The sequence below is a fragment of the Amblyomma mixtum genome, chromosome 7 (genome assembly GCF_055824585.1).
Source record: "Amblyomma mixtum isolate Tamu chromosome 7, ASM5582458v1, whole genome shotgun sequence".
Classification (NCBI taxonomy): domain Eukaryota; kingdom Metazoa; phylum Arthropoda; class Arachnida; order Ixodida; family Ixodidae; genus Amblyomma; species Amblyomma mixtum.
In genome coordinates this window covers 40,426,259-40,693,322 of record NC_143018.1, presented here as the reverse complement: position 1 = coordinate 40,693,322, position 267,064 = coordinate 40,426,259, and the positions used below count along the sequence as shown (strand labels likewise).

The 267,064-nt window shown below is 47.7% G+C and overlaps 3 protein-coding genes and 1 pseudogene across 5 annotated transcripts; 3 read left to right on the top strand and 1 right to left on the bottom strand.

Moving 5' to 3' along the window:
- Positions 1-13,901: 13,901 nt before the first annotated feature.
- On the bottom strand, positions 13,902-17,800 carry LOC149335769 (nucleoredoxin-like protein 2). The gene is made up of 3 exons (XM_089554550.1): positions 17,479-17,800; positions 16,537-16,640; positions 13,902-14,164 (listed from the first exon to the last, which is right to left on the bottom strand). Exons 1-3 carry the CDS (start codon positions 17,665-17,667, stop codon positions 14,020-14,022), a joined length of 438 nt encoding a protein of 145 aa, XP_089410676.1. The 5' UTR covers positions 17,668-17,800; the 3' UTR covers positions 13,902-14,019.
- Positions 17,801-19,193: 1,393 nt separating this feature from the next.
- LOC149335768 (uncharacterized) lies at positions 19,194-20,413 on the top strand (annotated as a pseudogene).
- A 35,319-nt stretch (positions 20,414-55,732) lies between these two features.
- Positions 55,733-62,719, top strand: LOC149335767 (uncharacterized). Its single transcript, XM_089554003.1, has 4 exons — positions 55,733-56,133; positions 57,907-58,118; positions 60,258-60,735; positions 62,464-62,719. The coding sequence occupies exons 1-4, from the start codon at positions 55,733-55,735 to the stop codon at positions 62,717-62,719; spliced, it is 1,347 nt and encodes a 448-aa protein (XP_089410129.1).
- An 18,403-nt stretch (positions 62,720-81,122) lies between these two features.
- LOC149335766 (uncharacterized) lies at positions 81,123-224,597 on the top strand. Of its 3 annotated transcripts, none has more exons than XM_089554549.1 (9): positions 81,123-81,207; positions 183,807-184,250; positions 210,761-210,871; positions 213,790-213,996; positions 216,905-217,348; positions 218,329-218,628; positions 221,902-222,243; positions 223,085-223,426; positions 224,124-224,597. In XM_089554549.1, the coding sequence occupies exons 2-9, from the start codon at positions 183,884-183,886 to the stop codon at positions 224,336-224,338; spliced, it is 2,328 nt and encodes a 775-aa protein (XP_089410675.1). In that variant the 5' UTR covers positions 81,123-81,207; positions 183,807-183,883; the 3' UTR covers positions 224,339-224,597. The 3 variants fall into 3 exon arrangements, with proteins under 3 accessions (XP_089410675.1, XP_089410674.1, XP_089410673.1); XM_089554548.1 differs by lacking the exon at positions 81,123-81,207 and adding an exon at positions 81,242-81,378; XM_089554547.1 differs by lacking the exon at positions 81,123-81,207 and adding an exon at positions 167,639-167,792.
- Positions 224,598-267,064: the final 42,467 nt, after the last annotated feature.

The window sequence follows — 267,064 nt, the reverse complement described above, 5'->3', positions numbered from 1 at the left end:
CTCCCTTCCTGTACGGTGCGGTTCGGGTGTCCACCGAGATGACATTAGGCCCGTAAACATTTCATGCTTACTCTACTCTCGTTTACGGGAGAGGCAGAGATTTTTTTGGCAACCTGGCTGTTCATTCTTGTCCCACTCAAGGACGATACACTCCTCACGAGTACGTGGCTGCTTCGTCTTTGCGGTTCAGAGCAGAGGTTGCGCGGTGGGTGGCGTGAAGCTCCTTCACCATGGCAGATGCGAGACAAATTGTCTCAGCAGCAGTAAGGAGTCGAGATTCGGTGTGCTCGTGGGCGTCGTCCACGTAGGCGAGATAACCGCTGGTCCTTAAAGGGCAACTACAGAGGTTTTAGAAATCGACGAGATTAAGAGGGTCGAATGTGCGAAACTTGCAGGTAAAGCATGCGAAGTCCTTTTGGTGGTAGCATTTGAAGTGGTTTCGTCATCGACGATTCAAACAGCGACAGCCTTAAAGCTTCTCCGCAGCGCACAACGCCAAATGGGGGAGGGGAAAGGGGGGGGGGGGCATGATGACGTCATCGAAGGTATCACTACATTTACAAGGGGGATTCCGTCGAGGCAGCGGTAGGGAGCGGACGTATGGTCGATGGGCTCCGTCGACCAAGGCCACTTCGTACGAAAATCTTGCTGTGCGGAAACCGAAATCCTTCCGAATCGACAGAAGACGACGAGCGTCCACTGCGGATATCAAATCTTCCGAGGTGGGAGCCTTTTTTGTTTTGTCTGTCATTTCTGGGACTTTTCCGCGGAGAGCGTCCGAGCCGAACGCTAGGCCTAGTGAGGTGCAGCCACCGACGGCGGCCCAGTCCCGCCCAACGGCTGAGGCATGATGATGGAGACCGTCGAAGGGACGGACATTGATCCGAGCGAGCTAAATGTGCCCGGGCAGTGGTACACTAGCAAGAAAAAAGGCAAAGCGGCTCCGAAGGAGGCTAATCCTAACCTTAGCCCCAACCAAGAGACGCGCATCGTGGAGCGGCAGCGGGCTGCCGAGAAGCTCGCGAGAAGGAAAATGGCGGCGAAGTCGGTGGAAAGGCAAAACATCAGGCTCCCCAGCGACGCCGAAAAGATAATCATGAGACCCAGCGGCGGCGTCATGCGGCTGACGAAACACGGGAACGCGCACTTGGCGAACGCTATAATCCAGGCTGCCGGAGTCGACCAAGACGCAGCGGGAGAGGACATCGTCTCCATAAATACACGTCAACAGTCCATTCTCGTGGCGACGAGAGACGCCGGGCGAAAAAGAAAATACGTAGAGCTGAAGCACCTCACTTTCGAAGGGGAGCGAATAGATATGACCACCTACGTCGCCATGCCGGACGACTGCGGAAAGGGCGTAATCCACGACGTTCCCCTCTACTTCTCGGAGGCGGACATATTGCACCGTCTCAAGACGCACGGCAATCCCCCGGTGCTGGGGGTTCGAAGATTAGGCAAGGAATCGAAGACAGTCCTGATACTGTTTGAAGATAGCAAAGTCCCGAGGTGGGTGCGCATCACGCCATTGGCTCAACGGTGCGCGCTCTACCGGAAAAAATACGAAGTGTGCTACGCATGCGGAAGAATGGGCCACCGAGCCGACGTCTGCCCGGACCCTAAGAATGTAAAGTGCCGCGGTTGTGGGGCAGAAAACCCGTCCGAAAACCATCAATGCGAGACCAAGTGTCAGCTGTGCGGCAAAGGACACCTGCTCGGCGATAAGAAATGCAAGGAGCTCTTCCGCACGCCCTACGAGGTGAAGAAGAGGCGGTGGGAGAAAAGCGTCGGCAGTTCGCCAAAACCCGGGACCCAGCAAACATTGGAGGGGAATTCCACCCTCCAAGATCGCCCCAGAGACAAGCGCGGCAACAACTACGAGGGTTTCCGTGCCGAAGATTTCCCGAGCCTGCAAGAGACCATGGGCAGGCACCCCGGAAAGCACCATCGTCGGGGCAGCTCGCGCTCCAACAGCAGAGGGCGCTCCGGATCCAGAGGGCCTACGCCACCTCCTAGAGGCCGTTCGAGCTCCCGTGGCAGAAGGCGATCCGCATCCAGGTCCGGAGCCAGGGCCAGTTCCAGTTCGAGCTCCCGTGGCAGAGGACGATCCGGATCCAGGTCCGGAGCCAGGGCCAGTTCCAGCTCCAGGGACGCGAGGAACCCGTGGGCCTCCCGGAAGAGAAGCCCGAGCGGGGACCGTAAAATCGTAAGTTTCAGCAGCGCGGCCTCCCAGGCGAAAGATGAGAAAGATAGAGAAATAGAAAATTTGAAAAAGGAAGTCGGTGAACTTAAGAAGATCATTAAAAAACTCACTCAGGACCTTCACCGACCTCAACCACAAACATGCGCGGGGTCCCTCCCGTCTCAGCAAGCGTTCCCTTCAGGACAAGTCGCTAAATCCGCTCCCCCACCCCCGGCGTCAAACGTACTCACACCAAACGCGCCGCCGGCGACGGAGGAGGAAAAGATGGTCACTGAGCCGATTAGACCTCCCCCGAAGAAACGGAGGGGTGGGGAGACAGATCCGATTGTCGCATTAGAACAAAGGTTAGACGCGAAGTACCAGGCGAGATTCGAGACGATCGAGACTGGCATGATCGAAATTATGGGTCTCCTAAATAAGATTCAGGAACAACTTACAGTTGCTGCCGGGAACGCAGCCTCTGGCGCTCTCACGGGGACGCAGCCAGTACTTCACCAATCCGAATATGGCCAGAACTCTATCAAAGAATGATTCGACTGTGTGGCAGTGGAACTGCCGAGGGTTCCCGCGTAAGCGAGCGCTCGTGCAACAGTACCTCGAGCAGGAAAATGAGAAACCTTTAGCCATAGCGCTGCAAGAAACGGGCAAGGGCGCGGTTAAAGTTACCGGATATCAAGCGTTTGCTAGCGACCGCGGGGAAAAATCTCGAGTTACTACATTCGTCAAAAGGAACGTAGCGGCAATCGCACACGAAATCAGTTCTCGTGACATTGAGGCGGTTCTCGTTGAAATTCTCACGGGTAGGAAGGTGGAGCCCAGTATTTTCCTCTTAAACATTTACAGCACCCCCAAGCAGCGTAAAGTTAGGTTCAGGGCCCTCTTTCGCAAAGCCATCAAGGCGGCAGGAACAAACCCGCTGATAATTGTAGGGGACTTTAACGCGGCCCATCAAGAGTGGGGATACAATAGGCACGACCCGAAGGGAAGGCAGCTGTGGGAAGACTTTCACGAATTGGGCCTCACACTGCAGACGGACCCGGGTTGTCCGACCCGGGTGGGAAACAGCGTGAGCGTCGACACTACCCCAGATCTAACCTTCACCAGAAACGTTGCAGAGATTACCTGGAGAAACACCGACATCAACTTTGGGAGCGATCACTACGTCCTCGCAGTAACCCTTAAACGGGGAGCCAAAGTAAGAAACAGCAGAAAACCCAGTGTAACTCAATGGGATAAATTCAGACAACTCAGAGAAAGCTCCGACGTAGAGCAGAACATCCAGGATATCGACGAATGGGTGGAAGTCCTCATGCGCCACGTTAAGGCCGCTACCACGACCCTACAGGAGGAAGACGCACCGACAACCGCCGACAGCAAACTCTTGCACATGTGGGAAGCTAAACGAGGCATGGAAAAGCGTCTCCGCACACAGAGATGGAACAGAAATTTGAGGCGAAGAATAGCCAGGCATAATAAGGAAATTGAGGAATACGCAATTAAACTTTCTGAGCCAAACTGGTGTAGTAGATGTGATGAAATGGAAGGCAATATGAGCCTTTCCAAGACGTGGGGTCTGCTGCGACATCTCCTTGACCCTGATAGGTCAAAAACACAATCGGGCACTAGATTGGCGAAGGCCAGGCACGCGTTCGAGGGGACGGACGCGGAGCTCGTGGCAAAATTAGTAAACACCTACATTGGCGACACAGAATCCCTCCCCCTCCCGCAGTACAAGGGCCCTCCTAACGAGACTCTCGATGCGTCCATAACAGAGGCGGAGGTTAGGGCCGAAATTTTGACTTTAAAGACGCGATCGGCCCCCGGCCCAGACGGGGTCACGAACAAGTTATTAAGGAATCTGGACGACATGTCCATAACGGCGCTCACGAAATACATGCAGGAGGTATGGAGTAGCGGCCGTCTCCCTCAGCAATGAAAAACTGCAAACGTGGTGCTAATCCCTAAGCCGGGTAAACCGCCCGGATTAGAAAATCTCAGACCAATTTCCCTAACCTCGTGCGTAGGAAAGCTTATGGAACGCGTCATCCAGGCTAGACTGACACGCTTCATGGAGCAGAACGACCTGTGGCCGCACGAGATGGTCGGGTTCCGGCCGGGCTTGTGTACGCAGGACGTGATGCTTCGCTTGCAACATGACATTATAAATTCGAGATCCAAAGACGCGAAGGTGATTTTAGGTTCAGATCTAACCAAAGCCTTCGACAATGTTAAGCATGCGGCCGTCCTTGCGGGGCTTCAGGACATAGGTGTCGGCGAAAGGACGTATAATTACATCAAGGATTTCCTGTCGCACAGGACGATAAAACTAAAATTTCAGGACTTAGAATTCCCCAAGGTTTACCTGGGAAGTAAGGGAACGCCACAGGGATCGGTGCTCTCCCCCTTCCTTTTTAACGTGGCAATGAGGGGCCTTCCCGCCGCACTCAGGAACATAGACGGCATAAAATTTAGCTTGTACGCAGATGACATCAACATATGGTTGAACAGTGGTAGTGACGGTAGCATAGAAGAGCGGCTGCAGGCAGCGGCAGACACTGTAGTGTCCTACGCGGCCGAAAGGGGCCTTGTGTGTTCGCCGCAGAAATCAGAACTTTTTGTTTACAATCCGAAAGCGCTCCGGTGCAAGCGCGACTGGAATTTTGAAATTAAGGTAGAGGGCAAAGCTGTACCGAAAGTTAATCACATCAGGATCCTCGGACTTTTTATCCAAGAGGACGGTTACAATGAAGGAACGATCAAGAAGCTCAGCAACTACGCTGCGCAAGTAACAGGGATCTTCAGGAGGGTCGCGCTGAAGGGCAGGGGCCTCAAAGAAAGCAGCCTCTTGAAACTGACGCAGGCCTATATTATTAGCCGAATATGCTATGCCACGCCATTCCTCGATATTAGGGTAAACGAGAGAGAGAAGATCGACGCAATTATTCGGCGTTGCGTCAAGAGGGCGCTGGGCCTACCTATCTCCACCTCTACAGACCGCCTGTTGGAAATGGGGGTGCATAATACGTGGATTGAACTCGCCGAGGCGGTGCGAATCGCCCAGCTCGAAAGACTGAGTACAACAAATACGGGCCGGACCATCTTAGAGTGGGTCGGCCGAAAAGTAGATAGGGGCATATGCGACAAGGTCGCCCTACCACCACAATGTCGCGAGAATATCATCGTTCCCCCCCTCCCCCGCAACATGCACCCAGAACATCACCGGGAAAGACGGGAGAAGAGGGCGGAGGCGCTGGTTAAAAGGGCCGGAAATATCAGGGCAAATGAGGTTGCCTACGTGGACGCAGCGAGTGGCAGGTCGGGGGCGGCGGTCGCCTCAGTAGTCGACGGCCGAGGTGCACCAGTCGCTGCCGCCTCCATTAGGAGTAGAAACATAGATACGGCCGAGGAGGTCGCAATAGCGCTTGCTTGCGCCGGAACCAAGGCTAGTTTGATTCTTAGTGACAGCAAAACAGCAATCTGCAACATCGGAAAGGGCAGGGTCTCGCCAGAAACGGCTCGAATTCTGTCCGCAGCTAAAATTGATCGCAAGATCACCTTAATTTGGGTCCCAGCACACACATCCGTCCCCGGTAACGAGGCGGCCCACATGTTAGCCCGAGATCTCTACTTCCGGGTAACTGTAGAGCCGCCCGACCGCCAGGGGATGGACGAACGTTTGCAAACGTACGCGGAAATCGCCGTGCACTACAGGTTAGGCAGGCGTCTAATGCCACCACCAGATCCAAACTTAACCAATACAGAGGCCATCGCCTGGCGACGATTACAGGCCGGAAATTTCGTTAACCCTGTCTGGTTATTTCAAACCACGTTAGACGATAAAAAAGGTGACAAATGTAAGACCTGCGGAGCGAGAGGGACCCTCGATCATATAATTTGGCAATGCCCTGGATCCCCGGGTGCTGAGGACAACATTAAAAGTAGAGAAGCCTGGGAGGCCCTTCTGCGAAGCGAGGTCCCCGCCGACCAGAAACGAGCTGTCCGCCTGGCGGCTGAAGCCGCGAAGAGACAATGTATCTTCGCCAGTCTTTAGTCGCGGAGGTCCCGTCCCCCGTCCCCTAGGCCTGCGTGCCAGGGACGGGGAGTAGGGGACCTCCTAAATCGGTGGAAATAAAAGTTATCAATCAATCAATCAAACTACATTTACAACGCACAAACGCCTGCTTTGAAGCAAAAACCGACGCAATCGAAGGCACAGTCCGCCGAACGTTGTTTGGCAGCATCCAACGAGGCACGGCAGGGTTTGGCGGACGGCAGCAGTAATTTGAAATCATACCTTCCGTGACACCCCACTGAATTTCCCCGCATTCCTGTAGTGCTTTCTGGAGAAGCGCAAAATTGATTGCGTCATCGTTTTGAAATACTAGTGCAACAAAACTTGGTATGATTTGCCTACAGCCCATACAGATTTGAATTCTTGAACATTGCGAAATTCTCAAAGTGGTGCAGTTGCCCTTTAAGGGCAACGGAGTTGATTCCAATGGAAGGCAAGCGTAGCAGGGGGCGGCAGAGTTAGGTGGGCGGATGAGATGAAGTAGTTTGCGGGGACACAGTGGCCGCAGCTTGCAAAGAACGGGGTTAATTGGAGAGACCTTCGCCCTGCTGTGGGCGTAGTCAGGCTGATGATGATGATGATCGCAAGAGTAAGAGAGAAGCATCCGTACCAGCTAGCTACCTTGGCCGTGGCCGGTCCGTATACGGAGCCGCCGCCTGCTAAACGTGTGCTAGCGGGTGAACGCCGTGCTCGCAAAGCCAAACATCTGCCGGAACGTAGCAGCGGGGGTAGCTGTTCACTGAATTGTTCGTGTTAGTTGATAAGCCGTTGTAGTAATTTATTGCAGCGGATGCAGTGCTACTGTCTCTGCGAAACAGCCGGCCCGGGTGGCCGAAGCATCAGCTTAGGCAACATCACCCACCAGAATTGTCGCATTAGATGTTTGATCATCGCGCGTCATTTTTTTTGTTTCATCTACGCTGTCTTCGCTCTAAGAAGGTGGATAAATTAGTGTAGCAAACACGCACAAGGAACCACACACACACTGCGTTTTAGAGTGGGAACTCTGCTCCTTGGGGTGCGGCTTCCGATTTCAATGCGGATAAGACAACGACCTTCAATGCGTCACAAGGTCAAACCGAACTTGACTGCGTGGTGGTATGGCCCAAGCTACGGTAGTATGACCACGTGATCACGTGACTGACCACTTGGTACCTGGCCTTGACCTTTGACCATGAAATTTGGTTTCAGACAATGGAGGCCATGCTTAATAGAGCTGTAACTAGGATCAAGCCACGTTGAACCCAAGACTTTTTTTTATTTTTAACGTCTGCTAGCCTCGTACGCCTTCCGAACATTAAAAATGCGCTGTGACGAAGTTTAAGACTGCTGATTTTATGCGGCAACGTTTGTTTATTCAACATTATGGGCACATTTTAAACACATTTATCAGCTATGTACATAGAGATAAAAGACCGACACGCAGACATTTTATCGCAAAACATGTAAAATATTGTCACGACCAGAGGGGCCGTGGAGATAGGCGTCGGGAAGAAGCCAAGACTGGGAGCCTTCTTTTAATTACAGCGCCAGGTTGCAGGACACCGAACAGAACAAGCGCGCCTCGAGAGCCCACCGCCGCTTCGTCGTCGTCTTCGACTCAGCGCGGAGGCCGCGCGGCGCGTTAGGCGCGTGGCATTATTCCCCCCCCCCCCCCCCCCCCCCCCCCGCGAAAGCAAACATCGTCTCGATGTGGAATGGGGTATGTACAGTGAGAGGAGGAGGAGCAAAAACAAGAAGAATATTGGTGAGGTGAACTACACAATGTGCGCTAGATGAGATGCGGCGAGAGTCAAGGTCACACGTGGGGTAAGGGGAAAAAGGTAAGAAACACAGCGTGAACACAGCGCTCAGTCACGCGAAAAGTACGGCTTTAAGCGCACTACATGCACAATTTCAGGCCGTTGACGCTGAGGGCCGACGATCACAGTTCCATGGGGGACAACTTCGTAGTTGACGCCGTTCAGGCGGCGCAGGACTCTGTACGGGCCAAAATACCTATTTATAAGCTTTTCGCACAATCCCTTCCGGCGCACTGGTGTCCACACCCACACGTGGTCTCCCGGTTCGTAGTGCACGTCCCTGTGCCGAAGGTTATAGTGTCGGGCATCGGCGGATTGCTGGTCCTTGATGTGCAAGCGGGCCAGCTGACGGGCCTGCTCTGCTTGTTCCACGAAGTGGCCTGCTTCAGGGGGAAGCTCTGCGTCGCCGTACGGCAGCATGGCGTCTAGCATCATGCGTACCTCTCTGCCATACACGAGACGGAACGGGGTGAACTGGGTGGTTTCCTGCGTCGCAGTATTATATGCGAAGGTGACGTAAGGCAAGACCTCATCCCAGGTTTTGTGTTCAACGTCGACGTACATCGAGATCATGTCCGCCAATGTTTTGTTGAGCCGTTCTGTTAGACCATTGGTTTGGGGATGATACGCTGTTGTTGGTCGATGAGCAGTATGGCTAAGCGCTAAGATGTCACGTAGGAGTCGGGCTGAAAACGCCTTGCCTCGGTCAGTAATGATGGCTGATGGGGCGCCGTGTCTAAGCACGATGTCGTGCATAAAGAAGTGGGCAACTTCGGCGGCAGTACCTCGCGCCAGGGCCTTCGTTTCAGCGTAGCGGGTGAAGTAGTCTGTGACGACTACGATCCACTTGTGGCCGGTCGGCGAGAGAGGAAATGGCCCCAGAAGGTCCATGCCAACTTTGTCGAATGGTACTTGTGGCGGCTCGATGAACTGAAGCAGTCCAGGAGGCTTGAGCGCGGGTTTTTTCCGCCGCTGGCATTGCCGGCATGTCCGGACATAATGCTTGACACTTGAAGTATAGGTTGGGCCAGTAATAGTTCTGCCGGATTCGGGACAAGGTGCGTGTAACTCCAAGGTGGCCGGAAGTTGGTTCATCATGGCAGGCAAGGAGGACTTCATCCCGTAGATAAGACGGTATGACGAGCAGGTAAGTTGTCGGATTTGAGGCAGAGTTCTTTTTATAAAGCACTCCTCTCCGCAGGCAGAACAACGACCGTCCACGAGCGAGGTATCGTGGTATTTCAGGGCACCCACCTTCGAGATGATCGATGAGCAGACGCAGCTCGGCGTCGGCACGCTGTCTGGAAACGAGCTCAGACGTGCTGACCGCTCCAAGGAAGCTATCATCGTCGGTGGTGTCTTGTGGGGGAGGTTCGACGGGAGCGCGGGACAAGCTGTCAGCGTCGGTGTGTTTCCGGCGTGACTTGTAGGTGACGGTGAAATCGAATTCCTGCAGGCGTAATGCCCAACGTGCGAGGCGGCCGCAAGGGTCCTTTAAATTTTTCAGCCAGCACAGCGAGTGGTGGTCGGTGACGATACAAAACGGTCTGCCATACAGGTATGGGCGGAACTTAGCGGCGGCCCAGACTACCGCTAAACATTCTTTTTCCGTGTTAGAGTAGTTCAACTCAGCGCGCGACAGTGCGCGGCTGGCGTAGGCAATTACTTTGTCGACACCGCTTTGCCGCTGAACTAGAACAGCGCCAAGTCCGACGTTGCTCGCATCCGTGTGCACCTCTGTGTCGGCATCTTCGTCGAAATGTGCCAAGATGGGTGGTGATTGGAGTCGGCGTCGTAACTCGTCGAAGGCAGCCTGCTGTTCGTTGCCCCAGGAAAATGACGTGTCATCACGGGTTAGGAGCGTCAGAGGGCTGGCGAGCTGGGCGAAATTTCTAATGAAGCGGCGATAATAGGAGCACAGGCCCAGAAAGCGTCGGACTGCTTTTTTGTGGACGGGGACCGGAAAGGCAGCAACGGGAGCAAGCTTCTCTGGGTCAGCTCGGATTCCGTCAGCACTAATGACGTGCCCGAGGAACTTCAACTCGGTGAACCCAAAGTGGCATTTTTCTGGTTTGAGGGAGAGGTTGGCGGATCGAACGGCTTTGAGGACAGTCCTGAGACGGTGCAGATGTTCCGTGAACGTTGCGGAAAAAATGATGACATCATCAAGATAAACAAGGCAGGTCTGCCACTTCAAACCTGTTAGCACGGTGTCCATCATTCTTTGGACGTGGCAGGAGCACAGCAGAGCCCGAATGGGAGGACGCGAAATTCATACAGCCCGTCCGGTGTGATGAAGGCGGTTTTCTCAAGGTCCCTCTCATCAACTTCTATCTGCCAATAACCACTTCTGAGGTCGACCGAAGAGAGGTACTTGGCTTGACGAAGTCGGTCGAGGGAGTCGTCGATACGCGGGAGCGGATACACGTCTTTCTTGGTCACACTGTTCAGCTTCCTGTAGTCGACACAGAATCGTAGTGTCCCGTACTTCTTTTTCACGAGCACGACAGGAGACGACCACGGACTGCTTGACGGTTGGATGACGCCGTCTATGAGCATCTCTTCTACCTGTGTTTGGATAGCATCTCGCTCACGAGGGGACACGTGATAGGGCTGCTGATGGATGGGTCGTGCTCCTTCATGCGTGATAATGCGGTGTTTAACTATCGACGTTTGTCGCACTTTAGACGACGACGTGAAACACGCACCAAACTCCCGCAAGAGGTCCTGGAGTTGCCTCTTTTCAGCGGGTGGAAGGCCTGGATTGATGTCTACGTTGGTGACCGCTTCGGTGTCAGCTCCAGGTGTTGAAACACGCACCAAACTCCCGCAAGAGGTCCTGGAGTTGCCTCTTTTCAGCGGGTGGAAGGCCTGGATTGATGTCTACGTTGGTGACCGCTTCGGTGTCAGCTCCAGGTGTGCCCTCCTCGCAAGCAAAGCATTCGGCCACTTCCTGAACATAGTCGACGTAAGCGATGGCTGTGCCACGAAAAAGATGTCGATGCTCATTGCAGAAGTTGGTGACAAGGACCTCTGTACAACCGTCATGAAGGGATCCAAGGCCTCGTGCCACCGCAACTCCCTTAGTGAGTACGAGGGAGACATTAGGCTCGACAACCCGCAGTCCCCTATGTGGCTCGTCACAGGTAACTCTTGCGAGAATGCTGGCACGTGGTGGCACCGTAACGGTATCGTCGGCAACTCGCAGGGCGGATCGAGAACCCTGGTGCGCAGGTTCTTCTGTGGCCATTGCGGTCGAAAATGTCACCATGCGATTCGGGAGGTCTATGATAGCACCGTGCTCGCGAAGAAAGTCGATGCCAAGGATGGCATCGCGAGAACATTCGCGCAGAACGAGAAAAGTGGCAACGAATGTGCAGCCTCGGACCGTAACCCGGGCCGCACACATACCGAGTGGTGCGACAAGATGTCCGCCGGCCGTACGTATGTCGGGGCCGTCCCAGGGTGTCGTCACTTTTTTCAGGGCCGTCGCAATCCGTCCGCTAAGGATAGAGTAATCTGCGCCCGTATCGACCAACGCGCTAACCTCCTTTGTGTCGACGAGAACAGGGATATCCAAAGAGACCCTTCGTTCAGCGCGGCCCGTCGATGGCTGTTGTGGATGACTCAGTTGGTGCGGCGGCGGAAACTGGTCGGCGACTGGGGTTGCGTCGTCGGGGCGATTCAAGCGGCGGGTAGAGGGAAACTCTTCGGCGATGCGGCGTTCGGCGTCGGGGCGATTGGGTCGGTGCGGCGGCGGAAGCGGGTCGGCGATTGGGGTTAGGGCATCGCGGCGAGTCGAAAGGCGCGTCGGGGAAAACTGCGCAGCGTTGCGGCATCCGACGTCGGGGCTGTTCGGTTGCTGCGGCGGTGGAAGCTTTGCGGCGGATCGGCGTTCGGCGGCCTCGCCTCCAAAGGCCGCCGGAGCTAGTTTTCCCGACGAGGGCTCGAGGAACCGCGTTGTCCTGAGGCGAAACGGAGCCCAGAGGGGGAAGAGCGGCGTGGAGAAGGCGATCGCGACTCGCGGCGCGGAGGAGACGGCGAACTGCGCTGGCGGGTGATATACTCGGCGATGTCTTGAGGGTGCTCTCCAGGCCGTGGACGGGGGCTGTCGATAGAAAATCCGCGTAGTCCCATTTCGCGATAGGGGCACCGCCGGTAGAGATGGCCGGCCTCACCACAGTGATAGCAGAGCGGTCGTTGATCCGGGGTGCGCAAGAGGTCAGTCTTCCGCGGTGCCTGGCGCCGATCCGCCCAGTAAGGAGTAGGCTGAGCAGAGTGCACCGCGACCAATGGTGCGGTGTAAGGCAAAGGCCCAGGAGATGGGGCCGCGCGGCGCACGACGTCCGCGTACGTGACTGGCTGGACCGGAGTCGGGTACGGCGCGGGATCGTATGGAGTCGGTGGCGGCGCCGGCACAACTGCAGCGTCTGGTGCTCTGAGGGCCTGCCGGACTTCCTCGCGAATGACGCTGGTGACGGAATCGACGCGAGGGGCAAAGGTTCCTTGAAGGTGCTGCAGCTCCTCGCGGACCACTGAACGGATGAGTTCACGAAGGGAGTCCGGATTCGTCCTGGGATCATGGTCGAATCGGTCCAACGTTGACAGTGTCGACGACGAACGCAGTTGCCGGGCGTGCTGTTGGGATCTCTGCTGCAGCAATTTCTCCATGTGGACGGCCTCGGCCAGAAACTCCGCGACGGTGTTGGGCGGGTTCCGCACGAGGCCGGAAAAGAGCTGGCCTTTCACGCCGCGCATGAGGTGCCTCAGCTTTTTTTCTTCAGGCATTGCCGGATCGGCGCGATGGCAAAGACGCGTCACATCCTCGACGTACATGGCAACACCCTCATTGGGGAGCTGAATTCTAGAGGACAGGGTGCGCTCCGCGCTCTCCCGGCGGTCGCTGTTGGCGTACGTACTCAGGAGCTGACGTCGAAAGTCCTGCCACGTCGAGAAAGTAGCCTCACGGTTTTCGAACCATGTGCGCGCAGAGTCCTCAAGGCTAAAGTACACGTTACGCAGCTTTGTAGCGGCGTCCCAGCAGTTGAAGGTCGCAACCCGTTCGTAATGCGCCAACCAATCTTCGGCATCTTCAAACAGGTCACCGCGAAAGGGCTTAGGCGTTCGTGGGGTCTGAAGAGTGACATAGGTGGGGCTGGCTGCAGGGACAGTCGGAGGCAGGGCGGGTATTGGCGTCGCCATGAGTGGAGGTGTAGTCGAGGGCTCACCGACAAAAGGGAGGGCCTCGGGGGACAAGCCTCGGATCCTCCGGCTGGCACGATGGACAGGGGTGGTCACAAGAGGCGGGCGTGTCGAGTCGTCCTCAGGAGTAGGGAGCATCGGCCGCACCTCCACCAGTGTCACGACCAGAGGGGCCGTGGAGATAGGCGTCGGGAAGAAGCCAAGACTGGGAGCCTTCTTTTAATTACAGCGCCAGGTTCCAGGACACCGAACAGAACAAGCGCGCCTCGAGAGCCCACCGCCGCTTCGTCGTCGTCTTCGACTCAGCGCGGAGGCCGCGCGGCGCGTTAGGCGCGTGGCAATATATTATAGGTATACAAAAGCCAGTGTCGAGCTGTGCAAATGGATATGAAAAATGCGTACACAAGCACATTCGATAGTACTGGGTACAAAGATTGCGACTGTAAGCTTTCGCAGAAACCTAGGAAAAGTTCTACCACTATGCAGGCTTCGCGAGTTTTGTACGTTAAAACCCGGACGACGTACAGGAAAAAGTGCTGTTTTTATGCTGTTTACTATACTTGCCAAATACAAGGTGTACATAACGCGTCACCCAATTGCGTCATTGCATGTACATCTGCTCTGTTGATATACAGGTGACGCAACGCATTTCATTACACCTTACGCAATGTTCGCGGGCACGTTGAACGCGTTGGTCCCAAGTAAGCGCGCTAATTGTTGCATTTGTTTGACGAGTTTGTTCATATGCAAGTGAGCCAGTCCTTGAAGGCCTGGCTGCCTTTGGTCTGGACGTCGGGCCTTCCGTTGGCGCAGATGAGCGCCCCGTTCGCCTTCAGAACCACCAGCGTTGGTATGCCCGCCACCTTGTAGCGAGTCTTCAGCGTCCTGCGAACAAAGTAACTTCGCGTCCATTACTCTGTCCCGAGACAGTTTTTATACACGTGTATAAGATGCACATATCCTGGCTACATTTGTACCTTTATGCACAAACTCCTTCCTATCGCTCGCCTACTGAGTTCGAACCCGACCGTGGCGGCCGCGTTAATAAGGCGGATAATGATAAGGAAAGAGGCTATTCGGATAATGACAGCGTCCATCATACCGCACCTCAACTACCCTCTCCCGTAACAATGAGCTGGCTCACCAGCTTGCCTGCGATACTATACACCGGGCGCCGGGGATCCCATGGACGAGTCCACCGACGGAGCAGGCGGTCAGGGCTTACAAACACACTGTCGACGAATACTACACGCAGCGAAAATTGGACTTAGCTGATTTACCGCCACCACACCAATCCTTATCGATCCGTGTGGCTCGCATTCTTCGCCGAATACAGTTTAATCTTCTACGTACACCAGCCAAACTTCATCTATACAGGCGCACTTCCACAACTAGGTTCCCAAACTGTCCACACACACATGCGGCCATAGAGCACTGCCTTACTCAGTGTCACGCAGCCTTCCAGTCCCCCGCCTATCGTTCCCCCCCCTCCCCCCCCCAACCGTGGCTCATCTGGCTAGCCTCCCTAGATCTGAAGCAGCAACGTGTCCTCGTCGCCTTGGCTCAGGACCTATTGAACGCCCAATAGAAAGGATTTTCTAATAAAAGTGTCACACCACCACCACCGTAACAGATATCAATCATGACGGAACGGAAAAATAAACGCGCTAATTAGAAAGGCCTCTAGACTGGCGTTAAGATTACCACAAGTGCTTCATAACATCGTGTTAAGATTAACCCCATGCGTCTCAGAGAGGAAGTACTTGGACGGTCTGGGATTCTACTGGGCTTTCGAAGAACGTAAAAAATCTATCTGCTCGACTCCCAGATCAGGAGACTTAAACGGATCAGGACGGGCCGCACTCTCCTCACTAAACTCAGACTTCTCAACCTATAGAAGACCATAGCGATCAAACCACAAACATCGCTCCAGAAATCAGACACCTTCGTGGTTAGACCGCTGCTCAGGAGTATCGACCCGGCCAACCACGAGGGCTGAAGTAATGCCACAGAGCTAAAATCTTGGACGAACATCTAAAAAAGGCCCAGTTTGTGATGTACGTGGATGCTTTGGTTTGGTTTGGTTTGGTTTATGGGGGTTTAACGTCCCAAAGCGACTCAGGCTATGAGGGACGCCGTAGTAAAGGGCTCTGGAAATTTAGACCACCTGGGGTTCTTTAACGTGCACTGACATCGCGCAGTACACGGGCCTCTGGAATTTCGCCTTCATCGAAATTCAGCCGCCGCGGCCGGGATCGAGCCCGCGTCTTTCGGATCAACAGCCGAGCGCCGTAACCACTGTGCCACCGCGGCGGGTACGTGGATGCATTGAGGTATAAGGGCAGAGAGGCGGCCGCAGTAGATATACGGAGTAACTATACCAACCAAATTCATCCGGACGGCGGAAAAGGTGGCGATAGCCCTAGCAATCTCGGAAGTCAACAGAAGACGAAACAGTTACTGGGTAGTATCAGACTCACAAGCAGCCAGTCGAGCCATCCAAAACAATAAGGGTAGCCTCATAGAAAACAAACTCCTGGCCTGCCGGCCAGAATGAACAGACACAGACAGGCAAAAAACAATCGTTCTGGGTCCCCGATGATGATGATAAAAGGCTCTTATTGGTACAGAGAGCTATGACTGGTCCGACTCTTAAGGGCCGGCCCTCACAAAAACTAAGGGGGGGGGGGGGTCCCTGTTTTCAAGATTATTCCGGAGCATTCTAACTGCGACACATCTTCTTTCACTCCCATCTTCCTTCTTTCCCTCACGGCACGGTTGAGGTGTCCACCGAGATATGTGAGACAGTCACTGCACCACTCATTTCCTGATAACGAAACTTATAATTTCGACCGCCTGGGGATCTTGAACGTGCACTGGCATCGCACGGCACACGGGCGCCTCTTGCGTTTCGCCGCCATCGAAACGCAGACGACGCTGCTGGGGTCGAACGGGTCCTATGGATCGGTAGTCGAGAGCTCTAGTCACTGAGTCACCGCGACGGGTCCGTAAGCCAAAATGGTCATTCTTCAGTCACTAATTAATTAGCCCGTGCATATTCGGAGTCACAAATAATGAGTGCGAAAAAAACCTAACATGTTATGTTGGTAATACGATAGCATTAGAAACGGTTTATGCCTTTACCGGAAGTGACGGAACTTCCGGTCTGGTGACGTCACTTTCCTCCAGTCAATAGGCGAGTTTCATGACCAACGATGTATTTTACATTAAAAAACATTGAGCAGCGCGTCACTCACAACCGCAGATTATCGCCGAAGGGAAGCGAAAGCCATTCTGCGTGTTGGTTCTTCAGGTCGTCCCGCATTTCCTCCGCAGTTCGGTTCTGCGAGAGGAACACGACCTGCGTTGGTGAGAACAGTCTACCGTTGGCTGCCTGCCGCGTCGAAACCACGCCAATTCCCACCGAGCAGCCACGTGTCTTTTACACCGGTGTTGCTCTTAACGCCTTGCTAACCACTGAACTATTGCTAACCACGGTGGTGCACGGCTCGATAATAAGCGCAATCTTGTGCATTGCTCTTTGCTCCAGCAACATGGCGGGTATCAGCGCAAGCTACTAGCTAACTAGTTTCAATAGCGATCATTCACTTGGCCTTCAATCTTCACGGGTCCTGCCCGCACCAGTATAGCTACCCGCTGAATGGAAGCCGTGCCGATTTTGCATCGAATGCCTACCAGGCCGAAAGGAACTTGGCGGTATGTGGTGCTCCAATCCTAGCTGCCTTTCGTTGCAGATTGAACGAGGGATACAAAAACTAACCCTTCAGGTGGCGCTGCTAATACAACAATTCACTGGGGAGGAACGGCAAGTCCAGGCACAAAAGGGCAGCCTATATGTTCACATGCAATGTAGGCCTAACCCAAATGCATCGTGACCGCTTGAGACGAATTGGACCGGGACTCTGAGGAAGCGTTCAAGCACTTGTTCCCCTGGAGTACCACTTCTGCCGCCACCATAACTGCGCTTGTCATATGGCCTGATGATTTACCAATAACGCTATACTCGTCCTTGCGTTTTATGCGCATTTTGTGCCACGGATTGGATTACAAACTAGCCCAAACCCACACCTTACTAATCTTCGTCTTTAGTTGCGTCGTTTTCTCTGATTGTCACCAAGTTACCAACCTGAGCCCAAGACGTGCGGCGCAGTTAAGCTTTCGGGCGCGCATACACGTACCTCGACAGGGAGTCCGAGTTGCTTGGCTTCCCGGTATGCCTGGGCCAGCAGGGGCGTGAAGGAGCAGCACGGCGGACACCACTGGGCCGAGAAGTAGAGGCAGACGATCCGCTTGTTGCGCAGGGCCGCGTCGGCCGAGATGCCGGTGCCGTCCTTCGTCAACAGCACTTTGCCCCGGAACAGTTCCATCCACGACCCACTCTGTCAGAGGGTGGGCCGAAAGGCGAGGCACGTTGGGCTGCGCAGAAGGCAAATCATGCCCACGTTCAATTGTTAAGAGCGCTACGCACTATTTTAGCGGCAACCGCGCGAAGCCTAGCCCATTACTGGCAATGGGTAGGGAAAGCCGTGACATGGTAGTTGTTTTATATGTGGTTTTGGTTTCAGTTTAGTGTATTCTTTTGTGACTTCTCTCTGTAGATCAGTGTAGATGTGTCCTTAACACGAGTTAAGGACATCGTAGTCGAAATCAAGAGGAAGAAATGGGCTTGAGCAGGGCATGTAATGCGAAGGCAAGATTAACCGCTGGTCTTTAAGGGTAGCGGAGTGGACTCCAGGAGTACAGAAGCGTAGCAGGGGTCGGCAGAAAGTTAGGTGGGCGGGTGAGATTAATAAGTTTGCTAGGATAGGGTGGCCTCAGCTGTCACAAGACAGCGTTAATTGGAGAGGCATGAGGAAGGCCTTTGTCCTGCAGTGGGCGTAGACAGGCTGATGATGATGATTTTGACTGTTATGTGGCCAAAAATGACAATTATCGGCGTCCTCGTCAAAGAAAGAGTCTTTTGTCTTCCACTCGAGCAATGAGCCTCGTCTCCGTTCCTTCGGGGCCTTCGCCCCACCACAGTAGCCATGAAGAAAAGCGGGAACTGATGATGTTATTCGAATTTCTCTATACGACATTCGTAAATTTGGCTTCAGAAGTTCAGATCACTTTCCATTATCAGGAGAATCCGGTCCCAATGGGGTTTCACGGTACAGAACATAGCAGAACGACGACTCGACGTTGTAGTGCCGGAGCCCACATTTCGCTGGCGGGCCTGTCTAAACCAGCGCTGCGCGCCCGCCGGCGCTCAAAGCAGGCCCAGACTTTCTCGGACAAGTCGCGACATGCAGCGTGATCTCATCCCGCCGCCGCGGCGCCGACACGGACCCTTCCTCCTCTCCTCCTCTCCGTCGGTGCGAACTCCTCCGACGCTCGCCGGCTCTCGACCATTGGTCTAATTTGAACGGTGGCCAGTGATTGGAGGATTTGAACGGCTGGCTGCCGTAACCGTTACCAGCGGCTATAAAAACGGAGCCGCGCTGAACCCGAGCAGCAGACGGGCAGCAGAAGAGCCATCACGCCGGAGCTACGCTCGCCGCCGGGGCCGCCCTTCTTCTGTGTGCCTGCCCGTGGTGCTCTTGACCCTTGTATCATGTAAAAGCCCTTGTACATACTGTACATAAACGTCCTTTTACTCACCGTCGCCTCGACCGTTTCCTGGCTCGGACTCCCAGTCCCAACAGTGGATGGCAGCTGCGGGATCGACCGGCGTCAGCTACCTCGGCGCGGTGAGTGCCTGATGTTTTCCCCTCAATTCGCCAGACTGCTCTAGCACACGTGATTGTAGTTTAGAGTAGGGCTGTGTGTTGCACTGGAGAGAGCTTTGTTGTTTCGAGCCAAGTCGGAGCGCTTTGAAACGAAACCTGGTGCAGAGGGAGTAAACGAGGCGTTTTGGAAAGAATTACTTGCGCGTGTCATACTAGTAGCGCTATAGTAGTGAACGGCAAGGGAATTCTAAGAAAAGGGCAAACTACAAGAGGCTATTGTGAGCGATGGAGAACTTCAAAGTGAAGGAACTCATCGAAATTTGTGAAGAGTTGGGCATTGATTTGGGCCCCGCAAAACGAAAGCATGCGATTCTTGAGATCATGCGGAAGGAGAATGTAACGGCTGAGGAAGCCAATGAGGCCTGGGAAGAGATCACAGAACGCCGTGAGCGCGAGGAGGCCAAAAGGCGCCGTGAGCACGAAGAGGCTGAAAAACAGAAGCAGCTTGAGCGCGAACGGGCAGAACGTGAGCGCGAGGAGGCCACAAGACGCTGTGAGCTCGAAGAGGCAGAAAAACAGAAGCAGCGTGAGCGCGAAGACGCAGAGCGAGAGCGACAGGAACGCCTTGAGCGGGAAGAGCGAGAGCGACAAGAACGCCTCCGAGAGGCAGAGCGACAGGAACGCCTTGAGCGGGAAGAGCGAGAGCGACAAGAACGCCTCCAAGAGGCAGAGCGACAGGAACGCCGAGAGATTAGAAAATTAAAAGAGTTGGAGTTGCTGCGAAGCTCGCCGGCGCCTAGTGTAGCTTCAATGACAGTGCAGGCTAACGGCCAAAGAATCCGAGACCAACTGCCGCCGTTCGTAATAGGCGAGGACATGGCAAAGTATCTCGTGAAATTTGAGCATGTCTGTGAGAGGAATGTCATTGAGCGAGAACTGTGGGCACAGAATTTGCTAGCTCTGCTTCCCGGGGAAGCATCTGACGTGATAACGTGTTTGTCGAAGGAGGCGTTCGAGAGTTACGATGAGGTCAAAGAGGCCCTGTTGAGGAAATATAAGCTGTCACCTGAGGCATTCCGGCAAAGGTTCCGGTACGCAAAAAAGGCAGTGAGTCGCACATCGACTTCGCGTTTAAGCTGAAAGCCGACCTAGTTGAATGGCTCAAGGGCGAGGAAGTTTATGACGATCGTGATAAGGTGGTAGAGTGCATTGCGCTGGAGCAATTCTACCGCTGCATCCAGGACGATGTAAGGCTCTGGCTGCAGGATAGGCTTACTGAGGTTAAGCTCAACAAGGCAGCAGAGCTGGCTGAGGAATACTACACTCGCCGAAACTTGCACAACAGGGCATTACGCATCGAAAAGGCGGAAACAAAGGATGCTTCTCTAAGGAAGCCTGATGGAAGGAAACCGTTCGCGCGTCGCGATTTTCGAAAAGATGCGTCCGCTTTAAAGGAGGCTGTAGGCGAAGAACAAAAGGAGTTGAGGAAATCTGACGATGCTCCTAAGCAGCGCGCTGATGCCGCACGTGCGTTTGAGTCACGGAGGCCTTTGACATGCTACCACTGCAAAAAGGAAGGGCATATCGCGGCAAGCTGTAGACAAAAGGTTGCTTTCGCAACGATTCGGGAGACAGACAAGAATATGCGGTTGTTGGAACCATATATGCAGGAGATAAGTGTGAACGGTAAGAGATGCAAAGCCCTTCGTGACTCGGCGGCAACTATGGACGTTGTCCACCCGTCCTTAGTTTCTCCGAATGATTTTACATGAGAATGCGCGTGGATAAGGCAAGTAGCCGAGGAGCAATGTGCTTGCTTACCGATCGCTACAGTGATCATTGAGGGTCCTTTTGGTCAGCTTAACACCGAGGCGGCCGTGTCTGCCGCCCTCCCTGAGCATTTTTCTTACCTCTTTTCGAACAGCTCAGAGCAGCTTCTGAGGGATAAAGGCAAATCGTTCTTTGCCGGCGTGGCATGCATGGCCCTTACGCGATCTGAAGCGCGGAAGCTTTCGCAGAAACTTGACCTTGCACCGGAGAGGGAAACACCGCTTACTGAAGCAGATGAGCATTGTAGCCTAGATACGGTGTCGGTGGAACCTCAGATCGAGTACTCTCCGGGAAGCGGAGAACTCGCTGCTAACGAAACTGAAAACAGTTTCAACGATAGTGGCAACGAGAAGGTAACGGCGACGCTACTGAGCGAGGCGAATTCCACATTGAGCCCAGTTTCCGACACTTGGCACGAGCTAACTCAGGTTGACAGAGCGACGCTCGTTCGGGAACAGCAGGAAGATAGCTCGATAATAGCTTTGCTGGATAAAACTAAAGGAGGAACAAAGAAAAAGAATGTTTCATTTCATCAGAAATCCGGCTTGTGGTACCGAAATTACGCTGACGCCCGTGGTCGCAAGTAAGAACAGCTTTTGATCCCACAAAAGTATCGCCGTCAGCTATTGAACCTGGCGCACGAAAACGCGTGGGCAGGGCACCTCGGCTTGAAAAAGACCAAAGCTAGGCTCGCCCAAGAGTATTACTGGCCTCATTGCTGGAAGGACATTGAAGGCTTTGTGCGCTCTTGCGACACTTGCCAGAGAGTAGGCAAGTCTACCGACAAGTGGAAGGCGCCAATGAAACTGATGCCAATCATAACCGAACCCTTCCGCCGGTTGGTAATTGACATTGTAGGGCCACTGCCCGAGTCCAAGAACGGTTGTCGGTATATTCTGACTGCTCTGTGTGTCGCGACAAAGTTTCCTGAAGCGATACCTCTCAAGGAGCTCAATTCTCCTCAGGTCGTAGACGCCCTTCTCTCAATTTTCGCTCGTGGCGGATTTCCCTCGGAAATTCAGTGTGACAATGGCAGTGTCTTTACCAGCTGCCTAACCTCTACCTTTTTCGAAAGGTGCGGTATCAAGGTCGTACACAGCTCGATCCATCACCCGCAGTCGAACCCAGTAGAGCGTATGCACTCGGTGCTCAAAAGAATATTGCGAGCTCTTTGCTTTGAGCGCAAACGCGATTGGGAAGCCTGCGTGCCTGCAGCTATGTTCGCTTTACGATCCGCTCCCCACGAGAGCACAGGCTTCAGCCCTGCGGAGCTTGTGTACGGCCGAAGCTTAAGAACACCGCTGCGAATGCTGCGAGAGTCGTGGGAAGGCGAGGAGGAAGACCCAAACGTGGTCACGTACGTCCTTAACCTGCTTCAAAGGATCGGAAAAACGAAAGATGTTGTCGAGAGCCACATGAAGGCAGCGCAACAATTGTCAAAAGAGTACTACGACAAGTCAGCAATGAAGCGTACTTTCGAAGTGGGCAGCCAAGTAATGATACTGCGACCGTCTAAGAAAAATAAGCTTGAGGTCCAGTGGGAGGGACCAGCGAACGTGGTATCGAAACTTTCTGATACCAACTACGAAGTTAAACTAGGTAGAAGGCCCAACAAAATCTATCATAGTAACCTGATGAAACCGTACATTCAGCGTCACGCTGTCGTGAATGTGATTTTGAATGGTTCGGACGAGGAAGGTGCAGAAATCCTGACCTCTGCGGACATGAAGGAATGCGGTTCGGCTGCATTGTTAGAACAGGTTAACTTAGAACCACGTCTAAGCCAAGCCCAGAAGGAAGACTTGAGAACGATTGTTTCTGAGTTCGAAAAAGTGTTTTCGGATCGTCCCGGAAAGACGACGCTAATTGAGCACGATATCGAGCTAACGTGTGAAGAACCGATCCGTAGTAAGCCGTATCGCTGTTCTCCCGTGCAGAAAGAAATCATGGCAGGTGAGATCAAGCGAATGTGCGACCTGGGAGTCATAGTACCGGGTGAGAGCGATTACACATCGCCCTTGATACTAGTGCAAGTACCGGGAAAAGATCCCAGACCGTGTATTGATTACCGGCGACTAAACGCGATAACCCGGGATCAGACCTATCCAATACCAAACCTTGAGGAAAGGGTGGAGACAGTGTCAAGGTCGAATTACGTATCCACGCTAGACCTCGTGCGAGGCTATTGGCAAGTCCCCCTTACAGAGCGCGCCAGCCGCTACGCCGCGTTCGTTTCCCCATTCGGAACGTTCCGCCCAGTCATGTTGAGTTTCGGACTCGAAAACGCGCCATATTGCTTCTCGAATCTAATGGACCACGTGCTCCATGGTCTGTCCGAGTACGCGCTCCCGTACCTGGACGATGTCGCCATCTTTTCTAACACATGGGAAGAACATGTAGATCACTTACGGGTCGTGCTGAACAGGCTGAAGGATGCCGGCCTCACAGTCAAACCTGCTAAATGCCAGCTAGGTTGCGCCGAAGTGACTTACCTAGGGCATGTGGTGGGGCGCGGCCGGCGTAGACCGTCAGAAATCAAAGTAGCCGCTGTCGTAAACTACCCCCGGCCAACCACTAAGACCGAGATAAGGGCCTTTTTAGGCTTGGCTGGATATTACCAGCATTATGTAAAAGACTACTCGACGCTTGCCAGTCCTCTCACAGACGCGCTTCGAAAGTCGGAACCCGTGAAGGTGACATGGGACCAAAAAAAAGAGAACGCGTTTCAAATGCTGAAACAAGCCTTGAGTGAGGAGCCAGTACTAATGGCGCCTGATTTTTCAAAAGGCTTCATAATTCAGTGTGATGCCAGTGATCGGGGCATGGGAGCTGTGCTATGCCAAGAGGATGATGAGGGCAATGAAAGGCCAGTTTTGTACCTAAACCGTAAGTTGACTTGCCGTGAAGAGGCGTACAGCACTTCTGAAAAAGAATGCGCCTGCCTGGTGTGGGCAGTTCAGAAGCTCGCCTGCTACGTCGCTGGTTCCAAGTTCGTAGTCGAAACCGACCACTGCCCACTAACTTGGTTAAGTAATATGTCATCTACGAGCGGCCGGTTGCTGAGGTGGAGTATGATACTGCAACAGCACAATCTTGTCGTTCGTTACAAGAAAGGCAAGTTAAACGCGAACGCAGACGCACTAAGCCGTGCGCTCTGAGCAAGGCTACCTCCGACCTCCTCGTGATTTACATTTTGTGGCTTCGCGTTAAGTTCGCTTGTAAATCGGGGCAAAATTGATGCCCTCATTCGCGGCCTCAGCCGATTGTTATCCTGCCCAAATGATCTCGAGGGACCCAATTTACAATCATTTCATTCCTTGTGTTGCTTGCGTTTGACACTTTGTTTGAGTTTATTATTTTAAGAGTTCTGGAATTCCACATGTGTCTCTTGTTGAAGAGGGAGCGAAAAGGAGACAGAACTATTGCTAGCGGAGATTTTATGACCTTTAAGTCTGGCGTTTTGACGGGTGACGGAGGGCACTTGCTCGTGTTGGGTGTTGCCTGTTGTCGGTCGGTTCTTGGCAACCTGCAGAACGATCAACGACCGATGCTGTGAAGCAAGCTCTTCCGAAGGACTGAGCGAAGCTGATCCAGTCACCTGGGCGACAAAGCTGCGGAGCAGTGATCCTGTCCTGACGAGCCGGACCTGTTCATGGAAAGGAGCCTGGAGCTACCTGCGGCTGAACACCGGACGAGAACTTGGAGGAGCCTGGCGTACGAGCGCGCCCCGCATCCGAGCCACGCGGAAGTAGCTCGTCTTCGTGGCGCATTGTCTGGCGGCGGTGGTGCTGTAGTGCCGGAGCCCACATTTCGCTGGCGGGCCTGTCTAAACCAGCGCTGCGCGCCCGCCTGCGCTCAAAGCAGGCCCAGACTTTCTCGGACAAGTCGCGACATGCAGCGTGATCTCATCCCGCCGCCGCGGCGCCGACACGGACCCTTCCTCCTCTCCTCCTCTCCGTCGGTGCGAACTCCTCCGACGCTCGCCGGCTCTCGACCATTGGTCTAATTTGAACGGTGGCCAGTGATTGGAGGATTTGAACGGCTGGCTGCCGTAACCGTTACCAGCGGCTATAAAAACGGAGCCGCGCTGAACCCGAGCAGCAGACGGGCAGCAGAAGAGCCATCACGCCGGAGCTACGCTCGCCGCCGGGGCCGTCCTTCTTCTGTGTGCCTGCCCGTGGTGCTCTTGACCCTTGTATCATGTAAAAGCCCTTGTACATACTGTACATAAACGTCCTTTTACTCACCGTCGCCTCGACCGTTTCCTGGCTCGGACTCCCAGTCCCAACAACGTGCGCAAGGTAGTTGAACAGGACAGAAGGACAGAAGAGAGAGTTCGATGGACAGGTAATAAAATGTCTAAGATGCTGTGAGGTAGAAGGCTTGAGGAGGTAGTGTAGCTTCGTAGTGAAAAAACGCAAAGGAGTACAGCATTTGGTAAAAAACTATAACAAGCGTTCAGAATTCCTACGTTCCGAAGTCACACACTGGCAAAGAGCAACGACGTAATGCTGGACTGCCGACCAATTCCTGAGACGACATATGCCGCAAACGAAGCTTCAGCGCACTGTTTTCGATTTCCCCTCTACCGAAATGCGGCTGTTAATTCGAACGACGAGCGTTCGTCCTCAAAAGGAGCACAACACGGCCGCTGAGTCTATTGAGAGCAACAGTTTAAATAAAATTTGTGTGGAAAGGGGGGGGGGGGAGGGCACAGGCAGTGCTGATTAATGGCCCGAAAAGATCGGTAACTTACAACACGTTGGGCAAGTTGGTAATAACACAGCGCGCAAAAAGATAGAACAACAAATAGGACACGACGAACAAGAGGACTAACACACAGCGCACAAAAAGATAGACTAAAGTAGAAAGCGCACTAACTTGCGCGTCGTGTCCTTTACTAACATTCCGTGTTTTTGAGCTCGATGTTTCATAATGCATCTCGATAAAAGAAGATTTTAGTGGGTCAAGTCTTCCTGTAGAGACGTATGCAGCATACCGGTCCAGAATTTCCTCGCATCCTTTGCTCAAGATTATGGTTGGTTGGTTTATGGGGTTTAACGTCCCAAAGCAACTAAGGCTATGAGAGACGCCGTAATGGAGGGCTCCGGAAATTTCGACCACCTGGGGTTCTTTAACGTGCACTGACATCGCACAGTACACGGGCCTCTAGAATTTCTCCTCCAAAGAAACTCAACCGCTCAAGATTATGCTGTCGAGAATTCCACAGAGCCGCAAAACTACTGATAACAACATAACAAGTACTCGATAAATGGTTGATGGTTGATGCGGGTTTAAGGTCCCGAAGCGACTAAGGCTATGAGAGGCACCGTGGGGAAGGGCTCCGGAAATTTCGAGCACCTGGGGTTCTTTAACGTGTACTGACATCACACAGTGCACGGACATCTAGAATTTCTCCTCCAAAGAAACTCAACCGCTCAAGATTATGCTGTCGAGAATTCCACAGAGCCGCAAAACTACTGATAACAACATAACAAGTACTCGATAAATGGTTGATGGTTGATGCGGGTTTAAAGTCCCGAAGCGACTAAGGCTATGAGAGGCACCGTGGGGAAGGGCTCCGGAAATTTCGACCACCTGGGGTTCTTTAACGTGTACTGACATCGCACAGTGCACGGATATCTAGAATTTCGCCTCCGTCAAAATTCGACCACTGCGGTCGGGATCGAACCCGCGTCCTTCAGGTCAGCAGCCGAGCGCAATAACCACTGAGCCACCGCGGCGGCCTAAGTGCTCTCACACCAAAAATTCGGCCTTCCAGGTCCGCATGCACTGGAGACGTGCACAGGATACGTACTTTCCCAATGAATCCCATTGTGCTTTATACGGGATCAGCATGAGCAGGATCGAGAAGGTCGGATGGCGGAGCCCACCCACAAAAACAATACGCTCAAAGCTTGGCTACAGCGGCTCTGGCGTCGTGAAGGTATACCCTGCACAAAGCGGGCCAATGTTCGCGAGGTCGACATACTGACCTGGTCAAGTTCCGGTTCGTGGCTAGACTCACGGCCCAGTAACCCTAACCCTGCGTCCTTCGTAAAGCGGACTTCTTCTTCTTCTTCACCTCTTTATAATGGCACATACCCACGTGGGGGGATTGGCCAAGGTATAGTGGTATACATAAGGGAATTTTCATAGGATTACGACAAAATATCGGAGCCAAACGTGAATTTTGAAAAATGTATTCATGAAAAACGACAGAAGAATATTTGAAGTGAAATAAGAAAGAACATTTTGGCGAGAATAATAATAATAATAATAAAAAAAACTCCGAGACTTTTAAAGGAGTTAGCAAATCAACCTACCAGTCGCAATTATGTAATCATGGAGATTCCCACAAATTGAACCCAATGCAAATCCTTTGGCGCTCGCTCCGAACGATAACAACACTGGCAGAAATAACGGGAGCCCTAACCTGGAGAGAGGGACCTCCAGGTAAATCTTTCTCTGAAGTGCGAACTTTGGACAGTAGAGCAGGAAATGGTCCACAGATTCAACGTCCCCGCATGAGTCACATAGGTTTGTCTGTGACCACCCACATCTGCATAGGTATAAATTTAAACTGGGAATCCTGCACCGCAAACGCGTCATTGATACCTCACACTGCCTGGTTTTACACGAACGGACGTTCCATTTATACGCTATAAGTGCTGATAATCAGTAGTATTTAGTAAGGGATCGCGTAACCTGGCTGATATGTGTTGAAACCGCTGAAACCTGGAGATCGCCAGCAGACTGAAATTCGGGACAGGATGCGTTACTGGCCCGTCGAGCTGACCTTGCTAAATAATCAGCCACCTCGTTGGAATGAATGCCTGCATGACCAGGAACCCAGACAAAACGGACCTCCTTTAAAGTGGACGGGACAAAAAATCGCAGGAAGCGGCACAAAAAATCTTTTTGGGAAGTTTCAAGGGAGACTGAAACTGACAAACAATCAGCCAGGATGATAACGTGAGATACATGGCACGGAATTTTGTGCAGGGCCATTCCAAGAGCAAAGAATTCCGCAAAGTATATGGGGATATAATCTGGGATGCGGACAGAATAGCTCCATGCCAAATCCTGCGAAAAGATGCCAACTGCGGACGTCCACAGGGCAATGTTTTCTTCACTGGTCGGCACGAGAGTTGAGTCGCGCGCCCGTGTTCGGTATTGAGGCAGAGCCGGCGAGATGATGATGATGATGTCCTCAGGCTTAATGGCACATACCCACGGCGGAGTATTGGCCAGGGTGCATAGCGGATACGAACGCACTAGAAAACAGCACGAGGACGTTGTTGTCGTTCACCTAATAACACATGGCATACACTCACAGTGTGGGAGTGGCCAACAATCGGGAGGCATAGATAGCTATCTAGCTGTACGTTTACCCGGCCAAGAAAAAAAAGGCACATAATAATGCACGCGGGACTGAAACACCGTTGGGTCCTAGTTCAAGTTGGGCATACCCTTATAAAAGTGGTCTATAGACTGTCTATAGACTTCTTGTAGACTCTGTTGCCTTCCTATAGCAGACACATCGTTTTGTCTATTCCTAGACTACAGACTGCATGTAGACAAAGTCTACTAAAAGTGTATGGCCATAAATCTATAGACTGGCTATAAACTGTCTACATGGTTTGTATTGCCTTTAGGCTTGTCTATAGGAATTGTCTACTGAAAGCCAATAGACTTTATAAGCAATAATCTGTGGATAGTCTATAGACTGCATAAATTTTTCAGTCTACGGACTGAAAAGGAAAAAGAAAAACTAACTAATTAAAAATGTGACAATAAAGACAGAAAAGGCGATATTAGAAAAATTTAGCAAGGCAGCCAATGAGATTCCAGCAAGAAATTTTGAACGGCAGAACAAAGAGATCTGCGGCTGAAACCAAGTGTGGTGGCGCCAAATGACGGCAAGAGCGGACAGCTCAAAAGAGGGTCTAATGCTGCAAGGGCTCCTCCAACAACCATCTTATAAAAAGAGGTAATGCGGCGGCAATAGAGCCGAAAATGATAAACATAATGAGGTTTACGGCGAAATGCGCAAAAGGAAGATACCCGCCGCGGTGGCTCAGTGGTTAAGGCGCTCGCCTACCGAGCCGGAGTACCTTGCTTCGAACCCGACCGAGGCGTCCGCATTTCGATGAAGGCGTAACGCAAAAGGCGCCCGTGTGCTGTGTGATGTCAGTGCACTTTAAAGATCCCCAGGTGGTCGAGTGAGTGAGTGAGTGAGTGAGTGAGTGAGTGAGTGAGTGAGTGAGTGAGTGAGTGAGTGAGTGAGTGAGTGAGTGAGTGAGTGAGTGAGTGAGTGACCCCCGCGTGGCCTGGTATTCAAATTATGTTATGTTTCTCTCTCCTCCCCGAGGGTGTCCCCTCGCTGAGAATCCTGAGTGTCGTTTTGCCTACCCTTCCTTTTGTGTAGTTTCGACACGCTTCTTGTGAGTCTGTTAGGATATTCAGGGGTCTCCCCTTTCTACCCCCTCCCTCATTGCTAGGGCTATCGCTATCTCCTCCGCCTCTGCTACATTTGATGCCCTGGCCGTGAGGCTCGTTATTTGTTCTCCCTGGTGGTTGACGACTACCGCCACCATTTTATTTCCTCGTTCACCATAGTACGGGGAGGCGTCGGTGTATACCGTGCTGTCCCTGTGCCCTATTGTTTTTTCATAGTGTTCTGCCCTGGCTCTCCTCCTGCTGGCATGGAGGTTTGGGTCCATGTTGCGGGGGATGGGTTGTACGCTTATGTTTCTTCTTAGTGCGTCTGGTATGTTTTCCCTGTTGTTCTGATGGTTCTCCGTCTCCCGACCCAACCTAGTCAGAAGTGCTCTTCCGGTTCTTGTGTCGCTGAGTCTTCGAAGTTGTGCCTTTATTTGACATTCACTCAGCTCTTCAAAAGTGTTGTTAAGCCGTAGTTGCATTAGCTTCTCGTTGGACGTGTTCCTTGGTAGATGTAAGGCTATCTTGTATGCTTTGCGAAGGATAGCTTCTGCTTGCTCTCTTTCAGCTTTGATGTGGCTACAAGGTAGCAGGTGGTCGAACTTTTTTCCGGAGACTTCCACTACGGCACCTCTTTCTCTCTTTCATCTTTCACTCCCACCTTCCTCCCTTCCATTACGGTGCGGTTCAGGTGTCCGCCGAGATATGTGAGACAGATACTGCGTCATTTCCTTTTCTCAAAAACCAAGTTACCAATTTATTTAAACTATGTCTGTGCCGATAGAAGTTTAGAGGAGGGATACGGCGGCGAAGCCTCGTCAAATAGACCTCAAGATGTCGTGTTCGAGAAGATTTCTAGCTGTACGCGGGACTTTCTCTGGACAATTTATATTCCGTTAATTGTAATGCAAAAATGCGCTCTATTTCTTGCACGCCAAACTGGGCAACCCATGTCCAAGTTCACTCGGAAAAATAAAAAACGCTTGCATCTTTAAAGTGAGCACTTTACATAATTTTTAAAAATAGGCTTTCTTATCTAGAAGAACGCTTTTTTCGGCATATCATTGTCATCGGTGTAGTACATCAGAATACATTTAAGACGAACTAACTAGCAGGCTGGTTTAAGTAACAAGGATCAGTGTTCCTTCTTCGGACAGATACAGCTACAACTGCCAAAGCAGCGCTTCGCTATTAGTCCAGATTGCTCTCTGAGAATTCGTACAAGTACCGAACACTCGTCAAGATATCTGATTCATAGCAAATTCGGTAGCAAGACTACACAACTTCTCTCCAGTTCGGTTTGGAGAACGTGCCTACTATTTGCACACCCATTGTGCGTAGCACTAAGCATATATTCCATAATACCGACGGTATGTATATTTGTCTGCATGGAAATTCTTCATGAAAAGCCACTGACAATAACTGCAAAGCACGACCGTTCCGGCCGCCGCAGTGGATCTGGCGTTACTGTGTTCCAATGCTGACCCGAAATCGGAAAACTTCAATGCAGGCGTAATGCTCGAGACCTCTGTGTTGTGCGATGTCGGTGCGCGATGAAGCTAAAACCGAAATCTAATGCACATTTCGTAGATTTCCACGTTGTAGTGACGGCAGTCCAGTGGTCAGGAAGACACCAGCCAGTCTTGGAAACGAAGCTCTTTATTTTGGGCTGACTTGCGCCCACAAAATAACTGAATCACTCGGCGGCGGCGTAAGCAACAAACGTGCTCGTCGGTCGTCGAACTACGAATGCCGGCTGCTCGCGGCATCGTTCACTTTAAAGCCGGCAAGGAAACTTCGAGATAACAGGTCGAGATCGTCTAGAGTAATCTCGAAAAACGTAGATGCAGCTCGGCATGGCTGTGATCAATCGAGATTAGACTGGTCGCTTCTCGCGTCACGAACAAAAATGATAACAGCCCTTTCCTGCAGCCTTGAGCGCGAACGAACAAACACTACAATGATACGTGGCATTACCCCCCTTCCAAAGAAGCATCGTCTCGATGCTTTAAAATGAAAATAAACACGGAGAATGAAAACTTCGAGTCCTTTAGCGTTCATAATATGGCTTCAGGCGTACGACATGTACGACTTCCGGGCGTGGGTCGCGTCGCTGAGATGCTGTCATGCCGTCGGGGATGACTTCATAGTCGAGGTCACCGATGCGGCGGAGAACCCTGTACGGGCCAAAGTAGCGTCGCAGCAACTTTTCGCTCAATCCACGGCGGCGAACTGGCGTCCATATCCAAACCCGATCACCTGGCGTGTAATGCGTGTCTCGTCGGCGCAGATTGTAGCGTCGGGCGTCGGTGTGCTGCTGGTCTTGAATGCGAAGCCGCGCAAGTCTTTGGGCTTCCTCGGCGCGATGAAGGTAGGCAGCGACGTCGAGGTTGTCTTCGTCGGAAACGTGCGGGAGCATTGCGTCGAGTGTTGTCGTGGGCTTCCTGCCGTATACCAGCTGGAATGGAGTAAACCTGGTTGTCTCCTGGGCGGCAGTAATATAGGCGAAGATCACGTAGGGCAGAATAGAGTCCCACGTCTTGTGTTCGGCGTCGATGTACATGGAGAGCATGACTGTGATGGTCTTGTTCAGACGCTCTGTCAGTACGTTGGTTTGCGGTAGCAGATGTCATTGCGATACCATTAGCACATATAGTTAACCTAATGTTCACGACAGGCACATTTCCACATCAGTTGAAAATAGCTCGTGTCACTGCCATTCACAAAGGGGGTGACATTAATGATTTAAATAATTATCGGCCGATCTCCATTCTTTCAGTTTTTTTCTAAGATTGCAGAACTTGCAATCAACACACGTCTTTCTCAATATCTCGACAAAAACCATGTCATCTCCAAGCAACAGTACGGATTTCAAAAAAACAAAACAACTGAGGCCGCCTTACTGGAAATCAAAGAAAAGCTCATTGAAAACATAGAAAATAAACTGCTAACAGTTGGCATATTCCTTGATATGAGGAAAGCGTTTGACTCGGTTAACCATAAGATATTGCTTGAAAAAATGCAGTGTTATGGAATACGCGGCGTTCCTTTAACCTTATTTGCTAGCTACATTGACAACCGATCTCAAACAACTATCATTAACGGTATTTCATCTGGGATCGGTCATATTGTGTCTGGTGTGCCACAGGGCTCCGTTCTAGGACCAACGTTGTTCTTATTATATATTAATGATATCGTCAACCTTCGTCCAGCAGACAACATTATAATCTATGCAGACTATACTAACGTATTTTTTTCAGGGCAAGATAGTAATATTTTGCAAGCAGCCTCCAATAGTTGGTTATCCCAATTGTCTGTTTGGTTAAAATCAAATAGGTTAGAACTTAATGTCAGGAAAACAAAGTACATACTGTTTAGAGCCAAAAATAAGGAAGTTCCGAACAACTTCCAAATTCACTTCGAACAAGCTCCTATAACTCGTGTCAGCTCTACAATGTTCCTTGGAGTCATTTTTGAAGAACATTTACTCTGGACAGATCATGTAAACTACGTTTGCACTAAAATGGCTCGCTCTGTTGGTATCCTAAATAAATTTCGCACAATACTGCCTCGAAAATTCAAACTACAAATTTATTTCTCTCTAGTCTTTTCGCATGTACAATATTGTTTGTTGATCTGGGGAACGACTACCTCAACCAATCTTGTGAAAGTACTTACTTTACAAAAAAGAGCTGTACGAGCGGTTGATAATTTACATTACAGTGAGAGCACAGGTCCTTCCTTCCTCAACCATAGGCTGCTAACCATCACGGCGGCTTACCACAAGAAGCTTGCTGTTTATATCAGAAACCTTATGAAAGGAAACTGGCAGACTTTCGAGAGCACATATTTAATTGCCCAAACAGCATACAGTCTTAGGCACCCTCAATACCATGCATCAAAATCCCGTACAAACTATGGGTTCCAAAAACTAACTCACATAATTCCTCATACATTAAACACCTATCCATATTTAACAGAATTGTCGCTACAAAATATGTCCGAGGTCAGGTTTAGGAAAACTGTTCATGAATATTTTTGTTATAGCTAGTTGTGGTGTGTTTCTACCTAATCAGTTTTTGTCTTTGTTATGTTTTGATCTTAGTTTGTTGTGCTTAGCTCTATGCATGCTTGATCTCTGTTTCGTTGTCAATATATCCGCTGCTTTTCTAGTTTCTGTTACTTATGGAAACTTTGTACCATTGCCAAGTGCCACTTTGTTTTGTTTTTTTTTACATGGGGAGGGCAGGCCTTTGTCAGGCGCTACTAGGCGCCTTTAGCTTGCTCTCCCTTGTTTGCAGTCTCTGTACTGGCCAAACAAAACCAATAAATGAAATGAAATGAAATAGGCAGTTGTCCTCCGATGGCTTGTCTGGCTGTAGTTTAAAATGGCTTGCGTCAGCTCCGCTGTAAATGCCGTCCCTCTGTCTGTGATGAGCACTTCGGGGGCGCCGTGTCGCAGGAGAATTTGTTCGACAAAAAATTTTGCGACTTCCGTTGCGGTACCATTAGGCAACGCTTTTGCTTCGGCGTATCGGGTCATGTAGTCGGTGACCACGATGATCCATTTGTTACCTGATGATGAAGTCGGAAAGGGGCCGAGGAGGCCCATTCCTATTTGCTGAAAGGGCTTAGTTGGAGGTGGTATGGGGTTCAGGAGTCCGGCTGGTCTAATCGGAGGCGTTTTGCGTCGCTGACACTCACGGCACGTTTTCACATAATGGGAAACGTGAGTAGCTAGCCGCGGCCAATAGTACTTCTCCTGGATGCGGTGCAACGTGCGAGCAATCCCGAGATGCCCCGCAGTCGGCTCATCATGACATGCCTGCATAATTTCTTGCCTAAGATTCTTGGGCACGACAAGAAGATGTACTGTCCTGTTGGACGCGAAGTTCTTCTTCAGGAGGACATTATTGTGAACGACGAAGCACGACAGTTGGCGCTTGAACCCTCGGGGAGGCGATGCGGTCTTGCTTTTCAGGTAATCAACTAGGCTTTGCAATTCAGGATCCGAGCACTGCTGCTCCGCGAAACTGCTGGCGCTTACCGGTCCGCGTATTCGCCAACTGCAGCCTGTACAGCCACAAGGCTTGAAACCACGGTGAATTGATCACGGCGACTGAAGAGTGTCACAACGCCTTACCTAAAAGGGATAATAAATCCTCTTAAACGGCGTTATATGCCTCTAAGCATCACGATTTGCGACCTAAAAGGGAAAAAATGGAAAAAAAATGAAATTAAAGAAACAATAAAACTACCGTACAGAGAGCGGAGTCGAACGGCCGACCTTCCATACGCAACACGAGCCTCTAATCCACTGCGCCATAGCAGCGATGTCAAGCCGTCGTTCTGAATGAATATTTATAACCAGCCTTAATGTGGCTGCTACCTGCCGGTGGGCGGCGCTGTCATCGCTGGCTGTACCGGCTGCATTTGGCGAACACGCTACCGGTCCTAAGAAAGCGTCGTCGTCTTCTTCGCTTGCTGCGTCGACGGGGGCTCGCGACAAGCAGTCTGCGTCGGAATGCTTGCGGCCAGATTTGTAGACTACAGTTATGTCGAATTCTTGAAGACGCAGGCTCCAACGGGCAAGGCGGCCGGAGGGATCTTTCAAATTGGCTAGCCAGCACAGAGCATGGTGATCGCTCACAACCTTGAATGGTCGTCCGTACAGGTAGGGGCGAAATTTCGACGTGGCCCAAATAATGGCGAGACATTCTTTCTCGGTCGTCGAATAGTTGGCTTCGGCTTTCGGCAGTGAACGGCTAGCGTACGCAATAACTTTTTCCTCTCCACCATTTTTCTGAACGAGCACCGCTCCTAAGCCCGCACTGCTTGCATCGGTATGGATTTCGGTTTCGGCGTTTTCATCAAAGTGCCCGAGCACAGGAGGGGACTGTAATCGGCGCTTTAGCTCTTTGAAAGCCTCCTCTTGCGGCGTTTCCCATTTAAAAGGCACGTCCGCCTTGGTAAGTTGGGTCAAAGGCTCAGTGATGCGCGAAAAGTTCTTGACGAATCGCCGGTAATAAGCGCACAATCCAAGAAATCTTCGTATAGCTTTCTTGTCATTAGGCTGTGGAAACTGTGCGATCGCAGCCGTCTTCTGAGGGTCTGGGCGAACTCCATCCTTGCTTACGACGTGACCAAGGAACAGCAGCTCCTCGTAGGCGAAGTGGCACTTCTCTGGTTTCAGTGTTAGGCCCGAAGACTTGATTGTTTCCAGCACTGTCCGAAGCCTTCTGAGGTGGTCTTCAAAGCTTGTGGAGAAGACAACAACGTCATCTAAGTAGACTAGACAAATTTGCCACTTCAAGCCTGCGAGCACTGTATCCATTACTCGCTGGAACGTCGCTGGGGCAGAGCAGAGGCCGAATGGCATCACCTTGAACTCGAAGAGTCCGTCTGGCGTGATGAACGCAGTCTTCTCGCGATCTCTTTCGTCGACTTCAATTTGCCAGTAGCCGCTCTTCAGGTCCATCGATGAGAAGTACTTAGCGTTGCATAGCCGACCCAGTGTGTCGTCGATGCGGGGGAGGGGGTAGACATCCTTCTTCGTAATGCTGTTCAGGCGGCGGTAATCGACGCAGAAGCGAAGGGTGCCGTCTTTCTTTTTCTCTAGGACAACTGGTGCTGCCCAGGGGCTCCTTGATGGCTGGATGACGTCGTCACGTAGCATTTCCTCTACTTGCTTGCGGATAGCTTGGCGTTCTATCGGCGATACGCGGTAGGGGCTCTGCCGCAGTGGTCGGGCGTGTTCGTCTGTGACAATGCGGTGCTTGGCAAGCCGGGTTCGTCGCACATTCGATGCTGATGAGAAGCAATCGCTGTACCTTTGAAGAAGACTGCGTATTTGGTCTTGTCTGCTCCGGGGTAATGCCGGGTTGATGTCGAACGTGGGTTGATGGCCTTGGTCAGATGGTTCTGCGGGTTGGTCGGGTAGGGCAAATACGTCTCTGATGTCTGCCAGCTCGTCGAGGAAAGCGATCGTCGTACCTTTGTTTAGATGCCGGTATTCTTCCGTGAAGTTGGTTAGCAACACCTGGGCTTGGCCATTTCGGATTTCGGCGACTCCCCTCGCGACGCCCAATCCTCGATCCAGGAGTAACTGGGTGTTCGCCTCGATAACGCCTTCGGCATTTTCGATGTCTCCAGTACCTATGCCGACGAGAACACTTGATCGGGGCGGCACGCTCAATGCTTCATCGAGGACGTTTAAGGCAACGTGATGAGTCGCGCCCGTCGCAACAGGTATGGCTTTTTCCGTGGAAAGCTTGATCGACTTAGATCGAAGGTCGATGATCGGCCGATGTTCTTTCAGGAAGTCCATTCCCAAAATCACGTCTCTCGAGCATTGCTGTAGGATCAGGAAGGTTGTCGCATAGGTTCTCCCATTTACAGTAACTCTCGCGGTGCAGCGTCCTGACGGCGTAATCAGGTTGCCACCTGCGGTGCGGATCAGCGGGCCATCCCAGGTTGTTGTTACCTTCCTGAGTCGGACAGCGAGTGGGCCACTCATGACAGAGTAGTCAGCTCCCGTGTCCACCAAGGCAGTAACCGCGTGACCGTCGACCGTAACTTCAAGGTCACTTGTTCGCGTTCTCGTATTATACGTTGTCTTCGGTGTCCGATCTCGGCTTCGTCGAGTAGTGAGGCTGCGGTGGGCGTACTGCGACGTTACTTCACTGGGCAGCGGTAAAAGCTTCAAGTCTGGCCGCGTCGTCGTCGTCGTCGTCGGTGTCGTTGTCGTCGGTGTCGTCGTCGTCGGTGTCGTCGTCGTCGGTGTCGTCATCGTCGGTGTCGTCATCGTCGGTGTCGTCATCGTCGGTGTTGTCCTCGTAGTTGAGGCATGGTCTTGAGTACTCGTCGATGGAGGATCTTTGTCATTGCGCTTAGAAGCAACCTCACCTCCAGAGGCTGCTTTATTTAGTTTAACCTTCGGGGGCTGGGGGAGCGTCCACGCACGGCGTAACCTCGGCTAGGAGATACAAAGCGCGGGGACGATGGCGACGGGGAACGTGATAGGCCGCTCGGCGATGAGTATTCTTCCCGGCGCAAAAGTTCCTCAATTCCGGCTGGTCGCTGGCCGGGTCGGGGTCGTGGAGCGTCGTAAGAGAACCCTCGGATGCCCAGTCTTCTGTATGGGCAGTGCCGGAGGACGTGACCGGCTTCGCCACAGTGGAAGCATAGTGGGCGGCGCTGGTCGGGAGTTCTCCACTCGTCGCATTTCCTCGGCTGCGCGCGTCGCTCGTAGGACGGGCGGGTTGGGGCGAGTGGGCGGCGGTCCAACGCAGCTGGCTGAGGGCGATAGGGGCTTGGGTCCCGTCGTCGAGGGGCAGGACGGCGCACAGCTGCGGCGTAAGTCATGGCTGGGGGCTGCAGAGGCTGCGTGGGTGTCGGCGTCACACCCAAGGCCTGTTGAACATCGTCCCGGATGACGTCAGTGAGCGATGAAATTTGCGGCTGCGTTCCCGTTGGCAGCAATCGTCGGAGCTCCTCTCGCACAACTTGACGTATAACATCCCGCAGGTCATTGCTGTTAGCGGTGTCCAGGCAGCTTGCTGAGAAAATGCGCTGCTGGCGGTCATACTGGCGGGCTCGGGCATCCAGAGTTTTTTCCATCGTGGATGCCTCTTCTACAAATTCCGCGACAGTTTTCGGTGGGTTTCGGACGAGGCCGGCAAAGAGTTGCTCTTTAACTCCTCGCATGAGCAACCTTACTTTTTCTTCTTCCTGCATGTTTGCGTCGGCACGCCGGAAGAGACGCTTCATTTCCTCAGTGTACACAGCAACGGTCTCGTTTGGGTGTTGTATGCGAGACTGCAGCAGCTGCTGGGCTCTCTCCTTTCGCACAACGTTCGTGAAGGTCTTTAGAAGCTGCTCCTTGAAGGTTTCCCAGTTGGTAAGGTCAGCTTCCTCATTCTCAAACCAGACTTTTGCTGGTCCCTCCAAGGCGAAGAAGACATACCTAAGTTTCGTGGTATCGTCCCAGTTGTTGAAGATAGCCACACGGTCGAACTGCTCAAGCCATTCTTCGGGGTCGGCGCCAGGCGAAGCGTCGAAGGTTGGTGGCACCCGGGGCTGGTGAAGAATGATTGGAGTCGTCGTCTGGGGCAAGCTCATGGTAGGCGTTGCGGCTGGCTTCCGCTTCCGGGTAGGGTCCGGCAGATTCCCGAACTCTGGTGCGTCCCCTTGCAGGCGTCGGCTTGCGCGGTGGACTGGACTCAGGTCCTGCGGTTGATGACTCAGGGCTGGCGTCACGACTTGTAGGGGGTGTCCGGAACATGGGAGGCACCCCGCACCTCCACCAGATGTCACGTTGTAGTGACGGCAGTCCAGTGGTCAGGAAGACACCAGCCAGTCTTGGAAACGAAGCTCTTTTTTTGGGCTGACTTGCGCCCACAAAATAACTGAATCACTCGGCGGTGGCGTAAGCAACAAACGTGCTCGTCGGTCGTCGAACTACGAATGCCGGCTGCTCGCGGCATCGTTCTCTTTAAAGCCGGTATTAGGATCGACGTCAGCGGGTCTCGTTTGGAACCAGCCAGCACACCTGTTTCTACTGTGCATAGCTGCGAGCAACTTCAGCGTGATTACTTTCGGGCCTGCCGCGATGGACCGCACGCACAGAGAGGACCCAGGTGACAGCTGACTTCAATTACGGAGTTTGCCCGGTTGGAGTACAGGACCAAAACCAGACCCTCTTTCCGAAAGGTCTGCACGTGTAGAACGCCGCCGCCGGCGCCGCCGCCTCGGGGAGACGAACGTTATCTTCCCCATTTGCCGTGACCGTGCCAGGGAACAAAGGGTCTCGTTTCCTGTTGGTTCTTTGGCGTGCCAAGCACCGCGACAAGCTGGCGGGCATCATCTCCGACCCTCGCGAACGTCTCCAGGCACGGGGAACCACTTTCGGCCTTTTCGTGGCCTCGCTTTCCGGCATCGAGCGGCGGGTATCTTTGATTATCAGCAGATGTCGGTGACCCGCAGAAACCTTCGGCTGGCCGGAGACCCTCACCTACCGCAGTCAACGCTACCTCGACGACAACCTTCTTTCCCTCAGACTCCACATGTGACGGGGGCGTGGCCCTAAGTGCAGTGGTGTGTTTGTGCGCACAAGTTTGTGTTGTTTGTGATCTGGGCCCCTCCCACCCCGGCGTGGGCGTCCTCAACCTAGGGAATTTAGGGAAGGAGAACAGTATAAAAGTCGACAACGAGTGCGGCAGGACAGCCTCCCATAGAGCCTCCCATAGCCTCTCTTCAAGCCTCCCATAGAGCCTCATTTGGAACCTCACTTCTAACCATGATGTAAAAAGATGTAAATAAACCCTCTTGTAATCTTCCTCCCATCACCCAACTCTTCGACTTGACGGCACTCATGTCCTGGTGGTGGTGGGAACGGGTTCGAAGCTTGACCGCGGTTCCGTCAAGCGAGCAGCAGCAGCAGCGAGCTAGCAACGACGCCGAACCGACCCATCTTCGCCAACAACTGGTGGCAGCGCAAACAACTGGTTGGCAGCGGTGTGATGAACCTGGTGACATGGTGCTGCATCTACGGGTGAGTGTTTGGTTTTTGCTTTGGATCCTCCAGGCTTCAAATTCTGGGTTAATAATTTGAACTGCTGGTTGATCGGGTGTTTTTATGTCTGTAGCACAGGGGTAGTAGCTCAGAATCACCATGAGCGAGCAAAGCCAATATTTAAAAGCAGCGACCGTGGACCTGACGAGGTTGTCGAGGACAGAACTGTTGTTCTTGTGCGATGAGTTAAGTGTGGATGTGGAGGAAAAAGCGAAAGATTCGGATATTATCCAGGCAATCAAAAGTTTTGAAACGGAAGAAGAAGATGATTTTGAAATTGCTTGGGATAATACGCACAGGTGGGCAAAAGAACAGGAGCGTAAAAGAGCTGTGGAAGCGGAAAGAGAGGAACGAGAAGCACAGCACCAGGAGCGTATGGAGAAGCTAGCAGCGGAGCTAAAAGAGCTTAAACTCGAGGCTGAGAAAAGGCGGCTCGCAAGGCTCAGTGTTCTTAATGGGAACGAGGTAGCAATGAGCGACGCTATCTCCTTCCAGACAGGGCCCTTAACGTTCCAGTCCATCGCCGGGCTGGAGAGACATGACGCCATAATACAGGATTGCGAAATGGCGCAAAACCGGCATGGATGGTACACGACAGAGCGCGGCCAAAGTAGAGAGGCTACAGAGACAGTGTCCGAGTTAGCTAGGAGTAACTCCGCTAGAGCTCGTTCAGAAAACTTGTGGAGAGGGCACGGATGGCGTCGGACAAAGCCGAGCCGAGAGAGACTTCCCAAGCGAGCTAAAGAGACAGTCGCCCAGTCAGATAGTCGCAAACCTGCGATTAAGGGCCGAGAAACGGAGTCTAACCGGCACCCGCGGTTTAGAAAAGAGAGAGCTCCGAAGAGAGGTTGTGCAGTGAAAGTAGGAACCGTGGCCGATTTGGTTAAGCGCGAGGACGCTAGAAAGGGGCCTGTACAGGCGACTAACCGGCACGGATGTGAAAGGGACAACTTCCCCAAAGGTAGAGGTTTCGAAAGGGAAACAAAGGGGAGCTCTTTAGGAATGGCGAATCGTGGCAACTCCGATTTGAGGCGTCACTGCGGTGCCAGTGACCAAGCCAGTGTTGCGGCTACCTCGGCGAAGCTGGCGTATCAAGAGTGCGAAGCTGCTGTTGAGTTAAAATGCAGTATTGAAAGCCAGGCTGAGACAGAGGAAGAGAGCCCGATTCGAAAAGAGCAGTGCGTTTCGGAGGAAAGCACTGAGAGCGATAAGCCAGCTGCAGAGGACTACCTTCAGGGGAGCGAACTGCTCAACTCCGGGGCAGCTGAAGGTCCGTCTGTCAGCTCTGTGGAGATTACCATCTGTTGCGAAGGCAAAGAGGTCAATTTTGTGACTAATGAAGGATCACGCGATGCATGTCAAGGGCTGGAGGAAACAGTCTTGACTCAGGCGGTGCATGCGGAAAGTCCAAAGAGAAAAAGGAAAAGGGCAAGAACCAAAAGGAAACGGTCGAAATGTGAGGCCCTAAATTCACGTGTGCGGACAGGTGCTAGTGTTAGCACAGATGAAAATGCGGCAGAAGGGAAAGAAAAGCCTTCCCGCATTAGAGATCGCAAGTTTGCGGCTAAAGTTACTGGTCAGGTGACACGCGGGGATTGTTCTAAACCTGACCGCAGTAACAGAAAGGGAAGACCGCATCTTCCGAGCAGAAAAGGAGCGCGGTTTTGTAAAGGGCATCGGCCTGCGAGAAAGCTCAGACCACTCCGACCTTGCAAGAAGGCAGCAAGGAAAAAGGCAAGGCGGCCCGAGAGACCGGAAGGCGCTAGGTTGCGCGACCGTCAGCGCATGCGAGCACAGGGATTCAACAGAGTCCACGCATGCAGGCGTGATCAGCGCGCGCAATTGAAAAGAAGGATGCGCCCTTCACTTTCGGCACTGGATTCCGGGAAGCGCGCAGGGCGAAAGGGTAGCCGTGCTTCGTGCTGGGGGCGAGAACAAAGAACAGCTTCTCGCGCTGGTCGCTGTGCGTCGCCAAGAGCCGGTTCTCGACTTTGCATGCCCTACCAAGGCTTTCTGAGCGTGTCGAGGGGGCGCGGAGACGACAGAGGGAGTCGTAGATGGCTTTTTTCGGTGGCCTTTTGTCAAGAAATGACAGCAGTGTCATCAGTCAAAGCGCGACCCCAGCGGGCGCGTTTGAAGGACTAATCGTTTCAACGCGGCAGAGGTGAGTCAGCTTTCACCCCCGCGTAGCCATTCGAAGTAGCTGGTTTTTTGTTCCTTTTTTTGTGTGTGCGAAATCAAAAAGGGAAAGGCTACTTTGTTTTGGGCTAAAGATTTGGAGTTGACGAATGTTACTGTGTTTTCATATAACTTCGGCAAAAATGTTATTGGGGCCCCTGAGTTAGGAATTGCGAGTGTTAATTTGCCATGCTACGAAGTTATGAGAGCACTCGCAGGAGTTTAGCGAAGATTTGTGAGTAGACTATGTGCTGTCTGCATAGTTGGAACTGTTCAGAGCATTCAAGTTTTGCTGTGTTTGAAGGTTGGCACAGGTTTCCTTTATATCGATATTAAACTCAGACGTGTCAGACTTGGTTGAGGTACATGGCGGTTGTAGCTACATTAACGGCAGTGTAGCTAATGCCTTGCGAAGGCAAAGAAAGTGCGTGTATTTGTGCTCATTTGCGTACTCGTGTTTACTGGCGCGTGGTTAGTTATGCGATTGCGGTATTCGGAGATTAACCGAATGAAGTGAAGGTGCAGAATTTTGTGTAGAACGCTTGTAGCAGCTTGTGTATAGGTTATGGTGCCTGACATAATGAGTATAAGAGAAGTATTGCGCCAGTACTGGAATGAGTACGGATTCTGATGAGCAGTCGTATCTTTGTGAGGTTAACTGGAGCAGTTGATTCTCAGTCTCGAGCGATCAAGGTTCTTTGAGAAGAGCCAGAGGATTAAACTGAGCGTGGGCCAAATTTTGAGCAGACTTTCGATATTCGGGTGGTATTGGGTATCAGAGCTTTATTGATAAGGAATGGAGCTTCTATTCAAAATTTGTAGGCTTTGACACACCACCGCTTATCGTACAACGTGGCAGTCTTGTCTTTGGCGACCTCAGATGTGACGCGGACGCTCGCTTTGACCCTAAATTCGGGCAAAATTGAGGGGTCAGTATTCTGGAGCAGGATTTTGTTTGGAATTAAAAGGAAGCCTGGTGGGTCTTGAGTGAATTCCAAGCGCCTGCACGTGGAGCGGTGCTTTCAATTTCAATTTATTTCCCAGAAGGTTCTGGTCGGCTGACTGGGCTAAAAGCTGTGCGTAAACAGCTTGACGAGGCCCCAGCCAGCCGTTACAAGGCATAACAGCACACATTAAAAGAATATTCATATACATAGAGAAGCAAATAGTTGATACAACAAGGAAACAAAAGAGTATCATGGATTCAAGTAAAGGCAGTGAACATATAGTTATATTAAGAGGACACCAAAAATATCAATTCGGCAAATAATACTAACTGCAAGGAAATATACATACAATCAACTCAATAAATGACAGCAAATCTTACACACTTTATTAACGCTTTAAACGAGAAATTTGTTAAACAAACTGAGGAAAATTGGAGAGAAATTTTCAACTAAGAGAAAGAACATCAGGTTACATCATTACAAAATAATGACGTAGTGTAGCTTTGGTAGATTTATTCGTGTCTTTGTATTTGTTGAGAATTGTGGGAAGATTGTATTCTAGTGCCTGTAGCCTGTAGTCTGTTCGAAAAAACGGTACTAGCCATTTGTCTGTGTTGCGTGTGTTTACTGGATGGCTATTTTCTTTTAGCAGTGTGGTACCTTCTACCATTGATCTGAAGCTGGAAGGGAAATAGTATGACAACATAATTCGCAATTCGTACATATTTTGAATCCTTACAACATTATGCGCCTGGAGAGCTTGTCGAGTGTGACCTAAGTAATCAAGATTCGCAATATGACGAATGGCTTTCTTTTGGAGCAGTGAAATTTTCTCTATGTTTGTTTTAGTAGTTGTGAGCCAAACTAAAGAACAGTAATTGATGCGTGAGGCAAATAGCGCATTATATATCTGAAGTTTTATTTTACAAGGAAGAAAAGTGCGGCAGCGGCAGATTGCGCCTGTCACTGACGAGAGACTATTAGTTAACTTTTGAACGTGTGAATCCCAAGTAAGGTTAGAAGAAAATGTTACCCCAAGTATGGTGTGTTCATGAACGATTTCAATTTTCTCACCAGCACAGGTAATAACACCTTCAAACCTGATAGCCTTGTTTTTTGGTCGAAATACCATCACTTTTGATTTTGTAGGATTGATTTTGAGTATATTAGCACCACACCACTTCTGAAGAGTATCAAGCAATTGGTTACATTTGATCATTAGTTTAGTTACATCTACACCAGAGAATAGTACTGTGCAATCATCAGCATATATAATGAATTTTAAGGTCTTATCAATGTTTACAATACTGTTGATATACACATTGAATAATAAAGGGCCCAGCACGCTACCCTGCGGTACACCTCTGATGATTGGTAAAAAGGACGATTGATGGTTGGCAAGATATACGCATTGCTGCCTGTTTGCTAAGTAGGACTGTAATAAGGATAGAGGCTTACCCCTGATACCGTAAGCTGAAAGCTTATGAGTTAGAATATCATGGTCCAGAGAATCGAAAGCTTTACTAAAGTCGATGAAAAGGCTGACAGTTATTAGTTTCTTTTCAAAATTTTTCACTATGTATTCCTTAAGTTCTAATAATGCTAATTCAGTAGAGCGTCCTTTTCTGAAGCCAAACTGTGCATTAGAAATTAGGTGGAACTTTTCAAAGAATTTGTTAAAGCGGTCATATAATATCTTTTCAAATCCTTTTCCAAATGTAGGTATTATAGATATTGGGCGGTAATTTTTTGGCACGTTTTTATCCCCTCCTTTGTATACAACAGACACCCGGGACTTTTTCATCGCATTTGGAAATTCCCCGGATTCAAGAGAAAGATTGAATATATACGTTAGTACTGGTGTTAGGTATTCTATAACATACTTGATAGGCTTAATTTGGAGGTTATCAATATCAAGGGCTTTGCTGTTTTTTAGTGACATAAATGTTCTATAAACTTCTGCTTCATCTGTTGGTGTAAGAAATATACTTTCGGCGCATGAACTTAAATCTTCGTTTATTTGGGAATTTTTGTGTTGTAGTGCAGTTCCAATGAAGTGCTTATTGAAAAAGTCTGCAAGACCTCGACCGCTAATTATCTGGTCTTCGTGAGTTATTTTATCAGGTAATAAATCCTTCCTGTCTCTACCCAGAACATTATTGATTACTTTCCAGGCTGCGGCCGGCTGTTGTTTACCAATACTTGCAAAGAGATTTTCAAAGTAAGCAACTTTTGCCCGCCGAAGCTCAGAATTCAGCTTGTTTCTGACCACTTTGAAATTTTTCAAGGCATCAGGATTTCGCGTTGTTAGAAAAGTGTGAAAAAGTGTATTTTTTCTCTTTATAGTCTTTAAGTGGTCGGTTGTTACCCACGGCTTTCTTATCTTCTTTGATGGAGTAAAAGTTTTGATAGGAAAGTGTTTGGAATAGATTGTGGAAAATATCTCGAGAAATTGTACATATGCATCGTTTACATTTAACTTGTCATACACAGAAGACCAGTCTTGGAAACTAATGTCTATTTCGAAAGCCTCTAAAGCACACTGAGGCATATATTGTACGGTTATTTGTTCAGAACGTTTTTTAGGTTTTGGTAATGAGTCATAGAACATAAAGATGGGACAATGATCACTAACATCCGATGCTATAGTACCAGCACTAAAAACAGAAGTTTCTGAGTTTGTTATAAACAAATCTAAAGCAGATGAAGTAGACACAGTAACACGAGTCGGTGTATTGATAACACTTATGAATCCCAACGACTGAAGTTGAATAGTGAAATCAATGACAGTTGAAGTATTATCGAGGGTATTTATATTGAAGTCACCTCCGCATGTTAGCTGAAGATTATTGCTTCGAACATATTCTAGGAGGAGGTCAAAATATTTCATAAAAGATTTCATGTTTCCCTTCGGTGGACGGTACATGACCGTGATAACCTCTAGCCCAGCCTTCACAGTCAAACATTCATAATCATTGGTAATTTCACAAAATTCAGGCAGTAATTCACAATCTTTACATCTTTGGACATGGAGCGCTACACCACCACCTCGTCTATCTTTGCGATTGTTAAAGAATCTGTCATACCCATCAAGATGGAGCATGTCACAGCCATCATAGTACCAGGTCTCAGAGATCATTATTGTGGTATATTTAAAAGGAAATTGACTTAACAAATGTGTGATGTCATCTTGTTTACCATGTACAGAACGAGCATTGATGTGCAAGACTGTTTGAAGAGAGGGTGGTTGAGGACGTATGCACCCAGGTAGGACGAAGCTGTGACAATCCATCTTGACCGATTTAACAAGCAACAATAACGCACTAAAGCGCTAAAGCTGTCTAGGACTCACTCGATTTTCACAAGGTCAGCCTCACAAGTGATCTGAACAACATCTGAAGATTCTGTTTGCTTAGCAAAAATTTTTCCATTCAGAGTCCACACCGACTTCCATTTGTGCTCATACTTCCGCTTTACAGTCATACCCAGGAGTCTCTTTAGGGCCGGGCAGAGGTGCTCATTTATATATACTGGGGCGGCATTACTGATCCCAATATCCTCATTGGTCAGTCGGGCCTTTTTTCCTTTCCTAAGTATGCTGTCGCGTTTTGAACGAGATTTGAATTGGACAATGATGTTTGATTTGTCAGCATCTCTTGTTGGAACTCGATGGCAGGATTCAATGTCATCCTCACTGATTGGCTCTTTGATTGCTTCTCCAACCCCTTGAACAATCTGCAGGACATTCTCATCATCCTGTTTTACTACACCTTGGATTTCAATATTCATGTTTGTTGTTTGGAACGTCCCATCTGTGCTTTCCTTTGTTGGTGGTTTGGTGTTTCGGGTTTGCCTTGGCAGTTGATGTTTCAAGACAGGATATCAACGTGGACGCGAGCCCATCTCTTCCTGCCCAGCGGTGGGGAACGCTGGCCATTCGAGATTTTCCGGGCCGCGGAGGAGCTATTAAGATCGACGTCAGCGGGTCTCGTTTGGAACCAGCCAGCACACCTGTTTCTACCGTGCATAGCTGCCAGCAACTTCAGCGTGATTACTTTCGGGCCTGCCGCGATGGACCGCACGCACAGAGAGGACCCAGGTGACAGCTGACTTCAATTACGGAGTTTGCCCGGTTGGAGTACAGGACCAAAACCAGACCCCCTTTCCGAAAGGTCTGCACGTGTAGAACGCCGCCGCCGCCGCCGCCGCCGCCTCGGGGAGACGAACGTTATCTTCCCCATTTGCCGTGACCGTGCCAGGGAACAAAGGGTCTCGTTTCCTGTTGGTTCTTTGGCGTGCCAAGCACCGCGACAAGCTGGCGGGCATCATCTCCGACCCTCGCGAACGTCTCCAGGCACGGGGAACCACTTTCGGCCTTTTCGTGACCTCGCTTTCCGGCCTCGAGCGGCGGGTATCTTTGATTATCAGCAGATGTCGGTGACCCGCAGAAACCTTCGGCTGGCCGGAGGCCCTCACCTACCGCAGTCAACGCTACCTCGACGACAACCTTCTTTCCCTCAGACTCCACATGTGACGGGGGCGTGGCCCTAAGTACAGTGGTGTGTTTGTGCGCACAAGTTTGTGTTGTTTGTGATCTGGGCCCCTCCCACCCCGGCGTGGGCGTCCTCAACCTAGGGAATTTAGGGAAGGAGAACAGTATAAAAGTCGACGAGTGCGGCAGGACAGCCTCCCATAGCCTCTCTTCAAGCCTCCCATAGAGCCTCATTTGGAACCTCACTTCTAACCATGATGTAAAAAGATGTAAAAAACCCTCTTGTAATCTTCCTCCCATCAACCAACTCTTCGACTTGACGGCACTCATGTCCTGGTGGTGGTGGGAACGGGTTCGAAGCTTGACCGCGGTTCCGTCGAGCGAGCAGCAGCAGCAGCGAGCTAGCAACGACGCCGAACCGACCCATCTTCGCCAACAACTGGTGGCAGCGCCAACACCGGCAAGGGAACTTCGAGATAACAGGTCGAGATCGTCTAGAGTAATCTCGAAAAACGTAGATGCAGCTCGGCATGGCTGTGATCAATCGAGATTAGACTGGTCGCTTCTCGCGTCACGAACAAAAATGATAACAGCCCTTTCCTGCAGCCTTGAGCGCGAACGAACAAACACTACAATGATACGTGGCAATACCGACGGTATGTATATTTGTCTGCATGGAAATTCTTCATGAAAAGCCACTGACAATAACTGCAAAGCACGACCGTTCCGGTTGCCGCAGTGGATCTGACGTTACTGTGTTCCAATGCTGACCCGAAATCGGAAAACTTCAATGCAGGCGTAATGCTCGACACCTCTGTGTTGTGCGATGTCGGTGCGCGATGAAGCTAAAACCGAAATCAAATGCACATTTCGTAGATTCCCATGGCATTTTGCGCCCTCTATCAGAACGCGGTCGCATGAACATACTTCGTGGTATTTGTGGAAAGGAAATCGCGCAGTAACGGTCGAACTTCTCGGTGGACACCTCAACCGCGATGTGAGGGAAGGGAAGGAGGCGGGAGTAGAAGAGCTCTAGAGTTGCCGTAATGGAGGATGCAAAAAAATTTAAGGTCCGAAGGGCCAATGAAAACTGAAGGGGACACGGTAGCGTAGAGGGTTGGTTCCAATATATGCAGAACGTCATTCTGTACTTCACATTCATAGATCGCTCGGAGTCCTCATGCCACTACCACCGCAGTGGTGCAGCGGTAGCGCTCGGCCCCACCACCCAGTGATGGCAGGTGCTGCGATGGATGGGGCTTGTGAGATCCAGCTGCAGTGCCACCTGCCACAGTGTTTAGGTTTAGGTTTATTGGGGTTTAACGTCCCAAAGCGACTAACACTATAAGGGACGCCGTAGTGACGGGCTCCGGAAATTTTGACCACCTGTGGTTTTTTAACGTTCACTGACATCGCACATACACGGGCCTCTAGAATTTCGCCTCCATCGAAATTCGGCCGCCGCGGCTGGGATCGAACCCGCGTCTTTCGGGTCAGCAGCCGAGCGCCGTAACCACTGAGCCACCGCGGCGGGCCCTGCCACAGTGGGCAGGTTGTGATGACGTCACAGCCTCACGTGACCTAGGCTACTTTGCCGGCGATGCAAACCATGACACCGGATTCTCCGCTTAACGAGGACCGTTCTCCACATTCGATAGGGCACGGCGGTCCCCAGTGCATTACGCATCACAGTGCCCGTCACAGTGAAACGCTGCCAAAAAATTCGGCGGCTCACCCCAGTTGCGCACAAGGCACCTCCACATGGAGTCTTTGCGGGATATAAGGTGAGGTAATTACGAGTTGCCTCGCAGTGAACCACCGAACTGTCCCTGGTTTCGCTCGGAACACAGCGTTGGGCGAGAGGGCTGAGCGCCAATCGGTAGAAGATTGCATGCCCGGCAGCTATAGCGGTCCATACCATTGCCTTGTATACGGCAGAGTTGAGCGTTCTCTCTAACATTCAGGCAATATGGGTATAGTGTCCGAACGGTAGACCCACCATATATGGCGGTAGGGTCGCTAAGATCGTAGCATCATCGACCTGCTAACAACGGTCGTCCAGCCAGCTGGGGACGTGTGGAGCCGAGCTGTTCCTGAGTCACTGCGAAATTTCCTCCAGTGATTCCAGCGGCTCGCATCCTAAGCACAACCTTTAATGGGTGATTAGGGCCAACTTGGGACACGTCATTCCAGTGGCAGGTAGGTCTCGCTCCTGCTGCCTCCCAACATTCGAGCCCGAAACCTTAAGTGGTCAGCTCGGAGCTGGTACGTGTGTGACATGTTTGTGGAACTATATGAATATGGAAGGTGTGCACAACTTGTGTTTCGTCAACCCAACTTTGTTATTGAGCAGGCAAGGAAATATACCATTTTCGTCGGGATTGTTCACTCGTGTATTTAGTCTGTTACGTCTATAAGCAGGGTCAGTAGCCATTGAATTGAACATATTAAAGAAGAAACTGGCGCATCCTTACGTAAGTGATAGGTTTCTTTCATATTTGTAAAAACGATACATCGTGCAGGGATATTTAGATATTATTCTCGCACATTAAATTTTCAGGTATTAGTTCACTGAAATTCAGCATTATTGTCCGAAATTCTTCACGACATTAACACGTCCGATACTTAATTCCTCACACACACTCGCCCCTTGTGTTTCGTTTTGTAGCCATGTTGGGAGGTAGCACAACGACCAAATCGTTTGCGTCAAAAAAGTTGGTCAAGAAAGAAACCTTTCAAAAAGGCTTTTGGGCAAGAGAAGGGTGACAGTGTTCCAAGATATCGTTGAGTGCGTCTTGTCAACGTTGTGTTATCGGCTTCCGCCAAAGCCATTGCGGGGCTCTGGAATAGGAGCCACTGTCTACCTTGTCCCATACTTGGACATACCACTCTTAAGCCAGACGTCCGTCGCACGACTGGGGATGTAAGAGAGAAATGATTTGAGACGGACTCAAACATGAATTTCGACAAGCCGCTTAATTACCCGCTGTAAGCAACGCTCAATAGAGGTAGTGCAAAGCGACCTAAGGCAACCCCAGCCAACTGGAGGTTGCAGTCCGGTATTCATCCTTGGCCAAGGCCAAGCAAGCCGAACTCTCCACTCAAAGTTAGCAAGTGTCGTAATGGTTCCATGGAAACGGTACGACCGGTGGCACCTTGCGTCTTATTAGCTCGCACTCTCGCCTAAGTATGCTGCCTAATTGGGGCGCTTTTTACGTGGGGCATTTCGGCAACCTTGTCAGTGTCGAAGGAGGGTCGATGCACCCGAAGTATTTCGTATCCCCAATGAAAGAAAAGGTTCCAGGCACAGACGCATGCAAGTGCTCTGTTCTTTGATGAAATGTGTTCGTCGAAGGAGCCGCAAAGGACTCCTTCTATAAAGACGAGCCTGTGATTTAGAAAGCGCTCCAAGGAAGAGATAATGGGCACCACAGCTAGCAGCATTCTTGTGGGCCGAAAAGAACAGCAGTCTTCGAGGGAGTCGAACATCGCTGCAAGACAGCGACAGACAGTTACCAATGTTTGGTGCAGTTTATCAAACTGTGACAGCTTGCCATTACGCCTAACAGCCGCTAGCCGAGTTGGACTTGTTTTCGTTCATTGTCTTTATGTATTTCGTCTATTATCACTGTCATCATTTCTTTAAAACTACTTACAACAACTTAAGCCGGATAGGGCTGCACAGCGTCTTTGTTGCCTTGTGCAATAGTTTCTTCACTCATGCGATGTTGTCGCTAAAGATAGAATTTCAGAAGTCTGTTTTTACTTTCTCTCATGTAAGCTTACTTTTGATATAAGGAGCGTACGTTAGGCTAATAAATACAGACTTATCAAAGTTTTCCACCATGCCCACAGTTTCCTCCTTCAGACGCCAGAGGTTACGGATACGTATTGAATCAGCATTAGTGAATGTGCCTATTTTTTGGGTGTTCTCGAACCCTGACACAGTTTTGCTCACTTTCAAGTACTTTAATTACTGAGATACAGTCCTTACCCAATCTACAGTCTGCGGGGATCGATTATTCTTGAAAATGTTGATTTTCTGCTGAAGTGTCGGCACTCGGGTCGTAGTGCATAGAAACGAGAAGTGTAAGTAGCACACAAAAAGTTTTGAGCACGCAGCGCGCAAGTGCTCATATACTTGGTAATAGAAGAGCCCCGGAAATTAAGTTTCCTGTTCGACTATAGTGAAAACAAATTCTATAACGTCTGCATCGAGAGATAGCCCTGCGGAGAGCAAAATTTCATTTTTTAAAACTAGGATAGGACGCCGGCTGCATACCGGCTATTATGGAACATAACTAAAAGACGTAAAAAAACAGCACTTCGGGGCCTAAACACATGCTTGTAATTCACTAGAAAAAAAGGTAACTTTCTCACTGCAGCGACCATCGAACGCAGCTCTCTAGAAATATAGATTAGTAACCCTAACTTCCTTATTGTTAACTGCCCCAAAACATTTTGCGTCGTCGTATTACTCGGTGATAATGTTATTCTGTCCTGACAAGCTACTCGCAGGTCCAGGTAAAACACGCTGGGAACATCCGACTCAACTGAGATGAGCAACAACTAACTTCTAGCCTCGGCAGGCTCATAGCTGAAAAATTGGCAACCAGTATGTGTTTCTTTCTTGTAGAGAACAATCGATTACCCAAGCTCAAAAGCGTTTGGAGGTTTTCTCATTGTCAGCTTAATCCCAATCCCGGTATTTGTGTGTCTGTTGGTACACTTCAATGAAATTCATCAATATCTAACTTTTGTTTTCAGCGTACAAGGTTGTTTCCAGTCACAGCAGATGTAATTTTAACTTATAAACAAGTACATGGGGCTTCTCGGCTGCTGTGACCTAAATTTTTACTGCGATGTATTGCGAAGCAAAGCCTATATGACCTTTTAGGATAGCGTTTTATGCTCCCGTGAACACTCTTTCGAATTGCATATACTGACTGGTTGAACGTGAACCACAATTCATTATTGCATATCAAGTGCGAACATTTTCTGTGAAGGCACAAAGGTATAAAAATCTAATTTCTGGAGTAGAAAGAGATGGCGAGACCATTGAGAGCGACCAAGTGGGCTTTTTTTTTCTGATCTGAACTATGTCTATCGAAAAACTAAAATTCTTGATCTGCATGCAAATGGGTGTTTCACGGTGGGTATGGTAAATAGCCCCGCAAAAGCTACGTCATGATAACTTAATGGTTCTGCGCAATAATAAGCGAGTAAAAACTACAAAAGCATATTATAGAGCGCGGGTATAGACGGATATATTGTACACAAGTTTCTGCATAAAATCAAATATAAGGTTGGGAACAAAACGGTGCTTTTTCATGTCCGTTGCGCTCCTCAAGTGCGGTTTCAAGTGCCCATTTCTCGCGTTCTACAAGAGCTGAAATATTGAGTTCCCTATCACATGCACCTACACTCAAATTTGAGCACAGGCGGCCGACAAAGAGGTTCAACTGCGGGAAAACCTTCACCTAAAAATACATGACAGCTCATTCTTTTTACGCAGAACGTGCAGGAGAAGGGCGCTCCAGGATGCTCGCTATAAACGTGCGCACTACGAGGCTACTAAATATCGAAGAGAGACGCCAGATGAATTGCTCCTTTTTTGATCTCATCTCATTTCTGTCGCATGCAATCCACAAAAGTGTTGTCACCACATGGTCATGGCCAATCCTAGTTGTGGTTGCGCGCAAATATATTTAGAGGACAACAGAAACTGCTGCCTGCCCTAGCTGTTCTGGCTATCCTTCTGGCAGTCTCATTCACTGTACGTAATTCTAATGTGTACATTACGTTGCATTATTTCTGCAGAGGCGCGGTCTCCTTCTGGTGCCAACACGGCATTTCACAGCGACCTTAATTTACCAAGCTCTACTATGGTGTGGTACGACGGGGACTCGGCACTAGAATGCGCCACTCCTGCGGTCGTCATTTCGCACCTACGAGATCCTGGTACGTTCTCCAGCACAGCCACCTTTGATGTCCAGGGGTAAGCGTGCGAGCAGACATAACGGGATGGATCGCTCTTTAAATCCCGCTATCGTAAGTTTTACCCGAAGTACGTGGGAGAATTTTTTGAGAAACATTCTCGCTTCCGTTTTGTGCTCAGAGCATTTACAGTTGATCCAGCGTTTCATCGTACAATTAAAGGCGTTTCAGAACTTCAAAAAATGTTGCAGAGCCTAGAAGATCTTTAAAATAAAGAGAGCTCCCTAAACAATGAGTATGTAATTTTTGTTTGTGTGAGTGATACGACTTCAGAAGGGAATTCTTTTTCTACAAAGAGAGGCGACCCTAGAGCACCAATAATTTTTAAAAAGCTTGCTTTATGTGGGGATTTATCAGTACATAAGAGAATTTCGTGGTTTGCTTAAGAGAGATATCACAAGCAATGTGTGATAACATTTCGTCCGTCATTTGAAGTAAGCATTCTATCATTTCGTGGATGTCAATAAAAATAATATGCAAAAATAGAGCATCTAGTGCAGCCTAGAGACCGAAGTCCTATTACCTATTTTTGTTGAAAAAAAAAATGTTCCGCAAGAACCCTAAGTGAGCAGCTTCCTATTGAAGAACTTGATTTGTAATTGAAAACAAGTCCAATAAATAGCGCCCTGCTTGTACCCTGCGCATTCTGAAAGAAAAAAAAACGATGAAAGAAGCAATCTACCTTTACAGACCGACACAAGCAACTGGTTTTCATAATCTCACTCGCTAGAAACAGGCTCAGAAAGATGGTGAAAAAAAAGACTGAACAGGGGTTGAGAAGGAACAATTGACCTTAGATTTTTTTTTCAGTCATTTAATCAACAAAATACATAAATCATACATCAAAAAATCTCTGCCTCTCCTGTAACCAAGAGTAGAGTAAGCATGAAATGTTTGCCGGCATAACACATTGGTTGTAGATGTTACTAGTCAAAATCTTGAAATGGGTCTAGTGGTCAACACACCACACCACACCACACTCTTCTTGTTGCATCGAAGCGGTCGCCTGGAATACTGGGGGCTTAGGTAGGCAGCCGCGAACCGAGGCGGCCTTGTTGCTTTCGGGAGCGGCCGCATAATTATGGCGTTGTCGGCAGGGGCGAGCAGTCTTCTGCTCTGGCGTATCACTCGCAAAGCGATCGCTTTCCGCAAGACGCTTCCTACCTCTCCTTTCATCAGGCTCCATTGCTCGGCTGAAGCAGCTGTGGCGGTGGCGGCATTGAAATACAGGACGATGCAGAAGCGTACGCGGACACGACGTGACGCAGGCTTGACAAGAATGCATATGCAGCGCGTTCGAATACTCCGCGAGCGTGTATACATCTGCCTGCCAAAGGGGGAAACGTCATGAGCTGAAGGCCCAGCGGCCGATCTTTTACATGTGTGAGTGTGGGTCTGCGGTGCCATCCTTGGGGACGGCGCGGAAGCAGTTTTTCCGTCCAAAGCCCTTCTCGCCCTGGAGCTCCCCTCTTGCTCTAAGCGGCCCTCTCTCAAAGCCCCTAACAGATCACGTATGAGTCTCGTTAAATCTCGTATGCTGCCCGGATGCTCTCGTTTCAGCTCCCGGATGTGTGTAATTCAGTGCCCGGATGAGTGGAATTCAGTGCCCGGATGTTGGCTTTCGGTCTCAGCGTGACGTCAGCACACTGCAGACAACGGGAGCTAAAAGCATTTCATGCTTAAAATACTTAAACAAGTGAAACCAACGAATAAGGGCAACACGTCCAATAAATAGCGCCCTGCTTGTGCCCTGCGCATTCTGAAAGAAAAAAAAACGATGAAAGAAGCAATCTACCTTTACAGACCGACACAAGTAACTGGTTTCACGTCTTCTTCCTTTTTAGTCGTTGTTTCTCTGGTTTTATAGTGTCAGCCAGAACAGACTGATTTCTTCTCTTTGATCCATTCGACACTCACGTCTGCTTCAGCATTCCGCAACATCGGCACTGGACACCGTATTTTCAGAGCTCCACTGGGTTGCATTTAGTGCAATGCTGCGACGCGTAATCGGGGATGGGCGCATTTCGTTGCAAACAGTTCTTTCTTAGGTAGGCGGGAGGGAGGAGGGCTGGGTTTTAAAAACACGCTTGCCGCCGCCATGAAATGAAGTTATTCTCGATGCATGCGCATTTTCTTCTAGGTTCCGCTGTAGAAGACGAAGCCATCAATTATGCACGGGTTCTCGCACACGATACTCACGAGACAGAAGAAGAAGAGGAGGATTGCGGAGGCGCCCGAGCAGTTCGAACTGTCCTAGCTGAAATGGCGAAAGATAAGAAAAGCACGGGCAAGGGTGGCAGCCAAGACTCCAGCAAGCCTTCGAGCAAGGCTCCCAGCAAGGCTCCCAGCAAGGCCCTGAGCAAGACGTCGCCCAAAGCTCCAAGTAAGACCACGAGCAAAGCTTCGAGCAAGGCTTCAAGCAATGCTCCGGCGAAGAGTGCGAGCAAAGCTCAGAGTAAGGCCCCGAGCAAAGCACCTAGCAAGGTCGGGAGCAAGGCCCCGAGCAAGGCTCCCAGCAAAGCTTCGAGCAAGGCTCCAACCAAGGCCTCAAGCATTGCTCCGATCAGGAGTCCGAGCAGGGCTACCAGCAAGGCTGGCAGCAAGGCTGGCAGCAAGGCGCCGAGCAAGATTCCAAGCAGAGCACCCAGCAAGATGACACAGCGGTAAGGCAGCACTACTTTCCTATCACAATTGCATTTTCTGTTACGGAGAGCGGAAGGAGCACTACCGAACCTAATGCATGCCCTAAGTAATGTCTTAACTAGCTTTACAAGAGACTTCATTCGTAATAATAAACAGCTTCCTGAGTGTTCACCCATGGTCGTCTAGAATATTGCAGGTGGAACCTAAATTGTAAGCTATAAAATGCGTTCATTTTTCTCCAGCCACGCTAACGAGGTGGAATAGGCTCGTGCGAGTTCTACAGAGGGGCAACCTCAAAGGCGCAAAGGAAATGCGGCGATGGAGGCTGCAATGCTTATACTATGCTTTTTGACATGAAAGATGGCAAAAAGTGACGTTTTTTTTTCGATTTCGTTTGTATCAAAGTGTTTTATCAACACGCATTGCACGAAATTTTGGAGAGGCCACTGGCCTTGCTATATTTCTTATCTTCTGAGAGGACCAAAAAAGCTCTTAGAATTAAAGAAGACACCAGTGAAAGGTTAGGCCTTAACCTCAGAGAAACGTGGTGCGGTATCCGAGGCTTATATCTACTGATAGTGTATTTTTTAGGAAACAAAATAGCGCAGTAACTGTCTCATTCCTCGATCGACACCTCAACTTCGCCGGGAAGGAAGAAAGGTGGGAGTGAAAGAAGAGAGAAGTTGAAGCCGTACTGGAGGGCTCCGGAATAATTTCGACTTCCTAGGGGTCTTTAATGGGCACTGACATCGGCAGCACACGGGTGCCTTTTGGGTTTCGTAAAAGGCGCGAATAAAATGTACTAGTAAATTGGTTTTTGAGGAAAGAAAATGGCGCAGTACCTGTTTCACATGTCTCGATGGACACCTGAATCGCGCCGTAAGCGACGGGAGTAAGGTTGGAGAGAAATACGAAAGACGAAAGAGAGAAAGAGGTGCTGTAGTGGAGGTCTCGAATAATTTCGACCACATGGGGATCTTTAACGTGCACTGACATAGCACAGCACTCGGGCGCCTCTTGCGTTTCGCCTCCATCGAAACGCGGCCGCCGCGCTCGGGTTCGAACCCGGGCACTCCGGCTCGGTAGACGAGCGCCTTACCACTGAGCCACCGCGGCGGGTATTATGGTCGTTATAAGGAAAGCCCGGCATCTTTGGCGGTTTAAAAGCTTGGTGTAAGAGAGTGAAAACCTCTGAACCACCACCGATGAGGAAAATTGATGGAAACTAGCCATCTAATTGCAGCTAATTGAACTCGACGCACAAAATGAATACGCAATGCTTTGGGACCTTTTTGTTCTCGTAAAGCACCGTTTGTTCTGTAGTTTTGTATTTTTGTCTCCGCGATCTCAGCGTCATCGTGTTTCAACTGAACAATATCGGACTCATCCAGTTTCTAACACTGGGGCACTACAATCCACCCACTTTTAATACTTTCATCCATTACCAATGTCTGATGTCCATTGATTTTCATGGGGTTTAACGTCGCCAGGCGACTCAGGCTAAGAGGGACGACGTAGTGCTGGTTCCTAATAACTTCCGACCACTTGTAGTGCTTTAGCGTCGACTGACATCATACAGAACACAAACCTCTGGCATTTCGTCTTCATCAAAGTGCTACCGCCGCGGCCGTATCGAACCCGCGTCTTACGGGTCAGCAACCGAGCACCATTACCACTAAGCCACCGCAGCGTCTTACAGTGAATCTGACACATAGACCAATATACTTTTCTGCAACGGGTACGGTGAAAAATCTCATAATCGCTTGTGTGCACACTCGGCCAATGACATGCAGGACCACACAGAAAGGGGAAGCCGGCCGCATGCTTTGGCCCAAGGCAACGGCCGCTGCCGCCAAGGCTGCTGCGTCCAGGGCCCTTTCCAGGGCTGCCTCTAAAGCCGGCAGTAAGGAAGGCTTCGGCAAATCAAGTGCCAAGAAACCCGCCAAACCAACCGTCACCACTAAGTCGTCCTCGTCCAAGTCCACTGCATCATCGAAACCGCCTGGTAGGTTTCGCGCCTGGCGAAGGAGGGCTAATGATAATAAATTCATATGATTTGGACTAAGAAGTAACAGTCATCCAATGGACGCCCTAACAGCGCATTGAGACAGAGAAAGTGACACCGTAGAAGGTGGCTTCGCATTAATTTTCGAACGCCTAGGGCTATATTGCGCACAGACATCGAGCACCACGCAGGTGAATTCACGCATCTTGCATCAAAATGCGCTGCCGCTAATGGGATTTGATAGGGAAGATGTCATGCTTAGCAGCGCAAAGCCATACCTAGGAAGCAAATGTGAAAACCGCTTAATAAGGGAGGTTTCTACTGTTCATGATATCTTTAACACGTCCCCATCTGCCTTAATAAAGTATAGTTGAAGACCAACTGGGAACACATTAAAACGACGAAAAACCGATCAAGACACAGTATGGAGGTAGGCGACAGCACAGAGAGGTATTTCCGCTGTGGTACTGACACCTTGTCAAGGAAGATGTCCAGGAAAACGCCAACTTCTTTCATTGTGCCTTTCTCTGGGAGTAGATTGGGCAGGCAGTTCCAGCGTAATTCGGTCGACTTCAGCGTTGTGCATTGAAAACCATGCCATCCATCGCCTCCAACCCGATGGCCCAAGACAAAACTTTTGAAAGCCCAAATTTCGAAGCCAAACATTGAAGAATCCGACTTTTCTCTAGCACTCACAGAATCTTCTCCGGTAATCTTCCCCAGGAGTCGCAGCGTAATATTATTCATAACATTTTCCTCAGCAATGATAGCATTTTCGACGTGCACTGCTAGGTTCTATGCCACTTGCCTGCAAAACCACACCTGTCCCTACGATTTTTCGTGCATGTTTGGAGTGTTCGGACGTTATGTTGGCGATTCAAAACGGGATTCAAAATCCACTAGGCGAAATTCTCTAGACAAGTTCGATACTTGAATCACGGCCGCTCAATGGAGAGCCTTGAATACTTGGCTTCGAAATTTATGCTTTCAGTGGTTCGGCGTTGGATCCTCGAGTTGGAGGTGATGGCGGGGCTTTGAACGCACAACACGGCAGGCGGCCGAATTTCTCTGGAATTGCTAACGCAAACAACTCCCGAATAAAACCAGAATAAAATAAGTTGGCGATGTCGCGGCCACCTTACTCGGCAGTTGTCAGCTTCATTCGATCTATCTCCTACTCGTCTTTGTTGTGCGGACCTAAGGGTACATAACATGCTGAAACTCGCCCAGGGTGTTTGGCAACGAAACGGCCCATCAAAGACAGGAAGTAATAGACAGTGTTCCCTTGAAGAAAAGAGAAAACTTCAAAATTGAGCATTTGCGGCATCGAATCAGTGCACCTTAGAACCATTTGCTGCTTGTAAAGCGCTTAAGCATTCGTTGTACACCGTATTTGTGCGGGAATGATAGGAAAACCTGATAATGAAAAGTTCCATGTTAGTGGACTTTCATCATAACAGTCGTAGGTCCAGTATATTGGGCTCCGGCGCTCCAGAGGCGTCTTCAGAATCTGAATCGGTCTCTAGCGACGAATTCCTGACAAAACTTTCAGAAAAAATTATTTGTTCATATACAGTAAAAATTCATAATCTGAGAACGCCTTCTTCAAGCCGCTCGATAATAATTTCCTCTCAGAACTATGGCCGAAAAGATTGGTTTGGTTTTGTGGGGTTTAACGTCCCAAAACGACTAAGGCTATGAGAGACGCCGTAGTGAAGGGCTCCGGAAATTTCGACCACCTGGGGTTCTTTAACGTGCACTGACATCGCACAGTACACGGGCCTCTAGCCGCCGCGGCCGGGATCGAACCCGCGTCTTTTGGGTCAGCAGCCGAGCACCATAGCCACTGAGCCACCGCGGCGGCGCGGTCGAAAAGAGGACGTCTTGCACAATGGCAGGAGGTTAACAGGAATGTGCAACTGTGTACAAGATTATTGTTCACAAGCCCTACGTAAACACAGGGGGACCGTGCATTGGAATGGAGAAGAAAAATCGCATGCGTTTTTTTCATAAAAATTGTGCCCAACTAGCCACCTGGTTAAATTAATAAAAAGACTAGATCGAAAACCAAAGTGTTTTGAAGGTTTAACCTTGAAAAGTTACATACACTTATTGCATGCGTTCATTTCCCTCTTCCAGGTGCAAAGGGTGGCGCGAAGAAAGCCGGCCCTGAAGATGGATGGAAAGGAAAGTCCTTGTCCAAGGCGGTCTCGAAAGTTGCACCGAAGGCGGCACCGAAACCGGCACCAAAACCAGCACCTAAGGCTGCGCCAAAGGCACCGCAGAATGCGCCGCCCAAGAAGTCTGCTCCGCCGGCCAAGCCGGATATGAAGGCGGCTTCGTCGCCGACTTCCAAGACGTCTTCGAAGCCAGTCTCGACGTCGATTTCCGAATCGGGCTCCCACGAGTCCGGAACAGAGACGGAGAACACCAAGAAGAAGGACTCCGGTGAGGACGAAGGCAGCGAGGAGGAGGAGGAGAAGCCGAAGAAGGGCAAGAAGGACGCAGAGGAAGCGAAGGGAGAAGGGGGCGAGGGAAAGGAGGAAGAAGAAGAGGAAGAGGAAGAGGAGGAGGGCATCTACATGAGCACCACAGAGTTTGAAGCCTACCTAGCACGGTGAGAGCTTGGCACTCTGCATACACTCGTGGATGGACGCGCTGGAAGAACACACGAGAAACGAAAAGACACATGCAACACGAGCGCTCTTTACGGCGCTCTTTTACCATAAATCAATACCACCTGCCAAGTTCGCAGCCTTTATTACTGCATACATTACGGCCGTACATAGAGGAAACCTTGGTGAAAATTGAAGTGTCCACATCAATTGATTACTGTATTCTAATCGCACAGAAGTCGGTTAATCTTCGAAGGAGAGTCTAAACGGTGCAAAAACAAAACTAGTATAATCTAGTAAAAACTAGTATAAACTATTAGAATGCATGCGTTGCTCTCATAAGCCGTTTTCACTAACAGAATGCGATGTGTGTATTGTCAGATGCAATGTGGTTTGCCGTGAAGCGCCGTCCACATTCATGACCTCGAAACACTGACATTTTAGGACAGGAAAATACTACTCTTCTAGATTTTTTTCTTGCCTTCGAAAAGCTGCTCAGGAGAAGAAATTGCAAGCGATAAAAGTTTTGCGTATCTGAGTTGATTGAATGAGCTAAACGTCAAATTTTTTGTCGCGTTCGCTGCTGTAATTTCTTAGCGGAGTAATGTAGCTGTCTGCAAGCCATAGGATGTTTTTGCTTGCCCCTCCATTTCTGGGTTTTATTGCATAGTACTTTTTCATTGCACATTTTTAAGGTTAGGGCACAGCGGCCTTCAGTTAAAGTTGACGATCACAGCGCTTTATACCACCTAGACGTCAAATCAATGTCACAGGAATTGACTCAGAGGAGGAGAGGCTTCCTATTTTTAATTTGTATTTTTAAGAAGAAATATGTCCCTCGTGTTCGAACCACAATCTACGGGAAGACAAAAAGGCAGATGAGTAAATTTTAACAAGGAAAAAGTAGTGTCTATTTTATAACAGCGTCGCTGAAAAGAAAAGCAAAAACCTTTCCGGAAGCTCGGCCGGTTTTATTGGGACTGTGAATGCTGGGAAGTATGTGGCGATAGCCAACAGGCATTTAAGAAGAGTATATCGTGGGCGAAGACTACTGATATGATTTACGAATTGATATAACCAAGGAGAGAAAGCACTTTATTACACAGGGACTTTACTCGGACCATGATGCCATGGTCCGAGTTGGTCCAAATAATGAATTCCCATTCCGTACATTCCTGGTACCATAAAAATTTTTAGAAGCACTCGTTCCAAGACAAAGGGATGTCATTGAAATGGTTTCAGTAACTGGACACTGCTAGGAATTTTCTCGGGTTGCACATGGACAATCAATGACTGATGATTGACGAAGTCGGCAATACGTTGACTGGACACGTCTGCCGAAAGTCGTCTGCCACTTAATGGCCGACCTAAGACCGACGTCAATCCTCATGCTCGGGCCAGGCTACGTGGCCAATATCGGCCCGAGGTGTCTAAGTTGGCCAGATTGCTCACGCTGTCAACCACAATTCGGCCAGTTGGGTTCAACTCGTAAAAGGTCTTCTATGCTCGCTTCGACTAGATCACACTTTCATAAAAACTGAGGCGCAGCAATCAATCCAGATCCAAATAGCAGTATTGTGTTCTAGGCGCCACGGGGCACGTTGGAACAGCCCCTAAAGTGAAAGCGATCTTCGAAATTTTTTGGGCCTATGAAGGCACCCAAGAGAGTTTCCTTCCAACACATGTGAGCAGGTCGCGTCACAGTTTCTTACGTTTCACCCCGTTCGCAGGCGGGACATGATCCGGGACATCGGCAAGTGCGTCGTCATTGTGGTCATGACCTTCTGCGTGGCCTACCTGCTCCATGTGTGGCGCTTGAAGGACAAGGAACGCTTCGGCACCGGCATCGTCACCGAAAGGCCAACAACTGCCTTCACCGTGCCGGAAGAGAACCTCTCGATGATCGCCTCCTTCGCCATGCAGGAATTCGGCGATGAGCAGGAGGCCACGGAAATCTCCGACGCTATCGAAGGCTTCCAGCCCTAGTAATTGTCCGCATGCCTTCCCACCCCGGCATGTTAGCATTTTTGCCTATCCTTCGACGCAGCTGAGGACGTTATCCCAGCTCTCCAAATCGAACACTGAGCCTCCAAAGGACTAGTTGATCAAGATCCTACACCCTTAGGCCGTTTATGTAGCGTTCTTGGTTGTCAGTTCCTGGCATACGAGATTTTTCTTCAGGGAAACGGACCCGATGTCTTTTTCGTCTAAGACAGTATAATTTCGTCAGCCACTTATTCTGTAGCCAGAATCACATTCTATTATTGAGCGCTAAAAATCTCTAGTGGGGTTTTGCATAAGTAATAGGGTGCTATGGCAGCTTTAGTTCCGGCAGTGGTTGAAGAAAGCGTGACCCAGCAGCCTGCTGTTGCTGAGTGGCCTGCCGACGAAAAAGCTGCCAAGTGTTGAGGAGGGTGCAGCCTATGGGCATGTTTCTGATCGTTTGCTCTGTTCAGCGCTTCTGACTTTCTTAAACCTTCACTGCAATTATCCAGCTTTGCGATTATGTAACTCGAAATAACAGTGAAACTTTTTTCTAGCGAAACTCCGCTTATGCACAGCCGTTTGTATGGCGCGAGTTTTCCTGCGTGTAGTTAATTGTTCAAAGTACAACTCATCTTTGTAACGGCTGTTTACAAGCGGAGAGTCACTGCACGATTATCTACTGTGAAATGACACACTGAAATATATTTTAATGAGCAGAGATATGCATCAGAATCGAAGACGTTATGCATTAGTGAGAAGGAAAAAAATTCGCAATATTCAATCCGCTACTGTACAAAGGTAGCCTTTACTGACTTACTGATTTCATTCATCACCTATGGCAATGCCTGCAAGCAAGAAAATATCGCATACATTTTCCTGCATGCAAGTAACAATATTCAGTCTTAAAACATTGCAGAGCGCTATGTGTTGTTCCAACAAATGTGAAATGCCCTGACTTGCGCTTCAGCGCCTTTTGCCAGCACTCTCCCAAGGCGAAATAAATTAGCATGATTAGGAGCCTTGATGAAGCAAAAGCAATCACTTTACTGCATCATTGGGTGCAGAACTTGATGCCCTTTCTGTCACCATTGAGTTTAATAATAAAAAAAAGCGCCCAACAGTGGCTTCTTTTCATCGACTGAAAAGTCATGCAAGAATCACTGTTTACGAATTTTCTAGAGTTTCATCCAACTGCTATCAATAAAAGTACAGCATATTGCATTGCAATGGCTAATAGGACACCGCGTCATCGTAGACAATCACTGCAGCGAAGAGGCGGCGCGAACTGCCGACTGCGTCGAAAATTGTGTGTTGATCCCTATTTGGAGACTGGATGCAACGACTAGGGTTTGAACACTCGGATGGAAGATTACTCTCGTGCAGGACATTTCCGGCCACTTTTTGAAGTGACATCGGCAACATCTTGACCATGACCTGCAGCTCCGACTTCCACCCCCTCTGCCATGATGTGCAGCAAAAGTTCGGCGAGGTCATGGCACATTTGCTGTGTGCATGCCTTGCACGCAGTGCAGAGCGGCAGTTTTCATGACGTGTGTTGGCGTGTCTTGATCCAAGCCCACTTACGTATATGGAGTTTTCCCGATAGAGGCCGCGGCGATCGTCGATGCTGAAGGCCTGCTAAGCCCTGCGTAGTGTCTTGTCCGCCTCTGTGGCTCAGTGATTATGGTGTTCGGCTGATGGCCCGAAAGACGCGGGTTCGATTCTGGGCGTGGCGGTCGCACTTCGATGGAGGGAAAACCCTAGAGACTCGTGGGCGGTCGAAAATACCGGAAGCCCTCCACTACGGCGTCCTTCTTAGCTCCAGTCACTTTGGGACGTTTAAGCTTCACAAACCAACCAACAAGGTTCTGAGGGCGTCGGGCCTCAGGATAGATGACTGCCGCACGCTAATTACTCAGTAATGTTATTTTACACTCAGTCCCCTCTTTTTACATACCATTCCTCCTCTCTGTCGTTCCCGGAGTGTAGGGTAGCAAAGCAGTTTCTTGTCCCGGTCAATTTCCACGCCTCTAATTCTCCTCCTCCTATCCCTCAGGGCAGGGCATGTATTACTAATTGATGACAGGTGTTTAGTAGAAGTATGCGAATGCTCGAAGTTTTTTATAACGTATCGAATATGCCGCGTTCGTTTCGATGGACGAATAAATACTGCGTGTTCAAAATGATTTGCAATGAATCCAGCGTGTTGTGACGTTTTTGGATACTTCTCGACTAATTGCCTGGAGGTTCGAATAAAGGTATGCTCTGGCTTTCATTGATGATCATTTCAAACAGGAGGGTCCGCTCCGACGCTGCACAACAAGGTGCCGCGATGGGTGTGTGCGGCATAGAGGGTTCAGTGCCTTGACTGGTCCGATTTGAGTATCAGCGTTCATAATGCTCATAGATGGTCTCCATCATTGTACGACGCGGCAGGGCTCATGTTGGTTGAGGAACCTATCTAATATCCAATATCAGAGGCCATGACACACACAGCTCACGCTCCTGTCATTGAAATGTCTCGCGTGATTATTCCCTCTCTTTATCAGAAACAAAACTGGAGGGTTCAATTAAGCTCCGCTTTAAGGGCATGACGGGATAGCTTTAATGAGTTAATGCTCATATATCTAGAATTGGTCATTCTCAACTCTTCACTCATGCGTACCTCGGAGTCCTCGTACCACAACTTGCGCAGTGGTGCAGCGGTTAAGCGATGCGCCACTGCACTGCGATGACAGGTGCCGGCATCGATGGGCTTTGTGCAACCGAAGTTGCTCTTGCTGAGCAACCACTCAGAATCAACCAATAATATAACTGCCACCTGCCAGGGCGGTTAGTTCGCGCACAATCCGGTGGGTAGGCTGCGAAGACCCCACAATGTCACGTGACGTAGCTTGTCCATCTGGGTTTCTTCTCCGGAGGTGGCTGCCTTAGCCACCCTATTTATCGCTCACAACGAAGACAACGCCAGCAGCGAATTTTCTGAAAAACTGGGACTTTACCAGCCCTCCCTTTAAAAGTCAACTGCTAATACTTTGAACATGACGGTCATGAAGTTAATATACTGACTTTATCCTGCGTACCCTTCGTGCAGATCAGAGTCGAGTCTTTTGACCGCAATGCTGCGACTTCATACCTTAGATACGATGCTAAAACAGCGCAGACAGATGACGGACAAGAAGGTTTACACAGGACAAGCACTGACTCGCAACTAAGGCTTTATTCGCAATGTCTGGCGTTTATAAAGAGGGAAACAAAAGCACGGAACAACGCCGCGGTAAACAACATACAAAGAAAAAAATTGAACGGAGGTACGCACGCAGCTCAAAAACCACCAAAAAACGAAAGCTCCTTATGAGACAACCTAACGAACATTTTACTGACGCCGTTCTGTTGCTCCTTTGTGATATGGAACGCTTCTGCAGCTTCCCTCGTGATCTTTTCGTTGTCGGTGCAATTTACCTGAGAGACAGTCAGCAGGGCACCACATTTTTTTTTCTTTCTTCTTTACTTCACTTACAGCTGTGTTTGTCAGAGAGAGAGAGAAAAAAACTTTCAATTAACATAGAATAATCCGCAGGAGCCGGGTGCGGGGGGGTCCCTAGTCCAGGGCTCCGCTGGCGGCAGCTGATTTCCGGACTAGCTGGATGATCCAGTCTTGCTGTTTCAGGCTGTCGCTGGTCGGAGCATTCTCCCACTGCTCGTGTATTGGGTGTGGCACTATACACTTTCTGTCCGGTTTGTCCTGGCATTCCCAAGATGTGTGGTAGAGCGTGGGGCTTGCTCCGCAACAAGGACACTGACTTGGGTATTGCGTGGGTCTGATATCTTGCGTATAAGGTGAACACTTGGATATGCGTTTGTATGTATTCTCCTCCAATCAATGGCATCCGAGGAGGGTAGCTGTTTGTCTGGCAGTGAGATATGTCTTCTTTCTAGCCTATGGTGCTCTAGCCTGTCACCAACAGCTGTGTGAAATACAAAAACCCGACGACCGTTTGAACTTCTCAGCCGCTGCTTTTGTCTCTCTCTAAACGTTGAAGCCTTGAAAAGGATTAGGACGAACGTAGAGCAGGACGTGAAGAAAGAGAGAGAACGAAAGAAGAACCATGAAGTAAAGTGGCTCGAATTGTAGACAGGGTGTCTTGCAAGTGGCTTTCGCGGGTGGTGATTTGAGTCAGTTCCGCTTTTGCGTGTCGCACATACAATCGATGACCAAAGGCAACATACCGCGTCTGTCAATGAGCAATATCCCTTTCAGCTGCTCGGACCCTTCTGATTCCCGTCAGTCGTAATCTTTGACAAATTTTTATTTCGCTCGGCAGTCAGCACTGAGGGAAGTAAAGAATTTCCCTCCCGCAAAACAGGAGCGTGACAGAAAATCCAGGCGCACAATTTATTACCTTTCGTCCATTTCATTCCTCGCCGCAACGCAGCGAATACAAGTTACGAGTTCAGCCCAGTACTGTGCGGGATTTTTGGCTTTATCGTTTCTTTTTTAAGTTGGTAACAAATGACTTCCGCTTCGTCGCACCGCAGTTGAGTGTGATAGGAAACGCAGTCGGCGTAGGCGGCAGGTAAAATGCATTCAGCCTTCCAGGGAGCATGGTGTGTTTTGAGCTCAAGCCCAGGGCTTCTGAGGTCTATCCGAGAACATCATTTCTCAACACCGGGAGCAAACATGAAAGATGAAGTTGACTAACACTGATCCCCTCTCGATTTTGTTTTCCACGCGTTTCAAACCGGGCTGCCAGGTGGCGCGGAATATTTTCTCATCAATTTCCTGCTGCCAAAGGAGCTCTACTTTTTCCTTTCTCCTTGCTATCGTGGATTTTATCCAAGATTTGAAACAGTTCGCGAAGATAATAAAACGAGGTTCCTGTTGCGCTGGTATTTTTTTTGCTCGGCGACCACATTTAGCTTGTGCGTCTTCAGTGATGTAACCGCAGTAGAAATCGTGAAATATTTCTTTTAATTTTTCTTTCTTCTCTGGGACCGCTGATCTTCCTCCACATCTCGAAACGCCACTGCTCCTTAAAAACTGCAAGTTATTTCCTGCCCCAGCATCATCGCATGCTGATAGCAGCACCCTCTCTTGCTGCTGCCTGTGACACCCTTCAACTTCGATACATTCGCCTTTTGTCTTTTACGGTCTAATCATAGTTAGGTACACAATGAAGAATGCATATGAGGCACGTCTATGTTTCCTCCTAACGTTCGCTCTTAGTTTTTTTATTTTTTGCTGTTTTGCCTGAAAATTGCGGATAATTTCATAGTTGTGGCCGGTGAGAATACTACTACGATCCTGCTAAATGACCCGCACTTGTAACAAATTTCCGTCTTATTTCTAGCCACGAGGACTAACCCAAGCCACTAAATTGACAGATTCTGACATGAACTATTATTGCCTGCACCCAACCGCAGCGAAGTAATAACCTATCGGTATTTATTACGACGAAGAGCACATGGTGATGTCAGAAAAATATGCACGTGGATGCAATGTTAAAAGCAAAAACAAAGAATGCGCGGAACGGTGGATCCAGTCATGCAATGAGTGCACAAAATAACAGTAAAATATTAATTTTTTTTTAGTTTGCCCAAAGCGCAAAAAAGACGGCACGAGAGACGAAGGTAAATACGAACAAGCGCTCACTGTCAACTCACACCACATTTGACATTTGTCTATGAAAGCACTTTCGTCATTGTTCTGTGTTATGCACATCTTAACAGCTGTCTTTGAAGCTATCCTGCGACCACATGCTGCCGTGTCCCCCGTTCAGAGACAATGGAGTAGAAAGGGTAGCCTGGCTTTCGTCTTAGCGGTGAAAAAAACTTCGAGTTTCAGACAAGTCGACTGGCTGGCTTCTTCCGACAGCTTGTTCAAGTCATGGCGCCTCAGAAGTTCAACAGCCTGCAATTTCACTTTGGAACCCTTGAAGTCAGCTTGCCTGAAGTTCTTCTGCAGGGCTTCAGATGCTTCCTCAGCAAAGGCACCTCCTGGAAGGACTACAAAACAACCCTCCTTATCAGCCGTCATCAAAGTGAGACCGCTTTCACCTTCTTTTTTGTGCTGTGGGCAAAATGGACACGCGTCAACTCGCCAGAACTTCTGCTTTACACAAGGAAAAAATTAGGCTATCCTTGAGAAACAAGTTCCCATTTCCCAAGCCACAGAGCTCCGGGGGAAAGACGTCGGTGCTCCTGTTTGTGTTCCAGTTCTCAGCATTCTAGCACATTCGTGTCTTGATGCAAATGCGCCGCACGCGCACACCTCCAGTGTCAAGTACGAATGACGGTTAGCTGGGAGACACACCGATCTCGTTACAAGATGGAAATAGCGAGGCCGACGTCTCGTTTCCGGCATTTTCTCGGTGTGTTATAAGGACTAATGTAAGCAGCACATCAGCATACCCGAGTAACGCTCTGCACCCTCTATGCAAATAGACAGCAGAAAGCGTCAGTGTTAGCGGATATGACAGCACGGTTGAGCAACCGTGCCTTCTTGTCACAAAATCCAAGCACCGCTACGGCAGCCAAAGCGCTGGCGTCTCGGTTAATCAAAGCGAATCTTTCCTTAATACATACTGTCATAAGGCAACTGAATGCTTCTGTATACGTAATGTTGTCTGCATGAATTTTCGGTACGCTCCCTAACTTGCCATCGTGCGTTGATGTTACGCGGATTCTGTGCTTTCCACAGAAGTACAGAGGTTCCGAAAATGACTGCTCTCGTTCTCTTATGTCAGTAAATATTGCCCCTTGCTGTGTGTCCTGATGAGGGCATGAATATTCGAACGAAAAGTGCTGTGTGATGCGCTGCGACGCAGGACAGCAGACGTTACAAGCCGAATTAAGCATACGCCCGTCGTAATGTGCGCACGACCGACAACGTCTCTTGTTTAAATTGTGCTTCCTGTTTGCTCGTTTTTCGGAGCTTTGTACTTTTTCGGACCTTGTGTTTCATACCAACGCGACCTTGAGTAATACGAGTATTAGAGCCAACGCTCTGAAATGTCGATTTCTTCGCTGCAGCCAGGCACTGAGAGGTGCATTGTGCAGGTTGCGTTGGGAACTACAAGGGACACACTTCAGTTGATGTCTGTATACTTAGGCTGCGTAGTAATTGGGCTTTGCTGTAATTTTCAAGTCCTGCGAACTTTTGTGGGCATCTCTACGAACAAGCGCGAACCGGCTGAGTCAGAAAGCTCCATAATGCGTAGGAATGAGTGGTGCGCATTGCAGATCAATCTGCCGGCAAGAGTTTCGAGCCATGGTTTGAAGTTGGAGAATCGATATGTTGCGCGCGAAAACGACTGCCGGCAAGGATGCGTATCTCTGATCGGTGAAAGCGTTGGTGGATTGTCGACAATGCAATGCTCTGGTCCCGAAATGAGTCTCCTTTAGCTTGATGCTCAATGGTTGAAATGGAAATCTTTCTTCTGTGCTTCGTTTAGGTATTCGAGGTGTAAAAAAGAGCTTCTGTACGCTTTTGTTTTTAGCCAGTAGCTAGAAGTGGACGACAATAGTTGTAGCAGCAAAGACAGCAAGCAAATAAAAAACAAGCACGAATGATGGCATCGTTTAAAAAAAAATTGCCGACGATTATGTTACTTCCTAATGCGAATTTGAGCGGAACTCATCAGCTGTTTCAGCTTTTCGATAGATTAAGGCAAAGACAAATATGTACAATTACACACAACTTTTTATTATTCACACATGTTCCTTCTTCAAGAAACACTCCACTAAGTTCTTGATTGTCATGAAGGAAGCTTTGTGGTCGGAGAAAAAGATGCATATATGCTCGACTTGCTGCACCAATGCCTGGTTCTCAAAGACGAGGTCTGTGCAAGAATTTTGCGACTTTGTCACAGCCGTCGGAGGCGCTACGAGCTCGACGAACGGGATGTTCTGATGCCGCTGACGCTGCCAGCGAGTTAAATGAACGTGGCTCTGCGTTTCGGCTTGGGATACATGCACCGTGATCCGCTGATGTCGAGCAGGCGCTTCGGCAACTAGAGAGCTATCGCGCGGTCCGCCACGGCGGAAGAGGGCCGAGAGGGGGGGGGGGGGGGGGTCGTACACGCAGTGGCGAAGGCGGCGGCTATGCTTTTCGGCTTGGGCGTGCGGTAGATGGCGCCAGGAGCGCGCGCAGCTAGAGCAGTTCGCTGCCCCGGCTGTGGAGCTGGTTACGAGGGACAACGGCGACGCGGCGAAACGCAGGAACGGGCGCCACAGAGCTGCGCTTTAAAATTCCGCTCAAGATCATCACTAGTACAATTGTGCTATCTAAAGAACAGACTCTTTCAGCATATCTGCAATCACACTGCATTGTGCCAGGCATGGGCTCCATGACGCAGTTAATGTGCACTCCCGTATTACCCGTTCTAAGCTATAAGGAACACTCTGACTCCACTGAAACTTTTGTCGTCTCCCTTGAAAGCAACGAATCCGGCAAACTTCCTCTGCGCGTGAACCGACGTGCTTTATATTTTGGTTGGGGAAATTGCGGTTATCAAGGTCCCTGACACTCTCCGCAGATTACGACCCTGACACTCTCCGCAGATTACGACTGCTCTAGTCACATGATATTAGCCTAATTAGAGACTTTCAGGGTGTAGACATGTCCTGGCGTGTAGCAGTAATGGAAGACAGACGAACAGGGAGACGCCGAAGAAGCCAAAAGCAGGCTTTTTATGGCCTATAATATTTGATGAACAGGCAAAGCTACTAGGCGCTGGCAATTCTGGCATGTATGTATACCCCCATCGCAAAAAGTAACGGAGCAACATCTTTTTGCTTCTCAACCGTATAACGCAGCCTTTACGGCACCCCTAAAGACCGAAAGGTGTCAGAACGTGAGGTCTAGATATCACCTTACTTTACACAGATTCGGAGCTCATGGGCTGTCTTAAGTGCTTCGCTACGCGGCTGAGAAACAAACCACCGTTGTTCGGTTACTTTTGGAAAAGACAGTATAGTCTTGGTCAAAAGTCTTCGGCAACATGGTCTACTTGTGATTCGTGTAGTGGCGTATTGGGGGCACCCTAAAACACCGAAGTGAATTGAAATGTGTTGGTTGTTCTCGCTTTGCTGAAGTTGAGAGCTTGGCGGATGCTTTGAATACTCCGCTACACGGCTTAAATGCTAACCCTGTGGCCTGAAGACTTTCGACGGCAGGTCTTAACAATGCATGATCACATAATACTGCTGCTTGTGGGGAGAAAAAATTCAGTTGTGGATTTCTCAGCAATAAATGCGTGTTTATTTGAAAAATATATGACAATGGTAATGATTCTCTGTTATACAAATATAAAGCGCAGCTTAATAGCGATATTTGTCGCCGGCAGTTGCAGTACGTTGCCCCTGGAAACCTACTGCAAGCCCGACGAGCACAGGCGGAGCTGGTGATAGGTCCGCAAATGGCACTTGCAGGGTACCGTCTGGGCATTTGGAGACACTCTTTCACATGTTTCGACGTTCCTCGTATCCGGTTTCCACATCATACTCTTGGAAATCCAGGTAAAAAAATACGACACAACAGGTCCCAAAATACAACAGGAATTTTTGACTTCCTGTCGTTATGACATATTCTTCTGTAGTATCACGAAGTTGTCTGCAGTTGCGACACAACTGGCTTTGTCTTTTTGACATGAGACTGCTCAATACTACAGAACATCGTGTTGTTAGTGCAGGAATTTCTGTACTCATTTGCCAAAATACTACGAGAAAATTTGTTGTGACAACATAATATTTTCTGTTGTATTTTTCGATAGGCAAGATTCAGGGACGGTCGCCATTGAACCTCAAAAACGGGCTTTAAATGGCAGTGCTCTGTAAGTAGCGGCGGCGAAGAAATTGATTCGTCCGGCATGTACTCAGGATTCTGCAGTTCTCAGGGCTGTACCTTTTCAAATTCCCGTCGACCCGCCCTTGAAGCGCAAGCCATTCCTTTTCGATGCTGCTTGTTTTATAGATCACAGGACCTGCACATAATTAGCAATCAGCCCCATGCACCAAAGGCCACAGTCTACGTTGGTCGTCGTGATTTCTGTCTTAGTTCCGTGCATGGACGCCGAAGCGTAAAAACATGAAGGTGCGGTTGGTGTCAGGATCGGATTCCATCTTACCCGAAGACGGCGAAGGTTGCACGATGCATGCGTTACATGCGCGAGGTGATAGAAGCGGTGGTGACTTCAACCATGTTCTCTCTCTCATCACCTTTGCCGCCCAATCGGACCCACTGAGTATTACGCCATCCCTCTCCCATCAATCGTAGCACTAACTTTCACTAACCGTAACCGTAACTTTCGCCTCCACTCTCACACCTTTGCCTCTTGCTCTAATTTTCTTCTCGAGCTTTTACCGCTTCCCATCGCAACCCAAGTACGCTCAAAACAGGAATGGACGTATAGTAGTTGGTCAAATATTTAGGGGAATCCCCCAATGTGGAGTACGTCTGTGATAAGGAAGTAATTATTCATTCGCATCTACTCAAGCGCAGCCGCTGGCTTTGCAGCCGTTGGCTGCGCTTGGGTGCATGCCAATGAGTAATTATTCTCATATTACGCGTAGTAGTTGTGTTGTAAAACTTGATGGTGTGGTTCTCAATCTACCTAAAGGACTGAGCCCAGCATAGCTTCTATGTCAACTTTGTCTCACGAAGAAGTTTTTTTTTTTACACGAGAAAAAGCAATGAGTAAAATAAAAACGCAAGACCAGAGATTTTGGTCATTACTTCGACAGCAGCTAAACGCATGCTCTTCCTGAGAGAGTGCCACCACTCGATGTAGGTTCTTTCCATAAGAGCAGGTGGAAGCTCTCTTATCTTAGGCATACACTTTTCATCCTTTTGACAGGAACCGCTTGCATGGAGAGAAACTGAAGGCAAGGGATACGAAAAAACAAGAAAAAAATTTTGATGAGAAAAAATAGCCTCTTCCCTAAACCTCCTGCTGATAAATAAGCTGCATATTTTTTGAGGAAATATTGTTCGAGTGCTTGCGCTTAAACGTGGAAAAAGTGCTCCGTCTTTTGTGACAACGACGCTCAATTTTTTCCCTGCCACATCACTATTCACATTAAAAACCCCCAAAACCTTCAGGGCAGCTTCCTACTCGGTTAGTTGGAGCTTCATTAACGAGAAAAAATATATGGCTATTGCACAATGTCTGCAATGCTAATGAGCGAAGCTGAGTGGTTTCTTCCGGTGTCTCTGTGGTAGCTGATTTGTTTTTATTTACGCTCTTATATTTGACTTGGGCTTTTCGCACGGCGGCTTCTGCCTCGTGGTCCCGAACTTGAGGATCCCAGCGTCTTTCGTGGCTGGCTTCTACTTCGTGACGCCGTATTGCGGCGTCTGGCCGTCTTTCACGGGTGGCCTGTAGCTAGGGTGCGCATCCATCGGGGTTCGGCTGTCCTTACGTTTGGCCTCGGACCATATCTCCCGTCGCGACCGCTTATGTGAATGCGACGGCCCCCCTTGCTCCTCTACGGCACGCTTGGTCCCGTCGAGAGGCGTAAAAACGTGCACAGGGGAGAGTGCGCTGGAGAAAATGAAAGCGAGCGGTATCGAGGGCTTCCCGGTAACCTTCGGTCTCACGGGTTTGGGGTGCAGAGCGGGCAGGTTTTCACAAGTTTTCACAAGCAGACAACATGCTCACAGTTCAAATTTTACGGTATGGCTAGCAAGATTAGAGCAAGGCCTGGAAACATCGTGCGCGCTCTCAGGTGTCGAGGAGAGAAAGAAATGAATTGTTTAACATTAATAAAAATTCCCCTTGAATAGTCTTTGTGGCAGGCACGCCATGCTCTAGTGAAAACACTTTAAGGTGGGCGGTGAGAGGGGGAAACTGTGCACAAGGGTGCGTCGGCGAGAGCTGCGAAATAGAGGCAGCGGTAAAAGCGAACGCTGAGCCAGTGATATCAAAGTAGCGTTATTCGCGTGTGATTGAGATGCCTTCGAGTAGACGCTCCTGTCGGCTTTACATCGTGGCTAGGACATCCCACACTCATCAATTCACCTGAGGTCCAGTGCGCCGCACTACTTTGGATCCAAAGGAAGAATTTCTTGAGACATACTGAAGAACGAGTTAGTTGTCATAAGCAACTTTCCAAAACTTTCTAAGCAACAAGCGGTACAATGTGGCCTTCAGCCAACTAATTACTTCAGTCCGGCATTCCCGACTTGCCGGGCAAACTCTCCACTCAAAGTCAGCGAGTCTCTCAGTCTTTCCAAGGTACGAACGATGACCCGTTGCGACCAATTATCTCGCGCTCTGGCCTGTGTATGCTGCCTAATTGGAGCGCTGTACATGTGTTGACGCGAGCCAGTCCAGTGACCTCTTCTGTCACGAACGAGGGCGATGTTCCCGAGTCACTTCAGTTGCACAATCAAAGAAAATATGCCAGCCACAGACACATGCCAACACGGCAATCTTTTATGAGCTGTATTGATCGAGTAAGCCCCAAAGGACTCATTAGCCAAATAAGGTCCAGTGGTTCACGCAGCGCTCTAGTGAGATGGGAGTGAAAGCATCGCGCTCTAAGCAGTGTTGAGGCGTGTTGGAGAGAGGCGAAACCTTCGAAAGATTCGAACCCATGAGCATAACGGCCGAGAACACTCGACAGACTCTAAAATTTTGCGCAGTTAATTAAATCGACTATGAGAACTAGACGTGACGCGTGCTGCATTTGTTCTGATTCAATTTTCTTTGGTATTCCGACTACGTTTTCATCACAGTTTATTTTCTTTAAGCCCACCTATTACTACAGCTAATGGCAATAATTTCTTCACTCATAAAATGCTGTCCCTACTTCGCTTCATGTTACGCGTGCTTGCTTTTTATAAGTAATTAACGCAAGTTAGGTGAATAAGAGACTGATCATCGTTTTGGGCAATGCGTGTTTGCGTGTTGATGTCACCTTACGCTGGCGCCTATGTGTACCTATTTTAATATCATATTTGCAGGCACCTTTCTTCAATGCTCTGAAGTCCTGTTTTTGAATGACTGACTTTAGGATGCACTAGCAACAGACACACACACAAAAATAAGAGTTTGGTGCCTATAAGCCGGTATGTTAGTCACTAAAGTGAACGAGCGTTCTGAATGCAGCGAACGTCGTATACAGCCTTCTAGATATTGCGGTAATGCTGCTTCTAGCTGTTATACCATAAGGCTGCTTTTGCCAATATCGTATTGCTCGTCGCCAACGTAACTATGTTCTAAGCTGAGTCTCGAAAGTTGGCATAAGACGATCGCTGGGAGCATCGGACTCATTTCGGATGTGGAGTAAGTGACAAGTGTTTCCACTAATCAAAATGTACAGCCAACACGGGCTTCATTTTTGTCGTGGATGGTGGACTGCTTCCACTCATACGTGTAGAGGAGTTGTCGTTGCCAATTAAGGCAAGATCTGTGTATTTCTCTAACTATGCTTTGGGGCACTTCAATAATATATATGTAAACACATCAACGACTCGATCACAGTGTAGAACCTAGTTGTCCTTTGAACATCTAGAAATTTTTAACTCAGAAAACAAGTACATGATATTTGTAGATGCCTATGAGAAAAAAGCTTCACTGCTATCGCTTGTCCAGCTAAACCTATGCCAACTTGGAGTACAGCGTTTTGAGCTTGAACAGATGCTATTTGCAATCATACTGAATAGTCAAACGACACTGAGATTCTATTACCCGTCTGTATTGAGGTTCAGGGTACAAACGCTTGTTATAAAAACACAGATCCATTTCGAAGTAATTATGGGTGCGTCACCCGACGATGGAGAAGTTCATCACGCCACAGAGTATATTTTTTGTAGCGGAAGTGCTTGTCTTATGAGAGACAGGAATTCGTAGTTTGCCAATGACGATTTCCAAGTGTTTAAGCTTATACGCCTACAATAGCTACAAAACCTCCTTTTAATTCCTCAGGGTAATAATACAAAATACACAACCACCTAACACTGGCGATGATTCGCTCACTCGTTTTATTGACAAGAAGGTAAGTATTTGCTTTGCACATTTTGCTACTCGAGACCCATGTAAGATTGGTTACCCGCTTTTAGCGGGTAATATGAGTTCGGCACAAATTTCACTACTATTGTAGATTCTCGCTCATAGCTGGCGCAGGTTTATAACAACTAAGAGCAGTCTCAGTGCTCTTTAGAAGGTCACAAAATACCCAGAAATAGCGTTGATATTTCCAGAAAACGAAATTCGCAAGCCCTGCCTTGCTCTCATAAGTTCTCACAGGGCGAGCTTGAGAATTTAGAGGACACAGCAAGGGCATGGAAAGTGTCAGTTTTAACCTGAAATAAATTTTCTATTATACATGAATGAGCCCTTCTTCCAACGTTGGCTGGTCCTTTGCTTAACCAAAGCAGCCTAAGCAGGTGCTAGTTCAATCGTTATCTCAATATCTATGAAGAAACATAACTGCGCCATTTTTGGGAACAGTCGAACTAGCAATGAAAAGTTTGCTTGGAAACCGCGCGCAAAGGTTTTAAGGATCCTTTTCTTAATGCATTCCTTTGTTGATTCGAGCATTTGCCGTATGGAAGAACTTGGGCTGCGGATATATAGGGTCGGTCCTGAAAGTAATGAGACAAGTCGCGGCATGGCGCGCGCATGCGCTAGATTGGGAAACCAGTTTTGGAGTAAGGAGGATGCACCTTCAACTTCACAATGCAACGAGCTCAGTTGGCTTCGACCAGGCGAAGCGAGTGGACGTGTTTGAGTGTGTATTCCTGTTTCGTCACTGCGTCGAGGAAACCGTGGAGCCAAAGTTGGAACTGCGCTACGCAGTGAAGTTTTGCGTTAAACTGACTATGTCACCTACCGAGACGTTGAACATCACCAAGAAAGCATGCGGGAATGATGCAATGTCCAGATCGCAAGTGTTCTAATGGCACAAAGCATTTACACAGGCCGTGAAGACGTTCAGGACGACAAAATCAACATCACCGCTGTAACCGTCGTCGACGGGCACCCAGACCGTTGCTAATCGTGAACGTCTTCATGGCCGTTTGTAAATGATTTGTGCCATGGGAACACTTGAGATCTGGCTATTGCATCATTCCCGCATGTTGTCTTGATCATGTCGAAGGTCTCGGTAGGCGACTTACTCAGTTTAACGCAAAACTTCACTGCGTAGCGCTGTTCCAACTTTGGCTCCATGGTTTCCTCGACGCAGCGACGAAACCGGGATGCACGCTCAAACACGTCCACTCGCTTTGCCAGCTCGAAGCCAACAGAGCTCGTTGCATTGTGAAGCTGTAGGTTCCCTCTCGATCCCCAAAAAACCGGTTACGTTTTCCCACTTTCGACTGGAGAGTATGCATTTGAATCGTGGTGTCAGTTCCGTGCGAAAAATTCTACATATGCTTCAAGCTGCGACAGCACAGTGTTGGCGATTTCTTGCAGTTTGTAGGAAAACAGCTGTTGAGTTTTAAAATAAATTTGTTTTTCTTCGAACTTGCCATTCTTGCTGATTCTGTGATTACTTTTGTTTAGTTCGAGCGCTTTGAATGATGACTATTTTGATTTTCTTTGACCCTTCAACCTCATTACGCGTTTAGGCTTTTTTGTTCTTTCTGCTCTTTGAGCCAGGCTAACAACCAGCCATAAAGTTTGCCGAATAAACGATTGTGCCTTCATCCGGCATTGGAAAAGCTAAAATATGTATAAAGGCCAGTATGTAATACGTCTGTCAATTGCACCGCAGTTACTCATATCAGCACTCTACGAAATGTGTGTAAAATGAGAGGCATTTACGCAGAACCATGCGGTTCCTATAAAGAGAACATCTGCTAAAGCCCCTTAGCAGAAACCTGTTCTTGAGAAAAAAATAACGCTCATTTTCTGTTCTTGCAGCAGCTACGCCTGATGTGGCAGTCACGTGGCCCTTTTTAAACTGCAGGAGACTCATTATGCATCAGCTTTCATATTTACAAACTGAAACACTTATCATAGCATTTTTTTTTCTTTTAATGAATATGTTTTTGTGTGTTCTGCCACTAATTTCTTTTGCTGCGGTCCTGCATTCTCTGCGACGGTCACCTTCGTACTGCACATGCGTTCTCTGCTGCTACACTAGCGTTTTCCTCGGAGTTAATGTTCACGAAGCTGCGCATCGGGTAGAACTTCGTTTTGAAAATAAAATATAACAGATTACTACTAATCGATTACTGCTAACGCGTTACGTACTAGAGTGGAGGCATCAGCAGTGAAGTATGCGTGCAGACCTTATATAACGTGGTTGAGGTCCACGAGAAATTTCACCTGGAAAAGCACTGCTGCTGCTCTGTACCCAGATTCGTGGGAGAATAAGGATGCATAGTTTTCTCTGTACAAGTCCGCGATACCAGGTTAAGAAGTAAATGAGATATGTCAGCTTCCTATACATTACAACGAATTATTCTCAGAGTGGAAGTCGGTGTGAAACTCTTCACGTGGGTAGAGAAGTACGTTAGTGATAAATTGCACTTGTGTATCAGCTGGCGAAAATAACGAATAACGGTGGAAGATAAGAGCACAATGCGCAGCTGGTTTACTGCGGTCCGTACACTTATAAGGCAGTTGGGACTCAAGGCTAGTGGTATCACGGAAAATGTGGCATAGCCCATTCTACATGAGCGGCTGGGGATAACATGTGCGCACAGGTACTGATATGCAACGATTTGGACAAGTTTGATTGAATAATGGTTAATCCTCTTAATTTTTAATTCTTGGTGGGTTTCCAGAATAGCTACAACTCTAAGTTCTGAGGAAGGTTGAGGTAGTTAGCTACCGGTGAGATTAGCCTTGCATATGTTTTGGCGGCAATGGCTCTACCGTTCTACTTGGGTGTTTCAAGTGCGAGTAGTAGTCGTTAACATCGTGCAAGTATAGAGCGAACATTCACGGCATTGATTACCGGTTCTGGTGAGTAGCATCTACTATTCCTCGTAGCTTAAGCTTTCAGTTTCTGCTCAGCGGTTAATGGAACGGGAAGCAGAGACGGCCAGTAATTTTGTGCCACGTGCCGGTTTGAAGGCTTCGGTAACAGCGAGTATTAAGCATAATAATATTCCATTATAATTGTTCTGTCTCATAAGTGAAACGCCACTAAAGAAGGGCTCTAGGATAAACGTTTTGGAATAAAACGTATAAAATTTATCCCAAAAGTAAACTCAAATGGTAGGCATGAGGAGGTGAACAGCGGGATGAAAAACGATTACGTTCTCGCCATCACCAAACATTTATTAGAGAGAAGTGCGCCGGGTTCATTCACACTATTCGAAAAAAAAAACATTTTTTGAGAACACAAATGACAGCCTCTGTTTATTTTTTCTTCATGCAAATCCTCATCACCATTTACATTGGCGTCGTAAACTTGTACTTTCCGTTGGGAACGTCACATTTCATTCATTCTTTAATGTTAGGGCCCAACTCTGACAGTATAGTAATAATATAATTGCGGTGTTGCCTAATGATTCGTTGCGGTTTAAGAGTACCGAGCGCCTCAACTATAACTGCCGTTTCATCGCTTAGGGACAGAACTGTAACCATAACAACACTTTCAGTGGTGTATTGCTCGGTAGTACCAAGTGCCGTGATGTGTGCGTAATACTGCCTTTTACGGAAATGGAGGACTGTTTTTTCAGAGCAATAGCGCAAACAGGACAAGGGACCAAGAACGAGTAGACACACACAGCGCTAACTTCCAACAACTTTATTAGAAGCAAAAGCACAAGAACTTATACATGCATTTTTGCCGTGTCATCTCAAAGCATGCGCAAATTCACTGCGAGCGTAGGTAAGCAATGTTTGCGCTATTGCTCCCAAGTATGAACCAACAAGCCCGAATTTCAACGTTGAATGTTTTTTTTCCTTATGAAATAAGTAACCAATCATGGATTTTACGCTCACTCTTGTCGACTAGGTTGAGCATGGCAACACTTTCGCCTCATAAGAAATTCGTTGTGCTCTGCTGTATGACTTTTCAATACGCTATATGACTTTGGATTCGATGTTTAAGAAGGTTTCATCATTGATAAAACACTCTCCGGGGCATGTTGGCTCATAGCTGGCAAGAATAAAAGCGCAAAAAGACGACACAAAGTAGGAGGGAAAACGACAGGACAGGCGCTAGCTTGCAACACTTTACTGTGTTCAGAAACCGCCGCGTATATATCAAACACACTTGTGTCTCCCCTATCTGTCTTTACCCCCCCACCCCCTTGTGTTTGATATATACGCGGCGGCTTATGAAGACAGTAAAGTGTTGGAAGTTAGCGCCTGTCCTGTCGTTTTTCCTCCTACTTTGTGTCGTCTTGTTGCGCTTTTATTCTTGCCAGTTTCATCATTGCTTTGCCCTATATTGTCAGCGTTCTGATCATCTGAAGAAGCACCTTCGGTTTTGCGAGAAGCCGTCAGCGTGGAAAATTTCCCCGCTGTCTCCTCCGCTAAGGCTACACGAGGACTTCGCGGCATCTGGCGACCACAGCGGTAAGCTCATCGGAGATCCAGTTCAAAAGAAGCGCGCCTAGTAAACACTAAACAACCGTACTCGAAACGCGGTTACAAGTGTGCAGGATTGAATCGTAGTCAGTTGATGCCTTTGCGACCATGCTATGCTGTCAGCTACACCCAATATGCATCCCTTCAGAGAAAGCAATGGTGAGTCAAACTCAGTTTCCAATGTCCAAGCTTGGTAGCATGCTCGAACTAAACTAAAGGTATAAAGTTCGAATTTTGTTTTTTTTGTAAAGTCGTAATAGCCATACCGGATTTCAGAGAGGAGCCAGTAATATGAGAAATTAAAAGCGGCGGCTTTTCGAGGCCGACTTTTCTGACACATGCGAAAATAACCAAAATACTGAAAAATGTGCTGAGTGAAGTGTGCCGTATTTTTTAGCATTACCCTGCTAATGAAAAACTTTGGATAATGAGTGGAAACTGTGAAAACGTTCATATTTACTTTTACTAGAGTTAATTTCCAATTTACGCTCTCCCTGTTCGTGCCTTTTTTTACGCCTTATGTTGCTTCATGCACCCACGCTATCACTGCACTGAAATTAATGACGTTTAAAGAACCGATCCTATTCACTACATTTTCATACATACTGCAGCGTCAGTATTATGAAACGTAAAAAAAAAACTCAAAGGATGATTGTGTGCACGAGTCAGGGACAGCTACTTCCGTTGATGAATATGTTATTTACTAATTTTGTCTGTGTTTTCTAGTAATATTGCCCACGACATCCATATTATATCACTAATATTGCCAATCAGCGTGTTGTAGTGTTAGGCAACGCCGCAAAACCTACAAACCTAGCCTTAGTTTTCCAAGTAAAAAAACAGGCACCAAGTGATTCAATACAAGGTGCCGGCTCCGGCTATATTGAGATTCTCGGGTTCTTTCTCGGATGCTGCAGGTGCATTGAGACGGTGCCGAACTGCCAGGATAATAGTGGACTGCAGTCGGTATCTACGTTAAAGTGTCGCATTTTTTTACAAGCTGGATCGTTACGCTCCAGCTTGTAAACGAGCAGCACATGAAGCCCGGACAGCTTCCACATGAAGCACATGAGAGCTTCCGTTGCCTGCACTTCAGAAGCCTCCAATGCAAGGACACGGCATCGTTAAGAAACGGAAGACTCATCGGGATTTCGATGTTCGCGCCCGAAAAACAGCTAAACTACATGAGGTGCCCGAGGAGTTCGAGTGGCTGGGAAGGTAGAGTGGTTAAATAAAAGCGGTTATGCATTTGACACAACCAGCCGACGCTGGAGTTCGTCGCATCGCCGAATGAGCGTAGGGCTATTTTCGTACTCTTCCGACGAATACGTTAGTAGGTGCGCATATCTCTCTACAGCCATTGCGCTTTCTACGCCTTTTTCTTGCAATCTTGCACGCAACGCTGTTGAACGCAGGTCCCGTACTTATGTTCATTACTTCAGTTACGTTTCCCTTCAGGAGGCAATGAACAGCAGCATATTTACTTCCCTCAAATTCTGTCTCCTCCAAGTTTTTTGCCATGCCCATGCTCCAGTTGTTGCCTCCAGGTTTTTGTTATGGCTTGCGGGCATGGCGAAGTGCCTCGTGCTATTTTTGGGTATTCCTTTCCTTTTCTCTCCTCTCTCCGTGCCGCATTGTGCGCAGCAGACAAAAGCAGGTCAATGTGTTTACTCAGGCGCAAGACGAAAAACGAGGCTTCGGTTGTCACGTTCTAGTGCGTGCGCGTGATTTATATTTCGATGCGTGTCGATGTAAACAGGTCTAGTAAACGATAGCAACGAAAGCGGAAGACGACACCGTGCAGGCGTTTTATCAGAGATCTATTTTTATCGGCAATCGATAGGGTAACCGTGCTGTGCCAGAATTTCGAGCAGAAGCGACTCATTTTGAGGACTTATTAAAGGTCAGATGTGCGTCTTGCTTGCTTCTAAATTTGATATTCGCTGCCTTCTGTCATTCGCTGTGTCGCTGAAGGATGCTGCTCTAATGGTGTAGTTTGTTGTATGGAAGGGGGGGGGGGAGGGGGGGCTGGAGTTGCCAGTTTTTAGCTATTTCGTTTTGTGCGGGATATTTTTCGTCGTTTTCCAATGCGATTTACCTGCTGCGGTGTTTTATTCCACTTTGGGACGACGAGTAGCCCGCACCACAATTAGGCCCGAACTGTTCCTTGTGTGCTCATGACAAATACTTTTTCCGGGAACACCGCTCATCATTAGCAAGGTTATGACTGTTGCCCCACTTTTAGAGTGAAGGAAATGTGGACTAGATCGGTAATTTCTTCTTTTCTCTTCGCCGTCATCGATTTATGCTGGCTTTAACTGCCAATAAGACTACGAAGGCGTGCTCGATCGCATCCCAGAACACGTCACAAAATACGACGCACTGTACATTCCGAAAGGATGAAAGGCTTAAGAGTTTTCAAGCATTAGTCTTGGGCATCTAGGCAGGATATTGTGCATTCATAAGCGGTGAAAATTTCTGTCCAGTAGGCTGTCTGTTAAATAAATTTTACTTTCTTCCTTGTGCTTCTCTGAGTACAAAATTAGCGCCAGCTTTTAGAGCTACTATTCTTATTCAAGTGGCATTAATTGCAGGCTATCTGTTAAATGAGCGAGTGTCCTTTGCATTGGCTTCTACGACGTGTATTATTCTAGGGTAGGCGCAAACGGCCTCAGCGTGCTGCGTTGCTAGAACTAATACCGATGCCTAAAAGGCATTGGTTGGGATCCCACTTAAGCCTGTAAAATTCCCTGTGCGCTTTATTTGTACGAGCTTTGTCCTAGTATGGACTGAAGAACAGAAAAAGTTCGGACAAAAAGAGGTTAGCATATAACCGTTAAATACGTGCAGGCATTAAATTTTATTATTGACGGATGTCTTCCTTATCGTGACTACCATTCGGTGGACAGCGTTTGTTCAGCGCTCATTTTCCCACGGAATATAACGACGCATTATTTCAGTAGCGAGGTAAGAAACCAATTTGCGCTAACCCGAGAATCGCGCTGTTTTTCATTTCTACATTGGTATGGTTGTGCGCATATTTGTGCGAAGTGGTTTAATAGTTCGCATAGTTCGCCCTTATAGAGGTACCCTACTTTTTCTACTATCCAACTGAGCGTGCATCCAATTATACTTCATACTGCAAAGTAGAACACAAAAAAATACACTACAATAAATAGAATAGTTTTATTCTCAGCGCGGTGCAGGTGCTTGATGAGGCAATGGAAGTGTCAAGCGTGCAGGATATTAAATAAATATAAAAGTTATCAATTCTAGCGCGTGCTATCTTCATATAACTGTCCATTTTGTCAAGTTTGTGGTGTGTAATCTGTGCGGGACATCCAGTTTTAGATGCATGGTGGATTCTGGACTGTCCCCAGAAGCCGTTAAGGGGTACACAATGCCTAAACAGCGGGATCCCAGAACGTTAAAAAGCATTTTGCATTTTTTTTTTACATTCCTGAACTTAATCTTATATAGCCGGGCTGAGACGACTCTTAGCACTTTAACGACATAATCTGCGTGTTCCTACCAGGTTATCTGTCCAGGTATTGAACAGTGGGATAGAGGATAGTGGGGAGCAGGTGCATATGTAGCCGTGACTTCCATAAAAAAAATGTGTCTCTGTCAGTTCTCCCTGTTATGAGGGTTCCTGAAGCATGTAAACTATGTCTTAGTTTCTTTTAAATAAGCTTTATTTCCTGAGAGCCAGTTCATGACTTTCTCGACGCCATCCTGGAGGAGCTCCATGGTCTAACGATAATATTCGTGGGGCATAATAAGATCAGCATCGTCTGTGTAACGGTTACGAGCGTCAAGATTAAGGCTGCCTGTATTGTTAAAATAAATATTTCATACTTGTGTCTAGTCGACTTATCTCGGTGGAACACCACATTTTAAATTCGGCAAATTGCTGTTGGTGTCTCAAATTCTTTACCTTGCGAAAGATTTTTCATTGGGCCCATTAAATGCAAAGCGGTGGAGTTTTTGAAGGAAAATATTGCATCGAACGCCTCTGTTCAATGGAAAGAAAGGCCTAATACAACCTCCTTTTGGTGAGAGGCATTCATTGCTTTGCTCTAAAATTACTTTTTCTTGCTACAGTCACGGGTGGTTAATACATTTAAATTCTTTTTGGGGTATATTTTCTAAGAAGCAAATGTCTGGCTTTGATGTCTGTGCTCTTAAAAAACAAAATAATTACAACTGATGCTTGAAGCTTACAATTTTACTTCTTTTCCTTTCATCCCATAAATTTTTCACGGCTACACGGGAGCGCATAGAACTATCAAGGGTATTTTTCAAAATTGCTTTAGGTAACAAAGTATGTTAAAGATAAACGAGTTTCCTATTTAATCGGGCGCAGCAATTAAGTTTTATGGGAACTAGCCGGAGCTGTCTCCCAGCTTGTAAACCTGGAGACCACCATTATTAAATTTGGCTCGAACGCTTAGTGGTTGTCGACGCGAGTTTCGGTCGTCCTGAAGTCGAACAAAGGAAGTGTCCTTTATTTAAATGCTTAAAGCGACATAATTGAATTTGGCCAAGAAGTGATGTCAATTTGCTGGAGAGAGTGAAAAAACATTGTTTTTTTATGCGTAGCACATTTCAATCACTCAGTTCAGCCCTTGGGCGCGGCCGGGCAGCCACCAAACCACGTGACGTGACGTCTCCAAACCACGTAAAAAAGAAAAAAAGAAAAAAAGAAAAGAAAAAGAAACAAAAAAAAAGAAAAAAAGAAAAGGACGGCTGAGCATGGTGGCGGTTGCCACCGCCCCGTTTAAAAGGGGGCGCTCCTATCCATCCATCCATACGTCACGGAGGAAAAGCTACTGAGAAAATCGAGTGCCGCCAAGCAATACCTCGCGCAAAAAGACCGCGCAATATGCAACGCATTCTTGGCTTAACCAAGCTATGCCTGGGCCAAATTTTTTTTTCCAGTAATGGTGCAAAGTTCGACCTAAGGAACATGTCTCTCCTAAGGAACATATCTCTATTCTCCTTTATCAGAACATTTTGCCTGAGCTTTCAAGCAGTCCATAAAGCTGGAAAGACCGCCCGTCTAAAAGTGACGTCAGAACAGGAAGATTCGCTTTTGAATAAGAGCAGAAATTAACTACGAAGAAAGCAACAGAACAGTGCGCCTCACCTTGGTTCTACAGGTTTCGAAAACTGCGTCGTTATATAAGAGATGCAAAATTGTACTAAACTTCAACTTTAGACAAACCGACATAATGCTTTTACAAACTGAAAGAGTGTAAAAGGGATAAATGTTTCTGCATAATTTGAGCGTTAGTTAACTTGTGAGCATACATTAGGCATCACGTTTGACTTCTCCGTGCTGGAAGCGGCCTTCGCGCTTTCGTTGCCGACAGATTGTCAAAAAAAGAGGCGATCCTGATAACGCACCAGACCATGGTAACTACTTAACTTAGGTTCACTATATTTTCCACACCTTTGATATAGCCTCTTTTGTGCCCGAGTGTCTCATCGAGATCCTTTGCTACGCCGCATTTCGTCAGGTGCTATGTTTCTGCAAAGCTCCCCAGAAACAGTGCTTGTTTAAATCCTCATATTCTTCTTTGTTGTCTGCATACCGCTGGAGTCATTCACAGTGGGAAAAAAAACAATATCGGATCTGGCCACATGCAGTGAGATGAAATCGGGGCTGGCTGGTTTGTAGTACATATGCCACGCAAAGACTAGTGGTATGTAACGATCGAGCAGAATAAGTTAACGATACGGTATTAGGCTTGAGACAAGATTTAACTCGTAACTTAATTTAAGGCATTCCCAGCATATTAGGCGTTTGCTTGATTGCGAGTATTTATATGCCTTCTGGACACGATTGGACATGTCCCTCGACTAGCTTGATCTGCATACGCAGAACAGTAGAACATAGAACATGGATCTTTAACAAGAGTATAAGCTGGTCTACACGCAGCTACAGAAAGCATGAGAACCCATTATTCCTTACAAGACATTTCCGGAAGCGGTCTTCAAACCAGAAGTCATGAGAAATCCTTTTAACCTTTACCTACGGGGTTTAATGAGACCACACACCTTGTATTACCTTCGCGGCTTATAGATTTGGTAGTGCCCGTCCTTAAAACTGGGAAGGAAAACTCTCAAAGTAATTCATATACTGCGGAGTCGACAGAAGCGCTGATTTGAACGCGCCGCAGCGCATTAGGCTCATACCGATAAAGCCAAGTTGAAAAAACACTCTTCAGTGATTCAGTGCATTCTCCTCCTCTTCTCCCGTCCGCTTACCGATGCGTGATTGTGCGCGCGTTGTTCGTTTTACCACAGCTGTCGCTCGCTCGATTCGGTGGACGCGCCACCTGTTAACATCGTTGCAAAATGAAATACAGGTGACAGTGACTTTCAGGACAGCGAAACTACTCTGATGTGCTTTTATGATTAAAGGAGGCGCCGACAACGAAGCACCGTACCCTCTGATTATGTCAGGACGCCATATATGGGAAGTGCTACAAAGTACCACCTGGTAAAGCATCAGTCGCGTGCTTTAATCAGCAGCATGGCCTCTACTGTCAATTTCAATCCGTCGTTGAAACTGAAACATCTCTGTTTATCTTGCTTCTCAACGAGAGTGTTAACGATGTTTGCATAAGATTTATAAGCATATGCTAGCCGAGGAGCTCCTCGAGGAAGTAAAATATATCGTCTCTTCAACCTTGGTATATAGTGGCGGCAACGCGTAGGAGATGATGGGCTCCTGTAGGTGAGTATCGGCGAATAGGTGGTTTCGGCGAACGTCGAACTTCTCTACGCGGTTCACAATTCTGGAGCACTCCTCTTAGGGAATGCTTTACATCACACCGTTTTGCTTTTGCTTCAGCAGGACAAAAACAATTATCAATAAATAAAGAGTCGGCAACGTCCACAAAAGACACTCATGTGGCATTGCCTCTCAGTGCTGTCGTGAAAAGCAGTCTCAATCCTCTTCTGTGACTGATGCTACGAACACAATATTTTCCTTGCTACCTACTAAGCAAGTGTGGCTCGGGACAGGAAATAGAACGCATAGGAATTGGTTCTCGCTGGCGCACATGTTTATGACAGCGTAGGCCCTCAGGTTTTGCAGACGATAAAGGGAAGGAATGGCGTAGCGAGCGGGAGATGTGGGGAGGAATGTGTTAGAAGGGCTTAGGTTTTTCAAACGTGCGCAGCTCCAGGCCGACCGTAATCCGTAGTAAGACACGAGCAAGTTGAAATCTACTTGACAGCTTCCGCATCTGGCGTCCTTGCTGCGACATCTGAGTGAATCCGCCGTTTATCCCCAACTCGCCTCTCCTGTTCCGAGTTTTAAAGAACATGTCTCGACTGAAATACACTGGCACACGAAGAAATAGTCTCCTGCTAGCAAAATCGCAATGGCACGCCGTGCTTAAGCCAGACTGTCAGAAGACCTGCATGGGGTTTCTATACTCTTTTTGGCAATCAAACATTTTGAGGCGGTTTGCTTTTATCTTTGAAGATCGCGGCTACTACTAGAGCGGTTGAATGAAGGTCGCCACTCAAGTCGCGCAGTAAAACTTTTCTCTCCGACGGGCCAGTAGTCGGATTCCGGCTATTTCGACGAGTTACGTGCTCTGCAGAGGTTGCTTCGTCTGCAAGTTTCTCGAAACCGGTTGCAGTTTGGCGCGATGTAGCCAAAAATTGTGGGGCCAAAGCGCCGAGGTTAACCGCGTTTTCTAAATTCTAGATACTGATATGGATATTAATTACAGGAGGCTACACGCCTCTAAATAATTAAGGAGCCCAACAGTAATACATAAAAGGTTAAACATTCAATATTAGTCAAGCAGCCTGCTAGTTGGCAATTTTAGTTGTACTGCGATGCATTGCACAATTATTAATTCAATGCAGAAAAAAGCGCTCTTATAACTCAAAAAGCATCTTTTTAATATTTTTGCAAAGTCTTAGGTGAAACACCCTGTATGTGCTGAACACAATGACCCAGAGCCTACAAGCTCGCCTCGCACAATTTATCTTCTGCAGAAGAAACTTTGATGGGATGAAGTAAGACGCATTAGTAAGTTTCGGACTGTTGCCGTTGTTCGGAAATGCTTTGCTTTTTGTATGCCGCCGAAGCTGTTACACTTCTTCGTTTCTAACTATAACGAATTACTGCATTCCACTTCCTTTTATGCGAAGCATACTAATTTAGCTACCACTTCAGCCCTTCACCGTGGTTATGCGCCTCCAAATCACGTGATACATGACGTCACACCACGTGACACGATGACGTCACGACAGTGGAGAAACGGGGGCCCACCTCGCGCCGTCGCTGTGGTTGTGCGCCTCCAAATCACGTGATACATGACGTCACACCACGTGACACGATGACGTCACGACAGTGGAGAAACGGGGGCCCACCTCGCGCCGTCGCTGTGGTTGTGCGCCTCCAAATTATGCGACACGATGATGCTTCGCATTCTCCAGGCTTAACCAAGTTAAGCCTCAGCCATTTTTTTAACGCAGCCCGAACTCTGCGCGCCAATTTTTCATTTCCAGCCAGATTTTTCACCACCACTTAAAGAAAGGGATTTTGATTCTAGTTTCTCGAAAAAAAATATTTAGAAAGAAGTTACGTCAGCTTCACCTGCCTGTATGCGTGGCTTGCACATTTCATGAAGTGCAAGAAAATATCGGCTCTCTATTCATACAAATCTTCACATACCGCCGCTATTGCAGCCTTAGATACGCGCGTTCATCTCGCGTTTAGTCCCGTACTCCTCCTTTTCTAAGGAAATAAAATGAATGAATGAATGAATGAATGAATGAATGAATGAATGAATGAATGAATGAATGAATGAATGAATGAATGAATGAATGATAAAGCAAGCTGTCTAAATTCTGCCCCTGTATTATATGCACCTCCGCCAGGCTAGTAGTTTTAGACAGCCTCTACGGAATAAAAATCTAAGTCCTCTGAAAAGTCGCGGACGTTTACTGCGCGTATTTTTTTAAGCAAAGTTTTATCCCGGAGACTTTATTCAAGGAATTGCAAGTTGCGCGCTTGCCGCCCCTCTGTTTCCATCCCACCATTCCCCGAAACGCCCTGCATACTCAGCGAAACAATCACTCCGAAAGAAGTCTTGGTACGTGCTACGACATATCGCGTGACGTGCGTCAAATTACCCTGAGGTCTGCGTCTTGGGAAAATCGCTACGGCCCGTTTACAATATGGGTGCGTACGGGCAGCCCTTTCAGTCGCACATTACTAGGGCGGTGCATACGTGCTATGCTACACGTTCTGAATGGAGTAAGTCTTCCCAGCTTCGATTTCTAAATGTTCTCGGCTCAGTCGTTTTGGGGTAGCTTCGTCGATGTTAAAATCGAATGGGTAGCACTTGTTGGCTTGTTCGAACACAGTGGTGCCATCTTCCACAGTTCAAACGAGGTGGAATGCAAAAATTGGCTCTTTTTTAATTTTTCGTGTGCGCCAAACCGATCAGGCGGTCTAGGTAAGTCGCAGGCGTCCTACTAGTTTTACCTACTACCCCACAGCGTCCCATCGATGCGTAAAACCCAGATGTCAGTCCTTGCATTAATTTGTGTAACTACTTATTTGTGATAACTCGCGGTGAGCTTACGCTGGAAATGAAGTGTTTATAAGTAGACATATACTTGCAGAAACCAAGCAGGAATGCTTTCATAGGAAAAGAAAACCACTTCGCTCGCTATGTGAGCGCACATCGATTGCTCGCCGCCTCCATAGCTGCTGGACACGTTCCACCAGCAATTCTTTGTGCACGTTCTGCTCGTTCTGTCAACGGCCTCCCCTCTCGTCCACTCGCATTTTACCGGCATCGGAGGTTTCTTCAATTGGCATCGCAGAAATAGATAAGTCAGTAAGAGATGAAGCTTGAGTGAGGTCAAGAAAGAAAAAGTGTCAACACAATCAAACGCAAAAAACCGACATGGACAAGTACTTTCCTGTGTCACCTTCTTGCATTTGTTCGTGTTGTCGCTACTCCTTTCCGTAACAAGCACCAACGAGCCCAGAAAAAAGGTCCTACTTGAGTAAGGTCATCATGATGCAAAATGCATGAATATTTACGCTCACGTGAGACGTAGTCATGAATATTGGATTCCTCACCTCTCGATTTTTCTGGATCCTGTGATCTGCGTGCCTTGCTTTAGCGGCCAGTAAAACAAAATCGCGTTTACGTGCGAACCGATATGTCACGTCACGAGCTCAGCGTTGCCGATGGGAGATCTGTAGCTTCCACACAGCAACGCCCATTCAATCGGAGAAGCTCGCCACAAGTACCGATGCCATCGTGCCTGCGGCTGCAGAAGGGTGACATCTTGAACCCTTTTTTCGTGACACTAACATAGCAGGAAAGAGAAAGCAATTTTGTGGTGACCACGTAGCAAACATTTGAGTCTCCTGCCAGCGTCAGTACCGACGAGCATCGAGTCGTGGGAGCTAATTCGATCATGAGTGCCATATTATAACTGCCTTGTCGAAACTTAGTGCTGCAACCGCAAACATGCTTTTCGAATGTCGTGCTTGAAACTGATCGAACGATGGAGTTGAAAGGAAAGGCAGGGAACAGGAAACGCGCAATGTATGGTTGGCTACTCTTGTCTTGGAGTAAAGAAAGGGACAGGGAAACAAATGTAAGAAAGGAGGAAAGTTTAGTTTATTTCTCTGCTTGAACGGAGCCAGTATATGTGCTTCATACTTCTCTATAAAAACAATGGGCTGCCACAATCTTTGTACACTCTGACGTTCAAGCCTGCGGCTCTTCAGTCTTTAGGGAACGCCTTGTAATCCGATGTATTATCGTTAAGTAAAGGGTTACCAAACAGAGACGATGCTGATGATGATAGTGAATTTATGTGGCGCAAGGGCGTCTGCGGCCAACCAGCGCCATGGCACAAGGTTTATTTCGTTTGCTCAAAGGTGGGGTGAAAGACCCTTTCCCAGGCATTTCACCCTGATTAAGCCGAGCACCAGGCCAAGGGTAGCTTGTACCCATTGTAACACCGGTGGGTACCCGGCGGCACTGGGGATCGAACCCCGTACCTCCCGCCAAAGAGGCGGATGCTCAACTACTCTGCCACCCCTGGGGTTCAAAAAGAGACGCCAATGCCACGAACAAAGCATAATACAATAGCGTTTTTTTTAATCATGATTGCCACTCGGGAAGCCTAACGTTTCGATGCATAGTTTGGCATTCCTGAAGATCTTGTACAGAATTGAAGAGAGGGAACACAAGTACATGCGTATATATATAATAATTTTGACCTTTTCAGTTCGTCAAACAGGTCTTTGCGTGCTTTGTATGCTAGCTTGTAGGATTTTTGTTTTGTGCTTTTTTTTCTTCTTTCTCTTTTTTTTCTTTGCTGCCATTACCTGTGTCTACCCAATGTGAATATTGTGTCAATATTGTATAATGTTCTTTCGTTTTCTCTTGTAACTGCTCATTATTGTATACTTGTTATCACGCTTTGCAACTGCATTTTGTATTAAAAGCCTTGCTGTCAAGCTGCTGCCAAGCGAAAGGGGGCTGCGACTTAGTCAAGCTGTCTCTCAGCTTTTTCTGCGCCTCCGCTGTCTGTATCTTTACAAGGCAGAAATAAAGAATTTGATTTGATTTGATATGACACAGAAATGCAGGCAAAACACAAAGGCATGAGCGCAGCTAGCAACTTTAATGCCAAAACATCCTGGCACAAGTAATGCATGCGTGATCCTACTTTCCATTCGACACAAACATAAAAGTTACATTCTTTAAAATGTAGATTACTCGCCCTAATTCATCAGGGCAAAAAAAAAAGTTTCTGAAAAAACAGAGAAAACAATAATTTATTTGGTATGATTATCTATTTTGCACCCCGTCGCGGTGGCTCAGTGGTTACGGCGCTCGGCTGCTGACTCGAAAAACACGGGTTCGATCCCGGCCGCGGTGGTCGTAATCCGATGAAGGCGAAATTCTAGAGGCCCGTGTGCTGTGCGATGTCAGTGCACGTTAAAGAACCCCAGGTGGTCGAAATTTCCGGAGCCCTTCACTACGGCGTCCCTCACAGCCTGAGTCGCTTTGGGACGTTAAACCCCAATAAACCAATCAATCTATTTTGCTTCGAAGATAACATATAGAAGCATGAATGTGTTCTTGCATCGTTGTTACTCCTCTGTGTGTGTTGGGTGTTCTCTGCGCTTAGTTTTTCTCAGTCTCCAAGGTCAGAAAAGTGCGCTTGAGGTAACCCTATTGTTTTGTAGGTTTCAACTGTACCTCACACTATCTGAGTGGTGCACTCATCAAATGTGAGTCCTTTTAGAGCAGGGAGACTGTTATGGAGTATACAGCGTTTTCATTACGATAGACTTCATGATATGTCGTAACAGAATAATCCAGGATTTTCCCCTCCCTCACCCCTCTACCCCGACCATCTGAGTCAATTCAGGTGGGATCGCTCATTGTGGGCTGAGGAGCGTAGTCGATACTATCGGGAATATGCAAAAGCAGCGAAGTTTGAGCCAGTTGGTATTGATCCATCTTGAAAACGTAGCAGCACGGAAAAACAAGGACAAAATAGACACATGTACGACAGGACAAATGCTGCGTTTTTCCTGTCGTACCTGTGTCTTTTTTGTCCTCGTTTTTTCGTGCTGCTATGTTTTCAAGAGGGAATATGCAGTTTGCGCTCAGACACTCAAGGCGCACACGGGGGGGGGGGGGGGGGGGGGGGGGGGGAGCCTTACTGGAAATAAGAATTTAGGCTGAAGCTATCGTTTACTATCCCGCAAAAATGAAAAGAAAAGAGTTCACACCAAAGCTGTATCTTCATAAATTTCGCACTTCGAGGTCTCATTTCATGCTTTGCAATGATAGATTGGATTTTTCTTAATGTTTCGAGAATATGTTGATTACATAACAAAGAATATTTAATTCTGATAGGGACAGGAAAATTTCTTCACGCTTCGATATTCACGAGGTTGAAAAATACTGGTCCGATTGCATTCAGTCAAATATGAAATATTTATTCACACATTGGGCTCACGTTCTGCGGCTAAATATAGAAAGCAAACGGCAGCAGCAGAAAGAGCAAAAAGAAAAAGGCAAATATCGAAGAAAAGTTGAGGAAGATTCTAAGACTAACTTGCCAGTATAATAAATGAGCGAAAGTAATTTCAGGTCAGTTCAGAGGTATTTTCACCTTTCATTGCGGCGAATATATTTCTTGGTCGCGATGTATTTAAGTGCTGGGAATATTTTCTTGAACCACACAAAATAACCCCAAACCACAAATGCTCAGCGAAGATATTTTGCATATGTTGTGTGATTCGGCTTTGTATTAGAGGGAATCTATGGACTACCATGTTAATGTATTTCAGTTTCATTTAAGCAGTGCTGAGTAAAAGGGTTCGAGATAGGTTTTAAATCAGAGCTTTACTCACCCGCAAAGGGATCGTTTAATTGTAGTTCACGGGCGGTCTCTATGTGCCAGGCATATTTTGTTCAGTAATTCGAACACACATCAAAGCTAATAATTACCACACGTGGAAGAGTGTATCCACTTGACGATAGTTTTGCCAAGAGCACCTCCTTTAAAATGTGTTTATTATGCGTACGAAATGACCTAGGCGAACTTTCAGTTTTCATTCTCTTCATTATTGAACGGCATATGAAGATGCAAATACTTTCTTCCCGGACAATATTACAAAGATATTGTGTTAACGTAGAGGTGCTACCTGTCAACTCCGCCATAGTGCTTCCATGGTGCTCGAAACGCGGCTCCTCTTCAAATGTCGTTTGCACACGCTGGAAAATCCCATTTCAAGATACCGATTCAATTTCAAGTTTTTATCGCTCTTTCGGAGCCTTTACAAGAATACGAGAAAGTGTAGGCAGGACATAACGGCATTCTCATCGATTTCGATAAAAAATTGAATGCTACTGGGTTAAGTTATTTTGTTCACCACTCAGAGTGCGCTTGCTTCGAAAAACTACAGCTTCTCATGTGCATAAATACACTTTTACTTATCGGTTTTTGTTTCACCGCTGAAATGTGCCTTTCTTCATTTGAATATCAGAATGAGTAGGGTCTTTTTATCGCTCGACATCCTGAATTTCATAAATGACACAGGTGGCAGTGAGCTGTTCTTTCCCGAAAAGGCGTATGATGGGTGTTTAAGCGCTCAAAAAAAGGAGACACTTGGCCTAAAGTAGACTTGAAACTGTCATTGTCACCAAATCTTAGTGTATCTGGTATTATTAATTGTGCAGAAAAAGCTAACGAGTTCTTTTATTGAATTATTGCGCTGCTTTATTCACCTATCACCTGTCGTTATGCATAGCCTTAGCATACATACAGCAAAATGTAAGGCCTTTAAGCGCAGGACCTTTGGAGGGGAATTTCCTGGATGGAAAAGCGCCAAGTCCTTCAAGGTTTGCAGTGAAGTAGAACCAACAAGCACCGGTCCTCATGTGACACAAACATAACAAGATCATACTATTATCATCATCACCACCACGGCCAGCACCCCCAATTGAGTAAAGCCTCCTGCATGACATTCGCTTCTCAGAGCTGTCTTCGACGGCCTCTGCCTTGACTCAGCCGCGAGCTTCCTGTAGAGTGAATTTCTGCGCTCGTACCTCCATCTGAGATTTTGCCGCCCTCATTACATTTAGCACCCTTAGTAAGCCCTCTATAATTCAATAACACCACCACTGTACAACTGTATCATCTACATGCCGTTTTTTTCACATAGTTTGCCCTGCTGGATTTCGGCGTCTGGGTGTTAGCTTCTTTCTTTCGCACCGTTCAATGCGTACCTGATTTCTCTCACATTATGATAGCTAGCAGCTTCCGCTGAACAGGAGCACAAGCTGGCGGCATTTATCCCGGGAATATGGAAATTTCCGAAGACAGTACTGAATGAATATTGCAGTAAGACAAACTAAAGTGCTAAGCGCTGTTTCGATATTAGAAACCGAGATCGACCGTTTTTCAGTATTGCTCAGATGCACTCTACTGTAGAAAACAAACAAACGTATCGCCACTTAAACCGGCCGTTGCCTTTAGGCAAGAAATAAATATGAGGCAGGACAGATTTGTCCCGAAGGCTCTGCTGATATAATAACCAAACTGCCACTTACATCAGGCTTCCACCAAAGCTTTAGGGCCTGTCCGGTCACTCGTTTTCATTTTTTTCCATTCTAATTACAGACGCTCTGAAGTGGGCACCATCGTTCTAATCGGCGAAATACTTCCAGCCGCTTTTAACTTAATTTTGCTCCTGGACCCTCCAGTTTCGTAGAGTTTGATCAGTGAAATCGATCTTAACTCCGGCTCTACTGCGGGGTCTAGCCACAAGCCGGGCCCGTTCGGTGTCCTGCGTAACAGTACTACAGCGGCCATTTGAAGAAGAGGCCGTTCTCATGGTTCAGCTTCCATCTATATATCCCTGTTTCTCTCAATTACGCCATATCCTATACTTCTTGTTTGGCGGGCTGCATCTCGCCTAATTGAAGCCGGTCGGCCGCCTGCCCTGCTGCCACTTTTAATGTTTGTCTCGTTTCTGAACTCATGTTTGAGTTTTACTAGGAGCCACTTCAGCAAACGAGTCTTCATTGAAAGTTGCTCTTTTTTCAAGCGAAATGGCGGGGCTTTAATGTCGGCTGGAAGTTCAGTGCAGACTTGCTTGTTCAGGCTTTTTGGTAATGGCGGTTTCCTTTGCGCCTTCAAGGCTTGAATTGATCCAATCAGCTAAAGTACACGCGCCGAGGTGTGTTTGTGCTACATTTCTCTAAACCACACGACATTTAGGATGGCAGGCTTGGTGTCCATTGTGCGAGACTGACGACCTTATTCGCACTTGCGTAGAGTTCGACACTGGGTGGACAAATAGTTTGGCAGTAACGAAGGAGAGCGACGAGGTAGCCTGGGCCTCGGTTCGTCCGAGGAAGCTCAACACGCTAAGTGCTTATGTGACTTTGGCTCCGATTGGCTGTTCGTAGCCCTAGCCCTGACAGCACTGCGCTGGATTAGGATTGGAGACCATATAGCCGGCTCAAATAAAACGAATCAAAGGGTTCTTATGATGACACACTGGCGAAGTCGGTTCATTTTAGCAAACACTAACTGTCCTTCCCGCTTGATAAATGGTGGAAACTTGAAGAACTTCAGTATTCGACTGAGCTCGTTACCTACTTATCGCCGCCTTCAGCAAAACAAACAGTACTTGTGTATGAAAAGCCACTCCTCCGGAAAAGCAGTATTTTTTTTTATTCCTAAAAATGTGAACTACGCGAACCCTGATTGAATTCAACCCGTATGGCTATCGCGCGCGGGAAGGGATTCAGTTTGCGTTTTGTCTTTGCATTGCGCAGTAGGTGTTTGTAATCGAAAGAACGCCGTTTCCATCGAATAATTAATTGGTTGGAAATAAATTTTGTTAAAGAAAGAATACGCCACGACCATTCAGAGGATCACTCAAAAGTAAGCTATTCTGAAACGTAATTATGTTTCCTAATTAGTTGTATTTCCATGACATGTTAATCAATTCAAAGTCTGCGTTAACAGAAACGCAAGAACTAGACACGAAGTTTTTTTTCTTGTCCAAAGCACATAGCTTACGATTTCCAGGTAGCACAGAGTTTTCAGGAGCTCTTATTAAGCGTTTCTCAGTTAAATCACGAAGCAACTGACGCCCAATTGGCAAACAATTAGAAGTTGACCGCCAATCTCGTTACGACCTCTAAAAAAGTGTCATTAGAAGAGCAAGGTTCCGGGCTAGTTGGTAATGCATTTAAAAGAAGAAACAGTGCGACGAAACACGGACACACGAGGAAATGACACACACACCAGCGCTGGTGTGTGTGTCATTTCTTCGTGTGTCCGTGTTTCGTCGCGCTGTTTCTTCCTTTAAAGTGTCGTTAGTCAATGGGTGGACGCTGCCTGCACGGGTGATGAAGCGACAGCAGCTGTGGTGGACTCCTCTTTTTCCGCCCTCCTCACACTACCTCTCCCTCCAGACACCTCCCCAGAAGCTGCAGAGGAAGCCGCCATTGCACTTCCTATCACTCGCACGGAAGCCCGGTACATTTTAAGTGATTCTAAAACTGCGATTCTAAATTTTGCTCGAGGCCGAGTCCATTTCCCTGCTTTTGGCATACTGGACTCGCCCGATGCACCCCCGCCCCGCCATGTGGAGCAGATATGGGTGCCCGCGCACTCCGGGAATCCCGGAAACGAGGCCGCCAACCTTTTAGCCCGAGGTTCTTTAAACCGGGCTCAGGTGTCCTCTGATCGGGGATCCACGAAGGAGCGCATGCACTCATTCAGTGAGCTGACCCAGGCGTACAGAGCCTTACGCCAGCTCTACCCCCCGCCCCACCCCTCCCTAGATAACAAACACGCAACACTCTGGCGCAGACTACAGACACACACTCTCCCTTCACCCCTTAACCTAGCCCACTATCATCCCTCCTTCCCCACTCCGGCATGCACTCTATGCCCAGAACCCTTCGCCTCTTCCCTCCACATCCTTTCCCTCTGCCCGGCGGACCCTCCCCCGCGGGACCTAGAGAACCTCAAGACCTGGGAGGACTGGGAGACTCTGCTGCGCTCGAAGGACCCGGCCGTGCAGACCATCGCCACCGGCCGTGCTGCCAGTGTTATGGACCTTCGGAACATAAACACTTGAGTGCAGTGGGTTCGTGCGGGGACCCTGGGGCGTACCCCGAATTCCTGTGTAAATAAAGTTTTCTCTTTCTCTCTCTCCATAGGTGATCCACACACTGTGCAAAATCTATGCAGACGGAGACAAAAAGGCTGCAGACCGTCTACGAAGCTGTTAATTAGAACTATTATTAGCCGTCAGCCGGAACACAACGCTTACAGAGTGGAAAGAACAGGATTTCGCCTCGCACACCTCCAGAAATGTGGTTCCGATATGCCGACTGATAACAGAGATATTGGCTTCGTTTATAACACACGTGGTCCAGAGTTTCTGACCCCTGCTGTAAATCACGTTTCTGTGAAGGATGACATCGCAACCCATGGGCAGCGCTGTTGTTCTGTGGCACCGACCTTACGTCGTACATAAATGGGTTCGTATATGAGGCAGATAAGTGGGTGGTACTCACTTCTTCCTAATAACTCGCGCTGAGTAATTTTTAATCAAAAAGTTCCACATCCCAATAATCGTGGCTCTCCGGCGAATGAAAAGACACCACGTTTATGACGAGAATGGCTACGGAACAATGCCCGACGTCCCGGGCCGCGTTTCATCGCTAATCATTTCTCGATTCATTCTCCAGTCTTCATATCACTGACGCCTGTGACGTCGCGGATTATAATAAATCCCCATTGTAGTCTGTAGGTTTTGATATCAAGGGAAAGGTTGGTGAATGATAAAGAAAAACACAACTATGGAGCAAGAAATAAGTGGTGGCTTGAAGCGGTGGTGGCTTGGCTCGTGCTAGAAGGCAGGCCCGTGCAATTTCCTTTTCATCCTTCTCTCAGTCACAAAAACAACAACACGCAGTTGCTTCTGGCCTACTAGCCTGTCCTATCCAGCAAGCTGAGTCACCCAGCTCTAATTAGATCCAGGCTCTTGAGAGCCTGCTCTTTCAGATGCAATAGACGCATGACGTGAGATGTCGGATTCCTTCATGCCGCTCTCAGCCCTGCTTCCGGTAGGTCAAGACGAGTAGGAAGATTTCTATTAAGAAGCAAATGGTTGACGTATGCTTGTGGGTGTTCGCAGAGCAGAAGCCCGTTGCTTTCAGCGTGTCGTGCTGCTTTCCACGGGCTATTCCTGCGTATGGCAGCACCCGTATCTGCGACGGCCGACTTCGACGCGGTAACTCGGCCCTCCCCGTCGTCTCTGCTCATGTGTGGTAGCTCTGATGGATGAAGGAGCGATATTGCCTGATCTCAGAAGAATCGCACGTTCGTCAGAAGGTGGTTTACTCCCCCGCTGCCCCTTCTACCATCATTGCCAGGAAGCTTTTATTGTGGGCTCTGAAGCAGAGTGATGTAACGCCGGTCTTAGTGCTGCATTAAAAATGCTACCTCCCTCTCTCTCTCCAAAATCTTCACCGCACAGTAGGTCAAGAAAGTGCTCCATTGCATTTTGAAGCGAAAAGCTTCACTAGGCTCGTCAACCCGGCGCTTCGCGTGAGCCGCATCCCCCGGACTGACGTCCCTCACGGCGCAGGCTACTGAGCATGTGCGCCCCCGCTTCTCCTCCTCGCCGCCGTTTGACCTTTCGCCGCAGCCGTGCACAGTGCGCGTTTGAAAGGAGGGGTATATAAGGCGCGCTTGCTCATAGAACAGGCGCAATCTGTTCTCGCTTCGGCGAGCGCGGCTTTGGCCGCTTATCTGTTTTTATGCGAAGCATATTGTCACGTAGCAGTTGGTACAGGTAGCGCCGCGTCCAGACGGCAGAGGAACGCCAACACCGAGATGATGCCAGCGCACACCGAGACGGCCAGGATGGAACGTCGAGCTTCGTCTTCTTCAGCAGCGAACCTCGTGGCGCACGAGCTGCGTGCCGAACAGCCGCCGAGCGGCTATTGTTGTAGACGCGGCATTACCCTCCCTCTCGGAAAGAGCATCGGCCCGATGCTTTAAGAAGAAAATAGGGAGAAAGAAACAAAAAAAACAGAGTAACGCACAGCACTGAGTCACTGAATGTCTCGCGAAAAATAGGGCTTCATCCGCACTACATGAACAATCTCTGGTCTCTGGTGACGGCGAGTAGTCCGGGAAGCCCCATCAGGGAGGACTTCATAGGTTACGTCGCTTAGCTGACGGACAACTCGGTAGGGGCCGAAATACTGCTTGAGCAGTTTTTCGGAAAGGCCACGGCGTCGAATGGGGGTCCATACCCACACTTTGTCGTCCGGGGCGAACGTCATCAGTCTGTGGCGGCGGTTGTAACGTCGGGCGTCACGGTCTTGTTGGTTCAGGATGCGCACTCGTGCAAGTTGTCGAGCTTCTTCTGCGCGAAGCGTGAACTTCTCGGCGCCAACGTCGGGGTCGCGGCCATCATGGGGCAGCATTGCTTCCAACATTGTCGACACTTCGCGGCCGTACAACAGACAGAAGGGCGTCCTCCGCGTGGTTTCCTGTTGAGCCGTGTTATACGCGAAAGTAATATATGGCAGGATATTGTCCCAAGATCGATGCTCAACGTCAACATACATGGACAGCATGTCGACGAGAGTTTTGTTGAGTCGCTCGGTCAGGCCATTCGTCTGGGGATGGTAGGCGGTTGTTTTCCTGTGAGTAGTGCCACTCAGCCGCATGAGGGATTCCAAGAGTTTGGCAGCGAAAGCGGTGCCTCTATCCGTGATAATTAGTGCTGGAGCGCCATGCCGGAGGACGATGCGTGCCACGAAAAATTTCGCAGCCTCGGTTGCTGTGCCGCGCTGGAGGGCCTTGGTTTCAGCGTAGCGCGTAAGGTAATCAGTAGCGACGATAATCCACCGGTTTCCCGAAGATGAAGTTGGAAAAGGGCCGAGAAGGTCCATGCCAACTTGCTCAAACGGGAGTCTGGGCACTTGAACGGGATGTAAAAGTCCAGCTGGCTTGACAGGGGGTGTTTTTCGTCGTTGACAATTACGGCACGTGCGCACATAGTGTCGTACAGTCGCCGCAAGCTTAGGCCAGTAATAGCTCTTTTTGATCCGAACCAGAGTGCGGGCGTAGCCGAGGTGACCTGCGGTGGGCTCGTCGTGACACGCCTCCAAGATTTCTTCACGGAGATTCGATGGAACGACGAGGAGGTAGTCGCTTCCGGTTGGAGAAAAGTTGGCTTTGTACAGCACGTTGTTGCGCAGACAAAAGGAGGACTGGGTTCTTGCGAAGGGCTGGGGAACCTCCTCGGTACGTGCTTCCAGGAAGTCGATGAGAGGTTTCAGCGCCGGGTCCTCATGTTGCTGACTGGAAATAGTCGCTGCGTCTACGGCTGCGATGAGAGGAAAGTCCGGTTCGTCGTCGTCGCGCGCAGCCTCGACTGGATATCTGGACAAGCAGTCGGCATCGTTGTGCTGGCGCCCTGATTTATAGACGATGGACATGTCAAACTCCTGAAGGCGTAAGCTCCAACGCGCAAGGCGGCCAGAGGGATCCCGTAAGTTCGTCAACCAGCAGAGAGAGTGGTGGTCGGTTACAACTTGAAAATGTCGGCCGTACAGGTAAGGTCGAAATTTTGTCACAGCCCATACCACGGCAAGGCATTCTTTTTCGGTCGTGGAATAATTAGATTCGGCACGAGACAGAGTGCGGCTGGCGTATGCTATTACGCGCTCACCGCCGTCCTGCCACTGGACGAGTACAGCACCGAGACCCACGTTGCTGGCATCTGTGTGGACGAGAGTCTCCGCACGAGAATCGAAATGACCAAGGACAGGCGTGGTTTGCAACCGTCGCCGTAATTCATCAAATGCCTGCTGCTGCTGTTCTGTCCACGTGAATGGGACGTCCTCTCTTGTAAGATGCGTCAACGGTGCAGCAAGTCGGGAAAAGTTGGCAATGAACCGCCGGTAATACGCGCAAAGACCCAAAAAACGCCGGACCGTTTTCTTGTCCGAAGGAGTGGGAAAGTTGGCGACGGCAGCTGTTTTAGCAGGATCCGGCCGGACTCCACGATGGCTGACGACATGGCCCAGGAAAAGGAGCTCCTCATAACCAAAGTGGCATTTCTCGGGCTTCAACGTCAGGCCGGCAGATCGTATAGCCTCTAGCACGGTCAAGAGGCGCTGGAGGTGTTCTTCGAACGTTGGCGAAAATACAACAACGTCGTCCAGGTATACCAAGCACGTCTGCCATTTCAGGCCCGACAAAACAGCGTCCATCATTCTCTGAAATGTTGCTGGAGCTGAACACAAACCGAAAGGAAGGACCTTGAACTCATAAAGGCCATCCGGCGTCACGAACGCTGTCTTCTCGCGATCCCGCTCGTCAACTTCGATCTGCCAGTAACCACTTTTTAAGTCCAGCGAAGAAAAGTAGCGCGCGTGCCGCAACCGGTCAAGAGAGTCGTCAATGCGTGGTAACGGGTAGACGTCTTTCTTGGTAACCTGGTTAAGCTTCCGGTAGTCAACGCAAAATCGCAGACTACCATCCTTCTTCTTAACCAAAACCACAGGCGAAGCCCACGGGCTCCTCGACGGCTGAATAACACTATCCTGCAGCATCTCTTTGACTTGTTCAGCTATGGATTCACGCTCCCGCAGTGAGACACGGTATGGGTTTTGCCGAATTGGTCGGGTACTGCAGTCCGTAATGATGCGGTGCTTAGCGAGAGGCGTCTGTTTGACTACCGACGTAGACGAGAAACAGTCTTGGAACTGATGCAGTAGGCCGACTAGGCTCTCCCTATCGGCTGGGGGTAAGCCTGGGTTCACGTCGAGGATCAGCTGAGGTGTGCAAGAATTGGACGTTTCGCTCTGGAGGGCAAGGCAGTCGTTAATTTCGGCGATGCCCACGAAGTATGCGACCGCAGTGCCTTTGGCGATGTGTTGCCGTTCGGTCCCGAAATTCGTTAGAAGGACATCTGCCAGGCCGTTCCGTAGCGTGACGATACCTCTGGCGATGCAGACCCCATGAGAGAGTATAAGCGCAGTGTTCTGTTCTGCTACGCCGTCAGCACTGCACAGGTCGTCACAAATGACGGTAACGAGGGCACAGGATCGCGGAGGGACGGTCACATCGGCGTCGATTATGCGCAGGGCCACTCTGCGTGGTTCGGTGTCGGCTTGAATCGTTCCAGGGGTCGAAAATGTTACCAGACGATCAGGAAGGTTTATGATGGCACCATGCTCACGCAAGAAGTCCATTCCGAGGATCAGGTCTTTGCAGCAGTGCGACAGAACAACAAAAGTGCCAACAAAAGCAGAATTGGCAATGGTGACTCGAGCAGTGCATCTTCCGACAGGCGTCATGAGGTGGCCCCCAGCAGTACGAATTTGAGGTCCATCCCAGGCTGTCTTTACCTTGCTGAGGCGATCCGCGAGGTGCTTGCTTATGATCGAAAAGTCCGCGCCTGTATCGACTAAAGCAGTCACTGGGTGCCCGTCAACGTGAATGCGGAGGTCGGCGCTAACTGCATCGGTGTCAGGGAAACTCGGGTTCACAGAAGCGTGCTGCGGCGGCATCGCGATCTCGGCATCGCGCTCCGGCGGCGTTCGGGGGTCTTCGTTATATCCGCTGTCAGCAATCTTCCCCCCTGAGGTCGCCGCTTTCAGTTTCCCCGGCGCGGGCTTGGAGACCGGCCCCGCAGTCCATCTGAGAAAGCCTGGCGGCTGGGCGACGTGACGCGTGCGGGAGACGGAGATCGGGGTCGGCGGTTAGAGGTGGTGTCATGGGCAGCAAGGTACTCCTCTATTTCGTGGGGTCGCTCACCGAAACGGGGACAAGGAGCGTCACGTGGGAAACCCCGGAGGCCGATTTCACGGTATGGGCCGGCTTCCCCGCAATGGTAACAGAGCGGCTGCTGATCAGAAGTGCGCCAAACAGCCGCCTTCCGGGCCGGTGGACGCATGGCAGGTCCTCGCTGAGGCCGCTGGTAGAATGACGGTGGCGGAGCGGTTGGCGGCGGCGGGTGGTACGGCAAGCGTTGCACAGGTGGCAACTCGGAACGGAGAGCCGCGGCGTAGCTCATGGGGCGTGGCTCCGGCATGACTGGAGGAGGCGGTGAAAATGCTTGACGAATCTCGTCGCGCTCAACCTCGGTAAGAGCCGCAGCCGTCGGGTCAGACGAGGCAAGGGTCAGTTTCTGCAGCTCTTCACGGACCACAGCGCGTATGAACTCACGCAGCGACGCATTGTCGCTGGACACGCTCAAAGAAGCCGCACTGGCGCTTGGCTCTCCGCACAAGGAGTCATTTCGGCGGCAGCGTTGATGCAAGGCCCGCTCAATGGCGGTCGCCTCTTTGATGAAGTCGGCTACCGTCTGCGGGGGATTCCGGACCAAACCAGCGAAGAGTTGGTCCTTGACACCTTGCATCAGGTGGCGGAGCTTCGCGGATTCCGCCATATCTGGGTCAGCGCGCCGACAAAGACGGGTCACGTCCTCGGCGAACATGGCAACGGTCTCATTAGGCTTTTGGACGCGAGCGTCCAGGAGGCGCCGCGCACGATCCCGGCGGTCCGTGCTAGCAAAGGTGTCCCGGACCTGCTGGCGGAAGGTATCCCAGCTTTGGAGATCGGCCTCCCTGTTCTCGAACCAAATCTTGGCTCCGTCTTCGAGGGCGAAATACACGTTCCGCAGCTTCTGCGCAGGGCTCCATTGGTTGAAATCGGCAACCCGCTCAAACTGGTCAAGCCAGTCTTCAACGTCTTCGAAAGTGACGCCATGGAAGCTGGCTGGCACGCGGGGTTGCTGGAGCGTCAAATGTGAAGCGCTAGCCTGAGCCATGGTGGTATGCTCACCAGGTCGATGAGTGCGTGCCTCTTTTGGGAGGAGACCAAACTCTGGGACCAGTCCCAGGAGGCGGCGGCTGCCGCGGTGAACGGGCGTGCAGACAAGGGGTAGCTGGTCGGGACTCGATGAGCGGCTGTCTGAAGAGGTGTTGGACATGGGACGTCGAGCCCGCACCTCCACCAGTGTCACGTAGCAGTTGGTACAGGTAGCGCCGCGTCCAGACGGCAGAGGAACGCCAACACCGAGATGATGCCAGCGCACACCGAGACGGCCAGGATGGAACGTCGAGCTTCGTCTTCTTCAGCAGCGAACCTCGTGGCGCACGAGCTGCGTGCCGAACAGCCGCCGAGCGGCTATTGTTGTAGACGCGGCAATATTACTAGAGCTACACTACAGCCCGACGAGCACGGCGGTGGAGCTACCATTGACCTTTAGCGTGACCACGTGACACCACGTGACAACATGACGTCACAGCAGAGGAGAGATGGGCTGCCGGCTCGCGCGGTCGGCCGCGGCGGTGGAGGCTCCACATCAGAGGCGCTGCAGCTGACCACGTGAGGCTACAGCAGCGGTATAAAGCTGAGCTTGCCTCGCTCTACGGGCACTTACGAGGCGGCCAGGTGTTGGGATGCCGCCTAGAAGCAGGGCTGATTTGAACGAGAAGCGAAAGCTTCAGCGTGCCACAGAGACCGATGAAGAGCGGGATGAACGTCTGGCTAAGAGGCGTGCTCAATATGTGGCTCGGCGTCAACGTTCTACAACAACTGAAGGACAAAGCGAGGAACTTTACCAAGCCTAGCCATCAATATGCTTCGCATCTGACTAGGCTTAACCTTAGCTAAGCCTCAGCCATTTTTTTAAGCAGCGTCCGCTCCGGCGGACACAGTTGTTGTTGATGATGATGATGATGTCCTCGGGCTGAATGGCACAGTTGTTGCTGCGACGCGCGTCTTTTCTTTTCTTCTAATCTTTCCTCTGATCTTTTAACTCTCCTCTATCTGCACGTGGCAGCGGTGGTGGCTTGGCTCGAGCCAGTAGCAGGCCCGTGCAATTTCTTTTTCATCCTTCTCTCAGTCACAACAACAACAGCAGAACAGGCGCAGGCATGCGCCTTGGAAAGAGAACAAGAAGCAACAGACAGTGCGCCAGGAAACTCATATCTCGGTGGTGGTAAAAATTTGTTTCCTACGAAATGCAGTCACCCCGTCTGGGACTCAATCCCTGAACTCTTGAGCAGTAATAAACCACTCTCTCGACTCAGTCTGGTTTGGTTTGGTTTATGGGGGTTTAACGTCCCAAAGCAACTAAGGCTATGAGGGACGCCGTAGTAAAGGGCTCCGGAAATTTCGACCGCCTGGGGTTTTTTAACGTGTACTGACGTCGCACAGTCGTGGAGCGGTTATTTGCATTAATTGACACAGATGGTCCTAACTTAGTTGCTAGAGTGACACTCTCTCAATACAAATGAAACGCATCTGATTTCCGCGGACTTCACCGCTAAAAAAAATCAGCAGGGCACTTTGTTGAACTAAAGTGCGGTGAGGCGAAAGCCGTTAGCGCGGTGTTGATGCTTGTGTCACTGGTGTGTGGTTAAGATGTTAATTAAGTACACAATTATTTGTGAATCTTAAATGCTGGAGACACTGGAGAGCGTTTGGGAGGCATCGTTCTGATTCGACGCCTTTCTGAAAACACACTCCAGCGTCGTATACAAGAAGAACTACATATATTGCTGTTGTTGTTGCGACTGAGGGAAGGATGAAAAGCAAAGTGCAAGGGCCTGGCGACTAGCTCGCAAAGCCACCACTGCTGCCATGTGCAGATAGAGTTAAGAGATGAGAGGCAAGAGTAGAAGACGCGCGTCACAGCAACCGCGTCCGCTGGAGCGAAGACGCTGGCTGAATCAACAGATACCTCCAAGACCAACTACATATGCGTTAACAGGAAGTAGTGTAGCCGGCAATAAAGACAAAAAAAGGAAGTAGTGTAGCCATTAGCACGTTCGGCTGCGGAATGAAACGATGGTGGTTCGAATCCCATCGTGCACGGATTTTTTTCTGGTCTGACTAGAAAAGCGTGACACCTCTGCCAGCAACCTTCGGCTGACAACCTTCTGTCGACAACGATGAGACATTAAACGATTTCGCCTTAATAATCAAACCTTTAGAAACGAAAGCTTTTTTATTTATTTTGGCTCGGTTATCATGAGCGAAGATGGCTTCATTTTATTACTGTTTTTTTATGTCCGCGATGGTTTGTCAAAAGAAACTCGCCGGAACAATAGTTGATAGCGCTGCTTTTAGCCAGCAATTCTGCTGGTCCGTGGCAGTCCGCTGCGCCCCGCTAATACAGTAGAATGTGAACGGCCCGGCACTATCGTTATCGGCCTCTTCGCCAACCGCAGCGCCACGCGATGTCATTCCGGCACTCTGGTGCTCCCTCATGTGTGCTAACCTTTTTTACCCGCGACTGTGCTCAGTGTTACAGACGTCAAGCCGCTGGATACGCTATAGCTTTCGCTCTTTTACCAGGTTCAGCAGTATAGATGAGCCGCCGCTAATTTTGTTGCGGAAGCAACACTACGCTAGTCGCCGAGCCATTTCGCGGAGCTCCGGAAAGGCCAAGCTGCGCACGCGCGAGGAGCGTCACACGGCGCACAGCTGGCGCGCCGGGGCCGCTGCCGCCACCGCGTGCTCTCCATGGCTTCGCCGACAGTCTCCCTCCCTCTCCCTCTCTGATGCGCAGTAACGATTGCGCATGGCCATCTGCGTGGTTTGTGGCGTGTTTAAAAATGGCAGTGGCTTAGCTCTGCTATGCCAGGATATACGCAGCCACATTTCGGTGGGCACCTGAACCAGAGGGAAGGCGCATAACTGCCCTCTTGGAACAGTGGACACCACAACCGTGCTTTAAGCTAAGTGGCGGTAGTGACAGGTGTGCGCTGCATGTGTTGGCATTAACAACGTTGTGCCAGAAATGCGGCGCAGAAGCCATAGACCATCGGCGTTCGTTGTGTTCGTTGGCGTTGGCATTGTCAAGGTTTTACACTCCGATGCCAGGATATACGTAGCGTGAGGTGAGGGCGAGGTGTCCACATTTCTTTGAACACCTGAACCAGAGGGAAGGCGCATAACTGCCATCTTGGAACCGTGACACCACAACCGTGCTTTAAGCTAAGTGGTGGTAGTGACAGGTGTGCGCTGCATGCGTTGGCATTGACAACGTTGTGCCAGAAACGCGGCGCTGAAGCCATGGGCCATCGGCGTTCATTGTGTAGATTGGCGTTGTCGTTGTCAACGTTTTACACGCCGATCATTTTAAGCAAAGGAAGGCGAGCGCGCGCGGCGAGGCACGCCAGCTGTGCGTAGTGACCTCATTTGCTCCTCCCGCATGCGCATTATGGTCGTGCAAGAGCACGCGAGACGGCCAACTGTGGGCAGTGTAGCTCGCGCATTAATATAAGGTTACGCGCCGATGTTGATTTCGCAGTCCTCCAGGTTTTACAGGAGCTAAACCACAGCATTTTTTTTTTTAGTTTCTAATGGCTTATATTACTGGTTTTTTTGTTGTACATCTTGTTTGACAAAAAAATTCACCACGTAGTGCTGGTTGCAAGGTTATTTTTGCTTGAGACTAAGTGCCGTTCCTATTTCCTTTGAATATTGAAGGAAGCTTTTCAAATCAACCAGTGTTGCATAGAACGCTCTGTTTCACCATTGGAAACAACATATTTTATCAAAACTCGATTGCGAATGCATTTGTTTTCGTCCTGTATAATAGAAGCGCACGTAGTGAGCGGCATTCACATAACGAAGAAATTTAGCGTGTAATGCACGCTACGCAAGAGAGAGAGAGAGAAAAAAAAACTTTATTGTAAAAGGAATTCGGGGCGCGCCCCAGGGTCTCCGCACGACCCCACGGCAGTCAAGTGTTTATGTTCCGAAGGTCCATAAAAATTCAGGGGGGCACTTTGTTGACCTAAAGTGCGGTGAGGCGAAAGCCTTCAGTGCAGTGTTGCTGCTTGTGTCACTGATGTGTGGTTAAGAAGTTAAGCTTCGCCTCTACTTAAAAAAAGAATAGATGATCTCATAAGGGAGATGCAGCTCCAGAGGCAGGGTTCGCCTCCGCGGATAATGAGTCCGCCTCCGCGAACGCCGGGCCCGCCCTTGGAGCAGCATACACAACAACCACAGAGCTTAGAAAGCAAATTAGAGAGCTTTATGAGTATGATGCAAAATCAAATGACGCAACTGCAAACGCAGATGCAAAACCAAATGACACACATACAGCAGACAGTAGCGCTGCAAGATCAGAACTTCCGAACATACGTCAAAAGCCAAAACACACAAAAAACCACAAATGACGCCAGAGACAGGCTTTTTAATGAAAGAAGATTCGGAGCAGAAAACCAAAGTGGAAAAAGTAGTGACGCAATATGGCAGGACACAACCAACTAGACATATGGCAGTGGAACTGCAGGGGATACCGGCGCAAGCAGGGACTCTTTCAGCAGTTCATTAACACTAGACACGCAACACCAGACATGATCATGTTACAGGAGACTAACATAACACCCACCCTGAGGGGCTATACATGCCAGGAAAGCGGACGCACCGCCACCCTCATCAGCAACAAGCTGGTCACCATAGCACACAAGGAGATTGAGGGCACACAGATAGAACATGTAATAACAGAGATTATACCCAAAAAGAAACACAAGGTCAAAAGCACTTTCATAGTTAACCTTTACAGCCCCCCCAGACAAAGGGATGGCGATTTTAGCAAGCTTTTTTCGGAGGCGAATAAGCTAGCCAAGACGAACACCTTAATAATCGCGGGTGACTTTAACGCGAGGAGCTCGAGCTGGGGATACCAAAAAACTGAGAAAAAGGGGCAGCAGATATGCGTAGCGGCGGAAAACATAGACTGCGACCTCCTAACGGATGAAAACCAACCAACTAGGCGAGGTAACAGTGTGAGTCCAGATACTTGCCCTGACCTCACCTTTATTAAGGGAGCAAAGCAGGCCGAGTGGGAAAATCTGCTGGAAGACCTTGGCAGTGACCACTACATTCTAAGAACGACAATCGAAGCAGACAACGTAAAGAAGAAGATCGGAACGGCCCACCTTACCAACTGGGACGCCTTCCGCAAGCACAGCGAACGGCTAAAAGGGGAAATCACTTCCATAGAGGAGTGGAGCCAACAGCTGAAACAAATACAAGAACTCTATACAAAGGAAATAGATAGAACAGAACAAGCACCGGAGGTGGACAGGCGGCTACTCGGGCTATGGGAGGCAAGACGCGGGCTCACCAAACGCTGGAAAAAACAAAAGGTAAACAGAAAACTCAAAAAGAAGATTGCGGAAATCACGATGAAGGCAGAGGAGTATGCGACGCAACTGGCCAGGCAGGGATGGCAGCAGTTCAGCAGCTCACTGAACGGCACGCTCAGCACGGCCAAGACGTGGCGCATACTCAAGGCCCTCATGGACCCAACCAAGACAAAAGCAGAAAGTGGCAAGGCAATTCAGAAATTGGCCTACCAGTACGAAGGATCGGACGAAGAACTGCTAGAAGCAGTCCGCATCAAATGCCACGGCAAGGACAACCCCCAGGGCTACAACGGGGAGTACCAAGGAGCAGAAAATCCCGCAATGGACAGGCCGATCACAAGAAAGGAAGTCCAGGCGGCGATAAGCGCGACAACAAGAAATACAGCAGCCGGCGCAGACAAGACCAAGAACGCCTTGATCCGCAACCTCAGCGACGAGGCGATCGACCAGCTCACGGCGCACCTCAACATGCTGTGGGCAGAGGGAGTGGTGCCGAAGGAATGGAAGCACGCTGTCGTGGTTATGATACCCAAACCCGGCAAGAAGCTTCAGATTGAGAACCTGAGACCCATTTCCCTCACGTCGTGCCTTGGCAAATTGTACGAAAGAATCGTCACCAGGCGAATTCAACAATACCTGGAGGACGAAGAACAGTACCCGCACAGCATGTTCGGCTTCCGGGTGAACCTGTCGACTCAAGACGTCCTGCTGCAGATCAAGGAAGAGATCATAGACACGGCACCTAGAACTGGCGAAAACATTATCATGGCCCTGGACATCAAAGGGGCCTTCGACAATGTTAGCCACGAGGCCATTATGGAAGGCCTAAACAACGCCAACTGCGGAAGAAGAACCCACGACTACGTAAGATCCTTCCTGTCAGAACGCACAGCGACTGTGGGATTGGGAGACCTGCGAAGCGACACCTTTACCACCCCACGTAAGGGCACGCCGCAAGGATCCGTAATCTCACCAGTGCTTTTCAACCTTGCAATGATCGGACTGGCCAGAAGACTCAGCAAGATCGATGGCATCCAGCACGCGATGTACGCCGACGACATTACGGTCTGGGTGAATCGAGGCTCGCTAGGACAAAAGGAAGAGAGACTGCAAGAAGCAGCAACATGTGTAGAAGAGTACGTGAGGGAAAGGGGCCTAGTATGCTCCACGGAAAAGTCGGAACTTCTTAGGGTAGGGTCCAACCCTACCAAGGAGGAACTGACAGTAAAGTTAGAAGGCCAAAATATGCCAGAAAGGGATATGATACGCATCCTGGGCATGTGGATCCAAGGAAGCAGGAGATGTACCTACACAATTAGCCTACTCAAGAAGTCAACAGAACAAATAAGCCGCATGATAAAGAGGGTATCACAGAACAGAAGCGAGATGAAAGAAAGCGACACGATCAAGCTCGTCAGAAGCCTGATAGTCAGCAGAGTCACGTACTCGCTGCCATACCACCGTATGACCAAGAAAGACAAAGAACAGACGGAGGCGCTGCTAAGAATGGCGTACAAGACGGCACTCCACCTGCCAAGAAACACATCAAATGAAAAGCTGCTACAAATGGGCCTAAACAACACATTCGAAGAACTAACGGAAGCCCAGCTAAGTGCGCAAATAGCCAGGCTCCAGCAGACAGCCACCGGCCGCAAGCGCCTAAAGAGATTAGGGCACAATGTAGAAGGGATCGTAGATAGAACAGCTAGCATTCCAGACGAGGTCCGCCAGACACTGGACATCAGCCCTCTGCCGAGAAACATGGATCCCAACCTCCATGCCGCTAGAAGGCAGGCCAGGGCAGACTATGTGAAGCGGAACCTAGCCACAATGGAAAACACAGTATACACAGACGCGGCCCTCTATCCATGGGACCACAGGACCAGAAAGTTCCGAGTCGCGGCAGCAGTGGTAGATTACATGGGGGAACCAATTAGCAGCGCGACATTAAGAAACTGTACGGTAACGGAGGGGGAGGAAGCTGCCGTAGCTCTAGCGGCGGCCGAAGGTTACCGTAGGAACAAGTCTTTGATAATCCTGACAGACTCCAAAGCAGCATGCAGGAACTACATACAGGGCAAAATAAGCAAGGAAGCGCTGAAGATCCTCCTCGAAGCAAAGCTTCCAAATAAGACCTTAAGACACAGGATTTTCTGGATACCGGCACACACCGGGATAGAGGGTAACTCGAGGGTAGACAGCCTAGTTCGCGAGATCACGAGCCGAGCAGGGCAGTCGGAAACCCTGGAGGACCCCATGACGGTGGAACCAACGTATGCAGAAATATTAAACTATCACAGAGGGCGGAGATTCAAATACCCACCACCGCACACATCATTAACACAGCACGAGGCGGTCTGCTGGCGGAGACTGCAAGCAGGGACTTTCCACAATTTATACATACTACATAAGATGTTCCCTACACAATACAGGGACACATGTCCGTGGTGCGGAGCAACCCCCACGCTATATCACATCACATGGGAATGCGAACGTAACAGAACATTTCACAAGCTAAATGACCCGAATGCGGAACAGTGGGAGGGCCTGCTGACCAGCAGCGAGCTCACGGCCCAAAGGGCACTGGTGCAGCACGCCTGCGAAGCAGCAAAACTCAGCGGTGCCCTGGAATAGGGGCGCCGACCTTGTGAAGAGGCCGAAGACATGAAGACATCGGCCCACCGCTAAAACCTGATTTTTGGAGCATTAAATGTTTTTCACTCACTTCGCCTCTAAGAGCGGAACGCGACAGTCGGTAAATTGGTTTTTGAGGAAAGGAAATTATATGTCTCTCATATCTCGGTGGACACCTAAACCTCGCCGTAACGGGAAGGGAGGAAGATAGGAGTGAACGAAGACACCGTATGAACGAAGACACCGTATGCACTAGACGCGCCTTTGTTCATTCCAAACCATCGAGCTGGCATGGCGGAGTGGTAGCGTGCTCGTCTCGCACTCCGGAGACCGGGGTTCTATTCCCAAGCTCGGCCAATTTCCTACTCGGTTTTATTTATTTATCTGGTCTGACTAGAAAGCTGAATTAGGCTAATTGGATAAGTAAGCAATTAACTAAACTCAGTCCCACTTACTTGGAGCATCACTATACGATCCCTTTAATTGGTTGCATGGGTAGTAGCCAAAGTCAATTGGCCCCGTTTGAAATTAGCGCACTGTGACGTCACGACCATTTCGACCAATTGAAAAGCGTGACATTTCTGTCGACAACTGCTGCTTACAACGATGAGGCATTAAAGGCTTCCGCCTTAACACTGGCAGCTCGGCCGGTGGCGATGGTCTGCACGGCCGTGTCCTCCGAGCGCAGCAGAGGCTCCCAGTCCTCCCAGGTCTTGAGGTTCTCTAGGTCCCGCAGGGGAGGGTCCGCCGGGCAGAGTGAAAGGATGTGGAGGGAAGAGGCGAAGGGTTCTGGGCATAGGACGCATGCCGGATTGGGGACGGAGGGATGATAGTGGGCTAGGGTAAGGGGTGAGGGGAGAGAGTGTGTCTCTAGTCTGCGCCAGAGTGTTGCTTGTTTGTTACCAACAACGCACGAGACCTATTTAATGTTTTGAAACCGGGCATACGCATAGAGAAACATACTCTATGGAATACGCAGGAAATACCACGACGAATGTTCTCTCTAAAGAAACCTTTACGGACACAATTACCTCTACGGGGCTACAGCGATGACGTAGTGTGTATTAAGAGCAGTCGCCTTTTAACGGCATCTAGGAGGAAGGGTATTTGAACAGAAAGCTTCCCTACGCTAGGCAAAGCCAGTTTCGCCGTGGCTGAAAGTTTGACCTTCATAAGCAAAGCCCATGCCACGTTGCCAACAGATAAATCAAAGGAGAGGAAAGGTGCATAGCTGGCCCCCCTTTGAAAGTGGACACTTTAGTCGCGCTTTAAGCTACGAAAGACAGGAAGAGCGGCAGCTTCGAAAGCAAAGGACAGGCTCATAACTGTGGGATTGGGGCACCTTAGTGACGCTTTAAGCTGCGAATCCGAAGAAGAGCGACCCGGGTTCGAACCCGACCGCGGCGGCCGCGTTTCGATAGAGGCGGAACGCAAAGGCGCCCGTGTGCTATGGGATGTCTTTTTTCATTACGGAGTCGGCGGCCACCTGCGCTGCGCATGACGTCGCTCAGTTTCGCGCATGCGCAGAAGTGGCAAATCTGGCCTCCGGCTCACGCGAAGCGCGGTGTTGACGAGCCTAGTGAAGCTTTTCGCTTTAAAAGAAAGAGAGAAAGGGATGCCGTAGTGGAGGTCTCCGGAATAATTTCAACCACGTGGGGATCTTTAACCTGCACTGACATCGCAGAGGACACGTGCGCCTTTTTTTATTTATTTATTTATTTATACAGAATACCCCTAAAGGCCCTCAAGAGGGTATTACATAGGGGGGGGGGGGGGGGGGGGGGGGGGCACAGGCAATTGAACAGAATAAAAGAAAAACCACAAATATAAAACAAACAACAAAAGCACAAATAAGACACACTGGATGAAATAAGGAAGCAAAAGAATCAATCAAAAGCACAAATAAGACACTTTGCATGACATATAAGTAAGCAAAAGAATCAAAAGAATGGCAGCGCGGCAAAGAACGAAGATTACTGCATTATTAAAATTATACAAACAGAACACTAATACAATGAATCTTTTTAGTAACAAGCCCTGCAAAAAAGGAAGCCATGAACAAATAAAATAACAATGTATGCGAAGAGTTAAGCAGTAGTTATTGAAGATATAAGTTTAAAATATTTATCAGGATCAGTGGTGGTTGCGATATGTGAAGGCAGAGTGTTCCAGTCAGATATTGTGCGTGGTAAGAATGAATGCGCATAGATAAATGTTCTGCACGTGAAACGTCTAACTTTAAAGGGATGATCGCGGCGGTCAAAAATCGAAGTAGGCAAAGAAAAAAAGTCGTTATGAAGTGATGGATGATGATAAAGTTTATGAAAAAGTGACAGTCGTGCAATTTTACGGCGGAGACATAAATCCTGGAGACCTGCGCGTTTTTTTAAGGCTGTGACGCTGGTGTTACGTGAATAATCGGAGTAAATAAAACGAACGGCACGGTTCTGCAATGATTCAATGTTATTTATTAGGTAAGATTGGTAAGGGTCCCAAATAGCCGAGGCATATTCAATTTTAGGTCGAATTAGAGTGGTATAGGCATGAGCACGGAGGTGAGGAGGAGCATGCTTTAGGTTATGTTTTAAGAGACCTAATGACCGATTAGCAGATGCAAGCATAAGGTTAATATGGTGGTTCCATGCTAAGTCTGAATGAAGGTGAAGTCCTAAGTACTTATACGTGGTGACTAGCTCGAGTGAGGTATTATTTAAGGAGTATGCTGTTTGAATTCGAGACATTCGGTTAGTAAAAGACATCAATTTAGTTTTTGAATGATTAAGTTGCATAAGCCAGGTTGAGCACCATGCTGTTACTGAATCCAGGTCAGATTGAAGGGATTGGCAATCGGTGTTAGAATAAATTTTGCGATAAATTACACAATCATCAGCAAAAAGTCTGATATGGGAAGAAATGGAATCCGGTAAATCGTTGATAAATATTAGGAAAAGTAAGGGGCCAAGCACACTTCCTTGTGGGACGCCAGAGTGTACTTGGCTGAAAGACGAATTGTGGTTATTGACAGTTGTAAATTGAGACCTGGAAAAGAGAAAATCTTTAACCCATGCAATGACAATAGGGTTAATATTAAGCAGTGCTAGTTTCATTAATAACCGGTTGTGAGGTACTCTGTCGAAAGCTTTAGAAAAATCAAGAAATATGGAGTCTACTTGAATGCCAGCATCAATCGATGAATGTATGTCTTGAATGAATCCGGCAAGTTGAGTTTCGCAAGAGTAGCCTTTACGGAACCCATGTTGATATTTAAAGATAATGTTATGTTCTTCAAGATAGTTAATTACCTGCGAGTGAATTACGTGTTCAAGAAGTTTGCAAACAGTGCTAGTTAATGAAATGGGTCGGTAATTTAGTGGTGAGGAACGATCGCCAGACTTGAAAATTGGCACAACTTTAGCTAGGCGCCAGTCCAGCGGAATCACGCCTGATGATAGAGATTGTGAAAAAATAGCGGACAGGATGCGATGAATACCATCAGATGAATTTTTGAGTATTTTGTTATTAAAGCCAAGGTGATCTGATGCTGATGTTGTTTTAAGCTTCCCTAGTAAGGATAAGATACCGGTCTCACTGATAAATATTTCGGACATTGATGTATTAGAAGTGCTGACAGAAATGGGAGGTAGAGGGAGATCTTCACGGGTAAAAACGGATGTGAATGCGTTATTGAAAAGTTCGGCGCATTCGGCCACTGGAACACTGCTGCCTTCCGCGTTAGTAAGAGTAATGTCAGGATGATTAGCGGGGTTTATTATCTGCCAGAACTTCCGTGGATTGTTTGTTAGCATTGCCGGTAGATCGTGTGTGAAGAAGTGCCTACGTGCAGATATCAACTCAGACTGATATTCCTTATCACATAGTTTGTACCGTTGCCAAGATTCGGAGTGTCTGTTCTTGTCGGCTTGTCTGTAAAGGCGCTTTTTCTTGTTATTAAGGCGACGTAGATGCCTATTAAACCAAGGTGCTGTGTTAGTGCAGGGGATACTGATGACGGGTATGAATCTGTCAATGAGAGTAGCAAGTTTCGCGCTGAACAGGTTCCAGTTCGTTTCCACGGAGCGTGACGAAAAATCGTGAAGAAAATGATCAGCAAAGACTGACAACTGAGCGTTTATTTCGCCGAAGTTTGCTCGGTTGTAGCACCTTATTTGTTTAGTACGAGTTACCTTTTTATGGGGCACAAAATTCAGGTTACCCGTGATTATGGAATGGTCGGAAAGGCCTTCTAAGAGCGCAATGTTGGAGCAAAGGTAAGGATCACTTGTCAAGATAAGATCGAGAATATTGGCTGTAGTGGCGGAACGACGCGTAGGTTCAGAAATAAGTTGTTGCAAAGAGAAATCGAGACAGGACTGGAGGAAAGCCTGAGCTTCGGGATCATTGGCAGGAGCTGTTAAAGATGACCAGTTAATAGCCGGAAAGTTAAAGCCACCAAGTAAAAGTAAGCTTGAATTCGGGAAACGACAAGTAAGATCGCTTAGTAAATTAGAAAACTGACTTGCGAATGAAGAATTCATGTCCGGAGGGCGGTAAATGACGCCAATGATGGCGACCGTGGGACCACAACTCAACCGAACCCATACCGATTCGATGTACGACGTGACCTCGATAGGCACAGCAGTGAGCACTTTATTGACAGCCAGAAGAACACCGCCACCTCTACGGCCCGTGCGGTCACAACGAAATATGTTGAATTCGGAGTCACAGGCGAAAATGACATCATCAGGAACCATGTCATTTAACCAAGTCTCGGTAAGCGCGATGACCGAGGAGCAGCATGAATCAATTAAAGAAGAAAGAGCTACGTTTTTAGAAAGAACACTCCTTATGTTAGTGTACAGAAAACTGACATCGTAATTGGAGCAACGCTGCGCGTTTGGCCGCCCGGGTGGTTTGCCAGCCACTTTACGAGAACTGGAAGGGATGCGTCAGGCAAGGGACACGCGCACTGCGCTACTGGTTTGATCATCCCAGAAATACGAGACACCATTGATAAGCAGTTTATCAAAAGACAAACGGACCTTGTCACCTTCTTTTTTTACTGATTTGGCATACTTCCACAGTTGGCTGCGTTTCTCACGAACCGTTTTCGAGTAATCTCGCGAAATGCTGAAATCGGTATTTTTGAGTTTATAGCCCTTACTCATAAGCGTTTCGACTTCTTTTTCGTTGAACAGCTTTGCAATAATGGGTCTCTTTTTTTCCTGAGAAAAACGGCCTATGCGGTGAGCACGGGCTAAGGAAGACAACGTGATACCAAGTTTGCTAGAACAGAATTCGTTCACAAGACGCTCAGAGTCTTCCCAAGTTTCAGGCTCATCAGTGTCCTGAACACCATAAAAAAGAATGTTAGACCGGCGGGAACGATTTTCCAGGTCGTCAAGTTTTACTTGAATGTTGGATACATCGTGTGTACAACTCGTGGCAGATACTGTGGTAGGCACTGACTGTTTTTTAAGTTCCAGTTCCTGCACACGGGTAGCTAAAGACTGTAAGTCACTTTGAAGAACTGGAATAGTCTCGATTTTAAGTTCAAGTTCATGCACACGATCGTTTAAAGTCTTCATTTCATTTTGCAAGCCAATATGAATTGTAAGAATCTTGTTAACACTTTCGAGGATATTCGTGTGGTTCATCTCAAGCCTTTGAACAGTTTCATATACCAGTTCGAACTTTTCCTCTTCGCCCTTCGTCATAGGGCCTGGGTTTGTTTCAACGTCCCCACCCATGACCAAAATGCGCCAAATGTACACTGCCGCCGAGCGGAAACGTTTCAGAATATGGGGTGGCCACGACACTGCTACAAGACAGACATCATCATCACGGTAACAAGAACACTCGTAATAACCAACCTGGAACAGCAGGAACGGTGAGTGGCGAGGCATTTCGTGAGCAGTGCCGTGGCCCAAGGGGGCGGTGAAATCCGAGTGCTTTATGTAGGTGTCCTCGTCAGCTGATAATGTAGCATGTTGCCAGGCCCGACCGTCGAAAGTGTCCAAAATCGGCAGGGGTGCGCACAGATGATCGGATGAGCAGCCGCAGCCGTCCAGAAACCAGCTAGCGCCGTAAGATTGCGGAACCGGTCGGCAAGTCGGTGAAACAGGCAGGTGATAGCCGGTGAGCACCAGCACCTGGAACAGCAGGAACGGTGAGTGGCGAGGCATTTCGTGAGCAGTGCCGTGGCCCAAGGGGGCGGTGAAATCCGAGTGCTTTATGTAGGTGTCCTCGTCAGCTGATAATGTAGCATGTTGCCAGGCCCGACCGTCGAAAGTGTCCAAAATCGGCAGGGGTGCGCACAGATGATCGGATGAGCAGCCGCAGCCGTCCAGAAACCAGCTAGCGCCGCAAGATTGCGGAACCGGTCGGCAAGTCGGTGAAACAGGCAGGTGATAGCCGGTGAGCACCAGCACCTGGAACAGCAGGAACGGTGAGTGGCGAGGCATTTCGTGAGCAGTGCCGTGGCCCAAGGGGGCGGTGAAATCCGAGTGCTTTATGTAGGTGTCCTCGTCAGCTGATAATGTAGCATGTTGCCAGGCCCGACCGTCGAAAGTGTCCAAAATCGGCAGGGGTGCGCACAGATGATCGGATGAGCAGCCGCAGCCGTCCAGAAACCAGCTAGCGCCGCAATATTGCGGAACCGGTCGGCAAGTCGGTGAAACAGGCAGGTGATAGCCGGTGAGCACCAGCACCTGGAACAGCAGGAACGGTGAGTGGCGAGGCATTTCGTGAGCAGTGCCGTGGCCCAAGGGGGCGGTGAAATCCGAGTGCTTTATGTAGGTGTCCTCGTCAGCTGATAATGTAGCATGTTGCCAGGCCCGACCGTCGAAAGTGTCCAAAATCGGCAGGGGTGCGCACAGATGATCGGATGAGCAGCCGCAGCCGTCCAGAAACCAGCTAGCGCCGCAAGATTGCGGAACCGGTCGGCAAGTCGGTGAAACAGGCAGGTGATAGCCGGTGAGCACCAGCACCTGGAACAGCAGGAACGGTGAGTACCGTTTGTGTTCCGCCTCCATCGAAAAGAGGCCGCCGCGGTCGGGTTCGAACTCGGATAATCCGGCTTGGAAGAGTAGTTGAACCGAACCTAATTTTTTTATTGCGAAAGCAATACTACTTGCACTTTCACGCCTTTTTCGTGCCGCGGCGGTGACCACCATCGTGCCGCGGCAGTGACCACCAAAGCAATACTACTTGCACTTTCACGCCTTTGCCGTGCCGCGGCGGTGACCACCATTGACCTTCAGTTGACCTTGATTGCATTACATTGGATTAGATTGGATTGGACTGGATTGGACTAGACTGGATTGGATTAGATTAGATTAGATTAGATTAGATTAGATTACATTAGATTAGAGTAGATTACATTGGTTTGGATTGGATTGGATTGGATTTGATTGGATAGGAGTGGATTGGATTGGAATGGAGCGGATTGGATTGGTTTGGATTGGATTGGATTGGGATGGATTGGATTGGATTGTATAACCGATGCATCACCCCAAGTCTAACCACAAGCACCACCACCAGCTGTACCATGGCGTAGGTACGGATATTGCTTTCTCAATTACCGGGCTTAACCAAGCTAAGCCACAGCGAATTTTTATCTAAAGAATTCAGTACAGCTCTGTTCTGTCAATTTTCTATCAGGACGTGTCTTCTCGTATCCTGCCTCCGAACCATGTTTTTGACACCCTGTGACTTATTGTTTTAAAGCGGAAGGCTTAGGGCGGCTCATGATTGCATCTACTAACTATTGCAACGCTAAACACGCACCGTGATCTGGTTCTTTCGCATAAACCACTCGCTTATTCGAGCTTGAAATCTGACGCAGACATGGTATAAGACGGACTTGTTTTTTAGTTACTAAATTTGGACCATTTAAATGCGTGATGTTTCACGCTTGCTTAGATGCGTACTTAGATCTATATATCAATATTTCGATGGAGGCGAAATTCTAGAGGCCCTTGTTCTTTGCGATGTCAGTGCACGTCAAAGAACCCCAGGTGGTCGAAATTTCCTGAGCTCTTTACTACGGCGTCCCTCATAACCTGAGTTGCTTTAGAATGTGAAAACCCAAAAAAACCAATAACATAACACAAAACCTTGCCGTCGATCTGTGTCATTATAATATTTTTCTTATGTAACCGACTCTAGTCTTATCGCCTATATAGATAGCTGTGGCCGAAAAAGCGTTCCGCTTTGTGCTTAGGGCTAGTGACTCTATTTTCACGTTGATAACTTTCACTCATCAGCATAGCTCATTCTTAGTCTGATAAGAAATGCAAGTGCGAAATCAAAGTGCCGCCAGAAATCTGTGACCAAACCGCGCGGAAAGCTATGGTCAATGCTGTGTCCTGCTGGAAGGAAGGGAAAACTTTATTTACACTAATGGTTTTTCCTGCGGTTTGGGGGCATCTTCAGAGACGTCTTGGTTCTACCCCCAGGAGCCTTCTCTGTCGAAGTCGTCCGCCTCTAATCAGTGGTCGGTTGCCCTCAGTCCAGGGCTCCGGTGGCCACTGCCGCCCGTTGAGCTCGCTGCACCAGACCTTGTTGGTCTTCAAAGCGGTCGCTGGACAGCAGAGTCTCCCACTGCTCCGCACTCGGGTTTTGTATTTTGGGGACCACGTGTATGTTTTGGCAGGCCCATGTGATGTGGTATAGTGTAGGTTTTTCGTCGCACCAGGGACATTTGTCCGTGTATATCGTAGGGTGCATTTTGTTTAGTATATGTAGGTTTGGGAAAGAGCCTGTTTGTAATTGTCTCCAAGTGACAGCTTCCTCTCTGCTGAGAGATTTGTGCGGTGGGGGATATCGCATTCTTCTGCCTCTATAGTTTTGTAGTATGGCCGAATATTCCCTAGGTGCTGGCGCGAGTTCGGCGGTCTCGTCGGATGCTCGGAAAGTAATGTATCCTCGAGCTATCCTGTCGGCCTCTTCGTTCCCTGCCACCCCCATGTGCCCCGGTACCCACACAATTTTGTGTGGTATCTTGTCGTTTTGTTCTTCCTGGTTTTTAATTCTGTCGCTCGCTGCGAGGAGTATACGGAGCGCGTGACGACCTATCCTGCCATTCATGTAATTTCGGCAGGCTGTTTGAGAGTCCGTGAGTATTGTTAGTGACCGCCCGGTTCTATAGCCCTCCTCCACCGCTAGAGCAACGGGTCGGAAACTGGCTGGGTCGGAAACTGGCCCAAAATACAACTACATTTAGGAAATGAAGTCAGCGCTGCCTAAGTAGCCGCGAAACAAAGACATCGAAGTGGAAAGGGATTTATGCTTAAGGGCCAGCAAAAAGGAGACACGAAAATGAGATCTCAAGAGAGCAAAAATCTGGCAAAAATAATCTCGCGCCAGAGCGAGCAGCGTGGTCTTCATGTTTGTAGTACCGAACGATTACTCGTTGAACTGTTGGCCGATGGGATTCATTCAGCCACGGAAATTGGGGCCTTCGGGGAGTGGGTTGGGGAAGGCAAACTCTAATGTCTGCCCTTCCTCACCCTCCGGCAAAATAGAAGATTCCCAGTTTCCAACCCTCACACTTGACCGCCACGTTCTTCGATCTACCTTCTGAGGACGGCAGACAGTGATTCGAAAGCCCTCCGGTATAGCCTTTTCGTTTTCCAATCCTATGTTCGGGAAGCGGGGATCACGAGGGGGAGAAGGTGCGCGCCTGTTTCTGGCACACGCCTGTGGTCTTATTTTTCACCTTGGTTCCTCTTCCATGTTTCCTTGCCCTCCTTCCCTCAGCCACGATCTTCCTCTGTGACAAACCGTTTATTGCCTGCGGCTCCTTTACCTTCCATGCCAATTGGCGCCGCACGTTCCGTCGCCTTTGTTCGCTTGAGCCTTCTCACGTCTCTTTGCGAGTGAAGCTATTCATGCCTTGGAGCAAAACCTTGGTTCCTGGTGTTCGTTTTTGTTGCCCCACGTGTTTTGATACTCTGAGAAACTTGCGCGTCTGTATTCAATTTGAACGGCCAAACAGGGAAGAATATTCAGGCATCCCAGACGTAGAGTCATGACAATGGTTTCAATTTGTGCTGTGCTGACAGACACCGGATGAGAATGAATGGAAAACCAGCTAGAATAAGACGCATGAGATAGAATACAGGTTGTATTTAACTTACTCTGACGGCCCCTGAAAGAAGAGAAGATGTGCTTGAAACAGGAGTCATCACGTCCTTGAGTTGTTTATATTTGTGCTTAGAAACAGTTACCTGAACAACAGGTGTATCGAAATGAAGGGTCGGTACATCTACGGGGTTTATTAGGCGTATTGCTATTGCTGTGATAGGTGTACAGGTCATGATTCGGTCTGAATGGTGGCGGCATTGCCGTATATTATGCCTTAACCCAAAAAAACTCTTTCACACGCTGGCCTATTATAAGAGTGTTTTAGCAAAAGCTTCGTTTAGTTTGCATGCGATTACCGGATGCACTAAGCGCACGCTTAGTGGTCGATACGCCTTACGTTGTTTCCTAGCTGCCACTACACATGCGCAGTGGCACATTAGACAGTCGTGACGACAAAAGGTTTCTTCGTGGAGAGAGTAAGTGTGAGCTTGTCCGCTGCATTTAGCCAAGGGTAAAGTAGCATATACCATTTGGGGGTCTAATTAGCTGTTGGTTAGCTAATTGATTCTAAAATTCCATCTCAGAAATGTAAGAATAACTGTGAAGAAACTGCCGAAAGCAGGCTTTAGCTAAGCCTGACATTGGTAAAGGAACTAAAGGAGAGAGAGAGAATTTAGCCGGCGATTAAATTCGCTGACTTTCTACTGTGAACGGGAAGGGACTCGGGGCGAAAATATGCAATGAAAGAAGTGCAGGAAATCGAATGTCCAAGCTCACTGTATAGAGAATGCTCAGTGAGAGCGCTAAAAAAAAAAACCGTACTCTTGCTTTTGTAAATGTTCGATTTACAGTCAGCTGACAGCGCTTCGGCATCATTGTTAGTTTTGTTTTTCTTTATTTAGAGAAAGCCGAATTAGAGAGCACAGTATGAAATGAATGCTGCGCAGGATATCTCATGATTTTTGTAAGAGCGTAATCGGTGTTTACTGGCGGCAGTTCCTGGCGCAGAACTTGATGTCGCTGTGTACAGACCGCCACCTATGAGATGATGATGGCGCTTACATTGTGGTAGTGAGCGAGAAAAATGAGAAAAAAAAGAATTTTGGCGCTGTCTTCAGTGGACCAAACCTTTGTGAAGCAATAGTCACTGAAATAAAAAAGTGTAGTTACTCCATTTCTATTATTTCGTAATTTGCTCTTGATGTCATGCTCGCACCGCTTACAGAGGTTCGAAAGTAGAATAAAGGAGTCCAGATTCCCCCCCAAAAAAATTTAATGATGTTCTGCTTTTCACCTTTCCGCCATCTTTCACGCTAATCTACTGATATCAGCGAATTGCAGTTCCTATTAACGAGCTTGTTTTGCCATGTTCGCTCACAGGTACCGGCAAGAGGTCTCATGCTTGTTTGTCGCGATGTTCGAACTTGTCGTCGATGCTCTGCGGGCCCCAACTAGGAAGTTCTTAGTTATTGCTTGCCAAGACGAGGGCAGCGGTAATTCTCCTCTTCAACGCCATCTAGTGAAGTTTCTTGCAATCCCTTCATCGATTTCAATTTCTTGTGGCCACGTGTCTGCCCGATAAAGAGTAGCACGACAGCATGCTCGTCCACTGTTTACGACATCGTGCGGCTCTTCCGTTATGCCACCAATGGCAATGCGGAAGATTGATTTCGTCATAATATTTACCCGCGACGTCACCAATTCTTGTGCAAAATATTGCAGTCGCTCATATGGCACCGCGCGATGTTAGTAGTGGTCGTGATGAAGCATGGAAATTACCTGCTACTGCTACATCCAGAAAAATCTGACTACAAGCCTTCGCTCGTATTAGTTGCAACTAATGCTGAGTGAAGGAACCGCTACCTCCGGTAAACATAGGTTGATCCAAATTCGCAGAAATTGTAAAGAAAATTTCGAAAAGTACAGACCGCATCGCGATATGGTTTTCAGAGCAAATTCACACTAAAATGTGGTAGTTTTATTAAAGCAAATTTCGTTGCCAGAGTAGTTACCTTCACCACAGAGAGGGGTTTCTGCTAGTAGTTACTGCCAGAATAGTTAATTTTACCGCGGAGAGCTGGTGATATTGCCATTCTGTTGTGTCAGTAGTTTGCTCAGTGACTCTACACCGCCACCTGTGCGTGAAAAATGTTGCAATAAAATTTCTCATTAATAAAATAATCCGCCTATTTCTACGCAGTTTACTATGCTATTGTTTTTCTTTTCATTCGGCTAAATATAGGTCAGTAATGCTTCGTATTGGGATAAGCAGTCCATGTGTCTTCTTACGTGAATTGCGTGACAGACGACAAGAAACCGAGGAACAGGCCAAGCGCTTCATGGAAAGTGTTAGGAATGCGCACCGTGAGGGTGGTTGACAAGGGAACCAGCCGTCTGGTGATAAGTGTTGAAGGAGGAGGAGGGTACAGAAAATTATAACACTGTGTTATCTAAAAAGGTGTTCGCTAAACAGGTGTCCTAGCCAAGCTGGGAATCGCCTTCATGTACGCGCGCACACACAAAAATGAAACACCCAGCAAACCACCCATAGCGGGACAAACGATGCAGGCCCGTGTTATGAATATAATCCACCGTCACTTGCACATATATATATATTCTCTGGGCACCGTTTTCTTTCCGGCACTTGCCTGTCTTTTATTCTCCCCTAAACTTATGCGCCTCCACGAAAGGCGAGGCCATAAACACCTCGGCTCTGGGGAGCCCATTCTTTAGCCCTCCCATGCCGCCTAAACAGACGGAAGAAGAGCGCTGAATTGCTTTCGGATGCTCTGAAGGTAAACAAAGCGCAGCTTCATACCTTCCTAAAGCATGAAGCCTCCTGCATGGCAGCAGTAAGGGAAAGAATGGCAACAACGCCACGTGGTTGTTTATGAACCATGACGCGAGACGTGTATTCCGCTAGGCTCTGTTTATTCCCGACCGTGGCGGTCGCATTACAATGCAGGCGAACGCCTGTGTGCCGTGCGATGCCAGCGCGCGTTAAAAAAAAAAAAACTTCAGATGGTCGAAATAATCCCGGAGCCCTCGAATACGACTTCCCTCATAGTCCATGTGTATATTAGGAACCTTAAGCTCAAGGATTTACAACTTACAATCTCGAAAGAGTTCCTTGCTTCCAGAGACGCATCTAAAATAGAAAAGGTTCTTGGCGGCGCGTGTACAAAAGATTGAATGTGAAAAGAGCGCAAGCATAAGTAATGGCTACCATCAGTGCAGGAAGCAAGGCGACGTTGCCTTTAAGGGGGCTAAACAGCCTCAAGCAGGCAGAGGAGCCAGCAACTTTAAGTTACTGAGGTGAAAGCAGTTAAGGTACTCTCAAATGAGGAACCCCCGTGCTACATGACGATGTATCACTGTATGATTCTGCGCAGAAAAAAAAATAATCGGTGTGCGTGGTTAGTATCACGCTAGAATGGAAATATGAAGCTGACGTATACGCGCTTTTGAGCTGCTCTCTCCATTGGCAGAGCCCGTTCAAGCTGTGTCCGCTTCTTGCACTCTGCACACAAGGTGTTTTTAATCGCATCGTGGCAGATATTATTTTGCATTTTTATGAAAAAATACTGACAAGAATAGCATTATAGCCGTAGTGGTGATCGGCCATGAAGAAGATTTTTGCCAGCGCCACATTTTTTTTTTTTACTTCTTACGAAGCATTTGTTTCTTCTAAGGGGCTCAGACTATTGCATCCACGCAGCACACTAAAATTCGTGCACGCTTAGGATAACTGGAACTTGAAATTGTTATAGCAATCCCTCATCCTGCAATCCTGATGCGTAATAGAACTCTTATAAGCAGGCAGCCAGCAACCCTCACAAATGGTTGGTGGAGACCATAATGCAGGGTTCTGAGAATCAGGCACAAGGTGTGGCACACATGGTAGCAACGCTGGTATTGACACTGGCACAGACGGCGATGAAGGTGAAGCGGAGTTCGCGAGCAGGAACGCTTGCGGGGTCAGAACGTTTCGGAGACCCGACAAAGGCAGCATCATCACCAGTCCGATCCATCAGCGCACCAACCGCATTTATCGGTCCCACCCAATGAGCACAGGCACAATCACTGGACCGCTTTACAGAGCAGTCTCCCTTTAGTCTCAAAATAGCAAGAACAGCGTTACAGCTCTGTGCCTTATAGGTGAAAAAGTTTGAACGATAATATGATACATCAAAAGTAATGGCAGGCGCAGCGCTTGAAAGCAAATAATTTTAGTGCGTGCGCACTTACGCCACCACTCAGCGTTTTCACCGTTGTCTGTCCGAAGCCTCTGGCAGCTTTCCCATCTGTTCACAGGGTTGTCGGCAACCTGCAGGCAGGCTTTACGGCCAACTATGCAAAGATCGTTAGCACTTAAGCGTTAGATTTCGGCTATCTTTTTCTGAAGACTGCTCGACCATGTAGGAACTTAGGCGGTTCACATCAGTGGTCTCCTTAGGTAGCAGGTGGGGCACGTATATCACGTGGCCTTGTAACATTACCACAACATGCGCACAGTATAATGAGAAAACAGCCCACCGTGGCAGATCGCAGTTCAGTTAATGATGAGTCGGCTGCAAGCAGCAATCTTTAAAAATATTTTTTAAATTATAGATTCCCATCAGAAATTTTAAATTTCACTGGTTTTCTCTCTTGTGTTCGACCTATCATGGAATATGCGTGTATTGTATGGGACCCTGCACATCATGTATTAATTGACAAACTCGAGAAAATTCACAACAGTGCACCAAGGTTCGTCTTGGGCAGGTACGGGCGAAGGGATATTTGTACAGCAATGAAAAAAGAATTGCAATGGGAACCACTCTGTTCACCTAGAATAAAATTGAGGCTAAAAATTGCTGTTCTTAATAATTCATGGAAAACGGGTATTGATTTTGAATTTTATTTTAAACAGCCTTTTTACGTTTCTAAACAACATGGCCATTCTCGTGAAATTAGAGAGTACCGTACCAGGACGAACTCGTTTGCAAATTCATTTTTTGTTAAAACACTGTAACTGTGGAACCGGCTTTCCGAATTGCAAGTCTGCTTTGCAAGTGAAGATGTATTTTTTGTCGATCTGTAACCCACCTGCTATAACGCCTTCGGGCAATGTGGCGTTAGTATTAAATAACAAATAAAGAATAACATCTGCTGTACAGATTTGTTGTACTAGAATATGACCACCAAAACCATTTCAGTGATTTTTTAAGTCCTCGGAGTAGTTTGCGATGCAGCACACGGAATTTCAGTACCCGTCACTTAATACGCTGCCATTTAACTTCCGACGCATTGTCGGCACAACTTCGGCTCCCTTAACGAAGCGGTTCATTTTCCGGCCCGGCTTCGAAAGCCGTCTATGGAAGGGCAGTGTGAGAGAGAGGGAAAAGTTTGCTTTTCGCCGGAAATGAACACCGCGACTAGTTTCGGAACGAACTTGAAATCGAAGCACTGAATTGCTAACAATGCCTCCAGAGAACACGATGTTAGCACTCTACGCACTGGGTTCGCGCCAGATTTTTCTCGTTGCGTTTCTCGCTGTAAGCCTGATTACATTGCAGGCTTACAGCGAATGGTGACGAACTGGGGCGTTCCACATGGCTTCGAGCTTCAAAATCACCGCTTCCTTTAAGTAGGCGGCTGCGTTGCCTGTAGTGTTTCTCTTTCTTAAGAACAAACACCATGCGCTCTCTCTCTCTCTCTCTCTCTCTATATATATATATATATATATATATATATATATATATATATATATATAACGCACGGCGCGATACGAGAGCGTGAACTGTTCTGGGACCGGACCTGTTCTTGAGCGCACTTCTCCCGTCACTTACATCGTTGAGCCCGTGACGCCATCACCCGATCTCCGACGACGTGGGCGTGAGACCGTCCACGTTTCGCGTTTGAAGCCGCACTACGACCCTTGCGTCGTCTTGACCCCCTAAGTCGCCATGATGGCTCTTTTTCCCCCGGGGCCAAATGTAAACAGGAAGATGATCAGCAGACGAGCAGCGGAACCGACGCGAGGCTCGAGTCGAGAAGACGACGATCGGCAGCTGAAGCAGCAGAGCCAACGCGCGGCGCGATCACGCTCTAACTGTTCTGGGACCGGACCTGTCCTTGCCCGCTCTAACCGGCCTTAACAACTGTCAATAAAGGCCGTTACAATATATATATATATATATATATATATATATATAAAGCAAAAGGCAAAGCAACCAAACAGAACATTTGTGTACTCTTGCTTCACATCCCCGATTGAATTACTTTTATTTTGCGTAAAACCGTTTCAAATTTTGTATCACTGCCTCGTGCTTTCATAATGAAGCCATTTCTCTCGGCTTCTTTCAAATTGGGTAATATATTTCCACCCCATACCTTCACGGGCCGGCTTTTTATTCCCCAGGATGAGTTTTTACGGTTACTTCGCAGCTTGTCTACTTTTTCTCTTGTTTTTCTCAGCGCAATCGGTGACGTTCGCAAACGCATTTTACTTTTCAGTTCTCTGTTCGGCGTTGCTGACTGTGTTAGGAATCCTTTCTGGTCGCGTATATTTACACGCCCGCTTCTCCTTCACATCATTACCATGGCGTGCCTGTATGTAACCCCACTGCCCCTTATTACACTTGGAAATGATTGAGTTCGTAGCTTCAGATGGCCACCGAAAACCGACTTACCGAAATAACTGCCTCCTTCGAATCAGATTTAACTTCTCGCCTTCCGGCGCTGCATCATGATAGAATACCGAATTAGAATCACCAGCAAACAGTGCGCCAGTGAATAGACAGTTCGCGTTTCCGTTTCGCTCTAGTTTATAAATGTGAGAATTTTTTGCTCAATGGGTGCTTTTTAAATTGCAATCGACATTGCTTTTAGAAGAAGCTGCTGCAGTGTGTTTTTCCAAATTTCATAATGCGTAACATTTTGATTTTCGCTGTATGACTTTCGTGTGTCCATCGACGCCATTTTTCTGCCGTTCAGCATTTACGACGAGATTAAACAAGGCGGCCACAATCATTATCAATGTCGCATTAATTCGGTAGTGTGCTACGTGCATATTCAAGCTTTCAGGTTTGCTAATGTGTTGCCTAATAGTTTTGAGAGAAAGCTTAAAAACACAGAGAACCGGCGCTCTCCACCTTAAGATATCAAGGACGAGGTAACAAAGAAAGCAAAGGCGCAGGAAACCGAATAACTACTTTTTTTTCCTCCGTGTTAACGGCAAAAACCACGCGTAAAAAATTACAAAGGAGCTGAAAGAGAGACGGGAGGATAAGCGAGGTGTAGGCACATGTCACGCACTGATGAAGTGGAAGCTACGTGGCAGTGCATCATTCTGCCCCCCCCCCCCCCCATCCCCCGCCACCCTCCAGTTTCATTTCCAGTTTACCAGGGTTTACCGCGGTTCGAACCCGGGACCACCGCTTCACCGCAGCAGTCGCTCTACCAATTGAGCTAACCGGGACGGCAAGCTTATGGTAGAACGACTGCTCCGGTGAAGCGGTGGTCTCGGGTTTGAACCCCGGACCAGGACAAATTTTTCTTTAACTACGAAGTTTCTGAGAAACCTGTATAACTTCCCTATGTAGCCGTATGGCGGCAGTCGGGTGGATGTAAATGTGTAATTACTTCCTTATTATACTAGTATTTCATTGAAAAATCGCAATAGAGCCACCTTGAGCATAGCGCTGTAGTGTAGTAGCAAAAAAAATCAAAGGGATCAGCAAAAATATGTTTTGATTTGAAACTCCTTCAAATTATGCCCCGCCGCTTTGAACCGCAAAGCATGTCACGCCTTTCAATCGCTACGGGAATGGACGACAGAGCACCACACTTCCTAAATGACAATAAAATGTTCCCGTTTGACTAGATGAAGCCATTTAAAAGCTTTGTACTGCTGATCACACAGTTGTGTTTTCACGAAGTGGAACCCACCTCTATTGAGCAGCAATTGCTTCTTTGCACTCTCCTTTACCTAACGCTTTCAAATAATTTTTAAATGCTTTGACCATTTCTTTAACATCTTTTTTTCTAAGCCTAATTACGGCCCAACGAAAGCGACTGCATTTCGCAACGACAGCTACGCAACCGAAGAAGGACCGCACTCGTAACGCATATTAACTTGCACGCTGCTGTCGTCACCCCTTGTACATAAAAGGCGCAACTGCGGAATTATTGCGTTTCGAAATCCTAATGGGGATACAACATTGGGTTCAAATGGGGAGATTCGTTTTCTCCTATTAAGTCATGACCTGGGAGCGCCGTGCAAGCATTCGCAGCGAGCAAAGCACGGGTAAAAAGCGCACTGAAGGGACAAAATTAAGAAGCATTGCTCTGTTGCTCTGTTCGAGGTGGCACCCACGGTAACGTTTGTCCTCATACCATTATTTCTAGGACCCGCCGTCGCGGCTTTGTGGCTGTGGTGCTTGTGTGCCAAGCTCGAGGTCGGTGACTTGATTACAACCCCACAGGACACATTTTGTACGGACTCGAAAGGCCAAAACGTGCATTTACTGCAATTTACGCAGCTGTAAAACTGCCACTGAAGGTTTGCAAAACTAATCTGGCGCCTTTTAGTGGAAGCTCAAAACCTCAAGCTCAACACCTGGGTTGACGCATAATAACTGCTTCAAAATTTGCCTGCGTACAGGAGAAATTGGAGGCGACTGGATGCAGTTCGATGCAAATAAGCAGCCAGTAGCAAAACGATATTTTATAAATCTGGCAGTTTGTACAAGAACACCAATGTGGAGCGAATCGATCTTGCAGTAGCAGGGAGCCGATCCTTTCGTTGTTCTGATTACGAATTTACCGACGACTCTCTCGTCTCGTCTCCGTCTCGACACCAGTGTCTAGTTGGCTCTGAAAAACCCATCGTGTTTATATTTTGTCAAGGAGGTGACCGGCATGTTCATGCTGAGAACTGTGGAGAGCAGAGATGTCTGCGCTCACGAACCTCCTTTCGTATGCGAACGTATTCCGGACTACGCGTGAAGGGTATAATAAGACTGGTGGTCATTGAACAATGTATTTGAAGGAACAGTATGCGCAATGTGAAGAAGCTAAGATATGTGTCCTTGAGGTATCTCCCGAAATCTCTCAGACTACTCAATTTGCTGGTTAATTCTGATAGCATTGGCAAGAGAAAAAATATCAGTACACCACACTGAAAGTAAAGTATGCTTAATAAAAATTGAGCCCTAATTTGACAGAAGAAAAGCAGGAAAAAAGAGTCATTTTGCCGAAGTAATTTACAAAAAGCACCACCTCGTAAGCAGGCAATAATATTATCTGTGTGGGTGGCAGGTGCTTCCTAAAGATGTTAAGGGGTTAATTAAGCGGCTCGAATGATCACACGCCTAGCGGTAAAGAGATGCGTAAACGCTTCCAAGATCTTCCTTCCTAGTTTTGGAAAATGGCTCTGCAGAAGACAGGCACGAACGAAATAGTCGAAAATCCTTGCGATAGTTAGGTAATTTTTTCGGGATAACGTGAGTTTCTGGCCACTAAAACAAGATATCGCACTGCATAAATATAGATGTTACTGCTAGAAAAGTGCAAACGCAGACAGTCCTTTAACTGCAGGCCGCTTGCCAGAATTAAATATACATGCGTAGTTGAATGAACTCAGGGCGTCACTTTCGTTCGCGTCGTCTAAAAAACCAAAAGAAATGAAAAAAAAACGACCACAGCCCTTTGTAACGGAACTTTCGTGAGAGAGATCTAGATGGAGCTTTTATTGAATTCCTCTTAATAAGGCGAAGAACAAAAAGCCCAATTTTATTGAAACTGGGACCGCCAAGTCGTGCGCTTAGGGTCCTATGACATCTAATTGAGTTCCCTGTAAGACTCTACGGAATTTCCGCCTAGGCAAATCCCAGACGAAAATACAAAAACAAAAGCAACAGTAACATCCCAGACTGGATATGTTATAAGGCATTTCACAGATGTTCACGGTTCATGGCAATAAGAGCCAAATAACGGAGCTGGAAAGAACTAATATCGTGTGCTCAAAAAAACTTACCACTCACTTCAAAGAATCGCTGCGGAAGCTCGGGGCACACTTCGAGTGGCTTGTAGCGTATTAGCCCATAAATGGCTGGCAGGTAGTTCCAATAAAATGTCTTAAGAGGCTACCTTTTAATGATACAGCACTAAAAAAAAAAAACTCAAGTAGAGCTGGATTCTTAATCCGCTGCAGTGAAACGGTCCGCTTCGGGCCAAATTATTCAGGTCATGCGGGCATTTATGGCAATTTCACATTTCCGTGGGAAAATATTTACAAAGAAGAGCAGCAAAATCTTTGGCACGTTTCAAGGAAAATTTAAATGCTCAGCGTTCGCCGAGCTTCCACCAGCCGCCCTTATAATAAAGACATTAATATCGACGGACGGCCAGTATTTTGACGGCATATAAAGAAGCATTAAGCTGCACCTAGAGAAAACCTGTAGCGTGCGCGAAAGGTAATGGTAATTATAATGACTATATATAAAAGCTTATATGTTTGTGCGTGAGTCCCATGATTGGAGAATGTATGATAGTATAAGAAGACGTATGGAACATATAAGGGCTTACATGTCCGTATACGCCTTTGCCAGTCCTTGTCTGTCGCTCTCTCTGTGCCCGTGTTGATGACTGCTCTTCCGGAAATGACGCCATCGGGATTTCGGTGCAGCTGTGATAAATACTGGGTGTTCTTACCACCGGGAAAAGCAGGAGGGGGGGGGGGGTTGCGTGCTTTAGTGTTGTTCCTATCACTTCTTGATGCTTGTTTTAATTTGACCAACAACGAGCACAGTTCCACCCCAGCCCAGCTTGCATATCTGAGAAGGAGCATTTGGTAGCCCCTCCTTCAATTCTATGTTGCTAAAAGATTGTCATTAAAACTGAACGCTGAAACACTAACATTAATAAGGGAGTAATTACTCATTGGCATCCACCCAAGCGCAGCCATACGGCTACAAAGGAAAGCTATACAGCTTTCTCAGAAACTTCGTAGTTAAAGAAAAATTCGTCCTGGTCCGGGGTTCGAACCCGGAACCACCGCCACACCGGAGCAGTCGCTCTACCAATTGAGCTAACCGGGACGGCAAGCTTATGGTAGGGCGAGAGCGAATTGATCAGTAACTCGAAGTGGGAAGAGTGTTGGTCAAATGTTTAGGGGAATCCCCCAAGGTGGAGTAGATTTGTAATAAGGGAGTAATTACTCATTGGCATCCACCCAAGCGCAGCCATACGGCTACAAAGGAAAGCTATACAGCTTTCTCAGAAACTTCGTAGTTAAAGAAAAATTCGTCCTGGTCCGGGGTTCGAACCCGGAACCACCGCCACACCGGAGCAGTCGCTCTACCAATTGAGCTAACCGGGACGGCAAGCTTATGGTAGGGCGAGAGCGAATTGATCAGTAACTCGAAGTGGGAAGAGTGTTGGTCAAATGTTTAGGGGAATCCCCCAAGGTGGAGTAGATTTGTAATAAGGGAGTAATTACTCATTGGCATCCACCCAAGCGCAGCCATACGGCTACAAAGGAAAGCTATACAGCTTTCTCAGAAACTTCGTAGTTAAAGAAAAATTCGTCCTGGTCCGGGGTTCGAACCCGGAACCACCGCCACACCGGAGCAGTCGCTCTACCAATTGAGCTAACCGGGACGGCAAGCTTATGGTAGGGCGAGAGCGAATTGATCAGTAACTCGAAGTGGGAAGAGTGTTGGTCAAATGTTTAGGGGAATCCCCCAAGGTGGAGTAGATTTGTAATAAAGGAGTAATTACTCATTGGCATCCACCCAAGCGCAGCCATACGGCTACAAAGGAAAGCTATACAGCTTTCTCAGAAACTTCGTAGTTAAAGAAAAATTCGTCCTGGTCCGGGGTTCGAACCCGGAACCACCGCCACACCGGAGCAGTCGCTCTACCAATTGAGCTAACCGGGACGGCAAGCTTATGGTAGGGCGAGAGCGAATTGATCAGTAACTCGAAGTGGGAAGAGTGTTGGTCAAATGTTTAGGGGAATCCCCCAAGGTGGAGTAGATTTGTAATAAGGGAGTAATTACTCATTGGCATCCACCCAAGCGCAGCCATACGGCTACAAAGGAAAGCTATACAGCTTTCTCAGAAACTTCGTAGTTAAAGAAAAATTCGTCCTGGTCCGGGGTTCGAACCCGGAACCACCGCCACACCGGAGCAGTCGCTCTACCAATTGAGCTAACCGGGACGGCAAGCTTATGGTAGGGCGAGAGCGAATTGATCAGTAACTCGAAGTGGGAAGAGTGTTGGTCAAATGTTTAGGGGAATCCCCCAAGGTGGAGTAGATTTGTAATAAGGGAGTAATTACTCATTGGCATCCACCCAAGCGCAGCCATACGGCTACAAAGGAAAGCTATACAGCTTTCTCAGAAACTTCGTAGTTAAAGAAAAATTCGTCCTGGTCCGGGGTTCGAACCCGGAACCACCGCCACACCGGAGCAGTCGCTCTACCAATTGAGCTAACCGGGACGGCAAGCTTATGGTAGGGCGAGAGCGAATTGATCAGTAACTCGAAGTGGGAAGAGTGTTGGTCAAATGTTTAGGGGAATCCCCCAAGGTGGAGTAGATTTGTAATAAGGGAGTAATTACTCATTGGCATCCACCCAAGCGCAGCCATACGGCTACAAAGGAAAGCTATACAGCTTTCTCAGAAACTTCGTAGTTAAAGAAAAATTGGGGGGATTCCCAATTTCAAATGTTTTGGGGGATTCCCCTAAACATTTGACCAACACTCTTCCCACTTCGAGTTACTGATCAATTCGCTCTCGCCCTACCATAAGCTTGCCGTCCCGGTTAGCTCAATTGGTAGAGCGACTGCTCCGGTGTGGCGGTGGTTCCGGGTTCGAACCCCGGACCAGGACGAATTTTTCTTTAACTACGAAGTTTCTGAGAAAGCTGTATAGCTTTCCTTTGTAGCCGTATGGCTGCGCTTGGGTGGATGCCAATGAGTAATTACTCCCTTATTACAAATCTACTCCACCTTGGGGGATTCCCCTAAACATTTGACCAACACTCTTCCCACTTCGAGTTACTGATCAATTCGCTCTCGCCCTACCATAAGCTTGCCGTCCCGGTTAGCTCAATTGGTAGAGCGACTGCTCCGGTGTGGCGGTGGTTCCGGGTTCGAACCCCGGACCAGGACGAATTTTTCTTTAACTACGAAGTTTCTGAGAAAGCTGTATAGCTTTCCTTTGTAGCCGTATGGCTGCGCTTGGGTGGATGCCAATGAGTAATTACTCCCTTATTACAAATCTACTCCACCTTGGGGGATTCCCCTAAACATTTGACCAACACTCTTCCCACTTCGAGTTACTGATCAATTCGCTCTCGCCCTACCATAAGCTTGCCGTCCCGGTTAGCTCAATTGGTAGAGCGACTGCTCCGGTGTGGCGGTGGTTCCGGGTTCGAACCCCGGACCAGGACGAATTTTTCTTTAACTACGAAGTTTCTGAGAAAGCTGTATAGCTTTCCTTTGTAGCCGTATGGCTGCGCTTGGGTGGATGCCAATGAGTAATTACTCCCTTATTACAAATCTACTCCACCTTGGGGGATTCCCCTAAACATTTGACCAACACTCTTCCCACTTCGAGTTACTGATCAATTCGCTCTCGCCCTACCATAAGCTTGCCGTCCCGGTTAGCTCAATTGGTAGAGCGACTGCTCCGGTGTGGCGGTGGTTCCGGGTTCGAACCCCGGACCAGGACGAATTTTTCTTTAACTACGAAGTTTCTGAGAAAGCTGTATAGCTTTCCTTTGTAGCCGTATGGCTGCGCTTGGGTGGATGCCAATGAGTAATTACTCCCTTATTACAAATCTACTCCACCTTGGGGGATTCCCCTAAACATTTGACCAACACTCTTCCCACTTCGAGTTACTGATCAATTCGCTCTCGCCCTACCATAAGCTTGCCGTCCCGGTTAGCTCAATTGGTAGAGCGACTGCTCCGGTGTGGCGGTGGTTCCGGGTTCGAACCCCGGACCAGGACGAATTTTTCTTTAACTACGAAGTTTCTGAGAAAGCTGTATAGCTTTCCTTTGTAGCCGTATGGCTGCGCTTGGGTGGATGCCAATGAGTAATTACTCCCTTATTACAAATCTACTCCACCTTGGGGGATTCCCCTAAACATTTGACCAACACTCTTCCCACTTCGAGTTACTGATCAATTCGCTCTCGCCCTACCATAAGCTTGCCGTCCCGGTTAGCTCAATTGGTAGAGCGACTGCTCCGGTGTGGCGGTGGTTCCGGGTTCGAACCCCGGACCAGGACGAATTTTTCTTTAACTACGAAGTTTCTGAGAAAGCTGTATAGCTTTCCTTTGTAGCCGTATGGCTGCGCTTGGGTGGATGCCAATGAGTAATTACTCCCTTATTACAAATCTACTCCACCTTGGGGGATTCCCCTAAACATTTGACCAACACTCTTCCCACTTCGAGTTACTGATCAATTCGCTCTCGCCCTACCATAAGCTTGCCGTCCCGGTTAGCTCAATTGGTAGAGCGACTGCTCCGGTGTGGCGGTGGTTCCGGGTTCGAACCCCAGACCAGGACGAATTTTTCTTTAACTACGAAGTTTCTGAGAAAGCTGTATAGCTTTCCTTTGTAGCCGTATGGCTGCGCTTGGGTGGATGCCAATGAGTAATTACTCCCTTATTACAAATCTACTCCACCTTGGGGGATTCCCCTAAACATTTGACCAACACTCTTCCCACTTCGAGTTACTGATCAATTCGCTCTCGCCCTACCATAAGCTTGCCGTCCCGGTTAGCTCAATTGGTAGAGCGACTGCTCCGGTGTGGCGGTGGTTCCGGGTTCGAACCCCGGACCAGGACGAATTTTTCTTTAACTACGAAGTTTCTGAGAAAGCTGTATAGCTTTCCTTTGTAGCCGTATGGCTGCGCTTGGGTGGATGCCAATGAGTAATTACTCCCTTATTACAAATCTACTCCACCTTGGGGGATTCCCCTAAACATTTGACCAACACTCTTCCCACTTCGAGTTACTGATCAATTCGCTCTCGCCCTACCATAAGCTTGCCGTCCCGGTTAGCTCAATTGGTAGAGCGACTGCTCCGGTGTGGCGGTGGTTCCGGGTTCGAACCCCGGACCAGGACGAATTTTTCTTTAACTACGAAGTTTCTGAGAAAGCTGTATAGCTTTCCTTTGTAGCCGTATGGCTGCGCTTGGGTGGATGCCAATGAGTAATTACTCCCTTATTACAAATCTACTCCACCTTGGGGGATTCCCCTAAACATTTGACCAACACTCTTCCCACTTCGAGTTACTGATCAATTCGCTCTCGCCCTACCATAAGCTTGCCGTCCCGGTTAGCTCAATTGGTAGAGCGACTGCTCCGGTGTGGCGGTGGTTCCGGGTTCGAACCCCGGACCAGGACGAATTTTTCTTTAACTACGAAGTTTCTGAGAAAGCTGTATAGCTTTCCTTTGTAGCCGTATGGCTGCGCTTGGGTGGATGCCAATGAGTAATTACTCCCTTATTACAAATCTACTCCACCTTGGGGGATTCCCCTAAACATTTGACCAAACACTAACATTATTTAAACGCTGAGCTTTTTCAACCATCCGCGCATATAATGTTTGTGTTTGGTGCATCGTAGCATTTATAGTCAGTGCAGCAATAAAGTTGATATCACTTTTCGTCTCGGGAGACTAGTGAAAGCTTCAAATACGTGATATATTACGCCATGACATATTCTTCTTAAGTTACCATCGAGAACGATTCCTTCGAACGTATATTTCGGAATGACGATGGGGCATACTTCCTGTCATGGAGCAGAGTGCTGGATCAAGTGAAATAAAACAAAATAACGTAACCGCTTCGTAATGTCATTATGTGGCGAACAGCCGCAGTATTATGAGTCATATTGGTTTAGATTTAACCGTACATTTTAAGCAGCAGCTTGAGCATAGGCTTCATTCTCCGAAAGTCCAAAGACTGGAACCACCTTCCCGGATCGATTGCCAGCATCGAAAACATTCCTCATTTTAGAACCGCATTAGCCAGCATTGTATACGTAAATCATGTACTTGCCTGCTTCGTGTTGCTCTTTTTTGTATTGTATTAATTCGAATACCCCACTCCCCTCTGTAATACCCCAGGCCTTGAGGGTAAAATAAATAAATAAATGATGCTGGAGGACTAGTGTGACGCAGGTCGCTGATTTTCAATGCGACAACAAAAAACACTTCCTCTCGGATGTGTTCTCTTTACATAAGCTCAGTTCACAGCGTTATTCCTATGACACCACACGGCCGCGCTAATGCAAGCTACCAAATTTCTTTTTATTTAATCTCCGCCAATGATTACCGCTTTGCCTACACGACGGCAAGTTCTCTTTTCGACACGTTGGCTAAGCGCCCCTGCGGCTCTCCCTTGAACACTTGTTCACTCTGCGTGGTCAAGAAACCCACTTACCGGCTCCCTGTCTACGAAGGACTGCGAAACTAGGCAGTTGCGTAACGCGTAATTATCTAAATGCATAATTAACACATATTTTTTAAGTTTTGCCTTTTAGTGTGTATGTTTATTTTCTACGGGCTCTCAGAGAAAAAATAATTAATGTTCCGAAAGCCCCGAAAACGTAACGCTCCCAGGGGCGTTGTCAGAACCCATCTTGGAGCACTTACAGCGCTGTGAAGCAGAGAAGGAATCGAACGGCTTTCTCCTCGCCGTGGTAGCCCCGCCCAGTCGTTCTGAATAGAGCCCGGCATGAATCAGCGTCGGCTTCGATCGGAAGAAGCGACAAGCGCACGCCCTTCGGGAAAACCTCCAGGCCGTCTAACGGCAGCTTGTCGCCAAGGAAAGCTGCAGGATTGATTAACATATTGCAAAAAATGAGGGCAAGTATGGATGGTTGGAAAGAAACGTTGAAAGAGAGTACTCGTAACGTGATTCGAGTTTAGTAGGTCATGCGATTTGTTAATAAAGTGGCAACATAACTTACTCTAAATTAATCGGTCATAAGACAGTGAGCAATTTCCGGGATTAATTTGTTATGTGAAAGGAGCGAGGCGGCACTGAATTCAAGTAGAGCGTATGGGAATTTTTTTCTTGCAATGATTGCAACGACAGTGGGAAATAGTTACTCATATTTTTACACAAAGGATGAATTAACTGCAAAAAAGTGGTTTAACGCAGTTAAACCGGGTAATCGTGAGAAAGCAGAAGGGCACTTAAAATTCGTCTTAAGGGCTCTAGTGGGCTAATGCCCATTTATGCAGAATTGGTCATTCTCTACTTCACATTCATAGGTGGCGGCGAGTCCTCGTACCACTACACGCCCAATGGTTATGCGATGCGCCACTGCACTGTCCTCAACCTCACTGAACAACCTCAAGCGACGAATGATTGATTTAACCACCACCTGCCACGGTGGTCAGTTTTTTCCCAATCCGTTCGACAGATTGTGATGACGCCACACGGTTAAGTGACCTAGGTGGTCCAACGCTCTCATTTCATTGGCTACAGCCGGCATGACGCTCCTCCGAACTCGAGCTTACACGAGTTACTCGGGTAAACTCGGGTTTGTTCGGAGCACAAGACAAGATTCTTGCTCTGGGTCGGTACATCTGGAACAGTGCTTTCACACTAAAAGAATAAAAAACAATCGCATGCCGGCGGTGGCATTAAAACCCACTACCTCGAGTGTGTTTCATTCGGGAAAATCGACGAGTAGACAAGTAGCGTGCTTCTGAATGAGAAAAGCTGTCAGGATAGCAGGTATTCTATCGTGTTTTTTTTTCTTTCTGCAGCGTGTAGCAATACGCGTCCTAGAGCTGCTACGTGCTGCTGAAAAAAAAAAAACAAACGATAGCGCATCCCACAGCTTTCAGCACAGGGTCCGAAACCATGATCCCATAATACTTTTTTCTGCAGCATTTAACTGGTGCAGTATACGATGTACAGAGTGTAGAATGATCACCGCGCGAGAGAGGCCATCTGAAATGAGGTATCATAGACGACAGCTGGACAGGCGTTGGACAGGAGTCTGTGTTCCTTCTGGTTTCTCTTCGTCTTGTTCGTGCTGCCATCATCGACTCCACGATTCTTAACTATATGGCCAAAGGAATAGTGCTCCTAGGCGGTGTACCCTAGATGCTTCCCAAAAGGAAATATTGTAGATTTACAAACTTGCAAGAGCATTTATTTCCCAACCATGTTTTTTTTTAGTTCTGCATGTTTAATTGAAGCTTTTACGGTAGTCTTTTCTCCAGTCCGGGTATTGATCTTAAAGTGCACTGTAGCATTTTCGGTTTTGTTTATACAAAAATGGATACACTTCTGGCCGTTTTTTTGACCGCGCTTTGAGACATTAGAACGGATTATATTGCGTATGCTTGGTAACGAACATTGCTGGCACACCCAAACTTCGAAAAGTTGAAATGCTTTTTTCTTCTTTCATCCTGCGCGTTGTGAGCGGTTGCATCGTATGCAGTTGCTTCTTTTGCACCCGTTTTTCATTTGCATGATATGTTATTCCCCTCCCACTGTAATGCCACTTGTGGCGCTGTGGGTATTACTATAAATAAAAATAAATACATGCTCGTACCAAGGTTTTGACCCGACATGTTTTGTCGCTTTGTCTGCGCCACACAAAGATTTGCCACTTATAGAGCAGCCCACCGGTGGTGTCTGTTTCTTCTGATTCCTCTGGTTGGAAAATGCTCCGTTCCGTACTCTAAGAACTGATTCGTTGTCACGGGGGAATATGCTCCATTCAAAACACTGACGCTTTTTAGTTATACTTTCATGAAAACAAATACTTTAAGGCATATCAGAATTCGTGCGCAACCGTCAAGATTGCGTTTCAGATCGGCTTCTGATTCCTCGCCGAGACAAACCTGTTCTAGGTGGGAAAACGAATAAAAGGCTTTCTCCTTTCTTTCCTAAAAAAAAAAAAAATGAAATTGCCGCCCAGCCACACGACCATCGAACGTGCTCACCGCATACCTTTGTCCCTCAGGAAAATGCGCAGGGTGCGTGACGACAAAATGGAGCCACTGACTCGCTCACGGAACCACTTTTCGGGAGTACCTCGTTTTTCTTCTGCCTTATTTTGAGAATCTCGCTTTTGTGTCCTTTTTTTCAGGACACCTGTGGAAGCATAGAGGAAAGTTTGCTACGCTCAGGGAAAGGGAATACAGAGCGCTCGAACTTCAAACTTGACACAACTCAGGAAATCGGTCAGGCTTGACAAGGGCAGGCGTAATGAAGAGAAAATAACACCGAAAAGTGGTAGGGTTTTAACGTAGTTAAACCGAGTAGACGTTCGAAATCATGTGTTCATTTTTCGTTTCCTCTTTGCTTCCGTTTGTCGTTGAGTTTGGGTTTGTTTGCGCTTGTCTTAAAGTCAAACTTCACTGATTAGAGCATGCATGGAAATTGCAAGTTCCTTCAACAGGAGGAGGAGGAAAAACTTGATATAAAAAGAAGGGGAGTTGTGCGAGCTTATGGGTAGGGTCTTCATTGCGGGGCTCAAATGGCACGACCTGCCATGCGGACCTGTTGTATGAGGGCCTGTGTGCCCTCCACATTATCGCTTGGTGGGCAGCGCCTCCCACCGTTCAAAGGACGGGTTTTCCCTCTGTAGAGTGTTTGGTTTGGCCCCACGTCCCCACGAAATATGGAAGAATGTTGGGCTGGCCTGGCACCAGGGACATGTGTCGGTGTATATTGTTGGGTGCATGATAATGGAAGTCTGGAAAAGTTTTAGTCTCTATCTGCCGCCAAGAGACGGCATCTGATATGTCTAATTTCCTATGGGGTGGGGGAAAGTGTCTCCTTCGAAGACGCTAATACTCAAGGCGTTTGTTATAACTGAAAGGTAGAGGAAAGACAACGAACTTTGAGCGTTCAGTTCATGATAACTTCTTACCTTTGATAAGCACAAGTTTTCTCCTTTCGAACAAATGTTTATTTTGGTGTATAATATGTAAAGGTCATTTTCAACCTAACTGGACAAATTTCCCAAAAATGCATTCTTTTCTGCAAACTTCCTTTAATATTCGGAGAACCTGTACATGGGCGGCGTTTTGTTACAATGGCCTTCTTCAGCACCTTCCAAAAAACTATAGGGATGTGAAATAGGCTGACTGTCAGCTGTTGTCGTTCACCTCGTTCACTTGAAATACTCACATTGTAAATGCCCCTAATATTCTGCCTATTTGTTCTCTTGCCTTCATTTAGCCTTTTCTACTTCCGTCCTACTTTACGCGTACATTGCATTACTTCGTTCCACAGCATGTGAGGGAAGAAGAGGCGCTTCTAGATCTCATTAGCCCGAATGATTTACTTCGCATACTTCCTCGAAAGCCTTTCAGAAGCCTGGTCATCATTCTTCACCCGCAATTCATGCAAGCTTTTATATAGAGCAGGTGTCGTGCATCATCACTACATTGTGCTTTCCAACAAAACATCAAAACATTTGCCTGCATTATTATACTTCATAAATAGCCCCAATAATGCATTCTTGCACCAAAAACTTGATTTTCATTTTCGTTGGCTTGTTTAGTCGTATTTAACTACTGGACGACATTCCTGCTCAGAAAGCCAAAAGCATTCGTAGAGGTCTGGGAAGCTTTAAGGAGCTAACCTCGTATGCTGTAGTCGTACTCTACAGGCAATAATGGAGAACCGGGGTGCTAGTGCCGTTAACCGAGCCCACTTCCTGCATATTTTCAATGCAACTTGGCGGTAAAACATCACAGGGCCCCGGCTGGTTATTGTAAGGCTTCTAACTCTATACCCGCTTTGTGGGCGATATAAAAGAGGGAACGCATCACCAGGACATTTGGGTACTTTTCTACAGGCTATAAAGTTTCTAAGCAACGCTATGCGAGAGCGCCGTAAGCCATCCAGAATGCCTCTAAACATTTAATTGAAGAGCGATAGACAAATTTTAAAAGAACGCCACAGTTGGAGGAAGGCAGTGATAATTGACTTCATCGTATTTGTATGCAGTGTGCGCAAGCACATAAGAAGACAATCCATCGGCATAAATGCCTCCGCTGCTGGGAAAAGGACTCCTTTATTCATCTCCAGTCGCCCCTGTCCTCCGCCAGGTGCGGCCACCCTAATCAAACTTTCTCATATTCGCTCAACTGACTCCCCGCTGCCTCCGCGCTGTTATACGTTGTAATATCTCAAAGCGAGGCAAAAAAAAAAAATGGCCAGAAGTGGTATCCATTCTCGTATGAATAAAGCCGAAAATGCTCCAGTGCACTTTAAAACCAATAGCCTGGCCAGAGAAAAGACTACTGTAATAACGTGAATTAAAGATAGAAGGCTAAAAAAAAAAACATGGCTAGAAAGTAAATGTGCTTAAAGATTTGCTATTCTACAATATTTCCTCTTGGGAAGCATGTAGGGTACACCGCATAGGAGCACTATTTTTTTTTTTTGCATTTAGTTAAGATTCATAGAGACGATGATCGCAGCACAAACAAATCCACACCAAATTGAACAAATTGAAATCCGCATTGTTTGACTAAAGCACCGTAAGTTATCTGCTATCCGCGTTACATTCCCTTTTCACGTACACTTCTTTTTCTTGATTTTATATGGGATAGCGTAAACTGTCCTTAGTTTCATTGCTCGGTCGCATGAGAATCGCTCAAGGTATGGGCTCGTGCCGCAGTAGCCGACGATTCTAAGCTTGTTTAATGGTGGCAGCGGACACAGCGCCGGCTCGCTGATGAAGATGTGATAATAGATGAGGATGTGATAATAATAGAGCTGCGAAAGCCGCCAGCTTTGCACTGCGAGCCGCCAGTAGTTGCATTGTTGATAAAATACAAGACACTGAAGTATCTGCAAACGTTAACCCTGCTCTCTTCTGCTGAGAATGCGATGTTCACCTTGCCGGATTCTTAGAAAATGCGGCGTGAGGCATGGAGTGGATAGAAAGTGAAATGTTCGCGGTGCCACACCTGCGTTTGACATCACAGACCCTCGGGTTTCGGGAAATGGGGAAGGCGGGGAAAGAAGGAAGGGGTTCGTCGTTAGGAGAGCTTAGATTTCTCAAGCGCACGCAGCTCGATCCAGGCTTAGCTTCTTCCGCGCGGGACGTGCAGCAGCACAAATTTGCTTGACGGCTCCTGTGTCCGGCGCCATTGCTGTGACAGCTGACCGCCTTTTCTTTTTGTCAACCACTCGTATTGCCACTTCCGGGCTGTAAGGAACAGATTTTGCTGAAAATTCACAGGCACGTGTAGAAGTAGTCTGCTGAAAGAAAAGTAGCAATGACGGCCGGTAATAAGAACAAATTTTTTAGCCAGCCAGCATATCAATTATCTTACCATTATACCAGGTGATTTTTTTTATCATTTACAGATTTTTATTTTCAAAACGGGGGGAGATTCGTCGGTGCGGTTTGTGTAGGTATATTGTAAAGCTAGGCAGATATATTGTACCTGATAGAGATAGTTAGATGAATAAATATCTCAAACTGACAATTACTTTCGTATTTTTCATTTCAGGAGGAAGAGCATATTGAGAAATGGAAGCCTGTCATCATCTGAAGTGAGCTTAGCTTTTATGTTTTCCCAATCGGCAATGTGGCTAGAAATATCGAAAGTGAAAAATATCCATTTAAAACCTTCTTGAGTTGGATTTCTCGCATTCCATATTCATAAAAAGGCGCCACTGCGCGCGGTATTGCGGCGGAAATAAAGTTCACTTCTTTTACATCATCATATAAACGAACTAAGTCTGTATTTTATGCGTAAAATCTTTACCGACGCCATTTTATATTATATGAACTGCGGGAAGGCAGCTCAGGGAGATTTTAAATGACTATTTTTTACGCTAGATATTTTTAAACCATACTTGAAATTAAAAATTGAAAAAATAAATTGAGCTGACTTTCAACGTAGACGGCCTTGAATTCCACCATATATTCTTCCCCCTGAGACCAAGAAGAAACAAGCTGATCAGTTATTTTTGTCAATTAATTCTTTAATATTGAGCTTTCTCACACCTATAAAGTATGCGTTGCTGTACAATCCACCTTTATAAACCTCACCGATGTATCTCTCACAGTTTTGAACCCAAAGTGTGTACACGTTAAAAAAAACACACTGCATAACAGACTGAACGCTTTAAGGCTATTGGGGCTAACATCTGTCAAATTTCACGTACTGATTTAATGGGAGAAACGGCTCTGCTAGTAATGCGCAAATTGAAGCCCTTTTTTCGCACGTTGTTCACAATGGCCTCTAGACAGGCTCCACTTAGGCCGATAAAATCATATTATCGCCACCTGTGTGTTTTTTGTATTGATTCTTTTTCCTACAGAAGTCGCTCTTGCAACGGATCCTGAATACGAAGCATCGGAACGCTGACATAACGTGTGCTACCTTCGGCCCTTGGAATCTGCAACATTATCTATACTGCGAAGGCACTACTTCATGAGGTCTAACCGGCTCACCGAGCTTGCGTGAAGCTTGACATTGACGGCGACCTTGGTCGCACCTAGCATAGCTACAGCGCATGCAGATTTAAAACAAATACTGCCGCTATTGGGTTTCGAACCCGCGGCGGTGCGAACAGTTCCGCTTCGCTGGCCACTGCATGCGAGAACTACGCTTTCGACGTAGTCTATCAAAACTCCTCATAAACTTCAACACACACTCGCGCTGTGCATTACACATCGTTATCTTGATCAACTAATACTGCTATCAAATTAATACCGTCTCCAGACGTGCTGATGACCCAACAAAGCAAAACCATGCGCCAATTAGGTTAAACACATGCTTTCGCATGTCTTCTCGGTTTAACTACGTTAAAACCCAACCACTTTTTTGTTTCCTTCCTTTAGCTGACTCGGGCAAACCAGCATTGGTAACCGTACGATAGTTTCGAAAAAAAAAATCATGCCATGTTTTGAAGGCCAAGAAACTCATCACTACCATGGCAAATTACTTCAGCTCATTAATGTCACTACCCATTCTCGATCGCACGTCCTGACTATCAGTGAGTAAATAATGCAATTTCGAAAGCGGACACGCATCGGCTTCCTGTTTACCGACAAAAAGAAGAGGGGCGGGCAAACAAAATTATGCAAGGAGGATTTATTGCCGTATCAGCTGCGCCTGTCTGATGATCGAATACGGTCATGGTTTGTACCCGCTCTAATAAGAGCGCTGTAGCAGTGCGAGTCAAGGCACTCAATGCTTGAAACGAAGATCGCTCTGTAAACAAGTCTGTGAGCGCGAATATTTTCCGTCGACAATTCGATTTCCTTCCCTCATGCAATTGTGCGCATGGAAGTTAAGTCTGCACGCTGCGTTCAATAGCAAGCAGTCCCTACAGAAAGAAACGACAGTACTGTGATGTATATGCTAAGGACAACCGGGTAATCAAAGGGACAGTACCTGCATGTGGCCACTTTGAGGCATACAGTTGCAGCTGAGCAAATTGTTTGTTTATACTAGTTTTCAGTTGATTTAACTATCTATGGCTGCTGCTTAGAATATTAGACTTCTTTCTGCGCAACAAACAGCTTGACCGTTCAACACAGCTGTGGAAATTTATGGCCGTTGAATCCAGAAAAAATGCAGGTTTTATTGCTCTTCCTTAATCCAATCCGTCGATATTCGACAACGCCACGAAACGAATTAAAACGACATAGTTTTGCTGAGGATGAAGAACGCGTCCTTGAGTCAACCTCGTGTGTTCGGTGCATTGACCATCAGCTGTCTCATTAAGGACGGTACTAAAACGCAAGGAGTGGGGAGATCGGGAAGCAAAAAGGTTGCTGTAGTGTGCCTAAAGAATAACCTTTTCCATACGAAAGGCGCTAATGGAAAGTTACTGTTCTAAAGGGCATTCACTGTGACATGTAAAAAATAAGCTTCCTTTTTTTTTGCATAACCAAAAGCAGTATGATCAAGTCGGAAGGTGTAAACATGGGAGGTGGAGAGGTGACTTCTGAGAAAAAAAAAGACAAGACAAGGAAGATATTTAAGCCATACAAAAGCAGTAAAATTGTTCGGGCCGCAGGTTTCCAAATGCCCTTTCAACTATATGAACATCGTAGTGAAGACAAGGCTCTTTTATTGCATAACCCTTTTCTGAGCTGTGAAGCAGCGCGAAAGCAGCTGAATTGGATGAAGTAGCGTGCAAGTCTATGAAAAATCTACAATAACTGACGGTCATTCATGTCATGCTAGAGCAGACATGCGTCTAGTAGTGTTTCACTAGCGGTGCTTCAGCAGTCCAAACTCAGTCTTTAAAATGAATGATGCTCAAGGTGATAATAATTTGGTTCTAAATTGCATAATGTCATAAATGCTCAAGGCTGAGATCTTGTTCTGAAGCTCCACGATGCCATCTTGATTGTTCTAAAGTCTGCTGTAAGTTTTCTTCACTACCCTCGCCTACTCTAAACCCTTTGTGATTTGTTTATCCTGAAGTGGCTTCACAAGACCACCTTCAATAACAAAAACAAAACGTCTGGAAAGTGCTACATTTATGAAGCCGTGGTGGGGGAAATTGAATTCATCGAACACGAATAGTCCTTGATCTAAGGAATTTTCGTGTAATTCTCACGTAAATTGTTTCTTACTATCTAATAGGATAAAGTCGGTCATCTAAAACCGCAACACGCAAGCCAATGTTCAGAAAAGCGTAATTGATGTATCATTCAATAACCTGCCTTATTCTACGCTGTCAATTTATCATATAAAAGGCGCAACGATGTTTGCGTTACTCCTTTTGCCAGGAAAGTAAAAATGATAATGCAGTTTTTTCCGAAGGCAAAAATTAAGCTCTAGCCTCCCAAGGGTGTCTGGACTGAGATGAGTAAGAACCCATTATTTTACTATTATAAAGCCGCAGTGTTTGTGTTCAAGATTCACACGTCAAGCTCGCCCAGAAAGCAGAGTATGTAGATTTTACAACCGAGATTATGACAGTGAAAGGTCTGGCATAGGTCAGCCGGCTATTAAACAAGTTAAATGGGTCAAAGTTTTGGGACGTTTTATAACCTCTGTCTTGCACGACATGTCATCAAACCTGAAAACGTCGAGACAACTCGTTCGTATTTATGAGTCGCATAGAGAAAGGAAACAAAAGAACCTCCAGCAGAAAGAAGCCCGTTGCCTTCCCTGCCGTTCGCTACTACACGAAGTTGCCCGGCGGAATACGGTTGTCACTGTCCGACCTTTAAATAGGAGCTAGTTGTAAAACCCGGCGAGGCTGCCCATCTGCGCTACTCGGAAGGAATGTGCCTTGGTTACTACGCTGGGAACTTTCAACGTTTTTCTTCCAGTATTCTTTATGACAGTGCTCTTTTGAAACGCAATCCTCGCAACGTGCTTGAAAATTTACACCTTATTTCTTTTTTTTATTGCTGTAACAAATACCAACGCTTCTTTCTATGGGACATGCTGGAAAGTTACTCTTAAGCGCAGCTTTTTGGAGGAGAAAAGAGTCAACTTCAAGGAAAAGTATTTTTACAACAATAAAAATTGAAAATTGGTTGGTTTTTCGAGGAAAGAAAATGACGCAGTAACTGTCTCACATATCTCGATGGACACCCGAAGCGCGCCGTAAGGGAAGGTATAAAGTAGGGACACATTATTAGAATGGAAGTTAGCTACGAAGTTAGCTACGTGTGTTGGGATTCACAACACACTCTCCGAGCTGTGCGAGGCGCACCTTGTTTCCCACCTCGGAATACACACTCGTACGAGAGCGGGAAGGGCCATCCTATGCCGACTAAAGATCTGCGAACAGCTCCCAGAGAGGGACGCGAAAGCGCAGTTACCCACGCACATGAGGAAAGCTCTTTTGATTAAACCCCTTTTCAAGAACATGCACCCCGCGCACCACGAAGGCCGACGCACAGCGAGAGCTCGCGCCCTACACACAAAATCCGGCCGACACGACAACGTGGCGTACGTTGACGTGGCGGAATACCGACAAACCACGAGAAAAGCGTTTGCACTGGTCGCGGTGAACGGGAACGGCGCCCCGTTGGTGGCCGCGTCGATGGAAACCAGCTCTTCTGAGACGGCGGAGGAAGCGGCAATAGACTTAGCTATAGCGAACACGCGTGCTGATATTATATTCAGCGACTCCAAAACAGCCATTCGCAATTTCGCGAGGGGCCGCTTCACATCTACCTCACTCCGCATCCTTCAAAACATCCCCCTTCCGATTAGAGAAGTTGAATTGATCTGGGTCCCGGCCCACTCGTCTAATCCGGGGAACGAGGCGGCTCACGGGCAATCCCGAGGTTTCGTCGACCGGGCAGTGGAGCGCGGCCTCCGACCCGAATTTCACGAGGGACGGGTTGATCTCATTTCATGACATCACCCATCACTTTAGGCTGGAGAGGCGCGCATATCCCGCTCCCCACAAATCGTTAACAAAAGCGCAAGAAGTTACCTGGCGCCGCCTGCAAACACGCTCCCTTCTGAATCTGGCAGTGCTTGCCCTCACGTACCCCGGCCAGTACGACCCAAACTGCCATAAGTGTGGTGAAAGGGCCACATACGACCACATTCTGTGGAACTGCGCCAATGATCCGCCTCCGGCGGAGTTGATACAGCTCCCTTCTCCCGAGTGGTGGGAGGCCGTGCTGGTCAGCTCGGACCCCAAGATTCAAGTGCGAGCAATCGAGCTGGCCAATGAGGTCGCCGCCAGCCATGGGCTAGCGGCCATCTAGTATATGTCTCCTGCTCTCAACGCAATAAATGTTTTCCAATCGAATAGTTACGAAATACAAGAGAATATTGAGTAAGGTAAATAGCTGGAGTGAATCTTTGCATACCATTCAGAAACGCATAAGCAGATAACTTCCCGCACTACCTTACTGTGATGCGCTGCAGTGGGGTGGCAAGAATGAGAAGTTAGCGATGCTTGAAATAACTTGTAAAGTGCACCTAGGTAACCCGGAGTTTCGTTATGTAAACGAATACAGCGCAGAAGCAGAAACTTGACGGTAACAGCCGCAAAAAAGTAGAGCCCTTTTAAGAGCCACAGTCGGCAGGAAATAAATCATAATTCACCTTTCGATGAACTGAGCGTGCCGCATATGCTCGTGAAAGAAAGAGCTAACCGGACAGGAAGAGCTTACTGGAACTTTCTAACGAGATTTCACGTGAGTGCTTCAGATTAAGGTTTTATTTATTTAATTTTATTTAGGTGATGGCGAAAGAGCAATGCATCATTGATTCAAATAGGAAGAACGAAGGCATGCGGCATGGCTCGCCGCACACCTAATTCTGTTTCATGGTAAGAGGGCGTGAAATTTTTGTCCAGGTGAATCACAGGCGAAATTTAAAGGAATGAAAAGAATGAAATATTGAAGACTGAGACTCTGGAATTGAAAGAATATAAGAAATAAGATAAAAATTCATGCTTGTGAGTGCCCGACAGAGCAGGTTGAACGAGTTATGTTCGTGCGGTAAAAAAAAAAATCTAAGTAACGCTTACTTCAAAAGTAAAGAAAGAAATCAATCGCAGTGAAAACTGATAATACGCTATGTGGAGTGTGTAGCGCATCGATGCGTCAATGTCTGGCTCCTAATTGGAAGCCACTACCTCTTCTTTAGTTTCATTACAATGTCTGGCATTGCTTCCTCTTAATCAAAGAGCTCTCTGAAAGAATAGCTTCACTGGAGCGATGTTCAATCTGTTGCACTGAAGCGATGCATCGGCGCCGAAATTTTATCGGCCGTTATAGGTACATATGGCACTTTCTTTTTCACATTACGAAGTACATTAAAAGGAGAGTGATCAAATAAGTGGCTTTCTCAATCTAATGTTTTAGGGCATTTGAATTTTTTCGCATTAGAAGGGTCTCCTGAGTTGCGCTAAAAAGGAAATTATTACACTGAGAAAAACAAGTCTACTAAGTATTTATCAATTAGTAGCCTACATATGTACTACGAAAAAAGTAACTCGCTAACTTGATTGATTTCATAACTAATTTTTGAGCTGCTTGTGTTCTGAAAGGAGAGTCTCAGTTCTCGAAGAAGGAGAGGTGCCGTAGTAGAAGGCGCAAGAACAATTTCTACCATCTGGGGATATTTAGCGTGCACTAACAACGCACAGCACGCGGGTGCCTACTGCGGTCCGCTCATGTGCTGTCATCCCAAGGCGTGCAGTAAGTAGGTGCCATGTAGCATCCTCAGGACTGGCAAAGTCTGGAGGAGATGATTGTGGGAGCCCATCCCATTTTCAAAAGACTTCGACCCCTTGCCCTGGATAAGGAGTCACATAGCATGAAACACAAGCAAACCCTTTAAGCTCTGTGCGTGTGTGTGTTCCTGTGTGTATGTGCGTGTGTGCGTGTGTGCGTGTGCGTGCGTGCGTTCGTGCGTGTGTGTGCGTGTGCTTGTGTGTGAGTGTGTGTGTCTGTGCACGCGCGCTTGTAACACTGCAAACCTAAGCGCAGGCCAAGTTAGAAACGTGTAAGAAGCAGTAAATGCACTTAGACACCGTTTCCCCTGGGCTGATACGATAAGAGCCTATTACATAAGACCATTAGCCGCTCCAGATCTAAGGCTCAATTCTTCTCATGTGAAGCCCAGCTGCGACATTTTAGTGTCGATATTTTAGTGCCTGAAGGCTGTCACGGGTTGAGCCCAGGAAGGTTTTAACTCTTCTAAGGCTCGCAGACCAAGAAACATTCAAAGATAGTATCTGAAACGGCGCTACGCTACCTCCTGCAATATTGTGCCGAGAAAAATTCATAAAAATATTCAGATGATGTTCAAATTCCCTGCATAAATTCTCTACCACCAACCAACGAAATTCCCTCAGAGGCGCACTCCAGTCAACACGGCATATGTCAGGAATGAAGTTCCTCATCCAGTCGCAACCGTCAGCTGCCCAGCAAGATTTTCTCAAGAAATAACGCAACTGATTTTAGAACGAACCATCTGTAACGCTACCCCTTATGGAATGCCCACGAATAGGAGTCGCTGAGGAAAATAAACTGAACTGAACCCGCCAGGGCATGAATAATGCGGGAGAAACCCGCCTTGGTCCTTTCAAAACTTTGACTTCGCTTTGAACATTTCTTAATTACTGAGGCTCTCGTGGGTGTTCCTGAGCGTGTGCAGTTTCGAATAAAAAAAAATTGGAGAGAACACATAAACTCCGCCTTAAGGGTATAACGAGGTATCGTTAGGGGCCATATATACAATTTTGGTCATTCTCCTATGCATCCATACATCGATTTGACTCCTTATACCACTACTGCCGCAGTGGTGCAGCGGTTAAGGGATGCACCGCTGGCAAGAAATGGCATGTGATGCGATCAGTGGGGCTTGGGTTGCCCAGGTTGCTCTTCACGAGCGACCCCTCACGACTAATCATTAATTGCCCCCTGCAACGCTGGGCAGTTTGCTCACAATCCGGCGGGTAGGTTGGGATGTCACATGACCTTGGAAATTTTAGGCACGCGACACCGGCGACGACGATGCCGGGTTCTCCGCTGAACGGGATCCTTAACGCTATGGTATTAATATCTGCGCATTCTTTATATCAGGTTCGCTTGCTCATATTCCTACTGCTAATAAGCATTATTTTCTTTCTGGTTTTGTCAGGATGACGTGCCTAATTGCTTGCATTCATAACTTCGTTTGCGTGTATTTTGAAGTGAGTTTCTCTACGGGACCTCGGACTTCAATCGCGGACCGTGCAAATTTTACCTTCAGCTGAGTTAGAGGTCAGCCATTGAAAAGAGAAAAAGAAATTGAATCAGTATCCACGACTGGGAGTCGAACCCGCAGCTGCGCGAACAGATATCCTTTAAAGGCTGCTCAGCGAGAGCGTTGTCTTCATCAACTTCCATCTGCTCCATCCCGCGGCACTGCCTGCTCACCGTAGTATTCTACGTAGCACAAAGCCGTGCTTTCGCTGCTATTCGAATGTAATAAACATCCACTGTAGTCTTCTTGCTTTATTGCTTTCTTCAACGACCACTTCCTTTTTATTTAATTATTTCAAAGGCGATGGTCTCGCGAAACATGGAAATCTTACTAAGGGTGAAATTATCAGACGCAAATCGCTGAGCGGTGTGATAAGCTTTCCCGTAAATCTATTCCAAATTCCGCAACAGCTTTTTATTGGAAACACTTGTATCAACAAAGCACAGAAGCACGCCGCAATAAAGCAACTATGCGCGATAGCGTAAAATGCAACGTCGTGTGTGGGGTTTTCCTGTAAACGTCTTTCGCCGCCCATGTTTCCCAGGTGTTCGTTCTCAGCGTTTATCACGTACTACAAAATGTGGCTGCTACTTATCTCTATCTAACTATTCTCTTTATGTTTTTTTGATTGCCACGAAAACAATTCATTTTGGGCAGTGTTAGGTAAATATTTTCTTGTGTGCGCTTCGGGTTTATTTGTTTAGAAAAACAGCATAAACTCCACTTCTCTGCTTAAAATGATGAAAGTGGAAGTGGGATCGGAATGCTCTCATACTTTCCTGTCAAACAAAATGGCTGCTTTTTCTCGCATACAGCGTTCCTTCACTCGTTTCCACTGGGACATTTTTATATTTCTGTAATTTACGTTCTTCCACGTCTTCTTTATTGCAAAACACATTTTGCAACCGAGCGGGATTTTTGAAGCTCTTTCTTCCCACCACACGTAATAGTCAATGTAAGAAATTTAGGGGCCTTCTAGCTTTATGTATATATAAATGCATGTTAACGTGTTTTACTGACCGCAGATTCATATTTGCAGGCCTGACAATCATTGTAACGACATGACATTGGTTTTCGACGATATTTTCTTTGCATAACCTTCAAATACAGCCTTACTGCCCGTAGCTTGCACCGTCTCAGCTTTAATTTATACGCGATGTGGCATTTGTACTTCTTTTGAAGGTACGTTACGCAGTAATACGTTTTCAACAGTAAAACCACAGAAACGGTGGTAAGTTATAAGCTTTGAATCTAAGATCGCCTTAATGTTATCAAGCATATAGGTCTGATCGTAGTGTTCGGGTGTTTTTTTTTTCTTTCTTACTAGTGTCCGCGCATCAAAATGCACAAGTTACCGCCATTCATTTTGCACTAACCAAAACTCGGCAAAAGCCATGGCGAAACGAAAGATGTTTGACTTTCGATGAGCTTGCTGTCATGCTTACTGCTGTGTTCGAACGAGATCCGGCCGTTACTACTTCACTCGGAACAGATGCTATCTTCCCTTTAAATGATAAACAGTTTTATATGTGTCGTGCACACCAACTCTTATACCTTGTGACGGGAGCTACAGCTATTGCTGGTTAGGGGAAGAGCTTCTGAAAGACAGCTATTATTTTCCTTCTACGGTGGAACAGTAGTAGGGAAAGATTATCGACTAGTAAAACCGCTCAGCCGTTATTGCCGGCGATGCGATATGTGCCAAATCATCATGAGCATTATTACTATCAACAAACAAGTTATGACCATTCATATCCAATTCACATTTACCCACTTCAGTTGCAACCATATCATTCCCACAGAGCTGTTAATCCCATCTGCCCACAAGTGGTACGGTTACCGCGTCTTAAAATATGTTTCTTTACCGCAAGGAGCACCTTTTATGGGTACAATTCAATAAGCCATGGCCTAAGACTCTCACGTTCACTTCCTGGTCACCGAAATTGTCATCAGGCGGAGCGGGGAGTGCGCAATCTTCAACATGCCGTTTTGTTCATGCGATATGTGTTAGCCTACGCCATTCGGATTTTGGAATGGCCGCTCTCGTTGACTGAAGGTGCTCGGGGAAGAGTTATCCTCCTCTAATATTAGCAACAACGGAAAGAGAATACCTCATCTTTGTTTCTACGATTCTGGCTGATGTTGCATCAGCGCTAGAGACACTACACTTTTATTCCAGGCCGTCAGTTCAGGCATTCCAAGCTTTTATGGAACCAGATAATGCTATGGAAGACTCAAATTATCCTGCGCAAGAACTACGCAATCACCATCGCTTCCGACGTTCAACTTGATGTCTCACTCAATAGGATGCTGGAAATATGCGGCTACGTACACCGAGCGCAGCTTTATGGAACCGTATCACCTGCACTTCTATTTTTCGCTCTGTATTTGGCTGAGAGTGCACCACACAAGGAGAAACGGGCCATGCTTAAAGGCGAGCATCGCATGATCACCGAACCCTGCATTATCTCATTAGGCAGACGCCTGCAGCTTGCCTGCCATTCTAGCATGACATAAAACCCTCCCCTTCATCATATGACGTTCCTTTACTCGCCTTAACCCTCAGCTCACCTGCAACTAGGGGCTATTCTGCGTGCCCAAATTGGACGTAATTTGTGGACCGTGATGGCCACTACCTGACCCTTATGCCCCGTACTGCGGGATCGAAATGCCACGTTGGTTCTCTCCGAAAGGCGTCCTCCTCTATCGACGCTCGGATGAACAGACATGCAGGACGCATTATCGCAGATTAACAGGCCGTCGTTGAGGTTGCAGCTTAAGTTAAGCCGGACAGTGTAGATGTTCCGCGTGACTCACGATGCACGCACGACAAAGATGCTCGGGACATCGCGACAGTGGGCCAGGTGGTCGGGGGATGACGTCGGTAATCACAAAGATGGTACGAGTGGTCACTGCAATATAGGATGTGCGTAGAAACGTTCGATCAACTGAGACATTTGGTGTTTTTTTAATTTAGATGCAAATTTTTTTTTCTTTCGGTGAAACCCTTCTCATCGTCACAAAATCTCATTAGCACCTGTTTCCTCCTCTCAATGATGTACGTACTTCTAATATCCGACGTAATTTTAGTGCTACTAATGATATACCTGTTAAAGTGTAACAAAAATAAGATCCTGGTTATAAAACTTGTAGTTACTGTTATTGTGCTTTTATGTTGCGCTGTTATGCTGTTATGTGTTTTCCAGTAATGTTATGACTGCATAGTGCTTAACAAAAACGCACTTTCAGTACTTCGTGCATTACACTTTTAAATTGCGATGGTAAGTTCTAGATCCCTTTCATATTAGCATAATCTGTAATTTTCGCTTGCTGCACGAGCATGTGACACTTCAAGCTTAAATTTAACCTATTTTTAAGTGTGTTGACCACCACGAGACCACTTCACAGCTACGGGTTTCAGTAGAAGAATCGGTGCAGCTTCGTTTGCAAAAAATGAGCAAAATATCGTAGAGGATAAATAGTGGCACAACATTTTTCATGATGAAAATTTGTGGGCGCGAACAAACAAAAGACAGAGAATAAAAAAACACAGGGCCAGCGCCTTTTTCACAACTAGTTTAATGGGAAGGCAACAAACACTTAAATATGAAAAGATATCACAGGTAGGTAGAAATAGAAACAGTTAAGATTCCATGTTATGACTGAACAAACTCAAAATTTACGCAGATAACCTATTTCCTTTCTCGTGAGTGATACTGACGGCTTACTCACGCAATTACCGTGCAAGGAAATGTGGAAAGCTTCCATCACCACCCTGATTCTTTGTTCAGGGTGACGGAATAGAACCTGTGTTGCCACTAAGATATTTCCACAACTAGCCCAGCTTTCCATTCTGTTGAATAACATTTTTGTTGATTTGGAATATTGAAATGAATTTAAGCGCCCAAGAACACGCACACAAGAGGAGGAAACACACAGGACAGGCGCTAACACAAGTGTTGACTTGAGAAGACGAAGGGGACGATGTACATACAAAAGATCCCTAAAATAAAATAAAATAAAATAAAATAAAAAACTAAAAATAAAATAAAAAATACATTTGGAATATGTTTGGTTTGATTGATGGGGTTTAACGTCCAATGAGTGGCGGAGACGCCTGAGCAGAGAAAACGTCTTGCCAAGCGGAGCCGCCACGGTAGCTGTTACTACGTATATCCTGACATAGCTGCCGCGTCCACGGCCAGTTTTTTCCCTTCTGACCTGCTTCTCCTTATTTTTAAGGCGAAAGCCTTTAAAGCCTCATCGTTGACAAAAAGATGGCTGTCAGCAGAGGTGTCACGCTTTTGATGGGTGCCCACCAAGATGTGTGAGACAGTTACTGCGTAATTTCCATTCCTCAAATACAATTTTCCTTTTCTTCATTACAGTCCCTCTTTCTCTTCCTTATTTCACTCCACTTCCTCCCTTCCTGTACGGTGCGGTTCAAGTGTCCACTGAGATGACAGAGAATTACTGCGCCATTTCCTTTCCACAAAAAGCGTTGCGTTCAAATGGCAAGGCATCGCGTCGAACGGGTGGTGAAGTTCCGTGGATTCCCTGGCAGCGCTATAACACGCTGTCACGTTCCACTGCTAAAGGCGAAGCTTAAGCGTCATTAATTAGCGGTTAATTAGTATTTATTCATTATTCAGTGATCAGCCATTAATTAGTAATTTGTCATTACTTAGTAATTAGTCAATAATTATGTGACTTCACCCAGTGGCGACGTGACCAGTGCCACAGAGGCAGTCAATGTGGTGCGGAAAACGCTTTCGCCTCTACGCACTTTAGACAGTCTAAGTGCCCCCTGAATTTTTTGTGGTGGGAATATCGAACTCAAGAAACCTGGTTTCTATAGCGTTTGTACTACAACTTTTGCGCTGCTGAAGCAGATAGGCAGAAATTAGAGATAAATTATAAATCACTGCAGTACGACGAACTTCTTTTTGCACAGAATAATTCGCGACCTTAAGCAATTTTTCGTGTATTGCATGGCAATGTGTGCTTTATAAGCACGAGGGGAGGCATTCGGTTTGCAGCCTTCGGGCTGCGGCCGTGTATCTGTTGTTTCAGCCAGCGTCCGTTCCGGCAGACGGGGTTGTTGCGACGCGCGTCTTTACTCTCTCTTTTACTCTGTCCTCTTATCTTTCAACTCTCTCCTATCTGCACGTGGCAGCGGTGGTGGCTCGGCTTGAGCCAGTTGGCAGGCCCGTGCACTTTTCCTTTTCATCCTTCTGTCACTCGCAACCATCCAACTCTGTGCTTGCTTCTGTCTGCTGTCGGTTCAGACGAGCGCGGCGTTGGCGCGTGACGGCACTGGGGAGTTTCGGGAACCATAGTTCGCTGTTCTCCATTACATTAACGTGGCGTAAGTAAAAAAAGTAGTCATAAGCAAACAAACAAACAAATAAAAATATTGGAAGACGCTTAAGCTTTGCCTTAAGGAGTGGGACGCGACAGCGTGTTGCAGCGCTGCCAGGGAATACAGAGAACGCCATCGCCCGTTTGGTGCGACGCCTTGCCCGTTGGAAACAGCTTTGAACGCAACGCATTTTTGAGGAGACGAAATTCAGTAATTGTTTCACATTTCGATGGACACCCGAACCCCGCCGTAAGGAACGGGAGGTAGGTAGGAGTGATAGCAGAGAGAGAGAAAGGGGTACCGTAATGAAGGAAACAAAAATTCGATTTGAGGTAAGGAAGTTGCAGTAACTGTCTCACACCTCTCGTTAGAAACCCGGAGACCCGATTATAGGCCGCCAGTTCGAATTCCTGCCACGAGCTTTCTAGTAAGTTCATGCTGCTGTAAAAGGTGAATGGTGTTGCACCACCGGGAATATTCTGCGGCAAACGGTTGGCAAGATAGACTTTTATCCGATGTGCGGTACCTGCAGCTGCAAGTACGACGCCGATGGATTTTCGACCGAACGACCTGCATACGCTGGTGCGTAAACGACTGTGTGGGATACTGAAAAGAGCGCCATAGAACTATCACAGATAAAAGGTCGCGCTCATATTCTCAACCACAACATATCGCATTAACAGCTGTCGCTGAATATCGCGTTGACACGTGGTAACCGTCATGTCATTTGTTGTTGTTTTTTTAATCTCAACCCCAAACTAAGAGATATTTGGGTTGTGAGGCATCGCACTTGAGCGTGAAGTGCTAGCCTTCGGTCGCAATGATGCAACTGAGCACTGGAATTAGAAATTAAAACACGGTCGGGGCACTCACGCGTGCTTTACATGATGGCGCAGGGGCGCGTGTGCGTGAAAGCAACTGGTTGATCCAGCAGTATGTATAGTTCGAACGGCTGTGACGCTTTTATGTGCTGAGGGAGGGTAGGCTCGAGAAGCTTCTCGTGCCCTACTAGCCCCCTCCCTCCTTGGATTTTGTCTGCCTCTCCGGCTGTGTGATTTGTGCTTTGACGGAGTGTCCTTTTTCTTTCCGGTTGTATGTACATATGTACCCCCCACCCTCTTTTTCCTGAGCAGAGTGCGTATCCGCCCTCACCTCTTTGAGGGGCGATCAACAGGGCGCCCTGGTCTTTAATTCCTCGTTCATTTTGTCGGGGCGACATAGTGCCCCACCCCCGCACTGTTTTCATTGTCTACGCAGAGAACAGCATTCTTTGTTCGGTTTTTTAGAACCCTTTTGGGGACGTCATGTTGGTACTGTACAAGTCTTTTCAGTACACAATAAATTCTCTTTGTACCCCCCCCCCCCCCCCCCCCCCCACACACACACACACACCTCCTCATTATGCGTAGAACCTTGCAGAGCAGGCGGCAAACGCGGTAGCCGCATTTCCGCATCGACGAAAGCCTGCATGACTAGTTCTGTTTACGACATGACGTCCTGGTAGTCAGTACACTAGATCAGTTAAAACCTTGTAGGCGAATCCAAGCTACGACACGAAAGACTTATTTATTTATGCTTCTGGGATTTTTCGCTCACGGCCAACGCCGCCGACGCCGACCCCGGCTTTTCTGCGACACGGGGCCCTTAACGATATCGTGTTAATTAAGGCACATAAACACACGCGGTAGTTCCACGTAGGGCTCCGTCTGCAGCGCTTTCAATCTCTTCTTCTTCGCCAGAGGGGCACGGGGAGCCCAGCAATGCTTTCCATGTTTTACCTTTATCCCTCAGCGTAGCGCTATCTGCCTTCATTATTTACGTGCCGCAATTTCCCGCTGCCCGTTTTAATGCAGAAATAATATTAGCGGCTGTATTTGCAACTCCTCTTGTCGGCAAATTGTTGTCCGTTGTTGCTGAGTGGTTAACGGCGCTCAGACACAGCCGGAGGATCCGGGAATCGTGGTTTAGAATGCTGACTGATGTGACGACCAGTTGCGAAGGGCGGGCCGCTTTTGCAGTGACCGCCACGGGGTCTCGATGGAGGGAACCGAGTGAAACAGGAACGCTACGCTGGCCTTTTAAAGTTGCGCTTTAAATTTGATTCACACCGAATTATTCCCGAAGGTCCCGACCTCACGGCCATAAAATCTGAAAAGGCCCGCTGAAGGAATTTTGCCGCGCCCGATGGGGCAGTGTGCAACCGGACATGTGGCGAAATTGGACAGCCTTCCAGAATAAACATATTACTCATCCTTACAATGAGCGCACATGAAGTTCTCTGCATGGACATGCAGATAATTTTTTCAGGCATATTCGAATGACTGACACTGTACCCAGACGGAGTTCGGTCCTGTTTTGTCCCATGATTCGCTACCCACTAGGCAGTTCTAGAGCCGGCCACTGCTTATAGACTGAATACGCGATATGTTTGAATTTTCTGCCTTCCCCGCAATCGTGTACTGTTTTAGTGGCAGAGCCGCTCCTCCCTCCTTCAAACGCTGCGTAAGAGACAAGATTTGGCTCGACTCACCGCCTGTGAGCATTTGGTTACGAATGTTATTGCAGGCAGTCCGAACAGAGTGTGCTCCATTATCAGAATGCGTTCTAGAAATAGATCTTCTTGCCCTCCGGCTATTGTGTGACGGTGACGTTCCCTAGACTTTTCTTGCAATTTCTTCCTGAAATACATTGTCATTTTCTTTACTGCTTGCTTTTACACACCTTGCCGTTTCTGCTTTGGCATGTCAACAGTGGTCGCTCTACTGGTCAGCATTGCTAGGCGCAGTAAGGCCGTGCACGAAGAACAGACATATTTTGTATGCTTTTTATTGACATATTTCCCGTTGGGGGCAAAGCATATTTTGTAAAAATAGGCAAAAATTATATGTCTGTGTTGCAGTTGGTAGTTTATGGGTGCTTAACGTCCCAAAGCGACTCAGGCTATGAGGGGCGCCGTAGTGAAGGGCTCCGGAAATTTCGGCCACCAGGGGTTCTTTAACGTGCACTGACATAACACAGTACACGAGCATCTGTGTTGCACTTCGTAGAATACATACGTAATAAAGCATACACCGATGGACCACAGTCGTTAATTTACGACAAAGTGCGCAGCTCACGCTACGAACAAATCAGTGACTACCGAATTTGCGAAAGGTAACCGGAAAGTAAGTTTGCTTTCATGCCCTATTATGGAGCCTTTATGGCACCTCTAAAAACACCAAAAAGTTTCGCAAGGTGAGGACAACACTTCTCCCTACCTTACATAGGTTATTGGGTGCTATAACTGCTCTGCTATGCGGCTAAGAAACAGCCATATAGCGGAGCCAAAATCAGCGTCGAAACGAAATCCGAGCGCCACCGATAAGAGGAAGCCGTAGCCCGCTCGGGCTGTGACTAGCCTGACGCTGGTCGGACCCTGTTTTCGGAACGGCCCTAGTAATTTAACCCGGAGGAACAAAGGAAGGTCAGTGTCAAGCCAGTCACAGCCCGAGTCCTCTGGCTCTCTCATGGGCAGCTCCGTGCGGCGCCGCTAAAACGGTGTGACAGAGCATTTGACATGCCTTTTTTTTTAAGGATGCCTAAAATAGAGTTCCTGTCAATTGGATCCGCAATGGCCGATCACATTAAAGCTGTCTTCAACTGGAAATTATTAAACACGTGGTTTGCAGCATCAAAAAAGCACTTCTCTCTCAGCAACACACAGCTAATGGCTGAAGGGACTTTCTGTCCTCTTCGGTACACTTTGTGACGGCTTTTTACGCTTTCTTTTTTCTTGGTGACAGCAGCAACATATATTCTTGTCCGAACTCTCAATCATTTTTTCATCATAGATTATCAAGGATGTTCGCATATGTGACGCAGTCACCCTTCAATGTGCTGCGTCCGCACTTGCCACGGACACCTACCATGGTCTTACTGCTTCCTAAAAACGCCGCATGACGCCGCCACTAACGCTACAGAGACCGATCCCCGTAAGGCGTTACCCAAAGGGTTGTCTAAATAACGGCAAGGCCTACTCGTTCGACAGCTCCAATGCGTCCAGGACTCGCAACTTACGGAACCTCGTCGACGTGCTCATCTTCGATAGCGCATCATGCCAGTGGGATACAGTGCAGAGGCATCTTCCTGACGATGGGCTGACTGACATTTTCCGCCGTGCCGTGGTAACGTACAGACAATGGGCGTACCTGTGGGGGGGGGGGGGGGGGGGGGGGGGCGTTCATCCGGGCATTGAACAACGCCCTTTACCGCTTTGTCCCCCAGTACCTTGACATGGAGCCATGCGCAGGTGTTCGGTGACAAGGCATCACTTTACAGCAAGACAGCTTGCGTTTTAGGTAACCGCAAGTACATCTTTGGTTTCTCGAACGATTGGTTAGGCATGCGGGTCCTTGACCTAGATACCATGGAATGGCATCGTTTCCCCACCAGTGCACAGACCCCGGGTCAGCGCACCTTCTTCACACCGTCTTCCATTGGCACCCGGATGTACACTCGCTGTCAAAAGTAAATGGAAGGCGACTTTGTCAAAAAAAAATTAATTTCTTTAAAGTCTAAAGCATAATGGTCCATGTTTGTTGGTGCAAACTGCAATTCGCAAAATCACAATTAGGCTGCACATATGTATTCAAGGATGCATGAATTCAGGGGGTTATGATTAAATTTTTCCTTTGCTGTTGCCTTCCATTTACTTCTGACGGCACGTGTACGTCAGGGGTGGTGTTATAAGAAACCCTTCTGTAGGTGATCGCGTCTGCGAAAACTCAGTACACTAACTAGAAACAACCAATTCGACCTGGGTACGCCATTGTATTTTCCAATCACCTGCATGTCTGCATTTGTGTGAACAATACATTCTACAGTGATAGCTGAAGAGTGTCGTCATCGGCGAAATCCTATCGTCGTTATCAGCGGCGGCAGTTTCATTCGTACTCACCACACCGCCACATCTCTATATCTGATAACATATAAAAATGCAGGCAAATTTCAACAGGCTTTATTCAAAACAAGTGAGCAACGACGCTCAAGCGAACGTGATATATTGTCTCCGAGCTTATATTAGAGCTTGTATTGCGGGCTGAAAATTGATTGCCATCATTCTGTACTCTATTTTAAAAATGATGGGAACTTAATGGTCCCGGCTATTAACTGCTGTCAGATAACCGTCATATAACCGCACAGTACAACGAATTAATGCAATGTAAGTGTAGACGAGCATAAAGCATGAAAAGGGTAGACGAATACAGCAGCCCAAATATGCAGACTGATTAAAGCCAGTGAGTCAAAGCATTCAAGCCTGCTCGATGCGGAAGTTTCTGAGAGAATTCTTATTGTTATGACCGGTCTGAAATAAAATTTTTGCTTTTTGTAACCCTCCAGGAACCTTACTGAACAATGAAAGGGGCTAATGAATTGTGTAAATTAGCATGCAAGTCTAAAATAAACGTTATTTGCCACTCTTTGATTTATCGCTTATTATGCGGATGGTGAGAGCTGACATGTTCCGTGTTTTTACGCATAGAGGTCTTAGCAGACGCTGAAAAAGCCTACTGTACTTGAAGGCCAGCCACACCCGACTTTTCTCAAACAGACGCTGAGTATAGTATATTGTCATTCTGACTGTAAGATGAGCGGAAACACAAAGAGAACAGCAAACACAAGCGCTGCAGGTTCTTTTTCTTGAGGTTGGGCTTGTTCGCTTTCGACTGACAACCTGTATATGCACCAACAAGCCCGACATTGTACACTTGAATAATTTGTTCCACTAAACAGAACAATACGTCAGGCTTACGCATGAACTTCAATAACGACGATGCAGTTTACTTCATAGCAAGCGAGAGACAAAACAAAAGGGAGGGAGGGAGGGAGGGAGGGAGGGAGGGAGGGAGGGAGGGAGGGAGGGAGGGAGGGAGGGAGGGAGGGAGGGAGGGAGGGAGGGAGGGAGGGAGGGAGGGAGGGAGGGAGGGAGGAGTACAAAAGTCTTGAGGGTTAAAGGGGATACGGGCAAAAAATTTTCGGTTGTCTGTCTTTTTTGTCTTGAAACAGGCCTACAAGCCTAGTAATGATGAAAAGGAGCTCAAACCAACAGTGCACAGTGTTTATAATTGGTTATACATAATTGTGTACAGGAAGTTTTGGTCTCAGCCGCGCCAGCGCTCAAGTGCAGCTTGACGTCAAGTCGACAGGCAAACCTGGAATACCACATTCCTAGTGACGTCGGCGTCGCCAACAACCACTCGTTGTTCCTACGGAGAACTATTGCCCAAGCAGCACAGATGAATGACGCAACATTGGAAATTGATGGTTTTACTCTGATTCTCTATAGGACCGGGCCGCCGCGGTGGCTCAGTGGTTACGGCGCTCGGCTGCTGACCCGAAAGACAAGGGTTCGATTCCGGCTGCGGCGGTCGAATTTTGATTGAGACGAAATTAGAGAGGCCCGTATACTACGCGATGTCAGTGCACGTTAAAGAACCCCAGGTGGTCGAAATTTCCGGAGCCCTCCACTACGGCGTCCCTGTTAGCCCGAGTAGCTTTGGGATGTTAAAACCCCATAAACCAAACCAAACCAAACCAACCCTATGCATTGAAAATGTTTGATGTTCTGAAAAGAACAAGCTTGACAGAGATATATTGAATAAACCCAAAACGGCCTTAATGATGCACACTGAACTTGTTTCTCAGAGGACCTTGATTTTTTTATATAACAATAACCATTCCTGACAACCGCTGCCAGTAGACTCCGCATGTATTTTGGCTCATTCTTTCGTTGGGTAGCAGACTTGACTAAATTCAGATTGCTATTCTTGTATGTCAATCTAGTTTAAAGATCATAGTTTAGAACGTAATGATCAATTAAGAAAACAGAAAAGACAATAAAATCTGTCCTTTGGCAAGGTACTGATTGTTACACCATCCGGACCCACCGATTAAAAAGAAAACAAAAATTAGCTTGGAGCACGAAAATATCCGCATTATTTGACGCAGAGATTATGCACCTTTCTATTCCCAAAAGATGTGCACACTCACACACATTTTGGTGACGACACCCGTGCTCTGAGCGGTGCTAGTGCATGGTACGGAACCTAGGTGAAATAAATTATTGCGCATGTTTAGCATTCTTTGAAAAAAATTTAGAATATTCGAGTTTTATAAGGTGCTCTTATGTAAATATTGAAGATAATGGTGTCTTCTTCGGATGCATAGAAAAAACTTCCTTTTAAAGTGTTTCCATCGTTCGCATCGAGCAGTATAGACCTTAGAAAACAACTGGGGAACATTCGTGACGACATCAAAAACGTTAAGAAGAAAAAAAAATGTAAGCCTGTCGTAGTAACATCCGCCGATATATTGATGATTATAGAGAAATCTTAGAATATGCGAAAAAAAATTGCGTTCATAAACTCTTACCCCTTGAAAAATGCTTTTGCCCAGAATTGCTGGGTATGTCAGTTTCCTTTTTTACGCTCACTGTTCTTGCTCCCATAGTGTGTTTGTAATATGCCTGATCCTACTACGACGATGATGACGATAATGTGCTAGTGAAGGAGAGAGGGAACCTTCCTCGCTTCTCTTTCTATGCGCCTCGCTCCTAGCGTTGTTATTTCATTATCCACTGCCAACTCACGCGGTGGTTAAAGATGTTGAAGGGAAAACCTTCCCCAACTTTCCCTTTTCACCTGCGCCGCTCCCCATCTCCGTGTCCGCGGTGTGGCGCTGCATGCACCGACCGTCGCCGCACGCAGCTTCGGCAACCAAAGCGCGCGGCAGTGTGGCCCGTGCCAGCGATCGAACAGCGAGCGTCTGTCCGCTCTATTCTCGTCTCTCCCTGCGGGAACTTTTCCTTCACCGAGGAAAAAGAGACAACAAAGTCTTCTGGCCTAAACCCCGTGCTGCACTGTTCCGTGGATATAGTGCAGCAGCAATGTGCTCAAGCTGCATGCTCTGTTCTCCCGATTGGAAACTTCTTTTCCTAACAATAATTTGGATTTGGGAGACTGGAGGAAGCATTGGCGAACCACGGCACGGTGAGTGCGAAAATGTTTTCTAACATTTTTTCTAGTTTATTATTTATGTAGGCCGTCCACACTTCTTCTTGCCGCTTTCATTTGATAGCTTTCAATATTGTACAACGAAATTGCTAATTGTAACACAATTAATTTAGTAAAGGAAAGAAGAGTAGAGAGCCGAGATTATGCCAAGTTGGCTAGAGTGAATCAGTTACTGGTTTTCAGCAGTCTCCGTCTAATTTAGGCGAAAAGGGAAAGAGATGCAATAAGAAGGATAGGTAGACAGGTGGGCCAGTGTGATAATTCTCTACGGCGCTACTCTCTACTGAGGAAGGGGGAGTGGGAAGAAATAGGACACGATTTTTGGCAATGGAGACAGAAGACTTATTATTAATCACTACACCAGTATATCGAATCATAGCCGTGTTTTGAAAAACTTGTGTTGCTTGAGAATTGAAGTAACGCCCGAACTGTCTGTAGTGGTTTGAGCGCCTCCCATCAGGTTCCTAATATTACGTCGGCTAATAATGTTACGGTGTCGAAACACGACGCGGAAGGCGGCGAAAACCTGCCTTCCACGCGAATAAAAAGGGAAGACTGTGATAACACGCCCCACAGTATTAGGGATCTGACAAAAGCAGTTTGTACAGTCTTCACAAATAATCAGATTAAAGTGCTGTGGCGTGGAAGCCGCTATCATTTTAAATATGTGCGCACTGTGTCATGGCACCCACTTCCCCTATCCTTGTCTACCTTGGCGGTATTATAATAAGAAAGCACTAGAACTGACATCTCCGCAAAGTTGCAATGAAACAGAAGGCACTGATAAAAATGCTTAAAATATTACATCGGACAAGAAAAAAAGCAAAAAAAAAATTCTCTTACTAGTTTGATCTAACCGAGGCTCATGTGAGGGAGGATTTCAATGGGCGAGCGTTCTCCTTCAGTGCAAAATGCTCCGATGAGCAAACAAGCTGCCCCTTTTTTTTTGCGAATAAAGTTCAAATAGAAGCGCATTCTGCATTTTAACAGCTCCTCCCGCACACACTCCTAACGAAAGAAAAACAAGGCCAACATCACTTCACAATTCAGGCTCTGGGGCTATGTGCTAACGTTTTATTCTCTGCATTCTATGTGCGCGTTTCGTAACTGAAGAAGAACTGCAGATTGGGGTAGTTGGAAACAATTCGTGATGGTTCAACAGCGCAAGCAAACAGGACAGAGAAAGAGAGGGCACACACAGAACTCTGTACTGTTTGTTTGCGCTGTTGAACCATCGTGAAGTGTTTCGTATGTTTGTTCAAAATGCTTCACCTGTCGAACGGATGGCAGTCTTATTAGCCACCGCAGGCGTAGTCGTTTTATCATAGAGGTCGTTTATCTTGTTTCGTGTAATTAAACGATGCTGGCGAGTTGTATACTACCAATTGCTGTTGAGCTTCACTGTTCATCTTCAACATTGCGCTTTGATATAGGAGCTGAATTCAATTTTTGATTGCCTAATTCCACCACCACCCCTTCGAAACAAGAGTAGTGTTGGTGAGGTCTGCCTCTTCGACTTCAACCTAAAGTATGTCTATCTCTTCTTCATGCAGACTGAAAGATCACAAAGCAATTTTATAGAACGTATTACGCTTTTCAGTCTTACCGTATGCTTGGGCGTGACATTTTCTGCGGGTCCGGCTGCCTTTCACACACAACGGGATCTCCTGACCTCTGGTGCTGATGAACGAAGCCAGGCTCCATTCTATGCCCACAAGATGAGCATCTTCAGTAAGATTTTTTCATCCCAACGAGTCAGTCATTGAGTTACGAGTTTCGAGGGGCTAGGTATGCGATGTCCGTATAACTGATCCGCCTAAGAATGCGCCCTGCGCTTGCATGGTAACAACACAAAAAAGAACTTCTTTCCTCGTATAGAGTGCGAAGCCGGTCAACATGATGCGTGGGGCTTGTTGAGCTCCCGATATTACAAAAGGAGTGCCGTCTATTTGCGTGCTGACTCAATGCTCAGTAGTGGATCAACCTGCGTTCAGGGAAATTCTGGCAGCATCGATTCGCGCTGTGGGCTGAGCTTGTGTATGTGAAGCATACCGGAGAAGCAATGTATTTTGTCTACACAATGAAATTTAGTGATCTTTCTTGGATTTCTGCAACCAAGCCCATGGGTTCACTACATCTCAAATGCACCGTGAACTATAAACTAACTGACCTATACGACTCTGTCCATTCGCCGTAACTTGCTCCCGCCTATCCTACATCCGTAAACTGCAGCTAATCGACGCGGCAAAATCTATGTTATTAGGCAATGCCCCTAAGTTAACGCAGGAAGAATTTTTCTTAAAATTTTAAATCGTACATGTAAAGTATTCGGGCTTCTCGTCATCTCTTTACATTAAACACTGATACTGGGCTGATTAGCGCGCCGTCAACTAAAGCTGTGATGCGCAAAAGACAAAAAAGAAGTACAAGTTTATGAAAGAAATATGTTTACTGATTAAAAAATTTTATTTGTATGTAAACTTGCTAGGTGGCAATACGCATGAAGGTATTTCTAGAACCAAACGCAGGCGGCGTCATAAGTTCTCTTCGTGAAACTGTCAGAAATGTGGCAAAGCACTAGCCACACACCTACAGAACCTGCCTGCCCTTTGCTCCAACTGTGTAAAAGCACTCACGCACAAGCACAGCTTCCGTCTGATGCCCAACAGCTGTAATCAGCAAGCGCATAACGAAGCCCACAGTAGGGAAAAGGCCTCTAAACATTGTAATCATTAAAGTGGAGCAAAGTGCTATGTGCTTGAACTATTACAGACCATGAAGAAAACAATCGCAAATCAACACAATGTTTAACAGGACACTCCTAGACAACCAAGCACGAGAACAGACGCAGCACAGGACACATCACTACTACATCATAATAGGGCACGCTTAGGAAACGATACACTAGAATAGCACAACAAAGAGGACAACAATAGCAGCGGTTGCCACTCCGTCTCAAACTCGGTCTGGGCATACAATTCCTTTAGGTGAACAATAATTTTGCTGATATGGTATTTTGAAGAAACAACAAGTTCACAATGTTGGTCCAGCCCGTGTTAAACTGCAGCGCAGTCTCGCGCTGTGCACTGCACATCGCCGTCTTCATCGACTTCCATCTGCGGCGCTAACAGATCAGATCAGCTTAACCTCGATCAGAGCGTAACCTGAGTTTAGTATCGCCGCCAGACGTGCCGACGACCCAGCAAAGCAAAACCATTAACCAGTAAGGCTGAACAAACGGTTTCGCACGTTTACTCGGTTGAACTACGTTAAGATTCTACCAATTTTTCCCGAATATCGTTTACGTATACCAACGGCTCCTCTTAAAATGTATGCTCGTTGGAACTGTCACTTTACTGGTGTAAAATACTAAAAATCGAGTACAAATACAACTTTGTTGCGTTGAGGACCTCAATGACGAAATTAAATGAAGAAAATGTTCAGAATATTTGCAAAAGGGCATCAACCTGGAAAGTTTACTCTATTTATCAGGCTACTAACTACTACTGTAATAGGTAATCTTCGGCTGAAAACCCCCGAAGCGCGTAAGTGGATTGGGAGAGGAGGGTGTTTTTCTAAAGGCCACATAAATTCTCAGTTTCGTCGTATTGCGCCTTCTCAGTCTTCAGGGGCATTGTTCAACGAACACAAATTCTTCACACGTGGACCAAATTCGCGGTGCATACTAAATGAGGTAAACGTGCGCAGACACCCCTGCTCGTCACTGTTCTCAGCAGAAACAGGCCTGCCGCCACCTAGACAAAAATAAACAACACTAAAACACCAAACAATGCGACTGTGATTCCGGGCACGGTGTGTTGTATAGAGTATCCACTGGACAACTGTGCCGAGTCCTAGACGAGGCGCGAAAGCCATCGGTCCATTTGTATTCAGAGCAACGAGGGGATAGCGTATCTGCCTTAACAAGACAGACGAGACCGAGCTCTCCACTACAGATGATGTGATGTAGTAAATCGAATTTTCCAATCCTTTGCTTATGTACAGTACGTCTAACTGCATCATGTTTCCTGCACTTTCTCTGTCGGCCAGTCTAATTCGTGAAAGAGAAGGGTAAATTTATTTAAACAATATCTAACATAATAACCCAAATTTCAGGATTGACACACGTCGTACTGGAGGGCTTCAGTCTGATTTCACGCGCTTAGAGTTCTTTCACGATCTCATCAATCTCGGTACTTGGACGCTTTTATATTAAGCCTAGATTGAAAATTGGCCATTCTGGTTGGGAAAGAAGCTGCGACGCTGGGCTTAGTAGACTACCGCCATAGACAGAGAGTTACCACGACGGGCGGTAGAATTATGCGCGCGAGGACGAAAAGAGTCGTAGATGTCACTGCGAATAGAGCCATTCTTCGTAATCTCGCCCCTTAGCGCCGTTTTGTTCCCGCGTGTTCCTCGGTCCTGCTGCCAGCTCGCGGCTGCTAGGCCATTAGTAAAGCCCATAGGACAAATCTCCGTCGCTCTACTTTCGCTGTTACTTAGTATTCCGCAACACAGTTTTTTCCGGAGTTGCGGTTTTTGCACACAATGGATGTGCACAGTGGCCAACAAGCCGAGATGTTTGACGATTGCTTTACTCCTTCGGCTTTGTTGTTCTCGCCGCAGAATGAACTGCCTTTCACAGTTCTGGTATTAGCCTCAACGAGAGAAGTATTGGTGAGAAAATTTGTGCATTATAAGTACCGGAAAGTGCCGAGATTATTAGGTAAGGAAAACAAAAATTGCTACTGGATATGGACAAATGTCTTCTGGTTCATGAAGACACGACTGACGGATGGCAAAGGCCAAGCGTTATAAATGTTTCTAGCTGCTTAGCCGCGTAGTTCTTATTAAGGTTTAGGAATTTAGGGTCCAATATAATATATTTGTGGACCTGTACGACGTGAGATCATTGAACCTTCACCTATATGTGCAAGTTAATTGGAAGTAGTTTCAAATCTAAGATCCGCTTGGTTAAGCCAGGAGATTTCTTATATATGCTACATAACTGCGATGCGTTCGAAATGGTTGTTTTGAGGTTGAGTTTTAGTAAACTACTAGTATATTTCGTTCACAAACTGTTTCGTTTTCTTTTCAACTAGAATATGTTATTTGATTTTGATTGCTAGCTTTTCTCTCCAGGCCCGAGGGCGGCAAGCCCTTATTTCCTGTTGTCAAAGAACAAGGTTAAAATTCATCGCATTTAAGAAGCTAACCGCGTAAAAATTTCAAGCAGGGGCGGATTTTCGAGTCGCTTTTGGAGGGGGCGAGTGACTCAGGGTGAGGATACTCAAGTAAAATATTTCTGGACTTCCTTTGGGAACAAAATGGTGTTGAGCCTCGTTTTCCTCTGCAATTTTCTCACTCCGCCCCCCTCCCCCCCTCCCCCAGTCTTACATCCACGAATAGTGCCAGATGGCGAGAATAATGAATATTAAGTCGGGTGGTAGAGGGCCCTATAATTCAGTTAAATTCAATTCAATTCATTTATTTTCCACTCGAGCTTGAATGCCCCCAGGCGAAAAAGCTGTTCTACGACAGCTTGAAACGTGCCTGCGGGCCCGTACAAGGCAGCAGCGATTACACACTGAATTACAGTGTGAGTGCGCATCTTCAAACAATCAATGTCGCTGTCAGTACATTAGAGGGCCTTTAGACGTGTACAAAAAGCGCGCCCCAAGTATTTCCACATTGCTTGCTTGACTCCTGTGAGCATCTGGTGTGACAACTTCCATCGAGGCTTCACCAGGTGCGCAATGCAATACAGAGGGCAATATGTCGACGCCTATATAAACGCTTTTAAGAAAGGACCGTAATTGACTTTCTCGGAAGCCAACGGTGTTCAATGCATCTGCTTTCCAGTACGTCAGTTGCTGACCCATGACAATGTTTCCCATGTTGACCATGGTATGAGCATTCTTCAGAATGCCACTGCTTAGTGACATATTCTATAAGCGCCCTCTGAATGTCAACCACTGAGTAATACCTCATACTTGTACGCAAGCTAGCAGGGAGGGAGGAGGCATGAGTGGAGGGGAAGTGTAGCATACTAGCCTTGTAGTGCTCAGTTTATCAGTGCGTGTTACATGCTTGCACTTTTTTCTTTCTCCTCTCGTTTTCGTTCACTTCCTTTGTACGTTCCCTCGCGGCGCAATTTAGATGCCCACATAGAGCGAGAGGTAGAGACAGTGTCCGTGCTTTTCCTATCCTCAAACCATCCCCAACCCAACCCGGGAGGACTGGGAGGCGACCCTGCTCGGCTGCCACGACTTAGAGGCCCAACAGGCCTTAGTCGGGCGCGCCCGGGCGGCGGCCACCGCCACTGGGGTCCCAAACTAGGGACCTCCACCTAGTGTTTGTTAGGATCGGTCCCTCACGGGCTGATCCAAGCATACCTCCTGTCCTTTCTTAACTAATGTTTTCACCACCACCACCTGCCACACCACGAAGGAGGGCACAGAGACTGCGTGTTTTCGAGTTTTTCCTCGAAAGAAATCTTCTTCTTAGATATCAGCAAACAGTGAATGAAGTATGCAATCGCACATAGGAAACTACCGAGCTTATTCGACATAGTTACTAAGAGCCATGCGTTGAGGTACAGCGATTAGACGCGCACTCATCACTGCCGCCATGTTTAATTCGCCCATTGAGCTCGAGGAAGAAAAAGGGTATCACATACCGACCAGTGTTATAAAGCGGCGAAAGAAATGACATGCAGTGGGAAGTTCACGGAGCCTCATCGCGGCAGCGTCTTCGGCAAGTAATTTGCTGCTCCCTTAAAATGGAAGTTCTTTGTAAAAAAAAAAAAAAATCTTTTCCACTTTTAGTACTGCTGGGAAGTAAACGCGACATGGTGATTCTATGGGCCTGTTTTTGATGGCTGCTGCGACATCGGTGCTTTATCATGAATCAGTGCCTAACGGAGAGAAAAAAGTAGAATATGTCGTCCCAGCACCGTGCAGAACCTCGGAGGTAGCACGCAGCTTTCGTTCTTTCGGCGGCCATCAAAAAGTTGCGGACGGAATCATTTCCAAGTATAATAAGAGGAAACGGCGCCCCATGGAAGGACTTGATAACAACGATGTAAGGAAGTGGCAGAAGGGTAAAAGTTTACGGCCCGCTGCTGAGAAAGACCAAGGAAAGGAAACAACGAACTCCCAAAGTGTGGAACGCTGCGCGAAAATTCCTCATGGAGTAAAAGAAAAAAACTAACTTCTAGTAGCTGCGCTGCGGAAATGTATTCGCCGATTTGGAGGACGCCGAAAGAAACGGCGTCATTACGAAAGCGCCGCAAGAAATGACAGAATATTTGACGCCTGTGTGCGAAAAAAAAAAATCTTCGTTTTGTTCTGACGTTTTGTTTCGGAAAGAAAAGAAATGCAATGCACCTCAGCTGCCACAATTTGAAGCAGCACCGGATTAGGAGCAGCAAGGCGTGTGGAGCGCCCCATCTCGTCGCAAATCACGGCAAGTCTGGAATGAAAAGATCCGCATGCTGAAAATCTGACCAGAACTAAAAGTGTGGGCAACAACACCTTGTTTTCCGCAGAAACTCTGCGAGTGCTGATGTGGGCCATTTTCGAGTTTGCTGAAAGAATAGACACGGCGTTTATTTGCATTGGAAACAAATTTTGGCCCCTGAGATCAAAGTCCGCTTTGCGACGAAGTTGCCTTGAAAATTATTCGCTTCGTTCAGAGCACGCATGGGGTGCTAAGAAATCGGTCGTAAGCTAAACCAGCACAGATACGGGTTAGCTTGCCTTTGCAAGCTTTGTTGTTTAACAACAAAGACGAGGAAACGGCAACCCACTGCCCTGGCATGAAATGTTTTTTGCCACTTTATCCATTTCCAATATCATCAGTCCAACGTTTTTGGTGATATCTTGATTATCACTTCAAAAGAGCGGATTCGCGGATTCACGGGGGGCGTGGGAGAGAGGATCTTTTTATCATCACTTCCTCTTTTCTGGTTTTCTGGGAAGAATTTGTCAAGGGTGATTTTTTTTTATTTTCCCGAAGAAAGTAGCACATAGCTACTTTGCCACTATAAATTTCTCAAGCTACCATTATTCGAAGAAGGATGGATAGCTGGGCGAGTTTGTAATAATTCATCGTGGGGTGTGCAGCGCGGGCTGAAAATTACTTTCTTCTTCCATCGTTTTTTTTTTAACTAACTTTCAATAACATGAGTACATACGATGTCTAGTCTTTTTTTCTTTCTTAAGATGATTTTTTTTGTTTTAAACTTATGAAAAAATACACCTGCTTCGTCATGAATCAGCTGCTTTCCACGGTCGCAAGCATGCTTACCTTCCAATGTTACCTTTACAGTCATGAGTCGCCTCAGCAAATTTGGTTTACTGGTTTATTGGAGTTTAACGTCCCAAAGCGACTCCGGCTGTGAGGGACGCCGTAGTGAAGGGCTATAGAAATTTCGACCATATAGAATTCTTTAACGTGCACTGACCTCGCGCAGTACACGGGCCTCCAGAATTTCGCCTCCATCGAAATTCAACCGCTGCGGCCGGCATTGAACCCGCGTCTTTCGGGTCAGTAGCCGAGCACCATAACCACTGAGACACCGCGGCGTCCTCAGCAAGTACTCCGACAAGTAACACAGGTTCAATTCTACACTGCGCCCTATGGTCAGTTTTTCATAATGCGTCAGTATTTCAAGTCTGATGTCCTTCAAGACCTGCCTGCCGGGCTAGAATTGCTTTATTACAAAATATGGGATCCAGTGATTACGTATTGAAATAACAATTGTCAATGCCCTTTGTTTCAGCAACACAGCTCTCTTCGAAGGAGCGGCCACCGGCAGCGGGGTATGCTGTGAATGGTTCCCCAATGTGCAGGAAGTCGTCCAATAATTACCCTTTCTTAAAAAAATTTTACATTTCCAGGTTGCGCTAAATCTTTTTGAGGTCGTTTACAAGGGCAGCCCAACTACGGTTATTTCATCTAACCATTTTTCATCACAAGTGCTCATAATACGTTCCGCATTACGGTTACAAAAACGACGCCTCTTGGCTTGCAAAGCAAGAGCCCCCAGCGACTCTGTGAAAGACGTACAGGACTCGAGCAATCTAGGCCCATTGCGTAAGCCGGAATGTAGCTTAAAAGCCCGCACGTCCAGTGATATTGTTACGGGGATGTTACGGCATTACCGTTACGGTAAGTCTGCAGTGGCGGCTGCTCTGAGATGGACAGCACTCAGCTCAGACTCCAAGGGCCCAGCTGATGATGATGATGATACCCACTGTCAACGTCGTCGTCGTCCAGCGCACCGCCACTTCTTCGTTCACGATTCGTTCACTTATTCAGTAACCAGTTCACCAGTAACAATATTTTCATCTGTGTTTCATGTTTACTTCATGTTTGCACACTAACCACTTACTTTGTTTAACACCATCTGTCGGGCTAGTTGGTTGCGATCCATACCTTTTCCAGCGCTCTTTACCTTCTTCTCCTTCTTCCTGTGTGGTGTTCGCGCTGCTGATACATATGGATTACTTTGTTTGTCGTTCTCCTGCCTCTCATGAATCGTCATGTTTCTACGAACAACGCTGCCTTGTCTCATACAAATGCTCTTTTCCAAAACTCTGCTCTCTACGACTTGCAAAGTGCTAGAAGCTGAGAAACGCTAACCGGGAGGCTTATCTGCCTACGTGGGCACGTTGAGGCACGCTCGTTAGCAATCCTCGCTTTCCCTTTTTGAAAACAGTTGCTTCAATCCTCCGTCTTTTACCGTTTCAACTTTTAGCGCTATGTAAACAAGCCGCGAGGTAATTTTTTTGCACCTGAGCTTCATTTTGTGCAAACCTGAAACTTTTCCAAGATTTTACTCCCGGAAACCTTCATAGGAAAACACACGCAGAGCGTTATTCCTCACAAATAAGCATGTGGCGTTGTTGCTATTGTTTTCTTTACTGCAGTCATGCACGGAGCTTCCTTGTTTGCCCTCGGTGCTTACGGAAGCAAATGGCGGCTTCTTTTTGCATTCCCTAGAAAGCTGGCGGGGAAAAGCTGGAGAATGCGATGCCCCAAGCAGAGGTGTTAATGGCCTCACTCCGCCCTGTTCCCCTTAACTTCTGGGGAATGTAAGTAATATGAAGAAAGCGCTGGCCAAAGAAAACACAAGTGGTTTCTAACCGAATGCACAACAGAAAGCGTGAGGGATGCAACAGACTCTTGGTTATATTTATGAAACCGGCGGGTTGCTTTGCGTCGCGCTGTATATACTAGGATTTTCGCTTTGTGTTTCCCTTTTTTTTTGCGTGTGCATGAATGCTGTTGCAATCACAGCGAGGGTATTTTGTTTTACAGAACAGCTGTCGTTCCATACCACCACCTTCTAACATGCTTTACTTCAGATGTAAACATTCAAACTCGTCTGTGCAATTCAGCCAGACTTATATGAAGAGTTGGAAACTCAAGTTTGTACTCAAGAAAACTTTGCGCAGAATAACACAAGACGGAAGCGAGAAACACGTACACACACACGAGCGCAAAGTGTGCTCTCGTGTGTACGTGTTTCTCGCTTCCGTCTTGTGTTATTCTGCGCAAAGTTTTCTTGAATATGTCGCTACACTAACTGGCCCAACATTCTGCTCTATCAAGTTTGTAATCGACGTCTAGGGGTAAACCAGCGCTGATCTTCGCTATTTAGGTTTACTGAATGCTTCATTGGAGTTAGAAATCAACTAATTTCTCCTCTGAGCATGCTGACTTTGGCTGTGCGCTCGTATAAATATCATGATCATTGTGGCCTAGCATGAAAAAGAAAATAAGAGCACTTGCAGTTACTGTGGATCCTGATTCAGCTCAGGAAGGTTTTTGTTGAGAGTCTAGACAAGACAGGCCAAAAGTTTGGTAGGCTGTTCCTTTATTTCAGAGAACGAGACCGAATTCTAAAATTATTCGCTCTTCGGGAACAATACCGAAACGAAAAACTGTCTTAGACGCGCCAGTTGTTTCCAAGCCGGACAGATTGTGGGCAATAAATAATGTAAGATCGCACCTAAATAAGTAAAACTACAATATCAACTTCAGCATTTGTGTACTTCGGTGGCTCTCCTGTTTACCTCGATGCACGTTTTAAAACATAAGACTCTCTCTCTCTTTCTTGGCTTCATTTTTTTTCCACTCCGGTCTTGCTGTGAACCTCGATGAAATTAACTCATTCATTTCACCGCCTTACCAAGTACTGGCCTGATTGGAAAACTTTACAACTGGTGCTAGTAATTCAGGAAAAAATGCAAACCATATTCGCGCAAAGGAAGAGCTTTTAATTGTATGCCACTTCTGACATCTGCATAGAGTGATCAAAGTGGCCTCAGTGACCGGAGCGAGTCAGTTACAACCATTGATTCACGTATAAGATGCCCTTGAAATTTTGACTAGATTCGATACTCGCACAGGTGATGATAGCAGCTCCAGTTTTAATTTATCTTGAAATAAACTGTTAGGACACTATGAGTTCAGCAAGCAAGAGGGTTAGCTGTGGTGCTCACATGCAATTTTTGCGTCGATGCAATTAATGACCGAGGAGGAGCTTTTCGACGAAGGGTAGGATATAACGAGATCCTCCTCTGCCTCTACAACTTACGTCTATGCGGAAGGGGAAAACTGAGTCTCTATGGTAGATCTGGAGCGCTAGCGGTGACGTGCGCACAAAATACGCGTGGTTAACAAACATAGGCAGTGGCTTAGCTCGGCTATGCCAGTATATCCGTAGCGGAAGCGAGCGCAACGACGAGGCAAGCGGTGTGACGTCATACCAAAGGGCGGCGCCTGATCCGCGGCGACGCACGCGGCGTGACGTCATGCCAGATGGCGTGGCGAACGCACGGCGTCCGCCAGCTGCGGCGGTTGCTAGGCAACGGCTCAAGGTCAGTCTCTGTGCCTCCTCGAAGCAACGCCACAGCGAAATCGCAAGTTCGTGACCCATGTAGCTTTCGCTACAAAAGCTCCGTTGCTATCCCTGCAGGCGCCTAGTTTCCCTCCGGACGCGGCCAACGCGCCCAATCGCTTAAGGAATAAGCAGAAAAACGTGCGGACTTCGAATTAGCTGGAATGAGTGGCCGCGCGTTTGAAGGAATCTCATCATGGGCGAAAAGCGGCATGTTTGATAATCACCGGTTCCTTGTCCGGCGCCTGTGGACGCTTTGCTCAGTGCACTGTACTTCGTTAGGTACTTCAGCTGTGCGAAAGCGTACAGTGCGTTACTCTCCGCTAGCGGCACTTTCAAAAAATTAAAATATTACTTCAAGCATTCCGGCGATCGTCTTCAGAAGTTCGTAGGAAACACATCAACACCCTGGAATGTTGACGGGGACAGGTGCCAAACGGCGCAAACAACATTCAGTATGGGCGTGCCTGGCGTGAACCAAAATTGAAGATAGAAAACGCGGTTCAGTTGATGTCGATTGAACCAGTTACTTTGATGCGGGATCTCCGAATGAGTTCCATAATGCAGCTGGTCGAAACACTAGCCGCGTGAAGATTGCCTGCAGTGTCGGGCCATATGGGTCTTTCTTTTGAAAACGGATGGGCAGTTTCAATCTGGCAGACCTTAAAAAGTGAGAGCAGATAGAAGCCGCAATGATTTCGAAGTTCCTGCTACGGCAAGAAACTAGCAGAGTAGAGAAGTGGCCCAAAGTAGCCGTTAACCATCGAGTTTTCAGACAACCGCCATGGAACTACCCTTGCCTAAACAGAAGGTCTTTCGCCGCCTCCAGACAGTGACATGAGGCCTTTGTTCTCTCTTCAGCGATTAAGATGACATCGTAACTCCAGCCTGAAACCTGAACATCAAGAATCTGAATCAGTGCCCGTAGCCACGAGACAGAGCTAACACACCCAAGATGGTGAGCGGACTATCCAGCCCTTCAATCAGCTACCGTTAAGAAATAATTCATTAAAATCGTCATCAGCCTGCATACGCCCTCCGCAGGAAAGGCCTCTTCCGTATCCCTGCAATTAAGCCTTTTCCAAGAGCAAAAATAATAAATAGCTGCCTTTAAACTCTCATTCGTGGTAGTGACTCTTTCATTCCTGACCTAAGCGATAACCCGAATTTGGCAACAAGACTGGCTGCAATTTATGACCGCTCAAAGCTTACGTCCTATGGCCTCACGTCTTTCTCCTTACGATTATTTCGACCATGGTGCATGCAGAAGTCACGGAGCCACTGGCTACTGCAGTGGCCAGCTCCTTTTCGCGGGATTATAGTACTTGCTTAAGTATAATTCTCCCATCTCTTGTCGGCCCAAGGACAGTAGAATCACGCAGGCAACATAGAGGAAGCAGAGACGCTAACAATAGCCCTAGCTTTCAGGCTTTGGGACTATTCTCACGACAGCTCTTGAAGCCATCTTCGGCATTTTATCTCCTTGGAAAGAGAAGACGTTGCGGAACCACTTCCACTGCACTGCTTCCGATAAAGCGAATGGCCAGGAGCACACGCGCACGCAGCTGAATAAATATGCTCCGACGTGGTTCAGAGGAGGAACGCGCATGCGTGATGTGCCGTTGGCGTGACCGCAGTTGCGTGATCGCTGAGAAATAGACGTTCGATACCAGGTGGCGTCGCGACCTACGTTGAGTGTGAACAATGGCCCGATCTCTACCATGTGGATGTGCGTGTTAACCCTGTATAAAAAAAAAAGCAGCGCTCGCCAGGCATAAAAATAATGAAAATGAATAGAAAGAACACGAGAACGATGGCACCGACGAGCTCTTAAACTAAGTAGTCGTGATGCTTCTCGTTTATGCTGCTGGCGATGCAAGACTCATGAGGTTAGACCTCAGCGTCGCCGTAATGGTCATATGGTCAATCGATACGAGACAGAAAAAGCCGGAAATAAAAACTACGGTTATGGAAAACTTCATAATTGCGTGTAGAATAAATATGCAAGGTGGTTCCATTATAAAGGTTTCCATAGTCTTTTGTCTATAAAGTCTATAGACTGGCTATCGACAAATCTTAGAGCGCGGTCTGTAGACAATACAAATCCTATAGACAGTCTGTAGACAATCTATAGATTTATGGTCATACTTTTACTAGACATTTGTCTATAGACAGTCTATAGACTGTGATTAGACAAAAGTAAATATCTATAGGAAGGAAATAGAGTCTATAATAAGTCTATAGACTGTCTATAGACCACTTTTCTAAGGGCTTGGTTTTAGTGTAATCTTCATGAGGCTCACGTCATGCAAACAATCGCTACAGACAACCCAAATCGGATGCACTCGGACCAGGTCGTTCACCACATCTTAGGCTTCTTAGATCTGGATTAATATTGGCTAGGCCCACTTGTAAGAGCTGGGGATTGTAACTTTAGCGACTAAACATAGTGAGTGACCAGGGTCATCGAGTTCTCCGCGAACGCATATAGGCCCTGGTAAGATGCCAGGTGACACTGCACTAACATGAACACAGCGTTAGCTAGAGAAATGTATTTGGACTTCAGTGCAAATCTCTACCGTCGAACTTTTAAGATTACAAATCTGCGATTGTTACTGTGCTGTGAGCACTCACGTGCGCCAGCAATGCTTTTCTGAAACCGATTATTAAAAGCGACAGTTATTCCTGTATCTCATGTGCAGTGTCGTCATGCAAAGATGCACATCTCCCGGACGAAAAGCTTTCGCTAATTTCGCTGTGTTTAGTTTGAAAATAAAACAGCACTGAAGCCGTGAGCTTCTCTCCTGCTGGACCGAAAATTAGATTTCACTGTCTTGCCCCTTATCGTATTTCAAGGATTGCTGATCACTCCTGGTTCGGCACCCTCACTACAACAAACTCAGTTTTCACCATTTCTATTGCTTAGATGATGACGAAACTTGATAGCTAACTTCTTTGTTATTTGGTGGTCTGTGTATAACCAAAATTCAGAAATGCATATTTTTGATACATCATCATCATCATCATCCGCTTGACTATGCCCACTGCAGGGCAAAGGCCTGTTCCATGCCTCTCAAATTAGCCGTGTCCTCAGCCAGTTGCGGCCACTGTATTCCCTCAAACTTCTTAATCTCATCCGCCCACCTAACTTTCTGCCGCCCCTTGCTACGCTTGCCTTCCCTTGGAATCCACTCCGTTACCCTTATGGACCAGTGGTTATCTTGCCTTTGCATTACATGCCCTGCCCGAGCCCACCTATTCCTCTCGATTTCGCATCTCGTCTTAAGCAAAGGAACTAACCGGTAAAGCGGTGGTGTGTGAAATTATTGCAAACCAACTACAAATTTAACAACGCAAGAGCGTAGTGTTTTTTTCTGTGATTGATCGGGTGTCGTGGTGCGTTCTGCCTACAATTTGGTACTCTTTATTTTTTCATTTTTTAATAATCCTCAAGCATAAGTCAAGTAATATTCAACACTCGAGTCTTTTTGTTGCGAAAGCAACGCTACGCGAATCACCCAGCCATTTCGCGGAGCTGACGAAAGCTCATACTGCGCATGCGCGAGGAGCAGTGACGTCACACGGCACAAAGCTGGCGCGCCGCCGCCGTCGCTGCGCGGGCGACACAGAGGTGCCGCCGCCGCGCTCGCCAGTTGTGCATGCGCAGTAGCGGCGCATAGCTAGCGTCCGCCGCTGCCGCGCGCTCTCCATCGTCTCTCTCTCTCTCTCTCTCCTCAATGCTTTCGCAATCCTCCAGGTTTAAGCAGAGCTAAACCACTGCCGAATTTTTTGAAGGTACGTGAAGATAATTTTTAGTAACAAACACGGTTCTTCCTTGTCATTGCTTGTCAACGTACTTTTTATGTGACACCCCATTCTGCCAAGAGACTTTAATCAAAGGCTGGCAATATTACTGAAATAAATAAATAAAATAAGCGTTGCCTGTTGAGGGGCGACGGGATGCATTAGTTGTCTGCACTGACACCTTCAAGTATAATACTCGTTCTCGTAATCCTCAAGTTCTTGAGAGGCCCTCAGAAAGTCCCTAAACATGTGGGGGGCCTTTCATTTTGTTACAGGCGACGGCAAGGTCCTCACCCCAATTCGCCTGAACGCTTTGGAAGGCCAGCAGACGTCGCTCCCCTGCCCCATCGACATGGAGTCACGACGGGCCGCGTCGGCAGTCTGGTTCCATGTCGCCGCTGGTGGTTCCAACGTGCATGGAAGCTCACCCCGCCACCTACAGATGAAAAAGGTCTATGCATTGGAGGCGCCAAATATGTCCTCTGTCAGCGGTGCATTGGAAGGACCTGCCGGTCTGGTTGACGGCAGCCACTGGAAGCAGCCGTCGTGGTCGGGCAGGGCGTTCTTCTCTCTCCTCAGTGACCCTCCGGCGCTCCTGCTCAACAGGCTCAAGCGTGAGGACAGCGGAAGCTACGTCTGCAACGTCACGTACCGAGACAGCGTCACTTCCTACGCCCCAGCGACTGCCACTGAGGCTCACATCGAGCTGTTCGTAGCCGGTAAGCTTGCTTTAGCCTCGTTTTAGCCTATTTATCTAAAAGAAGTTGTGGATGAGGACTGTGTCGGCAAGGCGGAAATTTTGGCGAGTTGGTAAGTATTCATGATTTTGTTCACAGCGCAACAAGAACGGGACACTAGATGAGCGCTTGTTTGTGTCACTCTTTCGTCTCGTGTCTCGTTCTTGTTGTTCTGCGATAAAATAACATAAATACTTACCAATTTGCCCAAATTTACGCCTTGCTGAACGTTATTTCTACTACATTGGGCTCTAACTTGTGTAGAAGTCTTGATCGATCTAACCCCTCCGCCTTGGTGTCCCGTATGGCCCTCTGCTTGTGTAGGGTTAGGGTTCTTTCTTGGCACAGCGCCTGTTTGTGTCACTCTTTCGTCTCGTGTCCCGTTCTTGTTGCGCTGTGAACAAATTCATGAAGGACTGTATCCCACTACAGTATGTTAGTTCTGCATCTGCTCGTTCAGTCTAGATGTGCAGGTTTTCTGGTTGTTTTTACAAAGTCTATAAAGGAAGATTTTACTGGGAATCGAAAACCGTCGCTATTGTAGTACGTCGCAACAGAGAAACCGCGTTCATCAGTTGGTCAGATACATTTTTAAGGCGACAGCCTTTAATGCCTCATCGTTGTCGACAGGGGTTTGTCGACAGAAGGTTGTCGGCAGAGGCGTCACGCTTTTCGGTTGGTCATTTCGACCGGTTGTGACGTCAGAGTGCACGGGTTGGCAGTAATGAGGTCACCAACGGATGCATGACGCCCCCTTTTAGAGCAGACGACAACTAATAAAATAGTTGTCGTCTGCTCCGACAGGGGGCGTAAGGCGTCCGGTGGTGACCACATTACATACCTCTTTACTGCGAACAGAGCCATGGATACAACCGAACTCATCGAAGAAGAGAGAGAGTGGTGCTAAAGAGGCAGTCAAAGTGTGTAGTTGTAATGTGTAGTCAAAGTGTGTAGTCGAATAAAGCACTAGTACAGCCCAAACAGTCTCGCAGTCAGTGCCAAAACAGTCCACCAGGAAAGGGTTTCGCCTTGCAGCACTTTAGAGAGCCAAAGTGTCCCCTGAACTTTTTTAAACGAGGGAATCTGTGCTCTAAGACTGTTTATACAGGAAGGGCTAAATGGGCTAAAGCGGCTTGTATTTTTGGTGACTAACGAACCAGTCCCCCAAAGAGTAACCATTGCTGCGAAGGAGCCTGATTGAAAGCAGGTGACAGGCATATTTAAATTCTCCACACACGCACAAAAAAAAATCTCGCTAGGACTGTCTTCGCAGCCACTGCGCATACGTAACTACGCAACAGGGAATGGTGCCACCTGGCTCTAGGCGTACACAAAAGACATCCGCTAATCTGATATGCGTGTCTACACAATACGTCTCCGCTGCGCCGAAGCTCTCTAATAATATGGGCAGCGTGTAAGCGTGTGTGCTATTGATCCAGGCACACCACGCCGACGCCGACGGCACACACACCGAGTAATGACCGACGAGCAGCAAGCGCCGCAAATACAAAAAGTGAACTAAAGCATGTACCGTCTTTGTCGAAAGTAACCAGGCTGCATTGTTTGCTTCTAGATGGTGTAGTGGAGTCCTTGTGGCTTTTCTAAAGATCCAATGGTGTCGGATGGTAAGAAGACTCCCACTCCTTACCTTTAACGACCATTTCAACTTCAGGAAGCTTTAACGGCTCCACTGTACGAGCTAGAAGAAAACCATGCAGCCTGGTTACTTTTGTCAAAGACTGTACTTTTTCCCAAACTTTAATTCGTTCCTTGAATAGAACTGCGAACATTTAAACAAAATATTCCCAGGACACGACGACTGCTATTGCAAGCATATTTCGTCGTCTTTCCAGACTGGCCAGAATGACTAAAATACAACCCGTGCCTCTGCATCATTTCGTTAAAACCGCGGCTTTGGCTCAAACGCATTCCATACTTGAGCGCCAAGATAAAATTGGGATCGTTCTCTAACTTTAGCCCGGATCACTGAAAGAAAATTAAGGAGACAGAGGAGATTATTCGGTGTGGAAAAAGGTGAATGCTCAGAAACGAACACCAGGAGCCAAGTGTGTTGAGAGATATGAATAGCTTCAGTGTCAAAGGTACGTGAAAAGACTCAAGCTAAGAACAGCGACTGAACGTGGGGCGCAGGAAGGGATAGAAGAAAAATTGGCCTCAAGCAATTAAAGGTTCGTCCCAAGCAAAGATGGTGACCGAAATAGAAAGATGGTAAGAAAACATAGAAGTGGAAAAAAGAGGAACGCAACTCCACACGTGTGTGACAGAAACAGGCCCGCACCTCCTCCTCGTCTTTAGTTTCGCTTAGCCGCAACTTGTTCTCCGAAAAACGGGATCGAAAAAGGTAAGACCGGAGGGCCTTCGAACGAGCCTTTTCAGTCGTTGGGAAGGTAGATCGAAGAGCGTAGCGGTCAAACCTGCGGACGTGAAGCTGGAGAACTTGTATTGTGCCGGAGGGTCAGGAAGTGCACTATCGGTCTTTGCCTTCCACCCCCCCCCCCCCCCCTCCCCCTCGTAGACCCTGATCTGCGCTTGAACGAATCCCGCGCCCGTACTGTTCTACGTACTGGCAACAAATTAACCGTGAGGTTCCCGATAGTGTTAGATTTTTTTCAGGTTTGCACTGTAGTGAGAATACATGTTTGGAAAGGAAGCGACACCACCTGCTTTCATTGCTCTCTTCGTAGAGATCGATTGGCTCTCTGGCTCAGTTGTATAGACCAGAACGTATAATCTCCAAGCGAAGTTGTTTCGACCGTACCTCCGTGGCGCCCCTACGTGGCCTCAACAGGCAAACTGGAATGGTTCCACTATCCCTTCCGACATACTGTTCACTAAAGCAGTGCCGAGACGTTGCTTTTCACAGGAAAACCAGTTATGCGAACCAAGATTCGCGGAAACCAATGGATGTGCCTTCTGCAGGACATATCGCGGATATGAAATTCTCTTCCTAAATGCTTCATTTTTCTACGCTCTAATAGTTAACGGTTTTGAGAGGTTTAACGTCCCAAAGTGACTCAGGCTATGAGGGATGCCTTTTACGCTCTAATGCCAAAGAAGTATATGGTAGCGAAGAGTGCCAGATTAATTTCGTCTGGCTGAAGTTTTTTGACGTCCACCGAAATATTGGCATACGCCCGCGCTTGCTTTTCTTCTCCATCGAAATGTAGGCCCCGCGGCTTGCGCGGAACTCGCGAACCGATTAGCAGCATTAGAAAGCCTGACCTGTGTGTCTCAGCGCGCTTAATATTTTCTTGAATTGACGCACGTATTCCTAACTGCGCATATTGGTCGAGTGAGAGTTTGTCAGTATTTACAGCAGCCGATGCCACTTACCCATCCGCTTAAAGTCAACTCTGTAGCCCTCATAACGAAAAAATCCGCTGTCACTCTTTCATTTGTATTTTATACCAGCTAGTGCAAATTTTTCTACATCTGCCAAATGTTTCCCGCAGCAGGTCCCTTATTCGGACGAAGTATAAGAAGAGGGACGGCGCGCGATTCGGGAAAGAGGAAGATAATGTGAAAACCAAAGATGAGGAGGATTACGACACGAATTTAGCGGCTGTCTTGGTGACATGGGACGAAGGGAAGGGGGATATAAGGGGAAAAGAGAAATAGTGCTAAGTTAGGAATCAATAGATTCGCGAAAAAGATAGAGCTTTCGATCATGAGAAAGTGGCAGACTATCCCGGAGACAAATTGCCCGCTACAAACGTAAGAGCGCCAGACAAGCCATGAGATCCGAAGATCGCTCTTGCCACCTTCCGAGAACCTTCTTTTCCTTCAGCAGCGGGTTATCAAAGTATCCCAGTGCATACCAGTGATTGTATTTCGACATTGCTTGAACCACACACCATAGACTGATTGTTCAATCTCCTCCACGCAGCGAACCATGATTCCCATCGTGCGATAAATTTAGAAGCACCCTTCGGCTGAATTCTAGGATCAATTTAGATGTTGCAAGATGTTTAGGGTTCTTGGAAGTGAATGAATACCTCTCTGAAGGTGTGTCGTCATTCACTTTCTTTTTTTTTTTTTGTTTCGCTGGTATCGCGAAGTGTTTTGGGCGCCTTAAGCCCGAATGCAAAAAGGCTCTGGGTACAATATGACTGTTAAAAGAATTCCAACCCACCTACAAATTTTCAATACAAAAACTTAAAATGATTCATAAGAAAGTACACCAGGGCTTGCACAAACGATGCTAAGCATGTACTTACTCAAAAGCGGAAAGCGCACTACTCACTTCGAACGTTCGATTCTTTCGTAGTAGGAAAGTGAGTTGTCACAATAACAAGGAAATTTTTGCGCACGTTCGACCAAACATCTGCCAATAGAACGTTTCAGTGCTGCTTCTGGCGCGTGCTTTGCTTAACGCTTGCCCAAACCAAAGCTTGGTCTCAAACACACAAAATAGGGAGGGCTCCCAGCGCAGTTTTTAAGAAGATAACGAGCAACCAGCGAAGCGCTTTCGAGAACGCGGGCTTGTGCAACATAAATGTACTAAGATGGTAGGTGGTGGTATCGTCAAGGGGAGTGTCATATTGAACACATCGGCAATAGTTCCGCATGTGTCGCATACGTCTAACAAAATTTGGAAGACGCTTAAGCTTCACTTTTAGGAGTGGAATGCAACAGCGTGTTGCAGCGCGGCCAGGGAGTCCACAGAACGCCACTACCCGGTCAGCGCGACGCCTCGCCCGTTGGAAACAGCTTTGAACGCAACGAATTTTTGAGGAGAGGAAACGGCACAGTAATTGTGCAGTAATTTTGCGGGGAGAAGGCGGACCTGCGCCATATGATATGGGCCTGCCAACGAAATCAAGCGGTCATTGTCAATAACCAGCCAACGCAGGAGGGGTGGGAGGCAGCTCTGACCAGCTCGGACGAAAAGAGTCAAAAAGAACTCATCGAAAGAGCGCGGACAGCAGCCTACGCCAATGGGGTTCCTCACTGAGAGCTGCACCCGCCGCTACAACCTCCTAAACAATTTCATTAAAATATTTTCACCACCAGTATTTGTCCCACATCTCGGTGAACACCTGAACCCCGCCGTAAGGCAAGGGAGGTAGGTGGGAGTGAAAGAAGAGAGAGAGGGAAAGAGGTGCCGTAATGAAGGAAACGAAAATTGGATTTGAGAAAGGGAAGTTTCAGTCACTGTCTCACACATCTCGGTGGATACCCGCAGCCCAGATTATTGGCCGCCGGTTTGAATTGCTGCCGCTAGCTCTCTAACTAGTAAGTTTACGCTGCTCGAAACGCTGAATTGTATTACACCATCTGGAACATTCAGCGGCAAACGGTTTGCATGATAGACTATGTGTTGTATACTGAAAAGGGCACCACAGAACTACACAGATAAGAGGTCGCGCTCATAATCCCAATCACAACATATCGCATTAACAGCTGTCACTGAATATCGCGTTGACACGTGGTGACCGCCATGTCTTTTTTTTTTTTGTAACCTTAACCCCAGGGTGAAAGATACGCGGGTTGTGAGGCATCACACGTGAGCGTGGAGTGCTAGCCTTCGGTCACAAGAATGGAGATGAGCAGTGGAAGTAGAAATTAAAATATGGCCAGGGCACTCACGCATGCTTTACGTCATGGCGCAGGGGCGCGGTGTGTGAGAGCAACTGGTTGAGGCAGCAGTATTAATCTCGTACGGCTGTGCGCTTGCATCGCTTATTATCCCCCCCCCCCCTTTCCCGTTATGCTTGGAACCTTGCAGAGGCACCCGGCGAACGCGGTAGCCGCAATTTTGAACCGACAAAAGTCTGCGTGACTACTTTTGTATACGACAGGACGTCCTGGTGGTGAATACACTAGATCAGTTAAAACCTTGTAGACTAATCCAAGCTACGAGCCAAAAGACTTTTATTTATTATTGCTTCTGGGATTTTTCGCTCACGGCCAACGCCGCCAACGACGACACCGGCTTTTCTGTGACACGGGGTCCTTAACACTATCTCGTTAAAATATCATACCTATACTACCGACGAGAACGCAAGGGAAGGCCAAGGAATCGCCTAACACCGGGCTCCTTTCCCTATTCTCGTGCATTGTTGCGCTTACGAAGGAACGGGGACACAATCAGGGACGACACAGAACATATGTGCGCAAACTATCAACTGCAAGTTTATTTCTGAGTGCATGTATATATAGGCATTGTCAAGACAAAAACAAAAACAAAAACAAATCCGTGATCACATCGTCATGGCAAGATATCTTTTAACATCCTGTCCAGCAGTAAAAAACATGCATTATCTTTCTGACTTAGCTGTTTGTTTTTATTTTTCCAAAAATTCTTTTTCCTGATTTGAGAGCTCGATAGAAGGCACGCTTACACATGGCCCTTCTTTTCCTGATTGTATGCAGTATGCTTCCCAAAGTTCCCTGATTAGCTTCTCTCTTGAACCGAGCAGTATTGCTGTCTGCTTAAAGTGAGGTGTGCAATTTTTGCATCTGGCGCAATGCGCTGCCAGATTTCCCGGTGAGTTGACAAGACTGCAGTTGCGCCTATGTTCTCTGAGCCTCTCATTGAGGCACCTACTGGTCTGGCCAACGTACGTTTGCCCGCATGATAGCGGTATCTTATACACAACACCTTCGCGGCATTCCACGAACTTTGTCTCATGTTTGACGCCACATGACACCTCTTTCTCGGCATTGTCTTCGTCGTTTACTTTCGCGCACATTGCTTTCAATTTTTTGGGTGCTGAAAAAACAACTTTTACGTCGTGTCTTTGTGCTACCTTTTTCAGGTTGTGGGAAAGTGCATGGACGTATGGGATAACCACAGGCCTCATCTTTTCTTTGGCATTGCCTTGGTCCTTTGTTCGGACTGTCCTTCTTAGCACTATCTCTGCCACGGAAACGAGCAAAGGTGTCGGATAGCCTGCTTTTCTCAGGCGTGTTGCCTGCAGATGGAAGCTTTCTTGCATCTTGTGGCTGCATGATTTCTTTATGGCCTGCTCAAAACATGACATGGCCATATTTCGTTTGATCAGCTTGGAATGGGCAGAGTCATACGCGCAATGAGAAAGGCCTACTACCGTATGACTCTGCCCATTCCAAGCTGATCAAACGAAATATGGCCATGTCATGTTTTGAGCAGGCCATAAAGAAATCATGCAGCCACAAGATGCAAGAAAGCTTCTGTTCTGTTATCTTCTTGTCCTTGTCTTTTTGTGCGCAGTACCCCCCCTTGTATTCACCAAGAAAGCTTCCATCTGCAGGCAACACGCCTGAGAAAAGCAGGCTATCCGACACCTTTGCTCGTTTCCGTGGCAGAGAAAGTGCTAAGAAGGACAGTCCGAACAAAGGACCAAGGCAATGCCAAAGAAAAGAAGAGGCCTGTGGTTATCCCATACGTCCATGCACTTTCCCACAACCTGAAAAAGGTAGCACAAAGACACGACGTAAAAGTTGTTTTTTCAGCACCCAAAAAATTGAAAGCAATGTGCGCGAAAGTAAACGACGAAGACAATGCCGAGAAAGAGGTGTCATGTGGCGTCAAACATGAGACAAAGTTCGTGGAATGCCGCAAAGGTGTTGTGTATAAGATACCGCTATCATGCGGGCAAACGTACGTTGGCCAGACCAGTAGGTGCCTCAATGAGAGGCTCAGAGAACATAGGCGCAACTGCAGTCTTGTCAACTCACCGGGAAATCTGGCAGCGCATTGCGCCAGATGCAAAAATTGCACACCTCACTTTAAGCAGACAGCAATACTGCTCGGTTCAAGAGAGAAGCTAATCAGGGAACTTTGGGAAGCATACTGCATACAATCAGGAAAAGAAGGGCCATGTGTAAGCGTGCCTTCTATCGAGCTCTCAAATCAGGAAAAAGAATTTTTGGAAAAATAAAAACAAACAGCTAAGTCAGAAAGATAATGCATGTTTTTTACTGCTGGACAGGATGTTAAAAGATATCTTGCCATGACGATGTGATCACGGATTTGTTTTTGTTTTTGTTTTTGTCTTGACAATGCCTATATATACATGCACTCAGAAATAAACTTGCAGTTTATAGTTTCCGCACATATGTTCTGTGTCGTCCCTGATTGTGTCCCCGTTCCTTCGTAAGCGCAACAATGCACGAGAATAACAACCACCAACTAGCCCAATTTGAAACTCTCCTCCTTTCCCTGTCTGGTGCGACTGCACTTCACCATGTTGTACGTAGATCACGGGCGTGCTCCATAAAACCCCACAAATTATGACACTGGCTTATAATTACACTCGTTTAGTCATTCGGATTGAAAAAGAAAACATTAATAGACCATGAAGCAAATTTTAGCATTTGTAATAGGTGCATCTCCTATAGTAGGAACTCATGGTTGTTCACGATGTATGCTTCCTAAGTTGTGTGAACTGCGATATATCATGTAAATGGTAGCATAAAATCTTCTCATATTGAGTTAGGTAAGAACAAAAATGTCACACAGCCAAAGGTATCTTTGTATTTCGGTTTTTGCATGACAGCTACTGGCCATGAAAAAGACATCTGACAATTTCTTCATTATATTCTCCTCACGAAAACATTCTCGTGGTTCGGTTTGATTTATGGGTTTAACGTCGCAAAGCGACTCAGGCTGTGAGGGACGCCGTAGTCGAGGGCTCCGGATAATTTCGACCGCATGGGGTTCGTTAACGTGCACTGACATCGGACAGTAGGCGGCCAACTATCATTTCGCTTCCATAGAAATGCGACCACCACGACTAGGATCTAACCCACGTCTTTCGGGTCAGCAGCTCAGCAGCTTAACCACCGAGCCTCTCCGCCAGCTGAAACATAAACATGTCAGAGATATTCATTATTCATAAAGTAAAGTAAACTAACGAGCAAGCAAAAACCGTTCCCAAGGGCCAATGAAAATGAAATGCATAGACGCCATATTTTAGGGGTTGCTCGTAGTGCAGAACGATGTCTGGACTAACAGCATCTGTATTTCTGTTATCAAGCGAAGCGGTGCGGTCATATTCACTGCGAGTTCCACAGTTTAGGGCGACAAAACTTTCGAATGCAATACGAAGTTAAAGAACCCTCCACACAAGTTTGCAGTTTGCGCGGTAAGCGTCCACATTTCAAAGACAATGACGGCGGCAAAGTGCTCAGAAAGCACTGGCTTCAGATAGCCTACCACAAAGATGTCTGCCCCACACTGAATGGCCTTAGTTAAATGAAGTTTAGGCAATAAGGAAAAAAACGACAAGAGAGTTCCCATTAAAGCTTTGAGATTCGCAGTGAACACGATCACACAAAGGATGTCGCCTATGTGCGCATGCATGCAATAGGAGCTCTGCGCAGGTGTTTCGCTAAATAGCCTCCAACAAACTAGTGGATAAATTTCTTCACAGCCTCCCCACGGCAAGCAGTCAACTTAACTAACTAAGGAATGCGCATCACCGGTGGTACCAACTGTTCCTTGCAAGGGATTAAACAACGCACTCGCTTAGAAGCCACTAGGAAATCTGCATGAGAAGGCGAAATGAGCCTGGTTTTATAGACTTTGCAACGCTAAACGCGCAGCGTAAAATGCTTCTCTAGGGTAAACCGATCGCTTATTCTCACTGCAATATGACGTAGGGGTGGCAAATCACGGTCTTGCTTTTTTTAATACAAAGTTTGGAAGATCCACTTTCCTGATCTGATCAGAATTAATGATAAATCCGCGTCGTCTGCAGCGTTGCCGACCAATAAAAGCAGCTTTCGCATATTACGCGGTTATCGTTGCGACAGCCTGTATTTTAGTTACTTAGATTCTTTCCCAAACTTACGCCTTGTGGTTTTCACTAAGCAGGGATCAGACTAGTTTAGACGGCAGGAAGGAATTTGGGGCTCCCAAAAAAGTCAATATTATTTTTTCCTCTTGTGGTGGTCGCTGTTCCGGGATAATCGAGGTCGCGGATAAAGTAAATTTAACAATTTATTTGCGTGGAACAACGCTAAAGTCCACGCATTTGAGAAGTTTGCACAACGTCGTATTTTTTCGTTGATTTCTGTTTGTTGTTACTACATACCAGAGTTGCACTTTGCAAATTTCATATACTTGCACAGTTTCGAAGGAATTTCAGGAATGTGAATTCTATGCGATTCACTAATTTCACAAAGTATTAATGAATCAGTGGAGCACTGTACTTGCTTGCTATTCTGATGTGATTACACAAGTGCAAAACCCGCACTTTCTCTTTAAAAGCTACTTAGCCTAAGGGGTCCTTAAATACATGTTTGTGATTGCACTATTCAACAAGCGTCTATGCGCTAACCTTCGGGCTCACCTGCTTGACAACCTGTACATCTAACCATAAATCCGAGATAAAAATAACTGCTTTAAAGTTACCTGAATTGCACACGCCGCTACGCCGATGAGTTTCGTTAACTTTTGCTGTAGTCAGGAACATTTCGCATTCCTGACACGAACATTTTTGAAATGTCGTTTTTGTCCCATTATTTTCCCCGTGTTCTGTTTAACGTGTACTTTTGTTTCATCTCGCAGTTTGATGTTTCGTCCCAATCTCTCCTCTATGTCACTGTCGCTTGTCTAGGCAGCTAAAAAGAAGAAATTTTATTCTTCACTGAAGAAAGCCAGCCGTGCAACAGCGTTGTTTTTAAAATCTGCTCAGCGAAGCCGCAGACATGAGTGAAGCGAAATCATAACAAAAAGTCTCATACATTATACCACAAAATACTGAAAAAATTGCTATACCGGGCACTATGCCTGAAAAAAAAAAACAACTTTCATGCAAGCATAAAATTAAAAGTTTCGAACACTGAGCAAAACAAAACGAAAAGTGCACTTCTACTAAATACGAACAGTACTCCAGTTTCGCTCTGAAAGCAGCCACTCGACATTCAAGAGCTCCTTGCAGTGCTACAAATGCTTCTATCAAACGTTTTCAAAAATCGCTACGACAGGATGAAAGATGGAAAAGATTTTGGCGTGAAGGAGCTATTCTCGATTTCTCGCTGCGATGCTCGTAAAAGCAACCGCACAATGGAAACACATCTCGGCATAAAATGTTTGCACAGGGCATACAAATCCTTATGAACCTTTAAAAAATGGATGTAAATCTTCTGACCCCTTTTTGAAGCCACTCTGAGCACATATGGGCTAAACAAATAATACGCCGCTTTCCTTCCGTCCCCGAAAAGAGAAAGCCAGCAAAAAGAGTGTGCGGGTGGCTTAAACTCAATGAGAGGAACACATTTATTCTTCACTTAACTCAAAACAAAAGCCACTGTGAAGTCAGCACTGCGGGATCAGTGAAAAATGTGGGATACTCGTTTGGGTGTATGCACTGAATGCCAAGACGGAAGATATGATCTTTGCCATACTGCTTTACCTCTAAATTGATCCAAGGGAAAAGTATTTAAAGAGCATTTAACAATAAAAAACAAAACAGCTGAGCCAACGCAGAGTATTTCGATAATGTCTTATTTGCAATCTTTTTTTATCATTGCCAATCACCGCCCTCCTTACCTCCAAGTGACAGCGAATAAATGCACGAAACGCAATTACATATTTCTGTTTCCGAAGGTGTAAATAATAAATAAGGATTTTTCCAGAATTCCTTTCAGTATCCTCCCCGAAATAAATTGTTCAAGTAAGGAATATTATTGAAACCTTTGTAAAAACTTCGTACAGAAGCTTGCGAGTCTTGTGATTTTCGTAGCATTACATGGTAGTAAACATTCTATCATAAGTCCCCACAGTGAAGAAGTCAGTGGAGGAGTAAGGAGCCAATCGCAAACCATCGACTTCTGTTATATTTTTCATCAAAAAGCCGAAGCTGCCACTTCAATCAATTTTTTGCTACCTCGGCACCTAATACCTCTATTTTGAGTTCTGTTCCCGCCAAACAGCAACTCAGAATTCAACATGCAGCAAGGTTCAGTGGGTGAATTCATGTCGATTAAGCAAGAGGTGGGGTACCAGCTCACGTGTAAGCATATGCAACCCTGATTGATTAATAGCAAGAACACGCTAATCCCTTTGGTCACCTTGTTCGCAGTGTTGTTATCTTGAACAAAATTTTAAATCCCAATCTGTTCTGAAGCAGTAACGGAATCTCGCGGCTGGATGTGAAGTTGTATAGATCTGGCTCTATATGGGCTCCATAACGCGAGCAATGAAATGCGCGAGAAAGGAAAATGAGAAACTCTACAGTTCCTGCGTCCGCCTCCAAGAAAATATATATGCAAATGCCAGTGCACACATATCCACTTCACTCTTATATTAGCTTACTTTTTATTCTTCCTTTCACTGCTTCCTCTTTTGAGCTCGAATTGTAGTCGGAGCAGAGATGGCGGTCAATTTTTCAGGGAGTCAATCGCTTTTGCTCGGCGAATTGGAGAAAAATAGAGAGAATTCCTTTTTCCGTGTCTACAGCCTTCTTTTTCTACCACCTCCGACTTCATTCTGGGACGCTCGGTAAACAGTGCCCGAGTATAATATCCGCGCTGAAAGTGTCGTTTACGCTTGATGTGTAACTTGACAACTTCTCGTCGCTTTCTGTGATACTAAGGCGGCCTTCTGGTCGACAAACTTTGCGCACTTGGTAGCGCCACGCAAACAACCCGAGGCGGTATAGGATGACATTTCCTGCAAAGAAGAAACTGGAAAGGGTTCCATTAAAAAAGGAAAAGTTGCAACAGCATCTCTAGCTGGCTCGTGCGCCTTTCGGCGCCGTGAATTCAGTTTACAGTTTTTTTTTTAAATATAGTTTTTTAGTATTTTTGAGGCAGTGGGATATTACAACATTAAGACGAAGGTAATTCTTTTTTTCATTTCGACTCTGGTTCTTGCTATCGGGAAGATCTAAAGTTTGGGGTGGGAATGGGAAGAGGCTCCTTGCTCGTATTTGCAATTGCACAAAAAGCATTGTGTAACACAAGGAAAGTACAGACAAGGGAAGACCTGACATTCATTGTACCTAAACCGATTGAGCTGGGATGGTGAAAGGGATGGGAGAAGGCAGTGAGGGTGCCATCGGCTCCGCCTTCTGCTCCACCTAATGAGAGGCACCGGAAAAATGACTAGTCGCAGCGAAAACAATGATACGGGCTATGCAGCTTATTTTTACTTTTAGTCTTCACGACGTTTTCTTTTTTTTTCACTGTGTCACAGGTCACTGCCCAGGCAAGTTATTCTGCATAAAATATATCACACACTGCCAACCCTTTTAAATTCATTTAATAAATTACACACTAATTCACAAGCAGCTTTTACAAAAACGGCGCGAACTTTCGTGAGTCCTTACTTAAAATGTAAATAAAGAATTAGATACTTTTTCTTTTTTTGATGTTACTTCTCTTTTTATTACGTCGTTTTTATTTTTGTTTTTTTTCTTCGTTATGTTCATTTTGCGTTTAGTTGTTCCGCCACACTTTGATCCTTGCTGACCGTCAGTTATTGCGTTTTTCTTGTTTCTTTTTTACTCTGTTATTCATGTTAGATCTTCCTTCTTCTATATTTATGTTCTAATTTTTACCACCCCTTATGTAATATCCTCGTGACGAGGGCCTTTAGGGCTATCCTGAAATAAAAAATAAATAAATGCCAAAGCGCGTCATTCTCTACGTTTTAGATAGTGAACATTTAGTGTTTTCTTATTTTTATTTGATACTTTAGTATTTTGATGATTTCGTATTCTGAACGCGTTACACTATCGCTGCCTACTTTGTCATGGGGGCAATGGGCATCAGACAAGTCGCTCTATCTCAACCTACTTTTACCTGCAGGCTCCCCCATCAATGATGGAAATGAAGAAGTTACTGATATACGAGGTCTGTTAGAAAAGTATCCGACCTTATTTCTTTTTTTAGAACACCTGATGGATATGAAACAAGCGCGCTTGCACCAGCAGACCTTGAACTGTCGTGCGCATGCACGAATTTTTTCCCGCCTGCCGATAACGTCAGTCGCTGGGAGGCAGCGTTTGAGTAAGGTAGTGCGCAGTGCTCTCGTCGGTTTTTTAGTGCAAGAGAAATGGCGGTGCGACAGGAGCAGCGCTAATGCATCAAATTTTGCCAGAAACGGAGCGACAGCCAAGTGGAAACCATTCGGAATATTTAGACGGTTTTCTGTGATGATGCTTAGATCAGCACACAAATTAAGCAATAGTACAACTGGTTTAAAGATGGCCGCACATCGGTGGAGAGCGAGCCACGCTCCGGTCGGCCATCAACATGCCGAAATGGCCAGGTCATTGCCGAAGTGAACGCTCTGGTGATGCGGGACCGTCGTGTGACTATCCGAGAAATTGCGGAAGAGGTGGACATCAGTAGTTTTCCTGCACATTCCATTATCACCGAAGGTTTGGCCATGAAGAGAGTTGCGGCGAAATTCGCGCCGAAGCTGCTCGCGGTGGAGCAAAAGCAGCTTCGTGTTGAAGTCCCACAGGACACATGGATTCCACAAACAGTGACCCCGACTTCATCAACACCATAATCACTGGTGACGAGTCTTGGGTGTACGGGTACCACCCGGAAACCATATCCCAGTCGTCATAGTAGAAGCATTCCACGTCGCGAAGACCAAAGAAGGCCTTCCAAATGCTCAGCAACATCAAAGTGATGCTGACCGCTTTCTTGGACTCTCACTGTGTGGCACACCACGAGTACGCACACCCCAGGGTCAAACAATGACAAAAGAGTACAACAGGGATGTCCTCCGTCGCCTACGTGATGCTGTGCGGCGCAAGAGACCGGAATTGTGGTCAACAGGAAATTGGCGCATCCATCACGACAATGCTCCTGAACATTCTTCGCACATGATTAAGACTTTTTTTGGCGAAAAAACAGACCCCTGTAGTTCAACACGCTTCTTGCTCTCTTGATATGGCCCCCTGCGACTTCTAATTGTTTCCCAAAATCAAGAGGTCATTGAAAGGAGCGCGATTTCAGACAAGAGAGGACATTATGGCTGCAACGACAGCTGAGCTAAACTCCATTCCGAAAAAGGCCTTTTCAGAATACTTCCAAAAGTGGCAGCACATCTGGGAGAAATGTGTTGAGTCCCAAGGAGACTGCTTTGAAGGTAATTAGGTTGCCAACGCTCCACTTACGCCATTTTTGTTTCTTCGGCCAAAGGTCGGATACTTTTCTGACAGACCTCGTATATATATATATTGTATTCAGTAGGGGTTCCAATGGCCCAGTTTACTAGTTTAGGTACAGTATTACGACAAACGCGACTGTTCTTTTAACGTTTATTTTGCCAACAGTTTCGGGAATGGTATTCCGAAACAGTTGGCAAATTAAACGTTAAAAGAACAGTCGCGTTTGTCGTAATACTGTACCTATATATATATATATATATATATATATATATATATATATATATATATATATATATATATATATATATATATATATATATATATATTCAAATCTCCTGCCTCCCTTCTCTTCTTCTTTGGGTATATGTACGTACTGACACTGTCCATCCTTTTGGTTCCCGATGGCCTGCTGCCCTTTTCTGTGGCTCTTTGAAAGGTTATGTCCTTTCGTGTGCCTACTAACAACTGGCTTGATATTTGTTTCAACTGTTTCATTTTGTAATATCTTGCGGTGTTTGCTTGACTGCTACGAAGAATTTCCTTTTTTCATCTAGGTCACAGCGAACATGTTAATTGGCGACATAACATTTGGACTGAGTGAAAGCGCACGCGCTGAAAACAAAAATCGCATTTAGCAGAGACAGACCTCTCGGCATTGGTCTTTTCGTAACTTCTCTTGCTTGTCTGTTGCCTTGTTAGGTAGTGTGCTCCTTTCTAGCGCTTCCCGTCGTCCCTCTCGAGTTGACCTCGATAGCGTGAGCATTGAACGGTTCGAAGTCTGAAAGTATCTTTTGGCTTAAAATAACTGGCCATGGAAACCTCCTTCTCATTATAAAATTAAGGTCTCAATCGAACCCGCATGTTGTATCATTTATGCACCCATTTCGGCTAGAGTCACTTTAGCTAAATCTATCCAGATGCTGGAGCAAGCCTGCGTGAAAAAAAAAACATTTTTAAAACAGGGCATACAAGGAGGCCGGATTAAGCATTACAAGTTCGACCGTTTAGTGGTTTTCATTATTCTAGTGGCATTCGTCGAATTTCAGTGGTGTATTTCGTTCTCACCAGTTGCCTTTAATTCTTCTCATTTTATTGGCCTCTCATGGATTTTATATTTTCGTTTGCCTTTCCAAAAAAAAGGTTCGCAAAAAAAAAAGCATTTCTTTGATATCAAGGATAACATGAATTCCTTCCAGATTTATAGCAAGTTTCGTGTTGATCAGTATTGCAGAACCCTGGCTGCAAATCAATGTTAAGAAACCTGTGGCGTGTCAGATGGCCTCGAATAAAACTGAGACGGTGTAGGTTTACCAGATGCCAGATTAAACTCAAGTTTGAAACCATGAGCTCAAATTTCAACCTTAGCTTGTTCGTAACGGGAGTCCTTTTTCTAAGTTGCTCGATTCAATAAATTTTAGTACAAAGAATGCAGTCCAGAAAAACTTTCAGTCATGCTGTTGAAACTATTTGGTTGACTTTTTGAAAAATCGGAGCTCATTACAAATGTATGCTCTTTTTCTTTGTTTATTTGACTTCAGGTAAGCTTTTGAGCCCTGCACATGAACTTCTATTTTTTTTTTCTTAAACTTAAATCACTAGCTTGAATAAAGTTTTAAACACCACGGACTGCACATGCTGTCGTTCTGGTAATATTCATTTGCCATCAAAAGTAACAAAAACGTCTGTTTCTTTACATCTGGCCATTTACCGTATTTGCGAATTAACTGTTTGCTACTTGAATCTCTCGTCTCCCTTCAAGGCCACGCTGCTTCAGCGCCCGTAATAAGAGCTTGTGATGATATAAAGTGGAGGGGTGGAGAGAGACAGATTATGAGGGATGGGTACTGTTACTAATACCAGCCAATATCGCTCCTTCGACCGTCGGATCAATCACGTCCTAGCGCACACATGAGCCAACGGGTAGAGTTACCGCGTCGAAGTCGGCCCTCGGAACTTTGGGTTCTGCTGTCCGTACCAAGAGTTATCCACCGTTCCACGCAATGCGTTCTGGGAATATAGCTCCTGCTCTGCCACTTGGTTTCGCAAAGCTTACATCAGCGGTTTTCTTGCTAGTAAGCATCTTCCTACTCGTCTTCAGCTATCTCGATTAGAACTGAGAGAAGCACGCAGGCATCCATCTCAGCTGTCACACGTATATTACACCCGAATGACGAAGTAATTTCGAGCTCCGGACGTAATTAGAGCTGCGCGACGCAGCTCACGGGGTAGGTTACGCTGGGGCACCAGAAGCGATTGCGTGCGAATAATTTACCATGTACTGTTTATGGACAGTTTATAGAAATTTTACCAACTGCGTGATGAGACTTATTGCACGAATGGTAACGGCCAGACTGATCGCTTTACACTCTCGAGTGAACTGCACTTCAGTTGCTTGAAAGATCTAGTGGGTTACACTTAAAGGCAGGGTTACTAGCAATCTGTAGTAAACAACTTTAAAGTTTGAGTTGCGCCCGCTTTGGAGAGCAAAAAAAAAAAAACCTGGCTACTTTTGTTCGGATATTGAAGGTATCAGGGTCTCATTTCGCGACTATTCATTTCCTGTTACATTGTTTTGCTTTTTCTCTATCTTTCGCCAATTCCACTTTTGACTACACAATCGGCGTACGGCGTTGTTCGCTCACTACGACGCTTGAAGTCACCATCGACAGCTGGTAGTGATATCCACCGGAAGAATGTAGTGGGAAAAAATATTCACAAAATGCGATCCCCCCCCCCGATGTCGGTCTTCTTGCAGTTTCCACCCTGGTTAAGAGCGGCGTCTCTTAATTGACAAGGATGCCATCTATATTTCGAAACGGCGAGTTAAAGTTGCACCAAGGCTTTCCAAATAACAACAGGCGCTATGCGTTATTGAATATGCTACTAGCACGGAATAATAATGGCACTTGATTCCTGTGCCGCATAAATGCACCTATCCACTTGTTTACGGCTTCGGATAGTTATGAGAGTGCCGTTGCTCCCGCATTTAGAAGACGTTCTTTACGAAGTTTGCCATGTACTGTTTATAGACATGTCTATAGATATGTTATGAACTGCATAATGGCACTTATCGCCCGAATAGTAGCGGCTATGACGCTTGTTTTACAGTCATTAGTAAACTGCACGTCAATTGCTTTAAGGATCGAGTGGGTTACATTTAAGGGCAGGGTTACCAGCAATCTGTGGTAACGGACATGAAAGTGAGTTGCGCCCGCTTTGGAGAAGAAAAAAACTGACTACTTTGTCGTGTATTTTTGTGAACATGTCTTGGACCCACGATGCTTTATGAAACGGCATTAAGTATCATATTATCTTATTTTTACTGATCTCACGAGCTGTCTTCATAGATCATTCCTCAAAATTGTACATGTCACTAGATGATTCTCTTTTTGAGAAAGCATTTTAGCAATGATCTCTACCTACTTACTCGGAATGCGAAGAATAAAAACAAGAAAACTACTACACCGGTGATATAGTCAAACTGGGCAAAGCAATCGGCCGCTCTCAAGAAGCAGTTCGATAAGGAAAAGTAATTTATTCGCGAAGGTGCGCCTTTAGATGCAAAGTACATCTCCCCATTAATTCAGTGCATACAGTAAATTGCGTATTCGCTGGAATAGTGATGTTCTCTTCGTTTATTCATGTTAACAGATTAGAACATTCATCGGTGTTTAAAAAAAAAAGCTTCGTCGTAAATGTGTTATCCTATCAACCTCTCACGCATTATAAAGTCTACTGTTTCATCTTAGCAGTGCTGTCGGGACTAGGGTTAGCATCAGCTGATGGGGGCCTAACTCGGATGAGTGCTCTGCGCTGCAGAGGTCGTCGTGTGTCCAGCCGCGGAACTCTCAGACTGTGCCGAACTGCAAAAACTGCAATGCAAAACAGGTGTCTGCTCTGCCGCTGCGAATGGCTGACACCCAGCGCGCCTTCCACAACGCTGCACGGGGCTGATGAAGTGACGCACAGGCATCATGCACACGTACGCACATATAAACACAAAAAAACAACCGCGCGCATAAGCAGCTCCCATTCATGCACAGAAGCACCTTGGCAAGTGTACTTTAACTCATGAGATCGATTCCTACCTCCGACACCGAAAGAAATAAGCATTTTCCAGAAGACTGCAAAAGGACACCCGCGCATAACTCCAGGCGGAAATCCGAGGCTGGCATCGATTTAAGAAATGAAATTTACATTCTCGTTTGTTCAAGTAGCTCCTCAAGGAAATCAAACGTGAGTTCAGAAACTAGACAAACATGAAAACAGACAGCAGGGTTGGATTCTAAATAGGCAAGACCTGGCACAGAAAACATGCTGCACTCCGCGACGTAATGCAGAGAGACGGAGCAGTATAGGTCCCAAAAGAAACCTAAACTAAGAGGACAGTCTCTGTATCGAACATCCATAGCTCCGTTGAACCGGCATCCAGAAGGACATCAAGCGGGCCTGGCTGCTCGCTCCACTCTCCGATGGGACCGTTGCTCAGACCTGCTTGGGATCGATTTCGTTAATAATTTCGTACGGAGCTGGAGGATCTGGGAACAAAATTAGCTAAAGCATTTCTACAAGTGCGCCACTGAGTTTATGAGGCAGGCGCTTTCAGAGGTTCAAAGAATGAAGGGGAAACAAACGAAAGGGAAGGCATAGAAGGGGCTCTAAGTTTCGATGGAGTTATCATTTAGTTAGCTTTTCGGTTACATGAACGGTGCCATTCCCATAAATCTATTCTGGCTTATAGTTATGGCGTCGATAATGGCAGCGTTTGGCATAGGGGACCAACACAGGTATTGATTCGTACGGTAGAGGGAATCTGATCATGACTGACAAACTCCCGACTTTAACTCGTTAATGGCACGGCAGCACGCAACACAGCCGCATTAATCTAATTCCTATCACTACTGGGTACTGCCTTTAAAATCGTGCCCTTAAACTAGACACGCCAAACTTTCCACTGAACCGGTTACCAGGGCCACTTGCTAGATGTATTAATAAGACACGAGTTGAGTCAGCAGCAAAGGCTGAGAAGAAGCGCCATACCAAGATGCCGAAAAGCAGCAGCGCGAATCATATTGTGTCAGAAACTGCTGTCACACTACACTGGACTGTTTGTTGTGTTGGAGTGCATAAGTGACCTTAATTACGTTATATCACGCCTAACTGCTAGTGGTCGGCGGTCACGCCAGTCTCAGGTGGTGCATGTAGCCCGACTCACGTGATTTCATCCGAGGCGTTCTATTTAACTCGCCCGAGGAGTTTCGTCTGCGAGGAGGGAAATGTCACGCGCTTTCACAGAACATCGACGGAAGAAGCAGAAGATGGACGGTAGGACTGACCGGTAGAGTAAAAGGAAGAGAGAGGGCTGAAGGACGCTTGTAGGTCTCGTCGCCGTCCTGCTTCTATCGATCCCCCTCTGTGAATAAACCCCCGTGCGTGCTAAGCACGTAACAATATAAAGAAAGCGAGGTGGAATATCCATAGCGCAATTTGGTATCGGCTAAAAGCTAGATTTTCCCTGAGTCTTCTATCTTGAGAAGATTTTATAAAAGCCGCGCTAAGCCCGATTTCAATCCAGAGATAAACCTTTTAAAGAAAATAGCTTTTCGGCGCACACCGCCGAAAAATCTGCGTATCTCAATCTTAATCTAAGGGGACATTTTTAGTACACCGACTCAAGCTTTTTGACAAAAATTTTGAATACTGTATATTATACGGTAGCGTAATGGAAATGATGAATTTAATGTTTCATTCTTTCGATGAGCAGCAAAACCTTTCTTTCGAAGTTTTTCAATCGCTCGCATACAGTATTTAAGGCTGCCATAGAAAACCAATGGAAAAGTTTTTGAGGGTAGCAAGACGCTAGCAGCAGAACAATGCAAGCCTGCATAGGGACGATCTGCGGATATATCGATTGTTATAGTGAAATCTTCCAACACGTAAAAAGTAGCGTTCATAAACTCTTTCCCATCGAAAAATCTTTTTGCCCAGGATTGCTGGGTATGTCATCACTTTAAACTGCCTTTAATGCGCTTTATTTGTTCAGTTTCATACTTTCAGGCGAGTTCAAGCGAGAAGCCAAAACACTGGTACAGACCGGGTGTCTTTCGAGCGTCAGTGCGTGAGGCACTCCCCACGTTAACGTCATCCTGCACGCGTTTTCGACATTTGAAAGCCACGCTAATTTTTGAAATAATGTTTTAGCTGTGTACAAAGAAAAGCAGGCAGGCACCTCAGAGGCACCTGAGAAGCACAGAAATGCTGCGCGTCAGATCATAATTTATGCATGAAATATAAATGCCAAAAAAAAACGAAATATCGGATGTTGGTACAGGTTTGACCTACAACATGCCTTTGCCATACTGCTTGCAGAATACTCCGCATAAAGGGAGTATTTTAAGTCCGGCAAAGAAAAAAAAACAGGTGAATATAGCTACTCACAATCTGGTATAAAATGTGACCCGACAAAAAACCGAAATACAGAACTTCTTGCATGACAACCCGACTAGTATCCGGGTTTCAGTTTAGAAAATGCCGCTGCATTTTGCCCTGAAATTGCGAAATAAAATATAACCTGAAAAATAATGTCCCTTTATACAGTGACAGAGTGATAGGAAAAGATACCATAGGATACCGTATATTCCTAAGCGAACCGAACCATAATCAAGTCTTACCCGGACGAGCTGAGAAATTTGTTGAGTATGCAGGCCGGGGCTAAGACAAAAAAAGAGCGCTGAAAAGAATCGAGAGCAATATTTCTCTCGCAGTTAACCTCACTTAATGGTGCTTGTGATGGCTTTGGTGATGATGATGGTGGTGATAAAGTACCACTCGGGAATATTATATGGTTGCCAACTACCAAATGGGACGCCCTGCTTCTGACTGTTCTTCAGTCAGAACGTGTGAGCGGCACTACGCAGTAAATGTCTCACTTCTAGATGGACACATCGACCATACCGTGAGGGAAGGGAGGAATATAGGACTGAAAGAAAAGAGAGAGAAAGAGGTGCCGTGGTGGATTGCTCTGGAATAATTTCGAACCCCTGAGGTTTCTTTAACTTGCACTGACAATGCACAGCACACAGGCGCCTTTTTCGTTTTTCCTCCACTCAAACGCGGCTGCCGCGGAGCAGCAAGCTTGAGCAATCCGTCTGGCACGAAACGCTTTGAGAAAGACGTCCCCCCACGGGGCTCCCTTTCCATTGGAGGACCCCAAGGGCCTGGCTGAGGGAGCGGAGGGGCCTCTACGTCGACGGTAATGGTCATCTTGAACTTGAACCACCGCGGCCGGGTAGAACATAAGAAGACGATGAATAGTTTATAGATCCACAGGAAAAACGTGAAAAAAAGGAACCTATACCTTTCCATTATGATTGGCTAATAGATGCTAAGTGCGTGGTAATAAAAACTAGATGACGCATTTTTTTATCAGCATGTTCCTAAGCTATTTGAAAGAACATGCACAGGTGTTTCCTCTCTTTCTTCGTTCCTTCCCACCTTCCGTCATTTCTCTCTCTTCTTTCACTCCCACCTTCCCTTACGGCGCGGTTTAGGTGTCCACCGAGAAGTCAGACAGACCTCTCATTGATTTTTTTTTAACCGGCGCAGACTCTCACGATAGGTTTTGTGTACTGAAGGCTGTGTGAAAACAAAGGAGTAATGACCGAAACGACACCGTGGGAAGTTATTAGCTTTAACATTCTTTTGTTGTTGCAAGCATGAGTGAAAGGAAGCAGGAAAGATGCCTTTCTAAGGAAAAGTTGGATTTTGTCATTTGCTATTAAGTAAAAACCTAGCTCACGCAAACACCGCGATCAAAGAAAGCTAGCGCGCCCCTTCGTGGACCGCCTCCGCATCACGCTGTCTCTTTTGTTTTCCGTGCTACTCGGCCCAGAGACTCTCTGTGCTGCCGAGGAAAGTCAGGCATTTTCTATGACAAATGCAGCTTATGCAGCCAACAAGCACTAAGGGCCCTTGTCGATTTCCTTAGGCACGCGAACATGACAGCCGGAAGATAAATAATGTGCCGCAAATTATTACCCGCGCACTGTTCGCAAGCTTCAAGCGCCCGCTCTATATAGAGTCACCTTAACTGAAACCATGCAGCTGCTTGTATGCCAGACTGAAGGCCTGTGCACGTTTATTCTTGCGAAGTTCATCATACTCGAGAGCGTTTTATGAATGACTAGGCATTGTTGACGACAAGGTGTGGGATGGTTTTTTACTATCCGTAAGTATTACCAGCGAAAAATACACCGGTAAAGCCAGCGTGATTTATTAACATGAAGCCAAACTTTCGCACTGCTGCAACGTTTTACTGGCGTGTTCTTCAGCTGCCAGTGGCTGCAAGGTCCTAATCGGAACTGTCAAACGAGAATTTATGGCTGCTGGGGTTGCAGCTGCGGAAAGGCAGGCGAAACGCCACCGGGGTTGGGCTGAAAGGCGCTCGCACTTGATGTACCCTAGCAGCTATTTATCAGAAAGCGGGGAACATCAGGAAAGGACAGTTGTGTGATGCGGAGTTTTCAGCGGAGAACAACATAGTTCGGCTTCCTGTACTTGAATACTCGCAGCTACGAACGTAACCTCTGAAGGCTATATCTTTTAAAATGCTTCCTACTTGAGCCAGTACTGTTTTATAAGTTTGAGACTGAAAATAAATTAGAATGACGCATTGTATTTCTGCTTGAGTATCAGCTGTGTGCATTACTGTACACACACGCGCTTGACTAATGTCGCGCACCTGTGCGACAAAAAACCGCCTGCTGTGCGGAAACATCAATACCACCGCCTTTCGCTGTCCACATATATTCCTGCCTCTCTAATTTACTCACGTAAATGAGAATCGCTTCATAATAAGCTGAAAAAAAGAGGGTTGCCACGCTGCAATGTGTTGAAAGAGAATAAATCAAAAGGGAGATCCCTCTTTGTCGGTCGGATGTTACAGTTTATATATAAATTTTGCAAAAAAAAAAACTGAAAAATTAGAGATTTCAGCTTAGAGGCGCTAAATTTAGTTGCGTGTTGTAGAATGCGCAGCAGCAAAACGCACACGCACGCACGCACACAGCACTAAAAAAGTCTGTCCCTGCCCAGAGTAATTAGGAGGAAGACAGATTACAGCTTGGAGGAGAGACATGTAATGCTTGGAGGCAGGCTTGTCTAGGGTAGGTGTGACCTCGTGTAAGCTTGAAACTTCGATTAATTGAAATGAAAGGCAGGCAATGAAAAAGCTTAAAAGTAAGACACAGGTTGTGTTACTGGAGACAAGTGGTTCTCTATCAGGAGCGATGACATAAATAGTATGCGAGTACACATACAAAGACGCCGACGAAAAGCACGAGCTCGGACACTTCTTTCTACTGTCGAAGAATGCAATGTCTTGTTTTAAAAGCTTAAAGTTAAGAACAAGACGGGTTAGTAAGAACATAATTAAGACGACTCTCCTTTTGGTGTTTTGTAACATGAGTTAATGAAGCTTACTAGGTCATTTTATTTCAACAGCTGACAGCTTGTTTCAAAAAAAATGTTCCTGATGTCATGGTCTGCAAAGAGTATAGAAAGCTTTGTCTTTTTTTCAGTACGCTGTTTTCTTTTCTCAGGCTTATCTAAGCAGAGCTAATCATCGCCCGCGCTCCCTCCTGGCCATCTGCATAATTAAAACCAGCATGCGCCCCGAATAACGAACACCATGAGGCGATCAGGAACTCATATGTGAAAATATCAATCGATACGGAACGGGAACCAGCCACTCGCAGGCCATGCGAGATGCGTCAGTTAGCATCTGATCACGTCTTTAGCAGTCCATTAAATATCCTAGCATCGAGGAGACGCAAAAGAAGGGAATGTTTTGTAGTGCAACCATGCCTTCCAGGAGGAAATGATACTCGAGTGAAAGGTATTCGCATCGGGTTCAGCCAAAGCCGAATCGCCATCAGAGAGAAGCTGACCTGCAGGTTTGGAGCATCGTTAGTGACGCCTCTGGGAATGCAGATGAAAAGGCACATTTTGCGTGTTTTGAGTCCGAGACGTATTTGATGATTTTCTTTTCAAAAGCTACAATCCAAAATTCGACGCTCTGTTTACAATGCCTCCGTGTGTGTGGATGCTTGTTTGCTATCTCTAAAGGAACAGCATTTAGGAAGAACGCGTCGGAATCTAACCTAACGTAACGCAAGCGGACGCGGTTAATCCGCTCTTGGAAAGCCACTCAGAACGTCGAAAGTTATGCAGAGATTGGCTGTTGCCTAATTAATTACGCCAAAACCATTTCTAGGCGCGCCTGGCCGCCGCGGTGGCTCATTGGTTATGGCGCTCGGCTGCTGACCCGAAAGACGCGGGTTCGATCCCGGGCGCGGCGGTCGAATGTCGATGGAGGCGAAATTCTGGAGGCCCGTGTACTGTGCGATGTCAGTGCACGTTAAAGAGCCCCAGGTGGTCGAAACTTCCAGAGCCCTTTACTACGGCGTCCCTCATAGACTGAGTTGCTTTGGGACGTTAAAACCCAGAAAGCAAACCAAACCATACGCTGTCTTGCGGCCCAGGCCACGAATCAGAAGAAATGTCATTGAACGTTCGTTTTATTTACAGATTCTTGGCTTCTTTAAATAAATTGCTAGTAATGCCGAAGTTCACAGAATTGCAGCCCTACATTCCAGCACTAAAGAGGCATGCTTGATGCTTTTCTGCACCCCATGTAAACTTCGCATGCAGCCGCGCAAGTGGACTTCGTTTCCAGAATTCTCTAACTTTCCAAATGAAATCACGCAGATGTCTGAAACGTGATACACTTAAAATAGATTTTGTTTAATACAGAGGAAGTTTGTTACGTCGCGCTCTTACTGTGGCTATGTACTAAGCATTTTGTTTCTCTGAACACGTTTGCTTTCGGCCATTGCATAAGCTACGGATGCAAAAACAACTAGGCCATCACGGTGATACCTTGCTCATTCGGTTGAAGATCTGCAAGAAGAAAGTGATACGTTTTACTTCGGGCCCAATGGGGTTCTTTTCAAACTGGAGGATAGGCACGTATACATTCTAAATAACACCTGCGACTGTGTGGTCCGCCGTACGTCGGTCGTAGTAGGGGTCATTATTTAGGACCTACAAATAAAAGCTCGCAATTCTCGGCAAACGTTCTTGTAACCGTGTTTCAATTTCATACGATTCTCTGCGCACTTAATCTTCGCAGTATGCACAAGTCAACTGCACGTGTCTGAATCGCTGCAAAAGATAATGACAACGACATATTTTTACAAGCATGGGAGGAAAAGAACTCGGCGAACACAAACAAAATGATTCCATTTAAAACACTGCTGTTGTGACTTTTACGCGGGAGCGTTCGTTTCACCATGTCCGACTTTTTTGCCGCAACATGCATGCGTTCATCTGCCTTTCATTCATTAACAGCACCGGCTTGCCCTCCTCTCATCAAGAACGCCGACGGTGCGACACTGCAGATTGCGGCTGGCCCTTTTGCTGAAGGAGACACCGTAAGGCTGATCTGCGAAGTAGAGACATGTAAGTTATCCGAGTGAAACCGGGTGAAGTTTCTTCGCATTTCTTTCTTGACCTACTGCGACGCCTCTATAAAGACCACGCGTATCCCTCTAAGCGCTCCTGTAGTTGTATAGGCCGCGGAGCCGCAGCATCTCACTCTGTATAAACAATGTAATACAGTATGCTCATTCAACAGCACTTTCGCCACCTCAAAATATGCTTCTACGATATTCTAAATTTCTTTGCAAGGAACAGTTTTCCGCATTAAAAGATCCATCGGGAACAAATTTCAATCTCGGGGGGCAGGGAATAAAAACTACATACACTCTGCCAGAAAACAATGATCAGAGCCCTCCATTGCGGCGTTACATTCTATGTGGCGCCACGGAACGTTACCCTACACACCACACCACACCACACCACACCACACCACACCACACCACACCACACCACACCACACCACACCACACCACACCACACCACACCACACCACACCACACCACACCACACCACACCACACCACACCACACCACACCACACCACACCACACCACACCACACCACACCACACCACACCACACCACACCACACCACACCACACCACACACCACACCACACCACACACCACACCACACCACACACCACACCACACACCACACCACACCACACACCACACCACACCACACCATACCATACAGCCATTTGCAATTGGTGATTTAGTCCTTAATGCCAACACCTATTATTAACCCATGGCCCCTCTTGTGTGGCGCATTTTTCTATCGCGGTAAAACAAGGTTCATGCCACAAACGACCTCTCTGTGGAATCCGGGATATCGGTCCTCGCGCACGCGAGTATTATTTTTAAAAAAAATTAAAGGGGGCACTTCTGTCGCCGCCAGCCCGGCATCGCGTTTTCGCCTTCTTTATTCGCCCACCGCCAGAATAGAGTGGCGCCGACAATTTCCGTCCGTATCAGATCCCGACGAGGATTGTTTGCCACGAACCCGCGAGGCGTTTATTTGTTACACCCCGTTCGCAAGCCATGATTGCCCTAATCCACTGTTCTCGTGCATGATACCTTATAATGACAGTTCAGGCATCTAATTCCTTTTGGGCTTGTATTTTAGGCTCAAAACCACAGACTGATTGGCGAGTTGGTGTTGTATTAGAGACCACGTACGAGCGAACACGATCAAAGGCAGATAAAGACGCAGACAACAAAAGCGCTCACTTGGAACGTCGCACTTAGAAACACTGATTCTTTGAACATCAGTAAAATCGATAGTGCTCTTACAAACCATGCACCCGTTTTTCTAATCAAACCTGCATCTATTATCTGCCTTACAGCCTGGCTCCTATGTATAGCTAGTGTCCTGTACTCTTTCAACGAATGTTTGCAAGGCTTTCGTAGCCATGACAACACAGGGAAAAGTTCCCGTTCCTCTTATTGCCAACCTTTCTCCTGTTCTCAATTAATCTTTCATTTAGGCACTGTCTTCTCTAGCGAATGCGGTTACATCGGTCAAACCCACCTGTGTCTACATCAAAGATTAATAGAGCACAGGGGGAAGGTCGGCAATTGCAGGAACGGAACCTTTCAGTAAACACGTCCGGTGAATAACGAATGGTGTTGTTAACCTTCGTTCTAAGCGTGCAGTATACTAGCTACGCATAAAAGCCGGCATTGAAGGCAGATAATGCGTTTCATTAGAAAAGCAGCTGCATCACATGTCAGCGCACTGGTGCACTCAATTTCACAGAGAATCGATTTCACTGATGTTCAAAGAATCAATGTTTCTAAGTGCGGATACCTGATGCGAGCATTTTCGGTCGCATCATGTCATGAAGGAAGGTGTATATATCATGCATTTGTGTCACACAAAGGATTAGTTCGAAGTGAGCGCTTGCGTTGTCTGCGCCTTCCTCTGTCTCCGTTCGTTTGAGCTCTAACGTAGTCTGCTATATTTGAGGGCCGGCATTAGATGTGCTTGTTCGAGACAGTACCTGGCACCTAATCAGGTCTTTGCTGCATTGGGAATATTAACTAAATTCCACCACTGAGCAGCAGTCCTCTAGGAGAAGAAAGCTTGTTCCCGAACGGATCGTGAAAAGAGCAGTAACTCATAGTAAACTGGGAGACGACTGCAATTAAAGCTTTTCCATTGAAATCCCAACGTTTCGGAGCCCCCTCGGCTCCTTCTTCAGGGGTGACAGGGCTCTGTTGGCTTGCGCCTTGAGGTGCATGGTTTGGAGGGGGGGTGGGGGGGGAGGATGCGAAGGGAGTCGACTTGGGATCTTGAGGACTGAAGTTCTGCGCATACAGAGGGGACAGGCTGCCCCTTGTGCAGCTGACAATTTTTTGAGCTTTTTCGGTATGCCAGCATTCGAGTAATTCCAGCTTTTCCGGTAATTGTTGTCAGGTTCTGAGGTTGGTAGTTCCTTCCAGGTTGATTCTGGTCGGCGCCTTCGCAATCTTCGGCTACCGGGCTGCGTTCTCTCTCGAATTACACGAGAGGTTTTGTTTCTGACGATGAAATAGCGGTTGGAATGGCGGCGCTTCACCTCTAACAAGCAACTTCAGGACACTATCACGGCGTGACTCCAAACAAAGGCTGCAGCGTTCATTGCAGAGTACGTTGCCAAGGTTGTCCACCACAGGGAAGAGCATCAAATGGCATGGTGATTGTGGTGAGGAGTAGGTCGCAGCTGTAATCTGTTACTGTGAGTAAACTGTGGTTCATATTCATTATGGTGTTTGTTCGCAACGATACTAGAAGATCAAAATGTAAATATTCTTTTTACGCTACATACCGACTTTCCACGTCCCTCTGTCCGTGCCAGCAATGACGCAACACTTCCGTAAATTCTCGTGTCTTCTGAGCTGTGCCGCACTACTTCCGGAGTCTTAATGTTGAGTATACCCGCTCCACGTCCGTACAGGCGACCACGACCTGACGCTGACCTGGTACCACGACGGCGTGAAACTCAGAACGGCACACGGCACAGTGGCGACATCCCGGGGTGGCTGGAAGAGCCTCGTCACTTTGGGACCACTGCGTCGCGGCCACCTCCACTCGAACCTGACCTGCGCAGCAGCCAGCGATGTCTCCTTCCCTGCATCAGTGACGGTGCTCGTCGACATGTTTCGTAAGAGTGCCCAAAGAATCTGTGCGTTCCCGCACGCGTACTTAGATACATGTATGACCTCATGCGCGTTGGAACACAAGACACGTGCCAGGCCACATTTTACTAAATTGTCCAAAATTCTACAAAATGTTGAGTTAGATCTTTTTCGTTTATTTTTGTTCGAAGTATTTCTTAAGGACATAACTTCCTGGAGATATCTTCACGAGAGAAGAAGTAAATCTGAATTTGTTCATAAGTGTGAACTCAGCGTTCTCTTCAAGAGACGTCGTGCCTCTGCTACGATTGTTACTGTGACCAAAGAAGCGGCCAGTCTAATAAAGCTCCATCTATTTCAGTCATAGAATGACTGACCTTTTATAAAATGGCTTAGCATAAAGATAGCTGCGGCTTCGACAGCAGCCTTTGCTACTACAACCATAGCAAAGCTGCATCGAGCCTTATTTTGATGAATAAAGCATAAAGAAAGAAAAGCCGAGAAAATTATGAATTCTAAATGGCGGCAGCGTGCGGTGTTATGGTTTGCTTTCAGGATTGTCTCGTGTCACTGCTGACGTTCTCCTTGACCGGCGGGCCATATTTACATCCCTAATACTAAAACCGCTTACGATCTCGAGTGCTGCAAGACGCAGCTGTCGTACAGGCTATTTTTCTCGTCGGCTATTCTTTTCTCTAGCCAAGTATGGCCTGACTTGCGCGGGTTTTTCAGCGCTTCAGCTTCACCTCTCAGACAGGAAGAAGGTTTGTTCATAAGGAGTTTCTAAATGGGAATACAAACGCTCATAATGAAAATAGAAATGTAAAGTGCAGGTAACTGCCAGCAGAAAGGCAGAGTTCCATTAACGCGCAGAAAACAGGGGAGAGAGAGATTATAGAAACAGGGGAGATAGATTCGAAATTTCAAGCGTCGTGGAAACAGGGAAAAAATGGGGAAAAAGGGGGGGGGGGGGGGGGGGGGAGGGCTCAAAAAACGCTAAAAGGCTCAAAATGTAAAATTTTCAAGAAATGACAGAGCACAAGCCGTTGCACAGTGTAAATAGAACGTTTCCTGAAACTCTTGAAAACAAAAAAAAACTATAAAAAGAACAAGCGACGGGATGGCAATTGCAGCCGTTCATGCGACCTTGTGAAGGGCGGCGCTTTCTACCTCCCCTTATGCCTAGGTCACCTATGTAATTATTATCACACTCAACATTGCGATGTCTTCCTGGCCTTCATTATCCACCTTGTGTGTCCTCTTCAGTGAATTGCGAAAGCCACAGGAATTAACTCTCGTCACAACGGATTAAGAAAAAGCAGCACTTTTCAATTAATTGCAACTGTATAATTACTGTTCGCACGCGAGCACAGGGGGCACTTTTTGAGACAAAGCAGTATTGGAAGACACAATGAGTCTTCATTTACTCTGCATACGAAGGAGATGAACAGAAAATTTGACAGATATTTTTGTTATCTCCTTTTCTCTTGCACGTGACCTCTGCGTGAATGGAAAGCGCTATTGTCACCGGCCGATAAATAGGTTTTGAAATTCATATTTTTCTTCGTCAATTTTTTTGCCGCTTCAGAAAGTTCATATCGTTACTCTTCCCTTAAAGTTCCTCTTTTTCCCTTTCATTTGCTGCAAATAAGGAAAAAGGTTTAGAAAACTGTCCTTGTCCTTGATTGCCTCTTCCCAAAAAACTGGTATTTCCCATTGACTCCTCGAAAGAGCCTCTCGCTTGCATCACCCACCTTTCAGTTTCAATTACGCTCCTACTTTTCGCTTTATACATAGCAGCACAACAAAATTTCACTAATCGTGCGATCACTAAGCTTCTCTTTCATAAACTGCGCCTTTATCTCTCGTAACTGTTTTGCATAAAATACAGTTTTTCTTCCTGGTGGGAGCATAGCAGCTTAATGCCTTGAAGTCCCACAAATTAACTCGAGATGCTGAGAGGCAGCTCAGCTTACGCAGCACGTTATTTTGTTCTTAAAGGGAAACTGCATAGGTTTTAGAAATGAACGAGCTCAAGAGGGTCGAATGTGTGTAACTTGAAGGTAAAGCATGCGAATTATTTTTGGGCTAGCGCTTGAAATAGTGAAGTAATTGCCGATTAAAATCCGGGTGCCCTTCAAGCTTCTCCGCAGCGCACAACGCCAAGTGGGGGGCGCATGATGACGTCTTCGAAGGTATCGGTACATTTCCAACGCACAAACGCCTGCTTTGAAGGAATAAAACCAACGCCACCGAAGGCGAACCCTGCCGAGAGTTGTTTGGCAACGTCTAACGCGTCAGGGCATGGTGTGGCTGACGACCGCGGTAAGTTGAAATAATACCTTCCCTGACGTCACGCTGAGTTTTCCTGCACTCCTCAAGTGCACTGAGGAGAAGCGCAATTTTCAATCGTCGATTACGTCACTATTTTAAATGCTAGTGCAAAAACACTTGGCATGCTTTACCTACAGCCTACATAGATTTTAATCCTTGAATATCGCAAAATTCTCAAAAAAAGTGATGCAGCTGCCCTTTAAATGCAATCACGCCGCCTGCACATGAACAAATAAAGAGGCACTCTGGGTTCATAAAGTGATAACTGCCAGCATGGTTTACAACGGACAAGAAGTGATTCGGATTAAAAGTCCGGAATATGTTCCGTTTAGTTCTGTTCGCACCTTTCAAGCTAGGTAGCGGTACCCGAATTAAAATAAACTTAGGTCTCCCAAACACAAGCATGACTTTAATATGTGAAAGGGTCGTGGTATCGCAAACTTTACCAGCCATGAGGAATGCAAATCTGCTCGCCAAAGCTATGACATCGCGCTGAAACACCAGCACTCTAATTAGCTTCGCGAACTCTTGAGTACAGGATTGATGATCTTTGCACAAACAATGACAATGGTGACGGCGATCCCTGGCTTTCCCCCGCAGTGGCACCCACAGCCGTGACTATATGGAGCTGGCCTCTGCAGAAGATGAATGTATTTCATTCGGTGGCATTCACCGAGGCATTACCCTCACTACCAACAAGGACTACACCGTTTGAGTCGGGTCCCTTGGCGGTAGGCGCTGAGGATCGAAACGGGGCTGCGGCTTTGGCTTCGGTCGATGCGTCCGAACTGTCGTCCGCATCGAGAAGCTTCGAGTGCGAGGCCAGCGGAAGCCGACCTGCTGCAAACATCACGTGGTTTCTCGACGGGAGACCCGTGGAGCTGGCGTTCAGCCGCAGCGTGACGCAGGGCAACATGACGACCAGCATGCTCTTCGTGCCTCCAACAGTGCAGTCTGGGAGGCTGTTGGAATGCCGTGCTACCAACGGAAACCTGCCTGAGAACCTTGGGATGATGAGCCACTTCCTCAAAATGGACACGTCACGTGAGTGACAGCTTAAAGGCACAGATGCAAGAGCTTAAGCTATCACTCCAGGAATGTCAGTTATTACCATGAATTCGGGAAAGCGCCTAGCCAGTGTCGCCAAGCCTAGGCGCCAATCACATTCTCCTCTGCAGCCACTCGGCTATATTCTTTGTTATATCACGGATTATACCAACGGGCTACTTTTTAATGTATAAAGAAATGCGGTACGTAGCGGCAGCGAAGGGGACTACAAGTGTTTATTCCGAACTCCTGGTAATGTTGAGTCTGTAATTCTACAGCGTTTTTATAACGCCCAAGACATGTATTCTGTGCACCGCACGCCTAAGTGCAACGTTCAAGAAAGGGTATTTTGAACAAACAGCCTCGAAGCTACTAAATGCTGATAGGGTTTACGACCTTTCCTTATTGAGCTTCTAATTATCTGAAAATAACCTGGACTTGTAAACACTCACTCTGCTATTAGTAGTGAAAAACAACGCTTCGGGTACTCCTCAGGAAGCATGCAACACTTGTCATCCGAAGCTATTGTTTAATTACCAAGGAAAATATTCCGCCCAAAATGGAGCTTAAATCTAAGTAAAAACGAGGATACATTAAAAAGAACAGAGAATGGAAGTGCTCGTAGACGGATTAGTGGATTCGTAGCTTTGAGCTGCGTATTACGCCTCATGTGAAGGAGGAGTTTAACATATGGTGCATGGTTGCCTGTGTAACGTCTTTCTCTGCGGAATATATGCACATTTTCTGTTTCATTAACTTCATTTACAGTCACCACTAACGTTATGAGAAACATGCGAGCGCGTCTTAGACGCCGCGGCGCATATTCCTGTTAAATATTGTGGCCCGCTGCTAATATGCCGTATACCATGAGTTCCATAACTGACTCGGATGCCCGGAATTTTCGCGGACCTCCTGAGTGGTCAAATCTACAAAAATCACGCTAAGCGTCTGCAACAAAACGACGCAATGCCGTGCAGACAAGACGGAGGTGAGCGTGCGGCTTGGTGCGGGTCTCAACGCGAGCGACATCGCCGAAGGAGCTGACGTGTACATGGAGTGCTCGGTACTGGCCGCTTCCAAGATCACCGAGGTCTCCTGGCGCCGCGATGGACACCCGGTGAAGGGACTCACGGGCGACTCGGGTGAGGCGCTCGTAACCTCGCGCTACCTGGTCATCCGAGGGGTGAACGTTACTCACTCCGGCCGCTACACGTGTCGGGCCACCAGCGCGGACGGAGAGACGACGGAGAGCACGCCGCTAGAGCTCCGTGTGAGACGTGAGTGCGAAATAATTTCGAGGGCAGTGGGCTCATGTCATCTACGCTTATAATATCGGGTGGCTAATACTCGTCCCTGATATCTATACAAAAAAATTAACTGTTGACATCACTTGAATGCTTCCTTGGCTAAGTGTGTGTTGGGCTTGTCGGACACTAAGTGACTGGAAAGCGCTCACGGTTATTCGGTTGATTATCTGAAATGTGCTAATTGCATTTTATATATTAACTTTAGGCTGCCTTTAATGATAGCAGTTTTTAGGACTGTATTGATTACACACTAATTCAGTTTGCATAACTTGCCAAAGTGCAAAAATTCTTGAAATATCGATCAGTCTATACCCTTCTCTTTCAACCTAATTCTGGTAGAAGACACTCAGCGAGTGCGGAATCTCAGCACAGGCTACGAAAATCATGGAAGTGATTAAAGAATGGCTGATGATCTTTTCCACTTGGGGAATCTCTGTAGATAACCTTAGTTTAGAATCAACACAGTTTTCAAGATCGCGATAGCAACGCGCAGTGTGAAGAGAACAGTTCAAAAATTCATAAAGAAATTTCCGCTAATTAGCCGCATAACCACGATTATTATCAGGTTGTTATGTTGCCGCCAACCCCTACACACATTTAGTTAACGGAGCATCCACGTGACCATCAGTCTTTATATATATATATATATATATATATATATATATATATATATATATATATATATATATATATATATATATATATATATATATATATATATATATATATATATATATATATATATATATATATATAGCAGCAGTAAAGGGTAAGCAGAATCACCCGGCATGCACCGCACGAGGTGTCCCTGTTTTGGTGCAATATACCTTCTGAATGGTGAAATGTATTCTAGAGCTTGCACGTTGATTATGCTTTCACTTTTGCGCCTCTATTTCGTGGCAACACTTTTGCGACCAGAGTGCAACGCGCACTGGTACAGGGCTGAATATCCATGCTCTCTTGGACGATAGCAATCAATGCCGCCCATACCTTAAGTCCGCATGGTGCGTAGGTGGCAGCGCGCAGCGTACTCTGCACACATGGCCATGTATATAGGAGCGACGCACCAAGCGGCAAGGTGAAAAAAAATACAGGAATTGGCAAGGAAACGATAGAGCGTCACTCAGTCATACAGAGTCCTCTAACAACAGTGGTGGCGTTTTAAAAGGGGCAAAACACAAAACACGCCTCTATACTGCGCGATATCAGCGCACGCTAAAAACACCAGGGGGACCGAATTATTCCGAAGCCTCCTATTACGCCACCTCTTTCTCTTTTCCTCCTTTCACTCCCTCCATCCTTTATGGCGCGGGTAAGGAGAAGTAAGGCAATTGCTACGCCTTTCTTTCCCTTAAAGGCTTTTTTTCTTTTTTTTTTCCTTAGACCCGTATGCATTCGGGCGGCAATCTTTTCCACTCCAACTAAAGCCCTTTCACAAGTTCATCCAGTTGCTACCTCCACTAATGGGTTTCATATTACTGATAGTAATGTGGTTTATGTTCTGGCTAGGTTCTGTTCCCTACCCAAGGTAATTTGTAGGATGCACCTGATTCTTCAGAGCGATCAGATGTTCGCCCTGTCTAAGACAGCTGTAATTCAACTGTCTTTTCCTCCGGACCCAAGGCCCTCAAATAGATACTCCGAGTTCACCGGAATAATTTGTCGGCCAGAAACCCAACTATACTGCATCTGCCTTAAGCAGTTTGAGCCAGTCTTTTCTAATTGACGGTCTTTCACAGTCTGATGCAGTTCGATCTATATCACACTCTTTAGATAGCAAGGCTCGTTAGGCCTCCTCTCCTCTCCAGGAAACGCAGCGAGAACGGTGCTGAAGAGTGCTATCTAAGCTTCGGCCTAGCTGTACAACGTCTTCATGTCGGCGTCGGTACAGAGAGAGAGCAAACCTTTATTAATCAAATATAGAGGATGAGCCGGCGCAGGCAGTGAATGCCGGCATCTTCTTGGTCCGCGTCCCTTGTCCGGGATGCCTCAGGATCCCGCCGCCTCGCGAGCTTAGCGTGCGAGGGCAACTTGCGCCGTCGCACTCGACCACTCGAGGAGGAAGGTCTCCCAGGCCTCTTTAGTGGGCTTGGAGTGTGGAGGGAAGTGGGGACTGTGTTGACAGGCTCAGCAAATGTGGGACAGAAAACAGAGCTCGTCACAGTGTGGGCGCAAAGCATTCACTTCCGGGTCATAGCGAGCAGCCATTGCGGAACACCAGTAGGTGTTCTTCTGTAGCTGTCGCAAAATGCGTTCGTCTGCATTCGACAGCCCTTTAGTCGTGGGAGGGAACTGGCACTGCCTGTTTTTGCAATCGTCGATAATTCCTCGAAACCGCAGAAGCGGTCGGCTAGGCTCATCGGCTGGGGAGGACGCGGAAATAGGTGCCCGGAGGATAAGTGCTCGGGCAGCCGCATTCGGTAATCATGCTACCGGAACAGACGCCCGGCTTTTTATTGCGCAGCAGTGAGACCTGGAGCGAATTTCAGGTGCTGAAAGATATTCGAAAGGTCTCTTGGTTAACACGGATGACCAATCCTATTATCTACTATGTAGTGCCAGCGCAAAATTGATGTCGCGAAGCGCGGCCGCAGAAAGTGGGTAAATATTTTGCGTGTATTCCCAAGAGGGTATTTCTTGCAAGAAGCAATAATTCAGAATGGTTTCCTGGCCTTCATTGCATACTGACATCACACAACTCTGATGAAATGTTCCCTATGAGGATTCCCATAATATCTATGCTTTTCGGATAAACAGAACACGCATGCTGATAAGTCGAAATACATACGGACTCCACACGATATGATATGCATCATGTGAAAATTGCATTCAAACCATAAAAAAATAATAGCAAAGCCAACGGAATCTTATACATTTTTCATGTGATACAAACATCGTCATTGTGTACTGCATCGATGGGTTTGAGGCTTGGGCATCCGCCCCATATGCGATAGATGCGGGGTTTCATTCACAAGCCCGCCGCGTTCCGAGCAGCTTTTCAACGCGTACAAGCTTTCTCTTGTCCTGGTGGTCAACTTCTCTGGGTGAGGTGCTCAGAAAAAGCGTCCTCTGACCCAAGCTTGAGCACCGAAGAAACACGTTTGCCATCGTCCTGTTTGACCTTGCTGGCATCAACGAATTAAAACCAAATTATAATTTTCTAAGCACACCATAAAGGTCTCTTGAAAAGAATGTCCCAGTGGTGTTAGAATTACTGGGGCTCACACAGTCTGCTATTTGCAGACTCCCCTCGATGCATAGCGACACGGGACAAGGTCTTGGCCGCGACACCCGGTGAGCCTCTGAACGTGACCTGCGACGTGACAGCGGATCCCAGCGAAGGTCTGCGTTACTTCTGGGTCGCTGAAGACAACGCTGGAAAGAGGACCCGCATGCGACTGGGAGCTGCGTTGGCCGATCACGGTGACGGAGAGGATGCTGATCAAGAGCGGCCCTCGGAACTGGATTCGGACCGGCTGGAAGTCTTGATGGACACGTACCTCTTCCACACAACGCTGCTCTGCTGGGCGAGGAACTCAATGGGCGTGCAGCGAGACCCCTGCCGCTTTCGCTTTCAGCTGAGACGTAAGGACTTCAACTCGTTTGTTTAATGGGAAAGAAATATATACAATGCAGTCCATTGGAGGAGCAGGCAGAGAGCTAAGGAAAGGAAATCGTTAAGGGTAAAGGTAGGGGACACGGAAATCGCAAAATAGGTTAGGGAGCAAGACGCTAGTTAATACTGAAGCTAAAACCAAGTGAGAAATTGTAATTGGGCAGGGCGTGTAATGGGTACAGCTGATAACAGATGCTTTTTAATATAATCGTGTTGATTTAAGAGCAGGAGACGGTGGACAGTGAGGTGGGAAGAGAAGATAAGGAACAGAGCTTATTGCAGATCAGTAGGAGATGCCTTTTTCCTTCGGGAGTTTTTCTAACCTGATGATGATTATTAATATAGGATATAGACGTGAGCCGCATTATAGGCGTACTGTCTCCGGGAAACCACAGTTCACGTAGAGACTCGCCGAAACACCTTCATCCGAATCATGGTCGGCCCAGAAAGCGGTACCTATAAAACTACGCTTTTCCTAACCTCAGTTCAGTACTCCGTACTCTGCCGCCCGCTACACACACAGAAATAGCGTGCATAAAAAAAAAAAAAACCTGCGATCGTGGAATGATTCTATACTATGTTTTATATAATACTGGCTGCAGATATCCAGCGTCAAAATTAAGCGCTGCTTTAGCAGGATGCTTGCGTATAAATTTTTACTATACCCGAACCGGTTAACGGAGGTGATTGTATTGCAATCGCGGCAATTTAATATATAGAGCGCGCTATCAGACGTAGCTATCGAGAATAATAGTTTTAAATTCTCCCTCAACCTCACCTCCTTTCTTTTTCATGTTTTCAACATCGCAGATGAGCGCTTCTCCAGCCTCGACTGCACGGTTGGCAACTACACGGACACGTCTTTCTCCCTGACGTGCGCTTCCCGCCGTCGAGGACAGGCCGGAAGGGTCGTCCTTGGAGCACCGCTGCCTCGCCTTCACGTGCAACTATACGACGCGACAGCTGGCAATCGCTCTGTGCGAAGCTTCTGGGCCGACGCGGGTGGCGACGGCTACGAAAATCCAGTGTTCCTAACTGGCCTCAGACCGGCCAACGACTACCTGGTGGTTGCTAGGCTCGAACACGAGATGGCCGTATTCGCAACCTACGCTAGGACGTGGGCGCCGGCCCAGACGCTCCGGGAACGCACAGGTACTTTTTTTCGGTGAACGCTACATTTGTTTTAGAAAGAGCAGTGGGTGTTCTCCAACCTGCATTTAGCCCAATGAATATTTTGTACAGCGCATAAACAGTAGTTCTTGGTAGGGTATTGTTTCGAGCTCTTAAAGCCCAAGCCTCATAAATAAAAATATTCAGTGTCGAAACCTATTCGTTAATGGTAGTGGCACACGTTTCTCAAAAGGGGTCAGTTCTACGTTTGACACTCATTATCATTTAGGCCTTTCATCATCATCATTAGGCATTAGGTAATGATTTGGGCCTTTGATGTGTACATCACTTTATTGTACTCTCAGAAGGCCTTTGTCGCCGACTGTAACGCCTACGTATATTAAATAAGTTCCATAGAGTACGCTGTGGCCACTAGCCTCCGCCACATATTTCTCAATGTCCGAAACTAATGGTTCATGTATCCTAAAACGCTCTTATTTGGCTTTCTTGTGAGCGCACATATCTTGTCTACTTCATATTCCTGCATCGTGTGCCTTCATTGCGGCTTCTCCCTTACGGGGCAGCACTTCCGAAGATCTCGCTTTGAACGTTATTTTAAGACCTGTTGTACGCAACAGCAGTCGTCCTTTTATTTATTTAATGGTTTTGTTGTCTCAGTCTTTAATTTCATAGTACAGCCAATCATGCTTCTTACTACTGTGTTCGAACTTCGTTGCAGCAAAGGGAGACCCTGACAACACCAAGCAACCTGTGGTGAACACGATCGTGGTCCTCATCTGTGTTGCGTCAGCCGCCACGTTAGGCTTAGCTGCAGTCGGCTCAGCGTTATGGTTTAAGTGCCACAGCAGAAAATCGCGGCAACGCAGTGCCGCGGCGGCCCGCAAGCACGCCGAACACAAGTCATACATCGCCTCGGACACTCCGTGGAGCTGATACTTCGGGCAGAGCAGTACGCGCGCTTATCAAGCGCCTTCCTGCCTCTTCCTGCGTAAGCTGTGGCAAACTGGTTCCCGTGCTCATACAGTGCTACCTTGTGCCTCACCTACCCATAGCGAGAACAAATGTGCTTTTTACTTGCGCGTTCATGTGCCTGCAATGTTCAGTAGTGTTTGAAATGCATATGAAAAGTCAGTTTCTGTAATGGCAATTTATATGATTCCAATCATGAAAAACAAACACATACCATGACACTCTTGATGTACAACAAACGCAAGACATTGCAATAAATACATTCCATGATAATACCTTCTTCTACCGGAAGGCAAACTATTTCTTGTGTACACCATTGACTGATTGTAAAAGTACAGGTGTTTTTTAGTGTGTGTTTCATTTTCGTACAGATTGTTATTCGTGACCCTTCTGCCTTTCTCTCGTTCTCCGTGCCGATTAGCCCATCCAGGTTTCTCTACTCCTTCTTGCTAATATAGTAGTTATTCGCGAGGAAACCAGCGGGTTGCACCTGTGTTTGCTTGGCTCATATTCGGGAGGAACACGAAAGCAATAAAAGAACTGATAAGTTATTTACAATGAATGCCGGAGCGCAGAACCGTCCCGCTCTCGGTGTGTAACTTCAGCTGATTCATTAAGAAAGATTCTATGAAGAGAATGAAAGAAAAAAAAAGAAGAGGTATCGAAAGGAAGGGCTGTAGTTAATTTATATCATCTACGGTTCTTTAATGTATAAAAAAATTACACTGCCCACGGAAAGCTTCTGCATTTCATCTTCATTGGAACGTTGCCACCGGGTGAAGGCGATGGGTGTGATTCGGATCCGCGTCATCATTCTCGGCAGCTGAACGCTATGCATATTTTCACTCCCTCACTGCTTCACCGCGCGGCTCAGATGTCCACCGGCTAGTACCTACTGCAGTGGCTGGGGAGTTAAAGAACTCGAGTGCTGACCTGGAAGTACCGGATTGAGTCCCAGCCGCGGCGCCAGTGTTTCTTTACAGGCAACACGCAAAATGCCCCCGTGCGCTGAGTGCTGTCAGAGAACGCAAATACCCTCAGTTCACCCAAATTATTCAGGTGCTCTCCATTACGGCACATATTCCTCTCTGCTTTCACCTTCTCCATGCTTGCCGTGGTGGCTCAATGGTTAGAGTACTCGTCAATTGAGCCGGAGTAGGTGAATTCGACACCAGCTGCGGCGGCCACGTTTCTATGCAAGCGAAACGCTATAGGCGGCCGTGTGCTCTGAGATATCAGTACACGTTAAACTTGCCCAGGTGGTAGAAATTATTCTGGAGCCTCTTTCTCTGCTCCTTCTTTCTCTGTCACCTTCTTTGCTTCCCTCATGACGTGGTTGAGGTGCCCACATAGCACCGAGAGAGCGCGACTTTGATTTGATCAAAACCACTTTTTTATTTTTACTTTTTGTAATGCGACAGCATTTAGGTTGTCGTCTTGCAAAAACCACCCGGTTTCTCCGTAACAAAACTCGCTGATTGGTCTAGTGGGTCCTGACGTCATCAGCACTACCATAATTAAAAATCTGAAGAATAGGATGCTCGAGCAATGTTTATTGGAATGCCGCATGGGAAAACACTGAACCGATATTCTCTCCCACCTTACTCCACCCACTAATTCCCCCTTAACCACCCCATTTAACCTACTAATCTACATTATGCGCCCACAACCCCCCCCCCCCCCAATCCAGCTTATTCCAGCCACTAAACCTCATTTATACGCGAGTAAAACACGTTCTTGGGCAAGCTGCCGGTAACATTCTTGATTCATACCGGCAGCGAAGAAGCACAAACACAAAGAGAAGGAACACGCAAAAAACACAAACGAACGCTGCCGTTCGTCCGTGTTTTTGCGTGTTCCTTCTCTGTGTGTTTGTGCTTCTTCGCTGCCGGTGTGAATCAAGAACTCATTTATACATCCTAATGCCCTCACTAATCCCCACTAATCAAGTTTTTATATTTTCAGGCGTGGAACGACATAAAAATTTGGTTTATCCTTTGAAATATTTGGCTGTGGGCCAAACTCCCAAAACGCTATCACATTTTCTTCTTTTCAAGAATTCGGCAGAGATACTCAAGACTGCTTACGTGGGGGAATGCGAAAACATAACTATCCCTGGGGCATTGGCACCCACCCACACATACATTCGCCCATGACACCAACCGTAACGCTGTACGACGAGCGGTTAGATCACAAATTAACACAAAACCTTGTTTTTAATGGCGGTTACTGGCTCACATATTGGTGGACATTTCAACCGCGCCTTAAGGGCAGTGATTACTGCCCTTAAGGCGCGGTTGAAGTGTCCACCACAATGTGAGCCAGTTATTGCCATTAAAAAGAAGTTTTCGCGTTGAATTGTGATCTAACCGCTCGCCGTCTGGAAATGCATACAATCGAAGGTGCATAATTCGTCGGTTCGAACCCCTGTCGCAGGCTAGCCTCCACTTCTCTAGCACATGTAATCTATACGCAACGAGGAATCGTATGACACCACCCGGGGAAAGATTGCCTTACGATTTTGCCCCAAATGTTGTCGGTAAAACTGTCGCCACATGGGGATCGGCCAGTGGCGAGTGTATACGGACGAAATACATCTACAGGATTGTCTGAAGTGGCGGTGCTTGTCTTGGTGTGTGCGTCATTCGGCCGCTTGATGACGTCCTGCTATTTTTCTTGCCATCGCTGAGATTTTCTCTGTAATCTGCGAGTACACGTACTAACACAAGCCGCCGGCTTCTCTCGTAATGGTACTAGTAATGCCTGCTCATAAGAGTGCAGACAGAGGCTGGACTTAAGCTGCTCACGCAACGCTTGCAAATTCTGCTCGGGGGCTTGGAAGCACTGCTCCTCATTCACACGCATTGCGCAGATGACTGTGGTGAGTGAACTACGAACACGGCCACTTTTCGTTTACCTGGTCAGGCATCGAAAAATTGGCAGCGGCTTAGCTCGGCTATGCCAGGATATACGTAGCGAAAGCGAGTGCAACGACGAGGCAAGCGGTGTGACGTCATACCAAACGGCGGCGGCGGCTCCGCAGCGAGGCGCGCGGTGTAACATCATCCAGATGGCGCGGCGAGCGCGCAGTGTCCGCCAGCTGCGGCGGACGCTAGGCAAAGGCTCAAGGTCGGTCTCTGTGCCACCTCGGAGCACGCCACAGCGAAATCGCAAGTTCGTGGCCATTGTACCTTTTGCTACAAAATCCAAAATGTATTCTCTAGAGTACTTTCGTTCCTACCGACGGTACTGGTTTATGGAATATGGCTGCAATAATTTCGACTTTATTTATTTATTTGTTTATTTATTTATTTACAATACCCTCAATCGCCGAAGCATTCCAGAGCGGAGTGCGCTTGAAATGGTATTACATGCAAAGAAAATTAATACGCGGCGACATCTGCTACTGCAGTAAACATTTCTGCGCGATCTTGGTCGAGAAGTAGTAAGGAAAAACAGCATTGATAACCAACCTGCGTTAACACGTTTTGGCGGGCTAGTTGGTCAAGCATCTTGAATAAACAGCGCGAACGAAGACGAGCACAAAAGACAAGAAAATGGTTTCTTGAATAAACAGCGCGAACGAAGACGAGCACAAAAGACAAGAAAACGGACGACACAGCGCTGTCGTCCGTTTTCTTGTCTTTTGTGCTCGTCTTCGTTTGCGCTGTTTATTCAAGAAACCAACCTGCATCAACATTAGAGTAAACAATAACAAACCATTAAAAAGAACGACATAATATTTGCAACAAACATCTGAGAAGGAAAGAATGTTGATAACAAAAGAGGCAGTCAAAATTGTTTCTTTGACAAGTACGAAAACATAAGGACACATAGCCATGAATGCCCGCCGCGGTGGCTGAGTGGTTACGGCGCTCGACTGCTGACCCGAAAGACGCGGGTTCGATCCCGGCCGCGGCGGCGGAATTTCAATGGAGGCGAAATTCTAGAGGCCCGTGTACTGTGCGATGTCAGTGCACGTTAAAGAACCCCAGGTGGTCGAAATTTCCGGAGACCTTCACTACGGCGTCCCTCATAGCCTAAGTTGCTTTGGGACGTTAAACCCCAATAAACCAAACCAAACATAGCCATGAATGAGTGCTTTACAAAATCTTCCGTTGGTGTTTTGTATTTAAGTGCCCGAAGTAACTCCAAATATTTCAGAACTGCTTGCTGAGATGCCTTCAGCTGTGATGTATGATAGCAAACACGCAATCTCTTCAGATGGCGGTAAAAAGCGTCAGCAGTGGATATGATCGTGCAATAAAATGTACCTGGAAAATGACGGTGTAATTATCGTGGGGGAATGTGGCGGTCCGTACGCTGCCTGTCTGTGCCATGGCGGTACCCCTCTGCTGAGCTTTCGACGGTGGCCGCGGAAGTTCCTGGAATTTTATTCCGAGTTCCCTAACCGGTATATTAAAAAAATTCTCGTGAGCAAATTCTCGTAATGCTATTCCACATCTGGCATGTGGATGTTGGCTCATTCGGCGCTGACGGTAACGAGGAGGCAATTAGACATAGTTTCTACGTTCTTTGCAAGCTTTTCACGTGCGCGGGAGATTCCTAGCAAGCCGAAAGGAATAAGTTCCGTACAAGAAAGGAAATTAGGAATGCGAAGGTCGCACACTCCGGACTACGTTCCGTGTATTTCAGCGAAACCAGGCGCCTTTATTAATCAGCTTTCCTGAGCCTTCAGAAGCCGATAATTCGTTGAAAGACACCGTTCACGATTGTAGATTACTTTTTGCTTACTTGCTCTAGAATTTTTCTTTCTACTAATTGGATTCACTCGGGCGTGAAGGAAAACGCGCCGTATGAGGTGCATAATTTGGAACTGCACTCTAACGAAGTTCAAATGTAAGAGCAGGTGTAGGCTATGGCGATATGTGTCTGAGAGATACTTGCGGTTGTTAGGTTTTTAAAGGAGGTGTGAGGAAAGCGAATACCAAAGAACTGTTTCAGCAAATTGTTTATTCCTTTTAGGCTCACTAGCACAGTGACTGGGTAGCTCCAAATTTATCTTGCTAATATGGCTCTTTATGGTCGTCTGACACGATATCTAGCATGACAGCGACAGAAAACAAACCCTTAATTTTGATAATTAACGCCGAAATTATGTGCGAATTAGACTAATTCCTGAAAGTGTCTCCACAGCGGATGAAAAATATATGTCTAGAAAGAGGAAACTTGGATTTCGTTTCGAAGAAAATGTGCAGCAGTTTTCTCCACATTGTCGAATGCTACTAAGCTTCATATTTCTCCAAATGCACAAGAAACTTCGAGAGTTGTCCGAGAAGCAGTAAGAGGCCCTTTGTTCGTTTTTTCCCCGAGTCATCAGACTAATTTACATTGTAAACTTCCACAAATGTTCCTGGTGGGCCGGGAGAAACGCATTTCTGCCTTGGGGTCCTAAACATGCTTGTATGGGCAGCCGCTCATTTGTGTAGGCAAGGCTTTAAGGGTTATTCGGGTTTCGGTGTCGCTCTGTAGGTCTCTACTTCAGTGCGTCTGCCTTTTTACTTAAATGATTACATTGCAATGCATACGAGAACACGACACATTTGAAACTAATGGGAGTAGATCTTTTTGTTCCGAGCGCTTAGAAAACAGTTAGGCACAACTACATAGACAACGGGCAAAACAAAGGAAAAAATGTGTTCAGACGTGCGCTTCGCCTACCATCGGCTGCTACAACACTCTCCGGACATCATCTCAGGCAGGCCCCATGCAACAACGTAGAAAACTTCTCCAACGCCTGCCTTTCTTTGCTTTTAGCAGCGGCACACCACGAAAGCGTTAGACCTTCTCTGAAGCGCAGCAAGCTATATGGCTATGAATCCTCGTTGGGGAATTTCCATTGTTATTAAGTCCTTTTTTAGAGGCAGACTGGACGCGGACACGCGTTGACTTTCTTGGCTCCATTATTCACGCTGTCACGGCTGGCATATACTACGGAAACTGCGCTTGGACATTCAGATGCGGGCCATTCTTCACAGAAACCATGTTTTCCATCACCGTCCACAGGAAGCGCGATTCGCTCTTTCTTTCTTTTTGCCGGCCACCTCGGGAAGTCCAGTTATTCCTTCAGAAATCCCATTGTCATTCATATACAAAACATTTTTTCACTTTGTCTCATTTTTCTTATGATTTCAGGCAATAGCCATAACGTAAAAAGACTCCTCGAGAGGAATGCTGCAATGCCCAGCTTGCTTTAGACCCAAGCTAGCTTTCCGGAACAGTATTCCGAAACTGTTCAGGCCTGCTGTTCAGCATGTGTAAAAAATCAATTACAATGCATGTGAATTCACGCGAATACTTTCCAGGTTTTTTGGTTCTTCCCTGCGCGCTTAGAACTCAGAAATGAGTAAATGTTTTGCCATGCACGGCTTCTTCAGTTTTATTACATCAACCACTGTACATACTTTGCTATGTTATCACATAATGGCTGCCTAGAGTGTTAGATGCACTTTGAAATGGTGCAAATTTAAACATGCTATACTTATTTGACCACTCCTAAACACTTCATGAATCGGCCACATGCATGGATCTACACTACGATTCAGTTCGCCTCATGATCCAAGGTAAGTCATCACTTGAAGGCCGAGATAAAGGAAAGTGATCTCTAAGAAGCTCTGAGTGCAAATTTCTTGATCTCTTTTCAACGGCACTATTCTCATATATTGCATCACATTAAGCTGGTCCTGTGCCCTACTTCACCCAGTTTTCTGAACATAAATAATAGATTTACGTTCAGGATCATAGCTTTTTCTTTCCGTTTCTCTTTGTTGTTGTTCTTTTACAGCACAAAATACATCCATCTAACATTTCAGCCTTTCTGAGGCTGGAAGTCGCCAATAACTGGACTTCAGTCCGTATAACTAATGATTCGTTGAAAATGGTTAGGAAGACGCGGAAAATCAGGGAAAGTCATCAAAATGTTCGCTAATCACGTCAATACAGACTTTATTTCACCACTGCGTGTCACCACTTCACAGGCATAGCGCTGTTGCTATCTGCTGGCGCTATCAGTGCTTTGCTGTATTTTATTGAGATGAAGTAGGCGCACCTTTTGAAGGTTCTCGATACATAATTTCAACCAAGATCACAATCACGCAAGCGATACAAAATTCTTAAAGGGGCACACGAGCCTAATGTTTCCTATAGAGTTTAATCAAACATTAAAAGAACTGAAATCTTATTCAATAGAGAAAAATATTTCCGCCACAGAACACTGAAAACTATTTCACCTCGGCTGCTCACATTTTTCATGTGCTGAGTCCTATGCTGACTCATATGCGCTGAGTCGAAAACGACGACGAAGCGGTGGTGGGCTCTCAAGGCGAGCTTGTTATGTTCTGTGTCCTGGAAGCTGGCTCTATAATTAAAAGAAGGCTCCTAGTCTTGAGTTCTTCCCGACGCCTACCTTCACGGCTCCTCTGGTCGTGAGAATATGCACTAAGCTGACAGTTCGATTTTCGAATATAGCTTTCCCTGTTCTTACTCTTAAATTCTTTCCTACCTTGCCATACAATTATTTAGGTGGCGCTGTACACTGAGAGGAAAATCTGTTCTAAAAAGTCTACATTTATGAAAAATAAATTCGAAGTTATATTTCAGGAGTCTGTAAACTATAACACTAGAATGTTTGAAGGATGCTGTCATAAATAAAACAAAATTATCGTTAGGCACCCGGCTTTTCCTTCGACAGTGAGAATCTTCCAAGCTATATTTGCAAAGCATCACATAAAATCTCGCAGTGAATAATTTATGAAGATTTTTCTTCGAAGTAAACAACTGCTCTGTCCTATTCGGCCTGCAGTAAACATCGGCTGCACACCCTTTCTTGTAACACCGCCAACGTTCAAGCCAGCCTTGAATGTCGGAACATAAACTAGATATACTTGAAAGCTTCTTCACCACGGTCGATACCATCCGGCGCCATCAGAATTAATCCAAACGGCAAACACGTAACATCAGAGCTTTTCAGCTACGACGTATTAAGATTCCAATGGCAGTGCAGGTGCCATTCGTTCATAGAAAGTCCCCTATTTAGCGTTTGCAGTAAAAATATCTTATATTTATTCGCAGCTCCAGCCTGCTCTCCTGCTGCCTGCAGCCAAATCCTTCAAATAATCTAAAATACTTCAGGCGCACTCTCTAAGTCTTGAATGCTTTGCGTAGTGTTAACACGATAAAACGCAGAAAGTAGATGCGTGAATAGCTATCAACAACGAAAAACATGCACACAACCAGCAACTGAAGTAAAAATGGAATAAGGAAAGAGAACAACTTAATTTTTGTCTATATGGATTCTTTAACCCATTTTTATTTTGCCGCTGGGTATGGACTGCGGCCAGAACTATTCACATCAAGGAGCGCAATCCGTTTACATGTGAATCAAATGGATGATTTCCTCAAGCATGCGACATTCTTGCCTGGTTGTTTTCGTATTACAGTTGCAATAATTAAGCCCAAGTGTTTGCGTTTCGTTGATAGCCATCTGCCTACACAATATTTCATCTGTGTTAAGTTTAATGCAAGACGCTCAGATATGTCACAACAGATATTCTACCATTTTTAAATTGCCTAGTCGTCATGTTGATTAAAAAATAGTCTGTTCGGTTCTGTTCGTTACGTTATCTATACACGCCTGCATTTCATTTATAATGAATCACTCGTGGCTCAAGGTGTTCAAGGCCCTCTTCAAATGTTTTAAGAGAGGCAAGCTTGAGCGTCAAACTGTAGACAGGCTTCGGGGGCGTCTTATCTAAATTTATAACAGAAAATACCGACAAACAGCATTCACAGAACGAACGAAAGCGAACTTTCCTTCTTTCGTTTTCGCTACCTTGTTGTTGACCTTCTTTAGGTATAGCATGCCAATACAGCATTGTCTGTTCAATCCCTTCAACTAGGTTCTTTCTTTCTTCCTTCCTTTCTTTCTTGCTCACTTCTTTTTCTTCTTCCTTTATTTCCCTCTTACTTTCTTTATTTCTGTTCTTCTAGCTTTCATTCTTCCTGCCTTTCTCTTTCCCTCCTTTTTATCTTTGTTCCTTCCTTTCTTCCTTTCTTTCTTTCTCTCTTTCTTTGTTTCTTTCTTTACTTCTTCCTTTCTTCCTTTCTTGCTTTCTTTCTTTCTTTTCTTTCTTCCTTTCTTTCCTTCTGTCTTTCTTTCTTTCTTTCTTGCTCAGTGTCTTTATCTCCAACATTTGAGACGTATACGAGAAGCCAGTGCTTTGCGCTAGCGACATGTTTCAACACGGCCGCGACAAAACGGCGCCCATAATGCAATTAGGTCTCGCAGACTCCATGCACGCGGGTATTGACACTCGCAGAGGGCTCCGGTGTTTGCCATGAATATACAACCACGTCGCTTTCCTCTCCCTGCAGTGCTAGTGTTTTCGCGAGTGAGGGATGCAGAAGGTATTGTTTCTGCGGTCAGGGGCACGATAGCATTCGCGCTATCAGACAAGAGCGAGGCCTTCCAAACGCGTTACTCCGCCTGAATAAATCAGTGCAGCGTCGCAGTACGTAAATAACTCGCACCTGTACCCTCAGCGGTCTACGTCACATATCCGCATGTAACAAGGGTTCGCACAAACGCCTCCTGAGCCTGCGTTAAAAAATTACAATTATTACAGTAACGAAAGCTATGAATTCGGTCAATCCCAATTATTTCCCTTGTCGGAATGGGCTCATGCAATCAGCGGCAGGATTACCGCAGAGAAGCTTTAGTGCCTACTTCCCTGCACTATTTATGCGATGTAAAATGTCGCAGGTACTGATGAGGGAAAGCAACGGGATAACTAAACAAACACTAGGTCCGCAAGAGCTCGCTGGCGGATCGTATATAGCTGGTAGACATCGAGGCGAGACAGCAATCGATATGTGTTCAAAAGCTAATAAGGTGCAATTGTTTTCTTGGCCAATATTTTTGTCCTTGCATTACTTCTTTTAATGTTAAACATTCCTCTTTGGAAAGTTGCTTCACCGCGAGTGTATTTCAAATAAAATATTTCACTTTATAAATTCAGTGACTGTGTTCTTCATCTCATCTGTCAAAGCAAGGCTGTCGGTTCATGGACACAGTGTAGGTCGCGAATAAATTTATAATGCCTGGAATCGTTTTACGCTCACCGAAAGATGATGATGATGATGTCTGAAAGATCTTATATCCGAAATGAAGCTAAACGGAACAAAGCGACAAGCGACAGAGGAAAGAAACACGCCCATAATAGGATGCTACGCTGTGACCTGTGTTGGTCTTAAACATTAAACCTTAAGCTTAAGCTTTAAACGTTCTCCGAGTCAAGTCGCGTAGAATCGCTTGGATGCACCGGCGCTAAAGAGATGCGACTCAACGTTCCGTTCGCGCAAACTTCCAGGAAACGGGCTGTAACCACTTGGCGAATACCCAAAGTTCAGAATGCGTGCATGCACCTCACGAAATGCGTCCCAACATACAAAATTTTTTTTATCCAATTTGTTGATCCAATGGGTTGCTTGCTCGCTGAATAAACAAGGCGTCCCGGTAAATTCCGCGGCTGCAACAGTGCTGACGACCAGCGTGAAATTCTGAGTGCCTGGCAGTGTCTTTGAGCGAAAGCTTCCGATAAGGACGGCACAGGCACGAAGTATGAGCCAATTTTAAATTCAAACATCTAGCAATCCACAAATGCTACATAGCACACCACACAGGTAGAGAGTGCATACACTGCTGGGGCAGAACCATGGAATTCGAGATCAGCCTCCCGCGAACGAGTGTGCGTGAGTGATCTCGGAATCCATGGCAGGACTTGAACGGCTCAATTTATTACATGGACAACCACGCATGGCTATATGCTTAAAAAGCAGCCGATGCGGCAGTCTCACGCAGGCGTGAATGGCAAGGAAGCCGACATTTCTTGCACCAGCACGTAAAAGCAAACATTTAAGCTCTTTCAAACAACTATGGAATCTCAGAGCTCAAAACCTGGCCGACGCTTAACCTACCGTTAAGAGCAGAGTGCGATAACATGAAAAGTCACACATGTCGGATGCAGCCTTTCAATGCACTCTTGGCTGTAATTAATGTCAAATTAATTGGTGTCTTTAATTAGTTGCCTCCTGCACTCTCTCTTCGTCTTCCATTGACCTCTTTTCCTCACCCTCCCCCAAGTTTCTCTTTCTCGCCTTTCCCATCTGCCAGCTCAGGCTCGAGAGCGGCGGACGCACACAAGGACGTATTTTTTCGACGGGGGGTTGTGATAGTGCTATCAAATTAAAAATGCCTTGCGAGGACGTGCAGTAAGTTGTGTTAATCCCGTGCATAAGATGTAATTTCGGAACCTAGTGGAGCAAAGTGAGGTGGCAATAAACTGTCGTGCTTCTGGCAGTTAAATTTCGGATCTTATTCAAAAGCGATTACTTCCCTTCGGCTAAAAACAGAGCAGCGCTCTTTCCGACATAATGCAATTCTTGAAATCTGGAGCGAAGTTTTCGGCAATACGACTGTAGAAATATTAAGGCGAGAGCCTTTAATGCCTCATGCTGTCGTTAGCAATCCGTGTCTGCAGCCGTATCTGCGTCCGTGTCGGCAGCCGTGTCGGCAGCCGTGTCGGCAGCCGTGTCGGCAGCCGTGTCGGCAGCCGTGTCGGCAGCCGTGTCGGCAGCCGTGTCGGCAGCCGTGTCGGCAGCCGTGTCGGCAGCCGTGTCGGCAGCCGTGTCGGCACATGTGTCCGCGTTTAGACGGGTGTCCACCGAGATATGCGAGACAGTTACTGCGTAATTTCCTTTCCTCAAATACAATTTTCAGTTTCTTCATTACGGCCCCTCTTTCTTCTTTCACTGCCACTTCATCCCTTCCTGTACGGTGCGGTTAAGTTGTCCACCGAGATGACTGAGAATTACAGCGCCATTTCATTTCCTCAAAAAGCGTTGCGTTCAAAGGGCAAGGCATCGCGCCGAACGGGGGGTGGCGCTCCGTGGACTTCCGAACGCCGGTGGCAGGCAGCGCGAGCGGTCGCACGCCACGTCGGCTCTACCAATGATCGCTGTTATTTGCGGTCCTCAACTCTTTCCCGTAGAAAGCTTGGCACCATCGTCTCCGGCAACCTAAGCGGCATCCGTGGACACCACATTTGCCAAGGTGCGCTGAATTTTGTTCCATTTTCAGTGCTTTGAAGACCTCGCCCCATCTCTGCGGCGCTAAGCCTGACGGTGGCAAGGCCTGCGCCGGCAGCGTTCGGGGTTTCCTCTGGGATTCCTCGGCAATGGCGGTCCAAGGCCAAGTCACCGGATACGATCCCACCTCCATAGAGATCGTTAACATGGAAACCGTTCAACATGAAGAGCCTCTTCCCAGCGAGGAGGAATACCTCCAAGACGTGGTCCGCGTATGGCGCGGACGCAGGAAGACTAAGGCCTCCAGGGACGCCAACACGGACGCCGGCCAGCAACGGGTGGCGGGACGCTCTGCACATGTGCAGGGCGAGAACGCTCAACATGCAGCTGTGCAACAAGCAAAACAGCCCCGGTGGCGGCCGCAACACACGCCCCGCATCGGGAAAGACGAAATCATTGTGGTGCTTAAACCACGAGAAACCATCGACCTGAAGGCCACCTTAGGTCCCGGACAAGCCGGCGCTGCCGTTCGCAGCATCCTCGGGGACGCCGCAAGTGTGGGGCTTGCAGTGTGGCCCGTGTGGGAGCAAAATGTGCTCGTGTGCACACTGAAATCAGTGGAAGCTGCGGAGAAGCTGCTCCGGGACGTCATGCTGCCGGTCAGAGGCCGCCCGCTGCTATTCCGGGGCCACCCTAAGCTCTCCGGCGAATTCTGCAAGGGCGCCATCACCGTCTCCCCGGACGAGACATCTGAGACTGTCAAGAAAAAACTCAGTGAGGACCCCAACGTACTATCCGTGCGCAAACTGGGCAAAACGCAGGTTGCTGTGGTCACCTTTGTGGGGACAAGGGTGCCGCGGACCGTGCTTTATAGTTGCGAGCGTCTCCCCGTCCGCTTCTATAAGAAAACGATCCCTGCCTGCCCTCGCTGTGGCACGGTGGGGCATCGGGCCGACGCCTGCCCGCGGCCGCAGCCTGGACGCTGTGAACGCTGCGGGGCTCAGGTTGCTGCTGCTCCTGACGGTGGCCAAGCTGAACATCAATGCTCCCCGTGCTGCCTCATCTGCGGAGGCAGCCATCCCACCGGAGCGCCTGGCTGCGCGGGCAAGTACCGCAAGGTCGTCAAGCCGGGACGCCCACACACCCCAAAGCAGAAGCAGACGCCGGGACCCAAAAAGGCCCAGACGCCCACGGCCGGACCCAAGCAGGCCCCGGGGCCCAAGCCCGAACCCAAGAAGGCCCAGTCCGGGCCGCCAAAATTTGTGAAGTCCGGGAACCCGACGAGGCCACCGGTCCTGAAAGCCGAGGATTTCCCACCTCTGGTACCGCGCCAAAATCAGGTGAGCAGTTGGAGTGGGTTAGTCTCTGGGCCCACCCCCCCTCCCTCCCCCACCGAATCCGCCCTACAGCGGCAGGTAGAGGAGCTCAGGCGCCAAAATCAAATTCTCGCCCGTAAAAATTCAAGAATTAGAAGCTAAGCAGGCCGGGCAGTCCGAGCCCATGCAGAACGCTGAGCCCGAGGATAGTGATGACGGATCCTCAGTATCATCTTGCCTAACTAGCGTCTCGCGGCAAACCGTGGACACGGTGGTCGATTCGGCCCCCGCGGCCGCCGGCCGCTTCGAGGCCCTGGAGCGTAAAGCCGAGCAGTTGGAGGAGCGGGTGGCAGCGCTCCCGAACCAAATTATGATTGCGGTCCGCGAGTCCTTTCAGGACATGTTCAGTTCCGCATTTGCTACAATGCTTCCCGACATTGCGGCCCAGGTGACTGACTCTGTCCTTAAGGCGGTGCAGCCCTGGGTCAGCTCCCAAATAAAAAATTATCTCTCCTGCGACTCCCCGCAGCTAAAACGTAAAATAGCTCCTCGACAGGCAGCGGAAGAAAGCGGTTCCGGGCCGATAGCCGCGGCGTTGATGCAACCCCTACCTGGGGCTGCGCCGGCCTCCGAACCGAGTGGCTACCCAGCACTGTAAAATAAAAACATCAATATGGCTGGCAAACCTTCTCAGAAAGCTAAAAAATTAGACCAATTCGAAATCATTCAATGGAACTGCAGGGGTTTCAGAGCCTGCAAAAAACGGTCACATCTCCAGCTCTACCTGCAGTCCCTTGGTGACATGCCGGCGCTTCTTGCTTTGCAAGAGCCCGGCAATGATGCTAAATTCTCTGGGTATAGCTCGTTTCAGGGGGGCCCCTCGACCTGCATCCTGGTGCATAAAGCATACACCGCGATTCAGGTCGATCTTGATCTGGAGACTGAGCAAGAATACACCATGGTGAGGGTTCTGCCTCTCAGGCGTCGCGACCCGTCAATACATGTGCTTAATGTGTATTGCCCCCCGCATAAGCCGCGTGTTACTTTCAGCGAAATTTTCTATCGTGCTCTCAAGTCGGCTGACAATGAACCCCTGGTGATCATTGGGGATTTCAACGCACCCAGTCTACAGTGGGGCTATCACTTCGAGAAATCCAGGGGACGCAAGCTGGCGGAGCTCATCTCCACCCTTCGTCTTACGTTGCTCACGGATCCGTCTTGCCCCACACGTGTGGGCAACTCGGTCACCCGTGACACGTGTCCTGACTTATCTCTGGTTAGGAACACTACAAACGCCATATGGGAGAACCTGGGGGATACCCTGGGCAGCGACCACTGCCTTCAACTTGAAAAAGGCGGGCTAAAAAAAGGCTGTTAAAGAAAGGTTGCAGAAAAGCGGCCGAGACTGAGACTCGGCGCGCTCCCTTGTTCTTTGTTTGCAGCGGTTTTAGAGCGCAGCTCTTTGGCGTCCGTTCCTGGGTTTCGCGTCGTCGTCGGCGTCGGCCTCGTAACCAGCTCCGCCCCCCTTTCATCCCCCCAGCGCTATCGGCGTCAGCGGCATCAGTCAGTCGCTGCTATCTCTTCCCTCCTCCCTTTATCGTGTTGTCCGCTTGCTGCGCGTGCTTCTGCCCCCATCGTTTGCCGCTGGGTGTACACGCCGCCCCCCTCCCCCCTCTTCCTGCGAGTCTCCGGTTGTCAAAGCGCCGGCTCGAACTTAATTCCTTTCTTCGCTCCTCCTCCAATGCAACCCCTGTGCGGTGGCAATCAGAGAGCCAGATCGGTGGCGGCGGATCTGTATATGTGCACCGCCCGAGCCGAAATTGCGAATACGTGTGATAAATAAAAAAAAAATTCTGTGATAGCGCATACATGTGTTGCTCGATTTCTTTGCCTCAATCTATCGAAAAGGTGAAACAGCTTATTTGCTGCGCTCAAATTTCGCATTAGGAAGTAACGTAATCGTCGGTAATTTTTTATCCCCTCGATAATTGGGCGGAGCTTTATTAAACCTGCACTCGCCCAATTCAAGCCAATACCGCTGCAATGGCGTCGTAGATACAAGTGGGCGGAGTCCAGTGCTCGCCAGAGCCCGACTCCAGAGGCGCCAGTAACGTCCACTGCTTAGCTAGACAGTCGGGGGTTTAAGAAGTCGCCGACCTTATTGTCCCCCACCCCCACTTGACAGCTCATCTCTCTTCAATGTTCGACAAGGGATCCTTTCAAGGGGTCGTCGGCCCCTTGGTCCCCGTTTCCCGCAGCCTTGGACAGCGTCCGTGGCGTCCGAAGCGCGCGACCCGCTGTCGCCATTCCTAACCCCTCCAGACGGACACGGTAGGGGGAAATTAGCTACTGGCGCCAGGCCTCTACCTTAACAACAAGGGAACAAACTCGTCGTTGCGTTCCTCACTCTCTTCCCCTCCGTGCAGGCGTATATGTGCTGCTGCTTCTAAGCAAGGTTCCTTTGTGTTCCAGGTCCGCTCAGGTGCTTTCCACAAAACAGGACCCCATGCACTGTATGGCATGGATGCATCTGTGCTCCCCACTTCCTGCAACATTTTCGCAGGGACCTCTGCTAATCCTAGAGCGTGCAGCTTCGCCGAAGGCGTGCAACATCCCAGAGTTGCGCATAGATAATTAGGAACACTGCAGGGGAGGGCTCCGGATTTGTTTCGAAAGACCACAGGACCATCTGTAAGGCTCTCCCTTAAAGGCACCGCTCTTTCACACTCAGCCAACATACTATCTGTGTTGCCAACACCCGAGCAACAAATACCCAATACATGTGCCTTGCAGGCATGACGGCATCCCCGGAAATGAGCGCGTCCACGCGTTTTCCCACGAACTTAGCGTCCGGGCGCCGTAGGAGGGCCTCCCAGATCGACAACCAAATGCTCACACAAAAAAAGAGTCTCTTGACTCCGACGCTGCAACAGAGCACTGCACTCAAAGCCGCATCATACACCATCCTCCCCACTCCACACTAGACTACTTACAAAGCCTACACTGGCGATAACTTCAAACGGACACATTCCCATATCCTCAATTTGCACACCCCATCCACTTCTCTTCACACTGCCCCGCCTGCGGAGCTAGCACCCCTACATACTACCACTACATTTAGGAATGCCCATATCCCATCTGTGTACTGCCCATTCGCGCCCACTCACTCACACTCACTCACTCACACACACACACTCTCTCTCTCTCTCTCTCTCTCACACACACACACACACACACACACACGAACCACTTTCGAGTCCACCATTCTGGCTGGTTACACGAGATGGTGAATGACCAGCGCAAGCTTGAGGGGGTGGTCAGAGGAGTCTTGGACCGAGAAGCCCTCCCGGGAAGGTTTTTATCTTTCTTATTAAATAATGTTTACCGTGCTCCTCATACTTGCCTGCCGCACTCTTACATATCACACCATAGGGGCACATTTTCCATTTCGCGTCCACCGAATTACAGCAGGGGCTCACGTTCCTAACACCTGAGCCACTGCGGGAGGTAGCTATAACCGTAGGTAAGACGCGCGAGGCGTATGGTCTAGCGTTTGTAGAAATCGGCACTTGCCTACGGCTGATGACCTGACGGCAACACGGAGGCTTGGCGACACGTCCCCAAAAACGGCGCCGTACGAGTCCTTGATGGCGGACGCGACGTCCTCTGGCAGGGGAACGGACTCCACTGTCCGCACGGCCCTGGTGGATGAGGTGTAAAATTAGAATGGCGGGCGAGTCTCCGCCGTGCGAGCACCCACCTGCGGCAGGCCTCGATGGACTCCGGCTCGGTGAAGCTGCGCACAAAGGAAACAGCTTCGCTAGTCCACGGGTGATCGTCAAACCAGATACAAAGAAACATGGTCCGTGCCCACCCCTAGGACATCCTACGATGAACAAACTTTATCTCACACGTTTCCCTCACTGCTAAATTTACTAAACCGAGTCGAGTTTGATCCTACCTGTAACCAAAATGATATCGTCAAACGCTTTAGCCAACTTGTTTTTTTGCAGGATTAAAATAATTCCATTTTGTTCGCGACAGCTTCTGTTTATACTGTTAATTATTTTCAACAGCATTTTTGCTTGTGTTTCTATGTCTTTGCCACTTTCAGTGTGCATTTGATACTTGTCTGTAACTTTGCTGTATGACTGGCTGTCATCTTCCTGTTTGCCGACTAGTAAGGGGTGGGGACCTCGTCAAGCTCTCCGAGCTTTTAGTCCCGTGCTCCTCCTTCTCTAAGGAAATAAAGAGGCTCCGCATCACGCTTTTGGCGAAGGCAGCCCGTAAAAAATGGGGCCAGGCGAAAATAACCAATTGGCACCAATTTCGAATTCAGGACGTCCCTCCGGTACTATTCTCTGACGGCTATGCGGAGTGGGCAACACAGGTCACCAACATACAGAAACAACACACGCAAACACTTCACACCACCGACGAGATCCCCGCAGTGGACAATCACCTCCTGCATCTGTGGGAGGCGCGCCGGAGCTTAACAAAACGATGGAAGAAACACAAGATGAATCGCAAGCTTAGAGCTCGTATTGCACAACTTACGGAGCAGGCTGCGGCATATGCCGCCCAGCTCACAGACACCAATTGGATAGAACGCTGCAACTCGGCAGCGCGTCAGATGAGCTCGAAGGGGACTTGGCGTCTCTTGCGCAGCCTCATCGACCCTTCTCAAACGAAAGGGGAGACGCAAAAACAGCTCCGGCGGGCTCTGCACGGGTACCAAGGTACGACGGCGCAACTTGCGGACACTTTGTGCGACAGGTATCTCTGCCGCACAAACGACCCGGTTGGGCCCGAGTACACGTACTCCGGCAAGCCAAATCAGGATTTAGACGCCCCTTTTGAGTTGCATGACCTTAAGGCGGCCCTGGCTAAAATGCGCCGAGGTGGGGCACCGGGTCGGGATCGCATAACAGTGAAACTGTTGGCGAACCTCTCCGACTGTGCATATCTCCATTTGCTACAATACATAAATCAGATCTGGGATGGGTGTCCGCTCCCACTCGAATGGAAAACATCCCTTGTAACGTTCATCCCCAAAGCAGGTAAAGCCGTGACTACGGACAACTTGAGACCCGTCTCATTAACCTCGTGTGTGGGAAAGCTCATGGAGACGATGGTTCGGGATCGCCTCTCTCCATACATGGAGGGTAAGGGCCTCTTTGCAGACACTATGTTCGGGTTCCGCCCGCACATGTCTGCACAGGATGTCCTACTCCAACTACACAGGGACATAATACGACCCACAGCCATGCAACAAAACGACAAGGCCATTCTCGCCCTCGATCTTAAGGGGGCGTTTGACAATGTTAAACATGCCACCATACTCTCTAACTTGAACACCACTAACTGCGGGGCGAAGGTCTTCGCCTATGTCAGAGACTTCCTCTCTGCGCGTCAGGCACTCCTCCGGATCGAGGACGAGGAGTACGGCCCGTACTCTATGGGTACACGAGGTACACCACAGGGGGCGGTGTTATCACCGCTCCTTTTCAACATCGCCATGATGCACCTGCCCGGCCGACTGGCTCAGGTAGATGGCATAAAACACGCACTCTACGCAGACGACATTACAATCTGGACCACCGAGGGGAGCCTTGGGGAGATAGAGGACCGCCTTCAGCAGGCCGCCACCATAGTCGAAGCATATGCTGCCGACTGTGGTCTCCAATGTGCTCCCGCCAAATCAGAGCTTCTACACGTCAGGACAAACCACAAGGACAACACGTCTCTACACATATCTCTGTCAGGCGGTCCCATCAGAGAAGTGGCGGAGCTCCGGATCCTGGGTCTGTTCATCAATAACAAACTTAGGCCGGACTCTACTATAGCGAAACTCAAGAGCATAGGTGAACAGGTAGGGCGCATGATCCGCCGTGTTTCCAACAAGCGGGGTGGTCTGCGGGGCAGGGACGCGCTACGGCTCGCCTATGCCTTCGTGACCAGCCGGATCCTCTACGCCGTGCCGTACCTACGCACCACCAAACAACAAGACGAGCGCATTGACGCCATCATCAGGAAGGCAACAAAGCGAGCACTGGACCTCCCGGTGGCTACCTCCAACGCCAAACTGAAGGCGTTGGGAGTGGTAAACTCCTATCAGGAGTTGCGGGAGGCCCACCTCGTGAACCAATATACGCGGCTATCGCAGACGGTGCCTGGGCGCCGCCTGCTAAACCGCTTACACATCCAACACACATGCATACCAGAGGGGACGGAGAACATCCCGGTGCTGTGGCGCCACATGCTCTTGGTCGCTCCGCTCCCGCGTAACATGGACATGGCTTCACATGAAGGCAGACGACAAGCGCGGGTTCGCACGCTTGAGAGGCAATATGGGTATAAAGAGGGCGTCTATTACGTGGACATCACAGGGCCGTCGCCCGCAGGATTCTTCACGGCTGCCGTAGTCCACCGGGGAATGAATGTCGATGGGCTATCTTTTCGGGCCCCAAATTCAACACGAGCGGAGGAAGTCGCAATAGCTCTCGCTGCCGCCGATCCAAAATCGAAAACGGTTATTACAGACTCTCGCCGGGCCTGTGAACATTATCTTGCAGGCGAAATATCACCTCTGGCCTCGCAAATTCTAAGACGCGCTCTCGCCGATCCAACTCGCACAAAAGTGATCTGGGCTCCTGGCCACCAGGGTCTACGAGGCAATGAGGCCGCTGATGCGGCCGCCCGAGCGCTCACACACCGGGCTCCTCATCCTAGCTCTCATGGCTCAGAAGCTCATAAACCGCTTCTGCGGTTCCGCGAAATCCTAATTTATTATTGCGACAGCCACCGTCTCTACCCGGCACCTGCCAAGGGGCTGAGTAAGGCGGAGGAGCGAACTCTGCGGCGCCTGCAGACAGGAACCCTTCTCTGTCCTGCAATAGCAAAACACTTCGATCCGAACACAAATGGGCGCTGCCCGCACTGTGGAGAGATCTGCGATATCTTTCACATGGTGTGGGCATGTACTCAGAATCCTCACCTTCCCCCCTCCCCCACCCCCACCCGAGAGGCATGGGAGACTGCCCTCCTCAACTGCTCCACACTGGAGTCCCAAAGGGCTCTGGTCAAGCGGGCGCGAGACGGGGCCTCGTCATGCGGTGTCCCGGACTAAGGATACCGACCATGCAGCAGGGTTATTTATTTTTTTTTTAACCCTCAAGCTGTCTTGATTAAAGTTTTTCACCACCACCACCACCGTGGACTTCCTGGCAGCGCTTCAACACGCTGTCGCGTTCCACTCCTAAAGGCGAAGCTTAAGCGTCATTAATTAGCAGTAAATTAGTGCTGATTGATTAATAAGTAATTAGTCATTAATTAGTAATTTGTCATCAATTCGTCACCAATTATGTGTGACGTCATCCAGTGGTGACGTCACCACTGTCACATAGGCAAAGTGGTGCGGAAAACGCTTTCGCCTCTACGCACTTTAGACAGTCAAAGTGCCCCCGGCATTTTTTCCTTGGGCCCACTTCTTCACCTTTACTAAGAGTAAATATATCTCGCTCTTTCGACCAAATAGCCACCTAGATCAGTTATGCCGTTCTAGCCTTCATCACAGTAAACGCTCTTCATTCTATAGATATCGTAAACACCATGATCCTTTATGTCGACGCGGCACAAAATTCTAAACCAGGATATTTCACGGCAGTCTCAGCCTATGAAGACGGCACAGTGGAGGCCGCCGCCACTATCCGGACTAATTCGCCTGCAGAAGCGGAAGGAGCCGCCATCGCACTTGCTTTGGCCCACTCCAGCATTGACAAAAACGTAACCGAAATTTGCACAGATTCCCAGGCCGCGTACCGCCACTACCTAAAGGGCGTGGCGACGCCGGCAACACATCGTATTCTTGCCACAGTCACCTCTCTCGACCGAACGGTTACTCTGTCGTGGGTCCCTGGGCATGCCTCGATCCCCGGTAATGAGCGCGTTCATGCGCTGGCCCGAGAACTCTCCTCCCGGACCCCGGATGATCAGGCACCCAACCCTGCGAACGAGGCTACATCGGTCCTGTATACATATCATCACATTACAACATTCTACAAACTCAGCCGCATGACACTGCCACCACCCCACAGTACCTTGTCGCCCTCATCCAGCGCCACATGGCGGCAATTACAGACAGGCTGTTTTATTTCCCCCCACCGTCTCTCATGCTTTCACCCCACCATTCCTCCTGATTGTACCACCTGTGGCGTGCCCAGATCTACACTTTTCCACTACCTTTGGGAATGTCCTTCCCCAAAGGCAGTACTCCCCATCCCCAATCCCACTCATTCTTCCTGGGAGGCTGCTTTACGGACCGCTCAGCCCGCCGGCCAGAAATGGCTAGTGGATCGGGCTTTACGTGAAGCGCAAGCCCGTGGACTCCTGGACCAGTAGGGGACCACCCTGGAAGATTTTTTATTTTTTTCGTGTAAATGCACACAGCGACTAAAATCATTCGGAGAGCTACGAGCCTGGGGTCAGCAGCAACGCGGCCGCAGCCAAGGCAGAAATGGAGGACGACGACCACGCTGGTTCCGGAACGAGGACCAGGAGAAACAACCTGACTACCGAAGCGAGTCCAGGGGACGCAGCAACAGCCGCAGCCGGGACCGGAGCCAGAGCCGGGGACGAGGCGAGACGAGCCAGACCACGGCCAGCCAGCAGCAAACGCAGCAGAAGAAAAGCGGCGGAGTTAAGGTAAGCTGGGGAGGCGGCTCTCCCAAAATACTTTTTGCTCCGCACGAGGAAAACAACACAACAGACACCAAGGCAGAAAACGAAAGCCTAAGAGCAGAAATCAACAACATAAGAAAGGAGAATAGGCAGCTAAGAAAGCAGATCAGCGACTTAATCGCAGAACTACAGGAGATACGGAGAACAGGTTTCTCACCAGTGAGAACGCCAACACCACCACCACAAACTATAGAGAACCCACAAAACATGGGGGAGACCAACACGGCAGGGGAAGACCTAAAAACACTCATGCTGCAAATGCAACAACAAATGCAGCAACAAATGCAACAACTAAGCCAGAAGATAGCTTTGCAAGACCAGAGCTTCCGTAATTACGTTAAAAATCAAACAACACAGAGAACACTAAACGACGCCAGAGACCGCCTCTTTAATGAGCGGAGGTTCGGTACAGAAACCCAAGGGAACAATAGTAGCTGCAACACAGCAACATGGCAGGAGGACAACAACTAGAGATTTGGCAGTGGAACTGCAGGGGCTACAGGCGCAAGCAGGGGCTCCTGCAGCAATTCATTAGCACTAGGGGAACCCCACCAGACCTAATCTTATTACAAGAAACAAACTGTACCCCAACCCTAAGAGGCTACTCATGCCAGGAAAAAGGGAAAACAGCAACACTCATTAGCGACAAAATAACTGCAATAAATCATGGGGAAATAGCAGACACACACCTAGAACACGTGATAACTGAAATAATTCCCAAAAGGAAACGGAAAGCAAAAAGCACCTTTGTTATAAACATATATAGCCCACCTAAAAACAGGGGAGACTTCATCAAGCTTTTCGCGGAGGCAAAGAAACTTGCAGGGCAGAACACCCTAGTTATAGCAGGAGACTTCAACGCGAAAAGCCCGCAACGGGGCAGCAAAAAAGAGGACATAAAAGGGCGGAGCATATGTACAGCAGCAGAAAACACAGGCTGCGAGCTACTTACGGATGAGAGCCAACCCACAAGGCAAGGCAACAGTGTAAGCGTAGACACGTGTCCCGACCTAACCTTTGTCAGAGGAGCTAAACAAGCAGAGTGGGAAAACACACAGGAGAACCTAGGCAGCGACCACTTTATAATCAGAGTGGACATTGAAGCCGAAAGCATCAGAAGGAAAATAGGCAAGGCAAGACTGACAGACTGGGACGCTTTCCGCACCCACTGCAAAAGCATCAAAGGCTACATCACGTCTTTAGAAGAATGGAGCCAACAACTTAAACAAATAAGAGATACATATACCAAAGAAGTTAACCGAACAGAACAGGCACCAGAGGTAGACAAACGACTCCTCGGCCTATGGGAGGCAAGGAAAAGCCTAACCAAACGCTGGAAGAAACAGAAGCTTAACAGGAAACTAAAAAAGAAGATAGCAGAAATCACCAAGCGAGCGGAAGAATACGCAACACAACTGGCTAGACAGGGATGGCAACAATTCAGCACAACACTGAATGGCACCCTAGGCACGGCCAGAACGTGGCAAATACTAAGGAAGCTCATGGACCCATCGAAGAACAAAGCAGAAAGTAACAAATCGATACAAAGACTGATCCACCAATACGAAGGGACGGAGGAGCAGCTAATCCAAGCAGTAAAAGAGAAATGCTACGGAAAAGAACAGGTGAAAGTCTACCAAGGAGAATACCAAGGGAAAGAAAACCAGGACATGGACAAACCGATAACAAGAGAAGTTATTCAAGCCATAAGGGCAACGACAAAGAACACGGCAGCGGGGGCGGACAAGATCCAGAACTCGTTGATAAGAAATCTCAGCGATGAAGCGGTAGAACAGCTCACAAAATACTTAAACTCTGGGAAGAGGGAACGGTTCCGAAAGAGTGGAAACACGCGGAAGTCGTTATGATACCCAAACCAGGCAAAAAACTGCAGATAGAAAATCTCAGACCTATCTCGCTAACATCGTGTCTGGGCAAGCTTTTCGAAAGAATCGTCACTAAAAGAATACAAAGACACCTAGAAGACGGAGGATGGTACCCCAACACCATGTTCGGCTTCAGGGAACATCTATCGACCCAAGACGTGCTGCTTCAGCTCAAAGAAGAAGTACTAGAAACAATGCCAAGCAAAGGGGAAAACGTAGTCATGGCCGTGGGCATCAAAGGGGCCTTCGACAACGTATCCCACGCAGCAATCATGGAAGGCATCAACGCCACCAACTGCGGAAAGAAAACACACGACTACGTGAGAAGCTTCGTCACAAACAGAACTGCAACGGTGGGTTTGGGAGACCTACGAAGCGAGGTCTTTCAAACACCATGCAGGGGAACTCCGCAAGGCTCAATGATATCACCAGTGCTCTTCAACATATCAATGATCATCCTAGCCAAAGAGCTCAGCCAGATACAAGGAATCAGACACGCAATGTATGCGGATGACATCACCATATGGACCAGCGAAGGCTCGCTAGGAAGCAAAGAAGAAAGTCTACAAGCGGCAGCCACCTGCATTGAAGGATACATGAAGAAGAGGGGACTAAGGTGTTCCACCGAAAAGTCCGAACTTCTCAGAGTAGGAAGGCACCCTACAGAGGCTAATCTCGAGGTGAAACTAGAAGGGCAGAACATACCGGAACAAAGAATGATAAGAATACTCGGTATGTGGCTGCAAGGTAGCAGGAAATGCAGCCACACACTCAGCCTGCTACGCAAAGCGGCGGAGCAAGTAGGCCGAATGATAAATAGAGTAGCCAGCAAAAGGCATGGCATGAAGGAAGAAGACACAATCAGACTGGTGAACAGCCTGATAGTCAGTCGAATAACATACTCACTACCATACCACGTAACCATCAAAGCTGAAAGAGAGCAAGCAGAAGCTATCCTTCGCAAAGCGTACAAGATAGCCTTACATCTACCAAGGAACACGTCCAACGAGAAGCTAATGCAGCTAGGGCTAAACAACACTTTTGAAGAGCTGAGTGAATGCCAAATAAAGGCACAACTTCAAAGACTCAGCGACACAAGAACCGGACGAGCACTTCTGACTAGGTTGGGTCGGGAGACGGAGAACCATCACAACAGGGCAAACATACCAGACGCACTAAGAAGAAACATAAGCGTACAACCCATCCCCCGCAACATGGACCCAAACCTCCATGCCAGCAGGAGGAGAGCCAGGGCAGAATACTATGAAAAACCAATAGGGCACAAGGACAGCACGGTATACACCGACGCTTCCCCGTACTATGGTGAACGAGGAAATAAAATGGTGGCGGTAGTCGTCAACCACCAGGGAGAACACATAACGAGCCTCACGGCCAGGGCATCAAATGTAGCAGAGGCGGAGGAGATAGCGATAGCCCTATCAATGAGGGAGGGGGATAGAAAGGGGAGACCCTTGAATATCTTAACAGACTCACAAGAAGCGTGTCGAAACTACACAAAAGGAAGGGTAGGCAAAACGACACTCAGGATCCTCAGCGAGGGGACACCCTCGGGGAGGAGAGAGAAACATAACATATTTTGGATACCAGGCCACGCGGGGGTCTGGGGCAACGAAAGGGCGGACGAACTAGCTCGAGGGCTTACTATCCGAGCTGGGGGGTCACAAGCCCCGGAGGAGCTCTGGACTAGCCTAATGGCTGGGTACTCTGAAACACTAAGTTTATACAGGGGGCTAAGATACAAATACCCCCCACCACACAAAGAACTAAGCAAGGAAGAAGCCGCAAAATGGCGGAAGCTACAGACAGGCTCCTTCCCCAACTTATATATACTAAGCAAGATGTTCCCGACACAATACCGCGCCACATGCCCTTGGTGCGAAGCGAGGCCAACACTATACCACATAACATGGGAATGCGACAGAAACATATCGTTCCACAAACACGACACACCAAGTGCGGAGCAATGGGAGAGCCGGCTCACCAGCTGCGAGCTAGAGGCCCAAAGGGCACTCATAGCACACGCAAGCGAGGTGGCCAGACTCAGTGGAGCCCTGGACTAGGGGACCACCCAAGGCTAAGGAGGCAACCTCAAGACTTGAAGAGGAGACTTGAAGAACACCTCCACCGCAGGCTAAATCTTAGAAATCAATAATGTTTCTACTCACTCACTCACTCACTCACTCACTCACTCACTCACTCACTCACTCACTCACTCACTCACTCACTCACTCACTCACTCACTCACTCACTCACTCACTCACTCACTCACTCACTCACTCACTCACTCACTCACTCACTCACTCACTCACTCACTCACTCACTCACTCACTCACTCACTCACTCACTCACTCACTCACTCACTCACTCACTCACTCACTCACTCACTCACTCACTCACTCACTCACTCACTCACTCACTCACTCACTCACTCACTCACTCACTCACTCACTCACTCACTCACTCACTCACTCACTCACTCACTCACTCACTCACTCACTCACTCACTCACTCACTCACTCACTCACTCACTCACTCACTCACTCACTCACTCACTCACTCACTCACTCACTCACTCACTCACTCACTCACTCACTCACTCACTCACTCACTCACTCACTCACTCACTCACTCACTCACTCACTCACTCACTCACTCACTCACTCACTCACTCACTCACTCACTCACTCACTCACTCACTCACTCACTCACTCACTCACTCACTCACTCACTCACTCACTCACTCACTCACTCACTCACTCACTCACTCACTCACTCACTCACTCACTCACTCACTCACTCACTCACTCACTCACTCACTCACTCACTCACTCACTCACTCACTCACTCACTCACTCACTCACTCACTCACTCACTCACTCACTCACTCACTCACTCACTCACTCACTCACTCACTCACTCACTCACTCACTCACTCACTCACTCACTCACTCACTCACTCACTCACTCACTCACTCACTCACTCACTCACTCACTCACTCACTCACTCACTCACTCACTCACTCACTCACTCACTCACTCACTCACTCACTCACTCACTCACTCACTCACTCACTCACTCACTCACTCACTCACTCACTCACTCACTCACTCACTCACTCACTCACTCACTCACTCACTCACTCACTCACTCACTCACTCACTCACTCACTCACTCACTCACTCACTCACTCACTCACTCACTCACTCACTCACTCACTCACTCACTCACTCACTCACTCACTCACTCACTCACTCACTCACTCACTCACTCACTCACTCACTCACTCACTCACTCACTCACTCACTCACTCACTCACTCACTCACTCACTCACTCACTCACTCACTCACTCACTCACTCACTCACTCACTCACTCACTCACTCACTCACTCACTCACTCACTCACTCACTCACTCACTCACTCACTCACTCACTCACTCACTCACTCACTCACTCACTCACTCACTCACTCACTCACTCACTCACTCACTCACTCACTCACTCACTCACTCACTCACTCACTCACTCACTCACTCACTCACTCACTCACTCACTCACTCACTCACTCACTCACTCACTCACTCACTCACTCACTCACTCACTCACTCACTCACTCACTCACTCACTCACTCACTCACTCACTCACTCACTCACTCACTCACTCACTCACTCACTCACTCACTCACTCACTCACTCACTCACTCACTCACTCACTCACTCACTCACTCACTCACTCACTCACTCACTCACTCACTCACTCACTCACTCACTCACTCACTCACTCACTCACTCACTCACTCACTCACTCACTCACTCACTCACTCACTCACTCACTCACTCACTCACTCACTCACTCACTCACTCACTCACTCACTCACTCACTCACTCACTCACTCACTCACTCACTCACTCACTCACTCACTCACTCACTCACTCACTCACTCACTCACTCACTCACTCACTCACTCACTCACTCACTCACTCACTCACTCACTCACTCACTCACTCACTCACTCACTCACTCACTCACTCACTCACTCACTCACTCACTCACTCACTCACTCACTCACTCACTCACTCACTCACTCACTCACTCACTCACTCACTCACTCACTCACTCACTCACTCACTCACTCACTCACTCACTCACTCACTCACTCACTCACTCACTCACTCACTCACTCCGTCCGTCCGTCCGTCCGTCCGTCCGTCCGTCCGTCCGTCCGTCCGTCCGTCCGTCCGTCCGTCCGTCCGTCCATCCATCCGTCCGTCCGTCCATCCATCCATCCATCCATCCATCCATCCATCCATCCATCCATCCATCCATCCATCCATCCATCCATCCATCCATCCATCCATCCATCCATCCACCATGATCTAGGTGCGCAACCCTCAGCCGTTACGGAAACTATTTTTGGACGATCTATTTAATTTTAAGTTTCTACTCATTTGGTACCTTGCTGCTTCTATTGGCACAGCCCGTAAAACAAGGCATCACGTTGGTCGTGGTACACACGCACCCATGATCCAACTTGCTTTAACAAACGCGTCCCGCGCCCATGTTGCTCTGCGAACGGGTGCCGACGAATGATTAAACACGACGAAGTGTTTGACCCACCAACCGAACTTCAAAGGCGTTAATCCAGTCCCGGCACAAAAACTCGGCGTCGACTGTGCAACCAAATTTTCCGGCGTATAATCCGTATGACCCGGCCAGAGTGAACGCTGCGTCATGTGAGTGGCCAGCGGCGGTGCCCCTACCAGACCGACTTTGCCTGTGTTCGGCTATTTATTTGCTTTCCCACCAGCTGTTGCCTTCTTCAGGACTGACATCAAGGACGAACGAAATGGAAGGTAAAAGAATCTTTAGAGAGCACGGCCTCTACATTGCACGTTGGTTGACCTCTGCCTGTATGTCAAAAAAACAAACAAAAAAACAAAGCACCCCATTATTTATGCCGCAAACTTCTACTAATATGGTTTCTGTTTTCTTCGAAAACATTGTGCTGAATTAATAGTTCTGTTAGAATGAATTCACGGAGCTTCTAAATCTATTCGATGCAAATAACCGTAAAATACTTAACGAAATATACATCCATCCGACCTACAAGTTATAAAGGTGAAGCAAAAATTATAACCGTTCCTTTCTTTCTTTAAAGCAAAGGCTCATGATTCATGGTTTCGCTTTGCTGATGATATATAGAGAGCAATACAAACTTGTTTACCAGTATGCAAAATGAGCAAAAAAGAGCAATTTTGCACCGAAGCAATGACGGCAATGACGGCCACTTACGAAGTATGTTCATGTGCACGGCCTGTTTCATGGAAGAGAAGGTAGTGAGCCTCATCTTCTGACGCATTGGGCGCATAAAGTGCTGAGCAGGTCAGTGGAGTGCGAGTTATGAGCAGCTAATTAGAAGGCACAAAGGCTTTGTTAGTCACATGAACCAATTTTTGCACGGTCACTAAGAAGCAACGCGCTTGGAAAAGCAGCCAAGAAGCTGCAGAAGAACAATTACGTCACCACTGAAAAGCAAACAACTTCAGTCTACTTCAGTGTGAGCTTGAACCTGCAGTCACCGGAAAAAAATGCCGGGGGCACTTTGACTGTCTAAAGTGCGTAGAGGCGAAAGCGTTTTCCGCACCACTTTGCCTATGTGACAGTGGTGACGTCACCACAAGATGACGTCACACATAATTTATGACGAAGTGACGACACATTACTAATTAATGACTAATTACTTATTAATCATTCAGCACTAATTGACTGCTAATTAATGACGCGTAAGCTTCGCCTTTAGGAGTGGAACGCGACAGCGTGTTGTAGCGCTGCCAGGCAGTCCACGGAGCGCCACCCCCGTTCGGCGCGATGCCTTGCCCTTTGAACGCAACGCATTTTGAGGAAATGAAATGGCGCTGTAATTCTCAGTCATCTCGGTGGACAACTTAACCGCACCGTACACGAAGGGAGGAAGTGTGAGTGAAAGAAGAAAGGTTTGGTTTGGTTTATGGGGTTTAGCGTCCCAAAGCAACTAAGGCTATGAGAGACGCCGTAGTGGAGGGCTCCGGAAATTTCGACCACCTGGGGTTCTTTAACGTGCACTGACATCGCACAGTACACGGGCCTCTAGAATTTCTCCTCCAAAGAAATTCCAGCCACCGCGGCCGGGATCGAACCCGCGTCTTTCGGGTCAGCAGCCGAGCACCATAACCGCTGAGCCACCGCGGCGGCTGAAAGAAGAAAGAGGGGCCGTAATGAAGAAACTGAAAATTGTATTTGACGAAAAGAAATTACGCAGTAACTGTCTCACATATCTCGGTGGACACCCGTGAAAACGCGGACACATCTGTCGACACGGCTTCCGACACGGACGCAGACACGGCTGTCGACACGGACGCAGACACGGCTGTCGACACGGACGCAGACACGGCTGTCGACACGGACGCAGACACGGTTGCCGACATGGCTGTTGGCACGGCTGCCGAGACGGACGCAGACATGGCTGCCGACACGGCTGTTGGCACGGCTGCCGAGACGGACGCAGACACGGCTGCCGACACGGATTGCTAACGACAGCATGAGGCATTAAAGGCTTTCGCCTTAAAAACTACTGGTGCTGAACTTTTACAACAAGAGCGAAAAGTAATGTGTCAAATAAAGCGCAAAGCCGTCACAGCCTGCAGCTACCATATGCTCTCAAAGTACGTCGTCAGCGTTGCTGCTAGCGCAGACGAGACATTGGCTTCCCCAATACCATTATGAAGACTATGTAAATACGTCGTAAAAATATATGCATACACTACACGAAAAACTGCACTATATAAAAACATAATTCCGGGAAGATATTAGGCCCCTTTTTTCCGGCCACTTTAATAACAATACGCCGTTACCTTAAGCGGAAAAATTAAAAATTGATTGATTACCTCCATGGGTTGCCAGCCAGGAGAGCAAAATAAATTGTCAATAGGAAGTCTGTCATTCTATCTCGTTTACTAGCTACTTCAGATGCCAAGGGTACACACATGAACGATTGAGAAGGAGACTCGCTTACTAACAGGGCGAAATGTACACGAGAATTTTTTTTGATGCTTACAGATTTTGATTTTAACAACACTGCGATATATATCGATGCGGTAAATGTACGTAGATGCAGATATCCGACTTGCACCTGCGCAGTGCAAGGCTGAGAAAAATAATTACCTAAAATTAGGTATTCAATTTTTTCTTTTGATTATAGTGCGAGATTGAAGGCCGCTAACTGTGAAGGTGAGTCTTGTTTTCAAATTTTCTTAATTCGACAATCTGTTCGAAATATCTAAAGTTAAAGATATGCAACTGAAAGCTCGTCGACTTCACTTTCCCGTATTGCATAATCGTCGCTCGAATGTCCTATATACATGGTCTGTTCTGAAAGTAGTAGGACTGGTTTCTTCCTGGGCGAACGGGCGGACGAGAGGTGGTCTGCGCGTGCAGGATCGTTGAAGGGGGATATTGGGAATGCTGTGGAAAATCGGCAGTCGGCTCTCGGCCGTTAAAAAGAGGAGGTCGCTTGTACTGTGAACCCCTGTCGAAACGTCTCGTCACGCAGAATCGTCGAGCGTTTACTGCATCAGCGATACACGATCAAATTTTGAGTAGATCTGGGTAAAACGGGCAAAGAGGCTCACAACATGATTAAGGAGGCCTACGGTGACGCTTCCATGGGTAGATCAGGTGTTTTTGGTAGGCACGAGCTTTTCCGAGAAGGTAAGGAAAGAGTGGAGGAAGACGACCGCTTCAGACGCCCTTCGACCAGCAAGACCAACGAAAATGTGCAGCGAGGGAAACATTTACCTAACAGTGATCTATCAGAATGATTGCTGATGACTTGAGCATTCCTCAAACCCAAGTTTTTGGGATCGTGACAGAAAACTTACCCATGAGGAAAGCGTGCGCGAAGTTGGTGCCGGGAGTGTTGTCAGAGGAGGAAAAGGCCAACCGGTAGGATCTTCTTCGTCATCTGAATGAGGACCCCGATTTTTTGTCCCGCACAAGGCGGCAACGCTGTCTCAGCCCCCCTACAGCCTCGACTTGGCCCTGCCAGACTTTTTTCTATTCCCGATAATAAAATCGACGCTCGAGGGAAACCATCACGGATCGGTAGGGGTGGTTCAACAGGCCGTGACGAGGGAGCTGAACAGCATTCCGGTCCAGGCGTTCCTGGAGGCGTACGAAAATTGTAAAACTCATTGGCAGCAGTGAGTAGGTGCGGAAGGGTGCTACCTTGAAAAATTGTAATCGTTTGTACTATTCTCTTGAATAAATTTTGTTTAAAAAAATGAGTCCTACTACTTTCAGAACAGACCATGTATTAAATGCAGACTCCGTGAATGTATTTGATGATGTAGAAAAATTTAACTTGATTTCGTAGGCGAGACACCTGGAGCTACGGCATTTTAAAAATTGTAGTCCGGGAAGGCCACCTCAAGGCGCTTTCAAAAGCGTATTTTTGAGGTTCGATATTTCGAACCACATTGCGGGCTAAGGAAATTTGAAACTGCACTCACCTTCGATAAAGGTGGCATTCACTTCATCACCATAATCTTGCCCCTTAAAAAAAAGAAGTAAAACAGATTATTGGCCAAATTCAGTTCATTAATCAAACAATTATTGAGTTCTACCATGTGCGCAATGTCCATACTGCAGGTAATAGCAGCGAAAAAAAAACGGGGACACAAGAGAGACACAACCAACAGGACTGGCGCTGATTCATCAGCGCCAGTCCTGTTGGTTGTGTCTCTCTTGTGTCCCCGTTTCTTTTTTGTTTTTTTTTTTGCGGTGCTATTACCTTCCTTAAGATAAACCACCGACTAGCCCATAGAAAAATTTTGATCCATACTGCAGTAGAATACACGTGCAGAGATCGCACCGCCTTATCTCGCACAGTTTTGAAAACAAAGTTACGTAAATGTTAAAAATTAGCAAAACGCTCAGGCAGCATATGAGTATTTGGTGTTATAAATATCGAATGAATATGGCGTCATTAGTCATCTTCGCTATATCCGGTACAAATCTTTTGTTATATCAGGATATCTATCTTTTACGCCAACGTATACAGCTCAAAAAGAAACTCTTTCACACCACATCGAATGTCTAAATGGAGAATTGAAGTTTCAAGAAGTCACGATTTTAGGGACCAAAGGTCGTCGGTGCGAATACCTATGATATTTCACGCTTTGATTCGACTAGTAATACGCTCCGTAAGGAGCTGAATCGTCTGATACCACTTCGAACACTCTACGCCAACTAAGTGGCTCACAATCTGTGTACCAATGGTACCACCCACTTGTCCCACTTTGTTGACCTTATGTATCATACTGACGCGACCTTGAGTAATGCGCCGCTGCCTTCGCGGTGGCTCAGTGGTTATGGTGCTCGCGGCTGCTGACCCGAAAGACGCCGGATCGATCCCGGCCACGGCGGTAGAATTTTGATTGTGATTGAGGCGAAATTCTAGAGGCCCGTGTACTGTGCGATGCCAGTGCACGTTAAAGAACCCCAGGTGGCAGAAATTTCCGACCCCTTCACTAAGGCGTCTCTCGTAGCCTGAGTCGCTTTGGGCTGTTAAACCCCAATAAACCCAACCCTAGAGTAATCCGAGTATTATAGCTAAAGCTCTATAAAAATCACCCTGTCATTACTGCCTCAGGTCAAGAGTACTGCACGGAAGAAAAGCAAGAAATGTTGATTTGATTAACACCCGTAACCTCACTCATCGAGCTCGCCAATCACGACAGCAGGCGTCCATCGATTCGCAGCGTTCTTCTAAAGTGATCGTGATCAAGGACCGAGAAATTCGTGAGACGAGTCAAAGTGATCAAACGATTTACGAGCGTTGTCGATACGAAGTTTCTTACGCTGAACATGGCACGTCGCAGACTAAGCAAACAGAAACCCACCTGAAGCTTGAAAGAGTCGATACCCGTGACGATTGGATGGAAAGCGGGCGGCGTTAGTCAAGTCGATTTTGGTAAATGTTTATGACAAATACAGAGCCTGAATCTTCGCTGCAATACTCAATACAGCTCTCTTCTATCTTTTTTTACCGTTGTTGATACTGCCAATAGCGCAGCGACCGGCTTTCCATGAGATTCATAATCGACAGGAACAAGTCTGTTCAACGAATAAAAGCACTGAGTGAGTGTCCCGATAATTTTTTGATGGATCATTTTTATAATGCATGATCTATAAAAACTGGTACTGGCGCCTCTAATCTGTGGTGACCCCCTTTCCTGTGTACACGTGAAAAGCTAACCTCAATTATTTCAATCGCTATCTGACCAAACTGTGTGGCCTGTGATGCCGCCATTTTCTTCGCTAATTGATGGGATAAATCTAACGAAATAAAAAAAATGTGTTTTCAGAACGTCTCTGCGTGTCTTGCCCAACTCACTTGGTGCTGTTTATGCGTTTTAATTGAATCCGTAACCCGCGAAATCGTAGTTCGTCTTCGAAACTCAGCTTCGCGAGATTTCAGAAACAAGAATGCGTGCATGAACGCTGTAAAGGTTTAAAAAAGGAGAGTTATTTTCTATTTTACAGGGTACATTAGGCGGATGCAAATTTTCCTTTCTTTTAAACATTTTTATGCCACTGTGCTTTTCGTTTTCAGGACAGGGTGAATCGCACACACTTTATTACAAACAAGGCTTGTATGTGCTTGCAATGAATGACGAAGCAAGCTTTGCCTTGAGGGGGGCCTCTCTAATTTGGCTCCTAGAATACAATCGAAATGAATAAGTACGTAAAAACAGGATAAAATAAACCTCAGCAAATTAAGCAGTGAGGCATGCTGGTCGTTAGAGCTGCAAGATCAGGAAGGAGAAGGCCATGCACTCAAAGTGTCACAGCTAGATGAAACGACGCAACGCGAGGTAAGGCTTTTTTTATAGGTTCATTACATTCTCAGCCTTTTGCGTGAGGGAGCGTTAGCTGCATGAAGGGGTAAAAATCGGACGTTACGAAGAATGGCGGTTAATTTCTTGGCGTGGTCTCTAAACTAGGCTGGAGAATGAGACCTGGCGCTTCAAACGCGAGAAACCCCGCCACTATGGCTTAATATCGTCAGCTTTCAGACCTGCAAAATTGCACGGTAACACGGTCGCGGCTTCGTCAAAGTTCCTGAAGAAAAGTTTCTCTTTAAAAGACCCGGACAACTAGCTTCATTGAAGGTTGCTGATAGACCTAAATTTCCAAAGTTCACAACGAAAGGTTTCTCTCCTCGACGTCACAACAAACACGCTGGAACTTCGGCAATTTTCTATATGAGGTCGGTCATTTAGGAGTGGCTTCTCTGCATTCTTTTTTTGTCATCAGACACCACGAGGTTCCGCGAGTAGAGAGTTCGTTACGCTGAGTGCAACGTCGCATCAACGCGCAGAAAGGCCACTGAAGAGACAACCGCGGTGCCTCCTCTTCCTAAGCAATCTACATTCTCGATTGAGTGCTTCTGTTCCTTGCCTTGAGCTCACTCAAGAAATATCGAGGCTTTCATGGAGTACACTATCTTGTTATAAGGGGCCAACAAACATAGCATTTTTTTCTGAAAGGAAACGTAGGCACATTGGACAACGTATCTGATTTGCATTGAACGAAGGAATAAACAAGAACTCAGGTGATGACTCCCAGCCACACTCAGTTCGCAAGGTTGGGTTGTGCAAAAATTATCACACGAAGAGTAATCGCTCAATCAAATGTTGTACTGCCTCGTATGCGCCCACGCCGTACCACACCACGCCTTATCTACGCATACTCAGAGGTAAGCCCGTCGAGCTGTGTTACGCACGACCGTTGGGTGTGTATCGAATTTAGCTTCCTGCGCACCCGTGTCTTTGAATTTTTATGCGAGCATGCTTCGGTGGTAAAGCAACTTGCCGGACTTCTTTGTGCTCTCATATGTAACAGGATCGGAATCCGCCACAACGTGATCGCACATTCCTAGCACGTAGTGCAGCATCCTGCTAGAACTAAGGGATGCGCGCTTCGGAAGCATGAAAGGCAAACCCCCTTCCTCCAACCTATGTGATGCCTGCAAGGCTCTTCGGGTATCTGAAGTGAATGAATAAATAGGTGCCGCCCTACTGTGCCCGGCGCTGTAGATAACCTGGTTTCGCCCTTCTGACTACGCCGATAGCTCTATGCTTTGAAAGGGCAGATTTGGGACTGCCTCTCTCACATTCTCGTAGATGGGTTTGGGGCTAGAACATTTTCTTACTTTTCGTTTCTTAACATGCCTTAGTTGACTGAATCATGGCTTATGACGCGACTCTTTTAGCTTTCGAAAACTGTTACGGTGTCATAATTTGCGGCATCTTTATCTCGATTTTACTATTTCAGTTGTCCTCTTCCGCTAAAAGAGCCGTAATCTGCGTCGTTCTGCGTTTGCGCGCCCGCTTAGAAGCTTCCAGTGGGCGGTTGGAGGGCAACCCATTGGTAAAAATCTCCCTCCCTTACGAATATTCGCAGAAGCAGCGAGTATATGTAAGCCAACTGCTACCACTAAAAAAATTCGCGTTACACACTCGTAATTGTCACGCGATTCTTTACGTGAAATATTCTGTAGCAAAGCGCGGTATTGGCCTAGAGGTGCTGCAGTATGTGCATATAAGCTATTGGGAACAATTGATATTCGACTCTGTTTTGTAAAATGTACGGTTCGCACATCCCTGCTTTTCATTACACAGGCACGGCTCATGTCCGTTTGTATGGCAGTGACAGTGTCAGTGACGCATTTCCTAAAATCATTCCTAAAAACACGCATCTTCCAAAAACAAAGGAGCGTACAATACAGCAAAGAAGTTCCAACATTTCCGCATATGAAGCAATAAGCAAAAACTACGTTCTGTGTAGCTGTTTTTCAGTCCCAAAGTATATTCGACAGTTAGACTTCTGGCTGAGACACCATTAGTTTAAGCACCTTTCCTGGAAGCATCCAGAACTATGTAGTACAATTCCTAAAGCAACCGTTCTGAGCCACAACTCCGAACAACGCAATAATTGCTACTGATCATTATAAAGTACTTAGATAGGCGTTCCAGCTATTTTTTCTTGCAAATTTGGGTGCCGTTTTGTCGGCAACAACACTGTCCAGTCAGCCTCATCTAATAAAGTGCAGAGCACTGAAATCAAACGAAAGTAACGTACAACACAAGTAATTAAGAACATCAAACTCTAATCCACCATGCGAATTCTGGATCATTTGGTTCAAGATCTCGATCTTGCGAATTTGTTAGTCAGCTAATATTTCAGGTAACGTATCACCCAAAAAAAATAAACAGCGCCTATGCCATGCAAAGTCGGTACGTCTCGTTTCCTAGGATGCTTCCTCAGACATCAGTAATTGCAACTACTTTGCGTCTACACTCCGGGATTTAGGAGTACACGCTTCCATCATATGGCCTGCTTTCACAATAGCTGGAGCACTCTGTCTAGCATGCGTCCAGAAGCACCTCTTAAGCTTTGCACGGTTTATTCAGCTATAACCTGAGCGACGGCTTGATAAACTTCGACTAGGCGCCTGGTTCGTCAGTTCATCCAAGCGTCCATAGAGATCGGCGTCATCCAGAGGTTCCAACGATTCTATAAGCCCGAAGCACAGGAGAATATACGCTGGGCAAAGTTTGTTAGTGACTACAGAGATTCCAATAATCACTTCCAATTTGGGCATACAGAATGGCCTCTGGTTACGAGGGTCAGAGGGTTGTGGAAAGCGGGAAGGAAGGAGGCTGAAGGGGAAAGTTTATGGCATTCCGAAATGGCGGACAAGCATACAGGCTTCTTCGCCTAACGAGATAATGCAGTACTCGGAGGGGATGCGATGCCAGCATTACCTTAGCGCAGGCCCCGTTCGTTGCGCGGAGAACACTTTAGGAGGCATGGGAGAAAAAACGAGATACGAGGAATAGCACACGCTAATGTGCGTTCGACACAGGCTGGGACAGATTACGAGGAATGGGTATCGAGCGAGATACTTAAGACGAAGACCAGAGACGATGGCGCATGTGCTGTTGATGCAGAAGATGATACGGGTCTTCTAAGGCGCTTCCAGTTCATGGATTCCTCCTGCTAGGGCGACCAGGCATAAAAGTTTTCTATTTTTTTGCACTGGTTAAGAGTCGTTTAGAATCATCATTAAAATCTCTTGATGTTTTTTTTTTCACGGCGAAGACGTGAGAGAGACACTGTGCGCGTCTCTTGCACGATGAAAGCGGGTATGGCTACGTCTATTGTGTGTAGTACACGTGGAATGCACGGCCTAGATAACCTCCTAAATTATAAATCATGAGGCGAAATGGAAGCTTTTGGTCAGATATGTTGACGCAACACTCGTGCCGCCATTGCGTACAACAATTTTTACGGCAGATTTCTTCGAATAGTATTTTACTGAAGGAAACAATACCAGGCGCCATATTGTCACGTTGTAGTGACGGCAGTCCAGCGGTCAGGAAGACACCAACCAGTCTTGGAAACGAAGCTCTTTATTTGGGATGACTTGCGCCCACAAAAGAACTGAATCACTCGGCGGCGGCGTAAGCAACAAACGTGCTCGTCGGTCGTCGAACTACGAAAAAAATGTCCGCCGCTCGCGGCATCGCTCAATTTAAAGGCGGCAAGGAAACTTCCAGATAACAGGACAAGATCATCTGCAGTAATCTAGAAACACCTAGATGCAGCCTTTCATGGCTGCGGTCAATCGAGATTAGTCTGGTCGCTTCTCGCGTCACGAACAAAAGTGATAACAACCCTTTCCTGCAGCCTTGAGCGTGAACGAACAAACACTACAATGATACGTGGCATTACCCCCCTTCCAAAGAAGCATTTTCTCGATGTTTTAAAATGAAATTAAACACGGAGAATGCTTCGAGAACTTAGAGTCCTTTAGCGTTCCTAATAAGGTGTAAGGGCAGCGGTTAAAGCTTCAAGTCTAGCCGTGTCGTCGTCGTCGTCGTCGTCGGTGTTGTCGTCGGTGTTGTCGTCGGTGTTGTCGTCGGTGTTGTCGTCGGTGTTGTCGTCGGTGTTGTCGTCGGTGTTGTCGTCGGTGTTGTCGTCGGTGTTGTCGTCGGTGTTGTCGTCGGTGTTGTCGTCGGTGTTGTCGTCGGTGTTGTCGTCGGTGTTGTCGTCGGTGTTGTCGTCGGTGTTGTCGTCGGTGTTGTCGTCGGTGTTGTCGTCGGTGTTGTCGTCGTAGTAGTCGTCGTAGTAGTCGTCGTAGTAGTCGTCGTAGTAGTCGTCGTAGTAGTCGTCTTCGTAGGGGTCGTCGTCTTCGTAGGGGTCGTCGTCTTCGTAGGGGTCGTCGTCTTCGTAGGGGGCATGGTCTTCGTAGGGGGCATGGTCTTCGTAGGGGGCATGGTCTTCTGTTTTCGTCGATGGAGGATCTTAGTTCTTGCGCTCAGAAGCAACCTCACCTCCTGAGGCTGCTTTATTCAGTTTAACCTTCGGGGGCTGGGGGAGCGTCCACGCATCGTGTAACTTTGGCTAGGAGATACAAAGCGGGGTGAAGATGGCGACGGGGAACGTGATAGGCGGCTCGGAGATGAGCACCCTTCCCGACGCAAAAACTCCTCGATTTCGGCTGGTCGCTGGCCGGGTCGGGGTCGTGGAGCGTCGTAAGAGAACCCTCGGATGCCCAGTCGTCTGTATGGGCAGTGCCGGAGGATGTATCCGGCTTCGCCACAGTGGAAGCATAGTGGGCGGCGCTGGTCGGGAGTTCTCCACTCGTCGCATTTCCTCGGCTGTGTGCGACGCTCGTAGGACGGGCGGCTTGGGGCGAGAGGGCGGCGGTCCAACGCAGCTGGTGGAGGGCGATAAGGGCTTGGGTCCCGTCGTCGAGGTGCAGGACGGCGCACAGCTGCGGCGTAAGTCATGGCTGGGGGCTGCAGAGGCTGCGTGGGTGTCGGCGTCACACCCAGGGCCTGTTGAACCTCGTCCCGTACGACGTCAGTGAGCGATGAAAGCTGCGGCTGCGTTCCCGTTGGCAGCAATCGTCGCAGCTCTTCTCGCACAACTTGACGGATAACCTCCCGCAGGTTATCGTTAGCGGTGTCCATGCAGCTTGCTGACAAAAAGCGCTGCTGGCGGTCGTACTGGCGGGCTCGGGCGTCAAGAGTTTTCTCCATTGTGGACGCCTTTTCTACGAATTCTGCGACGGTTTTCGGTGGGTTGCGAACGAGGCCGGCAAATAGTTGCTCTTTAACTCCTCGCATAAGCAATTTCACCTTCTCTTCTTCCTTCATACTCGCGTCGGCACGCCGGAAGAGACGCTTCATTTCCTCAGTGTACACAGCAACGGTCTCGTTTGGGTGTTGTATGCGAGACTGTAGCAGCTGCTGGGCTCTCTCCTTTCGCACGACGATCGTGAAGGTCTTTAGAAGCTGCTCCTTGAAGGTTTCCCAGTTCGTGAGGTTAGCTTCCTCATTCTCAAACCAGACTTTTGCTGGTCCCTCCAAGGCGAAGAACACGTACCTAAGTTTCGTTGCATCGTCCCAGTTGTTGAAGATAGCCACACGGTCGAACTGCTCCAGCCATTCTTCGGGGTCGGCGCCAGGCGAAGCGTCGAAGGTTGGTGGCACCCGGGGCTGCTGAAGAATGATTGGAGTCATCGTCTGGGGCAAGCTCATGGTAGACGTTGCTGCTGTCTTTCGCTTCCGGGTAGGGTCCGGCAGAATCCCGAACTCAGGTTCGTCCCCTTGCAGGCGTCGGCTTGCGCGGTGGACTGGACTCAGGTCCTGCGGTTGAGGACTCAAAGGGCTGGCGTCACGACTTGTAGGGGGTGTCCGGAACATGAAAGGCTACCCAGCACCTCCACCAGATGTCACGTTGTAGTGACGGCAGTCCAGCGGTCAGGAAGACACCAACCAGTCTTGGAAACGAAGCTCTTTATTTGGGCTGACTTGCGCCCACAAAAGAACTGAATCACTCGGCGGCGGCGTAAGCAACAAACGTGCTCGTCGGTCGTCGAACTACGAAAAAAATGTCCGCCGCTCGCGGCATCGCTCAATTTAAAGGCGGCAAGGAAACTTCCAGATAACAGGACAAGATCATCTACAGTAATCTAGAAAAGCCTAGATGCAGCCTTTCATGGCTGCGATCAATCGAGATTAGTCTGGTCGCTTCTCGCGTCACGAACAAAAGTGATAACAACCCTTTCCTGCAGCCTTGGGCGTGAACGAACAAACACTACAATGATACGTGGCAATATTCTATAAGCTGTTCATTTTAAAATGGCTATTTCGCGTCCGACTGGCCCTCTGTCATTGGTCACTCAGATATACCCGCGGATTTCAAGCGTCTGTGGGAAGGGACCCGGCCATTGGCTGGTTGGCGACCGGACCTCACCATTGGATGGCATTCACTGCGATATGCATCCACTGGTGGCGCGTATTGCAGCGCTCTGGGAACACCAGGCGACCGGACCTGCCGCTGGATCCATTTGGCTGTAATGTGCAGCAAATTGGGAGGTCCGGTAATAGCCAGATCGCTTTCCACAGACGCTTGAAAGCCGTGGATATATCTGAGTGACCAATGTCAGAGGACTAGAAGGACTCGAAATGACCATTTTAAAATGGGCAGCTTATATAATACGGCCCCGGGCTTCTCCGGACTTTTTTTTCGAATTGGCAGTAGCCGCTTCTTCGGTCGTAATGAAGCCTAGCTCTGTGGTAGTGCCGACATCAAACCTTTTTTGCAATCAAATTAAAAAATGCCGGCATCTTTCCCCAAGTGTTTACGGCTTGCCGAAAAAAATCGTTGCAAGAAGTGCCCCAGCATGTGTCCAAGCTTCCTGAAACTCGGAAATATACTGTTTATCCTAAAGCTTGCGGATTGCTTCACAGTACGGATAATGTTCATCGCTAATTTGCACCGATCAGTACATGTTTCTTGATGCGAGAGAACAGTGCTCGAGAAACTTTGCTTGAACCCTAAGGCAATAAAAAAAGTCTGATACGTTTAGGTATTTACACAGGATAACGTAAACATTGCGCAATATTTTTTAAGCTTGATCACAAGGGCAGCCAAGTTGTGGTTCTCGATATTTTAATTTCAATAGCTCAGAATCTTGTCACGTTATGGTTACAAATACTTTGTATACTTTCCAAGCAGCAATTCGACGCCTCTCAAGCATGTAACCGGTGGAAACAATGTAAACGTGCGCTGCATGCGGGAAGGCAAAATAACAGTGCGTACGTCCGCCTCGTATTTGCATAACACGGCTACGCGAACCTCATACAGCTAATATTTCTTCTCCTGTCATGCTCTAAGACACTACGCCAGATTGTCTCATCAAAGGGCTGCGTTCCTGAAATAATCAGTCTCATTCAGAAAGAGCTGTCGTATCTCAGCAACCTTTGCTTTTGGCTTCTTCTGCGTCTAGGCACGTTGAGTTCCGCTTAATTGCATTCTAGTTTCGCTTTCTCCGTTAACTGTGGCTATTCTTCTGCCTTTCATCGTTTCTACTTTTAGCCTTTTAGTCGTGGTGGTGGTAGTGGTAGTGGTCTATTTTGAAAAATAAAAAATAAAAAAGGTGAAGCAAAAGAGAGTTGTCGGCCGCGGCAATTGCTATCTAATATCTTAAGCAGCCGGCGGAAATG

Bases quoted from the DNA above. Each gene is read 5' to 3' on its own strand.
- LOC149335769 (XM_089554550.1), bottom strand. From the start codon at position 17,667: ATGGAACTGTTCCGGGGCAAAGTGCTGTTGACGAAGGACGGCACCGGC. The intron at 16,641-17,478 runs GTACGTGTATGC...TCACCAACGCAG, and splicing joins AACTCGGACTCCCTGTCGAG to GTCGTGTTCCTCTCGCAGAA. The intron at 14,165-16,536 runs GTGAGTGACGCG...CTTTGTTCGCAG, and splicing joins TTCGGCGATAATCTGCGGTT to GACGCTGAAGACTCGCTACA.
- LOC149335767 (XM_089554003.1), top strand. From the start codon at position 55,733: ATGGCGAAAGATAAGAAAAGCACGGGCAAGGGTGGCAGCCAAGACTCC. The intron at 58,119-60,257 runs GTAGGTTTCGCG...TCCCTCTTCCAG, and splicing joins TGCATCATCGAAACCGCCTG to GTGCAAAGGGTGGCGCGAAG. The intron at 60,736-62,463 runs GTGAGAGCTTGG...CCCCGTTCGCAG, and splicing joins TTTGAAGCCTACCTAGCACG to GCGGGACATGATCCGGGACA.
- LOC149335766 (XM_089554547.1), top strand. From the start codon at position 167,690: ATGTGCTCAAGCTGCATGCTCTGTTCTCCCGATTGGAAACTTCTTTTC. The intron at 167,793-183,806 runs GTGAGTGCGAAA...ATTTTGTTACAG, and splicing joins CATTGGCGAACCACGGCACG to GCGACGGCAAGGTCCTCACC. The intron at 213,997-216,904 runs GTAAGAGTGCCC...TTTCCCCCGCAG, and splicing joins GGTGCTCGTCGACATGTTTC to TGGCACCCACAGCCGTGACT.